We start from the raw sequence: 255,900 nt of genomic DNA on the forward strand, positions 1-255,900 counted from the left end.
TACCATGTTGAATAGGAGTAGCGAGAGTGAGCATCCTTGCCTTGTTACTGATCTTAGAAGAAAAGCTTTTAACCTCTCATTGGGTATGATGGTAGCTGTGGACTTGGCATGTATGGCTTTCATTATGCTGAGATACATTCCTTTGTATACTCAATTTGTTGAGAGTTTTTATCATGAATGGATGTTGAATTTTGTTAGATGCTTTTTCTGCATCTATTGAGATGATCATATAATTCTTATCTTTTATTCTGTTAATGTGATATATCACATTTATTGATTAGCATATGTTGTACCATCCTTGTATTCCAGGAATGAATCCCACTTGATCATGGTATATGATTCTTTTAACGTGCTGATTGATTTTCAAAAGTTTATCAAACCTCTCTTGGATATAATCCATCTTTTTCATATATTGCTGGGTTCTGTTTCCTAGTATTAAAGATTTTTGCATCTCTGCACACAAGGATTCTTGGTCATTAGGGGGTTTTTTTGTTTGTTTTCTTATAATGTGTTTGGTTCCTGTTTTTGATTAATTTCTTAATTTTTATTCCAATTTTATCTCCACTTTTGACTTGCTAGTTACATATTTTAAATTTATTAATTTTAGTTTTTCTAGTTGGCAGTGTGCATATTTAACTTATTACCTTGTACCTTCGAATAATATAATACCTCAGGGTTAATGTAAGAAGCTTAGCACAGTTACTTCCATTTCTCTCCTCTGTCCCTTCCGTTGTGCTTTGCCATATATTCACTTCTATTTATGTTATAAACTCCACTCATTGATTGCTACCTTTTCCCCTTTGAACAATTATCTTTTAGATAACTTAAAAATAAAAATTTCATTTACTACATATGTATCATTTCTAGCATTGCTCATTTTGGGTGATAAGGTACACGTTTTGATCAGGAATCAATCATTTGAAGGACTTCCTTTGGTATTTCTTGGACTGGAGAGCTGATGACAGCAAGCTTTTTTGCACATAAAACTACTTTGTCTTCATTTTTGCTATAAAATTTAGTGTATGTCAGAGACTTAGATTGGAAAAATAATATCTCAGTACTTTTTTATATTTTTGAAATGTTTTGGATATAGTAGTTAAACATTGTTATAATTTCACCTTTTAAAGTGTGGCTACTGGAAAGCTTGAAAATATGTATGTGGCTCACATTTTTGGCTAATATTACATTTTTGGGGGGCAGCACCAATCTCTCCAAACAGTCTTTTAAAAATAGAAATAAGTGCTGACATTTGCTTAAAACTCTCCAGTGACTTCTCCTTGAGCTACAGACTCTTACCACAGCCTACACCAGAATCCGACCTCTGCCACTCCGTCCACCTTCGTCGCTCTGAGTTCTTCTCTTGGCTGAATGTGTTTCAAGCCGCAGGCTCCTCCCCCTTACTTCCTCAGGGCAGTTGCCAGTTCTGTAGCCACTGGCTCCTACGTCTCTAGATCCCCTTCATCCTTAAGGTGTCAGAGTAAATGTTAGGTCCTTCAAGACCTTTCCTTGAACTAGTCTGCCCTGAAGTAATCCTTCCTCCATGACCTTTCCCAGTTGTGCTCTGTCTCATCATTCTACTGATTTCCTTTACAGAACACACAGAATATGAAGTTATTTCATTTTGTTTCTTTATTTGCTCGCTGTCTCACCCCAGTAGGCTCTAAGCTCCAAGTTGAGCGGCATCTGGCCCATCCCAACAATTTATCCTTAGTCCCTAGCACATAATATTACTTTAATGAATGGATAAGGTCTGAAGCCACTCTGAAGAAATGTAAACTTTTGAATTAGCTAAGGAGAAATATATTCTTGATTTTCTTAAAATATAAGCCAAATCACATTTATGGTATGGTTAGCTAATACCCTTTGAAGGTATTGGAATGTATGGGAGCAACTAACAGGATTTCTGATTTTCTGTTGTGCTTTTCTCCCTGGGAATAAGAAAAAGTTCTAATTTTTTCCCGTTGAGGATACTGGAGCCTAGAGATAGAAAGTGTCATCTTAGCTTTGTGGCCAGAATTTGAGGTCACAGCTCCTGATACTCTAGTGTTATCTTCACTATTAAAGACACTATCTCTTCTCAATGTATTTCCATAGTCCCCTCTAATTAACAATCGACACACAACTAAACAAACATATTTAGCCTGCAACTAAACATATTTATTTGTAGTAAAAACCAAATGAACAAAGGATATCTGTTCACTGATTTACTCTTCTAATATTCGTGGGATGTTCTCTGAGAAAAATGATCTTGCAAAAGGGGCAGTATAGAATTCAGAAGGTGTCACATAACTTCAGAGATTGACTTTGCTACAGTGGGTCATAATTGTTCATAACAGGTGGCTAAGTCAGGTTATGAATAGGGCTAGGCGACTGAACTTGATTTTCAATTATTAAGTACTAACTGCAAAGAAAAAATTTTTCATTTTTGAAAATTCAACCTTGTCTCTCAAAATTGGCTAGTTTTCTGAATCAGCTTTTGTGAAGTCTCTCCTTGTTTTTCTCTTTTACATAAGCAACTGCAAAATAGACGAGTCTGTTTTGGAGACACCTTCAAGTTAACGTAAGAGGAAGATGGAAATTGCTAATTTATTTTGTGGTTAATAATTTCCAATTACATGTCCCTCACTTGTTTCATACACTTGCCCCTCTATTATGAGCATCAGATTTTAAATCCTCAGTATTTGTGAATTGATTATACTTTGAAAAGATGTTGGAATGCCACAAAGAGTTGTAAGATCCCTTACTTACTTGATGAATGAGCGGGCGGGGGGGGGGGAGTGGGAATGCTTGCTTGTCTTACCTCATTTAATGTTCATGAGCAACTTGCAGGGTTGTCATGACCCTACTTTACTGATGAGAAAACTGCATAAAGAAATTAAGTAACTTGTCTTAGACCAGACGGCTAAGAAATGGCAGTGCTTAACTCAGCCCCAGGGCAGTTTATCATCAAAGACCTTCTTACCCCAAGCCACCCCCACCACTAGGCTCCCTTATATTGTATTTACTTTGAAAGATTTTTGGCCATGACCCACAGGAAGCTATGCCTCACATCCCAGCCCAGCACATTCATGTTATCTGTCTACATCACAGAAACAAGTGTCATTAACTGTTTTTACTTTGATTGATGGACACTATGAGGTACTGATACTTTCCATTCTACTTTTATGTATTTTTTTAATTTTTTAATTATTATTATATGTTAGTCACCATAGAGTATATCATTAGTTTTTGATGTAGTGTTCCATGATTCATCGTTTGCGTATAACACCCAGCGCTCCATGCAATACATGCCCTCCATCACCAGGCTAGCCCATCCCCCCACCCCCTCCCCTCTAAAACCCCCACCCCTCTAAAACCCCCAGTTTGTTTCCCAGAGTCCATAGTTTTTCATGGTTCATCTCCCCCTCTGTTCCCCCCCTTCATTTTTCCCTTCCTTCTCCTAACGACCTCCTTGCTATTCCTTATGTTCAACAAATAAATGAAACCATATGATAATTCTTTCTCTGCTTGACTTATCTCACTTAGCATAATCTCCTCCAGTTCCATCCATGTTGATGCAAAGGGTGGGTATTCATCGTTTCTGATGGCTGAGTAATAGTCCATTGTACATATGGACCACATCTTCTTTATCCATTCATTTTGGCTAATGTGGACATTGCTGCTATAAACATTGGGGTGCATATGGCCCTTCTTTCCACTACATCTGTATCTTTGGGGTAAATACCCAGGTACTGCAATTGCTGGGTCATAGGGTAGCTCTATTTTTAGCTGTTTGAGGAACCTCCATACTGTTTTCCAAAGTGGCATTACCAACTTTTCATTCCCGCCAACAGTGTAAGAGGGTTCCCCTTTTTCCACATCCTCTCCAACACTTGTTTCTTGCCTTCTCAATTTTTGCCATTCTAACAGGCGTAAAGTGGTATCTCAATGCGGTTTTGATTTGAATTTCCCTGATGGTTAATGATGTTGAACATTTTTTCATGTGTCTGTTAGCCATTTGTATGTCTTCTTTGGAAAAGTGTCTGTTCATATCTTCTGCCCATTTTTTGATTTGATTATTTGTTTTTTGGGTGTTGCATTTGAGAAGTTCTTTATGGTTCTTGGATACCAGCCCTTTATCTGTAGTGTCATTTGCAAATATCTTCTCCCATTCCATGGGTTGACTCTTTGTTTTGTTGACTGTTTCCTTTGCTGTGCAGAAGGTTTTTATCTTGATGAAGTTCCAAAAGTTCACTTTTGCTTTTGTTTCCCTTGCCTTTAGAGACATGTCATGAAAGAAGTTGCTGTGGCCAGTGTCAAAGAGGTTACTGCCTATGTTCTCCTCTATGATTTTGATGGATTCCTGTCTCGCATGGAGGTCTTTCATCCATTTAGAGTTTATCTTTGTGTATGACGTGAGAGAATGGTCGAGTTTCTTTCTTCTGTATATAGCTTTCCAATTTTCCCAGCACCATTTATTGAAGAGACTTTTTCCCATTGGATGTTTATTACTGCTTTGTCAAAGATTAGTTGACCATAGCATTGAGGGTCCATTTCTGGAGTCTGTTCTGTTCCATTGATCTGTCTGTTTTTGTGCCAGTGCCATGCTGTCTTGGTGATCACAGCTTTGTAGTATAGCTTGAAATCAGGCAACGTGATGCCCCCAGCCTTGTTTTTCTTTTTCAACATGTCCTTGGCGATTCGAGGACTTTTCTGGTTCCACATGAATTTTAAGATTGTTTGTTCCAGCACTTTGAAAAACGGCAATGGTATTTGATCGGGATGGCATTGAAAGTGTAGATTGCTCTGGGTAGCATAGACATTTTAACTATGTTTATTCTTCCTATTCATGAGCATGGAATGTTTTTCCCTCTTTTTGTGTCTTCTTCAATGTTTTTCATCAGTGTTCTGTAGTTTTTAGAGTATAGATCCTTTACCTCTTTGGTTAGGTTTATTCCAAGACATCTTACAGTTTTTGGTGCTATTGTAAATGGAGTGGATTCCCTGATTTCTCTTTCTTCAGTCTCATTGTTCGTGTATAGAAATGCAACTGATTTGTGTGCATTGATATTTGTATCCTGCCACATTACTGAGTTCTAGTAATTTGGGGTGGAGTCTTTTGGGTTTTCCACATAAAGTGAGAGTTTGACTTCTTTGCCAATTTGAATATCCATTCTACTTTTAAAAAATTGCTAGTTGTGACTCACTGAATTGATAGAATGATCCATTGGATCTCTACTTGTATTTTGAAAGACCCCAATCTGAATGCCTTCTTTAGACATCTGGCAGTCTGCCATCCAGTTAGAAAAAGTGTACATGCTGAGTGTTACAGACAAATCAAAGCTGTATGGATCAGTCACTATGAGCCATCTTAATCGTGTTTCAAATGTGGTGGTTTTCTCTGGTGCTTGAGTACTCTAATGGGATCTTTAGCTTCAGAAAAGAAGCTAAGATAAAACACAATGCTTAGTAATTCAAAATGAGTATAAACTGGAGGAAGCACACATCAGAGCCACCTCAATCTAGGTATACTGGCCTCTGATTTGGAGAGAGCTCTTCAGTGTCTTTGTGAAAACAAACACTTGAGAGTAGTTATCAAATGTCACCAGGGCACTAAGAATTGGAGTCCAGTTCAAAGGAGTTACTGTGTTGGAGCCTAAGACTAGTTCCCCTGGCCTCTTTCTTCCACCCACCCTCTCTCTGTCCCTTGCTCTAGTTCCCCGTCCTCCCACCCGCTCCCCTGTGCAGACATCAGAGCTGAGCACCCCCAGGATTCACCTTGTCCAGATGAAGCCCAGGCAGAAGGCCGACCTGTGTTGGAATCGAGTTCTTCCCTGCTAGAAAGATCTTCTCTGATTCATCCCTTGTGGCGTAATCTTAATCAATCATCACCCACTAAGATACTTGCTGATATTTTTATAAAGTTTAATATAGTTATCAGTGTACATGTGTAAATGTAAATAACCATTCTGGCCAAGAGAGGGCTTATAATACTCTTAAGTAAATAATTCTGTGTAAAATCATACCTTTTGGGGGGTATTTATGACAGAAAAAAGATGTTCTATTCACTGAATAACTAATTCTTAGAGTTCCACTTAAATGTTTTATTTAATACCTTCTAACAGGGATGGGCCTTTCTGTGAACAGCTAGTGAAATACCAATAGGGAGAACACATTTTATAATTGGACACCAATCTCTGTTGCATGGATGAACTACTAAGAGCGATAGATAGAAACTACAGCAAAATTATTTCACGAATTCAATATTTTATTGATGTCAAAGCATTTTAACTTTGAGTTGTATATGTAATTTCATTAATTTTTGAAGAAACGCTTCCAGAAAATATTATCACCTTTTATCAGTTGTGCTACTAGAATTAAATAGAAGAGGGAGTTAACTCTAAATTAATTTATTGAAGCATTTGCAGTTATATTCACTTAGGTACAAAACTTTTGTAAGAAAGATAACACTTTTATTGCATTATATAATTTCATATTTTGTAGGAGTTATAATGCAAACTCATAAGCATAAATATACAGAATGCAACCAATCAGCAATGTAACCATTAAAAGATTTAAATGTAAAACTAGAATTTAACAGGCAAAATACTTAATATGGCTTTTAATGGAAAGTAACTGTTGATTTGTTATTGCCCCATTCTAGTCATTCAAGTGAACATCAAGTTATCTCTATTTAAAAGCCAATGTTGTACACTTTATAACATGTACGCAATATGGTTCATGGACTTTCTGAAATATACATATATACATATATATAGATATACAGTACACTGACAGTTCTAATACCCCTGAACATGTTGATTAAAACTATTACAATATTTCTATTATAAAACTACTTGAAAAGTTGGCATCACCTCCTGGTATTGAAGTTCAATCCTATAGAATTGGGGGAAAAAAAAAAGCAACAAAATGTTGGTTATAAATACATTCTTTACAAAAAAAATTGAATAGTGGTCCCGCACTCATACTTTATATTACAGTGAAAACATTGCCTTCATTTAAAGGTATTTACATCTTGTTGTCCTTGGTTTCTGTGTGAAATGTACAGAAGTTAAGAGTGAGGCTGTTGTAGGCAGGCCTATTTGTTTTGTTTGGTTTTTCTACGTGTTCTTTTTTTGTGGAAGTTTCAAATCTCTTCTTTTGAGTTGTTGTTTATTTCTATTTGCCTTGTATTACTGCTGCTGCTGCTTCTTTTGGTGTTCTGGGAACACTGGGTGACCTTACTTCTAGGAACAGGAAGGAAAGATTTAACTCTTGAAACACCCAACTCAATCTTTGATTGACTGTTGCTGCATTCGGTCGGTTGATGGCTGCTGAGAGGACTGACCTCCTGTAAGAGAACAGAACGAGCGGGTCACGTCGGACCTGGCTGCCAATAGCTCATAGCAGCCCTAACTCTCCTGCTCTGTCTCTGCACCAGCGTGAAGGAGCTGCTCCCTCGACACGGTTCTCCTGCAGCACCAAACAGCGGACAACAGAGAGGAGAGGCTGAATGATTAACTTCCTCCAGACCCAATGCCTGATTTTCATTTTGACCCTTCGTGGCCTCACAAGACTCCGTCCATCGAATGCCAGAGTCTGCGAGCTTCCTGACGTCCTGGCCCCGAAGACAACACCCAGCTGGGTTCGTCAGAGCTGCGGCGTCTGTGCGCAGCTGCACCAGAAGCAGCTCCGTCACCCGGGGTGAGTCACCTCACTTTTCTGCTTTCCTGGAAACTAAACATTAAATGCTCAGCCACGGTTCTAGGTGTGGACCCCAGAGCAGAGAACATCTGTGCTCTCACATCTCTAGTGAGTTAAGGCTCCTGTGCAGCCGCAGAGCTGGACAGGTGACGAGATTTGTCCCCAGTCTCAGAGTGAGGACGCAGGGCCAGACCTCGGGCTCCCAACTTGCACTCAAGGTGTTTGCCCTTAGAGTGTCTAAAATTCCACCAACGAACATGAAGGAACATGAAGGAAGGTCTCCTCTGTGAGCTGCTCCCCCTGCCTCTCAAGCAGTCGATACTTTCTCTCTCTTAATGCAGCTGAACAGTCATGTAACAGATTGTAAAACTAGAATTTAATAGGCAAATAGTTAATGTGGCTTTTAAAGGAAAGTAACTGTGTGGACTCCACTGGCAGTTGAATTCTCCTTGGTATCTTCTTATATTTGTAAAATGGGACTTAGCCCTGGGCCTAGTAAAACGAATCCCAACTTGTAATTCGGTCTAAAACACCAGGAAATTCAACACATGCATCATAATGAGAAGAAATGGCATATTGTGATAAAGATAATAGCTAGATGGTAGAGAAAAGGGGACACGTGGTGTTCTTTGCTGGTCCACACCATCGTCTGCATCGGGGAGGGAGGTGTGGGTTGTATCTTTATGGTCTGAGACAGGAAATGGAGTAACAAGAAGCTTCCCCTGCAGCTAAACCTATGCTGGGGTGTTGAGGGGTGTGGAGGACCCCAGACCGTTAAGGCTGGGAGGGTAAGAACAGGGCCAGTGACTGATGCACAGGTTTCGAGGTGTTTTCCGTAAAGCTAAGAAGTCCAAGAGCCTGGGCCTAGGAGAGTTCAGGGTGTTTAATGCTTTCAGGGCTACAACCCAAAAGTTCTATTAAACAAGTAAGATTATCAGTGTGGACCATATTAAGCTCAAAGAAAACCCGTAGTTTGTACAGAAAGGTGCCGCACCTAAAGTAATAGTGTTAAATTAGAGCAGTTCGTTCCTGTGACTCTACTGACGCACTGCTGGAAGCTAGGAAGCCCCTATGGCCCTGCTCTCTAGATGGGAAGTCGGGGGAGGAGGGAGAGGTTGTGACCAGTGCACAGGGGAGAAAGCGTGAAGACAGGAAGGTGTGGAGGATGGTGTAGAAACAAACAGTGCATTACATGTACAAATAAGTTACGTAAAGGTATATGAACCCCTTTACAGATACAGTTAGAAACGAAGGGGCTGGACAGCAGGGAGGACCCCAGATCAAGCATCTTAGAGCACCGGCTGCACATCAGCATCGCCGGGGAGCTTTTAAAAACCCCCAAGTCCAGATTGCACCTCAGACCAGCTCCATCAGAACCTCTGGGGTGGGGGTGGGGGAGCAAGATCTGGGCAGTGGGGTTTAAAAACACAATCCTCACGGGGATTTCATTATGCAAAGATAAAAACTTTTGCTTTCAGAGGAGTCATTTGGTTTTCATGAGAAAACGTATCGGTGTCTGTTGTATTAGTGATTTAAATATGTGCATTTGTTTCTAATTTACGAGGCTAACCAGCCACCCAGTGAATAACCCCACTACATCCCCTTACCGTCAGAGCAGTAAGGAGTTCTGCTATGACAAATGGTGATTGTTGAAAGTGATTTCAACTAAGCCAGGAGCTCTTACTTTAAAAAGAATTACTGCCTGATAACAGAAAAACCCGGGCATCTACCCAAGAAATGCTAGCTGAGCGTTATCATAAGGATAGAAAAGCCATGAGCCTGCCAGGCTTTCAGCAGGCTGTCAAATGTGTTACTTCGCCCTCTGCTGGCAGGTTCTGAGAAAAACACCTCCTCGCCCTTGAGGGGCAGCCCCTCCACCTGTGTTAAGTGGGCAAAGAGTGAGCGCAGGCAGCTGTCCCTATAATTCTTTTGTAAGAGCCCCGAGGGTATAAAAGGACACATGTTTTTAAAGGTCTCTTTTAAAACAAAGCTGTCCTGAGCATATCCCACTCTCAGTACTGCTACTTACTTTGTGGACAGAACCTTATCGTGGCAACCAGTCAGATCCTGAGCCAGAGAAACAGGAGTACAAAACATTTAAACAATGGCAGCTGGTCACTACCCGTCACATTTTTATACAGGAAAGTGACTGGGCCCCGTGGAGAAATAGTGGTTCATGGTTGTTCTTCCTAGACCTTCCTGGCCTGACTGTTCTAAAGAGTGATCCTGGAGACCCAGGGAATGTGTTCAGGAGGGATAACTCCTGACCAAAATGTTCTCCTGCCAGAATTCTCAAGAGGGACTCCACGTCCCCTCCTTAGGTCATTGTCTCTTACATGCTCTCCAAATTATGTGTTTGCTGTGCTTTCTAAGCAGTTCCCAGTTGGGGAGGGGGTGGGTGAGGCAGCCATGACGATGGCGTGAGCCAGAAAGGTCATGCTCTTCTTCACAGATCATCATGTAACGTATTTTTTATTTGGGACCTCAGCCTTGCCAATGCTTCCCACCTTCTTCCCCCAGAACCCACAGTGTAACGAATTGGGACTAGAACCTCATGAAGCACTGGGAGAGCAGGGGCAGTGGTGAGCAGATGATGAATAATTTATAATCCTCCCCTCTGCACCCACCTCCCCCTGCCAGGTCTTCGTAAGCCACCGAGGGAGGAGAGGAGAACAGGATGTGAACCACACTCCACGTGACTTGGTGAACAAACCCCCTCTCACTAAATGCCTCTGGGAAATCTGCACTCTCACAGAACAACTACTGGGTAAGAAGTAGTTTTATTGTTTTTGTTCACCCAGGAGTACCATTTATTAACCAATAATAGAAGTTATTTTGAGAAGTTAATGAAGTCTATTGAAATCCTGGCTCTGCCACTTGCCATTCTGACTTGTTTTTAAAGGAAAGTATCTCACTGAAACCAATGCTGTTATGGCAAGTTAAAAAAAAAAAAGTCATTTTTAGTTCAGTTTCTTTTTCTTTTTAAAGATTTTCATTTACTTGACAGAGCACAAACAGGGGGAGGGAGAAGCAGGCTCCCTGCTGAGCCCGATGTGGGGCTCAATCCCAGGACCCCAGGATTACGACCTGAGTTGAAGGCAGCCATTTAAACGACTGAGCTACCTAGGTGTCCCTAAAAAGGACCTTTTTTTTTCAGGTGTGATAGAGCTTTACATTATTTAGCCTGCTGAAATTCTAAAATGCCGGAAATCTTAAAGGTTCTCGAATACATTCTAAAGTAGAGGAACCGAGACAGAAGTTACACTATATCTACTTCTGACACATAATGCTTGTCTATGTCATTCTTTCAAGCTATTATCTAAACAGTGATCTCTCTAACGTTACATTAACTACTGAACACACTTACCTTTACTTCCCTTTCCACAGCTGTGGTTGAAAAAGAATTCTGTGATTCACACTGAAAGAAGATTTAGGAAGTCCATTCCACAGCAACCCGTTTTCGTCTCCTTTTGCAAGGAAAGGGGCCCTTACCTTCGGTGACACTGGCATTCTCGGATTAACAGTTGCTGAAAAGGCGGGGTTGTTTCCTGAACTACCAAACCTCCTTAAATCATCCCTGGAATCAGCAATCTGCAAAACAGAGCACTGATCGAGTCACAGGTACACACCTTAAAGTCACTATCGAAACCTGCCGCAGGGTTCCCTTTTCCTCTGACCCTCAGAGCTCTGTGAACACACCCTCAAGGCTTGCACTGTGCGCGACAAAGACTCAAAGCCTTTAGTGAAACTGCCAGAAAATGCATGAGAAGTAGACCCTCTTCCCTTAAAAAAAAATCTGTCTTGGCAAAATTGTAAGTATTTCAGCTCATTTCCAGCAAGGTTAAATCAGACTGTCGGTCCGACTTTGGCCCAGAGACTGGGTTGTTCAGATGTATGAGTTAGGAGTCTTTTGGTGGAACCTGCACTTATAACTACCTTCTTATCCTCCCTTTCAAGTAAAAGGCATTTAGCAAGGAAGTCTGGTTCAATTAGCGGCAGCTGACAGAGTGCCAGAACAAGCTGAACTTGATGCTGTTGACACCGCCTTTGAAATTTTGGGTCACTGATTCCCATATTTGGATCTCAATTTTCACAGCTTAAAGGCTATGACTATATGCATCACACAGGCCAAATTTTCTTGCTGTTAAGGGAGGCTGTGACTGTTCCTCTGTCTGTAACATGAGTCTGCTGTGACGCTCTTATTGACAAGTGACTTGTATACCAACATTAGAAAAACAAGAAGAAAGCCTGGGGAAGCAGTGCTGCCTGAATGCATTGCTGTGATTTGTGCTAATGGAATCAACTTGCAATTTTAACCTCGGGTCTTTCAGAGGAGTTATGAAAAGCAGCCTGTACTTATTATATAAAAGATACTTCAGAAGAAAGGGCTTTTCTAAGCAAGGTAAGGAGGGTTTGGTTTGGAGCATGCACCATATATTCAGTCAGGAATGTCTTTCAGGGAATGTGTGTTAGGATGTGGCTCTAAGGAAGTCTCTTTCCTGGGGGGGGAGCCCATCACTGTCCTCCCCCCTTTGGACTGCTTACCTTGCTTATGTCAGACTCAGATTTGCTGGAGCACATACTCTGAAGTTCCTTGACAAGGTCTGCTTCATCATCTGAACTCAGAGAGAGTCTTTGTTCCAAATTCAATGTCGATGATAGATCATTCTCTAAAGACCTAAAACGAAGTTCAGAAAAGTTTTTCAACGTGGGGACTGTAATCCAGTTTTGAGGATTTGGTGTGGGGTAAGAAAAGAGTTTTTCAATATCCTTTAAAAAGAGTCTGAAATGTCATTTGATGGCACAATTCGTGCAATTCCCACTTGAAATTTTACTCACGGAGAAATCTACTTGGTTTAGAACATATCAGTCCCCTTTTCTTCCCTTTCTCCAAGCCTAGATGAAACTAAGACACAGAACACTGGGGAAGCAGGGGGGCAGGGTGATACTCTGCAACAAATACAAATTTCAACCTTGGTTCTACTACTTATTAACAACATGGCGGCCATGGGTCTTTTTTTTTTTTTTTTGCTTTCCTTAACACTTCAGTTTCTGGGTTATCTATATTATAGTTCATGGGGGAGTTACATAGGCCGCTGTATATAATGGATTCAGCCGTGCGCCTGGCAGAAAGAAGCACGTGTTGTGGTTTCCTTTATCCATCTTCTCTCTCTTTACACTTCCCCCCTTCTGTAATTCTGTGAACTTGGTTCTAAATGTTACCTGTCAAGTGACAGGACACAAAATTTATTGGGGTACAATGCAGAGCCATTTACACACTGCCCAAACATTCCTATTCTGTGATTAACCAAATCATCCTTTGTACCTCGAAATTTGTAAGCAGAACTTAGGTGCAACATAAGAAAATAAAACGATCACGTTAAACATGTAGCACCTAAAAGCAAGTTTCATTTTAAAACATCTGTCCTGTAGAGCCTGTTGATGATAAAATCCTGCGTGTGTGAACTTTTATATCTTTGTTGGATGCATTAATGATTAAGTTTGAAGCTATTAGTATTTCCAACCTTTTCAACAAACTACAAGCAACAAACGCTTAATGTTGTGATATTAAGCTTACAGAACATGTTTTTTTAGATTTCATGTGAAGGGGAGAGTATGCTGTCCCCAAATGTGTCACTTTGGCATGTGGTTTATTTTGATCTGAAGTCAATCAAGGCCCAGCTGACTCAAGGAAAACTTACCTCACCCTTAAGTACCTAAAAGAATTTAGAAAGACCTACCACCAGAGCTGTTTTTTATCTGAAATATAGGGGTCTGGGGCTTCAAGGCCTGACAGATTGGTATCATTCCTTAGTTCAGGATGGCAGTGTAACTCTCAACTGCCTGGCTTGGCCTTGAGTCTCCTATCTTTGGGGCTCCCAGACAGAGGCAATTAAATTCATTTTTAGACAGAGGCAATTAAATTCATTTTTCTCCTGGTCATGTGTCTTATGTCCATTTGATTATTAGACCAAAGAACCTACAAGGGAAAATTTTCCTACCATTACACATTCATTCAATACTAGCATTGGAATGACCGCTTTTTAAAATATATTAATAGCATTATAGATGTACAAACTTACTTTTGTTTTGACAGAGAAGCATTCCTGTTATAATTCAGCTGAGATATAGCTTTAATTTTGATACCTGTTTAAAGAAAAATGTAGTCATTTTCAATAGAATCAGTCATTGTCCCTGTGCATCTTGAACTCTGATTTTTGATACTGTCTTTGGATTGAATCCATCTCTTGAGAAGTTTCTCCTCAGGGTAGTGGCTCTGGATAGAGCTTCCTGCATGGCCACTGCTTTTATAAACAGCCCCTCTTCTAAAATAGTGTGACTGTTGCTAGCACAAATTATCTCTAAAGAATGATTTTGCAAAGTTGAATTTAATACATCCTCATGAAGAGACAATCTCTACACTAGTTTCTTTGCCCATACTTTTGTTGTCATGGTCAGAAAGGGTAACTAACAGATTTTCCTAATTAATATGTATGCTTGGGCTTGATCCCTGTCTCCTGAAGCCTGTGACCTGACATCTTAGCTTTTTCTATTTTAGGTCAGGAGAAAAAGAGGCTGTGTCTTTACCAAACTTCATGATCGCCCATAGTTACATGTGTAGAATGCAAAGGGGTTTCTATCTTGATAAACAATGGCATCAAAAAAACCAATATCGACCCAAACATTGTAATATCCAATGGAATTATTGAGAGAAAAAATTTACCATTATAAAAAATGAAATACCCTGGTTATACACAATTTTATTGATCTTTTGAGTATGGTTTCATGTTTCTAAGGGTATAATATTTGATATATCAAATAGTTCTAAAATTATTGAATATAAATATAAAATCATTTATAATTTAACTTTTTCATAATTTACATAATAGTTTTCTGAGTTTGAGACCAGGGGCTGGTCTTAAACCCTACAGAAATTGTAAAGAACTTGGAAATGACAGTGAAGAGCCTGGGTGGGTGTCCCATTATATGAGTGCCCATGGATTATTCCATGTACCATGGGATTAGAGTGGCACAGATAGAGGTAAACAGCATTGGACTCTCAAGAAACAAAAACATGGATTGTAGCTCCCCGTGTTTCCAGGAGAGGTGATAGGGACAGACAACTGAAGGTTTCTAAACCTTAGTTTTGTTACCTGGAAATGGAGAAGATAATCCTCATCTTAGAGCTCTTTTGCCCTACATATAGGGATAAACAAGTGGAAGGTCCAGTCCTTGCTGCGGAGGTCACCCCAGGAGTCTCTACGCCATAGAAGGGGGCTGACGTCTAAAGACTTTACTCCCTGAATCAAACACTCTAACTCTGGGAAGTAATGGCCGGCTCTTAGGATATACCGTATTATGCATGGCAATCACCTTCAAGTATAAGTAACCTCTGTAACTTTACATTCAGTCGTTAAAAAAGTCAGTTTACAGACCCACTTGGTGGGGTAATTACAAAACTCCAGCATGTATTAATATTAAGCCTGTATTTAGTTGATTTTTAAGTATGAAAACACAATGAACAAAAGCAATCTTTCATGTTTCAAGATTTTAGGCATATTCTCTTTTTTAGCAACTCGACTGCTATAAAGTTGGCATGAAATCATACATAACAGAATATGTGGGGGTGGGAGGGACTCCTGAAAATCCAAATTTATATCTATGAGAAATGCACAATGCATATGAGGTTGGAACATCATATTTAAGACTGAAAAGGATTTCCTTTAGGGAGACAATTCGTATAATTACTGATTACCCTATCAAAGCCAAAAGGAATAGGTCTAACACCAGAGATAAATTTGTTTATCTTGCTCAAATGAAAACTTACGTAACATATTCCTTTTTTATAGAGGATGTTCCATTATATTGAATTTAATAATTTATGAGAATGTGAATCCTAAGAGGGCAGGGATTTTTCTGTTTGTTCTCTTTCGAGGGTGTAGAATAGAACCTGACAGAATAAAGGAAAAAGAAATGTATACAACGGATTCACTCATGAAGGCTTTAAACTGGTACCAAATGTAGCTCTATACATACTTTAAAAAATTTAGGGTTGGCTCAGAGATGACACAGAAAAGGAGAAAACTATGACAAAGTACAATTGTTATATTACGTAGATTTAAGATGGATGCCACGAACGATTATTTCCCAGGTGCGGGGCTGGCAAATATTTTCGGAAATATACCTACCACCCCCTGTTCACTCTGTGAAAATACGCATTGAAAAACTCAACTTTGTTGAATGCACAGTGAAACAAGTAAAAGTACATTTGCACTCGGAAAGCAGAGCGTGAGTGCCCACAGTCGTCCAGGCAGCACGGCCGCCTCACTTACCTTCCTCGCCCAGGCCCGGCTTACTCCAGGAGGGTGGAGAGAAGCGGCCGGACTTCTTGCGAGGACTGGTGCTCACTCTTCTCCAGGCACCACTCTCTCCCTTTTTTTTGTTGTAACTTGAGACTATAGATAAAGGGAAACCTCCTCCTTTGAAATCAGCTGTGTGCTGGTCCAGCTCTGAAACAACACAGATCATGTTTTGCCAAAAAGAAGGCAGCGATCATGCAGTTTCACAGTCAAAATATTAACACTTGCGATTCTCCAAGAAATACTCTTCAGAATCATGGCTGTGCTTAATACCCAAGCAGGGATGTTGTGACCCAGCAAATTTTACTTGGAGATCTGGAATTACTGAGCCAATAATTTAAAAAGAGAGTTCTCATAAGATCTTACTCCTGTGTGGAATTTAAGAAAGAAAACGGGATCATAGGGGAAGAGAGGAAAAAATGTGAAACCAGAGGAGACAAACCATCAGAGACTCTTAATCACAGGAAACGAACTGAGGGTTGCTGGAGGGCAGGGAGGTAGGGGGATGGGATGGGGTAACTGGGTGGTGGACCTTAAGAAGGGCACTTGATGTAATGAGCACTGGGTGTTATATAAGACTGATGAATCACTGACCTCTACCTCAAACTAATAATATGTTATATGTAAATTGAAATCAAATTAAAAAAATTTTAGGAAAGAAAAATTTTTTTAAAAAGAGCCCTGGGACAATGGTGTGAAATGTACATTAAGGTCGAGATAATTACTTACGAAGAGAGAAAAAAGAGCTCCCTTATAATGAAGTCAAACAAGTATTATGTAAGAGTGAATCTCCTCCCCTCCCCACACCCACCCGCATACCTGCTCTCTGGAGGGGGCAGCCATGCAGCACGGCTTTATTGAGCAAGATGCTGAGAGCAGCTTTAACCACGGCCTGCTGTCCTTGGCTGGGGTGGTTTCTAGCAGTCGGCAGCCCCAGGCCTGGCTGTCTTCTCACAGAGGCTCTTGACAATATTGCTTCTTGAACTCTGGGTGCAATGATAGCATTCCACAGCTTAGCCATCCACCTTGCAAGAGAAGGGCGGTTGGCAGTGAGGCCCAGTCACAAATCACCACACCACACCGCACCGCACCACAAAGGATGGGTTTGAAGAACATGGAAAAAACATTAAGTGTTTCTGCAGATAGGCTAACTTTCCTAGGTAGTTTTGAAATAAGTGAAACTGCAGTGCCTGGGTGACTCAGTCAGTTAGGTGGCTGCCTTTGGCTCGGGTCATGAGCCCAGGGTCTGGGGATCAAGCCCCGCATCGGGCTCCCTGCTCAGGGGAGGAGCCTGCTTCTTCCTTTCCCTCTCCCTCTGCTGCTCCCCTTGCTTGTGCTCTTTCAAATAAATAATCTTTAAAAAAAATTATCCAATATAAAAGATGTTTGACTTCGCCTCAAAAATACCATGTTTTGCAAATGAAAGTGTTTACATGTCTCTTTCCTTTTACCTCCTAAGATCATTGAGAGCAGGAATCAGTGCTTAAGGGTGTGTTGAATGAATGCATAAATAAAATACATGGAAGGAAAAGCAAATTTACAGGTGGACGTGTAGAAAAAAGCTTTCCTGGAAATCCATGTCTAAATAGCTTAAACTTATTTGCCTTATGTCCTTACTAAGATACATATATTTTAATATTTCTGAAATTGGGGTAGATCTTGTGCTCAGTGGCAGATTAAATCTGTCCACCCCAAGGCAAAGGCTCAGTGTCTGCACGTGGGTGGGCTTAGCTCTGCAGAGCCGGCATGGGGTCACCAGCTGTCTCCCCAGATGGACTCTTTGTAGTAACAGCTGTAGCAGTGGGACCTTACCCAAGTTTGGGGCATCCAATAGCAATTAAAATTCCTTTGTTGCAACATTTAAAAAACCACCACTTGTTTCAAGGTTGTAGAAGCTAAACCACGTCTCCCAGTACACTGAAGTTTTCAAAGTTATCAGATACTGGTGTAAGCCCTTGAAGACTGTTAAAACTTTTATGCAGATAGCAAGCATCTGTATTTTAAGCTTCTGTGTTAATGTCTGATATGTAATTCAAGAGAAAAAAAGTATAATAGGGAAATATAGACAACATCTGGTGTTCTGTACCATGAGTCAGACCTACACAGGCACTCCTAAAGGTGCTAAGGAGGTAAAGATGATAATCGTTGGTTTAAAAAAAAAAAAAAATAATGCTTCCTGAACATGGCTGTTGGGAGACAGTCCTCCGTGGCATTTCTGCACATTGAGTGTCTATTTCGGCTCTAGACTCTCTTTTCAAGGACGTAATCTGGCAAACAGCCTTGGAAGAGAGAGACCGTGTCTCCTAGAGCAGAAGGTGGACCTGCTCCCTTACTAAGGTAATGAGTGATGTTTCCTCCCGGGGCAAAGGGTGGGCAGCTTTGCTAGCACCTCCCTGTCGGAGCTGGGCGATTCTCCAGCTCCGAGTTCAGTAGCTGGGAGGCAAAGCCAGCATCCACCGGCCACTGTCCATCCTCCCCCCTCCCCCCGCCGGGCTTGAGACGCTAGGAGAACCTCTGCGCACGTGGAGCACAGGCTGGGGCTGTGTGCTCTGGGTGGTGCCCCGGCATCACGCACTTGCAGCAGCCTAACTTGTTAGCTTGCAAGTAGGGTGCACATCTCAGAGCAGAGTCTCTGTGGTTGTTGGCAGTGACTGTGCTCGGGATAGGAAAGGCCCAGAGTAGCTCCTAAGAATCTTGAGACTCCGGATGTGAAAAAGGCTTAAATTTAATTGTAATACTAATGAAAAAAAGAAGTGATTACATGAATAAATGTATTTCTGCTCTTTAGCAAGAAAATGTTGTATATGTATTTTAATATTGTAATTCTTCCTTTCCCCCAATTAGCTGTTATGAAATCGACAGTTTGTTACAATAGAGAAGATAGATTATTTGTCTGCCCTGCTTTCCAGAGTGGATTTCTGCCCAGGATGCCAGAAAGTACAGAATCGATGCTCACAGTTAATCACAGATCCTTACTAAGCTGGATTGCGACACATTTTTTCCTCTTGCTTTTCTATTTCATTAACTTTATTGTTAATACGTCTGTTCCCATAAGCTGTTATGGAAAGTATGTTAAGGAAAACATAGTGAGTATTTAAGTCTCATTTATAAAGGAGGAAGTTTTTTTTTTTGTTTTGTTTTGTTTTTTTGAGAGAGGGAGGGCAGGGGGGAGAGGCAGAGGGAGAGAGAGACTCTTAAGCAGGCTCCACGCCCAGCACATGGGGCTCGATCTCATGAACCTGCGATCCTGACCTGAGCCGAAATCAAGAGTCAGGTGCTTAACCAACTGAGCCACCCAGGAGCCCCAAGGAGGAAGCTTTTTAATCATCAATAGAATGTAAGCTTGTGTTTTGGGTTATAGGAGCCTCGATGAATTTCTCATGTAGGCCTTTCCCATGAGACACTGCACTGCACGTGGAACAGGACTTTGAGGAGAGTCTTGGAACAGATGGAAAAGGCCACTTACCAGTTCTCAGTAAAAAGCTTCCCCAGAAGCTACCCAGCAGGTGAGTCATGGTTGTCCTCTGATAGGAAGCACGGAGCTCCTCGCTCTCACACATGCCCAGTTGGCCACGGCTCGATTTTAAATAGGTAGATAAGGAGAAATGACCCTTACCTCACTGTCGCTTGGGCATGTCCTGGGACTACAGGACAAGACAGGAAGTGCTTCGGCCCGAGAAGAGCTTCAGGTGTGCCCAAGCGGGCCAGGCAGGAGTTGAGCTGGCGCCACACGGCCAGGGCCCAGTCGACCGTCTTGCACACGGGATCGCAGGGCAAGGGCAGCTGACCTCTGAACTAGAGAGACAGAGAGGCCGGACGTGGGGCTTGGCTTAGAACAGTGCTGCTTTTCCTTTTAACAGTTCAAAAATGAAAATTATCAGCATTTAAACTGTAAAACAAAAATGCAGCTGAATCTGTCTGTGGCCCCTGAGGTGGCTGAAGGAGGCGTAGCCAATACACCTGTCGCGTGTCTTCATGAGACACAGATCTGCAGCTTATTACGGGAAATGAAAGCGTTCAGACACGAAAGAGCAGTAAGACTAAGAAACCCTACACAAATTCTTAAACATCAGTTCTGGTAGAAATTATTATCCACATGCATACAGAGTACTTCACATAGGTGTTAAAGGATTTTGATTTCATGAAACAAAAAATAACATTAAATACTCCAATATGTGGTTAAGTGACAAGATGGCCCATTTGGATCTGTGGCATGTTCACCTCGTATTAAGTTTAATTTCCCTAGAAGGACTATCCCAGCTAAAATGCTAGCTTCATCAAAATGTATAGAGCGTTGCTGGCATAAAGAAATTTGTTTTCAAATTTTTAAACATGCAAATTCTAAATAACAGTATGTAATATATATGGTTTGATGTTAGCATTTTTTTTTTTTTTAGAAAGGACAAAGATTTCTTTAGTATTAGGAGAAATATCCTTCAATTATTTAGAAGTCAGATACAGCAGTTAACTCAGTATTATACAAGAAAGGGATTCATGTAAATCTCGGTTTTACCAAGTAATTATGATATTAAGACTGGGGTAGTTTATCAATATGGGTATGTCCTACTTGAAGGGATATAATTTGGCCAAGTCAAAATGAAAGATTGGTTCAGCGATCCTAGCAGCTCTGTTGAAATGGTATTATGTTACATGAGGTTTGGGGAGTTCTTATAATTTCCCTTCTCTTCAAAAGAGGAATTCTCCTTCTGATATTTTTCCAGCACGAATAAGATCATGTACTACAATTAATAATAGTTTAATATTTACTTCTTATTAATAAAATTATACTTATTAAATACTAGTAGGATGCCTGGTATTGTCCTGAAAGGCTCTTGACTTATATTCCTTTCAGGAACTGGATGAAGAGATTGTAATCAAGGGCCAGCATGTATCTAAGTGCCCCCGAAGATTTGGTTCTGTTCTGCAGTTACAAGATTTCTGAGGTTTTGCAGGAGTCATTCATTCCCATTGTACATGTACCCAAGGAATCAGTTTCATTAACCTCCTTGAGGTGACTCTCGGTCAGTGAAAGGCATTATCCCTCCCCCCTTCCTATTCTTCACAGCACATCCCACATTCCCATTCTCAGACACAGTGGAGAAGAGAGCACAACTTAAAGCTTGCAACTTTCTTTTCAAAGTAAGTAAAACAAAGCCTTTACAAACTATGTGTACAGTGAGCTGGGTGTGGGGGAGGTCCATTTTACCTGAAATAGTGCCACATCCAGAGAATAAAACTAGGACTTTCAGAGATCAGTATGGCCTGTGTGCAAGGATAATATGCAGACTCATGAGGCCTTCCATATTTTTCCCTAGGGTAAACTATGGACTTGGGGTGATTATGATTTATCAGTGTAGGTCCATCCTTGCACACAGGCCATGCTGGTGAGTGCTGCTGATAACACGGGAGACTACGCATGTATGGAAGCAGGGGGTACATGGGAAATCTGCACACGTTCCTCTAATTTTTAATGTAACCTAAAATTGCTCTTTAAAAAAAATAAAGTTTTTAAGAAAAAGAAACTAGTATCATTTGTGATTTATATGAAATTAAATATTAATGATAACATTAATGGAAGCATCAGTAATTTGCAAAGCTACACACCTATGACTGTCATTACCTCACCTTTCTTCCTACTGGTGGACATGATTTGATGGCCTTGCTTTGGTCAAAAGCATGTATTTATGACCAGCCATGGACTTTAACAGAGCTTGGGGTAGACGATTTCTCTGATTAGGAATTTCAGATACTAATTCACATCACTAGTGGCAAGCATAGTTTGCTGAATTACCAAAACCATCCACTCTCCTCCCCGATCCTCCCCCGACAAGTGCACACACATTCACACACTCTAACATAACAGACACAGAATTTTAAGTACTTGGTGGAGAGCTTCCATCTTGGGAAGGTAAGTCTAGGCACGATCTGGGGCAATGGGGTGGGCACAAAACCAGTTCTGATTAATGAAACATGTAGGGAAAGTCGTCTCTTTCTGGGGGTTCCAGAAAAAGATGCTTCCTCCCCAATAAGGAAATTGAGAAGGCCAAAACTCTCTTTCCCCCGTGGTAGCATCGAGGTTCCCACCTTTGAACACACATGGGTGCAGGTTTGGTGCCCGAAGCCCCTGCTGACATCCTACAATCTTGAGGGGAACTCAAGAGTCTCCCCCAGACCCAGGACCTGACATCATGGCAGTGAACAGATGTCAGCAATACCTACCACAAGACGCTGGTTATGTGAGGAAAAACAGTAGGTGTTGTGTTATTTACAGCTTAAAATATTGTGATAGAAGGTATCACCCTCCAAATGTGGCCTGGGGTGCTGGATGAAGGGACAGTCCTACTAACTCAAGCTCTGATGTTTCCAGTCAATCTTGACAATCAGATCCTAGCTCGACTTAAGCATATTAATTAAATACCAACGTACTAAATTTGGTCAGCGCTAATTTTGTTATTTGGGAGGATACAGAATATTTTATTCCAAAATAATCGCCAGGAGTTATAATGACGCTTGAAAATGTCTCAAAGCTAGAGAATCTTAATCTTGACTTTTAAGTATTTAGCACAGTGTAACAGTCACACATCAAAACTAGCTTGAGTGGATGGATCGTGTTTTGAAGGCTCCAAGGAAGCCGCGGCTACTCTTAAAACGAGTGATTGGTTTTCTAAGACAGCCTTCTAGAGCAAACGTTTAGAACTTGGAGGCACTCCTTGAGAACAGTTAACAACAGCTGTAATACCTATTTGCTTTTCTTTTTTTTTTTTTTTAATAGTTAACATAGTTCAGAAACTGTTCCAGGTTTTATATACGTTATCTTATTTGACTCTTGGGTATCTAAACACTGCCCGTGCCCGAGGCTGCGTGGTCGGTAAGGGGTAGGACGCCCGCGCAGGCCCCCTGACGCTACGGCTGCGTTTCGGGCCAGAGGCTGCGGCGGCAGTTGGTTACCTTATTCACGACTTTCCTTCGTAGGAACCTCTGCAGCAGGCCCTGCATGGGCTCGCCGTCCCACCGCAGCTGGACCCAGCGGAAGTGCTGCTGCACCAGCAAGTCCGAGCCCTGGAGACAGGCCTTGGCAATGGTTCCCAGCAGAAAGCAGTTCTCATGAAAGTAGTAACATTCAGACGTTCCATTTCCTAAAACAAGCCAAAAGCAATGGTCCAACCTCAGGAAGCCATACGATGAGACAAACACAAAGTCAAACGAGTCTAAGAGAGAAGAACAGTAAGTTCAACTCCTACTCTGGGCCACAGAGGATGAGAATAATCCCACAGAGCCTCGCTTCTGGGCATGCTCCTGCCACTCTCTTTACCTTTCTGCAGAGTCCAGGGGCTTTCGGGGCTGCGATTCTCCAAAGGTGCCAGAAAGTCCCCCAGCAACTCAGACAAGGAGGATTTTTCCAAGTTCTCTAAGATGATGATGACTTTCTTGTTCGTAGGAGACTGTTTCACGGGGATCAGACAAGCTGGGGTGAAAAACACAATTTAGGAATTAAAGCTTTTACAAAAACCTCTAAGAGCTGGTTAAAAATCGAAGTCTGAAGATGGAAAGTGTTCGTGAAGACGTGACATAATGAGAATGTTCCTAAATTGCTGGCGGAGTAGGAGGACTCTGGAAAAGAGGTTAGCATTACTTCATACTGGCGGAAGCATGCACATACGATGATCCACTGCTAGTTTCACACAGATCCCGCTAAGGATCAACCCCCGTTCCCACTGACAGCAGAATGGATACACAGGAGTATTTCAGAGACTGGAGAGGACGGTGAACCGACAACAAGCATCAACATGCAGGACTGCCACAAACAATACAGTAAGAAGCAAATCACAAAAGGATACATATAATATGGTTTCACCACGTAAAGTTCAAACACGGGCAGCACTAAATATATAATTTAGGGATTCACAAGGGAGTAAAGGTAGTAAAGGGATTTAAAGGTAGTAAAATGATAAAGAAAAGCAAAGAAATGGTTATCACAAAAGATGGACTAATGGTTACCTCTAGAAGGGTTTATGGACAGGGATGGGGCCCACGGCCACATTCTGGAAGCTGGGAGAGTCTATTTCTTGGCCTGGTTGGTGCCTAAATGATTATATTATTTAGAATTATTTCCTGATCTATAAATATAAGTCTATAAATATAGGTATTATGTATTTTATGGATGTATATTTCATAATACAAAAGGTCAGACCTTTTGTATGGAAATAGGACCTCAGAAAAGCAGATCCATCCTTTCATTTTACAGACCTCAGAGAGGTTAAAGTGGTTTGACTAGGGTTTCACGACCGTTGTAAGGAAGGACTAGGACTTCCGATTCTTTTTTTTTTTTTTAGGATTATTTGAGAGAGAGTGTGCGCAGGTTTGCGCATGGCCACGCGAGCAGTGAGGAGGGAGGGAGAGAGAATCCTCAGGCAGACTCCGTGCTGAATGCAGAGCCCCACGCAGGCCTCTACCCCAGGACCCTGAGACCCTGAGATCATGACTTGAACTGAAATCAAGAGTCAGATGCTTAATTGACTGAGCCACCCAGGTGCCCCAGGCCTTCTGAATCATCCTTAGTGGACCTCCTACTGAAGGGGGCGCTAAACTGCGTATCAACCCAAAATGAAAAATGGAAAGTAAATGGAAGATTATATGTAGGAAACGAGCAGTCTGTAGACAGAATGTACTTGAAACAGTGCCCAGCACCCACTAAGCACTCGAATGTTAATAATGTAGTTAACTTGTATATACTACTTCTACATACCAGTGAATTAGTCAAAAATTAAAATCACTTTTTAATCTTTAAGATTCTAAGATGCCTCAGTCTTAGCCAAATTAACCTTGAGAAAAAGAGATCAATTTAAAATACTTGAGAGTAATTTTATCAAGTATTCCACTTTTCACCAATATTCATAATAACAGATTATACTCCAGTCCCCCTTGTTACTCTAGACAGATGCATTTTCACTTTCAAAAGAACTCTTCGAACACTGTAAATGAATCTCTTCTGAGACTGAAATAGCTTTTCTGCAGGCTATGAAGCTTTAAAACTAGAAAACTGGAAACAGTAGCTGCCACCTCTCAATTTAGTTGTTTTGTGGGGGCTGTTACCACTAGTGTCTGCTGTGTGCCTGAGTCCTTTCAACACGGCTATTCAGTAAAAAGTGCTAAAAAGTCTGTGCTTCTCAGCAAACGTTCTTTCAGAAACACATTCAATGTGGAAGTATGCTAGATCTATAGTTCATTAAAACAACAATGATAAACTCACCTTTTCTACCCAGTGATAAAAATCAGAGCAGGTTGAATGGTACGTGCACCTGCTTTGCTGTAACCAAGGACTAAAAGTCTGCAGTGTTTCCCTGATCTGTGTTGAGGGTACGGCCAGCTCCAGCGGCCTTGAAGCTGCTGTGTCCAGCCAGAATCTCTCTACAGGAACATGTATCTGCATTTCAACAAACGTTCATCCCTTGCCCCCTCGCTGTATGTCCTATGCTAAGTGCTATGGCGTACCAGAGGGGACTGACTCTAACTTGGGGATGTGGCATTTTAAAATGCACCTATCTTAAGGAATAGCATCTTCAAAGGTAGACAGGTCAGGAGAAGGCTTTCTAGTTGTGAGAGATGGCATTGGCCGAGAATGGAGACTGGGCAGGGCTCAGTCCTAGAAGGGACTAAGGATCAAGTCAAGGTCAGAACAGCCGCAAGAGTGAAGGATGGTGAGCTCAAAGCTGATAGAAAGCTCTGGTTGGGACTGGCTGGAAGCCTGGGGTGGAGTCACATCAACGGAATGGGATCAAGTAGCCACGGGGTGGGGGTGGGGGGGCAGCAGTCAAGCAGTGACCATGTACTCCCCCTGGGCTGCAGGGAACCATCCCCTGGGATCCACTTCCAGATGTTCTGATTTCATTGGGCTGGGCTGGGCCATTGGAATTTTGTGTGCAGCCTGGGGTGAGGCTTAATGATATGCAGCCTCAGAACTCAGCCACAGATGACAAGTGGAAGACCGAGAATGTCGTGTTGGTAGGGAGAAACCACCAGATCTGGGATGCCATGGCAGTCTCTAAAGAGGGGGATAAACAGGATTGGATTCCTGCTTTGAAATCTCACTCTGGTGCAAAGAACGCCTGGAGAGAAAAGAAAAAGGAAAACACACTTACAGGCTCTGATAGCTGAGGCGAATGCAGGGGATAATGGGAGCCTCGTCCAGGGCCAAGGTACAGAACAAAGGCGCTGAGAGCAGCAGCTGCGCGGCTGGGGAGCGGAAGGCCGAGCGCAGGTGAGCAAGAGCGGCACGAGCACACCGGGGGCGCAGCTGAGGAGGGAGCATCCCGTCACAGATGTCCCGCAGGCGCTGGGCCCGGAGCAGGGGGCCGGCCACGGAGAATTCAGGCGGGAGATAAAATGAATGGGTTCACAGGGGCCCTGGAGAGCTTTTGGAAAGTGCTTAACATTCTCTGAGGTCCACCAGCCAGGGCTGTATGGCTAATCAGTGAATCGCCCATTAAATGGATAACCTGTGCCCTAGACAGAAAGGGGGCAGGGCTGCCGTTCTAACAGCTGGGTTGGGGTTCCACCTCGTCTTTATCCTGGTGTCCCAGGAGATACCAACCCAGGGTCAAATAGACTGGGCTTCTCTGCTGAAAAGCTTCGTCTTCACCGCCAGTCTCATGACCTCATTTTTTCCGTCACCCACTTCTCTAACTACTTAAGTTCAACATCCTTAAATCAGTTGGTCCAAAGGTAAATTCGATCGGTGAAATAGCATGTGTCTACTTCAGCTTATTTAGCAGAGTTTCAGGTCTAACCAACCCCAGGAGCAGGAAGTCTCCAGTTTGAAGGATTAACCAGCCCCGACCGGGTTCTAAGGCACGAGACAAGGCCACGCACCGCGCGCTACAGCTGCTGCCAGGAAGTCAGCCATGTAGGTCCCCTTGCCGTAGGCTACTTCAAGCTCTATTTCTGAAACAAATCTCTTTCGGTCCTTTTTCTTCAGCTGTATAGGCTGTGTGAGCCCCGCTCCTCTCCTGCACATTGGTGATCTTAATCAGACACGTACACCCTTGTATTAAAAGTTCTGGAGATTCAGTCAACACTTGTTGGTTTAAAAATAATTAGCCTATTATAGTTAAATCCAAACTCCTTTGCGTCTAAAGTGACCACGAGTCCATAATCTGCCCCTTGGGATGGAAAGCAGCCTGTCTTCTATGGTCCACTGAGAACAAGGCTCTGAGTCCAGCTAAGAAGCAGGGGGCAAACCTTCCAAGAGCCTCAGGTAATGCAGGGCCAAGGAGGTGAACTCAGCTGTGTGGACTCCAATGACCCTATTCTCGTACTATTAATATGGTAATTCTATCTTTATTACTTCCAAAAAGGAAAGTTCTCTCAAGAATTCCAAGTGTTACTTAAAAATACCAATCTAGTATTCAAAAAAATTTTTTTTTACTCCTTACTGTCACATGTAATTTTAAAAGTATCTGTCTTGCTGACCTAACTACATACCTTACACTAAGGGAAAATTTGACCCAATTCTAATACACGCTCACACCTCCTTTACCAAACAACAGAGCCATATGCTGTGACTCTCTCTCACAAAACGCAATATGAAAAGATGTTATTTTTCTTAATTTTATTTTAGGAAGATGTTATTTTAAAATAAACACAAAATAACCCTTGGTAACATTAGTGCTAGGTCTTTTTTTTAATGTGTTCTTTTGTTCTACAGTCTTTTCTTCATGGGAACCATTTTATTTTAATCTCCATATAAGTCTTGGCTTTTTTTTTTTTTTTTTTTTTTGAGAGAGAGAGAGAGAGCAATAGAGAGCGAGCAGGGGGCAGGGGCAGAGGGAGAGAGAATCCTAAGCAGGCTCCACGCCAGTGCACAGCCTGAGGCAGGGCTCCATCTCACAACCTTGTGATCATGACCTAAGCCAAAATCATGATCCCGGGGCCCTGGGATCGAGCCCCGTGTCGGGCTCCCCACTCAGTGGGAGAATCTGCTTCTTTCTCCCCCTCTGCCCCTCCTCCTTGCTCATGCTCTCTCTCTCTCTCAAAATAAATAGATAGAATCTTAAAAAAAAAAGGTCTTAGCAGATGAACCTACCTTTGTGTCTTACTTGTGTTATTAAAAGAAGAAGAAAGATATTTGATAATTACAAATTATTGAGGTGAATAGAGAATCAAGTCCTGTCCCATTTATGTCCTTTCCTACATAAAAGGGTAGTTAAAATGGAGATTTTTTTTTTTTTTTGGCTTCAGTCTGTTCAAAAACTTCATTTTTAAACTCCAAATCACTCTATCTTTATGTCCTATCATCACCTACTCCCCTATCAACTCTTGCACTCTCTCACCTTATGTCTTTCTACATCCAGTCTAAGCAGGCTTTTCCACTTACAGACACCTGAAGATGACATTCTCTTTGTCTTTGCTCATGCTACTTCCTCTATCAGATTCACCCACTCATCACCAATAATTATTAGCTATCAGTGTACAAGACAAAATAGAATAAGGTACAGTGCTAGCCTTCAAGGAGCTCACCATGTGTGCATGGGCCAAGGCCAAAGGTCAGATAATAGCCTCACTGTCTTGACCTATAGTGATGTGGGACATGGTTATAAACAAAATCTACTGATGTTCATTAAAGGGAGAAGTCACATCTGGGGGGATCAGAGAAGCTTTCATTTGAGGTGTCCTTAGAGCATTTTAACAGGGGCTTTTTCTGTAGTTTCCAGAAAGGCAAAAACCATGTCTGTTTTAAGCAGTACTGTACACATACTATTTTGCACAGCACCCGCCATGTTGGTAGTCAGTGTGTGTGTGTGTGTGTGTGTGTGTGGCGGGGGGCGGGGGTGTGTGTTTACTCTATCATTCTAGATGAGAGCTGCACACGAACTAAGACTCAGAGTAGAAAAGCAAAGGACACATAAAGAAGAAACAGCATACTCTGTTGGAGCACAGACATCCATTTTGAAAGGGTCAAATGTTCTAAAGAAGACATACAAATGGCCAACAAGTCCATGAAAAGATACTTGACATCACTAATGATCAGGGAAATGCAAAACAAAACCACAGTGAGATCTCACCTCATACCAGGCAGAATGGCTATCGTCAGAAAGGCAACAGATAACAAGTTCTGGCAAGAATGTGGAGGAAAGGGAACCCTTGAGCACTGACGGTGGGAATGTAAATTGGTACATTTCCATACTATGGAAAACAGTATGGAAGTTCTCAAAAAATTCAAAATAACCACATTGTCCAGCCATCCCACTTCTAGGTATATATCCAAAGGAAATGAGATCAGGATCTCAGGGAGTAATCTGCACTCCCATGTTCACTGCATCATTATTCCCAATAGCCAAGAAACGGAAAGAACCCAAGTGTCTGTCAACAGATGAATGGATAAAGAAAATGTGGTGTATACACAGAATGGACTATTCTTCACTCACTGAGAAAGAAGAAAATCTTGCCATTTTCAACCACAGGGTGCACCACGGGGGCATTACACTAAGGGAATCAAGTCAGACGGAGAAAGACAAATACTGTATGATATCACTTACATACGGAATCTGAAAAGCCGAACCTACGCTAACAGAGTAAAATGGTTGGCAGGGGTTTGGGGCCAGGGTGAGGGAAATGGGGAGATATCAAAGGATACACAATTTCAGTTATAAGATGAGTAAGTTCTGGGGATCTAAAGTCCTGCATGGTGACTACAGTTAGCAATATTGTTTTACATACTTGAAAGTTACTAAGAAAGTCCACCTGAACATTCCCACCCCCAAAAAAATAGTAATTGTGTGAGGTAACAGAGGGACTAGCTAATGTTACAGTCATTATTTTGCAGTACAGAAGCGTATCAAATCAACACGCTGTACGCCTTAAAGTCATACGATGGTATATCTCAGTAATATCTCAACTAAAAAAACAAAGGGTCAGATAAGCCAATCACTGTCCTTGAAAGGAAGGCCTTGAACGGCACTGACTTAGTTCAGTGGGTGAGAGAAGGATGTGTGGGGCAGGAATCACACACAGCTTTTAATTAAGGGTCCGACTGCCCGTGAAGGATGTGTGAGGGGGAGAAGCAGTCGGCAGAGCAGCCAGTCATAGGAAAGGAGTTGAGATACGAGAAAAGGGGGCATAAGGTAGGATGGTACCAATAGAACGGATGAAAAAGGCATGCTGGGACCCATCTAGCAGGACGTGACTATGGACGACGTGGGATGAAGACAAGGGGTCCATGAAAGAGGATCTGGAAGTTCTATCTGGTCCTCCTATGGCTTTAAAAAGTGAAATAACTGACAACACTGAAAGAAGAAAATCCTGCATTTTACATAAAACAGGATTTCTGACTTCTTAAAAGTCCCAGGAGCACTTGACACTGGACCTACACCACCTCCAGCAACTGGCTGCTGAGAGCGGCTGTCCTCCTGCAGATGGAGACGCCTCCCCGCTCCCCGCAGCCCCAGCGAGCCCACTTCACCCTTTAACGTGGCCTGTTGGCACTGTGGACGTTCAGGTGGTCAAGCCTGCTGATAAGACGAGAGTTTCAAGTGGGAGAGGCTGAGAGATGTGCCACTCACCAAACTGGGAAACAGGAAGAGGAACTCTTAAGATGCCCGCCCACCAACAGGTTTAGAAATGCTGTGCGGGCACCTCTACACCCTTTTATGACCTGACTCACTGCTAAGTTTCTTAGCTCTCTCAGCTTAGAGCAGAGAGCAGAATCCAGTCTATGATTGCTATCTGCTCTGACAGGGTGAGAACAAAATATTTCAGCTTCTTACTCTGAGATGAAACAAGACTGAAAGTTGGAAAAAATGTAGTGGGCTTTTGTTATAAGACCAAGGGGGGAAATAGAAATGTCAGCACAGGTGGGTTTCTACGGAGCCGTGGCTGGCTTTGAGGAAGGGCAGGCTCGGTAGCAGTCTGAGGCCTGCTTGGCTGTGTTCTTGCTGGGGTATCTCCTGTCAGGATCCTCCAACCTCCTGTTTCAAATGTCCTCATGTTTATAAATCAGAGTGTTGAGAATAGGGCCTACCAGAGTCAGAGCTTAATAAATGGTAGTGATTATTAGTAACAGCAGCAGAAAAAAACAGCTTTCTGTAGCTAACTTTCACTAGTTTCTGAACAAAGACTGACCCACGCACCAGAGTAACATTCTGATTCTGGTAGGATTTTTCTATCCTTAAAATGTGTGTCTAGGTCTGTGGAACCCTCAATCCCTCCCCAAGCCGGCCTCTTAAACTTTAGTTCTTGACGTAAAAGCTGCTGGCCCTTTCTTCTTCCAAGGCTGACCTAGCTACGTGGTCTCTCCCTTGATCATGGCTCCAAAGATGAGAAACACCTCAACACAGATTTGGATTTGTGTTTCATCTCATCTACCACTGATCTTGCACCTGCACCCCTCCCGCACCCTCTCCCCAGGGCTCTCTGTGGCTCTGGGCCCTTGGAAACTGGAGTCTGGTTCATTTTGGTTCTGGATTGGAGCTGGTGGTCATGCTGTGCTGTGCAGGGTATGCTAACACGCCCTGTGGTGAAGCTTGGAATGGTAACCTCAGGAGCCTAAGACAGAAAATTCACGAAAAAGCTATATTAATAAACATATTTAATCCTGGTTCTGCCACTCTGGAGTTATGGCAAGATACCGAGCCTCCCCTCCCCGTGCCAGCTTCCTCACGTTGGAAACAGACATGACACCTACCCGCATAGGGCTACGGTGGAGATTAAATGAGTTCATTAACGTGTGCAATGGGTTTAGCGAAGCGCCAGTCGATGTGCCAAGGGTTAGGTGGAGGAAGTTTAACTCAGGTGCTTCAAGAAGGGGTGCTTTGGTTGTAGAGAATTTATGAATTATTTACTAAAAACCTCTCTGCTCTTTATTATCACCATGCAGCTCTGAACAGCACCAGTGGTAGAGTACTCAGTTCTGCCAGGGTGGGCGGCTCCCAACACCCCCCCCTTGATACACCTCTGATGCCAGTTATATAGCACGCTCACTACAGATGATTCACAGACAAAAGATGGGGGGAGAAAAGAAAAAACATAGGATGAGCAATAACTGCAATGACAGATACATGAAAATATTTTTTTTGCACGTGTTCATCTAGGTTCCCGTTTCCATTTCAAGGCTGTTGAATATTTGAAAAGTCACCTTAAATTCACCCCCCAGAAAGAAACCTTATTTCCTTTCAACGGCATCACTGAAGATCATGCCCTTCGTGACACTTCAGTTGGCTGGAACGGCCTTACCGCTACTGATGAACAGGTCTACTAGCTGTTCCTTGGAGAAACCGGCATCCACTTTGGCTCTCACTATTTCACAGGTGAATCCTGCAGCCATTTGTCTGTGCTGTGATAAGACATCAGTGATTAGTTCTACACACTTTCAAATTTTCAGACAAAAAGAGAGGGTACACAAGTAATGGATACCTGCATGCAGAGTGCAAGCTGATGTGCTATGTAGTCTTGCAAGCTTCCTTCCGGGCCATGGAAAATGACATTGTGGTATTGCTCGACCTATTAATAAACCAAGAGGAAATCTTAGGTGAAAATGTGAAGAAGAGAAAAAAAAAAAAAAAGTGGTACCCAAGTAGGAAATTCCCTTTCTGACTGTCCTCAGCCTTTGAAAACATTACAAATAATATTTTCAGGATTAACTTTATTCACTGGGCACTTGAAGTCTTTCATTTTAATATGAAATATAGTATTTGTATACTTATATAGTATTTTATGTAGCGTTTCTGTATAGGAAGAGCTGACATTGGATTACTCTTTGGGGCACCTGGTGGCTCAGTCGGTTAAGCATCTGCCTTCGGCCTAGGTCATGATCTCAAGGTCCCGGGATTGAGTCCCGCATTGGGCTCCCTGCTCAGTGGGGAGTCTCCTTCTCCCTCTGCCCCTCACCCTGTTTGTGCTTGCTCTCTCTCTCTCAAATAAATAAATAAAAATCTTAAAAAAAAAAAAAAAAGACGAAGCATACTCTTTCTTCCCTTTCTCTTCCACAGTGAGGTTCAGTACGCAGGCTGGGAACATGGTTCCTACTGTATTTTGTCCCTTGCAAATGTTTTTCTTTATTATCTCTTGCAGATGCGCTCTAGTTTGAATTTTCCCAATGTTTATTTTGCTTTTGAGTGATTATTTAAAATAGCAATGAATTACGTTCATTTCAATGTATCCTGGAAAATACAACATAAAGAAGTAGAATATAAACCACTGACAGTGTCATCACCCACTGTAAATATTTTTATGCTTCCCTTCCTAGCCTCAGCAATCAGACAACAAAAAGAAATAAAAGGTATCCAAATCAGCAAGGAAGAAATCACACTTTCACTCTTCACAGATGACATGATACTCTATATAGAAAACCTGAAAGACTCCACCAAAAAATTGCTAGAATTGATACATGAATTCAGCAAAGATGCAAGATATAAAACCAACGTACAAAATCTGTGGCATTTCTATACACCAGTAACAAAGCAGCAGAAAGAGAAATCAAGGAATCAATCCCATGTACAATTGCACCAAAAACCAGAAGATACCTAAACCTAACCACAGAGGTAAAAGAGCTGTACTTTGAAAACTGGAGAACACTTATGAAAGAAATTGAAGATGACCCAAAGAAATGGAAAAACATTCCATGCTCATAGATTGGAAACAAATACTGTTAAAATGTCTACACCACCCAAAGCAATCCACACATTCAATGTAATCTGTATCAAAATAATACCAGCATTTTCCACAGAGCTGGAACAAACAATCCTAAAATTTGTATGGAACCACAGAAGACCCTGAAGAGCCAAAGTAATGTTGAAAAACAAAAAGCTGGAGGCATCACAGTTCCAGACTTCAAGCTCTATTACAAAACTGTAGTCATCAAGACAGTGTGGTACTGGTACAACAACAGACACGGATGGAACAGAATAGAGAGCCCAGAAACAGACCCTCAACTACATAGTCAACTAATCTTCAACGAAGCAGGAAAGAATATCCAATGGAAAAAAGACAGTCTCTTCAACAAACTGGACAGCCACATGAAGAAGAATGAAACTAGACCACCTTCTTACACCATACACAAAAATAGTTTCAAAATGGATGAAAGACCTAAATGTGAGACAGGAATCCATCAAAATCCTAGAGGAGAACACAGGCAGCAACTTTTTTGACCTGGGCCATAGCAACCTCTTACTAGACATGTCTCTGGAGGCAAGGGGAAAAAAAAGCAAAAATGAACTACAGCAAAGGAAACAATCAATAAAACTAAAAGGCAGCCTATGAATTGGGAGAAGATATTCGCAAATGACATATCCAATAATGGGCTAGTACCCAAAATCTATTTAAAAAGCTTACCAAATCAACACCCAAAAAATAAATAATCCAGTTAAGAAATGGGCAGAAGACATGAACAGACATTTCTCCAAAGAAGACATACAAATGTTAACAGACACATGAAAAAACGCTCAACATCACTCATCACCAGGGAAATACAAATCAAAACCATGATGAAATACCACCTCACACCAGTCAGAATGGGTAAAATTAACAACTCGGGAAGCAACAGATGTTGGCAAGGATGTGAAGAAAGGGGAAGCCTCTTACACTGTTGGTGAGAATAGAAACTGGTGCAGCCACTCTGGAAAACAGTATGGAGGTTCCTCAAAAAGTTAAAAATAAAACTACCCTATGATCCAGCAACTGCACTACTGGGTATTTGACCAAAGTATACAAAAATACTGATTCGATGGGGCGCCTGGGTGGCTCAGTCATTAAGCGTCTGCCTTCAGCTCAGGGCGTGATCCCAGGGTCCTGGCATCGATCCCCGCATCGGGCTCCCTGCTCTGCTGGAAGCCTGCTTCTTCCTCTCCCATTCCCCCTGCTTGTGTTCCCTCTCTCGCTGGCTGTCTCTGTGTCAAATAAATAAATAAATCTTAAAAAAAAAAAATACTGATTCAAAGCGGCACATGCACTGATTCAAAGGGCTCATGGTAAGAGCCCAAATGTCCATCGACTGATGAATGGATAAAGAAGATGTGGGATGCAGATATAGATAGATAGATAGATAGACAGACCGACCTATCTATCTCTATATAATGGAATATTATTCAGCCATCAAAAAGAATGAAATCTTGCCATTTGCAACGGTGTGGATGGGACTACAGTGTATTCTGCTAAATGAAATAAATCAGAGAAAGACAAATACCAAATGATTTCACGCATATGTGGAATTTAAGAAACAGATGAACATAGGGGAAAGGAAAGAAAAATAAGATAAAAACAGGGAGACAAACTATAAGAGACTCTTAACTACAGAGAACTGGAGGTTGCTGGAGGGGAGGTGGATGGAGGGATGGGTCAAATGGGCGATGGGCATTAAGGAGGGCATGTGATGTAAGGAGCACTGGGTGTTCTATGTAAGTGATGAATCACTAAATTCTACCCCTGACACCAGTACTACACTCTATGTTAAGTACCTTGAATATAAATAAAATCTTGGAAGAAAAAATATTTTATGCTTCCTTCAGCTTTTTTCTTTGTATAGTTGATATATGTATATTTATGTATTTTTTAAGAGGGCTATAGGAGTGTAATCTTTTTACAGCTGTTGCATATCAGAGAATATCTTTGACTTCTTACATAAAAGACATCTTCATGATTGTAAGATTACTGGGTCAACTACCTATATTGTTCCATTCTGGAATTCAGTGTTTCAAAGAAACCTGGGTAGAGATTGATCACTTTTATTCTGTAGAAAAGAAAATCTGCCTGGATGCCTATAGGATTTTTTTTTTTTTTTTACACCTTTTCCCCTCACTTGTGAGGGTACCTTGCCTGAGACCAGGAAGAGATGCAGCAGGCCCTGGGACAGAAAGCCTGTGGGCATCTGCATGGGACAAAGCCAGTGATGTGTAGAATGAGATGTAGAAGGCAGTCATCCCCTCCACCTGTCATCCCAGGGCTGAGCTCCCACTCCCAGCCTACATGCCTGGGAGCAGCTCTCTTCTTGGAAAGATCTTACAGAAGAGCTCTGTATAGGTGAAGTGGCACCCTAACCAGTACAGGTGACATGGCTCACGTGTCAAGCCTGAGTCACCCAGACTTAGAGAAACGCTAAATGTGAAAAGGTCTGTTCATGTTTAAGGACATCTATGTTGCTCTCCTGTATTCTGATGAGCTTGTCCCTTTGAGATCCAGGGGGAAGGACACATTCTTGAGGGTGGCTGGGGTAGACCTGGTGAAAAACAGGCCACTGATCCATCATTACAGGAAAGAAGCCAATTCTGGGACGTAGAAGGCAGACCTGAGGGAAAGCAGTTAGCATGGAAGGAAGAGGGGACTCCCACCTTGCCTGAGGCTTTTAGGGCTTGAGCTCTGGCCTCCAAAGAGACCAAGACATGCTTAGAGATAGCTCCTGGAAAGTACTGGAAAACCAGGCTTGACCACTGGGTGTCAGACTATGAGCTAAAAAGGGAAGTGGTCCTTGAAGGGGACAAGTAATGTGGGACTTGGGACTGGGTTTTAGGTTCTGAAAGACAACATGCCTGCTAGCCACCACTGATTTTCTGTGAATACAAGTATTATTCCACTACTGCTAAGCCTTCACTACAAAAGGAAGCAGCTGGATTCCCTTTGGGGCTAGGGCAGCATCAGGGAGAATGATATACCTGAAAGAAACAGGACGGTGGCTACAGCTGCCCAAGGAACATCAGCACCCCGAAGTCACAGGATGAACTCAGCAGTAGTTGGCCCCGGGCTGTCGTCTATGGTTTTGGGGGTCTGTGAGACAAGCAATGGTAGAAGTGCCAGCAAGGACCAAGACCGGTACAGGGACTGTACTTATCATTTTAAAAAGTTACCCAGATTTGTCTGGTTGTGACCTCTTTCTCCCAATCTTAAATGGAACATGGTAAATTCTTTCAGTCCACAGTCAGACCTTTTTTTGGCTTAGAAAATTTTTCTTCCATTATGGTTTTGGTCATTTCTCCTCTTCTAATTTTATTTTGAAGGAAGACCACTAATGCTTAAGTTCCCTCTATGTCCTCGGAGAGTGTATCCATTTCCTCATCATTATCGTAAGTCTTGTCCTTTGCTTCTACTTCGGGCAGAGCTCCTTAAGCTAGTCTTTCACAGCACGGAACAGAATAATCACCATCTCCCTTCCGCTCTTTACTGTCTCAAGTACAAGTTTAAAGACGTCATTGCATTTTCAGTTCTTCTTAGAGCTTCTTACCTCACCCACCTCCTTGCCAACACTTTTGCTTTAATCTTAGCCTCTCTCTACCGTGGCTTTCTTGCCCTGCTTTCACAGTTGATCTTGCATTCTCTAGAGAAAGAACATAATTTTCTAAATTATTTTCCATTTTATCTCGCAATTTTAAGGTGCTGTCATTCTGAGTTTCCAGAACGATAACTCCATTCTGTTCTGCAATGTTCCTCCATAGGTATGATGTCGTTAACTTGTTATTCCTTATGTCCTGTGAGACCGCAGACTCTGCAGTAAAACAGGATGTGCTGACGGTCATTGGCTTCACTCGCTTTCCGCTCATTTTTCGGCTGAATCCTGCCTTAGGTCACAGCTGGATGGTGGGCTGCTGTCTATACTTGCGAGTTACCCTCCAGGACGTGGCATGGCTGCCGTGGGCTGACCCTGAGCTGTCCACCACGGCACGCAAATGCGTGAGCTACGCTGCAGTCCCAGGGAGCAGGGCACTCCAGCATCCATCCTGCTGAAGGTGCTTACGTAATACACCCCCACACAGAGCAGCCTCACCGGCGCCCGCCCACCAACTTCCTGCTCAGGTATTTCTAGATTTAATCTCTGAATGAACCTGTAGAAGGGCCTATCTTGACAGGAGATGGAGGAGAAGGTCATGGTGCTGCCAAAAGCAGAGACTATGCAGTAAGGATATACCCCCAGTTTCTACCTGGTATCAACCTTGCTTTTTTGAATATGAGTGAGATGGTAAAAGAAAAATAATAAAAGCGTCTTCCTACCTAATTTCAGGTAGGCCTCAAATAAGTGGGTTTAACACTCTCTTACACCTAAAGGTACTGGAAAATTTTTCCAGATTCTTGCCAAAGGGAGACCTCAGTTCTATTTTCCTCTGTTATTGTGAAGTTTTATCACTGTTCAAAAGCACTTTAGTAGGAAATTGTGTTGGGTACCGCAAGCTAAGTGCAATTTTAAACCAGAAGTCTTGTACTCTCCAAATTAATCCCAAACTGCCATGACTTATTGGGTAGAAATTCTCTCACAAGGACTGGATTGTTTCATACCAGTGAAACAGGATACAGATTTTCAAGATTTACTGAATATTCTACCCCTGAGATTTTCAACTAGGATTGCTATTTAATCTTGTCTCACTTCTGAAAACAAGAGCGCTCTATTCATTACAGCTCTCCTGTCAAACTGCCTACACTGTCTTAAGATTGATTTTGAAATCACGTAACAGCAAGAGACCCGATTTCATAGATAAGCTGTCTTCAATTTCAACACCTCATTTGTTCTCAGATTGTAGGTTCTTACAAAATACAGGCAGGAAACATTCTATTTGAAATCTCCCTGAAAAGGTCATTCACTAGCAGTAAGCTTTTTGTCTTCACATAGTCTAATATCCTTTCTGTAATAAGGTAAGATATAAATAAGGAAAGAAATGGAGAAACAAATGTACAGACTTCCAGATCATTCATACATTCTAATACATGCATTCCATTGGGTTTTTCCTCATTTCAAATATTATCAATTTTTTGTTAATGGTAATTTGTTCTATCTCACAAATGTTGTAGTTTTGTTGGTTACCATTTAAGATCTGAACAACAAAATAATTACCAGGAGCCCGTTGCTCTACCGAGACTGGTGCAAACATGCAAAGCTATGCAAAGACAACACATTTATCTGCTCTAGCTAAAAATTAACATTTCTCCGAACAGCAAAGATCTTAGGTATTATAAATACGCATGCTTCATGCTGCCAGCAGAGGGCTCTAAAGATAGATAGGAAGGTAGGCAGGCGGACAAGACTTGGGGGCACGGAAGGTAAAGATTTTAATTGTTTTGAAAGGAGATCTGCTCTTTAAGAAAATCAAACTCAACTTTCGAAAGGTGAATTAGAGTCACCACAATTACTCCAAAGTATGCGTTCACAGTGGCACATTTCTGCTTATTACGAAAGGGACACTGGCCTTATCATCACAATCCGTACCAATCCTTTTTATTCTTGTGTCTCCACAGCCCATTCAGGAAGTTCTTACCACATGTCAATTAGTGCTTTGTGACGCAAATGAATTCTGGATTAAAGGGCAACAATGACCTTGACAAAGGCCCATCCAGCTCTAGGTTGTGCTCCCCTCCACCGTGTTCTCTGCCGGCTGGAGTGCACCAGGGAGCTGCCGGCTTCACATCGGCAGGGCACGCAGGGGGCACCCGGGATGTGTTCTCAGACTTGCCGCCTTATTTTAAAGCAATAAACCTCAACTTCTGTTCCGAGTTTCACTCATCAGAGTCTGAGGGAAAGCTTCTACTGTCGAAAAATGGTTTTAGGCCTGGTCCGGCTAAGATGCTGAACTCAAAAAAGAATAAAAAATAAAAGGTTTTTACTGAGCCAGTAAAGCTGAGATGGCTGTAGCTTAAAGTGTCATGGCTTTATAGCGAGGACTTTCGTTCTGATCTCTCCTGACATCGATTTTAAAGAATTTATGTAGGACTTCAGAGCCACAAACAACACAGTTACTGTCAACTGATTTGCATAAAATCCCCCCAAACAATCCTGGCACATCCAGCATCCCGGCTACAAAAAAGCTAGAGTCCTTCATGGTAGCGAGACGGTTTTAGCCATATGCTGAGGTCCCTCTTTATAGAATCGGTATAAAAGACTAATGGGAATGTTAAGAGAAATTACAGTTCATAGAGAGAGACACACCATAGGTTTTTAAAAAATTAGTTTACTAAAACTTGAAAAGCCAAGATTGGACTTGGTTACTAATTTCAAATAAAGACAGGCCCTCATTTAGTAACACAGGCATAATAATTTGGTATTGTAGTTATTCCAAAAAAAACCCCAAAAAACAAAAAACTCCAAAACCAAAAAACCAAACCACCATAAGATATAACTTTGGATCTAACCGTTCCCTTGTCACCCAGCCTCTACTCATGAGCTCTTGGTCCTCCAGACCTCCTCTGGGCTGACACTTGCCGGCCGCCCAGAATCTTCTTCCATAATTCCCATGGAAGCCAAAAGATTCACTGGCTTCTTCTTTCCACTAGAGCCTTACCCACGTTTACTCCTCCTGCCTAAAAGAGATAAGGCTAGAACTGGCCAGCTACCTGCTAGATCGATATTTGTGGCCTTAGATACATAACCGTCATCATTTACAACATTATTTTAATGGGAACATAGCAAATTTATTATGAGACTCTATGAAGAGCAGGTGGAATTTCCTAGCCCTGATTCTTTTTTCTTTTTTTAAAGATTTATTTATTTATTTATTAGCCAGAGAGAGAGAGAGGGAACACAAGCAGGGGGAGTGGGAGAGGAAGAAGCAGACTCCCAGCGGAGGAGCCCAATGTGGGGCTCAATCCCATAACGCCAGGATCACGCCCTGAGCCTAAGGCAGACGCTTAACGACTGTGCCACCCAGGCGTCCCTCTAGTCCTGATTCTTGATGGTTAGTGTGGCACAAATGGGGGTGGACGGCTACCAGGCAGTGGAATCCCAAGAACTATGTCCTGCGGATTCAGATCCTGCCTTTTAAAGTAGTGCTCAGATAAGGATGATCTATGCAAGTTTTCTAATATAATAATTACTCATAGTCACTGAAGTATTAAAAAAGAAGGTTGCAAATAACGTAATAAAAACTGCAACCGGCTAGGAAAAGTCTGAGTTAATACACAAAGTTCAACTATTACAATAAATTATTAGCAACTCAAAACTCAATCAAGTTAAATGTTTCCTTATTAACTGTCAGAATGGACATTTAAGATGTGTATTATTCTAATTATATAATGAAAGTATTGAAAAATAACACCATTAAAAAAAAGAAACAAATCTGATTTAAAGTCTTCAATCCATGTGGCTTTCTGCATAAAGGCTTTAATATATGCATTTTATGTAATCCATTTACACACACAGTTACAACTGGTTACTGTGATTCCTTCTTAACCAACAGGTTAATAAGTACACTATTATTACAAGCATGCGAAAGGAAGACAGACTAGGGGCAACTCCTTAGGCTCTACCACCTGCTTGCTCGCCTTGGACAAGTTACTTTAAATCTTGGTTTAGTCACCTGTAAAATGGGAGTAACTGATATAAATGCCTACCCTCATGGAGCGATTAAATGAAACAACCTCCCTATCTTCCGACAGAGCCCGGCACATAATACTGAGTAAAGTCAGATATTACTAGATTTGCATGTCGCACAGATTTCCCACAATTCAAAGACCTATGGATGTGCCTATAGTTACTGTGGCACTGGGTGGATATGTCACTCTCTGGCTCAAACCCTACCAGTGGCTTTCTAGCACACCTGGAATAAAATTCAAAGTCCTTGCCATGATCCCAAGCGATCTAGCTTCCATCTGCTTCGAACACCCTTCACAAGGCTACCACCTTCACCTCATTTAGTTTTCCGTCTATACATCACTACAGAAAGGTCTTTGCTAACAACTCCATCCAGAAGTTCTTTCTGCCACCTTTCCCACTGGCTCTTTATCTCCTTATCTGCTTTATTTTCCTTTATACTTACATACTTTTCTATATACTTGCATACTTGACTGGCCATGTCATTACAGATGTATTTATTCATCTGTTTCTTACTTCTCTTCCCCCACTAGAATGTAAGCTCCATGAGGTCAGGGAACACATCTCACACATAGGTATATCCTAAGTTTCTAAAATACTGTCTGCATTTGGAAGGCTCTCAATAAATACCTGTCAAACAACTGAATTAAATAACTAAACAGGATACAAAAATGTGTTAACATATTATCTGTCTCATTAGGGCATTATAATCTCATGTGGAAGATGAAACATTCACAACCATGGTATTATCTTATTGCCTGAATCACTTTAAATTTTGAAGTGCATGATAAATATTTACTATCTTCATCCAGGGGATAATTGTTGAATTTTAAAAAGCCTTTTGTGTACACTCATTAAACTGAGACTAGAACTAACAACTAGTTAGTGTCTGGTTTGTTGGTCATTGGTAGTTACCATGTCTTATGCATTAGGAGATACACATATAAATATATTTGGAATATTCTGGATATAATGTACTAATAGACATTTCATTTGACCTGCTGTCAAGCCTGATGTGCACTTGTAATCTGTTTCATCACCTTTCTGTTTATCATCTGAGTGAATGAAAAGCCCTGAGCCAGAACCTTGCCTGGTACAGAGAAGCTGAGAAGGGAGAAGGGAGAAGGGAGAAAAGAAAGTGGTTCTATACGCTCATTCTACTGGGAGCCTAGGCTCACATTCCTGAAAACCAACTGGTCACACAACTTCACCTTTCACTAAAGCACAGGAAGGAGACAGCCTTCCCTCCCACCTGTATGTAACCCTCAGGCTTACTTTGAAGCTGTAGGGAGAGAGGAACACATGACAAAGAAAACAAATGAACGTCTCAGATTTACAAGACACCATCTCTTCCCAATTGTAAAGCCTCTAAATGTTTCTATGCTACTGTGGCTACTTTTACAAAGGCCAACCCCAACTCTAGACTTTAGCTAGCACATCAACAGAATGGTTTTGAATACTTCATGAGGAACAAAGATATCAATTGATAGTTAATGGAAACAATTTTTGTAAAGGGTCATAGGCAAACCCATTTTTTTTTAAAGCTTTCCAAATTAAGGCAGCAAACAATATGAATATTTGCCTCAAGTTTTATACCTTCGATATTAGTTTCTTAGATTAGATGGATCTCACACAGACACCGCTGCGTGTCGCAGGGACTGCACAGTCCTGGCTGAATCACTCACTAGCCTCGTGGCCTTAAGCACATTATGTGCCCTCTGCTTCAATTTCCTCATCCATAAGATGGATGATGTTATCTACCTCATAGGGATGTTTTGAGGAATAAATAAGACACGTATGAGCATTTGGCACACTGTCTAGCATATACTAAGTACCAGACAAATGCAAAGCATTATAGTTATTCACTGTCTAGAATTTGCTTTCTCTTGATAATCATATTCTTCTTCCCTTTAATAACAGAACTAGTTTTAGCTGGGTGCACGGCTGCCCAGCAGAAGACCACATATCCTAACGAGGTGTGAACCTGTGTCTCAATTCTGGTCAGTGGGTTGTGGGTAGAATTGATGTGTGCAACTCCCCAGAAAGGAAGGGGCTTGCCCTCCAGGCTCTCCTCCCGCAGGCTAGAACCTGGTGACTCTCTTTGACCAAACCCACATATGCAATACCCCGGGTCAGAGTGGCCCGGTGAGAGAGAAGGTGCTGACACCCTGCCGGGGTCACCCTGCACCACATCCTCTGGCTGGCTCTCTCCCTGCTGGGATTTCTCTGTTTGAGAAAAATAAATTCCTACACTGTTTAAGCTATAACTGTTCAATTTCCGTTGAAGTGGCCAAATCAATATTTTAACTAATACTAGCATTTTTAACTTAGTTTTCAATTATAAAAGTTTACAGCAAAGCATCTTGCTATTTATAGCCATTGTCTTTCATACTGATGATCGGTTTCTTGATGTCAAGTCCATGTTGGGGGAAGACAATCTCCCGCTCCAATTATAACACTTGACAGGTAACAGTCCCTGGGTCCAGGCAGTGAACACATGCACGACTGTGACAGAAACCCAGAACTAAGTGACCAGCAGCCTTCTAGGGAGAGGGCTGCTGGGGAAGGTCACAGGGTTAGGGCACAGGGTGAGTAGGGACTCATACTCTTGCAAACATGAAAATGGGCCAACCAATATATTCCAGCGTCAGAGATGGGAGCTTAAGACTCCACTTGGCAGCAGCCACCTACCAGCCTGAGGTAGTTCTGCAGCATCTGAAGAGGGATCATTGACGTGTAAGTCACACTACTGAGGCAGCCTTCTTGAGGACCTGTAAGAAAGCAATAACAGAAGGAAAATTGGTTCCCCCCCCCCCCCCCGCTTTTTTTTGGAGAGGTAGAGAGGGAGAGAAAGAGAGAGAGAGGAGGGGCAGAGGGAGAGAGACAGAGAGATCTCAAACGGGCTCCACGACCAGCATGAGCCCACCACAGGGCTTGATCCCACAACCCTGAGATCATGACCAGAGCCAATGGGGGAGGTTATCCTTTACATCCTTCCCCAAACTCTATCTCCCTCACTTCGCTCCCAAGTTCTGCTACTCTTTCAATATAGCACTTGAGCCTAAAGGAATTTTCTGGGATAGTCTCACTTTTTTTTTTTTCCAAACTTCAGTAAGTAGTTCAAACAATAGAATACAACTTTATTAGTTGAAACTTTATTAGCTGAACTTTTAAAGACAATCCCAACATAGGAAATACGTGATGAAATCCCTTTTAGAGTTAAGGGCTGAGAAACTGAGGATTCTTGTAACCCTTACTAGCTATATAACTTTAGACCAGAAAATTAAGCTTTCTGAGCTTTAATTTCTTTGTACATAAAATGAGGGTAAACAGAAATACATATCTCCTTGGGTTGTTATAAGGATGAAATGAGTTTATACTTGCAATGCACTGTAAACAACAGGGCCTAGCACAGAATAGCAGCTCACCAAACATTACCTGGTACGATCACAATAATCATATTAATCATACACCGGACTTGACAGTAACAGAAGTCATTTCTTTTTAACCTGGTCTCTTGTCACTCTCTCAGCACCTTAGGTTTAACCTCTGGCTTGTTCCTAATGAGAGAGGCGAGCAGGATCTCAGCGGGGCGCCTGGGTGGCTCAGCTGGTTAAGCTTGGGCTGAGGTCGTGATCTCAGGGTCAGGGACATGAAATTCAGCCCCAGGGCAGGTTCCCCTGCTCAGTGGGGATTATGCTTGTCGCCCCCCCCACTCCTCTCCCTCTGCTCCTCTCACCCTTCTTCCCCCCACTCTCTCTCTCTCTCAAATAAATAAATAAATGAATGAATAAATGAATAAAATCTTAAAAAAAAAGAAAAAAAAATCGCAGCAATCAATGATCAGGATGGATATCACCAGGGGTGTCAGAAACAGGGCTTCTTTTCTTCTCCTTAGTCAAATGTTTCAAAAAACATCTAATGACTTAGCAGGAGACATACGTGCATTGCCAGAGAATGCGGGACAGAAACATGCAGATTTAAGAACCAGCCCTGGGAGACAATCATGAAGCCAAACACCGTGTCAGCATTCCCTCCATCTGGACTGTCCTTACCTGATAAAAGCACAGTGACTTGCTCTGCTTTATTTTTCTTCATAAAGTCCCACGGGGACTGGGAGAAGCTCTGACCTGCTGACCATGGCACATTTCCTAGTTCAAAAAGAACGAAATAAAATGTCAAAGAAGCTTAAAAGTAACTTTTCCTATAGGAGACAATCTCCTATGCGAGAACCCTAAGGAACCCAGATCTTCAACTGTCAAAGCCACGCACAGAATATGTCAAGGGCCACGGCAACTCCCAACACAACGTCTACGGAAGGTCAAAAGGAAGGCCTTCCAACAACAGGCTTCTCCAGAGCTATTTTCCAGAGTAAGAGAGAAATCTGGGGAGCAAAAATTATTTCTAGCGTTAAGTTTTCAGGAACAAAGCTGATGATAACTTTTCATGGCTCTTGCAGTACCGGCTTTACAAAGTAAGTCCAAGCGCTCTGGATGAGGTCACGGGGCCTTTATGATCTGCTCCCTTCCCGACAAAGTTTTAGATTCCAGAAAAAAACAGTAACTTCAGGAGCTGAGAATAAAGCAAGTCTCCCACAGTCTGGGCCCTCTGCTCACTCTTGCTCAGAAAGGATCCCACGTCATAGGTGTCTACTCTAGGGAGGGATGCATGGTAGCTACTTGTCCCATTCCTTCCCTTCCACAGATCTTAAATTCTTAAATGTTCCTACCACATATGCAGGGCCTCCCTATAACTCACTGGTTGGCCTGGGTCCCTTTACTCTAGTTAGGATATCAATATAGTAAAGTTACTTATATACATAAATAACTCTTGTCATAGTTGCTAATTTTCAAGCAGCTACAGGCAGACAGTAACCTAAGCCCTCTACCCACAGAACTCAATGATCCTTCAATCTAAAACAATCAGGGTGCCCCACACGTCACTGACAAGCATGAACACTGGAACCATCAGGCCTTAGCATCCACTACTCACAGAGGTAAGTCTCTCTGATGGTGGTAAATATCCATTTGCTTATGCTCGTTTCCAGATTAGCTAGATGAGGGCTAATGATGAAAGGCCATTTTCTGCAAAACAAGCCTGTGCTGACTTATTAGACTTCTGGGCACAACCACACCTTGAATAACAGTTCATTGTGTGCGCAAAATGTGTTACTGAGAATCACGTATGACATATCGTCTTAATGCACTTACTTAACTATATAGTAATTCTTCTATAACAATTATTTTAATGATCTTGCCAAAGATACATAAAATTAAGTTGTCAGGAATAATCTGCCTTAAAAACTAGTAAAATATATACATATATTTTTAAAATGATTTAGCATATGTAAGTTAACAGAATAAAACACTTTCTGATCTAATAAGCTGATGTATTAAAAGCATGGTGAAACTCACCCTTTTCCTCAACCTTGACCATTCTTTTGCAACAGAGTGCTGCTGAAAATATGCAGGCTTTCCTACCAGACAGACTGGGATTTGAATCCTGCCTGTTTTACTCCTTCGCTCTGTGATCCCAGGCAAGTCATCTTGTATAGTTATTTGTAAAATGAGCCTGTTTTAAGCACTCGTTGAGGTGCTGTGTATAAAGCTCCCAACACAGGTCTGAAATAAGAGCAGGTTCCCCACAGGTGCTAGTTCTCTTGGCTCAAGAGGAATCAAACTAACCAGGGACATTCAGGGAGCTCTTATGCTCACCAGAAAGTAAATCTTATCTTTTTTTTTTTTTTAAAGATTTTATTTATTTATTTTAGAGAGAGAGTGCAAGCGAGCAGGGGGAGGACCAGAAGGGGAGGTAGAGGGAGGTTTAAAGAATCCCAAGCAGACTCCATGCTGAGAGCAGAGCCCAACATGGGGCTCGATCTCACAACTCTGAGATCATGACCTGAGCTGAAACCAAGAGTCAGTCGCTGAATGGACTGAGCCACCCAGACGCCCCAACAAATCTTATCTTTATAAGTTCTCCGGAGTCTGTTTCATAGTGTCTATCAAACAAAAATAACCAGTTATCACCCTGACTCATCCCATGTGGGAGCTTTGAGTACATCTTCAATGGAGAGTGCTTCTTCCAGCTCTAGACTACATTAGCGCTCCTGTCCTGGAGGTAAGGTGTTAATATACTACAAGCGTCCCTGGCACAGCCCAAGTGCAAATCTGGAGCTGTGTTCAGAACTCGTGCACCAGTAAGCAGCTGCAATGTGGTTAGTTCCTTGCATTTATCAGATAGCAAGTGCAATCACAAAGCCTCATCAAGGACTTTCTTGTTCTTTACTCGCTAAGTATTATCTGAGGCATAAAAGCATCTTTCATACTAACAGGCAACATTGTGTAATGGCTGCATTGTGAATACTCAAGGTTTTCAGCACCAGCAGCTGTCACAAGTGAGCTCTGAATGTATTTAATCAATGAACTAAGTATCAGGTTATGGAGCCCATAAACATAAATAAACCCAGAAATTTAACTTTCTCTTCATCACAGGATTGCTGATACCTAGCATGACGGATCGCACACTGCTGGTACTGAGGCCAATGCTGGAGTCAGTGGTGTTATTAAATGTCACATCTTCCAGACTCCGCCATCCATCAGATGAGATTGCTTGGAAATGATTTGTCAGAGCTTGACTCACTGCTTTTGAAAAATCATCCCATGATGTCTGTTTGCGGATATTTAAAGCGCATATTGTGTTTTCACATTCAAAGTCATCTGAACCATAGTTGCCTGGTGGAATCTCACCCACTGAAATCCTTAAAGGTATTTTAAGAGCGTCTGTTGGAAGAAAAAAAGAATTAGGAAAAAAAACAAAACAAAACAAAACTTTGATAGGAAAAACCAAGCATTTTAAATACAAAGCAAAGGGCAGCTATCATATTTCTTTAGATATTATTAACTGAATGCTCCTCTACTACAGCAAACTTTGGTCTCCCAAACTCTTCACGGTTTCTTTGGAACCATGTTGCTTGAATTGTTTATCTTTCCTTGTATCTTTGGGCTTTTGTAGTTCATTGGCCCTTCCCTTCATCTTCCCTTCAGCAAGACTCTCAAATTCATTAAAAACAAACAAACAAACAAACAAACAAAAACCTGGGAAAACCAGAGTGCTCTCTTGACCCTGAATTCTCTATATTGCTCTTTCTCCTCACCTACATCGATAACATCATGAATACGGCAGGTTACAGCTGTGGAGGTCAGTGATGGTGGCTTCAGACTCCTACAGACCTCGGTCTGAGCCTCAGGGCCAGCCGCCTACTAGCCACGTGTACTTGGTGAATTGCCTTGATCTCTCTATACCCCAGTTCCTTCCACAGAATGTTAGGAATGTGCTGTTAAATTATTATAAAGACTAAAGGAACTCATGTTTGAAATGAATTTAACATACTGTCAGTTACATGGTAAATACTAGTGAGTATTTAATAAATAGTGAACAGTGCAGTTGAAGCTTTTTAAATGATCTTTCCAATCTGTCTGTGACACCAATTGACTGAGGCCCCACTGAAGTGGGCAGTGTCTGATGTACTTCTATTCTCATGAACTGAATTATGAGCTCACCAAGAATCACTTGTGTTTATTCCCTAATCTTTTATATCTATTGAACTCATTATTATAATTAGTAAATTAAATATTCCATAAACTGATGAAATGACTTACTAATCCTATAAAAATGAAGTTGAACACTTTAGAGACACTGAACAGAGGAGGTATTAAAAAAAGGTCATCTAATGAGGTATAGATGAGACTACACAAAATTAGAAAAAAATTTAGTTTGCTTTATAAATGTGTTTAAGTCCTCAAACACTAGAAATCATAGATGAAGCATTAGAGGTATGGTTTTCAAATAAGAATATGTGGAACTTCAGTCCGCAAAACCATACTAAAGTAAAGACCTTTGCCTGGCAGTTGATGAAAGAAGTATTTGTATGATTAAAATGAAAATAAAATGTTAAAAAAAGTCTATTTTCCCTTCTTAAACTGGCTTTTTCTATTAACCAACTACTAGATTATTTTTTCCATTATCACTAATTCTCAGTTCTCACTTTGTCAACAGCTTCCGACACAACTGCTCTCTCTCTGTTCTCTGATCCACTCCCACAGGATTCCCTCATGCCTCACTGGTCACTCTGTAATGATTCTCTGCTGGTCCCTCCACATTTTCCAGAGTTCTTAACCATAGAGTGTTGCAAGGTTCCTTTCTTGTACTTTTTCTGTGTTCACTTCCTTAGTGATCTCATCGAGTCCCATGACTTTAAATATCGTCTATAAACTGCTGACTCTCAGATTTATGTATCCAGCTCATCTCATCTCCGGGATTCCTGCTGACTTGGCATCTCCACACAGACACCCTAACAGACATCTCACATTCATACCCCTAAAACGGAACTCCTGATCTTCACTAGCAAAATCTGCTTCACCCACAGCCTTCCCCTTGACAGGTGATGGCCACTCCATCCTGCCAATCGCTGAGGCTGAATTCCGGGGGTGATACATGAATCCCACCCCACCCTATGCTTCAGATTCAGTCCATCAGGAAGTTCTGCTGGCTCCTCCTTCAGCTGTCTCCAGAACCCCACCCCTTCTCACCACCTCATCTGTGACAATCCTAGATTGAGCTGTCACTATTTTCTCTCACTGGAAGACATCAAGGGACTAACAAGCCTCTCTGACTTCTCCTGGGACTTCCTACAATTATTCTCAACACAGCAGCCACAGAAATTATGAAAATGTACAGTGGATCCTGTCACTGTGAAGCTCAAACATTGGAAGGGTTACCTTACAATGGCTTACAAATTCCAACCAGATCAGGCCGCCACCTCATCCCATCTCATAACTTCTCTCCCTCGCTCATTCCAACCCAGCACTCTGCCCTCTTTACAGCTCCTCAGACACCCTCAGACACAGCAAATATGCTCCTACTTGAGGGCCTCTGTCCACTTGATGCTGCCTGGAAAACTCTCACCTGAGAGTCTACACAGCTGCCCTGCTCGCCTCCTTCAAGTGGTTGCTTCAATGTCTTACGAGTGAGGCTACCTTGACCATCACTTTAAAAACTGAAACCCATCCTCACACTCTCAGTCCTCCCGGGTCTTTTCCATAGCACAAATTACTGTCTCACATACCATGTGATAATTTATTTCTTATGTTTATTTTCATTTTCTGTCTCAATGTTAGAATATATGTTAAAGTCGAAATACTGATACAGCTGGCTGATTGGATGGATGGAGTGATAATCTTCATATAAGAAACTAATATTTTGTATGATCTGAAACTCCATATTCCATAAACCCACAAGGGAACCTTTTAGAACATGTGCTGAGGAGCATATATTCTTAGAATTGGAAGAGACCCAAAAGATCATCAATTATCTTCATAGGCAGGTCGGCAACCAGGCATTGAAAGATAACCTTCCTACATTTGTATGATCAGCTAATGGTAGTACCTAGCCCCAGCCATGATTCTTCATACCCTATTCATCTCCTGTCTTAGACAATCTAAGTCCAAAAGAAAAGAGCAGTAATTATTTAAATACTGTCCGAGGTCATTAAAATACAAAGAAGAGCCAGCATTATTTGAATAGCAACTAATTCTCTAAAAAGCCATTCTGCATGGAAAACACAATAACCACATTTATAATCAATAAAATGTTTTTGTAGTTGCTACGGTTCAAAGAAGGCTAAGAAGCGAATGAGAAAACCCTAGCTGCATGAATATCTTCCATTGTGCCAGAGGCCCTGGCAGTGTGAGGAAGGACGAACAAAGCTGCGAATGGTACTCACTCAGATTCTCCAGCAGATGCTTGCAGTCATCAGTGGCGACATCGTGCGCGGTCCTGTTGCACTTATCTCTCCTTTCTGGCTCAAGCCCTCCATGCTTACACAAGATTTCCAGGCAGTTCTGTAAAGGCAAAGGCTCTATTACCTCACGTCCAAATGAATAAACTCAAATGAAAAATTCAAGGGAAAAGTCATTCGCCTGTAACAAGCAAATCAGAAATTCTCAGCTAGAAATCGTATTTCAATTCCAGCAACCCAAATACACACATTAATCTAAACACTGGCTCAAGATGGAAAGCAAAGAGTGCTTCATTCAAATGTGAATCACGGACCACAACATCACTCCACAGAACAGCCTCTTAGGTTTCAAGAGAAAAAAAGCTTACTAATCACTCATGTTGCGGAGTGAAATTAAGAAAGAAATTGACTTCGGCAGACAGTCTCCTTTTATGGTAATTTGGCAATATAAAGCAAAAAGACTTTTGCTAACCGGTGCTCCACGCTATCTTCTAGATGATGAACTATTTTCCTGGTCATGTAAGTGCAGGGCTCCGATTTTAACAATTCTGTCTCAGAGTCCCCAAAAGCACTTTTATATTTGAGATCTTACACTGCCCTATTTTTATTTGAAAAATACGACCACCATGTTGATTGAGTTTTTAGAAAAATTTTCCCAATAGATATTGAAGATACGCGTCCTCTCTTTTGCAGCTCTTTCTTCTTCTATGTTGCTTCAGGAGATCCCCACCAAAAAAGTATCAGTAACCTATGAACTGGAAACTCTTAGTTCTCCAAAATTTTTCATAGCAACGTAGAAGTAAGACAATACATGTGTAAACATTTTCAAGTAAGTAATTGCATGGTGGATGGAACATCAGGATACTGGCCAACAACCTCTGCTATATCAATTTTTACTGCTTCATGATTTGTTTACTGATTTCCCACCAGAATAAGCACAAAACTGAACAGATCAGAACCATAAAAAGGAACTAACAACAAAACAAGCAACACTCTTTCCATCTCTGCCTTACACACACACATACACACATACACACAGGCTTTGGGCGGATTTCATTTTTTCACTTCTAACATTAGTAAACCAGGTAGTCTGAAAATCTTGCTGTAAAACATCTTTTTCTGTTTTGTAAAGCACAGAAACATAATTTTTTCCTCTTTTTATGTAAATATTTTTATTGACATATACTATACTCATAGGAAAGTACACAGGGAAGCCTGAAGTATCACAAAGTGAACATAACTATGTAAGGTGCACTCTGGAAGCCTCCTATATGTTCCATCTCAATCACGAGCCCCTCCCCTTTATCCCACAAATAACTGTGATGATTTCTAATACCAGTGATTGATTTAACCTATTTATCAACTTAATATAAGTGGAATCTCACTGCAATTTCACTTTTATATTTGGCTTCTTTTCGTTCAACATAATGTCTATAAAATTCACCCACATGTTGGGAGTAATCATAGTTTATCCTTTTTTTAAAAAAAAGTACTGTGTAGTATTCCATGTGTGGTATATGTGAATACATCATAATTATCTATTCTCTTGTTAATGGACATCAGGTTCTTCTATGGACATTCTTTTTGTTTGTTTTTAAAGATTTTATTTATTTATTTAACAGAGAGAGACAGTGAGAGAGGGAACACAAGCAAGGGGAGTGGGAGAGGGAGAAGCAGGCTTCCCGCCAAGCAGGGAGCCTGATGTGGGGCTCGATCCCAGGACCCTGGGATCATGACCTGACACTTAACAGGTGAGCCACCCAGGTGCCCCTACTATGGACATTCTAGTACACGTCCTTTGATGGACACATGCACACATTCCTGTTGGGTGTTATGTTCAGAGCTGGCCTGCTGGGTCACAGGTTATGCATATGTTGTTCTAGGTCAGTGTGCAAAGAGCTTTCAGAAGTGGCTATACCAATTTCCGCTCCCGCCAGGAGTATATGTGAGTTCCAGTTGCTTCATATTGTCCCCAAAACAGACTTTAATACATGAGTTCATAAGGAAGTACAGGAAATCCCTTAGGGTCAAAAAGAAAGCAAGCAAGCTAAAACCACCAATTAAGTGAAATCTGAACAGGAAGCCAGTGCTGGTGTGAGGGCCAAGCGGATGTAGGGAATCTTTTCAGATTCTGGGAGGATGGGAGACTAGGTCTTTAGAGCCCCAAAATGGAGGAGCTGAACCAGGCGTTTGCCTGCAAAGGGAAATGACTAGAACATTGGTTTCTCACTGCCCCTGCTCAGGTTGGAGGGATCTCCTCCAACACCTGTAACCAAAGTCTGTTTTTTTGTAGATATAAGTCTGGGGTTCAAATTCAAAAACTCCCTAGGCCAAGAAATGAACTGAAAACAAAGTCAAATATATAAATAACAGTTATCAAACTGTTGACTAATTTGTATAATATCAGTAAATGCATTAGATAGTAAATGAGAAATTCAGAAATGCTGACTTAGAAATGAACTTTAATGGGAAATTAACTAGAATGCAATCGGAGCACTAAACTTTGTGAATTCCCAGAGAAGAGATAAAAGTAATACCCTTATTATGCAAGTTAATACTTGCAGCAAAAGCAAAAACAGACCTGCATCCTAATTTTGCAAATGTAAATGCTTTTATCTATGACTGTTGGTAAATCATTTAACTTTTCTGTTTCAGTTTCCTTATCTTTGTTTAAATATCTGTATTTATAGGGTTGTTATGTGATTTAAATGAAAAGATGCATAAAAAGTTTACATTCTCAGCAGGTACTAAGCTCTCAATATTTATTAGCTGTTATTATTATAATCGACATAATCACTAATTAGAAAATAGCCCAAATATTCAATTAAGTGGTGAGGAATTATAACACAACGAATATCACTGATCTCAATATAATTCTTCTAGGTGACATTACTTCAAATCACAAACAGAAATGATAAAAGATGCAACCAAAATTTGTAAGATTCTTTTACTTCTGACCTTTGAAGTGGGTTGTATATAATTTTTATTATTCTCAGTTAGGTCAGTGGGCAATAATACAAGCAATGACTTTCTCTATAAGGAAGCAAGCAATGTCGGTCCCCAGGAGGACAGCAGGGTGATGCATCTCCAAACCCTCTGCAAGTGTAAGTTCCACACCATGCTGGGCTCCATGGGGAACAGGAAGAAGTTGAAAACCTCCACCCAACTGACACTTAACAAGCACAGCTACAGTTTTTGAGTGCATACTAAGCGCAGGCACAGATCTAACACTTTGCAAGTACTTAGTGCTCATTACCCCCGGCCACTTTAAGGAAGAGGTACCAAGCACTCTGCCAGGTCCTCTGTTAGAACTAAGGGTTGTGATGATGAGTAAGGTAATAATTCTGCTTCTCGGGGTAGAATGCAAAGTGTCGTAGAGACGTGGGCAAAATGGCACTGAAGTGATGTCCAAAGTTGTACTAGGTGGAAGAGAAAGGAAAGGGGGAGAAAAGAATCTAAGCTCTCTTCTCGATGGGTGGGATTTGTGAACAGGATAAATGCTGTGATGCCAATCACTGCCTCTGGAAATGGATTCCCAGGAGGCCTAAACCGGGCAGTGTCCTACCCAAGTGGACATAGAGCAAGAGATCTGGACAAGTGGGTTTAAACCAAAGTCCTAGTCATCACGATAGAGATACTTCTGCTACAACAGAGACTTAAAAAGCAGAGGTTTAAGCTTAAATTTTCACTTTCACTCATATCTCACTCTCCAAAACGTAGGTAGGTGACCTTATTACCTGCAAAGGAGTCTGGAGAATGTAGTCTTTATTTTGGGTGGTCACAGGCCCCAAACTCTGCAGAATCCATTATTACAGAGGAAGGGGGGAAGAGCTGTTGAAGGTCAGTGGCCCACCTCTGCCACGGTCCTTTAAGGAGAGCTGAGAAGCAAGGTAGAAGTGCCAGGGAGGCTAGGTAGAAACCCCAAGTCCAAAGAGCTAGATAGAAGATCAAAGTCAGGGCAGGGAGCCGAGAGTCTGACATTGGGCAGAAGGAGGGAGAGTGAAAACAGCCTGCAAATGCACAGGGTGGATCCCCTGGGGGTGTGGGTATGCCCACTGTCTGGCAGGGCAGGGCGATGGGGGCCGTTAAAGTGAGAAATAATGGCATAAGCAACAAGGTAGATTTTGGGGTGAGTGGACAAAGACAGCTGCAGTTAGCTGTGAAGGGCTGAGTTCCAAGGTTGGCATGAAGTTAGGTTTTCTGTAGGCACGAGGATATATTCAGGTAGCAGAATGCCATGAGAAGCTTAATTCTGAAAACCAACTGGTACATTTGGAAGGTATACTGGAAAGGAGGGTGAAAAGTAGGAGCTCAGTAAGAAAGAACTGCAGTAACAGTCCATTCACTCATCAGTTCAGCCAACAGTACTCATGGGCCAGAGACTCTGCTGGACACAGTACATACAAAAAATGGAAAACTGATTTCTTTTTTTGGAGGAGATGGAAAGAGAGACAGGCATGCAAACAATTAAAGTAGAAGCGCTCTAAGTGAAGTGTGGAGAGGTGCCCTGGGAACACCTCCCTTCTGGAAGCCAAGACTTAAGCTGAGATGTTTTCCAGACAGGGAAGGGTCAGGACAGGAGAAGAGGTCTTTTGAGGTCATGAGAAGAACAGATGAGACACAGGGAGGGAAGAGAGAGCACAGGGTGTTTGCACCGCAGCCAGCAGTGCCTGCTGAGAGCACAGAATGCATTAGGGGAGGAGATAGGAAGCGTGCCTATAGAGGTAAACTGAGTCCAGATCAGGAAGGGACTTGTCTGTAACCATATAGGTCTGGCACTATCCTGGAAGTGACAGACCCTTGGAAAGACGCTAAGCAGGGAAATTACATGACCAAGTTCCCCTGTCTGAAAGGTCCCTCTCATGGCGGGCTAAGGGGGTGGAGAGGCCGCAGATGAAGAGTCTGGTGGAACCTGCAGGAATCCAGACAGCAGACGAGGAGGGCTCCCCAGGGGCAGCGCCCACGAGACATGGAGGAGGCAACATAGTCAACATTCACATGCGAAGGAATCAAATCTAGTTGTACCAATCATTGAATTCGTTAAGTCAGGAAGAGGAACAAGGGAACACAAAAGCTAGGTGATGGTACTGGATTTAGAAGGAACAAGAGATGCAGCAGCTGGGCCAAGGAGCACAAACATGGGAGCACAGGGATGCAGCCACATGGAGCTGTCTGATGAAGCAAAAGTGAATATGATCATCAATGGGGTTACCATATAATTCCCCAAATGGTGTACTTTTAAGAGTAAAAAGGAGGGTACTGTTAATAGCTACACTGGGATGACAGGCATAAAGAATGACTGCACTGGGCAAAGGAATTTTGCTGCTCTAGTTTCCAAGGAGATGCCCTGTAAACCGTGGCCCTCCTGAATAGGACCTGCTTGGATAGATTCAGGAAATGGTTAGGTAAGGCTGGAGACAGTATTTTGGAATTTCTATAGGTTATAAACTGGGGATAAGTAAGATCATGCAAGGGAAAAAGTACAGAGCACAAGGAGGAAAAGGGTCAAAACCCAGGTCCATGAAAGGTGTTCGCGGAAAACAAGGAGAGTCCACGTCTTGGGTAAGGGGTGGAACAGGGCTCTGGTTGGCTAAGGTTAGATTAGAATCCTGTAGGATCCTGTCGGTTAATCACTGCTGCTCCAATTAAGCAAGGGTGCAATACTCTGCACTGAATATTCTGGAATAAGTGTTAAAAAAACATATAGCCTTCCCTTTGTTTACTAACAGCTGAGTCAGTCTGGCCTTTTCAAAAATAATTTTATAAAAGTTAAGGGGAAAAAAAGGAAATAATTGTGGAGAATCTAAAGCACAAAAACAGATTCCAAAGAATAGATTTCTATTTAGCACAATCCACATCTGGTTCCAACTTCGTAAGAGTTGGTCCAACTTCATAAGTATCTTATCTTTCTCCTCTCCCAGCCAGTTACCCAATTCCGCATGACGAGGAAGAAACGGAGTGACTCCCACAATCTTATTCCCTGCAGCCATGACCCAGGGAGAGGAGATCTAAATCTTGGGGCCCCCTGAGGGCCTATACTTGAGACACACACCCTCATCCAGACCACCCACACGGGTGGATGCTACTGCCTCAGAGGAAGTGCCTGACACTCCCTGGCTAGAAGAGAATCCTGTATCAGGCAGACCACAACCCTAACACAATGCAAGAATGGCCTAAAGATGGTGACAAGAGGGCCACAGCCTGATCAGAGGGCAGTAGGCCTGCCCAGAGATGACCGCTAGGATGCTAGAAAGGTATGTCTGAAAGACAGGTAAAAAAGGGCTAGGTTTGAAGATCGGGGTTTGGGGCCAGTTACTGCAGAAGCCACAGTTAAAGCTGAAAGACTGGATAAGCTCTTAAAAAACAGGACCAGCCAATCGCAAATGGAGCGTGGGAGTTGCTTATGGTTAAACAAAAGAGAAAACCAGAAAAACAAAGAGAAAGGTGGTCCTGGAAACAGGAGGGGAAATGAGGATGGGGCAGGGTCTGAAAGCGGAGGAAAGAGTGTGCATGAGATTGTCAGCACGTTAACCCAGAGAGACCAAGTGAGACCCTGAGAACCGAAGCCACCAGCTTCGGTCATATACATAAACTAGAATTAGAATCTAGTCCTGCAGCCGAAAACACACACAGTCCTCCGAAATAAAGAATCTCTTTGTACGAGAGCTTCAACAACAGCGATATCAAATTCAGAAAATCTCCCTCATGTTTCTGCTGCACAAAGTTGACATGTCAAAGGTCTCATGACACAACCGAGTTTCACTAAGAAATTCTTCTTTCTATTCACTCTGTGATGAAAACAAAGGTTTATGCTCAATGATTCGTCACAGGCCGGCTTTAGAGAGAGGCACTCCTATTACCAAACACTCAACGGTGACTTGAGTAAATTGCTTAACCACTGGGAGAAAGACCAAGGACTAACGTGGGGGAAGAGTGATTTGGGAATCTGACCTTCCGTGAACTGACCTCGGGGAATTCGTTACACTATTTTCTGAGACTTGATTTTTTTCATCTACAAAATGAGGAGGTCGGTCTCATGACCTTCGAGCTCTGAAATTCCACCATTCTTTATTGAAAAACACATGGAAACAAGTAACGATGTACTGCTACCTTACGTAGGTCAGACACATATATGCTGCTGGACAGAGAAGAAACATCCATTTTCTAAGCTCTGCTTGTGGTCAAGGTAGAATTTTTCACCCACACAATGATTAATTCAGAATTGTAATTATTTTTTTTTTCCAAAAAATTAGGCTTAGGAACTTAGCTGTAAATGGATTACCTCTCTGGAGAACTATCTCAGCCAGGATACGAACTCTGTATTAGGCAAATGACGCAGAAGAACTTTCCAATACCTTTGACTAGGAAGGAAGGCAGCATGGTACAGTGTGAAGATAATGAAATCAGGCAATCTGGGCTTCATTCCCAACTTCTCTCTATTACTCCCTCCAGGGCTTAAATGTCCTAATCATAAAATGAAGAGGCTAGACTGGAAGATGAAGTATCCATTTTGGGGCTTAAAAAAAAATCTATTATTTTAATCTATGATTCTACTCAGCAGTGTGCCAGAGTTGTCAGTCATGATCACTTTTAAAAATCTCTCTTTTCTCGTTCAAAATTTATCTTCTGCCTCTTAAAGAAAATACAGGGAGAGTCATTTTCCATGAGAGAAATGGTCATATTTCCCTTTACTCAATAATGACAGACAGAGCATCTACGTGTGCAAAGGGCCTGAGGACCCAGGAAGATACCATCCTTGATTACAAAAAGCACCAGGACTAATAAGGAGTTCATAATTAAAGAGCTGAACAGCAACATAAATGCCCTACAAATCAGAGTAACTCACCCTGGGAGCGCTTTCTCTCTCTGCTTAGCATGAGAGGCTCAGCAGCTGAACATTCTGGATCAGTGATGTTCTGGGTTTTTTTTTTTTTTTTTCCTCCAGGTTGAGCATGTATACAACCCACTCCTATCAGTAACATCTTGCCTTATACTCAGAGATTTTCTTGAGGGGGTGGAAGTAGGTTGAAAACAACCCCTTCAATGTGCCTTTCTACCACCAAATGAGATTCATGGTCTTAGATGAACTGTGCATTTTCAAATGTAAACTTTTCACAGTTCTCATCTTTGCCTCCTAAAAACTTTTATATCATATATATGCATTGCATCTCATTCAAATCAAGACAGGTATATCAGATTCACAAAGTTTTTGTACTTTCTTGTTAAAGGGTAAAATAGGAGCAAACTACTAACAAGAAATACCTCCACATTTAACTAAATCATGCCTTTTTCTCATTAAAAAAAAAAGTCCAAAATAAACAGCTTCTGTTCTAGGTCATAATAACAGGAAGTTACCCTACCAAGAGCTCCAAATGCAATTTCTAGCTATTCCCAGATATCTCCATCTGGATGAACATCTCAGCACTTAAATCCAGTATGTCTAAACCCACGTTCTATCTTCTGATAACAATGACGCCTCTTCTTTTCTCTTTCTGGTAACGTCACTGCTTCCCTTTTCGTCCACTCCCTCTTTTTCTGCATCTAATCTCTCTGCAACCTATGGACACTTCCGGTCTGTAATGTCTCTCATTTCTGCCACTCTCTTCATCTTTCACCAGTTTCTCTTCCAGCCACCAATTTTTTCATAACCCCCAATCTTCTATATGTTACTGCTGAATTAATCATTCAAACTACAGAGCTGATTATTTTGCTCCCTTGTATAAAACATTTCGGTGGCTTTACTCCAACCAGTAAATAAAGCCCCAATTCCTTAAAATGTCACTGAAGTCCACACCATACTATGAAACCCCCCAGTCTCATCTTATTTCTCACTACCCCTCATCAGCCCAACCAGTGCTGTTGCCCACCTCCCTACTTGCAGTCTCTGTTCCTGCTGCTGCCCAATCTGAACGACTCTCCAATCCCAGTGATGAGAGGCAAATTTAACCCACCTGTAAGGCCAAAATCACTTCCACTGCCTCCCGAAAGAGCCATTTCTGAGCCTAAGATCCCCATGACTCTGCTCTCTGAAATATGTGCATTCTCTTTTTTCAAAAAATAAAATAAAATTTGCATTTTTATACTGTGCCAACTGCATGTCCATTACCCTTATTTTAATTTGTTATGTTCCCTTATCTATGCTTGTCTTGTATCCTGTTCTCTTGCCACTGAACCAGGAGTTAGCTGATGGTATAAATGATCCCTGCAGATGTCAGCTTACAGAGTGCCTTGCACTCAGGAGCTCCCTAATAGCTTTTTATCGCTAAAGTACATTATTGCTAAACTGATCAAAACAGAAAAAAGCATGAGTGAATGGCCTATTATTTCCTTAATAATCATTTTCTACTCTGATGAGTGACATCTTGAGCCCCCTCTTACCTACCAGTAAATCAGCACAGGAAGAGTACAAGTGAGGAAGGTCAGGGTCAAGAGCCTGCATTTGAATTCTGGCCCTCCCTCTAACCAGTAGCATGGCCTTGGCCCTTGAATCAAACAATCTAGTCAACTAAATTAACATCAAACTCTTTCTCCTAATTTTACATGGGATTAAAAAAAATGTCTGAAATTACTCCGACATTTGTTAACAAACTCCAAGTATGATTTTTTTTAGAAGTGTCGGGGTGCCTGGGTGGCTCAGTCAGTTAAGCATCTGACTTTAGCTGGGGTCATGATCTCGGGGCCTGGGATTGAGTCCCACATGACAGGCGGGAAGTCTGCTTTTCTTCTCCCTCTGCCCCCCCCCCACTTGTGCACGCTCTCTCTCTCTCTCAAATAAACTTTTAAAAAAAAAAGAAGTCTCATATATGGTTGACTGTAAATACTACTGGACAGAAGTCAGTTCATATTGGTAGTTGATTGTCTCTGGCAAGGATATCAGTCAGTCTCCAATCATTCCATTGAAATACACTCAGTCAGTAGCAGACATCTGTCTTACTCATCAAATTACAACTGTGTAATGATGCCAGCTGCTACCAGACACACCTTAAAACCTTTTGAAGCAGCAATATGAGCAGCGGTCCAGCCTTCTCTGTCAGCGTGGTTAATGAGGTCTGCAGGAACAACAGGCTTGGATGTGCCTTCAGGACTCTCTTCTCCTTGATCCAAGTCAAAGACACCTGACTCGGGTTCCTCCTCATGCAAAGAGTTTCCGCAAGCTGGTCCTCTATGGTACATAAGAAGCTTGAGGCTGTCCACATTACCAGTGTCCACAGCTGCGTGTACTGGTGTCCAGCCATCCTGAAGATAAAATGGCCAGGAAGAAAGGGTTGATTACAACAGTAATGTTGAGAACAGTATTATTTAAAATTCACCTCTAAATGTTCTTGGGCATGAACCAGTGAGCTGGGAAAAGCAGGCATTCCAATCCTGAATATCATTGATGAGCTGAGTCAAGTTCTCTGACCTCTGTCAATTACCGTACTTCCCATTGCTGTGACTCATGTTTGCTGTTTTGTAAGAATTTCCACTCAACAGTTAACCATCTGGAGTTTAATAATACAAAAGAGAATGAACTTCAGCATAAAGATTTCTCAAAGTTTAAAACCAAGTGCAGGATTACTAGGAATGTACTAAACGAGTGCTGCTATAAGCCAGTTTTACTTATAGGGCAGTCCTAACTGGTGATCTTAGAATTTTATGCCAATGACTCTTGAAGGAAAAAAATCTAGATGATAGGGAAAAGGTAGACATATGGGAAAAGCAAGGCCAAATAAGTTCACGAAATGTCTATGGGCGTCTATTGAGAGTTCTGTGATGGCAGTTGGAAACTGATAAATGCAGGCTTATAAAATGTTCCAACTACAATTATTGGGGCCATTCTCTAGGAGATAATTCTGTGAGGCCTTCATCATCCACTTAGCTGGCTGCTAGAGTAAATTCAGAACACTTTTCTAGGGCAGTGGTTCTCAAGTGTGGTCACCAGACCAGCAGTAGCGGCATCCCCGGGGAGCTTGTTAGAAATGAGGGTTGAGCCTCCACCTAGAGCCACTGGGTGAGGAAGTCTGGAGGTGAGGCCCAGCCCTCTGGGTGGTTCCGATGCACCAAAGTTTGACAAGCACTTTTACAGGGAAAATCTTGGTCCCCTTTCCATCTCTCAAGGGTCTTCCCTCCACTCAGGTACCAGTCTTCATGACATTTTTAAGACTTTCATAAAAGAACAGAATTATTTTGGTGATTTGTATTTTTTTATTTTATTTTCCTATCTTTATTTTCTTTTTGGCCAATTTTTCTCATGGGGTATTTCATATTGCTATATTAAATATCTTTCAGTGAGCTAAAGCACCTTTACTTTAAAAAATTAATGGGGTAGAAGGAAGGAAAGACAGTTCGTGGTAACAAGGTACATTTAGAGTGAGTTATCTGATCATCTGCTAAAGCCGTCTCTTGATGAAGTGGACTTTTCTCTGGTTCTGTACTTCATACCAGTGAAGTCGACTTGGCTAAGGCAAGACCAGGGCTGGGCAGTAAATGGAATACCTTAGAGTCCTTGGGCGTACTCCCGCTAGGTAAAGCATTTCATGGCTTATTCTTTGTTGGGCTATGGACACCTTTACTTGGGTAACCCTTAATTAGGCCCCAGAGTGTAAGTGCTCCTGACCTTCCCTAGTCAAATGTCTTGACTTTTTCCTGATTTTTACATTACAAGGGCTATGTAATCATTTCTGAAAAACTTTCAATTTTCCATTCCCCCTTTGATTTCTTATTAAAAGTCATAAGAAATAATTATTTTCTTCAGTTCCTCTATCAAATATACCGTTTATCTCTGTACTTTGGAGACCCTGTACTTCCAATGATTTTGTTCAGTTCTTCAACAAGTAGCTTGTGAGCATGGACTTCTGTGCTCTCCAACTTACAGGATGTGACTTAAATTTTTATTTTTACATTGTACTACTTATTTTTTGTTCAGTTTGGTGATGTGAAATTCACTCATTTCTCATATATAAGGTAGAATTTTATATTAAATATGTGTAATACCACAGATTTCTTAAATAAATTATATAAAATAAATGAATAAATAGGACACTGTACTATTTTTTCAGATTTTCAAAACATAAGTAAAAAGGAGTGGTTGTTTTTTGTTTGTTTTTTTAAAAAGCTCTAGCAATAGGACTCAATGGAAAATGTTTATACCTGGTTATAGCATTAATTACTGGTTCTCTTTCAGTACCTTATTTAAGAAAACCCAGGATCTGGTGCAGCCACTGTAGAAAACAGCATGGAGAGTCCTCAAAAAGTTAAATATAGAACTGACCTATGATCCAGCAATCACACTACTGGATATTTGCCCAAAGAATACAAGAACACTAATTCAAAGTGATACATGCACCCCTATGTTTATAGCAGCATTGTTTACAATAGCCAAGATATGGAAGCAGCCCAAGTGTCTATCAATTGATGAACGGATAAAGAAGATGTGAGATATGTATTATATAATGGAATATTATTCGGCCACAAAAAAGAATGAAATCTTGCCATTTGCAACAACATGGATGGAGCCTAAGAGTATAATGCTTAGTGAAATAAGTCAGAGAAAGACAAATACCATATGATTTCACTCATATGTGGAATTTAAGAAACAAAACAAACAAGCAAAGGGGAAAAAAATAGAGGAAAAAAAATCAAGAAACAGAGAGAAAAAAAAATCAAGAAACAGAGTCTTAATTATAGAGAACAAATTGATAGTTACCAGAGGGGAGGGTGAGGAAGGGGGTGGAGGGAAATGGGTTGAATTGTCAATGGGGATTAAGGAGTGCTCTTACCACAAACAACCAAACGAAAACAGAAAACATAAAACCAACAACAATCCAGGATCTAAGGGTGACCTATAAAATAGATAAGGCACCTTTTTATCCTGGGAAATTTTAAGGATGTTTCCTATGAAAGGAATGCACAGCAATACTTTTTACTAACAAGAAATCCAAGGTTCAGATAACCTTTGGAAATTAAGTATCTACCCTCATCTTTCATCAGGAATATATGGTAGGTGGTGGATATTACACCTTTCATATTCTGGGAAGCTGCAAAAACAAAGCAATTTCTGAGCACAATGAAAAGTGGATCATGATGAAGCTCCTTAACTCCTCCAGCCCAGAGAGGGCGTCATCAGAGAAACGCATGTCAGTGTGCACAGCGCTGATGCCTTGGTCTTCAAGTGTTACACAACAGGTTGATGAAGACAAATTTGGGAGGGCTAATTGAGAAGTTTTGTTTCAAACACACTTCTGTGTGGCTGAGCCAGGAGTGAGATGCAAAGACTCTTCCATGCATCAGACTCTACTTGTCTTCAGTTTCTAAATCCCTGACTTTATCTGTGCACCCTGTACAGGAGATACCAGAACGGTGTGGGACGGAGCCAAGAGTGACTTGGGGTCCAGAGTGGATTTCTGCATATAGTGCTTCCGGTTCTGAGGCAAATTAGACAATGACCCTGAACTCTGTGAGGTGCTGCACAATCTTAGCAATAACAAACATCAGTCAGAGGAAGAAAAGAGAGCACAGACAACCCTCCTCTAAGTGTCGGCAATGGGCACTATCTTGTCACAAAACTTCCTTTTGTTGACACACCTTGCAAGGAGTCCCATGTTATAATTGATGATAGTGGTGACCATGGTGACAGCTAACATCTGTTTATTGCTTACAGTTCCCAGGTACTCTACCAACTACCTTATATAGACAGCCTCGTTTCACTTAATACCTCTAACAGTGACTACCGTTATTAGACTCATTTGGTAGAGGGGTCAACCAAGACACAGAGAAGTAACATAACTTGCCTAAGCTCACACAGCTTTGTGAAGGCTTGGTTTGAGCCTCAAAGGTTTGATTCCAGAGCCTGATCTCTCTCAGCCGCTATGCGATAATTTTCTATCATTATTACTGTCACCACCTCAACAGGTGATACTTCTGCAGCTCTTTTATAAAATATACATTTTGAAAATATATTCAGAAGTGGACCATTTCCCACCATTTCTACCCCTCAACCTTGATCCAAACCACTATTGCTTCTTCCTTGGATTACGACAGATTCCTATGGGTCTCCCTTACAGCTGCCCTGCCCCACCTACAGTTTATTCTCAAATCTGCAGCCAAAGTGACTCATAAAAATGACTCAGGTCATGTCCTTCCTCTCTTTAAACCCATCCATCCAAAGGGCTTATTCCAGTGCTCGCCATGGCCCACGAGGCCTTTTGTGGCTGGCCTCTGGCCACACTGGCCTGCCTGAGGTGCACTGAGGGTACCACTGCTCTCCCATCCCTGGCCTGGCACGCTTCTCCCCGTGTCTCTTCTTGGCCCACACCCTTGCATCTTTCAGATCTTGGCCCAACTGTCACATTTTCAATGAAGACTTTTCCCCACCAACTGAAGGAATTCCCCCACCCCAAGCACTCCCATCTTGGAAACATCCAGCTACTATCTGTTTACTTACTTGCCTATGGTCGCCCCTCCCGTCCTGTGAGGATATAAGATCCATGAGGACAGAACTATTTGATTTGCTGCTGTCTCTCCCATCCTGAGGACAGCTGGTGCTCAGGTACTATTTGTCCAATGATTAAAAACTTACACTTCCATTATCTCCCCTGATTCGGAAAATAGCCAGGACACAGGTACTCATGTTTCTGTTCTACAGATGAATAATTTGAGGTTCAGAGGATAAAGGACTGGTTAGGCTAACAGACAAGGCTTTTCATTAGCAGACACTCGAACAGAAGTCAGAGGTCAGACTCTGTTCATATCTGATAGCCTAAAAGCAAAGCAAAACAAAACAACATCTCTTTTAGTATATCTTGGTTTTCTGCCTACAGAGTTAGCAGATAGGGTAAATTACAGGATAAACCGCCCCCCCCCCCCCCAAAAAAAACTGGTACTCACTCTGGTTTCTACACTTCGGTCAGTTCCGGCTTCCAATAAGAGTTTGATACACTCTTTATTTCCATTTTTACAGGCCAGGTATAGAGGTGTCTGTCCTTCATCAGCAGCATGATTAATGTTGGCATCGTATGCAATTAGTAATTCTACACACCTGAGTACAAGATTATGATTAATCACACTAAAACTGGTTTGATTTCTGAAGCACCTGACCCAGATATTAAATATAGGAAATAATGCTAAAGCAATTCTGTATCTTTCTACATCCACTGTTTTTACTTGCATACTTATCAATTACTACGGGTCTTATTATATGGGTACTGTTTTGTAGCAAGGCTAGAAGATATATTTTAATCACAAATGTAATTACTCCCATGAAAATTTAAAATAGCAGCGTCGATCAAGTGCTAAAACTTGGTTTTGACACTTTTCTGTAACCAACTTGTAAACGTGGAGTCCTTGCAATATATTTAACTAATTGGGATGAATGGTTGAACTGTGGTTGACATATATATTATTTGTGGTTCAAAATAGATTAAACCTTGAAAAAAGTCAGACTGCTGAGTCATTTTGAAATTTTCACTTGAGAAAATAATTATAAATAGCTCAGACAGCAGGGCACCATGTGCCTCCACTATAAAAGGCAGCAGGGAGGCAGAGCAAAGGGCTGCCTTGGGCACAACAGACAGCAGAGGCTACCCTGTCTCCTGAAGGGGGGCTACTTACAAGGAAAAAGACGGGCTAAGCAGAAACTCATTGCTCTGAGAATCGAGGAGGAAAGAAATGAGGTAAATCCAAGACATTGTGGCATTTATGCACAGTGTTTGTAAAATCAGATTCAAATAAATGGAGAAAAGTGGGCTAAATCATAATCAAATTAAGAAGCAATGCACATCAATCTTCATTTTTTTACTGCAGATATATGCTTTTTTTTCTGGGTTTTTGAAAACATTTGGTTTATATATATTTTAAAAATAAGTTACATATTGATATGTGTTTGTATCTCATGTATGTTTAAACTAATCAACCCCTGGGGTTCTTCCTTTTGGCAAACCTATCTAAGCCTGCATTCCTGGCACTCCTAGACTTTCCACGTAAGTGGCAGTACAGAAAGCTGGGTGACAATAAGTATAAATGCATAGGCCTGAAGAAGAAATCCCTTCTGGAGGACTCAGGACACATGTACAAAGTAACAGCAAAACCAGCATCTATGGTCCTCAACAATAAACTCACTGAGGTGTGCATCGGACATGCAGAAAAAATAACATATACTTTAAAGATGCATTTTGAATATTTAAAACTTACATTTATAATTAATAACATTAGTGTGAACTTTAAAACCCATATTACAGGAATTATGAAATATGTTAAAGAACATTTCTATCAGATAGCTAATATTAACAAGTCAGGAAACAACAGAAGTTGGCAAGGATGCGGAGAAAGGGGAACCCTCTTACACTGTTGGTGGGAAGGCAAGCTGGTGCAGTCACTCTGGAGAACAGTATGGAGGTTCCTCAAAGAGTTGAAAATAGAGCTACCCTATGACCCAGCAACTGCACTAGGGATTTACCCCAAAGATACAAATGTAGTGATCCAAAGGGGCACCTCTACCCCAATGTTTATAGCAGCAATGTCCACAATAGCAAACCATGGAAAGAGCCCAGATGTCCATCGACAGATGAATGGATAAAGAAAATGTGGTATATATACAACGGAATACTACTCAGTCATAAAAAAAAAAAAAGAAATCTTGCCATTTGCAATGATGTGGATGCTAAGCAAAATAAGTCAACCAGAGAAAGACAATTATCATGTGATCTCATTCATATGTGGAATTTAAGAAACAAAACAGAGGATCATAGGGGAAGAGAGAGAAAAATAAAACAAGACGAAATCAGGGAGGGAGACAAACCATAAGAGACTTTTAATCATAGGAAACAAACTGAGGGTTGCTGGAGGGGTTGGGGGTGGAGGGATAGGGTAACCGGGTGATGGACATTAGGAGGGCATGTGATGTAGTGAGCACTGGGTATTATATAATAAGATCGAGGAATCACTGAACTCTACATCTGAAACTAATAATACATTATATGTTAATCAACTGAATTAACACTTTAAAAAACTTAAAAAAAACCCCACATATTTCTAGCAGGATAGTTAGATAAAAAGTTGAAAACAGCTTGCATTCCCACAGGACATTTCAGCACAGGCAGAGAAAGCAGCTTAGTGACATTCTATTTTATTAAACCATGACTCTTAATTTTCAAAAGCCATGGCTATATTCAACAGACTTGGTAGGCTACTGAAGAAATCACTGCTAAACTTACACATATTTCAATCGGTACGTACTTCTGGGTTTGGGCTCTAATTACTTTTAGTATTAAAAGTTTCTGTTTCAACTTTTTTAAATGATAAAACAAGGTGAATATATTGGGACTTAATAGTGAATAAACTGCCACTCGAAAGTTAAGATTATTGTAATTAATATAATTCTAGGATTTATTTTTAATGCCATCACAAGTAAAAAAGCTTTTCTGTGTTGGGGTGGTGGTAAACAGGGAATGACAGTCCTTAACAGTGTATGTATCACCGCATGTATGTTGATAGACTATAAATCGAGTTTCTTCTTCAGAAGCAAGTTCATTCATGTGAGGCTGGACACCCAACACATTTCTCTTCTTTAGTTCCCTCCTATATAACTATTTACCTTTAAAGAAGAAGAGCAAATTTAGGGTCCTGCTTTGCATTTAAATCTTCAAGTATATTTAGTGAATTTATTTGCCAGTGGATTTTGAGCACTAGTTTACACATTCAGCCAGACCTGAAATGTGTGTGCAAATTATAGAGAGACTCTTCTCATTGGGGGGAAAAAGAAGAATTCAGAGCATCACTTACTTGAAATGTCCCTGAGCAGCTGCAGCACACAAGGGTGTGAAGCCATTTTTATCAGCAGCATTGACTTGGGCTTCTGCATTCAGCAGCAATCTCACACAGTCTATGGATTTTAATAGAAAGCCATTTAAATTCCCCATTTAGAGTTATGGTGAGCCAAATTCTAAACGAGCTCCATATAGATGCTAAACCTGAAGGACCTCTCCCGTGCACGGTCCACCTGACAATTCTAGCATGGTGGATATGAGACTCCACAGGCTATTTTACAGAGAAAGTAGCTTCTTTTCCAGAAGATGCTAATGCCCCAGACTCACCAACTAAGTAAGACGAGATGTGTGTGTGTGTGTGTGTGTGTGTGTGTGTGTGTGTGTGTGTGTGTTGCTTTGGGAGGAGTTGCTGATGAGAGAAAGGATTGTTATGTGTCAGAAAATGTTTTACCAGATTTTTCCACCAGTCTATCCCAGGAAATAACGTTATTGGATAGAGAACGAAAACTACTCACCAAATTGAAATACCATTCTTTGTATTTAAATAGTTAAATTCTTACTTTGTGATAATTAACCTTTAAAACACTGTTGTGTGATGGTCATCCTACACGTAATTCTATGATGAGGTAAACCCACATAAAGTCACCTGACTCTGGAATAAATATCATCTAGGATGCGTGTTCCCCATGGTATTTACTAGATTTAATTTCTCTACATTAAAGAAAATTCCCACAGGGCTTTTGAAGTAAAGAAAAATCCGAAGGTACTTTTAAAATCATGAGCTATCTTCTTAGCTCACTAGATTCTGCCAATTAGTCCACTTGAATGCAGTGAAGCTCTGAAAACTTCTCTGAATTACTCAACAATCATGCAGCTTATATGAGCAATGCTATTTGATTTTGGATTTGCAGTCAAATTATCTTTTTCTGCACTACCATATGTTTTAGTAAATTTGACCACAAGACTTGCATTTTAAGAAACAAGAATAATTCCCAGACTTCATCAATATGTCCTTTCTGGCTGTACAACTCCTAGGTTCTCTTAAAAAATCCAAATAACTATAAATTGTTCCAACGACAGAACAGTTTCAGACCCATGACCTTTTCTAACTACTAAAACTTGCCCTCACTGTAGCATGTGTTAAGCCCTGTCACTTTGACTTTCACACAGAGGTATTCTAGCAGAAAAATTAGAGCTATTTTGTCCTGACTAAAGTGATCACAGATGGAAGGCTCAATTCTAAAATGTGGTTCATAGTACTAGACCCCAAATGTTGAAACACACAATACATTCCATTGTGCATAAAACAAAGATCACTTTTTGCTATCTGCAATACAATCTTACTTTAAAAAAAAGATTTTTATTTATTTGAGAGAGAAAGAGCGAGCATGGGGGGAGGGACAAAGGGAGAGGGGAGAGAGAGAATCTTGAGCAAACTCTGTGCTGAGCATGGAGCCCAATGGGGGCTCAATCTCACGACCCTGAGATCATGACCTGAGCTAAAATCAAGTTGCTTAACTGAGCCACCCAGGTGATCCTTAAATCTTACATTTTTACAAAACCACAATTTGGATTTTTTTTTTCGGTATTTACACACTTTAAATCGTGTAAAAAAAAAATGTATCCACTACCACCTGTAAGAGAAAAATCAAAACCAAAAGACCCTGTGGTCATAGCAATGGTTAGCAATGCTTTTGACTCTCTATCTTTTGTAAGAGTAAGATCTCGCCATCTTTACCTGTATGTCCATTCTTAGCAGCAGAATACAAGGCAGAATGGCCATCTTCACAGGAGTAATTTATGTCCAGTCCTTCTTCATTAAGCAGCATTGATAATAAAGTGACATTTCCCTGGGCAGCAGCTTGCTGAAGAAGGGTGGGCCTGCCAGCCAGGGGGGCAGGACCACCACTCATTAGCAAAGGGGTTAGGGAGGGTGACCAGCCTGTGGGTTAAAGTGACCCTAGTTAGAGAGTAGGAGCAAGGACAAGAGACAGATATTACCCACTTGTTTCTGAATTACACACACACACACAGACATATGAATATGTATCCTTAGAGGATTATGTAGTTTCTAACATTATCTGTTAATATTTACTTAGCACAAATCTGTACTGTTATTTCAATCTTGTACCTAATTAAATTAACATACACGGTGACATACTCTTTTTAGTTGTCAGTCTTACACAGATAAATGTTAAAGTGGTGATTGGTTTTAGGAAACTAAGATGGCTGTCTCATTTTTAAAAGTTCAAATTCCACTTCAGGGTTTCAAAACAATTTGAATTTTAAAATTATGTATAGATTTCCTCAATTTCAATATCAATCTGAAAAGTGAACTGACATCTTTAGGTCCAGAAATAATGTAAGAAATAGAGATTTTCTTTTTTCAACCATGTTTCCAAGGTAATTAACTAAAAATTTTACACAGACCATTAAGATGGACCAAATATTGCCAAGAAATCTATTTACATTCCTTGAAGTCCCTTATTTTGGGGAAAAAAATAATAATGGAGGGAGCCAAGTGCTATTCAGTATCAAGAGCTAATAGAAGCACAACATATGTATTTGAATCTAGAATATTCTATAGCAGCATAAATATGCACAACATGATTCTGAAGACTTTATCGTCTGGCCATCTTTACAACTTGTGTACCAGAAACTTCTAACCAGCCAACAAAACAGGACACTCTACCATATAGTTTTAACAAGAGTCATAAGAGTTATCATAGTTAGGTATTTCTCATCAGTATTTAGCAGCTTTAGAAGAGAATCTGTTAAGTGTGTGAAGTCGGCTGCATATAACATGGAAAATTTTCTGAATTCTTCCTTGGTCAAAAGGCTGTAAAAACAGTAAAGTAAAAATGTTTATTTAATGTGATATATAGGTATTTTATGTGTTTTAGATACAATTAACTTTCAAAATAAGTCATTGTACTTTCTTCCTTTTGAAGCCCCAAATACCTCAGAGTAATGGTGGTGTATATGGAGGGGGCTTTGCACACATATTCACTCCTCAGGGTACGCTTTCTACATAAACCCAGTAACGTTCTCTGTAGTAGGACACAATAGATGGACCTCTTATGTTTCCTCCACCTTGGTATCAGGATAATAGTCTACGTATACGGATATTACATTAGTAAGTAATAAATTTGTATAATTAAAACTTGATTTTGGATTTCTTGGTATTTTAAAAATTTTTGGTGAAAAAAAGCAGTTTATACAAATAAAACAAGACTGTTTATTAAAAGCTGGATATTACATCTTCATAATTAATTATTTGGGTCCATGAATAATGTATTGTTTTTACCCTGTTAGACTGCAATGGCATACAAAATTCAAATGCTCATAAAATTAAATATTTATCTAAACTTTATGATATTTTCCCATTGATATTCATTAGCTCTTCTTACAAAAGTAGTATTTTTACTTCATACTTACAAGAAGGCTCCTCTCTGGTACATTTTACCTTTTGTATTTTCTTAAAAACAAACAAAAAAACAAGCCCACAAAAATTAAATCAGTACTTATTAGAAATGGATGATAAACAGAGAAATTATAAACACCAAGGTATGACACCTTGACTGCAAAGCAAACACAAAGGTAACATGAAGGCATTGCAAGGTGGTCCTCTGTGGACCAGGAGTGTGGCTCACAACACAGTGAGTTTCTCTCCTTGAGCTCCTGGTGCGCTCTCTCCCCACCCTTCTCCCCCTCCCTCTCTCTCCTCTCACTGCCCTCCCCCCTGCCCCCACCTCCTCTAGCTCACCCAAGCAGTCTTGGTTATTGATATCCTCTAAAGAATATCAACACTTATATATCAAATGGGTTGCTCTTCTTTTGGATTTTGTTTTCTTTTTTCTTTCTTTTTTTTTTTCCAGTGCAATTCCAGGCTTTGGGGGACAATTTAAATACAGATATATTTTTAACTGCCTTCTATGGCAACTTGGGATATAGTATTCCTGAGAAACTATTTCTAATGCTAAGCTATGAAAGAGAAAATATTCATTCAAAAATTTTCTCAATCTTTAGACCACTCAAGAGTCAGTTTTCCGTCATACAAAACAACAGAGGAATATACATGAATTTTTTAAAATTTTCTAAGAGGTGTGCAATATATTTTTAAAATCTTTTACATAAGAACAATGCTTTATAATTACCAAGTATTCTTAAAGTTTAAATAAACTTTTTATCCCCACTATCATTTCCAATTAAGTTATTTTAATGAATCCTATCAATATGAGAAAAATAAAATAAAACTTTACCATGACACTTTATTGTTCATTTGAAATTCCCAACAATGATAAAAATGGTAATATTTATTGACTGATTAGGTAATGATAGAACAGACCTGCGTCGCACAGCTACTTTAATGATGTGAGAAAAACGTCATTCAGCTTTGCAGTGTCACAGGCAAACATTGGTAAAGGTGAGCATCTTGCAGAACATGCGGTGGGCGAGGAAGGGAAGAGACAGAACATGCAATGCGAGAGGGAAGAGAAGTTGAGAACAGCTTCTGGCATCAGCTTCAGAGTGTGGAGAGGGTTAATGTCATAGCTCAGGTCAATCTCATCTTCAGATTTAGACTTGAAGCCAATCATACATGGAAGATCATTTTTTAAAAATATATGTTTAAGGAAAAATGTCTGAACCAAATAAATAAAATGTACCGAACCACAACCACCCCCAAACAAAAACCCCAAAGAAACAAAACAAACCAGAAATAAATTTCCAAGGGTATGAAAACACAGCTGCCTGGGGTGATTTCTGGTTTAGGCTTCTGTTCATCTAACAGTTCGAAATGCATTCACTGGACATGTTCAGGAGGAACAAGAAATTCTAATTCATTAGAATTTAAAATGCTATTTAAAAATTTAACATTTGGCCATAAAAACGGCTAATCAAGTAATTTACAATATAATTCATTAAAATGGTATCTTCTGTCATTGCAATTCTCCTCAGGAGTCCTTTAGCTTAATCATAATTGTTTGTCACAGATAAAAGCTGATATAGAAACTCAGAATTTTAGAGTTTTAAAGATACAGGATCTAGTGGTTCTCCAAGAAGGGAGAGGTAATGTAATGCTGTTTGAAAAATTCAACAGGCAAGTTTAATAAATCTTTCTGGTCTGGAACTTTTTTTTTTTTTTTTTTGGCTCAATGATTTCATTTTTAGATGAAAAAGCTAATGGCTCAGAGCAAATGGGCTCTTTAGGGTGATACTAGAAAGAGGCAGAAGTGGACTAACCCTGCCTTCTTAGACTCAGTCCAGAGCTCTTTTCCTCATTGAATTTGGAACAGACATTTATCTACCAAGGATTTGGCAGATATGCTCTGTCCTCAGGCCCTGCTCCTACCAACCACAACGGCATTAGTGGCTATTTAGAAGATTAATAACTTTCAATGAGCTTATGATCTGGAGAGGCACAAGTCCACCCAGGCACAGATAGGTTAAGAAGCAAGATGGAGGGAGCTCTGGCACTTCCTGGCTGCAACGGGCATGGCGGGCATGGCGGCAGACATAGGGGCAATCCAAATGTAAAGGAGCTCAAATCCTGTTTCTCATTTGGGAAAGTTAGGCTGACCTACAACCACAGTTGATTTAATCACCCCTCCTATTAACTGTAATACTAATCCCCAGACTAGATGCTCAGGAAAAGCTTGCTGAATGACTACTCCTCCCTATAACCAAGAAACTTATCATCCCACCAAGGGTAATCCTGGAATTCTGAAATGGTTTTGGCCAAATTGCAAAATCAGAGAAGAGAAAATGAGGAACAAGTTTCACCTATCTTCAGTGGCTGCTACTTCTTTGGTTCCACTGTTTATCCTCTTTTGCTCTCTAGACAGAAGCAAAGGGCATTTTTCGGAGGGATTATAGCTCCTTTATCCAAAATTACACACTATCCTCACTAGGTCGTTCTGGCAAATATATAATAGATTAGGAATTCTCTTGTCTTCCAAGTTTAAGATCCCACTGACAAATTATTCCTCAGTTATGGATGCTGATTTTAAAGCTTTCCCACTGAAACCAGGACACTGAAGCTAAACCATAGTAACGACCGGGACAATCACTGGCAAAGCGTCAAGGTCCAAAGCAAAGATGGTTGTGCAGTTTTTAAAAACTGACAAAATTTGCATGTCCCAGGAAGTGTTTTCCATTTTACGGTTCATGCATTTATGTCAACAGCACTGCCACGGCTCCCAACCATTTTGGAACCTGTGCTTCGAGATGGCCTTCAGACCTTACAGTACATCCTCTGATTCTCCTAAATGGCAGCAAAAATTCCTCCTTTGAGCGTGGGTTTAGCTCTGGAAAATAGCTACCATCATTGTAGGCCATGAGAAGGGCTGTCCAGCTCAGTAATACCATTTTGAATTAAAAATATGGAATGCTGAATGCCTGTAAAGACCACAAGGTAATAACAGTGAGGTCAATTCTAAAGCAAATTTTCAAAAAATATTTTAAGCAGCAATATCAATGAAGCCAGAATATCACCTCTATTTATTCACCACTCATGCTACTCTAAGTGCAATACCAAGCTCTGTGCATGTTAGGATAGTTAATCTTAATAGCCACCCTACCGCATGTAAGTAGCATAAGCTCCACATTAAAATGAGAAAACTTGCTCAGTCCAAGAAAATCACCAAAACACACAGCCATAAATTGCCAAGCCTGGATTCCAGCGCAGACCTGACATCAAAGTCCATGCTGTTTCCAATTCCCAGTTATGTGCCAAACTATGAATAACAGCCTCTCAATGAGCATAATTTCAAGGAGACAGCTTATAATTAGATAAGTAAGTCCTGGCATTTTGCTCTCATTACCTGGCAATTAGCAAGAACAGTGCTACCTATTTTTCTCATTCCCACTCCCTACACCCTGAGTTTTAAATGTAACATGACTCAAACCTTCATTTAATTCTTAAAGTTCCCTCTCATTAGAACCAGTGGTCTCTGGTAGCCACTAAGACCCCATGGTAAGAGAGACTTCTGTCAAGTTTCAATAGAACTTTGACACTCTGACATTATTTTAGAGCCACATTTACTCAGCGAAGAACTAATCCAGTCATGTCAATAAAAAGCAATGCTTTCGGGGCGCCTGGGTGGCACAGCGGTTAAGCGTCTGCCTTCGGCTCAGGGCGTGATCCCGGCGTTATGGGATCAAGCCCCACATCGGGCTCCTCCACTATGAGCCTGCTTCTTCCTCTCCCACTCCCCCTGCTTGTGTTCCCTCTCTCTCTGGCTGTCTCTATCTCTGTCGAATAAATAAATAAAATCTTAAAAAAAAAAAAAAGCAATGCTTTCTTCAAAAGTGTATAACAAAAGGGAAAAATCCAGTTCTTTATCAACTCCTTTAAGAGTCCCCTACTTCCTAAACCACATCTGCAAGGAAAACCTTCTCCACTACGGCCTACATGCGATGCTATCCATCTGTGCTCCAGTGTTGGAAGAAAACAGCCCGGAACAGAATAAATAGCTTTTGAAAGAAACTAAACTTAGAACAGAGACTTGAAATATACGTACTCTATTTTTGAGGTTAAAAAGAATACCAAACCACTATTAACTTAGAACATACCAATTACAGAGTGAATCTAATCAATTTGATTAGATAATCCGAGGTAAACTGTAGTGTTAATAACCACTTGAAGGGATTTTTTAACATTATCTCCGAAGGGATGGAATCGAACACAGCTTGTCTGGTGATGACCCCCTAATATATGAAGCCTTGTGAGATAAATATTTAAAAAGAAGGAATAGTCTTTCTTCCCATGGAAATGCTTCAGTGTCTCTATATTAATGGTCTCTATGTGCTCCACACCACGACCTTCAGGTTATTTAAAAGAAGAAGGCACTTAGCATCAAGAAACCACAATTCGTATAGCAAGACGAATCACCATACCCTGGAGCTTTTAAAGAAAAATACAAAAAAAAAAAAAAAAAAAGAGAGAGAGAGAGAGAGAGAGAAGAAAGAAATAGGAAAACAAAACCAAAACCGTATCAAATTAAAAAAAAAAGTTTCAAGGCAATGTGAAGAAAATTAAGGCAAGTGAGAAAACAGGCCACATTCTTAAAAAAGGGTATAATATTTCAATCCCTTTACCTGATGCTGTTACCAGGAGGCTGTCTGAAGCACCTGTTCTACAGGATGAGGCACTAACAGGGTTTATGGAAGAGCAAAAGGCAATGGTGGTGGGAATGACAAGGGAACTTTCTGAACATGCAGGTTGGTTCAGTCCAGGGGTTTCAGCAGGCCAGGCACCCACCTGAGACGTGGCCAGGGCTGAAACGGCACAGCCTGCCGGTGCCACAGTTAAATCTATGGATGGTTTTGGTGGCAGCTGAGGGGAAGATGATTTAGGGAGAGTCTCCTCACTTATTACCCTGTTCCCTTGTGGCAAACTGGAAGGAGGCGAAGCCATAGTTTTGTTATCAACTTTGGCCCCTGCATTGGAGGCCCTGCTGCTATCCATAATAACCTTGAGTTGGGGGTGTGGTGGAGAAGGAGTTTGGGAGAGCCCTGGCTTTTTTGGAGGGATAGGTGGAGGGTTTCCTCTGTCAACTCGTGCTACACCAGGAGTCTTTAAACTGGTCCGACCGACCGGAGGGCAGGTGCCAACGTCCCCCGTAGGGGGCACTCCAGGCCTTGGGGGCGCTCCTGCTTGAGGGCTCGTAAATCTTGACAGTGCTTGGGTCACAGTATTCCGAGCTAGTTGTTTGGCCACTAGGTTGTCACGACTTGTCGGAGAGACATCTCTGGATGGAGGACTTTGGGTAGTATTTCCATTTTGGTCTGGGTCATTAGCATTGCCCTGAAATCGAAATCTAGCTGCTTGGATTCGTGGGTTGAGACCTGGATGCAAAGCTGCATTGGCACACGGTGAGTGTAAACTGTGCGTAGGTGGTGCTTGCGAGTAGCCCTGGGGACTTATGCCTGGCGTCTGCACGGTGGGAGGGGCAGTGCTATTGGGAAGTGGGGGGGTGCTACTTGGGGAGCCAGTGCTTGGTCCGTTCTCCTCAATTCTGTTTGCACTTGGAGGTGGGACAGTAGGCAGAGAGGAGCCAATCAAGTCACCGTGGGAAGCCTGCCTGTCGATACCTGGTCTGCCCATCGCGGCACTGGTGCACACGTTTCCTTTCGTGCTTGCAGAAACAAGGGGGCTCCCTGTGGGAGGCTTCACAGGCACGGTCAAAGGCAACTTCTTCACGTGGTCAGCGCTTTCTATCACTAGGTCTGTCTGGCAAGCAACAGACCTTGTCACAGGTCCTTCTGTTCCCACAGATATGGAGACCAAACGCCTATCTTTTGTCTTTCGGGGGAGAGAGAGGCTTGGTTTGCTGTCATTTCCCCTTTTCAGTTGCTCAATCATTTTCTTCATCTTGTCTATCTCCTCTTTGAGGTCAGTGGTGTGCGCTTCTTCTCGGTGCAGTTTAGCACGAAGCTGCTCCCGTTCGGTGTCAAACTCAGAGAGCTGTTTTTCCATCTGAGCTTCCATTTCGGTGCTTCTTCGTTTCTCAGCAGAGAGCTCCTCTTCTAACGTGCTCGTCTTTTTCTTTTCCTCTTCCAGTTTGGCCATCACATCTTCTAGCTTCTGGGCCTCCTCCAGGACCTTGCCCGAGAGCTGTTTGCACTCCTTGACCAGCATGAGGACCACGTGCTTGTTCTTGCCGCGCTCCTCCTCCAGCCGGGCCGCCAGCTTCTTGTGCTCTTGCTCGAGGGCTTGCAGCTGAAGCTTCTCCATCTCTAGCTGAAAGAAATTCACAGGACAGCCCTGATTAACACGCGGAGAATCCTCGCAGCCAAAGAAGTGCTTCTTGCAAGATTTTTATTAATTGTGTAACAGCTATGTGATTTGGGTTAGCCAAAGTGCCACATTTCTAAAATGTGTTGATATGAAAGCTAATATTTTAGATACTCATTAAATGAGAAAATAGATGTAAATGGTTTAATGAAAACATCTAAATCACAGCAATAGAGAATTTTTAAAAATCTATTAAACAATAGAAAAAGAACAGTAATCTGATACTTCAGATCACAACACAGAGTTCAGAAAGTTCTGTTTTTGTGAAAATAGAACTCTGTAAGGGAACTGGTGTTCTTCTTTTTTAAAGGTTTAGTGCCTTAAGGTTATTAACGAATCTTTGAGGTACAGTATAAAGAGAAGTGCTGAAAACAGGACTTCAGTTAAATTCTAAGTTTCTGTATTTGCAAATTGTATTGCTTAACTTATTTTTTAACTTCAAGCTTCTTATGATGGGTTGCTGTAGAAATCATACAAAATCACATCTGAGCGTTCTTTGAAAACTGTAAGAACTAAAGAAATATTATTAGAACTATGATCAGTAGCAGCGAACCCAAAGTCCAACCTCATCTCCTCCAATCCTACTTGCTCCCTGAGCTCCCACGACATTGGCCTCCCTGGTTCCTGCACATTGGCCTGCCTCAGGGTCTTTGGGTCTCCCGTCTCTCTGCCCAGAATTCCACCGCACACCTTCATGCAGGGCTCCTGGCTAAGCAGATTGTGCACCGCACACGGAAGACCAGCTGGAGAGGTGAGTGGGAGCCCAAATCCAGCCCTGTCTACTCACCCGGTGTCTGCCCAGGCCTGGGGCTGCATCTGCCTGGAAAGGGCACCTTTCCCTTCACAAAAAGAAGAGTCTCTTTGCTCACCAAGCCACAGGCCACTAGAATTTATGCTTTCCAAAGAAACACTTTTCTAGTTGATCAATGTAGAGGAGCTTTTAAAACACCTCTGTATCTCCAGGTAGGGTTTTTAAATATGCACAAAAGCACCCAAAGGACAGAAGTCTGACTTCTTCAGCTCCTCCAGGCCTCTGCTCAACTGTCACCTTCACTGCGAGGCCTCCTTCTCACTGCCCTATTGAAAACAATGGTCCCTCCCACCCCTGTACCTGTCACCCTTTGCTTAGCACCTACATGCCCCCACCGGAATGTGACTCCATGAGGGCAGGGACTAGATCTTCTTTGCTGCTGTTCCCAAGACCTAAAACAGTACCTGGCACACAGTGGTGTTTAAGTGTTGACTGGATGAATAAAATTAACATATTTAATGAACTATGTTTTATGAACAAACTTCTGCACACTGATGGCCCGAGTACACAGGCCTTACAGCCTCCGAGACGCACTACTGTAACATGTTTATACGGGTTTCTCACTTCTTTCCAGAGGAGCACCTGCTGCCATGAGGTGCTCGTGAAGGGCAAATCCCCGCGCTGGGCTGTAGTAGTCAGGTAGGGCCACATGCCTGACCTGCCCAACTAGGGAAGCATTCCACTGGTAGTCCATAAAACGGCCTTATGATTCATAAAGGTTAAAGCAGATCTACCTGATAAAGACCCAGAAAGGACTCCCCCCACCGACTACCACCCCAGATGTTAGATATAAATATACTCTCGTGAGATCCAGTAATCACAGTCAGAAGGAGATGCTCACATGATCCATCAGTTGTGGGAATGTGCTCCTGCCCCTCACCCTGCTGAGAAATCCATTACTTTCACAGTCGGTCACCATCAAAAGGAGAGAATGGCTCATTAGAGCCAGACATATTATTCATTTACTCTAGGATGCTTCCTCCCTTGAAAAAGTTGAATGGCGTTGCATGGGTCCTATAAATAAGTGATTAGGAATACAGATAATTCCCCAAGAATAATTAGTGACAACTGTTTTTACACATACGCTCTACTCTATGAAATTTTAGGGGTGACTTCGTAACTAGATTGGGTAAGATGTGGGGAACAACAGTGCTGTCATATACTATATTAATATGCATATTTTATTCATCTAAATGCCTCACAGAAAATTTGACTTCTAAATAGTCAAAACACATTTAACTCTTCTAAATGCATCAAATAGTAAGTTTCTGTAGAAGGCATACACAAAGTTAGAACTATAAAGAGAATTTTAAATTTTGTGTTCACCACTGTCCCAAATTCTTACAGCGATGTTGGAAAAAGCCAAACTAGGTCAATTTTCAGCTTATTTTAAAAATATGAGTTCCATAATTTACCTTGGAAGCTGGAAAAAGAAAAAGATGTTTTGTAGAACTTTGAGGGCTATCTTCATTTTACACAACAATGAACTAAAGGCCAAATGAGTGATCTCTCTGACGTCATCTAGTGAATCAGAGTCCGCATCATGGGACTCCAGGTTCCACTTGTCTCAAGCTTTTCTCACATCATACATCTTGCCCACACTATTTCTTCACTAGGGGTCATCACATTTTATTTTTGAAATGATAACTTACGTATCACACTTGAGAATCAAACTGAAGAAAGACTTCTAACAGGAGATCCACTCAACAAATCTCACATATTTATACAGAAAACTATACTACTATCAACGCACCTGTAATTCTTTTGCATCTTTGTTCTTCCATCACTCAGACCTTATAAGTCCTAGCTCAGATGAACACAAGTTTTTTTTAACTCTTACCACGGAGAGTAGGGCACAAAGGAAGCCACATAACCAATACACCTACAAACACAAGGCTCCAGACTCCACTGCGTTCTGAGCCCCAGTCATTAATCATTCTACCTTTGTTTAGCCTTCTCTACCATTTACACTTCAGGGAATAAACTTCTGCCACTCTCCCCAAAACATCACCCAATGACCACTCAACTAACTCTCAGTCTACCCTAATACTCTTCTATCAAGAAAATTCACTCCCTCTACATCCTGTCTCCTCCCTTAAGCATGTATATATATATATATATATATATATATATATATATATATATATATGTATATATATATATATATATATTTAAATAACCACATCAATCTCTATTTCCCTCCCTTCACTCTAAGGGAGAAAGACTTCCATCTGTTCAAGGTCAGACTTTCTTCAACAATTAACTTCACTCTCCCCTGTCACCTGAGACTTGCTCCATCCGTTATCACACTGCTCTTTGTAAATAATAAACATCCCCCTCTATACCGGCTCCTTCCAATTGGTTTATAAATGTATTCCACACTTAAAAATATTTTTTTATATTAAAAAAAAAATTCCAAGGCCATTGTGGCCCAGAGACAAAGTCTTTGTGCTTGCAAGAGTAAGTGATGGAGTACCAAGGTCTGATCCCAAACTTCTCAGCTGTGTGACCTTGGTAAATTCTCCCTAAAGTTCAGTTCTATTTGGTTTCCTTATCTGCACAATAGAGCATTAATACTTATTACTTTATAAGATTAAATGAGGCAATGAATGTAAAGCATGTATCATTGTGCCTGGCATTAAAATATGTTATGTTTTCAATTCATAATACAATAACTATTTGTGCTATTTAAAAGTATGTCACTTCTGCACAGTGTTTTTCCTCGGAAAACACATTTATAGGCAAACGATGATCTACAGAATTGACCATATTAAATATATAGATGGATTTTTTAATAAGTTAGATAGCAGTCATAATTCAATTACAAAGTACATCAGAGAAAGTTTCATTATCAATAATGGTGAAATAACTTTTATTAGACTAGCTCTTCTGCAGATAATAATTACAAACCCTTAGAAAAAAAATATTTTTAAAAAATAACTATTTGAAGGCTTTGGAGAGGAGTAAGTGGTAAAAGAGGAGAGAAGTACACCCTCCATTTAGAGGAGCCAAAAGAATTGGATGAGATTTGCCCTTGTATAGCTTTTCAAGTGAGGGCAATTCCCTGTCCTGGCAGCACGGGCAGCAGGAGCTCAAGCACAGAGTGCTCCCTATACTGGCTCGAGGAGTCAAAAATGGAACTAGGGCTGCCACAATTAACCCCATCAGAATCCGTGGCTGACTCCTGAATTACATATTCATGGGGGAGACACCACCTTGAATGACAGAGGTGGTTGCTGAATGGCTGAAAGAATCAAGCAAATATTTCAGCTATTGCCAGCTGCAAGGAGACATTCTGGAGTCTGAATATAAGCAGGTTAAGTGCTTACTAGAACACTTGAGGTGCTGTTTCCAGCCTTTTTCTCCCAAACACCAAACCACATGTGCTCCTGATCTTGAGACAAAAATTAGTTTTCAAGTTCCAAAATGCTGAATTTTACCTGTGTTCTCTTGTCCAAGTTTAAACCTCTAGATTCATTTACCTATATTTACAATACCTTGGTGCTGTGGACGTTGGGGCAGGTAATTTTTCTCCCGTGGAGGCCTGTTCTGTCCATACCAGGCTGTTCAGCAGCATCCCTGACCTTCACATACTTGATGCCAGCAGCACCCTCTCCCCAAGTGTGACAACCAAAAATGTCTCCAGATGGGGGTGCCTAGCTGGGTCAGTTGGTACAGTGTGTGACTCTTGACCTTGGGGTTGTGAGTTCAAGCTGCCCACTGGGAGCAGAGATTACTTTAAAAAAAAAATTTTTTTTTTTAAATGTCTCCAGACTTTGCCAGAAGTGCTGTGGGAGGCAAACTGTCCTTGGCTGTGAACCACTGGATTAGAAGTAAAGATTACATAGGAATTAGTTTCATTCTTTGGGACGCCTGGGTGGCTCAGTCATAATCCAAAGGCTCTGCCTTTGGCTCAGGTCATAATCCCAAGGTCCTGGGATCACCCTGGCAGGCATGGGGGGGGGGGGTGAGGTAGGGAGTCCCTGCTCAGCAGGGAGCCTGCTTTTCCCTCTCCCTCTGCCACTCCCCCTGCTTGTGCTCTCCCTTCCTGTCTCTGTCAAATAAATAAAATCTTAAAAAGAAAAAAAAAAAAAGAAAAAGAAAATTGGAATGGCCTTCTATATTTCAAGGAACTTGAATCCACAAATAAAAACTTTATCTCAAAGAAAATTTCTAGTTCATATGGCTTTACCTGTGATGTCTACCAAACATTAAAGAAAGAAATAATGCCAAACTTATATATACCCTTTCAGAAAAGAGAGAAGAAAATGTTCCAATTCATTTTATACCAGAATTACCTTGAAGTCCAAACCAGTCAAGGATTTTTCTTAATTTACAGAAAAATGATCACTCATGAATAAAGATGCAAACTTCCTATCAAAATACAGGCTAACCAAATCCAGCAATATACTAAAAAGATTAATAAAAGGTAACCCTCTGAAGTTTACCTCAGGAATGCAAGTTGTTTCAGTATTCGAAAATAAGTGTAATTCATCACCTTAAAAGACTTAAGAGAAAAACCATGACCACACCACACCAATAGATGCAGATAAACCATTTCACAAAATGCAAAACCCATTCATGATAAAAACCTCTCAACCTAGAATAAAACCTCAGTGACGTAAAGGGCATCTATAAAGAAGCACAGCTAACATCATACTTAATGTTGAAACTCACTCTTTCCTCCCTGAGAAAAGGAGAAAGCACTGAAGTCGTCTCTCACCACTTCTATTCAACAATATACCACTGGAGGTTCCAGTCAGTATGATGATAGGAGGGTGTGGGGAGAACAAGGCAGGCAGACAGGCAGACAGGCAACTTAGAAAGCAAGTAGTAAGATGGGTTCTATTCACAGATGATATGTTTGTTTACCCACAAAACCATATATAATATACAAAACAACTGCTAAAACTAATAAGCAAGCTTAGCAAGATCACAGGATACAATGTCAACATACAAAAATAATTTCAATACCTGTATACTAGCCATAAATACCTGGAAAAAAGTTTTTAAAAACACAGTGTGATTTATAACAGTATCAAAAACATAAAATACTTAGGAGTAGACCCAGCAAAAGGCATTTAAGACCACTACACTGAAAACAATAAAACATTGTTAAAAGAAATCATCAAAAACTAAAAAATGGACAAATATGCTATGATAATGGGTTAGGAGACTCAATCTTGTTCATGTCCATTCTCAACAAAGTAGTCTACAGATTCAATAAAATTTCAATCCCTGCAAACTTTTGGGAAAACCAACAAACTGATTTCAAATTTGTAGGAAAACAGGCAAAACAATTTTGATAAAGGAAAAGCAAAGTTGATCTTTCCCCACCTGACTTATTTCACTTAGCATAATACCCTCTAGATCCACATGATTTCACTTACATGGGGGATTAAAAAAAAAGAAAACCACAAATGAAGAAACAAAAAACAGAAACAAATGCATAAATACAAAGAACAAATTGATGGTTACCTGAGGTGGGGGTGGTGAAAAGATGGGTGAAATAGGTGAAGGGGATTAAGAGGTACAAACTTCCAGTTAAACAGGTCACAGAAATGAAAAGTACAGTAGAGGGAACACAGTCAATAATACCGTAATAACACTGTTTGGTGACATGCAGTAGCAACACTTACCATGGGGAGCACTGCATAATGTACCGAACTGTCCGACCACTATGTTATACACTGGAAACTAGTATAACATTGTATGTCAACTATACTTCAATATTAAAAAATTAAAAAAAAACAAAAAACAAAATCGAGACACTTACAGTTTCTGCATTTAAGGCTTAATATTTAACTACAGTCATCATTTTACCTGAAGTTCTCCTATACAGGTAAGACTAATTCATGATGAAAAAACTCAGAAGACTGTTCAGTGGTTGCTTGGATTGGGGAAGGAACTTATGGGGAAAGTATTCCAGGAAATTTTCTCTGGTGAAGGAAATATTTTCTATCTTATAAGAGGTACAGATTCCACAAGTATATGCATTTCTTAAGCTCATCAATTTGTATACTTAAGATGTATAAGTTTCACTTCATGTAAATATATCCTTAAAGAGCTGTTAAAATGGTGAATTCCAGGTTTGTATATTCGCTTTTTATCGTGCTATGGATTAGCAATTCTGAAACTACCCTGTGTGTTCTAGGCTCAAGTAATGAGTAAATCAATTTAAGTATAATGGGAGCCAGGTTTCTCACTATTGGAGAAATTAGTTTTAAATAGAGAAAGGACAAGAACATACTCTATGGCTTTGGTTTAGAATCAGAGGTTTCAATATCAGTATGAATTCACGGTTTGATAATAGACATATAAATAAAATATAAATATATGTGTGTTTATAAAAATATATATGATTATGGTAAATATACATAATTTCCTAGCTCTAGATTTGTCCCTAAACACCATTTTCCATTAAAAAAGAAATTAATGGTCCCCGGAGTAATAGCTAATTCCAGAGGCTGGGATAGGAAAAATGTAAGATGAACCTGGAATAGTTTGCTGCAAGAAAATAAGGAAGTACTCAAAGAATGATGGAAACATATCAAAAGGAGTCAGCTTAAAAGGGCTCTCACTGGCTCAATCTGGGATTGTTTTGAGCAGTGACCGAGGGCTGTGGATTTAAGGAGTCAGGTAGAGACAGCCCCCCCCAACTCAACCACACATTACTACAATTATAAAGGAATCCTCACCTCCTATATACGTAGATTATGGAGTTCCAGTTGACTTTGTTATATTATTGTTCACTTTGTATCTACTCACAACCATTTTCAAGTAGTGGCCGAATTCCCTGAAGGGAAATTCTGCATGAGCAGTATCACCAAACCCTTTTGCAAAAAAAAGTGGATTGTGTGGAAGAGCTTAGGAGAACTTAGACAGCTTCATTGGTAGTGAGAAAGTGGGTGGTTGCTCCAAGAATAGCACCCAGACTGGAAGCCATGAATGAAGAAGCACCAAACAACTGTTTTTACAGAATGAAAGGGAAAACTATGTAGGTGGGAGCAGAGCAGCAATGTAAAGGCAATTAGATCTAATTCAAAGTGGAAAACAGAGAGGAAAGCAATTAGGGTCAACTGTAAAATGAGAAAGCAGAATGCATGTTTGTCACAACCACAAAATACTTCTATGACATTTAACTGTATTCCTCACTGCTGCCCTAAATCATTCAATACTCACTCAGTGCCTTCTGTTCCCTTCACCTGGTCACCTCTACCCATCTGCCCAATCCTGGTCAACAAACAGCTAACAATGAGATACATTAAAATATTTTTTCCTTATAGGGGCTACAGCTATCAGTCATGCTCTGCAGTTCTCATCTGACCCCTCCTCTTCATCTAGAGTTTCAAGAGAGGGAGGGCAAGACATGGATCAAGTGAACTACCCTCTCCTCCAAATCTCTGCTCACAGACACAGACCTCAGTCTCCAGTTCCCCCCTTAATAATCACTCTGCAATGCTCCCGGGGAGTCAAAATGAATTATATAAGATTCATGAATGAGCTAAAAAAACAACCATCCTTGTACAAGACGTCCTAAACAGGCTTTCTAAAAAATAGTATTTTAGATGATTCTCTATCACGTTATTCTTGAAAGTCTAGAGAGCAACTTTAAATTGTATTTCTATGTTATAAAGCATATATAATGATATGCTTGATATAACGGTATTATATAATGAAGTAGAGAGTGCTGAATACAAATGGCAGAACCAAGTACAATTCATCACAGGAAGAAAAAGGCATATGAAATAAATTAAAACAAATAATTTGATTGCTCTTTTCTGACCCATTTGTCATTTCTTTGGTTGTCTAGCACCTGAAACTCCTTCCTATGTTAGGAGCATTCTCCACCTTATGATTCTCCCTGGTAGAAGCTAAATATGCCCCATAGCTGCTTTCCTGATCTTCCTTACAGCCAGAGAGAGAGTGGGGGGCCTGTTTGGCCAACCAAATGCTCCTGCTCTTAGGCTTCAAATTGGAAATGAGCGTTGCAAAAAGCAGGGCCAGAGGAGGCACCACTTAAGACCTAGAGCATGATGGTAACAACCCACTGCAGACTAGATCGACAGTGATCATTCGTCAGGAACACTGGCTGATTAAGGCCTGGTCCCCCAGCTTTCCCAGCCATGCTCTACCACGCTGTAAGCCAACCAAAACACTTTCCTGCTTAACTCAGGAATACTGGCTTCACCAGCTCACACTAAGAATCCTGCCTGGCACATCTCGTGCTTTTCAACTTACCTCATTATACTAAGTTGCCAGCTAGAAGAAGCTATAGTTAATACAGAACGACTGTTAGTTTTTCACTGGTTAAAAAAAAAAAAAAAAATTGCTCCCCTCTGAATTTTCTAGGTTTTGTTTTGGCTTCTGACTTGTAAAGGTTCTGTTCAAATCAAAAAGTCTTTCCTATTTCAGGGCTAGAAATTATACTTTATAAGTATAAATAAATGATTGAAAATAAATTAGAATAGAAATTCCATTAACATATGATGCACATAATAAATAATGAAAACCCAAATATCATTCCACCCTGGGTTACTGGCTCTAAACAGAAAGTAGATTACTGGAGGCAAAGTTCCCCATGATGATTACTCATTAGCTTATTCAAAGTGGCTTTACAGGCTTAGTCCATTTGCCAAATTGACTCTTGCCCAAATTTTCCTGGCACACAAATTACCAAACAGTTAACCCTCCTATTAGTAGTCTCAGCAGGAATCAATGCATGAATGAGCATGGAGCCTCTTCTCCCGCCTTGAAAGGCCAACCGGAGCAGTGCTCAGGCCAAATGTCTTAGAATTACCAAAGAGCTATGTCCAGTGTCAGATAATAAATACTTGAATTGTAGATAATGGGACCTTTGCTTTCCCCAACTTCTGTTCTGGCAGTAATTTAAAGAACTGGACTCATTTAAAATAATGGATTTTTTGTCTTTCTGATTTTAGATTTCTAGAGCTTCAATTTATTCTATACGCAAGAGACGTGAAGACGTTTGGTTAAAATATTTACTTTCAGGACGAAAGGTTACAGGTAATTTCGTTGCTAAAAAGATGACTTTGGTGTTTCTGCTCTTATCAACGGATGTGATATTTTCTTTAAAAGTAAAGATTCAGGATAAGAGTACAAAATCTAACTTCTCACATGCTACAATCTACCAGAAGAGAATATTCTTTATGGACAAAGAGCAGCACGGCCTATCAGAGCAACCTTTCACTGAGACTACACAGGCCAATGAATTTGACCATAAAGGACTCCTGTATCCCCGTTATACGTGGGAGACAGATCACTGGCTCATTTCGTATTAGCCTCTCAGGACCCATAGGACAGAAACAATTTCCTTTCACTTCCAGCCAGGTTGGAAATGACCCAGTCATTCAGAAACAAACAGGATGTAAGTTGATTAAAAAAAAAAAAATCAGCTAGATAATAAAATCTTTGATTCAACTTGAAATGAGTTCCTTCCTTTTCTCCTACAAGAGAAATGATAGATAAAATACAAAACTGAAGTAAAATTTAGGAAAGCATGCATTTTTATACATTAAATGCAAATTACAATGAAAACAAAATATTTTCTTATTTTTGATAGCACAGCATAAAACCCAGCAGAAATACTTTATTATGAAATAGCTCATTTGACACGTTAAGAACATAATTGAAATGTGTCTCATCCAAGAAATACAAATGAGCTTCAGTGACATCAGCTGAAATATACTGGCTCTTGCTTATGCGGTTCCTGGGGATTTCAGAAAATCTCCAGAGACCTCAATGGTTGCTCTGCAGGGCTTTGTAAAGGGTTTGTAAAGTTCAGAGTAAAACTGTTTGATTTTGCCTCACACACATGGAAAGCCTTCTAGTCTTCCGTGCTATTTTACCCAGTGCTTTTAGTTTTCTACCGCGGGACATACTGAAGAAGAGGTTTGCTTTCACTCAACACCTATACTGGAACATGGGCACATATATGTCAATGCAAGGATATAATTGCAGGGACACTAAATGACAGTATCATAAATATTTACAGTATACTGCATTCAGGTTCATTGTCAACCAGGTGTTACATGTGAACCATAACAAGTTCTCTGAAAAGGACGAAGACACACTGCTTTAATAATGGTTGGAAGAACAGATTACTTTTAATTCTAATCATACTAGACATTATTAGCTTCTCTGACTTCTTCACTCTCTTCTAATAAACGGAATTAGTAGTCTGGGAAGCCTATCAGAAGAACAAAATTTGAACTTATATTTCCTTATGGCTGATGGCAGTAAGTCAGGAAAGTTTTTATCACTTAGGACTCTTGGAAGCATGTACTCCAGTACAATAATAAATACGTGTATGTGTGTTGGTGGGGGAGGTGAGGAGGGGCGAGGAGGTTGGTTTAAATGAAACACATGTGAGCAGGAGCCTGGAGGTCTGCCCCAGACACGGCCATCAGACCCCAGAGGCGAGTTTGAGACGAACCAGGACTTCAAGATGACATGTTGTTAGATTGCATATACCACGCAAATTTCATTCTATTCTCCTCATGCTGATTTCATTTTCCAAAGACATAATTTAAAGAAGTAATTTCTAGTTCCAAAGAAATATCTGAGACAGTTGGGGACACCACCATCTGATCAGCGCCCTGGTTGCAATACTGGATCACACCCCCCCGCCCAGCAGTTAAGCATGTCTTATGGCACCAGAAAGGGAAGTCCAAAAAAAAAAAAAAAAAAAAAAAAAAAAAAAAAAAAAAAAAGCATACTTTAAAGAAAGCATCAAAGTAACCTTTATAGAAAACATAATTTCTTTGTTATTCTTATTTTATAGCTTAGTGTTATTTTTTAATTATATTTGAAAAGGGTCACCAGAATCTGTCAGCATTTTGCCTTTTGAGGCAATTATCCCCACCCTTCTTGAAAATATGACAAGATTTAAGAACAAACAACAAGCCTGGAGAAGGCTTCTTCATCCTACACTGTGTTATAGGAAAAATGACTGTTTGAAAGTCTCAATACCTTCTTTTGTCTGCTTTCAGCAGCAGCCAGCTGTGTGGACATCCTTTCTTGCATCTTTCTGCAGTGGGCCATGACTGCTTCAAGGATGGAGAGGGGGTTGGTACAAACTGGCTTCTTCTCTTTATCGCCGGCACCTGCCTCATAGTCTCTCTGCAGTGCCAAGAATGGGTCATTCAAATTAAATCTCCCATACCGTTCCTGGATAAATACCTCCTTCCTGCGAGCCTAGAACAAAATCAGAGGAATGTATTGAAGAAAGAAATAAAAATATACAGAAAGATATTTATAAGAAGGTTTTGTGATTACTTTTCCAAATGGTATTCACAACTGTTTTGAGTAATGGCTTACGTATGATGTCAGGCGCTGAGCGAGAAGCGAGGGGAATGTGACCCCAATCCCTGTCTAGCCTGGCATGCCATTCAGCCTACTTTTAAATTTTCTTCCTTCATGAATGTCTTTTAAATTACAAATGAAGCAAATACAGTTTTTTCCCAAGATGCTCATCACTCCTTCAAGAATCTGTGTTTTAGGTACAGTCTTTTCTAGTTTAAAGTAAAATCAGAAGTACCAACAATCAAAATAGCTTCTAGCAAAAGTTCAAAAATAAAATTATGTCTACCTTGATAGAACTTTTTTTTTTAATGATTTTTTATTATATTATGTTAGTCACCATACAGTACATCCCCGGTTTCCGATGTAAAGCTCGATGATTCATTAGTTGCGTATAACACCCAGTGCACCATGCAATACGTGCCCTCCTTACTACCCATCACCGGTCTATCCCATTCCCCCACCCTCCTCCCCTCTGAGGTCCTCAGTTTGTTTCTCATAGTCCATAGTCTCTCATGTTTCATTCCCCCTTCTGATTACCCCCCCTTTCTTTATCCCTTTCTTCTCCTACCGATCTTCCTAGTTCTTATGTTCCATAGATGAGAGAAATCATATGACAGTTGTCTTTCTCTGCTTGACTTATTTCACTTAGCATTATCTCCTCCAGTGCCGTCCATGTTGCAGCAAATGTTGAGAACTCGTTCTTTCTGATAGCTGAGTAATATTCCATTGTATATATGGACCACATCTTCTTAATCCAGTCATCTGTTGAAGGGCATCTTGGCTCCTTCCACGATTTAGCTATTGTGGACATTGCTGCTATGAACATTGGGGTGCATATGGCCCTTCTCTTTACTACGTCTGTATCTTTGGGGTAAACACCCAGTAGTGCAATGGCTGGATCTTAGGGTAGCTCAATTTTTAACTTTTTAAGGGACCTCCACACTGTTTTCCAGAGTGGCTGTACCAACTTGCATTCCCACCAACAATGTAGGAGGGATCCCCTTTCTCCACATCCTCTCCAACAATTGTTGTTTCTTGCCTTGTCAATTTTTGCCATTCTAACTGGCGTAAGGTGGTATCTCAGTGTGGTTTTGATTTGAATTTCCTTGATGGGTAATGATTTTGAACATTTTTTCATGTGTCTGTTAGCCATTTGTATGTCTTCATTGGAAAAGTGTCTGTTCATTCTACCTTGATAGAACTTCTATTTCACATAATACTTATCAAGCTCAGTCACAAAATATAAATCTCCTACAAGTTTTGTAGAGCCAGAAAGAATTTATAAGGATATCTGCTAAAGAAGAAAATACTTGATGAAATTTTTATGTCAAAAAGTCACAACATTCATATTTTGTGAAGTTTGACTAAACTACAAAAAAAAACCCCAAAACCTAGAAGATTTAAGAAGATGCAAATATCTCCTCATTGTTGAAGGGCATGAAAATAGAGTTCAAAGAGTCCCAGAAAAGAATGTAACCTCATTTCACTCTCAGTGTCAGTCCGTTAATTTCACATCCACATGGCACTAAATGAAATTTTCTATAATTAGCCTACAACAGTCTTTGCATAAATGGAAAACAGTAGAAATATATTGAAACTAGCAACATTTTCCGAACTTAGGTCATGTAGAATAGCCACTTGAAAAAAATTATTCTATGTCACTGCCAGTGGAAAAACTAAATTACTTTACAATAAATCAAGCTAATTGTCCAAAACATTAAATGTTTTCTACAGAAATATTACATAAATTTCTTCACTTTAAAAGTGCATTGAACAACGAGACTTTTCCATTTTTAGACCACTGTGAGCAAGCCAACAACTAGATAAACACAAGTGCAAATGACAAATGGGCAAATCTAACATTTCTTTTCCTATTACCAAATTAGATTAAGAAATACAGTTGACAAAAAGCCCAATTTCACCATTAAATTTAAGCTAGGATCATTTCAGAGGATCATTTTAAACTTAAAAGTCAACATGATTTATGAGTGAAAAAGCATTTGATATTTCTAGATTCTTCAAATTCAATTAAGTCATCAATAAACTGAGTATCACTTCCAAGATGCAATTTCAAAAGCGAGTTCATTTTGCTTTCCTTCACTTTTCTCTTAATTTTTGTTCAACGTAGTAACTCGTCCCCCACCCCTGGATGAAAACCTGAGATACCCCTATGAATTTTCTCTTACTTTTTTTTCCTCTTACTTTTCTCTAAATACAAGTCTTATAGTCATTTTAAGATATAAACCTGTCTCAATGCACCTTCCTTTTCCCAGCAAAGATCTGTGGCAGGGTAATCTGTACTGCCTGGGAAAGGAGGGTTGATGAAAACATCTCTCCCTTTACATAAATCGTCTCCCCCTCTTTCTAAATGGTTTCCATTCTCTCTGGGCTAGAAGGGCCTGCAAGTGAGGGGAGCAGGATGATTCCACCTGACTGGTTCAGTTGGAAGACTAGCCTTACCAACTGAGTGTCGTGAATATTTAAAGCCTACTGTGTGCCTATGAAGTGTCTGGTGACTTTAGAGGGCCACCACCCTCTCGTCCCACTGCTGGGGTCTCTTCAACTATAGTTTCCTTCAATGTAGGTCATCAATTTAGGACAGACTACATAATCTGCAAGGCCCAGTACAAAATGAAAACAAAGCTCCCTTTGTTCAAAAATTAAGAATTTCAAGATGGTGACGGCATACCATTTAACCGAACGGGGGCTTTCCTAAGTGCATGGCCCTCTGCACTGCACAGGTTGCACACCCATGAAGCTAGCCTTGCATACACTCCTTATGTAGCACCTAGAACACAGTTTTTGTCAGAAGAGGTTCCATGTTCTCCTGACTTCTCTACTGAACAGGACCTGAATCAATCTCATTCCCACACTCTGGTGCTTATGGCCCAAGCTAGTCTATAGGAAGCACTCATGAAACTTCACCTAAACACAATCTGGGAATGCAAGATGACAGGACACCCGGTTTGTAATCTCTATTATGGGAAGAGTCCAGTCACTCTGGGCCGAGTGGGGCTGTCTTCTCCTAAACATTTGCTCTGAGCTCCTTTCAAGTAGGGGCAATTTTATTCAGCTGACATTCTGCCAACCCACCAAAGAACACACAATGGGTGTGTAATGTATTCTTGTTGCACAGATAAATGTAGCATCCAATGGCCTTAGGAAAATATCATTGGTAACCCAGAGTCCCCTAAGGAAAGAGCTCAGGCCATTTTCCCTGGTAAAGGAAGTTAAGTTTCCTCACAAAGGGACCAATCTTACCAGGAACCTGGGGAGGAAGTTCCACCAATGTCAGACTCCTCTATGCAGAACTAATTCCTAAGAAAATGATGACCAAGTATTAGTTTACACACTACCTGAGGCAGAACTAGGGGATCCCAGAAAGGACTCAATTAACTCTCTGAAATAAAACCACGTGAGAGCACTTTCAGGAAAACTACAGGGGGGTAACTGTTGATTTTCCATGGTTTATGATTCTTTGTACTACTTACACCCGAAACCTAAGATTGTATATAATAGAGGCACTCTGAGTTGTCACAGAGTTGTCAGAATACCTTTCCAAGGAAAGGTCAGTCACTTTTCTGCTTAAAGCCCTTCAACATTCTCATATTCATTGTTAAGCACTCTGTCCCCCCATACCTTTGTCCATGTGATGCTGGCAGGTTGGGACACCCTCCCATCCTTCTCCTAAGTTACTTCCCATTGACCACTAACCCTCACTGCCATCTCCTCCTCTTCTGCTCATCCCAAAAGATACAGAGTTTAGCTTAATTTGGATTTAGGCAAGCATTTATAACTGAACACATGCCCAAGCCAATTGACATTCCTTAATTTTACTCACTTTTCAACTAACTGTTAATGCTTATTCCTTTTAACATTCTTGAAAAAATGTTTACCTTAGGACGTCTTACTTTATAACAGAGTATTTGATTCTTAATGTACTACATTACTTTTGGTAAGGATAGACCAACAATACATACAACGTTTAATATTTAAGGAGATCATGTAACAAAAAAATGACTTGGTATTTATCATATTGGGTTTGAAGAGGCCTTTCCCTTAAAAAAGGAAGAGCTGAATGTGCAGATAATTTCTTGGTTTATGCATCAGAATTACTTGAGAATGAAACGCATTTCAGAGAAATGAGTCATTATAAAGACACAGACTATAATTATGAAAACAGACTTTTAGAGGAACCCTTAAAGCTAGCTACATTGATAGAAATATAATTTCAATCAGAACCTGAAGTTTTATAAGATCTTGTAGAGAAAGAAATAAAACATGGCCATTATTAGGAGAGGATTTGACAAATACAGAGTTCCTACTTTAGGCTTTAATTGTTCAACCAGATCAACTGAAGTAGGTTGGACCTAATTAGTAACAATAAAAGGAAAAATACTTAAATATTCAACTTTTCCTAGAGTATGTAATTTCCTTAGGAAAAAAATCTAAAACTTGCATTGTGGGTCACAATTAAAACATACCACCAATTAATTTTGAAACACATTTTTAAACTTATAGCTAAAATTATTTTATCTTATGAAAAGCCAAAATGATCTTGTAATATTTTAAAAAATGATACTAATAAAAGACAACTTTTATTGAGACCTTACTATTTATTGCTAGGTGTTTTTTGTTTTGTTTTGTTTTGTTTTTTTAAAGATTTTATTTATTTATGTGACAGAGAGACAGCCAGTGAGAGAGGGAACACAGCAGGGGAGTGGGAGAGGAAGAAGCAGGCTCCCAGCGGAGGAGCCTGATGTGGGACTCGATCCCGGAACTCCAGGATCACGCCCTGAGCCGAAGGCAGACGCTTTAACGACTGCGCTACCCAGGCGCCCCATTGCTAGGTGTTTTATACTCATTTTCTCCTAAAAATAAGTCCAAGAGATAGCCATTATTTTAATTCACATTTTAGAGACAAGCAGACCGAGACTTAGAAAGATTAACTTACTCCCGAGGTCACTTCAACTGGAGCTGGTATTCAACCCAGGCAGTCTTACTCCAAAGTCCACACTTTTGAGCACTAAAAGATTATTATGGGGGTGCCTGGGTGGCTCAGTCTGTTGGGCATCTGCCTTCAGCTGGCATCACGATCCCAGAGTCCTGGGATTGAGTTCTACATCGGGCTCCCTGCTCAGCAGGGAGCCTAGTACTCCCTCTCCCTCTGCCTCTGCCCATCCCCAACTTGCGCTCTCTCTCTGGCTCCGCTCTCTCAAAAAAAATAAATAAAATCTTTAAAAAAATAAAATAAAGATCATTATGACTAGAGTATTTGGAACACTAAAAAAAGGTTCAAAATAAGTAATGTTTATAACACTATCCAACCAGTACAAAGAAATGAAGTTTAAAAGACACAAATATGACTTCATATTTCAAGAAGTTAAGAGTATCCTCAATGCTCTATATTTACTTTCATTGTTACTGACCATATGGCTAATAAAATTTAATCAAACTTAAGGGTTTTTTTCTTTTCCTAAGATTCTTCAGAGAATGTCATCTAAATGTAAAAAACAATTCAACAGGAAAAAAATGGTTTCTAAAAAAATGGTTTCTTTTTCAAAAAGTACTGATTTTATCGAAAAGTACTGATTAACTAAAAATATGTTTAAAGCATTAATACAGATCTAACTGCAAGACTAAGAAATTCTGTCCTCAGCTTTAGCCTACTCTGCCACTGTCTCGGGTGCCAAGGACATAAAACCACAAGGGATGGTTGAAATGATGAGCCCAATCTGACAAGACGGAGGTTCTCAGGAATAAATATGAGTCAGTTCTTGAGTAAAAAAAAAACAGAAGCAAGTATGAAAAGCCTAGGGGTTGCAATCAACACTATATTCAAGGAGTGAACAGTGAAATGGAAACTGTCCCTCCCCCACACCTCAAACCAGCAATTCAATTCCAAGGTTCATTAATTAATAGAAGAAAGATATCAGAACTAGACAATTCCTGGACTACTGGGCTCAGTTCTGGGTGAAATATTTAAATAATAATCAATAGAAAAAGAACCTGAGGACAGAACTGAAATTTCAGAGAAGGAAACAGGAATGCTTAAAAGACCCACAGAGGGGTGCCTGGGTGGCTCAGTCATTAAGCCTCTGCCTTCGGCTCAGGTCATGATCCCAGGGTCCTGGAATCGAGCCCCACATCAGCTCCCTGCTCATCGGGAAGCCTGCTTCTCCCTCTCCTACTCCCCCTGCTGGTGTTCCCTCTCTCGCTGTGTCTCTCTCTGTCCAATAAATAAATAAAATCTATAAATAAATTAAATTAAATTAAATTAAATAAATAACCAACCCACAGAGGCATGACTGCATTCTTTCAGTATCTGAAGGTGTCTCAGGTTTACAGAGGTATTGGACTATTTACATGACTCCCAAACAATCAAATTATAGCCATGATAATAATAAATTTCCATGGGCCAAAGCTTTCTAGAGATACAATAAGCTGCACTGGACTGGCGTGAAATCTCTGGCTATGTTGCAAACATAGGCTGAAAAGACATGTAGTAGAAATAGGGTGCAGGGGTCTCAAAAATCAGTAAGGTAACTGGTTTCTAGACTGTTACACTCCCCTCAAATCCTGAAACACTATTATTCGAAATCAAGAGGGATGAAAAATACATAGAGATTTTTCCAAACAACCAGTCAACATAAAAATTTACCTCTCTCCAAATTTCTCTCTTAATGGAAGAGTTCAAATAGACCAAGATTAAACAACCTCCCTCCAAAAAAAAAAAAAAAATTAAGAGCTATTCTAAGAAGAAAGGAGGAAAAAATCCTACTTGTAAATAAAAGGGAATAGGAAACCAGAGATAAGCCATGGGTCCTCAGAACTCATTCTCACTCTAAGAGGGGTAGAATAATGTAGGAGTCTGTTTACATATTCATATACAACCCCCCCCACACACACACACGGAGCAGGTAAATAGACAACAGAGGGTAAAACAGCAATGTAAAAATTACATACTCTCTTGGAGCACCATCACTGCCCTTCACTGATTGCAAAGTCTCAGAAATTCACTAGCCAGGAACAAAAGAGAACTTCTTGGAATATGAAGTACATGCCAAAAAGTCTGAAAAGTTCATTTCAGTGAATACATTTCAGACATTGTTTGCATATGGCAAGACACACAGCACAAGGAAATGAAGGGGTGTCACGCCGTCCCATGATCTGCCATGCCACACTGGAATAGAAAGTCAAAGAAGAGGCACATTTTCCCTGCTCTCTCTCCTCCCTCCTTTCCCAACTCCTCTGACACCTACAATGTCATAGCTGCTCACGCACATAATCACCCGGATGTATGGAAACTGTCATGCCAAGAATATACATAATGCGTGTTATGAATCATAAATCAAGATAGACTTAGATTTATTTGGTTCCTAAGGCTAAAATCTAGAAGTTTTCCTTCAATAAATCACTAATTTTCTCTCAAAAATGTAGACCATTATAACAAAATCCATGAAATGGCTTTGTTTCACAGAAATGAGAGCCAGAAGTAATCTCCCAACCCTTTCTTTTGATCTCATAGGCCACTTAGCACCTTGCACACATCCGTCTCAGCCAGATACGTGGTCCATGCACATCTGTAAAAATAAGATTACCTTTATTCCCTAACTAGGTCAAGCATGGCACACAGGGCTGCACCGTTCTGTTCTCTTACTCGGAGTACATATGATTAAGTTATCAGCACACTTGAAGCTGAATCCAGGAAAAGCCTCACAATTTGTCCTAATTCTTCTCTCCAGGCAGCCGTCAATCGGAACTGGAACACAGATGAACCCAGCTGCCAAGGCGGCCATAGGCATTTAATTGCTATGATCAGCTACATCTTTACCAACACGAGACAGTTAAAACAGGGCCTTTTACACCTCTGTAACTTAAAGAACAACTAGCAGTGTACCCCACAAATACTAGTTAGTTATCTAAGGTTAACAGAAGCAATGGTTTCTGTTACTGGAATTAGTCACTCCTATGACTGTTAATTATAAATGAACTTTTCATATAAAAAATAATTCTAAATTTCATGAGCGAGGCACTATTATTTCAACATTAATAAAAAACTAAGTGTATTCATCCAAATCTATAAGCATATTTGAACTACTTTATATTTTTATTTAAAATAATGCATGTTCACTAAACAATGTGCGAAAATACTGTTAAAAGGGGGGAAAAAAACTACCATCCATAATTCAATCACTGAAAGGCAGTCACCATTAAATTTGCCTTGTACTCTATATTTTTTCCAAGCATGTATTAAAAAAATACTTGTCAACTCAGAGGGGAGGGGGGTGGGGGAATGGGATAGGCTGGTGATGGGTAGTAAGGAGGGCACGTATTGCATGGTGCACTGGGTGTTATACGCAACTAATGAATCATCGAGCCTTACATCGGAAACCAGGGATGTACTGTATGGTGACTAACATAATATAATAAAAAATAAAAATAAAAAAAATACTTGTCAAGAACTTCAGGGATTATGTTTAAGTAGCCTTTCCCACTTTGTTTCCCATTTCAATAATCTATATCAATATTTTTTAAGGTTTTATCTATTTATTTATTTTAGAGCACACTCAAGTGCACGAGCAGGGGGAGGAGGGAGAGGGAGAGAGAATCTCAAGGAGACTCTGTGTTAAGTGCAGAGACCAATGCAGGGCTCGATCCCATGACCCCGAGATCATGACGTGAGCCAAAACCAAGCATTGGAGCTTAACCAAATGAGCCACCCAGGCACCCCTATATCAATATTTTTAATATTTAATTGCATAAACAAATCTATTTAAAAAATCTCATTGTTTCTCACTGAGTTTGCATTTGATTATTCTAACCTGTCTGGAGGTAAACTTGTGAGAACGTGTATTAGAGCAAATCCATAGCAGTATTACTGGATTAAAGAATAAAAATATTCTAAAGACTTTTGAAATTACCAAATTCCTCTTCAAAGAGAGTTTGCCAATTCCCACCACCAGTAGTTTGCTTGGGTTTTGTGGGTTTTTTTGTTTTTTGGGTTTTTTTTGCATCTGTAGTTATGAGAGATATCGGTGTACAGTCTCCTTCTTTACTTTTTAAATATCTTTGTCAGTTTGGGGATTAGAGTACTGCTAACTCCATAAAATGAAATGGGCCATGATGCCCCCGGCGTATTTTTTAAAAAGGTTTGTGTATATTAGCAATATTTATTTTTTGAATGTTTGATATAGCATTTACCATATCATCCAGGCCTGGAGTTTTTCTCTGGGGAAGGTTTTTAAAATTCCTAATGAATTTTTAAAATAGATATGAGGCTGTTTGGACTTTTTCTTTCTCATAGCAATTTTGTAAGTTGTATTTTTCAAGATATTTGCCTACTCCATCTAGGATGTTCAAGTTGTTCACAGTATTCACTTAATATCTTTGTGATGTCTATAGGATCTGTAGTGATAATCCCCTTTTTTTCATTCCCAATATGGTGACTTGCCTTTTGTGTTCTTGCTCATTTTATAGCTAGGAATTTTCTCTCCCCCCGCCCCTTTTTTGAAGTAAGCTCTATATCCTATGTGCAGCTTGAACTCACAACCTTAAGACCAAGAGTCCCATGCTCTACCGACTGAGCCAGCCGGGCACCGCAGGAATATGTCAATTTTGATGACTTTTTTAATGAGCCAGATTTTGGCTTCATTAATATTCTATATTGTCTGTTTTATATTTCACTGATAGCTGCTCTTTATTTTTTTTTAAAGATTTTATTTATTTATTTATTTGGCAGAGAGAGAGAGACAGCCAGCGAGAGAGGGAACACAAGCAGGGGGAGTGGGAGAGGAAGAAGCAGGCTCCCAGCAGAGCAGGGAGCCCGATGCGGGACTCAATCCCAGGACTCTGGGATCACGCCCTGAGCCGAAGGCAGATGCCTAATGACTGAGCCACCCAGGCGCCCCGATAGCTGCTCTTGATTAAAAATATTTTTTCCTTCTATTTAGTGTTTACTTTGCTGTCCCCTCTTTATAGTTTCTCAAAGTAGAGCCGTAAGTCATTTTTAGATCTTTCACCTCTTAAATACAAGCATTTAAAGCACTAAATTTTCCTCTAAGCTGTAACTCAAATATTTTTATGTATTTTTGCTGTCATTCAGTTCAAATTATTGTCTAATTTCATTACGATTTTGTCTTTGACAGATGAATTACAGATTTTTTTTTTCAAAAGTTTCCAGATATTTAGAGTTTTCCTAAATAGCTTATCCTTATTGGTTTCTCATTTAACTCTGTTGAGGTTACTGAATACAATCTACAAATGTCAAGTAATTAAGGTGGTTGATAGTGTTATTCATATTTTCTATGTTCTTACTGTTTTTTCTCCCCTAACAACTACTAATAGTTCTATCAACTACTGAAAGAAGTATTAAAATCTGTAATTATGAAATTGCCTTTTTTTCCCTTTAAACCTGTTGATTTTCACTTCTCATATTTTGAGGCTGTTACTAGTCACATTAACATTTACGTTTTTGTGAGGAATTGTCCCCTTTATCATTATGAATTGTATTATCCCTACAATATTGAGTCTGTTTTTGAACCTTCTATTGTTTCCTTTATCTTTCCATTCAGATTTTTCCAGTACAAATGTTTTAATTTGTATTATTAAATCCTACCAATCAGTAGGACAAGCTTCCTTCCCAACATCAGTTTCTAAAACTTTCTTTGTTATGCTATCAGCTTATTCTCTTCTGGATGAAATTCAGAAATTGATAAATCACAAAAAAACAATCATAATTTTGATTGGTATCCTGTATAAATGAGATACACATTTGAAGAAAGAGGACTTTTTCATAAAATCAAGTCTTGCTACTGGAAGTAATCTCGTCTCTTCATTTATTAGAATTTGCTGTTGTATTTTACCAAAGTTGTCTATTTTTAAATCAATTAGCATACATTTGAAAATAAGGAAAAGCTTTTCCAATTTTTGGCAATATCCCCACTTCCCTAACTATCTCTGTACATATTTTATCTTGATTAAAATGCTAGAGCAGGAGTTCTCAATCCAGGCTGCTCATCAGAACTGTGTGTAACTCAGCAAACACTCAGCTTTGGCCCAATGTTCAATGATGAGTCTATCAAGATTCCCCTAAGTCCTTCAAGGCCCCAACCAAGGATAAGAAGAACCAATTTCTTGTTTCTCTTTACACTTTCCTACCATTATTCCCATGCTTAATATCTTGACGCTTATTTCCAACTAGGTAAGTCTTTAGGGCATTTATTTTTCAAAGCAGCTTTTGGATGAGAATATTTTATTGCTCTGCCAAGCTAGGATTTCCATTTCCTTCTTATGTGAACACCACCTTGTCTGGGTGAGAACGTGCTTAGGTGGCATCCCTCAACACTGGATATTGTTCCATCACCTCTTACATTCAATAGTGCACAGGAACAAGTCCAAGGCTGGGTCAATTTTTCTCCCTTGAAGGGAAAACTTCCACTTTTCTGCCTAATTAAATCAATTCCTTTTCTAACATCTAAGATTACTCCTGGCGCAGGCTGGCATTTTTCCTCCCCTACAGCCTTTTTAACCTAAAGATTCTGCTCCATCTCATTTGCAGCATCCATTCTATTTGTTCTGATTTTTTTCAGGAACATCAATTATTTTTATTTTTTAACCTGTGGGTCTCCACTCCCTATCTTCCACTTTTTTGTGTCTTTGTTTCTACCTTATCACTGTAATCTTTTCCTCTAGGTTCTAAGAGAACCTCTTAAATTTGTTATGGATTCAATGTTTTATAATGTTGATTTTTCACCATTGCTTCTAATAAATGCTTCAATTCTCCTAGTGCATTTTAAATTCTAACAAGCATATCAGGTTGGTATCATTATCCTCACTTTACAGACTGGAAACCCGAAAGGGTTTGACCCGGGTTGTAGGGCTAGAAGCGGGGGAGCCAGGACTCAGGCCAGCAATCTGCCACCCACATCTGTGCTTTCTGTTCTCCAGCTCTGCACCCAGTTCACTCTTCCTCATAGTCTGGCTCATCCACCATTCAGTCTCACTTCAAAGTCTATGTTTCCTTGAATTTTAAGACACAAAGCAGATGGTGTCTAAAAATTACTTTCTAAAATTTACTTGTTTCTCATAATAATTTTGTCAGATGTAGGTCGTTCCTTTGCATTTTAAGTGTTAGGTTATCTTCCCTTTTCTTTGCTACAAAATCTTTCATAAGCCTTGTGTTTTTTCTCTTTCTTTTTTCTATTTACTCCATCTTTGAACCAGTAGGAGTTAACCCAGTTCTGGTGTTCATCCATAAGCAGGCCAGGTAGACTGAGTACCTTTAGTCTCCAGCTGGTTGCCATTAAAATGCTTCTCTAATATGGGGAGCCAGCGAGCAGACTGCTGCTAATTTACATGGCAGAGCTCCTTTCAGCTCAGAGGGGAGAAGCAGCAGTCAGAGCCACAGTCCCTATGAGCGAAACAGGCTCCTCTGTTGGGTTTTTCCCTGCTGCCTTGCGTGACAAGGACAAGGAGTCTCTCCAGCTGCACCTGCCCACTGGGGATGGGAGCATGTCTGTGCCATCCCCTGAGCTGGCAGAGGATCAGGGAGTGGCCCTGCTGCCCAGGTACCTTTTTGGTGGTTGCAGCAACGCTGCTTTCTAGTGCTTCTCCTTCACACTCACGAAACGTGTTTCCAGCAGCAAGTCCCTACCGATCCCACAGTCTGCCCTTGCCTCTCCAAATCCAGGAAGGTATGTGTTGGCTGGCTCTTTCCAAGTTATAGTTCTGCCTCCTAAGAGAGCATCACAGGGTTCCAGGAAGTGAGTCAATGCTCATTTATGCTTAGTCTGGTCATACGGACATTGCATCGAGCAGGTGTTCTTTCATTTTTTGGGACACAGTAATACAATAGTGAAGAGGATGGGCTCAGAGATCACAAAAGATGGGTTTGATGTACTCTGTTACTTCTACATTATGTCCACGTGGGCTGGTTACTTTATTCCCCTGGGGCTTTACCAGTAATGAGAGGATAATAGAGGACCCAATCCAGGGTTCTGTTCTGTTGTTTGGAAGGATTAATGAAATAATGCATGTAAGGCACTTAGCTGGGTACCTGAACAACAGTAAACATGTAATAATTAATAGCTATCATTTTAATAATGATGACATTATTTCTTTCTTGTTTTTGCCTGCTTTTACATCATTTTTAGGCTATCTCATTAGAGAAATGGGAAGTTGTGAGTCAGATGCCAAAGTGCCAAAGTTTCCATTTTAGAGCCCTTGGCAGCTGGTGACTGTTTTCACGTGTGTGTCCACACATTTACAACTATTCCATCTCTTCTATTGCCTCACACTCCTTAAGGAAAAAGCCCTGACTCCTAACTGTCCATGATTCTACAGCCTCCTTCATGCACTTGGAAGCCCGAGCAGCGAGGGCATACTCATGAGACACAGCACATGAAGTAAAATAGAATAACATGCTTCTGGATGGAAATGAACTCATCGTCACCCAACACGTACAGAACACACATAAATACGACACTCCGCCAGCACAGAAAATATTAACACTAAATTTTTTTAAGAGATTTGTTTTAAAGGATTACACGGCAAAAAGCAAAGACTCGGAACATAATACAGTGGAATCCTATTTCAGTATCACTCTTTAACATATAAAATCAGTTCTAACGTAAGTCAGATGAAGTGGTTCGGAAGCACTGCATTTGGAGAATGGAGGTACGGCTATGCCATTAACTTTATAAGCTTTGCCCTTATTAATGGATGTGTTTTTCAGCTTTCAGGGTAAATTTAGATATCAACATGCAGCCCTAAAGTAATAAATCTACACGAGCCATTCATTTGCTGAAGTTCTAAATCATATTCTTTATGTTAAGTTTTCTAAAGCTTCTAGATACTGAGTAAATTGGCAGAATATTCCAACAAAATAAGTAATCTCATCAAAAAACTTATCAAGGCTTTTGACATTATAATGAACTGACAAAACAGTCATCTGGTAAAGAGACGACTTAGAACATCTATAAGAAAATATGCTTCCAATGATTTAAAAGAGTAAAATTTCATTTGACCATTGATTTTAAACTAAGTGTTTGAAAAATAAGGCTTTTGTAGAGTAGTCTGATATTGTCCAGAGAAGCAACCAACCACTTGTGGAGACTCAATATTCCTGTGCCAAGAACACTGGCAGGAATTCTGCAGATACTCCCCACCCCACTTCATGCTTGCTGGATCAAATTCCCATTTCAGAAAATTCCCTAACAGGTTATTCCGCCACTTTCATATTATCCACATTATCATGACTGCACAGAAGCATTTTCTCATTAGGCTTTAGTCATCTAGGGGTTCTGACTCCTAACAAGGGAAAAAAAAATAAAACCAGCATTAAACATCTTGCCTAAAATGAACATAGAAACGATTACCCAAACAAACCAACCAATCTCAAGAGGATCCAAGGTAGCTTCCTTGAAATGTTCCAATATTTCGGGAATAATGCAGTTCACCAGTATGATAATTCCGGAAATGCCTATTTATTTGCGACTAGAGAAAAGAAATTTGGAAGCAGCAGTGGGTGGGCGTGGGAATGCTAACAAACCATCCTCGTCCATAAAATTTTTAAGTGAAAAACAAAGAAAATAAAGGCAGCGTCTTGTGTACTGGGGATAATATAACAGATAATGTCTGTGGGCAGTGGTTGTGATTAAAAATTTTAAACACGGTCCTTTTCATAACTTAAGGAAACATAAGTTGGCTTGGTTAAAAATAAAATTCCCCAGGACATAGAGAGAATGGTGGAGATGGTTTTGCTGCGCCCCCTCCCAACTCCCGAAGGAACCAGCATTGGACACTGAGGAATAACTCACCAAACACAAGAACCTGCTGAGCACCTGGAAAACTTAAACAGAAAGCTCTTAATAGTCTCACCTTCTACCAGCTGAAGATGACTCATTCCGTATCAACAACAATCAAGGGAAAAGGAATGTCAAGGGTTTGAAAGCAGTCTTTGTTCAAACCCTGCCAGTAATTTTAACACCATTAGATGTTCCCCAGTCCTTGCAAGAATGTGTGCCTACTGCTGCTCCCCACAGCAAACCAGAAGACCACTGTAGCTGCCAGAACAGGGTCAGCACATAGATCTTGGGGCAAACCTGGGAAGAAGCAGAATCCCTGGACGGTAACTTCATCATATGCCTGCAGTAAAGATGCGTGCCCATCAGACAGGTGGCAGATGTGCAAACTGCAGGTCCGACACTTCTAGCTACTCTTAAGTCAGAGGCACAGGGACCTATGCAATGGTGAGGAGAAGGCCTGATCTTGTTCAAAGAATAGACGGGTCTCAACAAGTCAAGTGTCATTTGCAGGAACAGGGTGAAAATCTATTTCAGATCCTGTAATTTTGTCTTCACTGTATTTGATGCAAGAACAGCTGTGAAAATGCTTTATAAGCCATTAACTGTGGTGCATACGTTGGTTGGTATTAACATAAAATCATATAGGTCATTCATCACAGGCCTATCCATCTTGGTTCACACTGGTGAAGATGCTCTACTATTTATGCTTCTGCTAGACTTTTCTGCTTACATTACATCATTTATTCAGTGAGAGCTCAAGCTATGTCTATGTATGGGCCATTTTCCTCCAGCAACCAGCTTCCGTTGTCTTATTCCAATGGGCATTTGTGAGCAGAATGGGAAGGGGGTAGTGTATCTTAAATAGTCTGCAATAGAGAATAAATTAGAGAAAACTGCAGGTGTATGCTACACATTAGGAAACCGTGAACTGCAGCATTGCCTCCAAAAGAGTTCAGACCAAGACGAATGGCAAACATATCCTGAGTCTCCAACACAATTTGAGACTGGCTGTGATCAATTTCTGAAACGAGTAGACATGAACTATAGGTTTAAAGTCTATTCTTAAAAGAATCCCTTTTCTCTTCTCCAAGCTAAGCCACCCACTTTCTCACTGAAAGTGGAGCATGAGTCCGAAAGCCTCTGTGGCCTCAGAGCAGATGACAGCACTCGTCTATGTAGGTGGCACATGACAGCGCTCACTGGAATTTGCTGCAGGAAGGAGGATGGGACCTTGCCATTCCCACCCCCTCTATCCTGCACCAGCTACTGAAGGCATCTGTTTCTGTCCTTTCATATCCTCAGTCTCCCATTAATATTCCTGGAGAACACAAGGATAGTAAAAATAACAGTTAGGATGGGACTGAGGTCATCACCCTCTGCCAAAACATGCCGGTTCTTAAAACACTGGTCGGTTACAGAGAAATGTTGATTAGATAGAACTAAAGCCTGTGTTCACAGTCCCTTGGCCAGAGTAGACAACAGTACCATTCATATTAAGCGTGATCATGTTCTTTTCATCTGAATGTCTTTGCTTTATACACAAGATGACGATGCTATGAAACTTCCCAGGAGATACGCATGCATAGGAGCAACTGGACTAGGAATGGGGCATCCACACACACTCATTCACCCATTCCTGTGAGTGCCTGTCTCCCCATCTGGCTGGCCAGCAGGAAAGGACTCTAGCATAATTTAACTGCCTCTGTGCTATAATAAATGCCCCAAATTGGAATCACAACCACAGCCCTGGTCGCGATGGCTTCATGCTCAAACCAACAGACCTTACTACATACCAGAATTTATAAAAGAGGAGCTGTCAGATAAATACAAGGCATCATGATAATTGTCTGAGTGGACTCGGTACAGCCATGCATTTAGATCTCTCTAAAATCATCTTGTGCTTGCAAGTGAATGTACAGACTGTTTTGCCTGTGAAGTCTATTTTTAAATATTGGTTCAAGGCACATGGATACTTGCAGCTGTGTTTGGAAAGTAAAGGATAACATGTACTTGAGATTAAGCCTGGCATTCACAGAAACAATTCCTACTCTATTTCATATAAATAACAGTATCAACAAGGAGTCCACCAAAATGACAAAAACAAAATCAGCCTTTGTAAGGAAAAATCTTAATAGTTCATTTCCAAAATAATTCTTTTTGGAGCTGATTTAGTATTAGTAACACTCCTAATTTTATTACTATTTCTCAATATTAAAATGATTTTAACAGATTTAACACACACATGCACACACACACACCATATATGGAGTGTACCATATATGTTGTGTACAACATGCAACCAAATTCTCTTTGTTTCAAGGGAGATAACCAAATAAATGCATGTCTAAAGGTGATCAATATTATAGTATTTTTGCTATGATTATATTGAGCCACAAAATCATATTAGGAGGCCAACAGCCAGTGCTCCATGGATACCTTCCAGGGTCAAGAAATTAATCAGCACCATGATAGACTAAGACTCTGCCCTAGGATTCATTAAGCCATTGGCCCCTATCTGAGTGAAAGGCCCAGAGACACACTGGAACACATTATGCATCTTGTATGCCTAGTGCTTTCCTCTCTTTCTTCATCAAGAACTAGATTTGGAAATGAGAGCAAAGAATTAGAAATCCAAACAGACAGCCACTGACAGGAGTGTTGTCCTTAGAACAGATCCATTATTTGTAGGAGGAAGGGATGCAAAAAAGCATTAGAGCCACCAAACAACTGATGGTTTTGCCACAGCATCAGATTGTTCTTCCTTCATCACAAAGGCTCGTCATAGAATGAACACCACTCTCTATGGCTACACGGCCCTGGAAGCTGCCTGCTCCTCACGGGAAATAAACACCTCGCAGTCTGAATTAATTGAAAAAAAAAAAAAAAAAGACTGTTTTTGTTTGAGAACGAATTTACATTTGAACTACCCTTTGGGGATGAAGAGTCTAGATTACCAAATGATCAAAGAATCCTACCGGGTAGAAAAAGGCTAATGATGTTTCCACATAAGCCATAGATGTATGAAGCATAAGGTAAGGTATAATTTCAACTGTGAATGGAATATTTATTGGTTATTACATTTTCATGTTAAAATCAAACACTTAGAAAAAGAGAAAACGTAAAAGTGGCTTAAGACTTTAGTCCCCTGTATTCACTCAGGACTTCGCCAGGATCCCAGAGTACATGAATCGTATGGATAAGCAAAGGGACCAGAACTCACAATTTCTTAGTATCCTTGGCTCCAACAGCCTTCATCACAACTTCCCCTCAACATCCTCATATCCTTGGCCTTCATCACGACTACACAAAGACCTCCTTTTCTCCCACTCCCCAAACACTGTTTTTCTCCATCCAGTGTAGAGCTCGTATTTCTCCAGATGCTTCTATTTCTTCAGTTATTTCTCAATGCAGTAAGCTTGGGTCCATCCAGCATCTGCCATCTGTGCTCTCTCAGGATGCTAAGCAGTGCTCGAGCACACTAACAGCTTACTTTCAAGTCAGTAAACATTTCTAGTCTCCAAGTTCACCTAGACCCAAGGAGCCAAGACCATTACAGGTTCAGTGAATCATACTAGTGAGAAGAAGGTCTATCCTCCCATGTGTCCCTGGTTATGGTGGACATTCCAAACCTTCTCTAGGCTCCTAACTCATCCTTCTCCTTGTGACTTTCACCCTGGCTTTCCTCTTCAAGCTGGTGATCTTCTTTCCCAATACTCTCAATATTACGCATTATTACCTTTCTCAAAGGAAACTGTTTCTTTGCCCCTCTAAGATTGTTAATCCCATCTACTCCTTGTCTTTCCTCTCTACTTCCTTTTATCTCTAAGCTGATACAAACGGTCCTCTATGACCAAATCTACTTCTTCTAGAACCTTAAATTCAACTGTCTGGCAAATAACCTACCCTGGGTGTTCCAATAAGGCCAGGAAACTCAGGAAGTACCAAACTGAACTCTTCTTCTTCTCCACTGGACACCTTTACCTCACATATTCCCTGTCTGGACTGTGGTACCATCACCCTACAACTCACCGGAGTGTCAAAAGAGAGCCAATTTCACCCTTCTCGTACCCACAGCCAATCAGGCAAGGCTCATCATTGCTACCTCGTAAGTATTACTCATATTTATCCCCTCCTCTCTATTCCAGACACCACTGTCTTTCTGAAGTCCCTTGTCCTCCTCACATAACATTTGCAACAATCTCCTGCTCACTCTCCACACCTCCACCTCTCCAATCAATCTTACTCTTCTCTGCTAAGGATTACCCTGAAATGCAGGTCTAAGGTATCATGGCAATGCTTAAACTCTGTCAAGAACTCTTTATTACTTAAAAATAAAGCCCAAAACTTCATCAAGGTCTTTCTTGATCTAACCCCTTATTCTATCTCTACTCTCATTTTTTACATACCAGCACCCACCCTCCTCCTCTTTACCTAAGCTTTGAATTAACTGCATTTTCTTATTTGCTACATTCTTCACATTCTGGCATCTGAGCATCACTGACTAGGGAGAAATCCCTCCCAAGGCTAGCCAGTTCTTAAAAGCAGCCTCTCCTGTGAATGTGACTTTCATATGCAAACCACCCAATGCAGAGCCTATGGCCCCTCTGTTTACCTCCTTCATCAGACTCTCACTAGCAGCCACTATCCTGGGCCCTAATCTCCTCCAGGGTCAGGTATCCAACATCTAGAAGCAGTCTCTCAATCCTGGGGCCTCCTGAAATTATTCAAACTACCAATACTGAGTCTGCTTACCTTGCCTTACCCATTCCTTACCATGCAAACCACAATAAAAGCTTTTACCCCTGCGTTTCCCCACTCTTTCTGCCTCCAAACTGACCCTGGTGCTTCCCCATGTAGTCTTGTGTGGCAATGCTGTGCCTACTTCCAGGGATCTGACTATAAAAACTTCCCCAAAACAAAACTTCTTCCTGACAGTTATTTCCACATTTGTGTGTCTTACCATATGTAATTAAAACAAATCCTGGGTTAATTTTAAAACAAGGTTCAACTACAAAATGGTGTACAAGGCCCTGAATTCATGCTGTTTTAGGTCTCTGGACATATAGCTGGTAAGCTGTATCTTCCCGTGAGAGCCAGTTTCTAGTTTGTCTTTCTATGCAAAGCCTTTTCTGACCACCCCAGTGCTGATCCTCTTCTCTGTGTGCCTCCACTGTATACACTGTATGTGGCTCTTACCTGAACATTTCCCTTCCACCACAACTGAGTTAATTGCTTCAGTCTCTCTCTCCCCTCTCTCCTCCAAAGCCAGGATATGAACTATAAGGAGACTGAGCCATACTCATGTTTATCATGAGCACTGAGCTTAGTATCCAATAATCAATTCTTTAAGAATTTAAATGTACATCAATAGTGTTAGTATTGAATAGTGCTAATGACCAGCTTTGCTGCTTTGAAATAGAGCTTTCCAATTAAGAATTTCCAGCTAGAAGGAAAAAAAGTTAATCAGTAATAACTCTAGATGTAATTTATTCTCAGTCATTTAAACTACACCCTCTCCAAAATAAATACAGATAACATCTTAATGGTGGCCCAACCATAGGTACTGGCTTTGGAATGTATTTTCATAAATGTATTTGGCTGAGGTGATAAAACCTTAGAATCAACAATACAGTACCTTCCAAAAAAAAAAAAAAAAAAACCCACAAGACAGCCGATCTGATTCTGAACTGGGAACCTATGCTAATTTCCTTTTTATCTCCCTACTTAAGATTCTTTTATAATTCACTCCAGTTAGGAAATGATATAAAGCACAGATCTAAACAAACTGATCGTTCTTTTCTTCCTCGTGAAAGGCAATTTAAAATTTCAATGCTAGCTTGGTTAGAATTCAAGGTAAGTACGTAGCTGAGGAAAAGAGTATTTACCTATGTCAATTTTTAAAAACTATAATAAAATTAACATTTAAAAGTGAACAAACATTACTTTTTCAAGTGTTGATCATAAATTTCTCCATCTTAACATTTGGAAAAATCTCATTTAGACCATTCAAGTCTATTGCTTTCAAGAAGTGATGAGTTTCCATAACTTGTTCTAATGTGTTTTGAGGACAGGAACAGGAATACACAGACTAATTCAGTGGCCCGCCGGGAAGGTGCTAGGTTGGTTTACTTATGTTCTCAAAACAAAATAATTCTGGCCCTTCAAAAGCTACACAAGCAAAAAAGGTTCAGGCTTTATTTAGAGGTGCCCCTTGGAAATGTCTCAAAGTTATGCAACAGTGTTCCAATTTTCCTACTCTCTTCAGATAATTGCCAGCATCAATAAAGGGAAAAACAAGGCTCACTTCCTTAGGTAGAAGAGCGAACCTGAGCAGGCCAGCTGCCACGTGGATGGATGCTCTAACCAACGAACCCCGCCCCCCCCCCCCCCCCCCCCGCCAGAAGGGCAGTTGAAAGTTGCTCTGAAAAGTGTTTGCAGGAGCAAACTTCTCTCCGAGCCCCAAGGACGGCACAAGGAGTTATCAATGTGTTTTGTCCACAAGAAAGACAGGCACACTAACTCACATGGCTCATCTTGCTTAAAGCTTAAGGGTCTGGTTGAGCATCTGGAAAGAGATTAGAGATTCTAGAGACGCAAAGCCACATAATTCAGTCCAGAATGGTTTCCAGCTGCCTGGATTTACATTTTGGCTCTAAAATTCCCTATTTCTGTGGCCTCTCTCAAGTTGCTAACCACCCTAAGCCTGAGTTTCTCGTGTGTAAACTAGAGATTATAATACCTAGGTCATAGACTTGTTGCAAGGTTTAAGGAGATAATCAATGTACTGTGCATAGCACGTTGCCTGACACAATGACCGGCATTCAGTTCTGTCACTCCCAGTAAGAGAAGAGAAGATAAATTGCACACCACTTACAAACTACCCAGGCTAAGTCCAGGCTAGAACATTGGGTAGAGGCTTCATTACCAAGACTGATGGTCCTACTTCTGTTACTTCAAGTTTTATGCACAAGTCATATCCTTGGATTAGCAAGCTAAGAAACAACTGCTAAATATTTTTAAAGCATTTTTAGATTCACAGCAAAATTGAGAGGACAGTACCGAGATTTCCCATCCACCCCTGCCCCTACACATGCACAACGTCCTGCATTACCAACGCCCCCACCAGAGCAGTACACTGGTTACAACTGATAAACCTGCACTGACACATCATCACCCAAAGTCCACAGTCTACCTCAGGGTTCTCTTGTACATTCTCTGGGTTTGGACAAACGTATAATATATATCCAACATTATAGTATCATCCAGAGTAGTTCCGCTGCTCCAAAAATCCTCTGTGCTCCAACTAAGCATCCTTCTCCCCCTTCTCACTCCTGCCACACCACATATCTCCTGACTTTTGCCTTTTTCATAACGTCATATAATTAGAATCACGCAGTATGCAGCCTTTTCAGATTGGCTTTGTTCACTTAGTAATACGTGTGTAAGGTTTCTCCATGTCTTGTCATGGCTTGGTAGCTCATTTCTTTTTAACACTAAATAAGAATGCCATTGTCTGCATGTGCCACAGTTTATCCATTCACCTACTGGAAGACATCGTGGTTGCCAAATTTTGGCAGTTACGAATAAAGCTGCTATAAACCCCTGTGCAAGTTTTTGGGTGGATGTAAGTTTTCAACCCCGTTGGTTAACTACCAAGAAATGTGATTGCTAGATTGTATAGTAAGAGTACCTTTAGTTTAGTAAGAAACCTCCAAACTGTCTTCCTAAGTGGCTGCACCATTTTACATTCCCACCAGCAATGAAAGAGAGCTCCCACTGTTTCACATCTTCACCAGGATTTTGTGTTGTCATTGTTTGGACTTTGGTCTTTCTAATAGGTATGCAGTGTTGCTAAATTTTTATTATTTCATGGGGGGTTTTTTCCTTCACATATTTCTCTTTATAAAATTCAAGAGAGTGATCTTTAAGAATCCTGGGAGGGTTAATAAATGTAAGTCTTACAGAAGATACCTCAATCTTCCAGTTCTACCAGCACTGTACTTTTCAGAGAAACCAGGACCAGTCTTTTGTCTGAAAAGAGTTAACCTGAAGAAATCAGAGACGAGAAACAGAGAGAGTAAGACTGAGCTCTGATTGACATCATATGAGTCCTTGGGTCCAGCTGGCCATTCCTAAAAGCTAGACTTTCTCCTGTAATTTTGTGGTTACATGAGCCAATATATTTCTTGGGAGATATTTGTTTTTTGTCACTTGCAACCAAAACAATTCTCAATAACAAGGCCCTAAATTCCACACTTCTGTAAAGACAACAATACCACCAATTACAACAAAATATTTACTTGTTAACATCTGTGAGCCTAATAAACTTTAACTGCTTTTGTCACCACCAGTAACCCTCACAGACAGTATCCTTTGCAGATGCTTTCTGATTCCTGCTTCTCCTCTCCTGGTACACCCTGGCTACCTTCTTTGCTCCCTACTCCTCCTGTCACGGGCCCTAACCAATCTATCCCAGTTAAAGAAATACCAAACACCTCTATACAAAGGCTAGAGCCCCAGAAAAGTGGCATCCACCACCTAAGGCCAACAAGGTCCTCTTTGATCTGACCTCTGTCCTCTCAGCCTCACGCTACCAGCTCATCCCCCACACTAGCCAGTTGAAGCCAACCAACCTACAAAGACCATGACAGGAACAAGTCATTATTTAAATGGTGGGTGTAGTGTGTGATGTGGCAGTAGATAACTGGAATATTGGCCTAAGGGATACACTCTCCTGATGGGAGGTACATAGATTCCACCTAGAGGTAAGTATGACGTTAACAAGATGCTCAGTCGCATTGCAGTTTATTGCTTCCTACACATCCTCCAAGCATAAGAGCCCACCCTTGGTGTGAGCAACAATCATGGTGAAATGGGGAGAAAAACTAGACTCTGAACCCAAAGATCAGAGTTCTGCCACTAAGACCACTGGAGAGTTAACACACTGAGCTCCAGTCTCCCATTTAGTAAAATGGAGCATGTTATAAAGAATGCATTTATTAAAGACCCTTATGGATATCTGATGCCTTGTTTGAGGGCATAACTTAGACTACAGGCAATTCTTCTCTCCATACACTATTTAATCATCACAGAGGAAACAGAAGAATTTTAAAAATTCATTAACATATATTAACTCTGCATTAATCACAGTCCCAATCTTTGAAAACTCTCCTAGCTATCAAAAGGATTTATAGATCTGAATTCAGTCTTCCCCCCTCCCCTAAACAAATGATAAGCTGTCTAACAAGTGATCTAGCTTGAAAGATTTGAGGCAGAAATTCTCCAAAAGCGTACTATTTCATTTCAGAGGTTCAACAATTATATATCACCTTTGATTTTGTCGTTACAAAAATGTTAAAGAAAACAGTGGCATATAAAATACTGAAAGAAATCTACACTCAGATAAAGATTTCAGGACTTACTATAGTTTCTCTAGGTTTTTTTCCTTATAAGTCTTTTTAATAACAAGCATTTATGTAGCAGCTGGGAAGTACTGTACCATTTTATTACTTAGAATTTCTTCACTTCTTTGAAGAGTTTTGCACATTCTTGTTTAATAATGTATATGAATGTTCCAAATGGGAGCTTTTAAAAAAAAATCCTCTAAAATGCAATTTCCATAGGTTCATGGTCATGTCCCAGAGAAACATGAAAATTCATTTTAAGGCCTTCTCTAACCACCTTATCTCAAGTAGGAACCTACCTATTATTCTTCTAGTACAAAATCTTGTCAAATTAGTAATTTTTGCACATAGTTTCTTCCCCTACCCCCCTCTCTATCCATACCACAAGGGCAAGGTTACTGTTAGATATTACTATAAGAATTTACATATGTAGCCTCATTAAAACCTGAAAGCCACATTAAGATAGCTATTTATACTCTATTGTCAAAGTGGTAAATGAGATTTAAGCTATGGGAATACATTTCGTAAAGTCTCATAGCTAATAAAGGCAAAGTCTGGACTTAGTCCCAAAGCCCTGTATTAATATCACAGATCTGCCTTAATAGTGCATCTAGTAGGTAGTAAAAATCCTCTAGAAACAGCTAAAGGGATCACAATAAATGAAAAACTTCAACACACTTATAATGTGACAAAACATTATTTTTACTATGCTAGTACATTATTCATTTTAATGGGATCCAAACACCTTACTCTTGTTAATGTGCTCTGATGAGCATTTTAGCCACACAGTTAATTTAATAAAAATGCTACTTCTATCTAAAGAAGAAATAAGGTCAATCTCTGATTTCACAAGTCACACAGCAGAGCGGCAGGAACCTGGAGCCCAGGCCTGGTCCTATCTTCCACTCCAGCCCTGCTAGCTACTGCACTCGAGCCCCCACAGCCCCACCCCACTGCACCTCAGCTTATCACCGACGGCACACCACCTCAGGCCCCACAGCGTAACACTTCTTTACTTCTACGAAATCACCCTAAGATGGTTTTAAAAACAGGCTTTACCCATCACATATTTTTTATGACCATTAACTACTCTAATAATAACAAATTATAATAACCAAATAATCAAATCTGATTAATCTGAACTTCTAAAGTTACACCTCAAATTATTCTCCTGACTCCGAAATGTCACTCCCCCTAACTTACATGGAGTGTAAAAATGAACATACACGTTCACATATGGGTATGTGTAGCTACACACACAAATATACACATGTACACACAAACGCCTGCTCATATATTCCATAAACAGGGCCCTATTTTAAAGGTTCTGAAGACTGCAAGGTACTAAACCATAACTAAGCACCACAAGTTGATTGAATCCATAGGCTTTTGAAACATTTCTAGTTCTGGAAATAGCCTAGATGGGAAAAAACTATCTTTTGTGAAGAGTAGGAAACTCAGCCACCACCAACTCTTTTGTCGAAGAAATCAGGGGAGAAGGGATATTTCTAATTCCCATCAGCATCCCCAGCATTAAGTTGGGACCAAGCATATCACAAGGTCAAAAATGAATAAATCAATCCTTTGCCTCCCCCCAGTAAGGGCCCCCCACACATGTAAACCATCATCACGCAGGTGCATAATCTATAAACACGCACCTGGGACCCTGCAGTCATCTTTATGGTTACAGCTTGTTTCGGCAGCAGAGTACCATTCTCGCTCTTTGGAATACAGTCTGGGTTTGTCCTGTGGGCGATTACACCCATTGTCATTGGGGAAAGCTATGTTTTCCAACAGGAAATATAAATGATGAGGGCAAAGCCCAAGTAACCAAGGGAGACTGTTCAGCGTGGGGTCCAAAGGAACAGTGGGTGTAGGCAAGGCACAGATGAACACAAGCAAGTTATATTTCAAAAGCCAAATTATCTTACCAGCTGTTCTCTAATTTTTGGTCTCAGGGCCACTCTTAAAAATTATTTAAAACCCAAATAACTTGTTCATGTGGGTTATAGCTGTTGTCATTCATCTTATTAGAAATTAAAACTGAGAAAATTTAAATCTATTCATTTATTTTAAAGCAACAAACCCATGGCATGTTAACATAAACATGTTTTATGGGGGAAAAAAAGTCACTATAGTTTCCAAACCAAAGTGAGAAAAATGGTGTTACTTGATATTTCTGCAAATTACTCTAATGTCTGGCATAATAGAAAATAGCCAGATTATCTTACCTGCTTCTTCATTTGATCTGTTGCCTAATCGTATGTCACATAACCTCTGGAATACTCCCATCTATACTCATGACAGGATTAGAGTGAAAAAAGAAAATACTGTCTCCATACTTATTACAAAAATTGTTTTGATCTCCTGGACTTAGAAGGGCCTCGGGGACTCTGAGGACACTGGACCACACCTTGGGAGGTGCTGGTCTAGATTCTACTACTGTTTTCATTTTACTTTCATTTCCATCCTTTTGTTACATCTTCTGGAACATTTCTGCCTTGTATCAGTTTTGCTACAGAGAATGAAGAGCCCTCTATACCCACTCGTCCCAGAAAGTTAATGAGAGAACAGCAACCCTCACATATCAAAATGATGGTAGGTTCAGGACCCTAAAAGGGTCTACACCTCTCCAAGGATAAAGTAAATGTCAAATACAAAGCTAGGGCCTTTTGGTAGAATTTCTTCTTTCCACCAAAAATCACATGCATAGAATGCAAAAGAAGGTAGGGGAGGATGATGAAAACATGGTTGCATGCCGCATGCAGAAAGTTAGAGACACCAACTGGTGTGGTCAGATAAAAGGCCACTGTCTTTCCCCATGATGGTTAAAAAATGATGAGGTACTAAAGAGAACAGAAAGTCAAAGCATAAAAGAGAAAAAAACAGAATAACAACTAGGAGTAGCCGCCATTAGAATCCACGACCAGAATAGCAAATAGCAGAGAAGAAACAAAAGAAACCACAGTTCCCCTGGCTTTAGGGAGAACATGGGGAAAAGAAACACCTGTTTGGGCCACAATTCTCTAAGAGCTCTTCCAGGCTTCATGGCACCACTCTAACCACTAAATAATCTCTATATGTCATAGGGTGAACAAACAGAAAGACATGATAAAGTACAGAAAAGTATTCCAGGCTCCCTAGAAATGTAGACTCAAGTAACACCACAAAGTAGTACTGTCCTCTATGGAAAAAGAAGAGAGAGGGGCGCCTGGGTGGCACAGTTGTTAAGCGTCTGCCTTCGGCTCAGGGCGTGATCCCGGCATCATGGGATCGAGCCCCACATCAGGCTCCTCTGCTATGAGCCTGTTTCTTCCTCTCCCACTCCCCCTGCTTGTGTTCCCTCTCTCGCTGGCTGTCTCTATCTCTGTCAAATAAATAAATAAAATCTTTAAAAAAAAAAAAAAAAAAGAAGAGAGAGGCAGGGTAAAAGGGTATTAACTGAAAATCAGAAAATGTGTATTTCTGTGTAATGTGAAAAAGATACAAACAGGCTACAGTACCATATGTCTATGGCTATGCCATATTCATCAATCTAACCTCCTGGATATAAAGACGCACCTGTATTTCACAGGGGAAATTTGGAGTCAATCTAAATCTATCCATTCAATGAATATTTATTGAGCTAGATGCAACAGAGTGGCAAACAAAATAAAATCCCTACCCTCACAGAGCTTACATTCTAGTGGGAAAATAAAAACAAACATATTATGTTAAACATATAAAAATATATAGCATATTAAATGGCCATAAATGCAATGCAACTAAAGAAAGCAAGAAAGAAGGATGGGGAATGCATGTGATATGGACAGGGGTGAGATTTTAAAAGCGGATGGTCAGAGAAAGCCTTATTAAGATGACATTTGAGCAAAGACCTACAAAGGTAAGGGAAAGAGCCACAGATCTGTTCAGAAGAGCTTCTTCACAGGCAGAGAAAACGGATGCAGGAGCTCCAAGATTGGAACAGGCAAGGGAGCCAGCAGAGCTGCAGAGGAATGAGGAGAGGAGAAGAGACAGAAGTCAGGAAGACCATGTTGCCCCAGAGACGGTGACCACTAAAAGGTTGTGAGCTAAAGGATGCCATGTTCTGCCTCCTGTCATAAGAGGACCATTCTGGATGCTCTGGAGAATATGGACTATATTGGGGCAGCTGCAGAAGTGGGGGACCACTTAGGAGGCTTGTGAAATAATTCAGGCAAGAGGGTTTCAGTAGGCAAAATAATTATCCCCAAAGATGTCCTAATCTCTGGAACCTGTGAATATATTACCTTACCTGGCAAAAGGGACTTTGCAGATGTGATTAAGTTAAGGATATTGAGATGAGCAGCTTATCCAAGATTATGTAGGTGAGCTGAATATAGCCACATGGGCCCTTGAAAGAGAAACAGAAGTGTCAGAAGGAGGTGTGACAATGGAAGGAGAGGAAGGAGGAGAAACTACTTAATACACAGCTGGCTTTGAAGATGGAGGAAGGGACCAGAAGCTGAGGAATGTAGGCAGCCTCTAGAAGCTGAAAAGGACAAGGAAATATTCAACAGACCCTCCAGAAGGAACCAACCTCTGACCGCACATTTTATACTTCTAACCTCCAGAAATGTAAGTTAATAGTCTGTGTTGTTTTTAAGCCACTAAGTGTGTGATAATTTTGTTATAGCAGTGCCATACTAAATGTTCGTGTTCCCTTAAAATTCATTATGTTGAAACCTAATCCCCAAGGTGAGGGAATTTGGAGGTGGAGCCTTTAGGAGGTGACTGGGTCAAGAGGGGAAACTCCTCATGAATCAAGGGTTCCCTTGCACCTTCCAACATGTGAGGACATGAACCAGGACGTGGGCTCTCACCAAACACTGAATCTTGATCTTGGACTTCCCAGCCTCCACAACTGTGAGAAATGTCTGTTGTTAGAGTCACCCAATCTATGGCATTTTTGTTATAGCAGCCCAAACGGACCTAGACAAACAATAACAGCAACTAATACAGAGAAGTGTCAGTGGAGATGGGAGCAGTAGTCAGACTGTACCCTACAGTTAAAGCCAGCAAGATTTGCAGAGAGGCTGGATGTGAGTGTAGGAAGAAAAAGAGGAACCAAGTCTTACTCCAAGTCTTTTTGTTTTGTTTTGTTTTCTTCTCCTGGCAACTACAAGAATGGATTGACTTTTGGTTGGGATAGTGTTGGAAAAAGCCTGATTAGAATAGGACCAAGAAAGAATGGAAGACAAGGAATGGCATCAACTAGTAGACAACTATTTCAAGGAGCTTTGCTATAAGGGGGGGGGGGGGTAGAAGCAGCAGCTGAGGGGAGGCGGGCAGAGTCAAATGAAGGATAAAATTTGATGACACACAAGGGCGGGATTATTGCTAAAGATGTAACTGGATAGTTGAGAAGGCACAGAATCAGGTGCACAAGGGCCAGCTGAACCAGAGCCCAGAACATGGAGTCTGCCCTCAGTGAGAGGAGATGTATGTGGTACAGATGCCAATGAACTGAGTGAGGTGACAGTGACAGAATATGAAGTTCTTTTTTTTTTTTAATTTTTTTATGTTCTTTTATTTTTTTATTTTTTTTTTAATGATTTTTTATTATATTATGTTAGTCACCATACAGTACATCCCCGGTTTCCAATGTAAGGCTCGATGATTCATTAGTTGTGTATAACACCCAGTGCACCATGCAATACGTGCCCTCCTTACTACCCATCACAGGTCTATCCCATTCCCCCACCCCCCTCCCCTCTGAGGTCCTCAGTTTGTTTCTCATAGTCCATAGTCTCTCATGTTTCATTCCCCCTTCTGATTACCCCCCCTTTCTTTATCCCTTTCTTCCCCTACCGATCATTCTAGGTCTTATGTTCCATAGATGAGAGAAATCATATGATAGTTGTCTTTCTCTGCTTGACTTATTTCACTTAGCATTATCTCCTCCAGTGCCATCCATGTTGTAGCAAATGTTGAGAACTCGTTCTTAGAATATGAAGTTCTGATTGCTCCTGGCCCTCAGTGAAACAGAGCAGCTGAGAATGAACCAAAGGGAGGAGGTGCTAAAGGAAGGTCTCAGAACACAGAAGAAAGTGTGAAAGAATCTAGGGGAAAGAATCAAGTGCTAAAAAATGTGATACAATTGCCAATCAGCATAAAGTGCCCAGAAGAGGATATAGTTGTAAATTTAAAGTGAGACCAGTCAGCAAGGTCGGGTGGTTTTTCTCTAGCCTGTATAATCCTACTTGTGTGGGCATGAACTAGGCAAAGAGTTGAATTTAACAAGCGTCAGGTTTTTGCCAGGTGAACTGGGCAAAGTGAAAGGACCAAGGGAAAGGGTATCTTTGAAGGAGGAACTACAGCAGTAACTCATGGGATCTAAGATGGTGAGCAGATTTTGGACCACTGAGGTTTCATATTAAATCCATGCTTTGCAGTGATTAAAAATCATAATGTTGAAGAGTATCTAGCAACATGTTCACAATATCTTACGAAAACAGGTTGCCGAGGGGTGCCTGAGTGGCTTAATTAAGTGTCTGCCTCTTGATTTCAGCTCAGGTCATGATCTTGGCTTGTAAGATCAAGCCCCACGTGGGGCTTCATATTTGGTGAGGAGTCTGCTTGAGATTCTCTCTCTCCCTCTCCCTGTGCCCCTTCCGCTGCTCACACTCTAAAATAAATAAGTAAAATCTTTAAAGAAAGAAGGAAAACAGGTCCCCAAATTACTATGTAAAGAATGATCCTATTTTGAAAGATGTATTATGTATATTCACTAATGCAGAGAAAAATGGCTACTTCTGAATGATGGGAATATCATTTTGTGCCTTTTTAAGATATTCAACAAAAAAAAACCATTTATTGCTTTAATAATTAGGGGAAATTATACATGTTAAGTAGTAAAACTGTTAAAATTTCTTATAAATTATGTCATTTAAAACCATTCTCACTTAAATTACAGGTTTCTTTCTATATGAATAGGTCATCCTAAAATCATTAGGTGTTACTAACATGCATTAAGATGACACTGATTTTTACAAGCCAGTGCATTTGAATGGGCTCTCCTCAGAAGGCTTTCTAAGCTAAAACATTTCTAAAAGACACCCACGGCAAAGGCTGTTGTTCGGCTAGTACACATCAAGATGGTGTAACGGTTGTCATCTGTCCTGGTTAGTTAGGCATCCTTTTTGATTCACTGGTGCCTGTGTGGTTTCTGTTAAATATCTTGAAAATCATCCCTTTACAAAACTAGCAGAAAAACAACAGATGAGAGAATATAGAAAAATAATTAGGTTGTAGTTCTTCAACCACATGAAATACAGTAAGTCAACAAGGCTACAGTTTATGAACACCAGAAACACTGAAAATATTTAAAATGCTTGATTAAAAAACAGTGTTGAAATAACCTAGTTACAACTATGTTACGGTGGTAAAATTATGGGTGAATTTTTAAGTCAGAATTTAACAATCCAGTGATACATGTTTCCATTAAGAAAAAGTAGTGTAACTTTCTGGTCCATGAAGGATTTAAACTCAACTATTACTGAGGAAAACAGAGCCACAGAAAAATAGTAATCCCCCATGGATCCTATAAATCATGTACAAAATTTAAAAAAAACAACTGTGACTTTAAAGCATCACACAATGCTATCTGCACAGTTAAGACAAAGACTAATGAAGAGACATTTGAATAGACTGTAGAGAAAATTATTACATTTTACAAAGCTTAAATTTTCAATTCTCATAAACAATTATTTTTACTAATAAAACTGTTAAAAGCCTGCTCTATTATTGCTATCTGGTCCTCGTCATTCCTCTGTTACATGTATCGAGATATAAAAGCTAGTTTCTTGTACAGTGCCTTTTTCTTAAACAGACATTTATATAAATTAATATTGCTTCATAACTAAAAATACTCTCATTGTAAAGGGGTAGCCTAAAAAATGGTAGTGAATGTTTATCATAAGTGATACGTGGTTAGTTACAATTTAAAAACAAAGTATCCATTCAGTGACACCACAGAAAGCAGCAACAAGGTGGAGGAAAATCAATACACAATTCACCGGCAGGAAGAAACAAATGAGTAACCACATTGTGTATTACAAGACGATCAAAGTGGGTATCACACCTGAAACCATTAGAGCTGTTCCAGGTGTGGCAGAAACTGGTTTTCAAAGCATGACAAGAACAATAAAGACAGCTGGAAAATCCAAAACCAAGCATGTGGAAAACTGATAAGCTTTCAAACTGATGAACTCCCAAGTTGAAGTATGTTGATTAAAGGCAATGTTTTGCAAAATTATTACAGTGCTATAGGAAAATGTTTAATGTCAACTAACGTACTTAAACTACAAAATATATTCATAAAATCCTAACATAAACAATGTTTGTCACAGGCAGCCATCATACATTTGTAGAAAAAGTGTTATAAGCCAAAATTATTTAACATTGACTCTGAGTTTCTTTTGGAAACACAGATACAAGTGTTTGCTTTGATCCCGTGTTCAAATTTTAACAGCTACTGCTTAGCCTAACCGTATCTGAATATAAGGGATAGGCTGGTTCAGTCTGAAAAGCGTGTATGTAAACTGATGAACAAGGAACACTAGCAAATGATATGAGATCATCCTGGCAAACGGTTTGAAGGTCACACAGCCCATCTGTTTATTTAGAGGATCTAATGAATCCTCATCCACAGCAGAGCATCAGAGTGCTGCGCGTTTAAACCCCCGCTGTCCTGGCCAGCCCTCAGCACCACCCTACCCCCTTCACCTTCACCCCGGCTCCTTCATCTTGCCTCTCACTTAGGTCCTTGGATAATACACACCCAGCTACCACGACCTATGTGGATATTGTTGAAAACAATGCACACGCCCCAACACCTCCAATCTGAAGAGGCACAACAGAAATTTCAGACCTCAGGACCAGGAGTTGTCTTCCCTGAGGAGGTAACTGCCCTGCTGTTTTCCTCATGAACAATGCAAATCCTGCCAGCCACCCCGTTCCTGTTTTATTTTCCCCTTCAGGAAGCTTAGGGCTCCAAACTCTGCCTCCACCCAGAGGCTTGGCTCATTTTACCTCCCCGCCTCAAGTAAGACCTCATTAGAAGAAAGCGTCTTACGACTCCAAGGTTTGTAAACCACTGTTCTGGTTCCTAAATCTTGATTTTCACAAACTCCTGTTTTTCCATTTTGCTGTTTTATATTCTTGTCAGCCACCTCAAATCCTCTGTGGAACAAATAGGGGTATAAGAAGTAAATAAAAGCTACAACAACTGTACTAGAATACAGTTACTGCACACAGTTCTGAGTGTCTTAATAACTGATGTTTTACTTTAATCCAACAATTCAAGAAGGCTCCTTTAGCACTATTTCCACAGATGCCTTTGAGAACATGTCTGGACTGAGTCACTTCGAGGCACTTAATGATGGCTTTTGGAGAAGCTGTCCTGAGACTAGCCATTGGCTGCCTCTTCCACATCAAAATCTCTTTACAACTAGAACCAGCACCAGCCACCAATTTGGCTGCCCATTCTGCTTACTGAGCAGAAAGTCTTTTCAGCTTGCAGGGACTTTAGTCAGCACCAGGGATTTCAAGTGCACCCTGATGTTAAGTTACATAAACACACCTGCTTTACAACAAATGACCACCCCTCACATCAGTGGCTCTCACACTGAAGCAGACATCAGAATCACCAGAAGGGTGTGTGAAACCACAGAATACTTTGCTCTGTCCCTGGAGTTTCTGAGTCAGTTTGTCTAGGGTGGGTGTCTAAGAATTTCCATTTCTAGCAAGTTCCTATGGGATGCTGATGCAGCTGGTCCGAAAACCACTTTAAGAACCAATGCCTCAGGTTAGTCCATTCTCCTGATTAAAAATCTTGCGGGACTCTGCCCTGCCTATCATATTAGGTACGCAAAGGTATCAGCTTGCATTCAAAACCTTCTTGATGAACCCTGTCCTATCTCCTGCTCCATAAGTCCATAAGCCTATGCTCCAGGCCAACTTACCTCCTGTGCCCATGCTGCCCTTCTGACGCATATCCACTTCTCCTTGTCTAGTTATTAATGTACTCATTCTTCAAAAGACTCCTGGAATGCCACCTCTTCCCAGGAGGCATCTGTAATTTATTTTCATTAGAACTCTTTCATTTGTGATTTACTCTTACACATAAGCTTGTCTTGCATTCGACTTGGTAGCAATTACATAGCTCTCTTCCACTAGATTATATAGGAGGATGGTTAAGAAGATGAACTTGGAGTCAGCAAGGCCTGGGTCCAAGTTCTGGCTCCCCACTTGTCAGCTGTGTGACAGAGAACATGTTACCTAACCATGAGTCTGAAAGCGAGATAGCAATAGTATCTCCTTCAAGGGAGACGGGTGGGGATTAAATAAGTTCATCCACGTCTAGTGCTAAATAGCAGTCCTAGCAGATAAGGCTCAGTAAATGACAAGTACCAGTTTTCTGGACTTTTAAGAACATTATCACATTCTTTGACACTCCTTCCATGTGGTCAGGTCTATGTCTCTTCCCCTTGAATCTTAGCCCTGTGACTGCTTAATAGATCGAATACAATGCAAAGTAACTTTGTGACCCAGATGTTAAGGAACTGGCAGATTTTATTTCCTGCCTCTTACACTGCTCACTGATGGATCCCAGCCACTTTGTGACAAGGAAGCCCAAGTGGAAGAAGTGGCAAGGAACCCAAGCCCCCAGGCCACAGTCCCCGCAGACCTCCTAGCAGATAGCCAGCATGAGGGAGCCATCTTGGAAGTAGATGCTCTATCACCCTCACTCCCCCACTGCTACATGAGGTGCAGACTGTGAGCTGTCCATCCCAAACCCCGCCTAAACTGCAGATCTGTGAGCAAAATAAATGGCTGGTGTCCTTTAAAGCCATTAAGCTTTGGAGTGGGTTTGTGGCATAGCAACAGATGACAAAGCGGGAACACGTCATTACCTTTGCATCCTTTCTCCTCGCTAGCAGAGAGGATCACAGGTGAGAACCTTAAAGACTGTTCATCACAAGACTCAAACTTTTCTAGAGGGAAAATACTCCCAGGGGATCTCTTTTTGTGAATAAACACAGAACTCCCTGGGAAATAATTCATTTTAAAGCAAAATACTTTAGTCTTCATCTTGCCTAACCCCCACCAGAGTTGTGGCAGAATTCTACAGAATTGATAATGAAATATATAAAAGTAATAAATAAGGCTTTAAAAAAAAATCTCTTTAAAGTCAGTACAAACAGCAGTACTGCTTTGTAATCTCAAATAACCCAATAATGCTAAACTAGGGAGATTAGCACCCACTTCGAAAGCAAGAAATGCAGGAGGCCACCATGTGCATCTAAGAAAGGAGCAGGAGACAAAGCACAGCAGGAGATACCCAAAAAGAAACAACTTTTGGGAGGAGTTCCACACAATCTAGGGACACACAGTAGGTAAGGAGCAAACTGAAGAAGCATGGTTATTTTCCTCTTATTAAATACGTTAAAAATTTAATATTTTGCTTGGTGATTAGTTCTCTTACTTTGACCCTGTTTTTACATGGTCTTCCATGGCGAGTCTGAGAAAAATATCAGTTATGGCCCATGATCTTAGTGCCCAGTACTTGTCCTTTGCTGCATTTGTCACAAATGGGTCTGGTTAGTCATGGTTAGTCTCCTTTCCTAGACAATAAATTCCACGGGTGCAGGGATTGCCTAGCTTCTACTCTCTTCCCAGTGCCCGGCACCTGGCATGACAGAATATATTCAATAAATATTTGTTGGGTGAATGTTGAAGGACTAGCACTAAAAAAGCGATTGGGAGAACTGCAGCTGATGCTGAATTACTTAAGTATGAATTCACATGGGGCATAAACACAATATCCTTTAAAAATAAAAAGGGTTTATTCCCTGACACTGAAATTGCTTTAGAAATTACTGGTTGCTATCACGAGTTAGAAAATAATGTGCTCTTACCCTGGAGGAGTTATTTTTATTCACAATCTCCTCTCCATCTATTCAAGTCCTTATAATACTCCCCAATAGCATAGCACCTACATTTAGAGCCATCACGCAGAATTCAGAGTTTTATAGAAACTGTACTTTAATAAGTGTCAACTGTAATTGCCTCCTCAGATCCCTTCTCTCCCTTTTTCTGTCAATCTGCTTTCAGAAGTGGTTAACATAATCTCCCTTAAACACTGTTTTTGTCATATCCTTTCCTACCTCAGAGCCTACAGTGAATTTCAATCCTCAACTGTTTGAAATTTAAACTCATTAAGAATTTAACATATTAACAATTCCCATGAAGGGTTTCTAAAGCCTTTCCTTTAATTGTGCCACCTATCGTCCCTCCAAACCAAACTCACATCTTATTACTATCCCCCAAACAGGTACAAAAAAGCGTGGAATCTCTGAGCCAACCAAGCAGAGATGACGCAAGGTTTCTCCTCAATGCACGAGTGAAGTCTTATTATTTTGTCAAGACACTACAGAAGTCCAATGCACTTTCCAGAGCGTCTATGAAAGATTTCTCTCCAGTCGTTCATGGGAAGAGACCCATCAATAGAAAATCACTGTCAACTCAAATTAATTTTTAGGGATTATTAAGAGGTTTATCTAAAACAATCTTTTTAAACACGATTTGATTCTGTTGAGTTAGCCTTTGTGAAAGGAAACCTGAACTTTCTAACAAGGTCAATGATGTATCTGCATTTCAGCATGCTCATTATTAGGAATATTGAACTCTTTATTGGTAGTGAATCTATTATTACCCTGCCTACATAATCCACCCTCACAAATTCCCACCAACTTCTACTGACTGGGGGAAAAAAAAGAATCAAAGGATTATATAACTTAAAATCAGTACAACAGCTTTTCACGAAAACCAAACTAAATTTCTATTAAAGGACTCAGTTTGCCACCTGTCATTTTTTAGATGCAAATGAAAACAGAAAAACAAGGTGATCAAGTATCAAAAAAAGTAAATAAATAAATAAATAAAGCGCAACTACAAGAGACGGATTTAATAATGACTAAAAAGTGGGAAGATAAGGATGGAAATAGGAGTTCCTTAACTATTGCATCCTTGTCCATTTTATAAATCTTCATTTTCCTAGAATAAATTTGGATCATTCTGCATTCAAATGATCCAACATGTTCTCATCCAGAAGATGAGAATATCCTAATTACAGAAAAGTACAAACTTTTTTGCACTTGGGATGATAATTAGAGGAAAACATTTAAAAAATCAATGATCCTTTTCTACATTATCCTAATTGCCATTCAATAAGATCTTAGAAATCTTGCAGGATTTACTTCTGTTAGTAATTACCTGCAGTCAATCGGGAGGGAACAACAAATGAATGATTACACACTGAGGACTGCCTAACAATTTCTGTGCAGCTTTTGATGTTTACAATTGATTACAGGTGCGTGGGAAATGTTCTGGGAATTCATAGCATTTAAAGTAAATAACCCACGAATGTCAACCAGCTCTACTTTCATTAATGCTTCCTTTGAAGCAGAGGAATGGTGAGTCAAGGTTAGGAGTCACATAAATGGCTTATTCTCTTGGTCTGTTTCTCCATTCCTAAAGTGGGGTACGATCACTGATTTCAAGGGATTTCATAGAGATGAGAGGAGATAATACATGGGAAGTGCCTGGAACATAGTAAAAACATCACAATGTTAAGTCCCATTTCATCTCCGTGTCCTGCTCCGACTTCAACCTACTGGAAACAGCGGCAAACCTCACCACTCCTGAGCAACAAAGGCCAAATAGACCTGCCACTTCTTTGGATTTGTCTACTGCTTAACCCACAATCACGGGGCGGAGGCAGCGGCTGTGGAAAAGAAATTGTTTTAGTTTAAAATTGAACCACCTCCCTCCTTTCACTTTTACATGACTGCAAACAGAGGTGGCGGCAAACAAAATTTTCATGCAAAGAGTTAAACGCCATGAAAAAGCGAAGATTTAATATTATAAAGAATATGATGTCTCAGTAAGGAGATGGGGGAATAGTGTTTATAATTCGTAGGGCTAGTATTTTTATCATGCCATTCCTACACACTTACAAAGTCACTTTTAAAAATAATACATATTATCTGATTCCCAATACATTTTAGAAGCCCCCCAAATTCCTAAGCCCTCCCGGGGGGTGGGGAGTAGTTCTGTTTTAGAAAACGTTGTTGTCTGGACAACACCTGACAAATCACTTCTCTCTCTCCAAGTTGCTCTCACAACCAAGCACTCAGGACTCACAGCAGCCACTTACTTTCCCACTTGCCTTAGGCTTGCTGGCAGGAGAAATTAATAGAGAGATTTGCCTTCGTTCCCACCTGGCACCCTCCAACTTGAGTAGAGTTCTACCCTGGGAATAAGGGGCACTGCCTATTTTATGAGCTGTGAAGATGACCAAGACTCTCAAAGTATAAAGAAAAGGAGAAAGTTTAAGGGGAAGATTTTTTAAGATTCTATGTATTTATTAGAGAGAGACTGAAAACAAGAGAGACCACTAGCAGGGAGGAAAGGGAGAAACAGGCTCCCTGCCGAGCAGGAAGCCCAGACCATGCGGGGCTCCATCCCAGGACCCTGGGATCATGACCTGAGCCCAAGGCAGATGCTTAACCGACGGAGCCACCTAGGATCCCTAAGGGGAAGTCTTTCTATTAAGATTGAGGTTCAACTGGAAATAGTTTTTCAAGAACCCTCTATGTGCCAGCCCTCGCAAGGTGCTGTACTGTATTCTCTCATTTAATTCTTACAATTTAAAAACAAATCCATGACTGTGCATGGAGACCAGAGAGTGGTCATATTAAAGCATCCACCCAGCCCCGTTTCCCTAGGAATTTAAAAGCCAACTCAGGGCAGAATGGCTTTAATGCCCAGACAGCAGCACACAGATGGTCCTTTCCCCCTAACTCAGGAGTCTCAGTCTCTCCTGTGCATAAAAATTACTGTTCAGGCTTGAATATACAAAATGTCTTATGAATAAATTCAGAGCTTCGCTAGGGTTTACTCTCTGCAGTATTTTAACCACTAAAACCTAACCCCTATTGGGGTTGCACCTCCATTTGGATACAGGTGAGGTGCCTCATACAGTGTTTGAACTCGGTCCATGGCTTGCTTTCCATAGGAGAAGTTCATGAGAAGTGTTAAAGGCTTGTCAGAACTACCATTTTATTTTAGCAGGGGGTAATCATGTGAACGCGCACCCTGCAATGGCCCACTGAAGACAGGCCAAAATGGACACATTTGAGCAGAACAAATTCAGATGCCGTTGAAACATTTTTTATTGTTGCTAGATCACTGTTAGCACCATGTGAAGCAATCTTCTGCTACTCTACCCTACCCTGCGGGAAAAAATTAAAAAGGACGCTTATTTTAGAACAGATATGCCTTTAGAAATACATAATCTTGAAAGAAAAGGGCTTTTAACCATAAAATTCACTTAACGTAAAAATCTAAACTGAGTCGGGAGGAACTGGATTGGAAACAGTAAAACTGAAGATAGAATTTTGCCTTTCAAAAAAATTTCACGCGGAGAGGTAACCTTATCAATCTTATTTTAGGTGCACAACACCTTAACTAAAAACCATAATCAGCTTGTCTTCACAGTCTGAAGAAAGACACTATTCACCGCTAAGTGACAAAAGTGGTGAGCAAGCACATTTTCCATGCCTTCTTAAAGGGCAATAATTATAAGCATCTGAGACATTCACATTTCTTAGACAGCCCCTATGACATTCTGCCTTCACTCTGGCTCTCTTGCAAACTTTCGTCTGCCTTGCAGCCAGGGTGACCTTTGCAATTTTCTCCCTTGACGATGGTGATAAATTTTAAATATTTACATTAAGTATTTACATTTAATAAATTAAAATTTCAATGCAAAAAAATTAAATGCAATGTAATTGTGCTGTTAGAATCTTTTAGAAAATCACATAGAATCACTGGCATTCTCAAGCTTAAACACTTCAATGGCTACCCTGATATAAAATGAAATCCAATCTTATCATGCCCTTCACCCTCCAGCATGGTCTGGCCTAAGCCTAGCTCTGCATCTGATCTTGTGCCATTCTCTCCCTTGTTCTCTGACTTCTTGCAGTTCCTATACATTGCCAAGCTCCTTCCTCTCTTAGGACCTTTGTATGTGCTGCTCCCTTTGAAAGAACACTCTTCTTCCAACTAGATTCGGGATACTCCTTCAAGTCTCAGGAGGGTGTCACTTCCTCAGAGAGAACTTTCCTGACCCAGTCTAGAGTAATCTCTCTTCTCATGGCATTCTTTTCTTCGGTAATCATATGAACTTAGATAGTTTGGTTTATTGTTTTAATAATGTCAGTCTCTCCCACTGGAATCTAAGAGAGAACTCATGCTCCTTGTTCACCACCACTGAAACCCAGGACATGCCTAAAGATACAAACATCTGTTGAATGAATGGATAAATGGATCCCCACCATGCTCAAATATCATTTCAAGTATACAATACTTGAATACAATACTCCTATTTGTTCAATGCCTATTTACATTTTGACTCCAAAAATCAAAAGGGAGAAGCTGAAACCTCTTCTGTTTCTTTCCAAAATAATCACAACCAAAGAGAAGGCAGAATTTTGAGTACCATGTTAGATCCTTGTTTCCTCTTCTAATCAAGACAGAGTTAATCATCAACATAACAAATGAAATTCCCATAAAAACACATGACCTGTAGCTTGGCCACTGAGTATAAGATGAGGTGGTTAAAATGTTATCAAAATGCCTCAAAGGAACACCCTCTATTCTCAGATCACAAGGAAGTAATTCTTAAAAGGAACTGTTAAGTGAACAGTCCCCAAGATTACGATAATCTTCAAAGTATACAAAATGTATTCCTGTTTTCATGCCATTTGTAACTCTGAATCTATCCTGAACCCAGTGTAAAACAAATGGTACATCACTGAGCTGAACAATGAGCTTTAGTTTGTTGCACTGATGTCCTAACGATTTAATAATCATCAGCAAGAAAATGTTGCTTGAAATCAGTTGCTTATTAAATAGTGACAAATATTTTGCTTTCATAGCACCATTGACCTTCATTTCTTAATACATAAAAAAGCACTATTTTGCCTGGTATTCCATTTTTTCCTTCACTAATAATTAAATGTTCATCAGGGAAAATAAAATTTCTCAGAAGAATCAAAAGTGATGCTTCCTATGTCTGTCCTACTGGACAAAATACAATGCTACTTAAGAATCATCACTATTTGTATTTTATGAAAAGTGATTTGCATGCAAAAACAACACGACGTCTGGTCAGCTCGTCTTCCTTCTCTCTAGACATGGAACAAAGGTGTTATCTCAGCAGACAGAAAAGGAAACAATTTATGTTTTCATGAATTCAGCTCTGCTCAGCAAATTCATTCATTAATTAAAATGAACAAAAAAGGGTATGTTTTGGTCAATCAATTGCCTGAAATCATAGGAGAATTTTGAAATACAAAAGGCTACATGTTTTACTTAGCTGAAACCAGAATGCTCCTCTTTTATCATGATTTAGCAGATATGTCATATGAGGAAAACCTCACAATACTCTGTAGTATTGCAGTAGCTGCTTTCAAAACCAAAGTGAAAGCATTCTTCTGTTTAATGGTTTTATTTTATTTGAAGAGATTGCCTTTGTTCTAGGTGAAGACTCCAACACTAAGCCATACAACTAGAAAGGTTTTTTTTAATAGAAAAAGTAAAGCATTTAATTTCTGCATATAAGACTGCAATTTTATATAAAATGTGATGTGTTTTGAAAGAGTCATGAAATTTCTTAAATGGGCATTTTCAAATATTTAGTTTTGAGGGAAAATAGTTCAAAGAAAAATCACTGTACCTAAATAAAATGTATTTTTAATTTTCCAGTATAGTTAACATACAGTGTTTATTAGTTTCAAGTGTACAATATAGTGATTCAACAATTCTATACATTACTCAGTGCTCATTATGATAAATGCACTCTTAATCCCCTTCACCTATTTCACCCATCCTTCCACCAACCTCTCCTCTGGCAACCATCAGTTTGCTCTCCACAGTTAAAAGTCTGTTTTTTTGTCTTTTTTCCCTGTTCATTTTGTTTTTGTTTTTTAATTCCACATATGAGTAAAATCATGTGGTATTGGTCTTTCTCTGACTGACTTATTTCACTTAGCATTATACCTTCTAGATTCATTCATGCTGCAAATGGCAAGATTTCATTCTTTTTTATGACTAATATTCCATTGTGTGTGTGTGTACACACACACGTATGTGTATATATATGCATACACATTTTCTTTTTTTTAAAAATATTTTCTGTATATTGATTTCATATCCTGTGACCTTATTGAATTCATTCATTAGTTCTAGTACTTTTTCGGTAGTCTTTAGGGTTTTCTACACGTAGTAACATGTCATCTGCAAATAGTGGAAATTTTACTTCCTCCTTACCAATTTAGATACTTTATTTTTCTTCTCTGATTGCTATGGCTAGGACTTCTATGCTGTACAAAAGTGATGACAGTAGACATCCTTGTCTCATTCCTGATCTTAGGAGAAAAGCTCTTAATTCTTTCACCACTGAGTATGATGTTAGCTGTCAGTTTTTCATATCAAGTATGTTGAGGTATGTTCCCTCTAAACCAACTTTGTTGAGAGTTTTTATCAATAATGGATGTTGTACTTATTATGAATGTATTTGAGCAGCATTTTCTTGACAAGTATTATTTTACAATAGTGTTTCCCAAGGGGGGGCGATCATGTACCCCAAGGGAAGACCTTTTTGGCTGTCACACCTATAGAGGTGCTACTGGCATCTAGTGAGCAGAGCGACCAGGGCTGCTGCAAAGCATACTACAGTGTACAAGATAGCCCTTCTTCTCACAATAACCACAGCAAATAGCCAGTCCCAAACATCAACAGTGCTGAGGGAAGATAACCTGCTTCAAAGCAAAACCACTCAAAACATTTTTTTAATTGAGATTTGAACCCAATGAGCAGTTAAGGTTTTTAAAAAGGAAGATCATTCTAGACAAAATCTGAACGTATAGAGTCATAGTCTGAGAAAACAAAAACACGGCCCCAAATGACACTACTCAGAACAATTAATTTTAAACATATATACAATGGAATATTACTCAGCCATCAAAAAGAACGATTTCTCAACATTTGCTGCAACATGGACGGGACTGGAGGAGATAATGCTAAGTGAAATAAGTCAAGCAGAGAAAGACAATTATCATATGGTTTCACTCATTTATGGAACAGAAGAAGTAGGAGGATTCGTAGGAGAAGAAAGGGAAGAAGAAAGGGGGGGCTAAACAGAAGGGGGAATGAACCATGACAGACTATGGACTCTGGGAAACATACTGAAGGCTTCAGAGGGGAGGGGGGTGGGGGAATGGGATAGGCTGGTGATGGGTATTAAGGAGGGCACATATTGCATGGTGCACTGGGTGTTATACGCAAGTAATGAATCATGGAACTTTACATCAAAAACTAGGAATGTACTGTATGGTGACTAACATAATAAAAAAAATTAGGAAAGGATAAAAATAAATAAAAAATAAACATATAAAAGGTATATATGATGTTCTAAATGGACACAATTTTAGCATAATAAGTCTCCACTTATATTCACTTCAAACTTTCATTTTTGTACCTGGTACACAGTAGGTACTCAACAAATATTTGAGGGAAGGAGGAAAGGAAGGATCTATCTTCTTATACCATACCCCAGGATATTTTATAACATTAAACCAAGATAATGGACTACATTAGGTTATTAGACGTCCTCCGAAGTTCTCCCTTCCCAGTGAGCCAGCCAGCCAGAACCATTCCCCAGAACTCTGCTAGGTGTGTCCACAAAAGTTCTCCCCTATGCACATGATGCTGCTTCTCCCTCATTTCCTCTCTTGCCCCCTTTACCATTTCCTCTCTTACCCCTTTACTGACAATTTCAACCATACCGATGAGGCTAATTCCCTAAGGAGAGCAGTAACATAGATATAATCTGGGCTGTTGAATGACTACTTGGCTTTGTAACGGTCCTCCAGTACAGAGGGCTCACCTCCAGAATGGTAGGAGAAATAAACTTCATATTTAATCTATCATACTTTCGGTCTCTTTGTTGCAGCCACTTATACAAGGTAATTCTCTAATTTAATATCCCCTACGGGTACTATAAATGCATTCTATCCAAAGAAATGTTAAACTGGTAATTTTTAAAACTTTCAGTGCAAATAACACAAATCTGTATTATACAGTTACTTTATAGTAACTATAGGTTATGAGGAAGAAATGCCATGTCAATAGTACTATTAATTCTCATTTATCAATCTAAAAGGAAAAAGAAGGCACACAAGAAATCTGGAATTGACTGCCCAAGGAATTCATTGTTTCAGTGATGTAATATTTATGTAAACTCACACTAATGACAGCCAGCTTGACTCTATAAAATGTAAGCTAAAACACAATTTGACTCTTAAAATTTTATAATTATAGCATTTTCATCTTTTTGCCTTTGTTTCCCTTTGACGAAGGTACTGATAAAAATTCTAGAAAAGGGAAAGAAAGTGAAAGCCAGAAGATTCCACAAACTAAACAATTAGCATCAAATAGATGATCTCTTAACAGAGTGTACATTCAAACTTAGAATATACAATTAAATTTAATTCAAAAGGCTCTGTATCTATCGTAGTTTTCAAAAAATGTGGCTGCTTCTTGAGCACATTCTCAATTAAATTTCACAGTATTTTCCTCTAAACTTCCTTTGCCATATCTATTTAGTCAAAGATTTATTCCTATTTTTTGAGGATGAGGGGGAATCATTGATAGAATTTTTTTTTAAAGATTTTATTTATTTATCTGACAGAGAGAGAGACAGCCAGAGAGAGAGGAAACACAAGCAGGGGGAGTGGGAGAGGAAGAAGCAGGCTCCCAGCAGATCAGGGAGCCCGATGCGGGGCCGATCCCAGGACTCTGGGATCATGCCCTGAGCCGAAGGCAGACGCTTAACGACTGAGCCACCCAGGCACCCCCATTGATAGAATATTTCTTATGCAATTAAAACATATTTCAGTTAAGCAGTTCATATTTTCCAAAAATGCTGCACTTTTTAAAATATAATTCCCCCCCAAAAATTAATTTCCTGAATATTATATCTGTTACAAAGCCAACAAGTTTTACCCGGAAATATTTTTACCTTAAACATGAAAATAGTAAATGTACCAAGATATGTATTATAATTTCATAACACCCTCCCCCAATTCATATTTATGAATTGCTCTGAAAGTTTCTTACCATTAATCCAAAGATCTATGCATTTTTTAATAACTTGAAAGTCAAAAACACCAGGGTAGAGGGTGCCTGGGTGGCTTGGTAAGCATCTGACTCTTGATTTTGGCTCAGGTCATGATCTCAGGGTCATGAGACCAATCCCCACATCGGGAGCCACACTGAGCATGGAGCCTGCTTTGGGTTCTCTCTCCCTTCTGCCCAGTCCAGGCCTCCCCCACCAACCACACTGCCACTGGCACTCTCTCCCTCTTTCTCTCAAAAAAGTCAATCAAGGTAGCATAATCAAAAAAGTAAAAAAGCTTGGTCTGAAATATTTTTTTTAAAGATTTATGTGACACCAAGAGAGAGATTGAACAAGAAGGGGGAGCAGCAGGCAGAGGAAGAAGGAGAAGCAGACTCCCTGCTGAGCAGGGAGCCCAATGCAGGGCTCGACCCCAGAATCCTGGGATCATGACCTGAGCCAAAGGCAGACGCTTATCCAACCGAGCCATCCAGGCGCTCCTGAAATATCTTTTTATAAAGATTCTAAAATTCTAAAGGATTTAAATGCCTCATAACACAACCATTTCTGAATTTTAATATAGTTCATGGTATAAATTTGCTATCTTTATTTTTGAAAAGTAAAATCACTTTTTACATATGAAGTTAAAAAATATTTCCTACCTTCAGAGAAATATTACTTTTAACACTTTTTAAAACAAGGGGTATTTCTCTCACAATTGAATAGCAACATACTGATCATCGATTAGACAGATTTTGAAATTTAATTCAGGAATATGTTTATCTCATAATATGAAATAAAAATAAAGGTTTCACATTCTCTCCCCTTCCCAATTTTTTTAGCCAGTCACTAACTTATATTCTACTAGTAAAGGAGAAGACAACTAAATGACACCTTTCACTAGTGGCGGTGAATGCCCTCGAGGGAGTCAATCAGGAAATGACCACACTGAGTCTATGACAGCTATATGAAAATGGTATCATCTACTCTTAAAACACAATCACCTAAATAAATCAATCACAATCCTCAAGTTTAAAAAATGACAAAAAGCTTTAAGAATCTCCAAACATGGGGGCGCCTGGGTAGCGCAGTCGTTAGGCGGCTGCCTTCGGCTCAGGGCGTGATCCTGGCGTTCCAGGATCGAGTCCCACATCGGGCTCCTCTGCTATGAGCCTGCTTCTTCCTCTCCCACTCCCCCTGCTTGTGTTCCCTCTCTCGCTGGCTGTCTCTACCTCTGTTGAATAAATAAATAAAATCTTTAAAAAAAAAAAAAAAAAAAGAATCTCCAAACATACTAAGTTCATGGATGCCACATGTCTACCTGAGATTAAGTCACAGTCTCCCTGGGCTTCCTTCCTTTGTGTTTGTTACGTGGATTTTAATGTATGAACAAAGTAGTCTGGTGTCAGCCAGTGCTCCTCCACAGGGGCAGTACCTTAGACAGTGATGTTACCACAATGACTGGCACTTAGGGGGCAGGGCTAGAGGTGTGTCCCCCATGCAGGAACTGTCTCAAGTCCCCCTGAACTGTCAAATGTCCCGTTTTCATTCGTTTCAGTAGAACCTTCAGTTCAGTAGGACGACCTGAGCTAAAGAGTTACTCCATTTGACACACAGACAAGTTGTTTTAATTTAGTTTTAGCAAACACTGAATTTTCCAGGGACTCCCTTCCCATATTAAGTGTGCACTTTTGTTTGGAACTATACCAAGAGTCATTCACCATCTCAGGAAAAAAAAATCACCTCACGCCCAGCAAATCCGCTCACCATGTCTGAGTCCCAATACAGCATGCCTGGATCAGGATTCCTTCACAATGACGGCATTCACGGCACTGCGACGGACAGGTGCAAACTGCCACTGATTTTATCCTGTCTTCCACTAGGCGTGCCTGAGCATTTATATCCTGAAATGTGTTTTTTGTTATAAATGACTTTCCTGTTACTTTATATCATAATTAGGGCAGTGTACTGGTTATTTTTAACATAACCTACTTACATAAGCGCTTATCCATAAATTTCACTGCAGGACAGTAAAAGAGTAATACAAAACATATTAAAAAAAAAAAAAAAAAGCAAAACAAAACCAAAAACACGCCACTAGATTCAGAGGGATGCAAACTATTGACCTAGACTATGTAGTAAGGCTCCTTGCAACTCCACCATTCCTTGACTCTATGAAAAACTTTCAGTTTGGCAAGCCCTCATCATTAGCAAGCCTTTAATTCTACTTATATTTGAAAGTATTGCAATTAAGTTAAAAAGAGAAATAAATATGCTTGCTCAGGTGATACATAAAAACACAGACTCTGCTCAAGTCTCACACATTTGTGCAGGTAGTGGGAAATGCCGCAGAAGCTGATGCCTCGTACAGCTTTAGCAGAGAGGGACAGAAAAATACCCAAGGTAGAACTGGAGCCTTCATATCCATCTTGTCTCAAGAGCCTACGCTACTGGCCTCACAGATGACCCTCTTCTCTCCCTGGGCTGAGTGTAATCCGTATTAGTGATCCACTGGCTTAGCCTTTCTCGCACAAAGTTCATTTGTTAAGAAAATATACATTGGCAAGCAATGCAAATGTTTCCAGTGTAGAACAAGATAAATCCCTCTCACAACCAAGTCTGCTTAGCAAAGCTTGTCATTCGAAAAGTACCACCTTCAACTTGTTATTGGCTTGCAGATGGTAGAACCCTACTGCCATTCTTCTGAGGCAAACGTTCTCTGTCATCAGACTGAGTGATCATTATCCCCACTGCAATTTCCAGTTTGTGAAAATGAACTATAGCCACCCCTTCCTCACACAACTGGATTCTCAGCACGCCCACCGTCTTCATGATGTCTGACCATCCACCATTGTTATTACCGCTTTCTCCCACTCTATTAGCGCCCATAGGGGGCAACAATTTGACATCCTTAGATTTTCTTATGTTAAAATAACCTCCTAAGGCAAAGTTTGAGGACATACTTCATGGTGGGGGGAAAAAGAAAACAATCAAGTCCATACTTCATATATAATAAATACAGCCATCCTGGCCAAATGACCAAAAGCCAGGAAACACTTGATTATATACAAAGTATTTAATATCAAAGAAAAAAGAGGGGGAAAAAAACAACACTTGGCTTGGCTAATATACCAAAACAAGCACAAGATTAAGAACCACCAACTATAAAATTGTGCATTAAGAAAACTTAACATTTTTAAAGCAACAGAACTTTGAGGTATTTAAGTAATACATTAGAAGATAATACTTCACAAGTTATGCAAATTTAAAAATTCCTAGAAGATCAGATGAAAAAGTAATAAAACTGTGAGATATATGTAGCTTTTAAGAGAGCTATACATTAGTTTTTAACTCCTACAGGTTTTGGAAAATAAGTCATTTATAATTTACATAGGAAGGAAAAGCTCTATTATCAGCAATATCTCATAATTTTTCCTCCCTGACCTCACATACATATATGACACCAAATTTCCAATTTTCTAAAAACTTATAACCAAATAACCACATGAAACAATACACCTCAAGACGCTAGTTTCCCATACCAAACAATTTAGTCTCAATCCCCATCATTAGACTGACCATCTGACTTCAGTGCTTGGGTTTATAAAGATTATGGGCTGGCATTTGGGGTGAGGGGCACCTTTTAACCAAATGTAACGTTTTAAATCTACATGGTTCAAAATTAAGAAAAGCCGCTTTGCCATTGGCCCTTTGAAAAAAAGGAAACGAAACAGCAATGGGACTGGGCCCTAGAAGCTTCTTACCCGCAGGGCCTCGATGACCAGGTCCCTGGCCTCCAGCTCCCCTTCCATCACGCTGAGGAGCATTCGAAGCTCTGATTTACTGAGGGTGTCCACATCAAACTCTTTCTTCTGTAACACAAATATTTAAAGAGCAATGAAAAAGCTATTCATAGGACAATACACATGTCTTAAAGGTATGCAATGGATCGTTTTCTATCTCAGTGGCTCAGCAAATCCCAGAAGCCCAGAGGCCCTGTTCAGCATCAGATAATCTATGCTTAGGCCTTCTAGGAGGGGTAAAAACTGTAGGCCAAAGTCCCAAATCTCTTCATTAAGGAAATATTTTCCCAGCTTGCCTGCACACCTGGATTCAGAATCTCTTCAAATTGTGGCAGAAATTTAAAGTCTCTGGAGTTTCTATCCAAACAGGCCTAGTATATGTTCAGGAAAAGTTGAAGGGGGTAGCAAAGAAAGCACGAGAATGTATTCCTAGAAGGGCCCCAACGTAGAGGCTCCTGGGAGGTTATTATAAATTCCGGGACATCCAATAATAACAGGTCATGTTTATAGAACACTGCAGCAGAGGTAACCAGCTGGCAGCCTACAGCCAAATCTGGCCTACAGATGTGTGTAACTTGGGCCACAAAGTGTTTTGTTTTTTTACTCAGCCAGCATTAAAAAAAAAAAAAAAAAAAGATGTCCCCAAAAAATCCAGATCTCTGGTTTCTGAGAGATGCCCAGTTAACCCCAGGTTCACATTCTCACAGAGCAGTAATCTGCAGAACCAAGTAGCAGCAGTCCCTTCAGAAGGAGCATGCTCTTCCCTTTGCTGCCCTGCTCTCCCACCACACACACACACACACACACACACACACACACACACAGGGCAGGCATATGTACTCAAGAGGCCTGGCCCACCACCCACGTTTACTCAACTGGGCCTATGGTCAGGTGAGTCTGGAACCTGCTATGTGGTTATCAAATGCTTTCTTAAGCAATGCCTCTGTAGCTTCTTGCCATTCCGAAGGTTGGCTGAGGCTAGAAAAAGTGAGCTTTCCAGAGACTCAGTTATACCATAAGGTATCAGCCATAAGGATCATGGTCCTCACCCACCAGTCTTCCAGTTCTGTTGTCTGCTCTACATTCCTTCTCTGGTAACTGCATCCAATCTCTCCTCTTTAAATCCCATTGAGGTACCACTGATGCCCAATACTTTGTCTCCAACTCTGCCCCCTCCTTTCCTGACAACAAGCTTTAGGAACAGGTCTTCCGGCAGCCATCTTAGAGAAGATCAACTAGAGTGCTCACAGCCCAAGCTTGGGTGAATCCACAGACTGAGCTCCCTCTACACACACTGTCCACAGCACCCTTCTGTGCAGAGATTCATTTGATAAACCCATTACCCTCAGAGGGCAGGGAACACATGTTCATCCCCAAATGCCTCAGAACACCCAACCTCAGAAGCCATTCTTCAGGCCATCCCAGAACATTATTTCACATTTGCATAGCACCCAATGGTTTCCAAAGTATTCGTGAAGAACCAGATCTAATATGTAAGATATAATCTCTATTTTCAGTTAAGAAAACCACAATTCAGAGAAGTTGATAACATACCCACATCATTCAGCCAGGAAGTGACAAAAGTACAACTAAGTGTTATGAGTTGTCTCTGCACTTTACCAACACAGTGACAACATTCTAGAGATGAAAAATAGTGCCATCCTATCAATCAGCTAATAAGAACTAGTTTAGCACCTAGATACCTGACCCTATATTATCCTCATGATGACACAGAAGTAAATATGGCAAGCCCATAAATGATTCCAGGGGCTTTCAAATAGGCATAACCAGAACTGGCTATCTCTTGGTTTCAAAGAAACCTTCTAGAAGGAGATAACAGCACAAAGGGGAAAGAAACCAGAGCTAGCTGGTTCTCCAAAGAAAGATTTTAAAAGGATCTTCCTCTTAAAATTGTTTCTTTTTGCACATACATTAGAGCAGTTATTTGGAAAGGCAGGGGCTCAGGATGGAAAAAGAGAAAAAGAAAAACCTACAGCAAAACCTAAAGGATGTATTTCCAGGATGTCCTTGCTTAGAAAGTTAATATAAGAGATATTCTCTGTTGGGGTGCCTGAGTGGCTTGGTCAGTTGAGCTTGCGACTCTTGGTTTTGGCTCAGGTCTTGATCTCAGGGTCCTGAGATCGAGCCCCACATTGGGCTCTGCACTCCACATGGGGTCTGCTTGAGGATTCTCTCCCTCTGCCTCCCCCCTCACTCACAAGTTCTTGCGCTCTCGTTCCCTCTCTCTGTCTCTCTGGAATAAATAAATCTTTCAGGAAAAAAAAAAAAAAAACTTGAGATTCCCTGTGATCAGTAAAATCTAATACACCAGCGTCACACGGGTCTTATAATCCAATTGTTCTCAAAGGCGGGCGTGCCTAAGAATCACGGAGAGACCTTGTTAACACGTGATGCAGGGCCCCACCTCCGGAGTTTCTGATCCAAGTCTGAGGTGCAGCCTTGAGTCTGCCTTTCTAACAAGCTCCTGTTGGCTTCTGCTCGTCCAACAGCTACACTTGGAGAGGCATTTCTGTATCTTATCTGATCTGTTTTCTCATCTATGTAATATACATCCTAACAATTACCCCACAAAGTTCTTCTGAGCATTAAACAAGAACACATAAATGAAGTAAGTGCTAAATAAAAGCAGTGATTGTTGTTACTCAAGCTGAGAGCACCCAGATGTTTTATGTAGGGAGGAGTGGGCTATTGGCTATAAGCCTATTTCTTTGAAAATCTAGCAGCCTAAGTCCAATAAAAACTCAGTTTATTGACAATGATGAAAGATAGACTCTTTTATCCTGCTTTTTCCTACTAAGATAGGAGAGTAAGCTGCAATTCTTCTGTGCTTTAGAAGGTAATGTTTTATTAATGCTGCTTCTGGTTGTTCTAAAGATTTTAATTAATTGTATATTTTATTGTCCTTGTTTCCCTGAAGCTTCATAAGCAAAGCACTCCATTTTAAATACTAATAAATTATGAAAGACATTGCCAAGATTCTGATTCATATTAGAGTCAGGAGTGCTTGCTCTGGTTCCATCATCATCAACATTACATGTGACCTGCAACCAACACTTCTGTTTTTAATATATCACCATCAATAAAAAGGGAAATTCATTAAAATAAAAACCACCATTATAAGGCTCCTTGCTAATCCACTGATTAGGTTACACAGAATGTTAAAAATAATAATCTATTTCCCATCACAGTGTATTAAGTGATGCACTATTTTAAATATAGAGTTTGTCTGCCTGCCCCTCTCTTTCTCTTTCTCTCTCTCTCTCTCCGTTTCCCCTATGCTTCTCACCCATGGGTCCTCACTAAAAACACTACTTCCTGGCCTTCAAGAATATTATAATAATATTTTCAAATTGTCATTCTCCAATGCTTGATGTTTCCATCCACTATTCTGACAAAACAAAGTAATAGAAAGTATATGAAATCATTTTAGAGATCATTCATTTTACAAATAAATTCAAAGCACTTAAGTATTGTTAGAAATATAAAAAAAGCCCAAAAGCAAAAATCCCAACAAAAAAAGTATGTTAGTTTCATATGAAGTGGCATTTATCTGACTTGACACATGGACACGAGTACTCGGATATAGAAAAATTGTTAATGTTTTTTGGTTTAAGAACAAAATAATTGTTCTGAATCTTTTCTTTTTTTAAACCATGTTGAGATGTGATTGACATACAAAATGCTGTACATATTTAATATGTACAACTTGATGAGTTTGAAGAGACAGGAAACCAAGGCCATAATCTAGGCTATAAACAAATCCATTGCCTCCAAGTTTCCTCCTGTGGTTTTTTTTTTTTTTTTTTTGATAAATTTTGTATTTTAAAAGGCAAACTAACTTGATAACCTAATTTTCAAAAAAAGAGAGAAGACAGGATAGATCCAAATGCTACTGCTCACATAAAAAATTAGGATCCCTATCAGGACATCCATGAAAACATGACACCCCCACATCCCCAACAACAACAAAATCACAGCAGACATGTTCACACACTGAGCTTTATTATTACCGTACTTGTTTTCCTAAATAAAGAAAAACCCAGATCTCATTTTTAACTGATAGCAAGGCACAAAAAAAAAAACAGAAAAAACCAGCTAGATTTCAACTCCACAGGCCACCCCTCTGCCTGTCATGTTTGATGGTTGCCAGGAAAAGTACTCCAGGAACAGTGCTTAACACCTAGTTTTAAAAATCTGGCACAGGCAGCTTAAACTAATCCAGAGTCTGGTCATCAGAGAGAGAGGCTTCTTTGGGACATAAACATATATACAAAAGAGGAGACATAACCCTAAACTCTTACTGTTCAACACAGTCTTCAACAAGCTCTAAATCACTTGGGGTGATTGTGGGGTGGGTGTGGGGAGGGCATTCTTCCAGATTTTCTTATACAGGCTCAGAGAGAGAGGGAGGGAGAAGACAAAATAGAACCTGGCTGAGTTACGTCGTCTTCAGTTGCCAGAACTAAACATAGGCCAATACCAGTTTCCTCCACTACCACTCCACACCCTCACCTTCAGGTGGGAAAAAAAAAAAAAATCTAAAATACTGGGTTTTATTTAGGGAATTTCAACAGTCACAGCCACACAGGGCCAGAAGATCCTTACCCATACCCTTTTAAGAATTAAAGGGGTCAGAACACTGATGGTTGCCAAAGGGCATTTAAGAGAGATTATATACCACAGTGGCAGAAGTACGCCTCAGACCTTTGCCCAAACTTTCTAGTTATGGTAAAAATCTAGTGACCAAGCACAGAGCCAGACGTGTTCTCTGGCACTTCCCACAGACACCAAGAGCATCTCCTCTGGGAAATCTAGTGGGCTACCTTCCATTTGATCAATGAGTTTACCACATGGGAAGGCGGTGTGGTACCTGAGAAAGCCAATGGGCTAGAAGGACGTTATTTCATCTGTTTGAACCTCAGGTTTCTCAGTGGTAAAACAAGAATGTTGTACTAAGTGATCTCTAAAATCTCCCCCAGCTCCCAAATGTCCTGATTTCACAGACTATGAGGGTAACCGGATTACTGGACTGAGGAAATTTAGGTCATTCCATGAAGCCTTTGAGAAATCGTTGAGGTAAATTGATTTTGCCTCTTTGCTCTGAAGTTACAGAAATGTATTTTCTTCCCAGTCTAATAGTGCATGCTAATAATTAATAAGGCACACTAGAACTTTCTATGTAAGCAAGATTTATGGCTTGGGGATGAATAAGAGGCTGTAAGGATGGGGAAACCAATGAAATTCATCTTAAAATTTCAAGGAGAAAATAAAAAGCTGAAGACTATCATTAACATGAAAAAAATCCAACTTTCCAGGTACACATAACATTTACAATATTAAAATATGAATTCAGACAATTACATGGATTTTCATGAGGAAAAGTACATTTTCATGCTCTAAAACTATTTCAAATCTCTGACGTTACATCCTGCTTTGAGATTATTCCTCCCGATTTCCTCTAGAAAGAGGGTTACTGACAGGGTTTGCACACCTTTGATTTTGTTCTTCCTAATCCTTTCTCCTCTATTTCGTGGGAATCCTACCTTTCTTCAGGACATAGCATATCCCACTTTCATAGGTCTTTATGGACCCCAGAAATCTTTCCTTCTCTACATTCAGTCTTACAGTCTGCTCTATTACTTCATTTGGCAATTAATCACGTCCTGCCTTGTGTATTTCCTCATATTTTCTATCTTAATGCTCTATTTTTTCACCCCTACTAGAAATGTGAGGACAGTATTAAATATTCACATGATTCTACCTAACATGCATGCCCACCCACGTTTGGTATAAAATGCCTACTTCATGCAGTATAGACACACAAAACATGTAAATCATGTGTAAAGGATACACCTGTCTTACTAAGATACAAAGTTATGGCCCACTCTAAGGCCAACTCAGTAACTGGCCAATTATCTTCATTATTTCAAAAATCATTTAGAGTAATCTAAACTAGGGCCCTTTGGTGTGGGGCTTTAAAGTAACATACTGGGAACTTGGGGTCAGCTCTCCATGGCCTTGCACCTCAAATCAACCCTACTGCCTGATGTCTTTCATGAAAGACAAGCAACTGAGTATACTGGAAGGAGGCAGAACTGACAAGTAAATAGAATGTCAGGAAGGAAACCTGGTAATGGATATAACTAATTTTAAGTACAAGAAAACTGGAATGAAAAGCAGAAAAGTGGCTCAGGCAGAGGAGACAAGCTCTGATAATTAATTGCGGCTACGTCCCTTTTCCTTCTTTCAGATCTCCTGTCTCCATTTCCTCTTTGGAAAAAGAAAAAGACCACATCTCAGATAAAACAGATGCCTATTTCCATTCTAACTCAGCTTTTCCATGTTCCATCAGCCCTACATGGACATCTCCACATGTGAACCAGCATCCAGATCCAATAACTGTGCTTTAAGATGCTTATCGTGCATTGAATATCAGCTTGATTATCTGTAGGTGGCAAATGACAGCATGCTGATTTTCAAATGAAGAGGCTGAGACGTAGACTGCTAGTTGATATTCTCACAGTTACAAAGCCCTTCTGTGGAAGAACTTGGGCCTTTGGAATCATCTTTTTGCCTTTTCAATGAAATAAAGCGTCAGAAGCAAATCATTTACGAAGTATTCATTCTGCATAGCGATGTTAACTTAGTTATACTGCATTTACTGTAATAACCTTTTAATTCCATCCTTAATCTACTTGGTTATTTACTAACAATTTCAAGAGCAATTTTTTTTCCTAAAAATCAGGATTTCTACATGCGTGGCATCATCTTGTGCAAAGCATTAATAATATGATTTCATTATATTTGTACAAGTTACTTATAAAAGATGAACGCATTTTTAAAAATCCTTTGATTTCAATGTCATCATCATCATCTTTCTCACACCTGTTCTCCATTTTTTTTTTTAACCTAATGTCTAAGAGAAAAGACAAGTTTCCTTTTCCATGTTATACAAGTCGTGCACAGGAGTCCCAATAGAGAAGAATACAATTGAGCGCATTCAAATAGTATTTTCTAAAACAACACTCAGATGTGTTTAGGTGGCAAAGTATATGGGGGCAGAAGGGAGAGAAACTGCTCCACCTTTCCTAGGCACATTTAAAGTTGAATTCTAGTCCCAGATCTCTGGGCATTTGCAGACTATTCCAAAGCCTTGCCTGTCTTCCTGTCTAATCTTTCCTTTTATTCCCTTTTCCTGTTTCCAAGCTTCCTTCCATTTCTGCCTTGACCCCCCTCAATCATCCCCTCCCCCCACACCCTAGTGGGTGATTTGACCTTGACTCTATTATAGGAAGAATTCAGGATGGGAGGGATGCAGTTACCATTCCCAGCCTCAGCCATTATTCTGAAGAAAGACAATGTAAAGGGAAAACTAACAGCGTTGGAAATTAACTTTTTAAAAAACCTGTGAATCTGAAATGTCACTGAAATGTCCAACCAGCTTGGAAAGAGATAATATACAAATACAAAAAAAGACTGGAAAAAAAAAAATCAGAAAATCAGGGTCATCTTTCAGAAACAATAAAAGCTCTGTAGCATCTATAATGTTAATTACTACAAATCATAGCCCAATAATTTCATTACAATCTAGTAACGCACAAAGTAAATTTCTCAATCAGCTAAACAATAATAAGTATTATGACACAACTTCTTGGTGAGTGTTCATTTTCTTCATTCCATATTGGTGAAACACCTACCATGTATTTGCCTGGCACAGTGCTTAACCTTTGCTTTCTTTCAGAAACAAAACCCACACAGCTTTTCTTGAAGGAGGCTGCTCTCTTCCACCTCCAGCCTTGCTGTCCATAAGATCAACAACAGATATTTGTAAATGGCTGAATAAGTACTCAGTTTGAAACATTTTCTCACCTCATAAAGTTACATGAAACACAAGAGGATAGAACCAACTGGCAATCTAGCCTAGGCATGGATTGAATCACAGAGAAGACAAATGTTTTTCTCTAAACAAAATTGCTCCTGTGAGAAATTTAACAGCAACGATACCAAGAACGACATAGTAAAAAAACAGGCACAGAAATATAATTATTTAAGAAGAAAAAAGAGTGAAAAGCGTCATGTTGAAAAGCATCAGTTATACTCTAATCGTGGGGGAATATTTCAGTCTATTTCCTCAACTACTCATCTATTTTTCTAAAGCACACTGTTGAGACTGAAGTTGAAACTTCTATACTTATCTTGGAAAGCCCCTCACGTGTGCCCCAGGTCACCTTTAAGGAATCCTAAGAACCAGCCACACACATGGCATACAGCTTCCTGCAGTCTCCACTTCCAAGTCCTCCTTCCATCTCAAGGCCCAACTCAAATGCCATCCTTCTGTGCAATGTTTCCAGGTCCTTCCACTAGGGATCCTTTCCATGACTCTTCTTCCCCAGACTCCTAATATAAATTATTTGCGCCTTTCATGACATCATCACGTCTGATTTGATTCCGTGGTATTTATCAGTATCCACCATTGGAATGGGATGTGTTACTTTTTATGGCAGCAAAGATGTTACTCGTGACGCCACCATCTTGGTAAGTGGGTGGTAAGGTGTTAAATCTAAATTATTCCCTACATAAAAATTATGCTGTGAAACTTTGAATATTCTATGGCTGCCATATAACTATGGTTGTTTTAAGAAAGCTTAGCAAAATTGGCTAAGAAAGTGCTTTTCTTTGCATTTACATTCAATATTGCCACCTGGAAACAAAAATTTCCGAGGTACCAGCTGCTAATTTGTTTAATATTCCTGTTGTGCATTTAATAAAAGAACTGTCCAAGTTTTTTTGTCATTATCACCATGACAACAAAAATTTATATCTACTTTTTGCATATTAGTTGCTCCAGAAAAGTCCAGAATGACAAGAATGTTGGTCAGCTTCCCAAACACAGCTCTAAAGAGATCTCCATTTTCCTTTCACTCTTAAATTCTTTGGTGACAATAAAAAAGCAGGAAGATTTCTGTTTTCCATACTGCCTTATCCATTAGGAGTTATTTTCAGAGTAGAAATAGCAATCTAGCCTATAAAAGTCATCACATTTGGCTAAGGCTCTGAAAATAACCCAGGTCTCTCAGCATGGTTCACGGCAAAGACTATTAATATGATCCTACTGAATAATGTAGCTGTTACCCAGCTTTACACTTGGGATGCTTTCAGGATTTAAACAGCTAAGGACAAGGATCACAAACTAAATTTAAAACACTCCACTGAAAAGCACATTAAGCTGAAAACTATAAATTAAACTTGTCTCTAAGCAACAATCTAAATAGTCAAAACTTAGTGAAAACACTCACTTTCAAAAATAGCCTACTGCTTTGGAGTCTCCATTGGCTCATGACTGCCAAATGTACATATAAAAATGCATAATATGTAAACTAATTTGATATGAAATAAATCTCTAAAATGCAAAAATTATTCCCTAAAAATTAAAAAAAATTTAAGTCCTCAGTTGCCATGAACCCAAAATGCATAAAAATGTCTTAGATTTTTAATCATTAGATAAGCAGCAGTTATAATGACAAATATTCTTCAACCTAACTTTAAAAATCAGGCTATAAGTGGCTGATACAGGAGGACCATACGTTACAAAGTGAAAAGTAAAATGCCCAGTTTACTGCATAATAAGCCATCATCAGCATTTTACTAAAAAGTTATTTTAAAAAATTATTAGATTAAGCATCGTTATTGCATCCTCCAAGAATTCTACAGAAGTAACAAGGAGTTTTACTTTCACAGATTTTTCCATGGCTATCATTAACCAGGGTGAAATTATAAAATCCCCACCTATACGCAGTGAAAAATCAGACTCCTGAAAATTTTCAACAGCAGAAAGGGAACAAGGACCTTGTTAACACAAAAATCTGTCTGGCATCCAAGATTCTGTTTGCAATCTAACCAAATAAAACTATAGATCAGCTACAGACCATTAATCAGATGTTTGTGTTTGGTTTAATTGTCAGGTGATTAAAGACTGAGGATAATAGAAAGAAGGCCGTTCCAGGTCAATTAAACAAATTCAACCTTCCTGGGAAACAAACACACACACACCCCTACCTCTTTTTCCTGACTTCCCTCCCTTTAGCACCTCCTGGGGATGAAGGTACCCAATCACTTCTTCCCAGAGAGGTTTGTGTTGTCTTAGTAGCGAGCTTCTTTACTGCATTTCACAAAAGGGAACTGATTCACTGCATCACAAGTGAGGTTTCATTTGAAATCTTAAGTTCACGTTTTCCATGCAAAGAATGAAAAATCAGTTTTCCTAAAAGTTTCAAATTAAAACTTGTACGTTTCACAAGTGGAAATCAGTAGCCCTCCTCCTCCGTTTTTCTTTTCCTGCCCAGGTTCGGCTCAGCTCAAGTAGCTTCCTCCCCCTCCACATCTCTCCTCTCCCTCTCCAGAAAGCCCTACGTCCAAACAACAGGGAAGAAGTTCAAACAGCCCAGATTATTGACACCTGGCCCTGCCCTCTGCTGCTCGTGCACCGACTCTGTTTAGGGAAGAACTGAGGGGCGTCCATGCTCTTCTCAGTCCACACCACCCGGAATCTCCCGCTAGAGCAGCGGGATCGCGCCAAGGGTGGGAGGCGTTCCCAGGGTTGCCTTTCTTTGCAGATCCTTGCAGCTCCTGTAAAGCTGCTTCTCAACTCCGAAAACGTTTCCACCCAGGAAATGTGGGTCCAGCCCTCCCCCCGACGTAGGGGCTGGAAACCACCATTCGGTCTCTGTGCACAGGGATAATTGTGGGGCCGAAAGTGGGGCCAGCGTTGGATAGAAGCTCATTAGGCTTCTAGATCTCAGCGAAGAACAATGTGTGGACACCAGGTGCTGAATCTCCACCTCGCCCGGGCACCTTCTAGGGAAGAACGAGGACACCCTCCCACCCCGGCCCCCCATCACCAAGTGATGGGGCAGCAGGCAGCTAGCAGGCAAAGCGCCGACGCTCAGCGGGGGGCAGCAGCGCCCAAGGCCGGACGCCGCGCCTCTCTCAAGGGGCCTCAGGCACACAAACACACACACAATGGGCATCCCCACACCTGCCTGGCGATGACCCGTCTCCCGCTGGCTGTTTTCCTGGGTCCGCTGAGAGATGCCAGGCAACCCCGAGACACGCGCCCACCACCACGCGCGCAGCTAAAGGCGAACAATGGGGGGTCAAGTTCGCCTCGAAACACACGCCAGCCCCCGCCCCTGACCAAACCCCACAGCAGCTGAAGGAGTGGGCATAGGGTCGCATAGGACACACGCAGGGAGCCCCGAGAACCGGGCGGACCAGGACTGCTTCCCGCGGGGCTGGGAAAGGACTGGAGGGATCCCGAGCGCAGGCGGCCGCCTCACCCGCCTCGACCCGGGCTCCGCCGTGAGGCACCGCAAGGAGGGGGGACCCGGGGAGAGGTTCCCCAGGGGAGGGGGCACCCCAGGGAGCCCGGGCTTGCGGAGCGCACCGGAGCGCAAGCCGGGTCCAGCCCGAACCCCAGCCCGCGTCTACACTCTCCCCGCGCCCACCCCGGGACCTCGGTTACCGCCGCCTCCGCCGTGGCCCCCGCCGCGTCCTCTGGGGCGCGGGAGAAGTCGGGCTCGCAGCTCGCGCCGTCCGTCGCCATCTTCCTGCTCTAGCGGATCCGAATGCGAGCTCGGAGCGGCGGCTCGGGGTTCAGCCCTCTCGGCGCGGGCGGCGCTTAACCCGCTGCGGTCCGGGGACGCGGGCGCTCGCAGCCCGGCGGCCGTCGCCGCCGCTGCCGCCGCGCTCCCTCCTCCCTTCGCCGCCGCCCCCGCTGCCTTAACCCGCTGCGCGCCGGAGCGCCGCCTGCCGCCGCCTGGTCCCCGCCCCGCCGCCCCGCGCCCGGCTGCCGGCAATCAGCGGCGCGTGGAGAGAGGTACGGGAAATGGGCACGCGCCCAGGCCCGGCTAGCAACCTGCGCGAAGAAAGGAGACCCAAAGCCCCGGACGAGGTGAAGAAGAGAAAGAGCCCAGTAGGTGATTCTCCCGGCACGGTCCCCACCAAGCCGGCGGGGAACAGAACAACCGAATTAAATGTCAGGCCTCCCGATTCTGAATTCTCTGTACGGTCAAGGAAAAGCCTTCACTTCAGCTCCCTCTATCCCACCGCTAGGAATCACATAAGGCATCCTTTTCTTCTTTCTTGGATTTGTTTTTTGTTGTTGTTGTTGTTTTGGGGTTTTTTGCAAGACTGCCACCAGGGCGTTTTTCCCCTTCTGATGTATATTTCGGGCTTTGTTTTATTCTACCATTGCCTTGAGTCCTCTGAAAACCATCAACTCCCAGGTCAAAATGTGTCTTGCTACCTTTGATTTCGTGGCACCCGGCCCGTTGGCCTATTCGTTTTTATACCACCTCTTCTTCAGGAAAGGTGGAGCAGGGCCTTTTTGTTTTTTGCTTTTTGACCCCAAGTCTGGGGTATTTTTTGAAGGGCTAATGTTAAGTGCCATTCTTGTAAAAGGAAGCTCTCTACTTTTAAGAGAATTTAAGTGACCCCCATGAGGTGGGGACAACACAATTTTTTCCTAAAAATTGATTTTATGGGAATTGTAGGTCTCAGAAGATCTACCATGAGATGAATTAGGCCCAAACTCTTCATTTTCTCTTCCCACATCTGATTCAGTTCCTACCCTTTCCTGCCAATTCCCAGGATGTGAAAATCTATCACCTTATCAAGACCATATGGTACAGGCCTTCCCAATTCACCAGATCCCAAAAATGTGTTGAAAGCACAAAATCAAATGGAGGCATTCAAGCCGTGTCTCAAAAAAGTAAATTCAAACCACAACCAAATCCAGGACTTAAAATTCTGGAAGATGAATGACTGGAATGTTCAGTGCAAGGGTTAACAGATCGAAGCTCATTTTTTTTTTAACGGCACACTCCTAATGAAAGGTTTTGGCACTTTAATTGCTTCACTTTCCAAAGTAGATCCAAATATGATACAAACCAGGACAGAGAAAATCTTTTCAAGGACCTGAAAAGGGTGGATCAATAAATTGTTGAAAGTTCCTTCCCAGAAGGGGTCTACATCAAGAAAGAACTTTCACCTGGAACCCTGGGGTTAAGGGTCACGGGCTTAGAAATCACCTCCAGGTTACCCTGTAAGCAGAGATAATCATTTATTTATTGTCTTTGACTCCCTCTCTGAACCCTCTGATTTCCATCTCTGTTCATTATATCATTTCTTTTATCATTCTCTCTAAAATTGCTCAATATTAGAATAACTAGACTCTTTATCCAATGAAAGAAAAGCATTTGACAGTAAAACTTCAATGCTGAACTGACAGTAAAGACTTGAAGTTTGAACTCAAAACATTCCTTCTTCTTTTCAAAATTCATTTTCACACATCAAAAGGCAATGAATTTTCTTAACACTGATATTACTACCAGAGAAATTAACTGGTTCCCTTCTAGGGAAAGAAATAAAATAAAATAAAATAATAAACTTCACTTAGGTGGTAAGAACTAGGGATATGACATGACAATATCCCTGAGAAGCAACTCCCATTTATTTTATACATGCAGTTCAATTTTTTTTAAAAAGCATCATTGGAAAGAAATAGCTTCTATGAGTCTAAATACAATTAAAGCAGAACCTTCACAAAAGATTCAAACCTTGAGTGATTTCTTACCTCTCACTCCTCTCCCCCTCCCTTTTTTGGTGAAATAAAAAATAAAGTTAAAATAAAAAAAATCACAGAATAGCACATTTTCTAAGGGCCAAATCCAAGACCTAGGAAGGAAAATAAACAGCATTTTGTCCCTACCTTAAAGCTGCCACTGCCTCCCAAGGACTGAAGAATATCCTACCCTACTGCATAGAAGTGGCACTCAAAGAGTTAACTCCTTCACCAGTGGCCTAGCCTGGGGCTGCTTCTCTACCGGGAGGGACACTTGCTGGTTTAAATTCTCTCCTGAGAATTAACCTCTATTGAGACTGCAAATTAACTCTTTCTGAAAGACTTTCTTTTCACAAAGACAGGCTCTACTAGAGTCAGACCAAATAGATCCGCCTAGTGACTTGATGGCTCTAGAAATTAAATCTTTTGAAGCTTCATTAAATAGCTTAAAAAAAAAAAAAAAAAAAAGACATCCCAAGGCTAGAGTGAAAATTTCTGAGAAGCAGGGGAAAGGAAAAGATGTGGAAGTAGACACAGGAAGAAAAGAAATTCCTATAACAAAAATGAACCATGATTTTTAATCAGTAAATTTCTTTCAGCATTAACATGGAAGGAGAGATACTGAATACATTGCAAACAGAGAAAACTATTAGTTACATTGTCTTCTTCTCTGAAAATAATGGTGTGGCTGACCCACTGACAAATGAATTTATTTTGTCAGATTAAGATAATTTATGTTTTGAACCCTGGAATAGAGGTGCTTGTGCTGAGCTATACTCCAAGATTCTCTTTTAAGACCTATGAAATGGGTTGCTGCAGCTAGGAATGCAGACTGTGGTTGGGGAGCCAAGTGGTTTTCTGATTAAACCATGGCCTTGGCCTCACCAGCCACATCCTCCAACCCACTAAACCAAAAGCCCATAGAGTTATATATAATAATGCAAAGGGTTTCTTCCTTCCATGTGAGAAGATAAAGGAACATACACATATTCCCAAACAGTTTCCCTGGTACAGTAAGAGAATTCTTTATTTCAGTTAAATGACAACATTTATGTGAGCTCCAAAGAGCAAACCATATGTTATCATGTCTTAGTATTGCCAAATGACAAAATTACTGAGGAGCAAATCACTTCTGACTGCATCCACAAGGCTATGGTTATACAATTTAAATATTCCAGACCGCGTTTATCCCTGTCTACACCATGGTGACCCACCCAGAAAGCCCCAGATCTTGACGCTGGGAACACTAACAAAAGAGAGCCGATGAGCTTGAGTGCCCTGTATCTATCACATGTGTTTGAAACCAAGACATCGCCAGAAATGAATTTTCATATGACCTAACTACATTCCCTCATAGTCAACTTGTCATTATCTACATGTGCTTAGGCTTTTTGTGGATTTTGCTCAGTAAATTTAATCCTAATCTAGTTAGCCACTCTTGTCAACAACCTATGGTTTTGGGAGGCCTCCTCCACCAACTGCAGTCGGTGTGTGCCAAGGGAATGCAAGCTAATTTTACCTAAGCTAAAGCAAAACATAATTAGGAAATTAAATCTGCTAGGTAGGATGCAAGCCAAAGCCAAACATAAATATATCCTCATAATCACTCCCAGCCCCTTTTAACACCACCTTTAGCTGGAAACTGCATTTGGTCATTCAATGCTAAAGTGAGGCCCAAAAAGAAGGTTTTATAAAGAGTTAAAGGTACAGTAAGAACGATATTCCCCAATCCAGTCACTCAGAACAGAAACTGGGGCTGATGAGAACAATGTAGCAACGTTGGTTCAGTTCTGTTGAATGTTTTTAAAATCTTAAACCATTACTTGCTGGTTTCAACTCTTATCTGCAGAAGTCATTTACTAAAGTAAGTTCTAGTGCAAAAGATGTTTTAGTGCAAAACCATTATGGAAAAACAATTTTAACAAAGAACTCTGGCCCACTGCTGCCCCTCATCCACACCTGAATTGGAAATGGATCTGAATATTTCCGTTTATTCAGCCTCATTAGCAGCCCCACAAGCCTGCAGTATGTAGTTACTAGGCAACCACTAAAGCAGGGGTGTTTATACCATTAGGCATCAATTATAACAAGCTTTATTTTTCTTAGAAAGTTTAAAAACTATATAAATAGGTTGTGAGATCAGACCCTTTTCTCAACAGATTAGGGGTGTAGAGCTAGCTATAAAACCAAAGCTGACATTTTCTTTTCACTATGGGGTATGTAATGTTCAATTCAAAAGGAAATGTAGTGTTTGAAGAATTAATAATTATTGATGCCTTTCAATTTTAATAAATATGCAGATGGTATTTATGATCAACTCGGCAAAGATTTACTCATGATGCAAAATACAGGAGAAAAGCCATGACTGTATAGGTTTCCCATGTAAAAATGTGAAATAAGCCACATGCATCAACGTTTTCCAGGCTATCATAATCAACTAGCTGTACACTAAATTAATAGAGTTTCAAATGGCTTTGAAATTTTTTTTTAAAGATGGGTTTGTTTATTTGAGAGAGAGTGAGAGCACAAGTGCGAGGGGCAGAGGGAGAGAGAATCCCAAGCAGACTCGGCACTGAGAGTGGAGCCTGACTCAGGGCTCCATTGCAGGACCCCTAGATCACAACCTGAGTGGAAACCTAGCCGGACTCTTAACTGACTGAGCCCCCCTTTGGAATTTTTGAGACATAAATTCCATCTTACATCACCCCAAATCTGACTTGATGACACAGTTTTTTTTTGTCTATCACAAGTTTTTTAATTCAAATCAGTTTAGCTCACTTAAAATTGCCTGAAAATATGATGCCATTATTTGAAAAGAAATAAAATAAATATATATAGCAGAGGTTATTCAATTAACCAACAAATATAAAATAAAATTTAATTCACAATATTTATAAAACAATGTCATGGCTAGACTTGAAGGCTTAATTATATTTATGATTCAAGAACTGAAAGAAAAAAAAAAAGCATTAATGTTACTATTTCATTCCAGGGAAGGGGAAGTCACTTATAGAATAAAAAAAAAAAAAAAAAATACTGCCAAATCAACATTTAAGTAGCCTGGAATGTTTTATTCTGGCAATTAAAGAAATTTAACCATTGAAGTAGTTTTATGCTAGCAATACAATACTTTTTCCTTATGGAAAAACAGAAATAACCATATACTGACCATTACTATCAGAGTCAACATACCTTTGTCATTACATCATCTTTTAATGTTCATGATTTATCACTTTCAGCGTTAACGTCTTCATTGTTAAGAAGCAGTTCAGTTGGGGGACACCTGAGTGGCTCAGTCGGTTAAGTGTCTGCCTTTGGCTCAGATCATGATCCCAGGATCCTGGGATTGAGTCCCAAATTGGGCTCCTTGCTCAGCAGGGAGCCAGCTTTTCCCTCTGCCTGCCACTCACCCTGCTTGTGTTCTCTCTCTCTCTCTCTCTGACAAATAAATAAATAAAATCCTTGAAAAAAAAAAAAAAGAATCAATTCAGTTGGAAAGTATTTTACTGCTACTTTTTCCTTCCTTCAGATCTGCTACTGACCCCACTTTGTCAGCTTTCAGCTTCTACTTCCTGACTACTGACCATCCAAAAGGGATGATGCCATTTGGGTCAAGAGACACCTTTGCTTGACATATTCTGCTTGGATCAGCCCTCAACCCCCACCCCATGTGGCCATAGATACCACCTGGAATGGTGATGGGGAACCCCTTTCCAGAATTTAAAATCTGAGGAAGGGGCAAGGGAGAAGTCAAACGGAAGCTTCTCCAGACCCCGGAGCTTGAGCAGTAGATAAAGGCACCCTGCTTAGAAAAACCACATTGTATAGCTCTATTTCCTGTAAAAGAATCATTTTTAGAGCTAGAGAAACACACAGAAATGAAATCATAGATTCAAATGTGAAAGGCAAAGCAATAAAGCTTCTAACAGGAAAATATTTTCATGAACTTGTAAATCAGAACATAAGTTCTGACTTTTAATGCAATCCAATTTATCAATCTTTCTCTTGTGTGGTTAGTGTTTTGCGTCCTGTTTATGAAATCTTTGCTCAGCTCCTTGGCCTCCCAGATGCTGTTTTATGTTGGCTTTCTTGGAGTCTCATTCCGCACACACTCAGCTTAGAATTTAGCCTAAAATTTGAGAGGAAATCACATACAGATTTTTTTGGATTCTTAAGTTTCTTCTTTGGGACTTCGTCCTTCAAGTCCCACATGCTTTGGCAACCCCCAAATCCTGACCTTTATCTCTTTGGCCCAGTAAAACTCATTTTTCCCCAACTGCTCCCTACCCGCATTCTCACCCTTCTCTCAAAAATCATAGCCCCTCAAGTCCTGCCCACATTTATGACTTGCCAACACCTCTACCAGTCGTTTCATATGTATGTTGTTTTTAATAGGAGGATTGGCCCTATACTAAGTACCCTGTCATGACTAGAACTGAAAACCACATGTGCTTACTTTTAGAAGGAGTGTTTATAACTAACAAAACTTCCTAATGTTCCCTTGCCTAACTGGATTGTATCCAGGACCGTATTATTTATTTTCTCATCCTGGGGCTGGGGGGAACCCAGCTGAGACTATCCAGTTGCCATTGACAGACAGAATCCAGGCACTGATCTGCTATCTCATCCAGAGTCAGACATGAAAAACCATGTTGGGAATAAAGGATGACATTGCAGCAGTAGACGTATGAATTCTATTACCAGTCTTAAAAATGCAGTGATATGCTTCCTATTTCTAGGGAGTAGCATGCCTGACAGCTTTCAGAAAATAAAAGAAAAATGAGAGACTGAAAAGAGAAGGAGAGGAAGAATAGAGTGAGGATGGCCTTGGGTTTCCCTTAGTTAAGAGACTGATGGTCAAAGGGATGTCTTTCAAAGAACAAACACATCTCAAATGTGAAGATTCTGGTACATTCTGGAAAACTTTGGCAGGTTTTCTGGACTTCAAGGTCAAGTGAATATTGGTGGGTAAGGAAGAACATAAACTCCAAGCATGCAATACCTAACACTGAGCCAGCACATGACAAGCAGTCAATAAATATTTAGTCAAATTAATTCAATGGAACCAATGGATGGATGGATGGAAAGATAGGTGAATAAATGGATGGAGTGAATATTACTACCTACTTACTTTTTTGTGTCATTGGCCCCTTAGGCATTGTGGTGAAACCTAGGGATTCCTTCTCAGACAAAAATTTTAAATGCATAAAACAAAACAGGACATCATAAAGAAAATTACTTATGTTCAAATCCAGTGATCAAAATTCTGCATATAAAAAAAGAAAATTTTGTAACATAGGAATAGATGTGCTTCTCTCTTCTATAAGGAAATAAGACAGTATAGTGGTAGGCCCATAAATAATGTAATTTTGAAGTCTCTGTGAATATAAATGATATTTTCAGATCTCTGTAACAATTGTATTGAGATTTAAAAATATCAGTGACTAACTGAACATAATAAAAAAAATTAAAAATCAATCAGTTGATCGATCTCTGATTCCTACTGAGACAAAGTCATAGGTACTCCCAGGTCTATTATGGTCTGTTGCCTAAATTCATAATTGAAGTAAATGTTAACTATCAGTGAAAGGTGAGTGAACATGAACATATAATTTTTTAAAAAAAATTTTCCTGAAATTCCCATGGAAATTCTACCCATGAATCCTATCATTTAAGAAGCTCACTCAAATAGATATTAAGGAGAGTTCATACTTGTTAAAATAAAAATTTCTACCCAATTTGAGACATTTAGTGAGTTACATATGTAAATATATAAGATCTATTTATATAAAATGGTGCCTATATATAATATATATTTTGGAGGTTGAGAAGGATAGAAATTTAGATGTATTAGGCCAAGTAGGGTATGCTCAGAAGGTTAAAGATTCCCAAATGCTACCCCGGGTCATCCCCCAAGCAAAACAAAACAGCTCGGGACACAGAGTGTAGAGCAGCTGTTAAGTGCAGGGTTCCATGATTAAGAGTCTCTTTCTTTTTTTCTTTTTTTTAAAAAAGATTTTATTTATTTATGTGACAGAGAGACAGCCAGCAAGAGAGGGAAAACAGGCAGGAGGAGTGGGAGAGGAAGAAGCAGGCTCCCAGCGAAGGAGCCCAATGTGGGACTCGATCCCAGAACGCCGGGATCACGCCCTGAGCCAAAGGCAGACGCTTAACGACTGCGCCACCCAGGAACCCCAAGAGCCTCTTTCTAGCTGTGTGACCTTGGGCAAGTGCTCTTCTCAGTTATCTCATCAGTTAAGTGGCATCATAATGGCTCTTGCCTCTACAGGATTGTTGAGAGAATTAAATTGAGTGATTCATTTAAAGCACTTAGGACAGTGTTTGGCCCCCAATAAACTCCTAGTAAGTTTAGGTGCATTACTATTTTCATGCCCCGCATGTACCTATTAAAGAGTAAAGTCACCCTTATGCACATGACATTTCAGAAATAATTTATTGAATTTATTAAAATGATTCTACAACTACACAACAGTCCTAACAAGCGCTTTTGTATACATTTTAAATTTTTAAATCAAGTATTCTAAGACTTTAGATTAAATAGTAAAAACTCTCCATAAGTGCTTGTAAAAGTCATAATAGAGAAATTTGGGGTGTATCCTATAAGTCAGTTCCGGCCAAATTGATGATTGCTACATTTAAAGCATACCTCTTTTTACTCAATAAGGAAATGTTTTCATTAAATAATACATAGTATTGATCCAAAAATATCACTAGGGATTAGGTAGAACTGGTCCAGGCCATTAGATCTAAATTCAGCCTAATCTAAGCCAATGGGCTAATTCCAATAAGCAGACATGTTTTAACTCATACAATGTTACTTTTTTAAAGGGAATAATTGCCCACATTTTAAAATTGGGGAATTTCATATAAAAATTCAGCCTTTCAACCTCTCAGAAATTCAGAGTATCTGAAACCACTGTGCTCACACTGAGTCCCTTCGAGACTGAGGCTTGCACTCTCCAGCTGTCTAGAATGTTCACTGCCCTATTTTAGTCTACGTTACTTCCTTGTTTCCTATAATTACATTACTTTCTTGTTTTTCCATAGAGTTTTAACTTCATGATCCCTAAGTCAAAACGTTGTAGTTTATGTGATTCCAGCAAGATTATATGTATTTTTTAATTTAATCAAAACGGTGGAGGAAACTTGGACTAAAAACATGTCTAAGACCTAGTAATGCAGGTGTCTTGCTATCCACCATCAAAATGCATGCTAACAATTCAGAAATCCTTTGAAAAAGGCCAATGTAAGCATCTTTTATGAGCTAAATTATGTCCCCCTCAAAATGCATTTGTTGAAGTCCTAACCCCTAGTGCCTCAGAATGTGACTTATTTGGGAGATAGAGTCTCTACAGAGGTAATTAAGGTAAAATGAGGTTATGGGAGGGAGGGCTCTAATCCAATATGTCTGGTATCCTTATAAAAAGAGATTGGGACACAGACACACACACAGAGGAAAACCAACTGGAAGAGGAGGAGATGGCCATCTGCAAACCAAGGAGAGAGGCCGCAGAAGAAACCAACCCCGCTGCCAACTTGATCTTGGACTTCTAGCCTCCAAAACACTAAGAAGGTAAGTTTCTGTTGTTAAAGTCATCTAGTCTATGGTACTTTGCTATGGTAGCCCTAGCAAAGTAATACAGCATCTGTTCCGAATGAACTCATTCTTCCTCTGCTCTCCCACAAGTGACTTTATATCAGCCAGGTCAGCTCTGGAGTGAGCTCACATCTCTAGGGGAAGAAGTTATGGACAGAGTTGAGGCAGTGAGGGGTCCCTTGGTGCTTCCCAGTACAAATGTTCCAATATATGGGCTTGTTACCTGTAATCTCAGGCAATTTGTCCCTAATGATAGGCATAGTTCTGAAGTTTGCTTTTTTCTTTTCTTTCTTTTTTGGGGGGGGTTACTGAAAAATGAGATCAGATGCAAGGTCATTTCTATATCACCTCATTCACTTCATTTTGAATACACTTTAATGAGTTTGACAAAAAGAGCACTTATAGCCAGCCTACCACGAATTGCACACATCTTGTTTCATGACTCATTTATGCCTGCATTGTATCCCATATGCAACACTGCACAACTCCAGGGGGCTCCACTCCTCCAGTGGTCTAGGCTGAATAAGAGTTAAAAACAGTGGCCGTCGTTTAAACTGTAGACCTGTTTGATTTTGAACACTTTTTTCATCTGTTAGCCATTTGTATGTCTTCATTGGAAAAGTGTCTGTTCATATCTTCTGCCCATTTCTTGATTTGATTATTTGTTTCCTGTGTATTGAGTTTGAGAAGTTCTTTATAGATCTTGGATACCAGCCTTTTATCTGTAGTGTCATTTGCAAATATCTTCTTCCATTCTGTGGGCTGCCTCTTAGGTTTTTTTGACCATTTCCTTGGCTGTGCAGAAGCTTTTTATCTTGATGATGTCCCACAAGATCATTTTTTCTTTTGTTTCTCTTGCCTTTGGAGATGTGTCATGAAAGAAGTTGCTGTGGCTGATGTCAAAGAGGTTGCAGCCTATGTTCTCCTCTATGATTTTGATGGAGTCCTGTCTCACACCGAGGTCTTTCATCCATTTGGAGTTTATCTTTGTGTATGGTGTGAGAGAGTGGTCAAGTTTCATTCTTTTGCATATAGCTGTCCAATTTTCCCAGTGCTATTTATTGAAGAGACAGTATTTTTTCCACTGGATGTTTTTTCCTGTTTTGTCAAAGATTAGTTGCCCAGAGATCCGAGGGTCCATTTCTGGGTTCTCTATTCTGTTCCATTGGTCTATGTGTCTGTTTTTGTGCCAGTACCATGCTGTCTTAGTGATCACAGTTTTGTAGTATATCTTGAAAACCACCTTATGCCAGTTAGAAAGGCAAAAATTAAAAAAAAAAAAAGAAAAGAAAAGAAAGGCACAAATTGACAAGGCAAGAAACAACAAATGTTGAAGAGGATGTGGAGAAAGGGGAACCCTCTTACATTGTTGGTGGGAATGCAAGTTGGTACAGCCACTTTGGAAAACAGTGTGGAGGTCCCTCAAAAAGTTAAAAATAGAGCTACCCTATGATCCAGCAATTGCACTACTGGGTATTTACCCCAAAGATACAGACGTAGTGAAGAGAAGGGCCATATGCACCCCAATGTTCATAGCAGCATTGTCCACAATAGCTAAATTGTGGAAGGAGCCGAGATGCCCTTCAACAGACGAATGGATAAAGAAGATGTGGTCCATATATACAATGGAATATTACTCAGCCATCAGAAAGAACGATTACCCAACATTTGCAGCAACATGGACAGGACCAGAGGAGATTATGCTAAGTGAAATAAGTCAAGCAGAGAAAGACAATTATCATATGGTGTCACTCATTTATGGAACATAAGAAATAGCAGGCAGATCAGTAGAAGAAGGAAGGGAAGAATGAAGGGGGGGTAAACAGAAGGGGGAATGAACCATGAGAGACTATGGACTCTGGGAAACAAACTGAAGGCTTCAGAGGGGAGGGGGGTGGGGCATTGGGATAGGCCGGTGATGGGTATTAAGGAGGGCACGTATTGCATGGAGCACTGGGTGTTATACGCAAACTATGAATTGTGGAACATTACATCAAAAACTAAGGATGTACTGTATGGTGACTAACATAACATAATAAAAAATTAAAATAAATAAATAAATAGAAGACCCGTTTGCCCTGAAGCAAGTGACTATCTTTTCCTCACTCTAAAAAGGGAACGACCGGGGCGCCTGGGTGGCACAGCGGTTAAGCGTCTGCCTTCGGCTCAGGGCGTGATCCCAGCGTTATGGGATCGAGCCCCACATCAGGCTCCTCCGCAATGAGCCTGCTTCTTCCTCTCCCACTCCCCCTGCTTGTGTTCCCTCTCTCGCTGGCTGTCTCTATTTCTGTCAAATAAATAAATAAAATCTTTAAAAAAAAAAAAAGAAGAAAATAAAAAGGGAACGACCATTTCAATAGTTACTTCACAGGGTTGTCGTGAGGACTGAATGAGATTAACATGTACAAGTGCCTCAAATGCTGAAAAGAGCTACACGAGGAGTATTATGACTTTGAGGAATCTTCCAGCCCTCAGGTTCAAGGATCTTTCAGCTGGACCTCTGCTACTGCATCATTAAGAAATACCACCAGCCCTTGGCTGGCTCAGACCATGGTGAAGCTTTTCTGTCCTGTACACACACATATTTCTGAGCTCTTAGTTAAGGAAATGCCTCCAAGGTTAAGGCATGGGAGGAGTTTCTCTTTCCCTTATTACCACATTTTTTAATAATAAAAGTAAAATTTCCCCTGTCAGAACACATCAAGATACCATGGTGACAATTGCTATAGAAATGCTAGATTTAGAAAGAAACAAGGTGATTTCAATTCTGTTTCCTGCTACCTGTGTTCAACAGCCTAAACTAAACCTATGCTGGCCAGGAGACAGAAAGGGAACACCTGTCCCAACTGTCTTGCCCACTCTCTGCTCTAGAACCTAGAACGTCCACTTCCTGAGGCCTTCCAGAGGTTCTGCATAGAATTAAGTTCCAGCCTACCTGGAGCACATATATACTGGGATAACATTAACCAAAAAAATTTTTTAATATGTAACTATCCACTGGAATCTAGATCCCAGGCCATTAACTCAAATGATTCCCAAGAGCGAGGTATGTGGGATATCTGAATAAGGGTGGCCCGGGGTTTAAGGCAATAGAGAATGTGGACTTGAGCCAACAGGAAGGCACGGGCTCTGTCCAACTAAAGGGGAATATATCCTTGAACTGAACCAAGAAACACAAATGCAGCAATGTCAGATCTCCTTATTTTTCAAGAGATGGAAGAAATCAAATGTTTATGTGAAATTTTCCAATTTTAAAACATATCTGCAAGTCAAATCTGGCCATAGCTGCCAGTGTTCTGGTTGATTGATGCCCTAAATCCAGGAATCATCTCCTCCCCGTCTTAAAGTATAGGATAACGGAAGCATGCTGAAGATGTGCATTCTAAGTAGCCTCCACAGGTATCTCTACTGAATAAGCCCCTTTTGGAGGATAAACCGCTGCATATTTTAATCAGCAGCCCAGGAGATTCATCTGGAGATCACTCGGGGACCACCTTTTAGAGCCCGCTGCTGAAGACAGCAAGCTACTCACAAGGTAATATCCATCTTTGTGTCGCCAGGGCCTAGCATGTTACCAAGCACGGGAAGTTTCAGGAGTGAATGAGTTCTTCCTTGTCCTGTATCACAACACTAGTAGATGTTTACTAAAAGGTGTATTAACTCATTTTCATCTAATTGTCTTTAAGTAGCTAGCAAGGCCCCCAGGATACAAGTCACGAAGCAAATGAATTTGGATTGAGGCAGAGCTAAGAGCTAGAAAAGTTCTGGAACATGGGGCATTTTCTGGGGAGAGCAGGTCTGGGTGAGGGTCTTTCAAAGTATGATTCCCACAGCATCCAAAGGACTCAGAGGCATTGACAAATGCTTCAAGGGGTCAAAGTAAATGTAATTATTTTACCACAACAGCAAAGTTCGACCCTGAACTGGAAAATAATTAGACCCTGAATATGTAGCAATTACCATTTATCTTCAGGTATTTTCATTTGTTAAAATTACAGCGGTTAATAAAATACATCTATGAATTAAGGACAGATAGTAATAGAAATCTCTCAATCGAAATACAATAAATATTGATATTTGATTTCAAACTCCACATTTTCTTGTCTTAATTTCCCTTGGAACTCATTTATATATTCCTCTAATTATCTTTAGAGTGAGTCACAAATTTTCATTTATTAGAAGTATCAAGGTGGCAATATTTCTTGCTTCTCCAGAGGGGGTAGTGAATTTTTAATCAATGTTGATTTTGGAACAACACTGAAGAGTATTTAAAAGGATTAGATTTTCCCAAATTAATTATTTTGAGGGCCAGGAGAGTAAAAATGATAAGAAAAGGATATAATAAAAACAATATGTAGTTACATTTAGCATTTTCTTACTAATTATAAGGATCTCCCATCCCCCTCCCCTTTTTTTTAAATAGAAACTGGAGTTTCCTTGTCCTCTTCTTTGTCTCAATAAACTGGGATGCTGAGACCCGATGATGCTTTCCCAGGCTGGTCCTCTTATCTCAACTCCGATAGCTTTGTCCTGTTATCTGCTTGGAATCTATCCCGTTTTGCCTTGTGACATTATTTGATTATTCTAAGAGTTGGCAGACTTGGGGCGCCTGGGTGGCATAGCGGTTAAGCGTCTGCCTTCGGCTCAGGGCGTGATCCCGGCGTGATGGGATCAAGCCCCACATCAGGCTCCTCCGCTGGGAGCCTGCTTCTTCCTCTCCCACTCCCCCTGCTTGTGTTCCCTCTCTCGCTGGCTGTCTCTATCTCTGTCGAATAAATAAATAAAATCTTAAAAAAAAAAAAAAAGAGTTGGCAGACTTTTTCCATGAAGCGCAAGGTGATAAATATTTTGGGCGTGTGGGCAGATAGCATATACACCGTAGCAACCACTCCGCTCTGCTCTGTGCAATGTGAGAGTCGCTATAGATGTTGGGCCAGATTTGTCCCGCAATGAGCCAATATTTTGCTTATCTTTGTTCTAATAGAAAAGTATGTACTTTTTGCATTATTTACAGTTATATCCTGTCTTCCCAAATAGACTGTATGCTCCTCGCAGATAGGGAAGTCTGTATCCTGTTTTACAACACCTATGAAACTTTGCCCTGCAATGTTTTTGATCATTATATGGGATTGATAAATATTGGCTGATAGATTTGACGTGTGTGTGTTTGCAGGGGTAACGTGTCAGAAAATGACAGAATTTTTGAATGGAAGAGACCTTGGCTCTCATCCATTCTTTAACTTTGTAGATAAAACCAAGGCCCCCCCCCAAATAAAATTTAAATTAATTAGATTTTTTTAAAAAACTTGCGATTTTAGCCATGCAAAGATCACGTTATGCTTCAAACAAATGGAATTCTAGTGATGACAACTTTGCTCACCTTCTTTTAACATCCAAATGAAATAATGTGAGCTCCATCCCATACCACCAGGTATGTCCAGGGCCCTTTTTTATATTTCTAAGGATTTCCTAGAGGTATTTTTAGTGCCCTGATGTTAGTCGCTTACCCACTGCTCTGAATTCTTACCTTTTGACCTGCTTGCCCTCAGATCTCCCAGTCATGCCATGGGTTTCTTTTTACTGCTCAGTGAAGGATGTATTTTTAACTTTTCCCATCATAAAAAAATGTTTCCACATTTAAACCCAATGTGCTTTTTAATAAATGCAAAAATCCAATCTCCTGCTGATTCAGAAATGCATCCTTCCAACCCTGCTGAAAGTCACCAACATTTGTATATTTCCAGCAGCCAAGAAGGTGGTTGAATTTTACTTGTAAGAGTTTCAGCATAAAAGCACTTATTTTTTTAAATATAAAATTGCATTGTTATGCTAAATATGTTTTTTTCTTACTACACACACTGCCCATACCTTCAGGGATTCTAATTTCCACCTACAAACCCAGAAAACCAGGCTTCCCTGGTGAGAATCATGAGCCTAAAGGAACTGAATATAACTTCAACCCCGCCAGCAAACCCAGGGTAAATTTACAGAGTGCCAAGGCTCAGATTCCAGGGAACAGACCAATGATGGTAACATTCTGCTACTTCTGGAGTCCTACGCAAAGCAGGCAGCCAATTTTACATAGTTCATATGTAAATAGCAAATAGCAATAAAGGCTCTCATTTAAAGAAAAAGCAGCACCGTGCTAACTGTGATCAGTGATAATAGTAATGGTGGGAGACTTCCAACTGGATTAATGGAATTGAGGGGTAAAACAAAAAGATGACCCAGAACAAAGGGTGTTCTCTTAACTATGCCTGGCTAAGGATGATCTTTAAATCCTTATAGGGAATGAACTGGAATATGTATCATTTGTGGTGGTCAAATAACAACGTCTGAACAGAATTCTCATTCTACAGTACAGGTTTCCTAATTTTACACCAATCCTTTGGCGATTCATCAAGATAGATACAATAGCTATCTAAACTAAGGAACAAAACTGGGTAATAACCTTTGACCTTTTATAGGGCTTATATTATGTCTCCATGTGCTGTTACATGTTATGTTGAATATTTCGTCTACATAAAGTTTAAACCTCAACCAAGTTCTATAAACTGGTTCTTTTATGGCCTTTTACACAATAGAATGAAAGTTTGGCAGAGACAATGCTATGTTCTCTAAGTCCCATTTGATCACACAGGAGGATGGCATTTCTCTGCCTGATGGGTAGTTTGGGGTCAAATGACTAGTTCTGGTAACTTGGCTGTAAATAGAATTGATACATACAACATCCAGGCCATAGCACAGAGAACAGCTATGATCTCTTTCCCTTGTTCAGGGATGTAGAAGTCAACAACTCCACTCTGCACAGCTACAAGGTATATCCTTGAGACACACCTGGATGAGCAGTGCCTGGTGCCTCCCAGAAGACAGGCTTGTTGTGTTGCTGTGAGACGTGGGCAGTAATTTTTTACAACAGCATCACCTAGCCTGTCCCAGCAATAAAACATTTGAAGAAAGAGAGAGAGAGAGAGAGAGAGAGAGAGAGAGGGAGAAAGAAAGAAAGAAAGAAAGAAAGAAAGAAAGAAAGAAAGAAAGAAAGAAAGAAAGAAAGTCGAATTCAATATTTAAATTACCAGGGAAAATTATTCTAAAAAATAAAATTAAAAATTAGAATTAGAAAATATTTTAAAAGAGGTACAGTTTTGTGACATTCTGTGATATTCATTACCTGGGAATAATGAACTATGTTAATGAGGAAAATCACGATCTTGAATTGCATAAAAAATTATATAAACAATAAATTTTTAGAAGTTGGAAGTGAATTTAATGATTCTTTAAGATTTAAGACCTTTGGTACTGTTCTTAGATAGAACTACTGTACTCATCAGTAAGACCCTAAACATTATAGCAAATCCGTAAAACCATTTACAATGTAAATAGTTTATTTTCATGTATATCTATGTTATGCAAATTAAACTATAAGGCCTCCACCCTTAATTTATGTCATGACCCTTCTCCACGTTAAAGAAGACTGGTTTCCAATGCTCTTGGTCAAGGATTGCAGCCTAAATCCAGCCTACTACCTGTTTTTGTAAATAAACTTTTCCTGGAACACAGCCATGACCATTAAGTTACCGTCTATGGCTGCTTCGGCGCTTCAACGGCTGAGTTGAGTAGGCGCAGTGGAGACCGTACAGTTTGTAAAAGCTAAAATCTTTGCTCTCTGGCCCTTTATGGAAAAAGATTGCTGAGCACTACACTAAGGAAAGGAAGACCACAGCAAAAAAGTAAAACAAACACAAAAAGCTTTGTGCTTTGACTCCTAGGATTCTCCATGGTGTTTTTAACTACATGCAATTTTTATCTTAACCCACTGACTTTACCTATACCGCTCTGTGATGGACTGAATGTTTATTCTGCCCTTTCATATATGGAAACCCTTATCCCAGTGTGAGGATATTAGCAGGTGGGGCCTTTGGGAGGTATTAGCGCTGTTATAAGAAAAGACCAAAGAGTTAGCTAGCTCTCCTTCTGCCTTGTGAGGACACAGAGAGGAGACAGCCATCTGCGAGGCAGAGTGTCACCAAGAACCGGATCACGCTGGTCTCCTGATCTCAGACTTCCAAGCTTCAGAACTCTGGGAACTACACTTCTGTTATTTCTAAGTCATCCAGTCAATGGTACTTTGTTATCGCAGCCTGAACTGAGACACGTGCATAGGATGTGGAATCACAACCCCTGGTCTAATTATCTCAAATCCTGAATGTGAGGAGTAAAACGTACCTTACATCTTACCATATATGAGATGCATGTTCAACGTATGGCTCTGTTGCTTCGAATTCTTCTTCCAAATTAGCTTGCACGTTATTGTCAGAATAATCTTTCAATTTATTGGTAAAATTTCCAACTAATTGCTCTTCTATATTCTCTGCCTTGATAATATTCCCTAGCTTGCCCACGGTATCAAACAGACTCTTCTGCTTTCCATAATCTAACCAGCCTGTCCAAGACAATATTATTTTCTATCACTCCATAACATTCTTTCTGTGTCAATCACATAAAAATTTTCACTTTTTTCTTCATATATTATAGCGGGAACAATTGGGTTTATCAAAAACTTGACTACAATGGCTTAAGCAAATAAGGATGAATTTTTTTCCTCTCAAATGATAAAAAATGGAGAAGTGAGTGGCAACTGGTTTGACTTTGCAATTCATAATTTTGGCGTAATATTTATTTTTTTTTAAGATGTTTAAATTATTCATTTGAAAGAGAGTGTGTGCACCAGTGGGGGGAAGGGGCAGAGGAAGAGGGAGAAGCAGACTTCCCACTGAACAGGAAGCCAGAACTGATGCAGGGCTTGATCCCAGGACCCCAAAACTATGACCTAAACCAAAGGCAGACACTTAACCAACTGAACCACCCAGGCACCCCAGGGCCTTTTATTTTTCTAGACTTTTTCCTCATAGTCATAAGATGGCTACTGCAGCACCAGCCATCATATTTAATATTCAAGGCAGAAAGAAAGGGGAGAGGTTAGTATAGACTATAACAGTCCCTTTTACCAACAAAACAAAAACTTTGCCTGAAACTCCAAGAAGAGTTCTATTCACATGACTTATTATCCAGAACTAAATTTCATGGTCACATGATCTCCCTTAGCCACAAAGGAGGCTTGGAGAGTATTTCACTTCTCTGAATCCTAAGCAGAGACAGACAAGCACAAAGGGGCTAGAAAAGCATGTTGGGGTCTACCATATAGACATTAAGCTCCCGTCTGTCTCTATGTTCTCACACGTTTTCCCCTGTGTTAAAATGCTCCCTCCAACTCTGCTACTCTTTATTTTTCCAATGTCCAGCTTCACATTCCGTGTCTTCCATTAAGCATACTCTGAAGCTTCCAGCCACCATGATCCTTCCTTTCTCTGAAAACATTCTTCACATGCAAAAACACATAAAAAACTCAGTTTTTTAAAAAACAAATTATGTTCTACTTAGATCAAATGTGTTCATTGTTGTCCTCCTGACAGAATCCTTAGTTCTTGATGGCAAGACTGTCTGCAGTAATTTCTCCTCAGTATCTTCTCCAAAAGACAGTCTCTTTTAGGTAAAAATAGATGTCTTCAAAAGAGACACTTTTTATGTATTTATGTTTCAAAGGACCTCATAGAATTTATTAATAATTATTTTTAAAACTATTATATGAATTGTGACTTTACAGTGATGCAACTAGGCCCTTAAGCCAAACACAAGTGTAACTTTAAGGTTATATCTTATTCATTTTGGTACATTTAACATTAATAAGATGAAAGTTAGTGACTTTAAAATGCAATGTATTTTTACATCACTTTTTTTTTTTTTTTTTTTTTACTTTTTGGAGGCTGATAGCTTACTGGACTGTAAGAACTCTAATTCATGTACATCACACAGGAGGTCACCTTATGATAGTTTAAAAAAATATGGATTAGCCAGGAATTCAAGCAGGGGTTTGAGTTCTTAAGGAACTCAAGTGGTTGAAACTTTTTTATTTTTATTTTTTTAACTCTTCTCCCACTAACCAACTTTTTAAAAGCTCTAGTCTATTTTTTAGCTCCATTCCTCACAAGGTAAATCTTACTTTTCTCCCCACTCTTCTTTAGGGCTCTGTGTTTTCCCTTCTGAACTAAGTACATTCAGATTTGCTTTTTCAGATGAAATATATACTTTCCTCTCACATCTGAACGATTCTTTCTCCAAACAGACTACCAAATAATTGAGCATTGCTTCAATTTCCTAGGTGGGGATTTGAATGACTGCATATAATTTATAATAACTCTCATGACTGCAAATGTAGGGCCACTTTCGAAAAAAGGTGAAATAGGAATTATTGAAAAGAATTCCTAGATGACTTAAAGTGAGTCTAAGTGTTGGGTACCAATGTTGGCTTAGGACACGCTGCCCCACCAACACGAACAACATTTACGAAGATGCTGAGAATCTGAAGGAGGAGACGCTGTAGGACTGTAGGGTACACATGATTTGCCATTAAAAGAACCCGGCGGGACACAGGCACAGATGAGAGGATGCAGCCCCACTCCTGGCCTGCCTCTCAGGGAGTAGGCTCTTGCATGGAGAAATAAACCATGTACCTTTTGAAGTTCTGCCACATCAATCACAGGTCTTTATATACTGATTACCTGCCTCTCTCAGCAAGAACCATGAGCCAGCTAGCTTTCTCAGCACAAAAGAAACCAGTTTTGCAGCTTGTGAATTAACCCTTCTATTGCCAGGTAAAGTATTTTTCTGAATAATGAAAACAAAGAAATAACATGTTTCAAAGGATTGGCTAGCAAAAATAAATAGTGATTATCTTCTGGCTAAACTTTGCTGAAAACTCTTAAGATCATTACCTACCGACGTAGAATGACTGCTAAAAACCCAGCGGTGGCAAAGGAAAGAGAAGTAACAAATTGAAAGTGTCCCTATGCATTCAGTTGGCAGCAGTCTGAATCCATTTGAGATGAGCAAGAAAGCCACATAGACTTTCTATGTGGGCTCACAGGGGACTGCTGTGTGCTTGATGTTTGGGAGAACTGAGTTGTCTAATTTCCCACATAGGTTTGTCTAGAGTAATGCTTCTGTAGTCTTAATATGCCTACAAATCACCCAGGAGCTATTAAAATACTGATGTTGACCCACCTGGACAGGTCGTGAGATTCTGCGTTTCTAACAATCACCCAGCTGATGTGGCTGCTGCTGGTCTCCGGGCCGCATTCGGAAGGAACATGTACTCAAGGACTCAGGCTGAACTCATCAGTCTCAACCCATGTCCAAAGCAATGTTGTAAGCTTCACTCTACGTAAGCACGTGGGGTCTTTGTATTATTTTCAAACGACATAGGGATTGCTGTATTAAAACCTTGTATAAATTCAAACACATCAAATAGAAAAGGTAAAGGAAAAGGAAGACTTCATTGTATTAAAAAAATCACCTGAGCATATGAGTTTTCTCACCCTGGCGTACGTAGAACAGTTTAGGCAAAAACACAAGCATGGATTTGCATGCAAGAATGTATTTGTGGTATTAAGCAAGTAAATTACTCAATTCTGCCACTTGGATTGAGGCCCAAACAGGGAACAGTAATGATACCTTACTTTTGTATATTTAGTTACAGGGTACTGTCGCATGCATTGTCTCTTTAATCTCTCTAATAACCCTCTGATGTAGGTGTTATTCTTATTTTACAGATGAAGAAACAGAAACTGGGAGGTGCCGTGCCTAATTTCCCAGCTAACAGGTGGCGAACTTTGGACTTAAACCCAGGTTTTTGAGTGCACTCCTCCTTCTGGCATCCTATAAACTCTCCGAGATTCTCAGCCTTGGTTGCATACTGAGATCACTGGAATTGCTCACAAAATGCTGATGTTTGGCTCCTCCCCTGAGACATTCAGAGGGAACTGGTCTAGGGGAGTGGCCTGGGCATCGGGACTCTTTTTTCAAGCTTCCAAATGACTTTAATGCAGACTTTCTCAACCTCAGCAGGACTGATGTTTGGGGACAGATACCTATTCGGGGAGGAGGGCTTTCCTGCGTACTGTACGATGTTTAGCAGCGTCCCTGGCCTCTCCTCTAGATGCTGGTAGTGACAATCCAGTGGTGGCAACCAAGTATCTCCAGACATGGCCAAGATTCCCTGGGAGGCAAGGTCACTTGGTTGAGAAGCACTGCTTAAGTTATAAAGTTGTGAATAAATGACTGATCAATAGCTTCATTTCCAGCAGCAACTATTAGTTTATTCGTTCATTTCTTAATCTACTCCATTCGTGTCAAGGAGTTGGAACAATTCATCATATTTGCCCTTTCCCAGTTTCATCAAAATTAGGCACTGAACTTGACAAATAATTTTGGAATATTGTATTTATGTGATGATTTTCTGATCTAAAGGAGAAGAGGAAGTTCTGTTCATTTGTAGTTCTTTAATTCACTCAATTATATCTTCTCAGTGTTAACTACATGTTGGGCCAGTATTTCTCAATCTTACCTGATGATAAGAATCAGCTGGAATGCTTGCTAGAACAACCCAGCATTGCTGGATCAGAATTTCTAGAGAAAGGCCAGATGGTCCAGATAATTTAACAAGTAAGTCCTGGGGGATACAGAGATGAAGAAGACACAGCCCTCCTCTCAAGGAGATACGAATTAAATAATTATAAGTATGATGGTAAGAGCAAAAATACAGTTTGTAGAACCCTAGAACGTAACATAATGAGTGAATCTTACTTTGGTTGGGGAGACATTGCTCTGAGAAGGGCATATGTAAGATGATATCTATCCTGGATTCTGATGCACAAATAGAACTAGCCAGAGGTACAAGGTATGAAAAAGTACATTTCAGGTGGAGAAAAGCAACAAGAGAAAAGGCCTCCCGGTTCCAGTTGCTAGTTCTATAGCCTATAGCCATACACATAGTAGATACTCAATGAATATCCATTCTTTGGTCAACCTTAAACCCACTGCACGTTCATCATAGTGCCCTCTTGCCAATGATTCCACGCACTCAGTCTTATCCCCAAATGGGCATGAGAAAAATTTGCCTAGGCTAGAAGGTTGCCAATAGATCAACATTGTACATCTCATTTAAGCCCCCGATATACCCAGATTTAATTCTTTTTTCCCTCCGAATTAGTTTTCTACTCTTTCCTACCAGCTATCTGGTAACTGTTGATTTTGAAAATTTACCCCATAGCTTTTTGTAGAAGCTGAATTACTGTGTATTATGTAATTACTGTGTGGGCAGAAAAGGATTCAACAAACTCCTAGAGAGTATTAATGGAAACTAGTATTTCCAGGTTGTGTAGAAAACCTATCATAAACGGACAATTGCAAGGCTACCTGAAGATTTGGGGACATCATTGTATATCCCTCCTGCTCCAAAGGCTACTTCCCAGGAAGCCTGATAAGATGAGGTTCCTTCCAGAAGTAGGAAGCCAACTCCAATGTAATCTCAGAATGGCTTTCTAGAACTACCCACTTACCATTCCCTTCATCGTTCTTTCTTATCTTTTTCATAATATTTATCATTCACTGACATTATATTATTTATCTGTTTATTTGTTGTGTGTCTTTCTTTTACTAGATTGTAAGTTCCACCAGGCCAGGGACTCTGGTAGCCTTATTCACTGTTGAATTCCCAGTACCTAAAAAATGCTTTTCATATGTAGGAGCCATTCATTAACAATTGTTGAATACTGAGTAGGTTCTAGGGCCATCTAGAATCTTGGTTTTCTCCTTTGTAGATTCAACATGTTTGTCATTCCTTGTCAATGTCTAACTCTTTCTCTGGCCTGTTGCATTAATTGTGGCAGGGATAGTGTCTATCCTGTTTTCTATTTATCCCCTGGCCCAGCATATAAGCAATTCTTAATAACTATTGATTGAATTAATAGATCAATGAATGAGTAAGCAAATCAAAATAGAAGGCCGACACTAAATGGCTTTCATCCCATGAGCCCCATTTCTCCAAAAGCACACTCACCCTCAGCATAGATGCTTGGTTCAGCAAATTCCAGGAATGAACAGCTCTGATTATTAGAGCAGTCAGCTCTTCCTGAGACAGTAGGACTAGAACAATGAAATGGTTAATGAGCAATAATCTTGCAACACTTGAGGTAATAAGAAAAAGGTCAAAGAAGAAAAATCCATGTATCGGTGACAGGAAATCTGTTTTAAATAGCTGGTCAATATGGGTGAAACAGACGGCCTTGCAAGCCAAGAAATATGGACATTTCCAGTGAGGAGATAGCAGAGGTAACGGAGCTGAGTCTAAAGGTATAGCAGGAGCCCAAAAGCCCAATGGAAGCCATGGCTGAAGTTTCATCCCTTGGGTTCATGTTTACTATTAGTAGTAGGCATTCTACTCTAGGAAGTCACTTCCAACCTAAAACTGGATTTCACGTTAAAAGAGGGCTATCACTTGACATCTCCTTTAAACTAAAACCTGCTTCATGCTCAGGATACAACTATGTTCCGGAATTCGTGGCTCTCAGAAAAGGAGCTCTGATTTTTGCAGGGTAGTCATGTCAATGCCCTCAAAAAAGCCTTATGACATCCTTTTCAATTATGCCACACAAAGAACAGGATAATATTTGCATGACATACTTGGATAAATAGGCATGGGTACTCCACCTGCCAACTCAAGGGCCCAGGGAAGGAGTATGTCAGGCACACTGGAACTCCTTAGAGACCTAGCAATGGGACTGCAGCTCACTGTTTAGAAGTTCTACACTGGCAGATGTGTTATCAATTTCCAAAAGTTGCGGAGGATTATTTCATGCTAGGCTTTTTTCATCCAAGAACTATTTACTGAGCCCCCACTATGTGCCAGGCATTTTTCGAATCAAGGCACAAACAGTGAATAAAACACAGACCCCTTTCTCAAGGTTACGCTCTAGGAAGGTGAGATAGAAAAAAGACAACCAAACGTGTATCAGGTGATAATCAGCCTGTGAAAGTCAATCCAGCATTGTAAGCAGAACATCAAGGGATGGGTGTAGGGGAACAGACATGAGCAATTGCATGCAGAGAGCGAGAGAATGTCTGTTAGTTTCCTATTGCCGCTATAACAAGTTACCACAAACTTAATGGTGTACAACAACACAAATTTATAATCTTACAGTTCTGGAGGTCAGAGTCAAAAATAGATCGTCAGAGTTACATTCCTTCTAGATGCTCTAGGTGAGACCGTAGTTCCTTGCTGTTTTCAACTTCTAGAGGCTACTTGCATTCCTTGGCTCCTAGTTCATTCCTCCATCTTCAAAGCCAGCAACACAACATCTTCAAATCCCCCTCTTCTCCCTCTCACTCCTCCTTCTTATAAGGACCATGTGATTATAGTAGGCCCGCTTAGATAGTCCAGGATAATCTCCCTATCCCAACATCCTTAACTTAAGCACAGCTGCAAAGTCCATTTTGCCATGTAAGGTAACATATCTGTGGGTTCCAAGGACTGGGACATCATCATCTTTGGGGAGGGGACATTATTCCCCCTACCATAGAATTCTCTGGTAAGGTGACGTTTGAGCAATGGACTCCTGACCTGAGCCATCCAGGTATCAGGGATGAGGGTTTTTGCCATTGAGAACAGCAAATGCATAGGCCCTGAGAAGGGGGTGAACTTAGCTTGCTTAAGGAATGGGAAGGAGCTGAGCGTGCCTGGAGTGGAGTGAGAGAGGAGAACTATGGTGGAGAAAAGATCAGAGGGGTAGCAGCAGTTCACCAGTGAGTGGACCACATCAAGACCTCATGAATAACCTCATTCAATCCTACCTGATAAGGTAACTGCTATTATTTGCCTCGTTTTCAAGGTTAAGAAACCAAGGCTTAGAAAAGTTAAGTAAAACAAGATCGAGGTTCCACAACTTGCAAGGGGTAAAGCCCAGTTAATCCTGGACTACCTGAGTCAGAGCTCTCACATGTGACCCCCCCACCGCGCTGCCTCAGCAACGTTCTGCAATCTGACGAGCCCGCACGGAACTGGAGCTGCTTAGAGGAGTGAGAAGATCCCCCAACGTGGAGAAGTAGCCTTGTCCTTCGGGGTCACTATGTCAATCATGACTCGGAAACTGTGTTGGTGGGACAGAAAGCACGAGGGGAAAGGCCCAGGTAACTGCCCTCCTACCAATTCCCCAAGAGACAACAAAATTAAAGACAGTGGCAGCAAGTATGTAACTAAAATTAAGCCACATAACCTTTTCGTCCTTCAGGTTTACCATCTGTTAGTGGGAGACACAGTTGTAAATGTATCTTGGTATTGGACACAAAAGAGAAATTCAGGCTAATACGAATTTTCCAGAGCAGAAAAATGGAGCTTTATGCCGTGAAAGACCCTCTGTATTAACAAAAGATCATCCAAAGCTTTCTCTATAATAAGTCCTCTGGTGCATGTGTGCATGCCCACACACACACACACACACACACACACACACACACACAATTTCTGATATTTAATTGACAGCTTTTTTTTAGAAAACCACTGATCACCAGAAGTGCCTTTATTTTGCATTGCCTACATTAGTTCTTTTCCTCCAGCTCAGAGATCGTGTCATACTTCCTTGTAAAAGGAGTCTTGGGATGATTTTGTAGGTTGTCTCCCCATGGGGCTCCTGGAAAGGATAAAAAATTTCTAGAGATTTCTTAGTCACAGAGATTTCTTAGTCCTTCTTCCCTGAGTCCTATGTTCAGTGAGTGCAGTGCATTTAGGGGAAGAATCAGCCCAGTGCGGTTGACATTGTTGCTAGAACAGTCCAGCCATGTGGACTATTAATAAAATTATATGTTTATAGAAAATTGGGCAATTTAAAAGCAGAGCTACGTGTTCCTTTCCAAACACCTTCTCGGTTGTTTAGAATAGAATTGTTAAGCATGTGAGTTGATTCTTTAGTTTCCAGTGTTCACAGCTCCCACTCACATCTTTGAAAATTCCTTTATGGCATCTACTTACAGTAGTCAAACTGCAAAAGTTAAATAATATGTATTAAGAAAAAATAGACCCCCGTGGCTGTTTGAGCTTTTGTCATCACGTTGGAGCCAGGAATCCGAGGGGGATCCACATTGTTCCTGTAGCCCTTGAGCTTGCAGAAACAGTGCAGGGCACACAGTGTTCGAAATCACAAAGCATGCCCCTTAGTGTGATCCGTACCACAGCCCCCTGCTTGGCCACGACGTCGTGCTTCCCACACCCTCCCGCCACCCCCGCCTCCCCAGATTCCTTTACACATGTGGTAGCTCTGTGGAGAAGGAGGCCCACGTCACTACATTGCAATGTCCAACCTCTCGTGTCTCTCCGCCTCGACCCCAGATTGCCCCAGAGCTGCCAATAAAGACAACAGACCTGAACAAGCAGAACAAACCCGGGTGAGGTCTGAGAACTGTCCCCTAGGGGAAAGTTCACCTCGAAGCCTCCATGGTAAACTTGCACAATGGGGCAGGAAAGCATCACAATGAGGAACCCAGAGGAAAATGGCCTTCTGTGACAGTGGAAAGATAGCCTCGCGTAGTGTTTCTGCATGTAAAGATATTCAATAATGCAGTTATTACAAGTACAATGTCTCAAGTTTTAGACATGGAGGGTCCCTGAAGTGAGCAGAACATGCTCCCGTGACCCATGTCCAAGCCTCAGCTAATTATCTGGCTTCAGCATTTGGGGCAGCCAGCTCTGCTGACAGCGAGGGGCAACTGGGAATAAAATTGGGAAGCAATAGGTCTGAGCTTAGGTTTTTCCACCTACTAATTCTGTGAATTTGGGCGGCTTGCATATCCCTCTGAACCTTAATGTCTATGTAAGGAAAATGGGCTTAATAATGTTTCTCTTACTGGGCTGCTGTGAGATGCAAATAAGATCATCCAGGGGGAATTACTTTATAAGTTATAAAATGCTATAAAAATGTAATTTATCGAATCATTAGTGGGAAAACCCAGAAACTAATGTATGGGCCTTGTACTCATCTGGTTATTTTGTTCTGTTTAAATGTGATAACCTCTTTTCAAAAGAGGTTTTGATATCTTGTCAGTTATTGGTGTCATCAGAAACCAACTCATTCTTAATATTATTTTCAACTGGCCAGTAATAAAGTAATAATGCAGAATTGCATTAGTTATCATGAAAAAACAAACCCCTACTTGTGAAGTACTTATAAGATTTCAAAGCCATGCAGCTCGCTTGGACAGCTGACCAAGGGGCAGGTTGGCTGAAGTTGTGCTGGGGTCTTCCTATCACAATCAGAGTTAGGCATTTTTGTCTGCAGAAGGGCTGATTTCTTCACACAGAAGCTAATTTCTCTTAGACCGAGACAACTGTGTAATTCTCTACCAGTCATGATTTAAATTAGCACAAAATATGGCACACGGTGTAACATGATGACTCAAAATGTTTTATGCTGCGTAATGATACCTACAGGTATGCATGCTATAAATTCAACTGCAATAGTTTTAGGCGTTGCTGCTCTGGAAGAATGGCCTTCCTCTGCGTTCATTTTTTCTCTCCTTCCTTTTTCTTTCTTTCTTCTGATGGCTATTCTTCCTTCACTCCCTTTTTAAATTCAGTTCTTTGTCTCTATAAGACCAAGAAAAGCTTACAGTTGGTCACCCTCAATCAGACAGGCTGCTTTTGTCAGTGAATCAGATCAAACTAATACACTCTGGTTGAACCCCTTGCTATTGAAACCCCTTGATCTCCACTCAGGAACATCTCTGCTAAGGGACCTGGAATATACTATTAGGCCATGTGCTGGAGAGGGAGAGGTACGTGCGGGCATGTTTTGGGAAAAAAGCAAATATCTACATTAGGAAAACAAGAGGCAAGTGCAGCTCTCCATTCAGCGTACTCGGAATGGAACGGAAAAGGGCAGGAAGGCTGTTTGACATACCAGAAACATGGCCAGGTAATCCAGCAAACATGACATGCCGGCGTTGTAAATTGCTTGAGTGACCTTTGGTGAGAATTAAAATGCTACACATATCTCTAATTGAATATTTTTCATTTTCTCTTCTGAGCCTGATAAATCCGTGAGAATACAGAGACATATGTAACCTACATCTTTACCCTTAATATTATTGTGATTTTCTGAGTTGTCCCATTAATTAGAGTGATTTTCTCCACATGCTCAAATTGTCAGAGTATGAATAAGAGAAATGTCTTAATGATATGATTTATTGCAGCAGCACAGAATGTTCAGAAGTAGAGAGCAAAGACCTTTTATATCTTTTTCTGTTTTCATGACCAGGCTTTCAAAAAAAAAAAAAAATAGATGTGAACAATTCAAATTAGTTTTCCCAGGACTAGGAAACCTCAGTTGCCATTTTAGTTGCTTCTGCATTTCTACCCCTGAAATAATATATGCCATCTGCACTCCATAAATACAGAAATGAAGTGTAAATTTGATTCTATTACTTGGAACCCAGTCTTAATATCTAAAGATTTTTCATATTCTTGTCATATCCTTGATCTCATTAAAAAAAAAAAAAAACAACTGAATTCAATCAGCCTTAAAAAGAAACAAAGTAGAATCTTCTAGAATCTTCACTTGGGTTGATATTTTCCTTTTTTCACTCCTGCAGTAAAACATATATATATACACACACACACACACACACACACACACAAAATATGTGTATATATGTGTATGTATAACTGCCGTGAATTATAATATCAAGGAGGTTGCAATTTAGGAATCCTTTTAAATCTTAATTGAATTTCCCATAAATAACATACATATGAAAGGGATTTTACTAGAAAGTATTTATTCACCTTGGTTTAAAATAAAAGCAGATTCCATGACTTATGGTGAATTATTTTTGAAATGACTAATAGAAGTCATTAGATATTGTAAACAAGTATTAACAGAAACATTAAGTTCATAAAGGATATTTTAAAATACACATAGTCCTTTATTTAATATGAAAATCTGTTTTCATTAGGTTGGGCATAGAATTTTATCATACACTGAGCAAATAAATGGAGTGGTACTTAAAATTTTAAATACGTTTTTCCTGGTGTGAACTGTTTCTGTCCTCTAGGCTAGGAACTATGCCTTAGGGGTTTGTATTTATTTGGTACCAGGAAAAATAGCTGAATTGGTTTCTGGTAAGTGCTGAACAGTGAAATGGGCTCTGCTTGATCCTTCATCCTCCCTTATCTTCTGCAACAGCCTCTGTCCTCTTCCTGATCTCTAGAAATCACACACTCGTTCTTCCCTGTTGTCCTCCTTGTCCTTCAGCACCTACCACAGCTCATCCAGGGCTGGCTCAACTTCCCTCCAGGACTTGACACTGGGGAAGCCGGACCCACGGTTCTATCTGGCTCTGAACCATCAGCACCTCTGCTTCAGGAGTGAGACCAGTCTGAGCTGGTGGGAACAGCAGCAGCAGCACAGCTGAGAAGCCAGATTCCCCCAGAATCTTTGCTCTTAGAGGTACCGTGGCCTGTCGAGCGGCGCACTCAGGACCTCGCCTCCAGTGTTAGCTGAGCAGCCCCACGTACGGAGAGCAACACATTTCACTAAAGGGCAAGCCATTACTCAAAAGCAAGTTCTTCATGCACTGACAAGGTTATGATGAATCTTGTGTTACATAAAAAGTGTTTATGAGATCCAGAAAGAACACATCTGCTTCCTTCTTAGCTCAGACTCCACCATTCAAATGTTTCTTCTGTTTGGCAAATCAACTCTCATTTTCATCACACTAAAACTAACTTTAAAACGGTACTTAGAGGAGGCACAACTTCCAGTTGAAAGTGAGGATATACTCAATATGATTACTTAACATCAAGTAGAATCACCCATTAATTTTTCCATGAAATTGTCTATTTTCCAATTAGGCTCATCTATTTTTTTTTAAAAAAAGTTAAACAAAATGCATAGAACTTGACCTAATAAATAGCTATTTGATTTTCCCAGCCTCCCCCTCTCACTCTTCATTGTCCTTTTCTCTTCCATCTAAAACCCTCTGCTCATTCTTTGTCCCCTTCAATGTCCTCTTCACCGTCCACCTTCTTGCTCTCCTTACTCCATCCTGCAACCACTCCCCACTTCTGCATTCGGATTCACCTCCCGCTCTAAGCTTCCCGCAGGAATCCAGTGATGATCTCCCAGATGCTACCCTTCACACAAGTTTCAATCTTATTTGTGTTTTTTTGAAGCATTTCAGGGTTCCATTTTAGTTCCTCTTTCCTCCTCCTGCTACATTTCCTTGCGTGTTTTCATTTATACCCGCAACGTCTGTATTTGTCAGGGTATGAAACAAAACCAATAGGATATATAGAGACAGTATGAGAAGACTTATTATAAGAATTGGCTCACACAGTTACGGAGGCCCAGGATTCCATGACCCGCGGCCTGCAAGCTAGAGAACGAGGAATGACGGTAGTGTTACTCTGTCTGCATCTGAAGACCTGAGAACAGGCGGCCCAATGGGGTAAGCCCTGGCCTGACCCAGGAGTGCTTGATGTCCAAAGAGAGAAGAAGATGGATACCTCAGCTCAATCAGAGAGCGAATTCACCCTTCTTCTGCCTTTTTATTCTCTACAGGCCCTCGAGCAATTGGATGATGATACCCACGACCTGGGTGAAGACGGTCTTCTTCACTCAGTCTACCAATTCGGATGCTAATCTCTTCCAGAGACACCCTCACAGACACACCCAGAAATAATGTTCAACCAGCTCCTTGATATGCCTTAGCCTAATCAGATTGACACAAAATTAATCATCACAACTTCAAATATCACCTAAAGGTCCCTGAGTCCCAGGTGAATAGTTTTGGTCCAGACCTCTTTCCTGAGCTCCAGATTTTCATTTCTATTTGCCTATCAGGCATGTCTGTTTAGATATTTCACAGCGATGGCATCCCAGACAGAATTCACCCTCTACACGCTGCCTCCATGAATCTTTTCTCAATTTCTCATCTTATAAATGATACTTTCTTAACTCTTCTGCCCCAGAGATGAGGATATCACCCCAGATCACTGTTTCTCCTTTAAAGCTCACAACTTGTCAATCCCTGTGTTCCACGGATCCTGCCTCCTAAATAGTTCTCTTAGGCCGCATGGTCACCCATGTGGTTCATGACCTTGGCATCACTTGCCCATCTGTCATAAGAGGCCCCTTTCTGATTGTCCTGCTCCTAGCCTTACCTTACCACCCTTCATAAAGCTGCTAAAGTGACATTTCTAGTGTGAAAATCTGATCCCTCCCCTCACAGCTCAAAATTCTGCAGGGGCTTGATTGCCTTCAGACAAAACCAGGAGTGTTTTGCTTACAAAGTCTTCCATGATCAGGACCCTGTCCCACTTCCACCCCCATCTGTCCTATACTTGTCCTCTCCCACCGAACACTGTACATACGGGGAATATTGAGCCATTTTCAGTTTCCCCAAACACTGGTGGTCTGCACGCTGCTTGACTTGCGTGCTGTTTCTTGCCTGGCTTGCCCTCCACATTTATCTGCCTCTTTTTAAGACTCAGTTAGGTACTGAGTCTTCATGTGAAGAACCTTTTTCCCCTGAAATCACAGGTTTCCAATGTACGTATGCCTTATTTGCCTTCATCATAACTGGAAGAATCCTTTCTCTTTGCCTCTCTCTTATAGGTTGCAACCTTGTTGGACGTGACGTTTTGTTTTTTCCATCTCTGTATTTGTATCCTGTACAGGTGTCTAACATACAGTAGGAGCCCAATACATATTTGTTAAGGCAATGAACAAGCGAATGAATACATGAGTGGAATTACTAAAACAATCAGGGGTTTGACACTATGTGAGGCCAAATTTTTTTCCGTTTCAGCTTTATATCTTGATTCTGTGCAGACGCATCAGTAATTACATTCTGGGTGTATGACAAGCCTTATAGAGCATGATTATATTTCTATCTAAGATGAAGATAAAAATATTTGCATGTAAATGAGACAATACTCTGCCTCAGAGAGGCACTCTCTCTCAATACTCCAAATAAACTCTATTACCTGTTGGGAAATAAATGAAAATGAATCCACTGCAGTAATGGGTTTTCAGGCCAATTTTCCAAGCAAGAGCCCATTTCTTGCTGAAAGTAAATATGCTTCCTGAGCTCATGAAATCAGCTATTGCTTATGTGTATACACGCACTGAGGGTGAGCTCACATCTCATTCAGATCTGTGAGCTTTGAAATGAGCCCTGAGCGTAAGACATCTGTAGGTTCCACCAATTGCGTTTGCACAATTAACGAGCAAACCCTTAAGTTTTGAAATAATTTGAGTATGAAGTCACCTCATGTTGAAGATTTGCTCCTCTCTCTAAATAGCAAGCTATTTCTTAACTCCAGAAATGGAGGTGTAAGGCAGAAAGCAGGAAAATGCCCCCATTCTTCTGGTCGTTTTAATTCCATCTTTCGTCCCTTCTTTGTTCATTCCCTTCTTAAACCTCTTCAATTCCCTTAAGTTGCTGATGGCAGGATGTGAGGACTTAGTACGTGCCAGCACTAGATTAAGCCATCATTTTAATGAAATTTAATCCTCCTAACAATGCCACGAAATGGATACTATCATTATCATCTCCATGTAACAGCCTGATGCAGGCAGGGGGCAAGTCATACAGCCCTTAATTGGTAAATCCAGAGCTCAAACCCCGGTCTGATTCCAAGACCTTGCCTGTAACCCTTTGTGGCCTGACTCATCTAAAGCGTGGTGAAAATTTGTGAGATGAAAAATTATTCCAGCTCCTTTTGATCTTCCTCATATTCTGCTTAGCAAGAATGGCACGTATCCCATCATCACATGACTCTTGACGTGGTTCTTTCCGAAGTAGGCAGGTTTACAGCTAGAGGTGCTGATTCTAGTTTGTGAGACATGAGAACTTGTTCAGAGGGGCGAAGCGCCCCCAAAACAAGAGAAGGGAATAGGGAGGGAAATTTCCCCTTCCTAAACATGTTATTGAGAAATAACAAAACAAAACAAAATCCAAAAAAGTAGAGCGATTTCAGGCTAAGCAGCACTGCCAAACTTGTTTTTAAAGGAAGAGACGGTAAATACTGTGGATGTTGCTGTTTCTGTTTCAACTACTTAGCTCTGCTGTCGTAATGGGAAAGAAACCATAGGCAAGATATAAAAGAATGAGTGTGGCTGTGTTCCAATAAAACTTTATTTACAAAAACAGGTGGTGGGCCAGATTTAGCCCATGGGCCATAGTTTGTGAACCCTTGCTTTAAAGTGTCCAGATAATCGCTTCTCGGCCTTTTGGCTAAGATCAAGTGTAGTATCTGTTCTTATCAGTTTAATATCTGATACGTCCTCTATCCGAGGACAATATATTAAATGGATTTTTGGAATTAGGAGATGGAATAGGAGCTTGCTCCATCCACTCCATGCATCGACCTGGTATTGCAGTACTTCCAGAAACGGTGCACCCCCTTCAGGGGAAATAAATGGTGTACTAAAATTAAAAAAAAAAAATAAAGTGTCCAGATAGATTCTTAACATTGTGTTAACATCCCAGATGTTTGGAAATACCTAGATGATTAGTAGAATGTAGGTGACTGATAGCACTTTAGTCCTATCAGGATTGTGTCTGTGCTCCATTGCTATAGCACCACGGTTTAACTGGATGTTATAAGAGTTCGAAGGAAGGTAATCTATTTAAACTCTAGAAGCAGGCTGTCTGGCAATTTGTGGCATCACACTGCGAAGGCTTAGAAAAGCTTTTGACAGTGATGGAACTGTGTTCATACAATTTAGAATTGCAATCTTAGCTGGGAGGATTTAGATTCAGTCACAAATACAGATAATGCAAACAAGGGTGCTATAAATCTTTGCAGTGAAACCAACAAGTGAAGCTGGGCATAGCAGATTTATGGTGCAAACTGATAAATTGCAATTTTTTCCTTCAAAAACATCAGAAAGAAAGAAAACCAGAGCCTTACATGCAAATTTCAATTTCATGGCTCTCTTTAAATTTCTGCTTTATTTAAAAAATGGCAAGCCTCATTTAAGGTCATTGTTACTGTTATTTTCAGATGGATGCAGAATGGTAGAGAAGTCTACGGCCATAGAGGATTTCAGCTGGGCGCACTCCCCCGGCCCTTCCCGGCGGTGCGCACCAGTTCCTCAACCGGGTAAGCCTGCACATAGCGTGCACGGCCCAGGCCCGGCACGCGCTGACTTCTCAACAAATGTTTGCAGAAATGATGATGTGCCCCTTCTTGATTTCTTTTGTCTCAAGGTGTGGGTCTCTGTTTTACTGGAAATAAAAAGGAAAACTAAATCTGAATGTGGAATTCTAACAACGACTCAAACACTCAGGTGAAAGGCTTGTAGCTATTCCAAAGAATCGATCCCAGAGTCTACAAACAGATCATTTGTTACCAGTCAGTCAATTCCCCAGCCTTTCAGTGATGGAAAAGAAAACAAATTTCTCTTCTTATAGCTTTTTGGTATCCTTAAAAAATACTGTGTATGTAAACCTGTTGTATGCACTTGATACTTTGTTTAAAGGAAACATGTGGCCCTTTCATGTATTTGTGTGTGTGTGTGTGTGTGTGTGTGTGTGAGAGAGAGAGAGAGAGAGAGAGAGGGAGAGAGAGAGAGAGAGAGAGAGAGAGACAGAAAGACAGAGAGACAGACATAGATGGGGAGAATCAAGCTAAATTCCCTCCTATTTGCCCACTTTATTGATATTTCAGGAAAGCGATCCGTGTACAGCAGAAACCAGTGCATGTATCTTTCACTTCACCTCCATCTCAGGACTGGGGGCAGAAGTTTCCAGACACTTATACCCCAACTCTAAATTCCATGTGGTTAAGGAAGAGACAAATAATATCCAAATAGACAACTAGATTAAAAAAGCAATCATAGGTAATGAGAAGACTATTCAGGAAATAGGGTGATGTGATAGGAAGTGTTTTCTTTTACATGCGCTTTCTATCAGTGATTTTTAAGGAAATAGGTAATAACTTTAAGTGCATTTAAGGCATAACATCAGAGAATCTAAATTTTCTGGTACTTGATCAATTGAATTCAAGTTTGACACTGAATGTGTTGTATTAAAGTTGAAAATAAGAAGAAAGTTACTGTTTGAAACAGTCTAAATTAGAATAAATACAGAAATAAAATAAGGTCCACACCATCAAATGTTAATCTATCAGTCTACCTAGACATAATTTTTCTTTATGCAATATTCCAAGCTCATATAATGTTACTAGCCTCATGAATTTTTGGACGTTCATAGAACTGCATTATGTCATCTTTTTATTCCTCAGTCATTGAATAATAACAAAATCATCCAAATCTACTCAATCCCTTTGTTTTCTTAGTATTACAGAAAACATGTTGGAAAATGTATTGTCACCAGAGTATTTTAACTCTCTATGAATTAAGTATTAACTATTGTTAATATGTTGTATACTATTAACTATGTACAAATTAACTGTTTAGTAACGTTAGTATTTATTGAACACCTACTATGTGCCAGGCATTTTATATTATCTCACCAATCTTCCAACAACCCTGTGTTTGTGTGTGTGTATGTCTGTCTGTGTGTGTGTGTGTGTGTGTGTATAAAGGAATATATTATTAACCCCATAAGGAGATGAGGCTCAGAGAGGTTTCATTTATTATCTGTGACCAAATAACAGATCAAACAGGGAAAGGATTTAAACCCAGGTGGGTCTGGTCCCAAAGCTCATGTTAATGTTCAAATTTGATTATTTGAATTTTTATTATAAAATATATTCTTCATTAAAGTGTATATATAAAAAATGTAATGACTAATCATTAAATGATAAGTGCTTTCACTCTGCATAGAAACTAGAAGACCAGAATTTAGAAGCCCCCATGTGTCCCTACCTGATTACATCCCTTTCTTTCTCTTGCAGATTGAACCACTATTCTGAAATCTGTATTAATCTTCCCTCTTATTTTATTTATAATTTAATCATCTATATAGATATCTCTAAACCTGTACTGTCCACTAGAAATATGAGAGCCATATGTGTAATTTTAAAATTTCTAATAGCTACATTAAAAAAATTAAAAACAGATGTAGTTATTATATTTTATTTAACCCAACGTATCCAAAATATTATTTCAACATATAATCAACACAAAAATTATCAAAATATATTTTTTTATATTCGCTTTTTTTTGTACTTCAAGATCTAAAAATCTGATGCGTATTTTATGCCTACAGCACCTCTCAGTTTGGGCTAGGCAGACTTCAAGGTCTCCGTAGGTACATATGACTATCGTAGATACCATGTTGCCAGCACAACTCAGAATAATATAAGTTCTGCCAATTTTTGAACTTTATATAAATGATGTCAATCTTTTGGAAATTGTTACTTTCGCTCAACTTGTATTTTTGAGATTCATCTGTGATAATGCACACAGTCATTTTCATTTTCATTGTATAGTATTTCATGGTGTGACTATTCCACAGATTATCTATTCTTTTTTTTTTTTAAAGATTTTATTTATTTATTCGACAGAGATAGAGACAGCCAGCGAGAGAGGGAACACAAGCAGGGGGAGTGGGAGAGGAAGAAGCAGGCTCATAGCGGAGGAGCCTGATGTGGGGCTCGATCCCAGAACGCCAGGATCATGCCCTGAGCCGAAGGCAGACGCTTAACCACTGATTATCTAGTCTTCTTAATTCTGATATACCTGTGTTTTGTTTCTTTTACTATGAATGATGTTCGATTTATGTATGTTTCAGGTGCACATTTACAACAGTATTTTTTGCTAAAAATCTTGGACGTAGAATTGTGGTATATAGGACTTGCTTTTTTCTAGTGAGTTGTACCATTTTACCATTAGCAGTAGGTGAGATTATTTCTGCTCCTACATCCTTACTAATGTTTGAGATTGTTAAATTTTAAAACATTTTTTCAATCTGGTGGGCTTGAAATAGATTCCCTTTTTAATTTTAATTTACATTTTCCTAATTTCCTAATGAGGTGCATATGTCTTATGTATTCGGTACAAATATAATACAAATGTCTCATATATTACCTAATATAAAGATTCTAGATATTATAAGATGTTCGTATTTCTTCTGTTGAGATATGGTAAAGTCTTTTGTTCATTCCTCCCCCCTCCCTAGTTGATTGCTTGTCTTTTACTTATTGTTCTGGAAGATTTTTTTTTTATATATTCTAGATCATAATCCTTCTCAGATTATAGGTATTGAAAATATCTTTTATAGTTTATAACTTGTCTTTTTATTCTTTTTTGTGCTCTTTGATGAACTGAGTTCTTAATTATGAGGCAGCCAAATTTGTCACTCTTTTTTCCTGTTGATTTGCACTTCTTTTGGTCTTACGAAAGAAATCTTCTCTACCTTAAGGCCATAAAATTATTCTTTTTAATGGTCTTCTAAAAGTTTTACCATTTTTACTTGAAGTTTTTAACATACCCCAAATTAACTTTGGGGTATAGCATGAGATTAGGATCCAGTTTCATTTTTCCGTTTGGATAATCAGTTGTTCCAGCACTATCGTATTAAATAATCAATTCTTCCCACTGACATGCAAAGCCTGATCTGTCACAAATCAAGGGTTTATGTATTTCTGGTCTGATTCTGGTCTTTCTACCCTTCCAACCATGTTGCAATATCACATTAAAAGATGCTAAAGCTTTATACTAAGTCTTTGTATGTGGTAGAGTGAGTCCGCTACCTTGCTCTACTCTTCTTTAGAAGTGTTTGGCTATTTTTCATCCTTTGCCCTTTCGACTCCATGTTAAAATAAGCTTATCAATTTCCATGAAATTGTCCTACTGAGATTTGGATTGGAATTGCATTAAATCTAAATTTGGAAACAACTCATATCTTTATTATGTTGAGTTTTCCTATTCAAGTGAATAGTATCTATATCTCTAGCTACTTAGATATTTTATGTTTTTTGATAGTTTCACAATTTTCTCCAAAAAAATGTTCTTCTCTTATAGTTCTTATTATATTTTTTCCTAGGTACTTTATGTTTTATTGTTTTTGTAAAGGATGTAGTTTTTAAGTTGCACTTTTCTTACTGATTGTTAATATATAAGAAACACACTCGAATTTTACACACTCATTTTTGTTTATGTAGCAAACCTTGCGTGGTTCCCTTTGGATTCTCTTTATTGTCATACACCTTTCATTTCTTATACATTTTAATTCTTTTTTGTTTTTCTATCCTGGCCAAGACCTCAACTATGATATCGGCAAGTGAGGAGCTACTGACCATCTTTGTATTTTTCCTGGTCTTAAAAGGAACTATTTTGACTTCATCACCACGTATGATTTTTGTGATATGCTTTTTGCAGGTGGCCTTCTTTAAATTAATGAGGTCCTATTCTATTTTCAGTTTGCAAAAACAGAAAAATTTAAAAGTTTGTTGCGTTTTAATAAATTTTTTTCTGCATCTATTTAGATGACCATATGGTTTGTCTTCTGTAAGCTATAAATGTGGTGAATTACATTGATTGATATTTTTGAATTTTCATTTCCATGTTTTTTAAATTTACTATAGCAAGCTTCACACTTTGGGTGTGAATGATGCATTTACATATAGTATGAGTCACACTTTTTTCAGCATACAGTTGTATGAGTTTTGACAAAAGCATAGCAGTGTGTAACCATCATCACAGTCAAGACACAGAACAATTTTGTATCTCACCCAGCCCTCGTTCCCCATTTCTCTTGTGGTAACCCGGTATAGTTATATCCGATCTCACCCTTATCCATTGGAAACCACTGAACCATACTCTGTCCCTATAGTCTTACCTTTTCCAGAATGTTATATAAATGAACTCGTATAATACCTAGCCTTTGAGTCTGCTTTTTTTTTTTTTTTGCTTTATATAGTGCATCCAAGATTCGTCCACATTCTTGCACATATCTACATTTCCTTTCTTTTTATTGCTGAATAGAATTCCACTGTATGAATGTAACACAGTTTATTTGCCCATTCCCCAGTTGAGGTATATTTGTGCTGTCTCTAGTGTTTGACGATTACAAATGAACTTGCTATAAACATTCATGGATAGGCTTTGAATGAACAGTGGTTTTCATTTCACTTGAAATGAAGTATCAAGGAGTGGGATTGTGGGTTTGTAGGGAAAGTCAGTGCTGGCTCCATAAAATGAATTGGGAAGTATTTCCTCCATTTCTGTGTTCTGGAAGAGCTTATGTGGAATTATTGATTTTTGTTCTTTAAAATTAGTCCAGTTCACCAGGAAAATAATCTGGGCCTGGATTTTTCTTCCTTGGAAGGTTGTCAACTGTGAATTAAATGTATTTAATATATAGGATTATTTGCGCTAACTTTAGTAATTTATGTCTTTCAAAGGAATGCTATGTTTCATCTATGCCATCAAATTTATGGGCGCAGAATTGTTCTTGTGTTCCCTTATTTTGTTTTTATAATGTCTTCAGGGTTTATAGTAAGATCTTATTTATTCCTGTTATTTATAATTTGTGCCTTTTTTTCTTGATCAGTTTGGCTAGAAGTTTATCAAATTTATCTCATCAAAGAAACAGCTTTTGGTTTAATTGACATTTATTATTTCTCTTTTTTCAATATCATCGATTTCTGCTTTTAGCTTTATTATTGCCTTCCTTTTGTTTACTTTGTGGTTGGTTTTTCTTTTAATAGTTTCTTTTTTTTTTTAATATTTTATTTATTTATTCGACAGAGATAGAGACAGCCAGCGAGAGAGGGAACACAAGCAGGGGGAGTGGGAGAGGAAGAAGCAGGCTCATAGCAGAGGAGCCTGATGTGGGGCTCGACCCCATAACGCCAGGATCACGCCCTGAGCCGAAGGCAGAGGCTTAACCGCTGTGCCACCCAGGCGCCCCTCTTTTAATAGTTTCTTAAAACGAAAGCTTAGATAATTGAGATGAGTCTTTGTTATTTTTTTTTAAGATGTATTTATTTGAGAGAGAGAGAATGTGCGTGCAAGTTGGGGGAGGGGCAGAGAGAGAGAACCTCAAGGAGACTCCCCACTGAGTGCCCAGCTCAAAATGTGGGGCTCAATCTCATGACCCATGAGATCATGACCTGAGCCAAAACCAACTGACACTCATCTGACTGAACCACCCAGGTGCCCTGAGTCTTTGTTGTTTTATTTTTTTTTATAATAATTTTTTATTATGTTATGTTAGTCACTATACAGTACATACCTAGCTTTTGATGTAATGTTCCATGATTCATTACTTGCGTATAACACCCAGTTGACACAAAATTTCCTTTAAGTATCTGTAAACCACAGATTTTGATGTGTTGTATTTTTATTTTCATTCTGTTCAAAATATTTTTTAACTTAGCCTGAGACTTCCTCTTTGACCCATGGGTTATTTAGAAGTGTACTGTTTAGTTTCTGAATATTTGGGGATTTTCCAGGTATCTTTGTGATCTTTCTTTCTTTCTTAATTCTTTCTTTTTTAAATTAAAAAAAAAAAAATCATCTCTATGCCCAAAGGGGGCTTGAACTTATGACCCCGAGATCAAAAGTCACATGCTCTCTCCTCTCTCTTTAAAAAACAAACAAACAAACAAAGAAACAATAAATAAATAAATAAATTTTTAAAAAGGGGCACTTCATGGCTCAGTTGGTTAAGCATCCAACTGTTGATTTCAGTTCAGATTATTATCTCAGGGTCATGAGATGGAGCCCTGAGTCAGTGATTCTCCCTCTCCCGCCCTCTAACCCTCTTTCTCCACCCCCCCAAAACATTAATTAAAAGAAAAAAAAAAGAGTCACATGCTCTACTGACTGAGCCAACCAGGCACCCCAGTGATGTTTCTTTTTTATAGTTTATCCAGAATTCTAGTTATTCCAATTGGGACAACTGTGCAGGGTATCTAGTCTGTCAAACTGTTAGAAACAGAGCTTATGTTTTTTTATTTCATGTTATACTGCCTCCTCTTTTTATGTGCCTTCTGTTTACTGTGTCTACTAGTAAAATATCTCTAGAAGTTTCTTTATATAATAAAAAGATTTCATCTTCATATAGCAACCTGCAGTTTCGATAAGTAACTTTCATGTTCATCCTACTAACTTTTATGAGGAATGCAGGGTAAAATGATTGTCTCTATACTAGAGAGGAATAAATGAGCACACAAAGGTTTACTGAACTTGCCCAAAATAAGTATAAGGTAGAATCAGAATGATTGTTGAATTCCCTTTCTTTTCCACCATGTCTCAGCCAGGATGGTCAAAGAGACACTGCCCCCTGTAGCAGAATCTGGGGAAGTCAAATTGAGAGCGCTGGGGGTGGGGGAGCAAGTGGCATCTCATTGACTTTGACTGTAGTTCTGCACTGGCTTCCTTGTTCTACTGCAAATTAAATGTTAATTTAGTAAGGAGTCTTGGAGAGGCTTGACCACAAAAGTATTATCCTTTTTATTTAACTACTTTCAAAAACAGAAGTTTCTTGGTTCAGCAGTCCTAATAATTATTTTCAAAACTTTAAAAAGTCAAGAAAAGCAGAATTAGATATGTAGAGACTGCCTTTGATACTGAAATACCAGTCAAGGAAAGGTGCTGACTTGATTTCAAGTATAGGAAAGCTTGTTTTTGTTGAAATTCAAGTTCAAAATATTATGTGTTTTTGTTCTAATAATTTTTCATAATATAGATGTTTTCTTTTACTATCTCTGATGACATTTCTACTATGATAAACTGTTTTAAAATTGAAACAATATACATCTCTCTTTTTAAAACAGTTCAATGCAGATGAATGTATAAAGAAGTTGTGGTGGGATGCCTGGGTGGCTCAGCTGGGTAAGGGTGTGCCTTTGTCTCAGTCCCACATCAGGCTTCTTGCTCAGCAGGGAACATGCTTCTCTCTCTGCCTGCTGCTCCCCCTGCTTGTGCTCTCTCTCTCTGACAAATAAATAAATCTTTTTTAAAAAAAGATGTGGTGTGTGTGTGTCTATATATATATACATATATATATGTGCGTGTGTATATATGTATAGACGTGCACACACAATGGAATATTATTCGGCCATCAAAAAGGATGAAACCTTACCATTTACATCTATGTGGATGGAACTGGAGGGTATTATGCTGAGTGAAATAAGTCAAACAGAGAAAGACAATTATATGGTTTCACTCATATGTGGAATATAAGAAACAGTGCAGAGGATCATAAGGGAAGGGAGGGAAAACTGAATGGGAAGAAATCAGAGAGGAAGACAAAGCATGAGAGACTCTTAGACTCTTAACCATAGAAAACAAACTGAGGGTTGCTGGAGGGGAGGTAGGTAGAGGGATGGGGTAACTGGGTGGCGGGCATTAAGGTGGGCACGTGATGTAATGAACACTGGGTATTACATGCAACTGATGAATAACTGAACTCTACATCTGAAACTAATGATGTACTATACGTTGGCTAATTGAATTTAAATTAAAAAAAAATTCAATGTGGGGCGCCTGGGTGGCTCAGTTGGTTAAGCATCTGCCTTTGGCTCAGATCATGATCTCAGGTTCCTGGGATTGAGTACCGTTTCATTTCGGGGCTACTTGCTCAGTGGGGAGCCTGCTTCTCCCTCTGCCTGCAGTTCCCCCTGCTTGTGCTCTTTCCCTCCCTCCCTCCCTCTCTCTCTCTGATAAATAAATAAATAAAATCTTTTTAAAAAATTCAGTGTAATATCCATGCATAAGATAGTGTTATTGAACCAACAGAGTTGATGCCTCCAATTGCTTCAGGATTCTTTTCTTTTAGTGCCTGCAGTTCTTGATCATGCCGATTCAAAGAATGAAGAGGTAGACCAGATGAAAAATGGTGGGCAGCAAAATTTATTGAGTGATAGTAAGAAGCTCCCAAAGAGAAAGGGGACCTGAGAGGGTTGCTGTTTTGGTATTTAATCTAGGAATTTTTTTTTCCTTTTTTTACTTTTTATTATGGGCAACTGGAAACATAAAAAACACATAGAAGAGAAACTTGACTCCCATGAACTAATTGCCCACTTTCAGCAGTTAGCAACACTTGGCCAATCTTGTTTTCTCTATAACTCCCACCCTCTCCTTTTTTTTTTTTAATTATTCTTATGCTCAGTTAGCCAGCATATAGTACATCATAAGTTTTTGATGTAGTGTTCCACAGTTCATTAGCTGCATATAACATGGGCTTGTTGGCGGCTGTTTTAATTTGATTAACCCTCCATGTGTCTGTCACTCCATTAGGCTTTTGTCCACTGCTCAGCTACCTATCAGGTAGTTGTTCACGTGGGAAAGGCTGGAGGGCTCCTCTCAGGGCGGTGTAGAATAATCCTCTTAGGACCCGGCCCCTTGCCGCTGCCGGCCATTCTTCTGACTATCCTCCGTTACAGGGATCCCTTGTCAATTTAGTGATACTGTGATTTTCTTCACTACATTCACCAAACATGTTTTAATACCTTGAAGAGACTAGCTTGAGAGGAGCAGTGCAGGTCCACCTTTTGTTTTATTTGGTATAACTTACCACGTGCTATGACATTCGGGGTAGAACTGGATGGAAGGCATTGGTATGATGTACTCCAGTCATTAAAAAAGGACATTTGGGGGGCACCTGAGTGGCTCAGTCAGTTGAGCATCCGACTCTTGATTTCGGCTGGCTCTTGACCTCAGGGTTGTGGGAATGAGCCCCACATGGCGCTCCCCACTCCACAGGGAGTCTGCTTGAGATTCTTTCCCTCTGCCCCTCCCCCAGCTCATGCTTTTGCACACACACTCTCTCTCTAAAAATAAATAAATAAATAAATCTTTAAGAAAAAGGACATTTGGTTAAAATATTCATCCTCAATCTGAATACTCCTTTCATGGCTTTCCTAAACCTAGTTTCTTGATAATGCTTAAAAATTTTCATGTAGATCTTGACCCAAACTCTACTACTTGGACTCTGTGTAGTTTAATGTCTGTTATACAAGTACAGTCTTCCAAAGTTCAAAATAATTTTCCAAATTTTCTCTTCTAACCTATTGTAACGATTACATCAACAATTTGACATATATTCACTTTTTCCACAGCAGGACACAGCCCACATTTCTTCCCAGTTATTGTGCCCATCTCTGAGTCTATAATGTCTGTTTAATGTCCATTCTTCTCAATCAAGTCTTGATATGGCTCCTTGCGATCCCTGCTACTATGTTCCAAATGAGAAAATTAACTACCCCTAACACATCCAATATACAAATACAAGAAACATAAATTAAAAAAAAAAAACCCTTCCACTTAAAAATGATTATTACATAGGAGTGGGGGGCAGGGAAGCAGCACACGATGGCACTATCCTTGCCTTGCGGGACGAGGAAGCGGGTGAATTTTGCTGGGACACTCTCCTTTACAGCCACGGATTATCTGCTGGATTAGTTAGGCTGGTCTATTATCTACCAGAAATGTTCAATGTACTCAGTGTTTCATATGGTTTTGATCATCAGGGACACTTGGGAGGAATTTTCAATTGGGAGATACATTAAATTAGCCTGTGATAACAAATAGACCCAAATATGTAAAGGCTCAACAAGGTAGAACTTTCTATCCTGCTTATGTAATAGCCCAGTGTGACCATCTTCAACATGCAGTTTCCAAGGTTGTCCTTGTGGTCTTCTCCCCCTCTACCAACTAGATGGGGGAAAGAGCACGGAGATGTATGTGTGGTAGGTTTTCACAAGCCAGGACTAGAGAGGAAGATATCACATCCTCTCATTTATCATCAGAGAATATTTAGTCAAAGGAGTACAACTCACTGTAAGGGAGTCTGGGTGTGTGCCTAAAGGGAAAACACAATCTTGGTGGACAGTGAGTGTCTTTGCCCTGGGGCCTCCTTAGCTGTGCATTTCTTGTTGTTGGTAATATAGAGCACAAAGAATTGTCTTAGGCAGCGGGCAGTCCTAGATTCCTTTAAGCCAGGCTTGTTTTTGTGTTTTCTTTCTTTCTTTGGGGACGTTGGTGACAACAGAACCGTCTTGAAACCCCAGGAGGTTGTCTGTTTAGGAACTCCAGTCTGCTAGTAAGTAAAGCCAGTAATCTTGCCATGTCAAGGCATTTGAATCTGGATCTCCTCTCCCTCCAGAGTCAGTCTCTTGGTGACTCTTCAGGGGGCACCGCCCACCCGTCCCGACCACATTTTAGTGCATCTCACTTTGGTCTCTGCATCTGCTGGGTGGGCTGCCATGTTGGGGCAGGGCCAAATATCCCTCTGCCCCAGGTGCTCCCAATATCCTTTGTTAGCTGGGGAAAGGAGAATGACCCTTGCCAGGCAGCAGTGCTTTGTGAACATTTAGGGGAACAGACTTTAACATTCTGGCTGTGTATCAGCTGGATTTTGGTTCAGTGGAATGCCTTTGAAATCCAGAGCATGCCCAGTGGCAGAACGGGATCTCTTCCTATAGTTGTGCCAGGCCACTCCTCCTGCTCCACTTCCAGATGGCTCTGCTTGGACCACATTTTTTTTTTTCTTGCAGCACCTTATTAAAGGTTGCAAAAAGTAGCCAACGCCTCCAAATCCCACTTTGTTTCCTACCAAATTCAGTAAACCTCTAAGCTCAGTAAGGATAGGCCATGTCCTGAATAACAACAAATAACCTGTAATGATTAACTAACTGCTTTGCTCCTGTTTCCTAACTCAGGATGGGGAAAATCTCCCTGCTCCCACTGTACCTGAACATAGCCAGTTCCACTTTTTGGATCTGTCCCTCTCAACGTCTCTGTTTCAGTTACAAAATTTGGCATTAATTAGGGCTCTACTGGTTGCCAATGGCACAAACTCCACCCAGAGTAGTTAACAAGAAACAAACTAAAAATACAGACCCACGAGTAAGCAGTGATATTTCGATAGAAATATACTTTGAAACTCATATGTAATATAAATCATTCTAGAAGCTGCATTGAAAAAAGAGGTGAAATTCATCTTTAAAAAATATAACCAACAGATTATAATTTCATATGTATTCATTATAAGAAATTATTAATGATGTATTTTGCATTCTTATTTTTATGCCAAGTCTTAGAAATCCAGTGTTATTTTAAACCATATAGAACAAATCAGTTTGGACTGGCCGTATTTCAAGTGCCCACTAGCCACATGTGGCCAGCAGCTACCATATTAGATAGCAGAACACTGAAGCACATTAGTGTGACTCTTAGAGTCAGAGGAGTTACTTAAAACCATCTCTGCTTTTGAGATTATTTGGTTTTTTGTTTGTTTTTTGTAATCTCTATACCCAACACGGGGCTCTAATTCACAATCTGAGATCAAGAGTCACGTGCTCTTCTGACTGAGCCAGCCAGGTGCCCTACCACCTCTGACTTGCTTTCTCAGTATGCCTGGTCACATGGCTACCAGGCTCTCTGGACTCACACACCTATAGCTTCACCATCAGAGAGGAGAGAACTCTTTTTCATCCCCCTATCACTGTTCTCCTAACTACCCCAGCTCCAGTTCAAGAAATCTTTGGGAAGAGCTCTGACGGGGCCTATTTCCAGGCCAATCAGGTGGCCCTTTGATGAGGTGGGGTAATGTGATTGGTCTAGCGTGGGCTAGGAATGGAATTCTGTGACTGCCAGGGTCCAGCACAACATTATAACTAGAGTAGGGAAGGGAGGGCTCCTGGAAAGGAGAGGGGCTGCTGTTGGGAAGCAAAAACAATAAATAGATACTACCGTACCTAACAAAGAGTAAAAATGGCTCTTAATGACAGTACATGAGTCTTTATGCTTAGATTAAATGAAAACTTGAGTATAGATAGTAGCATATGTGCTTCCTACATAAATATTCTATGAACGGGTTTGGAATGTCAGGAAAATGAAAATGATAGCTTCAATTAACAACTAACTTCTCAATCAACCTATTACTCACACTTATTTTTGTTCCTTTGTTAAAAAATAATCAGAAAGTGTAACACATTGATTTGGTAGTTTAATATTAAACCATAAAATGTTGTGTTGCTAACTAGGAATGAATGTGTGGAATGTCTAAATCAAAAAACACATTTTCAGGGATCAATAGCGTTTTTGAGAATATGGTCATGGTGACTGCTTTACAAGAAGGAAAAAAAAATGTCAGAATCCCATAAAACTCTGATAAGCAACAGACCCTACTGATTCCAGAACTTTGCCAGTTACCGTCATTTTACAAAATCCTTCTTAGAAAGACTGACTGATATGTAAGTGAAACCTTGGATCTTTTCAGATCCAGACATAGAACAGAAATTACTCTGGCTGCTTGACAGGTGATCATTTTAAGGTTAAGGTTAAGGTTAAGAACGACTGTTTATCTTCATCCACTGGGATCCATCAGTAGCTTTCAACACTATGACTATATGATGCTAATATTCCTCTTAAATGTTCTGGCTAATGTAAAGGAGCCAGCTTTCTCCAGGGTAAATGCCGTCCTGTCTAACACACAATAACCGAAGACGTTCCTGGGCTTTGTTTAAATCAGTACTGACTGCAGAGAATGTCTTGAGAATCGGCAGTTGAGGAAAGTATCATTTATATATTTTTCTTATGTTCTTTCTGTCTCTTCTGTGCTTTGCTGAGAAGTCGGAAGCAGAGACGGTCCACAACTATCCCCTCTTCATCACAGAATCAGCAGTTCTCTACTCAGACATCACAATCAGCTAGGTGCTGGCTGAAAATGTATCTCCTGGCCCCACCATTAGAAACTCTGGGTATATCTGGGGGAGGCTCAGGAATAGGGATGTTTTATAAGCCCTACAGGTGATCCTACTACAGATCACACTTTAAGAAAACCCACTTTAGTTCATATATTGTGTCAATCTAATTCTCTATTCTTATCCTGTATGGAGGAATGAACTAAAATGAAATGAAATAATCGCCTTTGTGTAAGGCTCCTTCTCAAACCTTCTTTAATCCAGGGGTTCCCAGGGATGGAAGGTCCTGGAGGAGCTCCACGTGTCGTGAAACTCCTGAGATGGTAGGCATCATTTTGTACACGTGCACACTTTTCTGGGGGAAAGGCAAGCAGAACTTTTACTGGATTCTCAAAATTCTCAAGCATTGCATTCATGGCTCCCCACTGACCACTGAATTAAATACAAATCCCTCAATTTAGCATTTAAGACATGCAGAAAACTATCCTGCACTCCCTGTCTAGTTTCTCTCTCACTCCTCTGCAGGTACCCTAATTCTAGTCAGAGACTATTGATTGTTCCCTGAGTTTGTTTCTATTTCTGCACTCAGTCCAGGCTGTTACAGCAAATCCCCATCGACTGGGTGCCTTAAACAACAATTTATTTCTCACCATTCTGGTGGCTGGGATGGCCTCCTTTTTTGATAAAGGCAATAATTCTATTCATGAGGATTCCACCCTTATGACCTAATTGCCTTCCAAAGTCCCCATCTCCAAATGCCATCACAACAGAGGGGTAGGCTTCAACATACGAATGGGGAACGGGTGGGGGGGAGGGGGAGGACACAGACACTCAGCCCATAGTAAGCACCTTTGCCCACACAGTTCCAGATGGAATTTCCCTTTTTGTTGAAATCCACAATCATCCATTTTCTGTTTTCAATCCCATCTCATCTATCTGAAAGATATCCTCCCATTGGGCTATGATTGCTTCCTCTTCTAAGACCCCAAAGCATTTGATTTGGATCAGTTTGGTTTTAGAGTTACTTGCTTTTTATATTTTTTTCTAACTAGAGGAGAATTGTTTCTCAGTCATCTCTATAACCAGCCCTGCACCTGGTGTGGTGTCTTCCACATAAAATCATAAGTAAATATTTAAGTTGACTAAACAAAGTAATCACTTTTGGATGTCATCCACTTATTTCAATAAGCAAAACACTTCTTCAACTCTGCTTTCGGAACTAAAGGCAGAATGTGTAGTGTCTTGTTCATGTTTTGTGTATCTTCAATGGTGGAAAAGTCATCATCCTTTGAGAATGAATTGATATCAGAAAATAAAAAATCATGTAAAACCTAGTCCGCAGCAGCTGTCACTAAATATCACTGTGAAACTGATACCCACAAGGTTCCAAAATATTTGCTCCACACATTTTAAACCAAGGGGTACATAAACCTACAGCACTTTTTAAAATTGGGATCAGTGAGGTATAATTTATATTCAGTTAACTCCCGCCTTTTTAGGTGTATGTGTACAGTTTAAGCTTTGACCGACTTACACAATTGTGCAATTACCACGCAATCAAGATATGGGTCGTATCCATTGACTATATCCTCAACAGTTCCCTTGCACCCCGCTAGAGGATATTCACTCCACCTCCCTTCTCCCGAGCCCCTGAGAACTACTGCTCTGTTTTCTGGCGTGACAGTTTGCCAGCTTTCTCCAGGGTAAATGCATGTTCTATGAGTGAAATTAGATAGTATGTCACCGGTGAGCCTGGCTTCTTTTACTCAGCAGAATGTCTTCGAGACCTGAGGTGACTTTTAAAAAGAGGCCATCTCTCTTTTGTGCATACGTTGGCAGATTAGTGAAGACTAGCATCAGGGAACCCCATACACATTTTCTACTGCTTGGTGACTGTATTCATTTCCTAAGGCTGCCGTAGCAAATTCCCACAGACTTGGTGGCTTAAGACAACAAAAATGTATTCTCTCATAGTTATAGAGGCGAGAATTCTAAAATCAGTGTCAGCAGGGCTATGATCCCTCCAGGGGCTCTAGGAAAGATTACATTCTTTTCCTCTTCATGGTTCTGGTGACTGCTGGCCTTTCTGAGCTTGTGACTGTGTCCACCTACTCTCTCCACCTTCACACACCCTTCTCTTTTCTGTGTGTCCCTCATCTGGGTGTCTTTTATAAGGATGCTTTTCAATGAATTTAGGGCCCATGTGGATGATCCAGAATGATCGCATCTTAAAATCCTCAATTATGTCTGTAAAGACCCTTTTGCCAAATAAGGTCACACTCACAGGTTCCAAGTATTAGGATGTGAGCATATCTCTTGGGGGTGGGGGTCACCATTCAACCCACTATAGTCTACTCTCTGGTCCTCCAAAATTCGCATCTGTCCCATGAGCAAAATACATTCGCCCCATCCCCATACCCCCAAATATCTCAATGAATTATGGCATTAAGTCTAAGTTCAAAACTTCATTTAATTATCACCAGGTCAAAAAGTTCCAGATCTCATCATTTATATCAGCCAGATCAGGTGTAGGTGAGATTCAGGGTATTATTGATCCTGCGACAAAATTCCTCTCCATTTATAGATCTGTGAAACTAGAACAGAAGGCATCTGCTTCCAAAATGCAATGGTGGGACAGGCATAGAATAGACTTTCCCATTCCAAAAGGGAGCAAAGGGAAGGAATAAAGGAATAACCAGCCCGAAGCAAGTTCCAAATAGGTCGAGCAAATTCCATTCATTTCTCTGGCTCAAGGTTCTGTCCTCTGGGGCCACCGCAGCCCTGTAGCCTCTATGCCTGGGGCTCCTGCCTCAGGCCATGCCACTGTCCTCAGAGTCATTTTTCCTTTGTCTTGAAGGGTAGCACCTGTTCCCAGCCAAGTAGCTCTATCAGCTTATCCCTAAGTAGAATTTTGGAAGTCCCACAGCCTCTTTTACTTGGTCCTATCTCTGTCACCTTCAGTCCAAGCTGGCTGTGTTTCTGCTTACACAATGGCTTCAAAAACCTTGTGGGTTTTTGTCAATGTGATTAACATACACAATCAGTTGACTTTAAAGAAAGGAGATTATCCTCAATAATTCTCACTGAACCTGACTCGATCCGCTGACTTAAGAGCAGAACCGACGCTTCCCTGGGGAAGAAGAGATCCCGCCTGGAGAAGCGGCATCGCCCCTGCTCAAGAATTTCCAACCCGCCTGCCTTTTGGATTTTGGCTTAAGTTCCTTCCTCACCATCACAGTAGCTGCCACCGCTTGCTCTCGCTTAAAGCCATCCACCTTTTTTGTGCCTCCCACCTAGTTTTAACAGTTTCGGAATAAAAAAACAAATGGCATAACAAATGTAACCAACATGGAGATTTTACAAACATTCCCATTGGGCTGCAAAACGTTAACAAGCCATGTTAAGAAACAAGAAATAGGATTCTTCAGGTCTTTTATTTATTTGAGGGAGGAGCTCACCAAACACCCCTTCTATTAATCTTTCCTTTCTCAAGGGCCTTTGTACTAATTGAAGGGTGACGAGGAGTCACGCCTCTTTGCCTTGGGTGGCCAGTCTTCTTCCCCGTTGAGAGATGGCGGAGTCCCTGACTATTATCTCTCATGTCTTTGGCTGACAGGCAAAATTATATGGGTTTTAAATTCTACCTTATTTAATACTGCTAATAAGCCAACATTTTTTTCTAGCCCAATAAATATCAAGATTCAAAGCATGACTGTTTATAACACCCAAGCTCATCACCGCTGATTGGATTTCTAATGGTTCATCTATTTAGGATGACTGAAAGGAACTTTTCAAAATGAGTCCTGTTGGTATCATGAATGCCAAGGCAGTAAGCTGACTAAAATGACCCTAGAGAGGATGGTCAAAATCTTTTTCAGTTCCTACCTTTATCAAGAAAGATAATTCTGTTGCAAAGAAATGAATACCAGGAAGACTTTGTTAATTAGAGATGTGGCAGGGTTCTACCCTTTCATGCTATTTCACTGAATGAGACTCAAAATGTTTACAGACAAATTTAGTATCATAGCACTTCAGAACAGTGGGAATGACATGTTCACGTTTTGTCTTTCCCCCATTCAAGCTCAACAAGCAAAAGAGTGCGCAATAAGCTAGCGAATCCTGAGATTTTATAAGATATCTTTATATAGAGAGATTTTATAAGATTTTAAATAAGATTTTATAAGATTTATAAGATATTTTATAAGATATCTTTATATATATCGATATATATATAAATATAAAATTGAAAAGTAATCAAAATGTGAATGTTTTTGAGATAATTTTTCTGTGCTAACTATGAAAATGAGCTACTGTGTCCATGATGATTTTCCAAGATCCGATGAGTATCAGCTATGCAGTCACAGACGTGGTATACTGTGCTTTGCAAGGAAAGGAGACACTGCATGATGAAAAAAAAATGCAATTTCCTATTTTTAAGTCTCATGACTGCCCCTAAATCCCTTGCCTCATTTCCTTCTAACAGCTGTCTTTGAAATTGGAGAAAATATGTGTCCCAGATTAAATAAAGGCCAAGGCTTTCAAATGTTCCTCTGGGGATTATATGTATCAAATTTCCTTCATGTAGATCATTTATTCTTTAGTTTTGAAACCATACACATCGTTCGGGTCCATGAAACTTGATATGTAACTGGATTTTGCTGCTATGAAGATGATAATGATCAATATCTCTCAAATTTTTTTAAAAAGTTTTGAGCAGATGCTTATGCCTTATAAATATCTAATTTTTAAGGATGAGTCCACGTACACAGAGTTTTTTGATATAATAAAATAAAAGGCAACTTATTCACTCATCAGATATTTACCCTTTACTAGCTTTCCGCCTTGGGTAAACCATGTAACCTTAAGGGGTTTCAGTTTTCTCATTTATAAAAGAGAAATGCTAATAAAATCAAAGGACTGTTTGGAAATGGCTCACTTAGCAGAGTGCCTGGCACATTGTTGGCACTTGTAGCTTCCATCATTCTTACCATCGTGGTTGATAATATTATTTATAGTTCAGCTCTCTGTGCAGGCGATCTCCCAGGCACATGGCTTAACAGGAATAAATCAACCATGGTCCCTTCTTTTGAAAAGCGCCTCATCTAATAGTGGAAAAGTCATGTAAACATTCGATTGTGCTTCATGGTCACACCTGCAGAAATTGAGACCCACTGTATAATGCACTACGGCAAGCCAGAGGAGAGAACGTTAGCGTGTCCCGGGGTTAGTAGGAAAGGCTTGGAGGAAGAGCTGAATTTTGAGCTGAACCTTGAAGGATGGGAGGGCACCTTCTAAATCAGACCAGAAAGGAAGGAAATTTTTGTAAGTGAGGAAATAACATCTGAGCTATGAATGAAAATGGCTCATATATAGAATAGCTGGGAGTTCAGGAGGGATGCAGCATGGAGCACACGTGAGCACATGGGAAAGGAGGTACAGTATGATGCTACGCCTTTATTTATTTATTTATTTATTTATTTATTTATTTATTATCTATATTTCCCATTAAAATGTAAATTTCATCAGGTGCAGGACTTAGCTTATTTTGTTTTCTACCTTCTGTATCTCCAGCAACTACCAAAGTGTCTAAAACATGGGATAAATATATGTGGGTCAAATAAACAAATTGATCATTTATCTATTCATTACTCAAGGTACATGCCTCTAATATCTTTTTTATCCACTCCCGCTGTGCCTCTTGCCTCTTAGTACCTTAGAAATTCTACTCTTCTTACGTCCGTCATCTCTCTCACAGGTTAGAAGCGCTCTGTGAAACATAATCAGTGTTATGGAGGCGGCATAGAGTCGATGTGCAGAAATGTTTGCTGAATTTAAATATTAAAGTGTAAAACACTTCTACCAGATTATTTCCTATTTCATTACAGGACATGAATGTGGTAGATGTTAGAAATAGGGTAGAAAGATGCAGAAGGCAAGCTAGCCCTCCCTCCCAACTCTGCATCTGGAGCCTGTTTGCCCTCACCTGCTTACAGAGAAATACAAGGTGCATGGAACATGCAGGTGTTTCATGCCACGGACAGTGTCAGTGCCGCATAGGGGATCTTTAGGTAGTAGTTACCAGATATCTATGTCTTTGCCTACATAGGATGAATAACTCAAATATTTTGTTCAGGCAATTTTAATAGACCGAAACACATTTGGAATGTTCTCCTCATCTGCCTACATTTTTGTGGGCAAACCTTTTTACATAAATAAAACATTTGACTCTTGTGGGCCCTGGTGGAGTGATTTAGGGAGGTCAAAACTAACAATACAGCCAGTGGCCAGCAACTCCCCTTACAGAGAGCTATCCCCGGAATTTTTCACACTTTGACCTCCCTTCCCCTCCCTTGAATTGTGACAAGGTGGTTATAAAAATGTGTGATCTTTTCCCTCTAGGATTTATAACCAGCTAGAGGAGAGATTTTTAATAAGAAAATTACAGCATAAGGCAGAACGTGACGGGTGGAACAGTCAGCTCCACTCATAAACAATCATGAACCTAAACCTTAGCTGTTAGAATGATCAACGGTTTTCATTTTCTTTATGGTTAGATTAAGTCCAGGAGGGCCAAGACCCTATCAGCCCCATGTACTGATGCCTCTCAGTCCCTGATCCAGTGCCTGGCACAGTAGGTGTTCAATACATATTTGTGGGATAAAAGGTTGAATCCTTTCCTATCTAGGAGAATTTTGTTGTCTTACCAACACATTATGATGCCTCTGTAGCTCCTTAAAAGCATATTCTTCGTGCAAGGGCTACTTCGGTATTCATCAACGTCTTGTAGTGTGTGTGTGTGTGTGTGTGTGTGTGTGTGTGTGTGTGTGTCCTCCAGGGAAGCTGCATGACAAGGAGGAGGATGTGGTAGAAAGAGTGCTAGAGTTATTATTATTCTGGGCCCCTTTTCTGGCATTCCTAGATGTGTCACCTGAGTAACTCCCTTAACTCTGAGACCCAAATATCAGCAGGAATGGTTCCTTTCCGGCTATCTTCTCAAAGTGTTTGCAGATCACCAGGCAATATAACAAGTATAAATAGCTGTTAGTCCAAACCTAAAGTCGGGATGGGTAAAACGGCTGTGTTTCTGAAGCTGTTTGGTGAGCCTTCTTGACCATCAGATGTTCCACTGACCTCATCAATGACAGCGATCAGACCACCCGTGAAGGTGAGTGCTCTTTGCACTGAACCTGTAGGCTCAGGTCCTACAGGAGGCAGGTAACATCACAGGGATGGCACATCCCGGCTGGGAACAAGAATGCCATGTCACGTAGGCATTATAATGACTTCTCAGACTTGTTTTTATATTTTTGTTTCTTCGATCTTCGCTACTTCTTGCACACATTGCTCAGCAAGAAGGCCTCAGAGACTGGCTATCAGCTCTCTGCTGAGGAGTACCTGTAAATATCTACCTAGGCTTGAGGTAAGTTCAGGCCTTAGATACTGGCTGTGAATGGTGTTGGCAGCTTCACAAGGGATACGAATCTAGATGTGACAACAAAGCCAGAAGCAGACTCTCATATCAGTCCGTCCTTGGGCTTAAAGTTGAAATGCAAACACCTATCAGAAAGTTAGTCATTAAGTATTATGCATCACCTATGTATGTGCGAATACACCTGTTCCCTCTTGATGTGGGACTTTGGTAGTGATGGACGGAAGGTGCACTGAGTGCTGGAAAGGGAGGGAGGGTGAGTGGAGCAAGGGAGCCCTTGGAGGGGAGAAAGAACAGAAAGACCATCATGGGTGCACCAGGAGATAAAGTTTGTTAAAGGCCGAAATTATGTTAATTTCAATTATTGTGCCAACGACGTGTATTAACTCATGATCAATTACAAACTTAGTTTAAACATTCTAGGGAAAACCTGCATGTTCAAGACATTTTGTTTTATTTCTAAAAGTAGAGGAGGAATTTAAGTGGTATCATATACTTGACTAGCCAATTTCTTTTAACACATTTTCTTGGTCAGTCAAAATTCATTCTTGTTCATGCAATGAGGACTCCAGGTTGATTTATTTATAAATCATTTTCTTCTATTGTGACGTGTACATTATAGAAATGACAGTGGCTTTCTAGATGACCAAAACATTCAATGTTCTTCCAGGTACTTTTGGCAGAGTCTTCATGTTAGAGCATGGGGGCTCTGACCATGCATCTTGAGTATACAAAAGAATGGTATAATTCCCCCCAGAGTTCCTCGTTCTCTTAAGGAGAGGAAACAGTACTATCTGATTTTTAAGGATATGTCTTTTATTCAACATTCCCCTAGCACTCCTTGAAAGATATTCAATCCTTGCCAGGAAGAGGTCTTGCGGGATTTACAAGGCTCTTAAAGCTGTGTCAGAAATACACTAGGAAAAGGCATTTTATCCACCATTTGACTACATGTGAGTCTGGAGAGTCAGAATTCTGAAAATTCAGCACTTTGGGGAATAAGAGAATGCTGGAATGTTTGGGGAGGTACATTTGGGATAATGTCTATGAAAATCAGGATACAAGGGAGAACACATCAGCTGGAGTTCTTAGGTGAAAACAACAGAACCCTAGAACCCTATCATGCTAGTTGATGCAGTAAAAAGCATGTATTAAAGGATATGAGGTAGTTCCTAAACTCTGGGAGGCCAGAGAATGGGCAAGAATGGAACCCAGAACGATGCCCAAACCATACACCGAGGTTAATCCAGCAGAGACCCTACTGCTGTTGCTACTCAGCACAGATACTCAACTTGCCTCACCGCTGCTTGGCACTTGATTCTAGAACTTTTATCACTGCTTCTCTGTAAACCAGATACCTCTGTGGTTATCCTTTCTAATGGATTCCCTCTGTAAACCAGATACCCCTGTGGTTATCCTTTCTAATGGATTCCCTTTGGTACTGGCGTCTTTATGTTCAGTTCTTTCTATATAGAAATCTCAGGTAATACATCTGACAATTTTTCCTCTAGCTTCAAGAAAGGCTGTGAGAGAGTTCTAACCTAGGGATATGGGACGCAATAAGGGAAATACTTCAAATAATAGAAAGAGAATTAAAAAGATATTGGTCACATTCATGACAAAGGTTCATAACAAATAAAATGTCTTTACTTGCTCTTTCCCTTCAGTTAAAGTGGGATGTCAGCCCCTAGCAAAGATGCCTTTAATATATGGTGGGATTTCCAGATAAATCTTATCCATGCTCATAAATAAATTTAGACCATTATCACATGGGGGTAAATTTGGACATAATGTCTTTCAACACTTCTGAAGCTAAAGTCTATTAGAGAGTGTCAACGTGGTCTGGATTACTCCCCAAGGTCTCCTAGAACTTTTAAGACTCACAAGAACTTTTAAGAAAACATCTTTCAGTCTTTATTTTTTATTATATTTTAATTCAATAAGCCAACATTCATCATTAGCCAACTAACATCATTAGTTTCAGATGTAGAGTTCAATAACTCATCAGTTTAACACGTAGTGCTCATCACATCGTGTGCCCTCCTTAATGCCTATCACCCAATTACCCCATCCCCCCACTCCCCTCCCCTCCAGCAACCTTCAGATTGTTTCCTATAGTTAAGAGTCTCTCATGGTTTGTCTCCCTCTCTTATGACTTCCTATTTGTTTTCCTTCCCTTCTCCTATGACCCTCTGCACTGTTTCTTATATGCCACATGTGAGTGGAACATGATAATTGTCTTTCTCTGATTAGCTTATTTCACTCAGCATAATACCCTCCAGTTCCATCCATATCGTTGTTGTCAACGGAACAACAGTGGTGAAAGTGGGCATCCCTGTCATGTTCCTGACCTTAGGGGAAAAGCTCTTGGTTTTTCCTTATTGAGAATGATATTTGCTGTGGGCTTTTCATATGTGGCTTTTATGATATTAAAGTATGTTCCTCTATATCTACACTGCAGAAAATTTTAATCAAGAAAGGGTGCTGTATTTTGTCAAATACTTTTTCTGCATCAGTTGAGAGGATCATATAGTTCTTGTCCTTTCCTTTACTAATGGGAAGTATCACGTTGATTGATTTGTGAATGTTGAACCACCCTTGCAGCCCAAGAATAAATCCCACTTGGTCGTGATGAATAAGCCTTTTAATGTACTGTTGGATCCTGTTGGCTAGTATCTTGGTGAGAATTTTTGCATCCATGTTCATCAGGGATATTGGTCTGTAATTCTCCTTTTTGGTGGGGTGTTTTTCTGGTTTGGGGATCAAGGTAATGCTGGCCTCATAGAACAAGTTTGGAAGTTTTCCTTCCATTTCTATTTTTTGAAACTGTTTCAGAATAGATATTAGTTCTTCTTCAAATGTTTGATAGAATTCCCTGGGGAAGCCATTCAGCCCTGGACTCTTGTTTGTTGGGCGATTTTTGATTACTGCTTCAATTTCCTTGCTTGTTACAGGTCTGTTCAGGTTTTCTATTTCCTCCTGTTTCAGTTTTGGTAGTTTATACATTTCTAGGAATGCATCCATTTCTTCCAGATTGCCTAATTTGTTGGCCTATAGTTGCTCATAATATGTTCTTAAAATTGTTTGTATTTCCTTGGTGTTGGTCATGATCTCTCCTCTTTCATTCATGATTTTATTAATTTGGGTCCTTTCTCTTTTCTTTTTGATAGGTCTGGCTAAGGGTTTATCGATCTTATTAATTCTTTCAAAGAACCATCTTCTAGTTTTTTGATCTGTTCTACTGTTCTTTTGGTTTCTATTTCATTGATTTTGCTCTAATCTTTATTAATTCTCTTCTTCTGCTTGGTTTAAGCTTTATTTGGTGTACTTTCTCCAGCTCCTTTAGGTGTAAGGTTAGCTTGTGTATTCGAGACTTTTCTGATTTCTTGAGAAAGGCTTGTATTGCTATGTACTTCCCTTTTAGGACTGCCTTTGCTGCATCCCAAAGGTTTTGAACAGTTGTGTTTTCGTTTTCATTTGTTTCCATGAATTTTAGAATTCTTTAATATCCTGGTTGACCCATTCATTCTTTAGTAGGATGCTTTTAACCTCCAAATATTTGAGTTCCTTCCAAATTTCCTCTTGTGATTGAGTTCAAGTTTCAAAGCATTGTGGTCTGAAAATATGCAGGTAATGACCCCAGTCTTTTTGTACCAGTTGAGATCTGATTTGTGACCCAGGATGTGATCTATTCTGGAGAATGTTCAATGTGCACTCAAGAAGAATGTGTATTCTGTTGCATTAGGATGGAATGCTCTGAATATATCTGTGAAGTTCATGTGATCCAGTGTGTCATTCAAAGCCCGTGTTTCCTTGTTGATCTTCTGCTTAGATGATCTGTCCATTGCTGTGAGTGGGGTGTTAAAGTATCCTACTTTTATTGTATTATTATCAACATGTTTCTTTAATTTTGTTATTAATTGGCTTATATAATTGGTTGCTCCCATGTTAGGGCATAAAATTTGCATTTGTTAGATCTTGTTGAATAGATGCTTTAATTATGATATAGTGTCTTTCCTCATCTTTTATTACAATATTTGGTTTAAAATGTAATTTGTCTGATGTAAGGATTGACACTCCAGCTTTCTTTTGATATCCATTAGCATGATAAATGGTTTTTGGCCCCCTCACTTAAAATCTGGAGGTGTTTTGGGGTCTGAAATGAGTCTCGTGCAGATAGCATATTGATGGGTCTTGCTTTTTTATTCAATCTGTTACCCTGTGCCTTTTGATTTGGGCATTTAGCCCATTTACATTCAGAGTAACTATGGAAATATATGATTTTAGTGCCGTTGTATTACCTGTAAAATCACTATTTGTGTGTATTGTCTCTGTTCCTTTCTGGTCTATGTTATTTTTGGGCTCTGTCTTCACTTACGGGATCCCCTTAAATGTTTCTTACAGGCCTGGTTTAGTGATCACAAATTTTTTAGTTTCTGTTTGTCCTGGAAGCTCTTTATCTCTCCTTCCATTCTGAATGACAGCCTTGCTGGATTAAGTATTCTTGGCTGCGTGTTTTTTTCATTTAGTACCCTGAATACATGATGCCAGCCCTTTCTGTCCTGCCAGGTCTCTGTGGATAGGTCTGCTGCCAGTCTAGTGTATGTTACCCTTGTACGTTAAGGACCTCTTGTCTCAAGCAGCTTTCAGGATTTTCTCTTTATCTCTGAAATTTGCAAGCGTTGCTATTATATGTTGGGGTGTTGATCTATTTTTACTGATTTTTGAGGGGGTTTCTCTCTGCCTCCTGGAATTGAATGCCTGTTTCTTTCCCAGACTAGGAAGTTCTCATCTATGATTTGCTCAAATATACCTTCTGTCCCTCTTTCTCTCTTTCTTCTTCCTTTGGGACCCCAATAATTCTAATATTGTTTTGCTTTATGGTATCACTGATTTCTCAAAGCCTCCCCTTATGATCCTTTAGTTGTTTTTCTCTCTTTTCCTCAGTTTCCTTCCTTTCCATCATTTTGTCTTCTATATTATTGACTCTCTCTCTGCCTCATTTACCCTAGCTGTTAAAGCATCCATTTTAGGCTGTATCTCAGTAAAGCATTTTTAATTTTGGCCTGAGTAGGTTTTATTTCTGCACTAAGAGATTCTCTGGTTTCTTTTATGCTTTTTTTTCAAGCCCAGCTAGTAACTTTTTAATCGTTATTCTGAATTCTAGTTCTGACATTTTACTTATATCCAGATCAATTAGTTCTACGGCAGAGAGTATTGCCTCTGATTCTTTCTTTTGCTGTGAATTTCTCCTTCTAGTCATTTTGTCCGAGAAGAACAGGTGAATAAGAGAACAAAATCAAAAATATCAACCATGACCCCAGAGAAATACACACTAGACAAATCCTAAGAGGCCAGAAACCAAACAAGAAAAGAAAAGAAAAAAGAGAGAATATAATCTCCCAGGTGGACAAAACAGGGTGATCCACTTGGTCCTGAGTGTATTTTGGTCTGTTTGTTAGAACACACTAAATCTCAAAATTTTAAAGAAAGAAAAATTAATCTACATACAAAAATAAAATTGAATACAGTGAAAGGAAGCCAAAAATGAAAAATATATCTATAAAATGTAAATATAAAATTGAAAATTTAAAAAAGACTTAAAAACAAAGAGTTAAGATAAGAAAATAGTTGATAAGAAAAAAGGAAAAAGATAAAAAGAAAATTTTAAACTGAAGGACTAAAAACTCATGAGAAAAAACCTCAAATTATAAATCCTATTTTCCCCTAGTGCAGGAGTTTTTCAGTTCTGAGTGATCCATAAACTTGGTATTCACCTGATGTTCCTGCTGGTCTTCTGGGGGAGGGGCCTGTTGTGCTGATTCTCAGGTGTCTTTGCCTGAGCGGAGTTGCACCACCCCTTACTAGGGGGCCAGGCACAGTGTAAGCTGCTTTGGGCTGCTCTATGTGGCTTTTGTTCCCTGAAGGCTTTTTGTGCACCTTTAGAGGATGAAAAAAGTAAAAATGGCAGGGCCCCGATCTCCAGCCCAGGAGCTGAACGATCACTGCCCTCACTCTAGTGCGCCCTCAGGGAAAAGCAGTCAATTCCGTTTGTGTGCACCAAACTCCACAGACCTGGGGTGCACACCTGCACAAATCCCCCCAGTGAGTGGGGGAGGGGGGTTTCACCGTGGTCCTGTGGCTCGCTGGGCCCCTGCTGGGGGAATGGTTGCCTGATTGTGTGTGCACCCGCCCCGCTCTGCCTGGGGGAAGGAGCGAGGTCTCCCATCGGTTGTCACTTGCTGCGCCCTTGCTTGGAGAGCGGTAGCCCAGTCGTGGGGTGGCTCACTATTTACGGCAACACCCCGCTGAGAAGTCACTCCAGGGCTCACTAATTGTAGCCAGCTACTCTGCTCCAATGCTCGGGAATGCTGCCACACTGAGGCACCCCACTCTTTCCGAGACCCTGGGGATCCTGTGACCATACTGTACCACCTAGGATACTGCCCCGCTTGGCCACCTGAGTGCCTTTCAGACAGGGATGTCCCTCACAGGAGCGGACTTTTAAAAATTCTGATTTTGTATTCCGCTGCCATATCACTTTCCGGCAGCCAGCTTACAGGACCTCCCTCCCGCCAAGGTTTATCTTCCAATATATCCCCTCGGGTTCACATCTCCACACCTCCTATCTTGCAAAAAGTGGTTGCTTTTCTATTTGTAGAATTGCAGCAATTCTTTTCTTAGATCTCAGGTTGAATTCACAGGTGTTCAGAATGATTTGATAGATAACTAGCTGAATTCAAGGGGCCAGATGAAACGCAGGTACCCTACTCTTCCACCATCTTCCTTCCTTCTTCATTTGAGGTTTTGATGTAGCCAAGTTGACTCTCTCTGAAGGCCTGGGCTTGAAAGTAGGTGCATCTATTTCAGTCTCTCCCAGCTGGGTCTTTGTTTTCTTTACCAGACCTCAAGGATTAGGTCATTTCCTGCCTCATGCTTCCTGCTGCAGACCCTCTGGCCACCAAGTACTGTCAGAACGGCTGGAGCTGGCTGGGTTTCTGTTCCAGGTCTGCCTGTGTCTCCCTGTGCTTGGTCTGCAGTTAACAGATCCTCTGCTCCTGAGGCATCCAGCTCAGCTGCCAAGCCCCTCTCTTCTGCAGGAGCTGGCTTTGAAGGTTCAGGATTTTTGCATTTCGCTGTTCCAGCCTTCTTCTTAGACAATAGAGATGCTAAGATGCCCACGTGGTGAGAGAAGTCTCAGTTTTTAATTACAGCTAGGCTTGTGTCTTCATCACCGGCTTCAGATACGAATCCCATAGGCACTGGGCCTTGTGCAAAATCGAAGTGACTCTGCACTTAGAACAGTACTGGTCCTGCGCGCATGGCCACTGCTTTATTAACGGGCCAATCTGCCCCTTAATCTGGATCCAGATGCCTCTCCTACCAAAAGACGTCTCAGTCCCTCCTGCAAACAGACTTCTGGATGACTGTCCCTAAATTGCCCAAACTCATCAGGTATTTATGAATTCTCCTTAGACACTAACATACTTTCTCAGCTCTTGTATATTTGAAAAGTCTATTCCACTTTTTGAAAGAAGTTTTTGCTAGGTATAGAATTCTAGATTGAGAATTTACTTTTCTCAGTCATTGAAAGATGTCTCCCCATTTTCTTCTGACTTACAATGCTTCTGAGGAGAAGCCTACTGCCATTCTCATATTTGCTCCTCTTTATGTAATATCTTTTTTCTCCGCTTTGGGAACTCTTAAGATTTCCTTTCATCATTAGTTTTTAGTAGTTTGAATATGGTGTACAGTGATGTTATTTCCTTCGGTGCTCATGAACTTTTTTGAAAAATTAGAATGAAATAAAGATTTCAGACATGTTAGAGCTGACAGACTTTATTGCCAACCAGCTGTGCTCTAAGTTATGTGATGGTGTATGTTTATCAAATAGCTTTCCAGGAAAAAAACTCCAGATTTTTTGCATATTCTGATTTCCATGTTCTAAATAATCCTACAATGGCCAATTTTAAGCTACCAACCAGTCATCTCTGAGCATAGAGTAGGGAAGAGATGCACATAATTTGTTATTGTAAGCCTATGTGAGTTGGCTCCAGCACACCATTGTCTGCACTATAGAAATATTAAAGGAACTCCTTCAGGTAGAAGAAGAATGAGAACAGATGGAGATTCGTGTCCACATAAAGAAATGAAAAACACTAGAAATTAAAAATATATGAGTAAACATAAAATACTTTTTTCTAATTAAGTGTTTTGCTTTAAAAGATAATTGGCTGACTAAAGTGAAAATAAGCCCTAGTGTAACCGCTAAAAAGCAATGACAACAATAGCAAAGAGACATAGGTAATAAGACAATGGAGAAAAATAAAATTATACATAAATTATTTCATTAATCTCCTTGCTGCTCTCCCCAAAAGGCAGAAAAAGAAAAAAGAAAGAAAAAAAAAAAAACAGTTCAAATAGAATGCCTAAGCCCTAACCATACCGATTATTACATGAAATTTAAATAGTCTAACTACTCCAATTATAAGGTCGGGATTATCAGATTGTATTAAAAGGAAGCCCAACTGTATACTGTTTTTAAGAAATCCACTCATACGTCTATAACTCTCACAATAGGTCAAAAGAGATACTTGCACAAATCTCACTGAGGAAAGCCACTGGTGATTTATATGTAATATAAAATCCTAACATTTCAAGAAACTTTATGATCTACGTTTTCAAATTAACAGATAGTCAATTTATACCACTTGTAAGGAGTTCAGCCAGGCCCTGAGGTGAAGGAATACAAAAGATTAAAGCATGTCATCTCTAAATTTAATAACAGATTAATCATATTCTAAAAAGAATGAAGTAAATTTATAGTGTTCGGGATTTGGAATCAGAATATCTGTGTAGGTGGTCTCAGATGTACATTTTATTACCTATGTGGTTTTTGCTAAAGCGTACCTCTTTAGGACTCAATTTCTTTTTCTATAGAATGGCGGGTTCTCTAGGGAAGTGGGGAGTCATTTATCAGAATTTTACAGTATTTGTGAAACCATCTCATAATACTCCCGGACTTAATATACCCTCAGGTTGAGTCAGGAGTTTCTACACAATCTGTGTACATATTTTGAAAAAGCTCCCTTCTAATTCTGATGAACAGTGCCCACCCCCAGTCCTACAGCTTGCCTAACAGTTGAAGATCACTGAAGTAGACCATTTGTATGGACCCTTCCATCTGTGACACTTTATGATTCTCTATTTTGTACAGAATTAATATTTGGGTGTTCTTCAAATTACCTCAAATTTGCAGCCAACTATCAGCTAGCACTGACAAGACCCAGCCTGGCTTCTTGGCATCTTGCCATTTCCTTTCAATTGATATATTGGAAGTGGCCCATTGTAACTTTGTGGATTTGCCTGCAAATATTTTATTTCAGACTGAATGCATATATCCAATAAAGAATACACTGTAGATGTTTAGTTGTCTATGCAATTCAGTTCACCACAGCAGAATTGCTTAGGGATGTTTAATGTTGCCTTGGGCTAGGGTGGCTGGCATTGATCTGTTGAAAAATCAATGAAGTTGGTGCTTTGGAAAAGAGAGCACTAAATTAATATTACTGGTTCACAAAACTAGAAAGTAGGTCATTGCCCAACATTCCAGTAATTGCTGCTGGTTCTGTGGCAGGCTCAGTGGAAGATTCTGAGGGACAGGATAGCCACCCAGAGACCTGGAGGTAGAGGGAATAAGGCCCCATGATTCCAAGAGGGGCTAGCCAAAGCATCATCTCCAAAAAGAGAGAGGAGAACCTCCCCATTTGGCCTTCATCTAGGGCTACAGGAAATAATTTTCTGTCACAGCATATGGTTTGCTTTAGTCTTAATATGTCAGAGATGTTTCCTTTAATTATTTTCTCATTACTTTCTGCTTTTTAGAAAAGGCTTTTACCCATCCCTCCCCTGAGAGTGCTTGAGGATTCTGTGTTATTTCATTGCTAACATGTTGCATTTCAAAAGACTTGCAGAATTAAATCTTGGCAGAAAAAGAGGGGGCTAATTAAGTGAGAGTGGGTCATGTTCTAATTTTTCTTTCGTAGTCAGAATGAAAGCCTTTTTAATTGTAAGGCTTAAGTTAAGGGACGAAAAATTTTATTTTAATAATTATGAACATCACCCTTTCATACATAGGTCAAAAGAGAAACTTGTACAAATCCCACTGAGGGAAGCCATTAATGATTTCAGAGGGAAGGAGAGGGGAGGGAAAGTAGAATAGCAAGGGATCACAGGCAAAAGTGATACAGCTCTGGTGTTAGTTATCCTATGGCATGCAGTGTGTTACTATTTTTTTTTTAAAGATTTATTTATTTGAGAGAGAGAGCAGAGGGGAGGAGCAGAGGGAGAGAGAGAATCTCCAGCAGACTCCCTGCTGAGTGCAGAGCCTGATGCAGGGCTCCATCCCATGACCCTGAGATCATGACCTGAGTTATCAAGAGTCAGATACTTAACCAACTGAGCCACCCAGGTGCCCCATAGTGTGTTACTCTTGTGGTCCTTGGGGGAGACCACACTACAGTTCCCTTTTTCATTGGCCTGACTCCCAATGTCTCCCCTACCATTCTGCTCTTCTCCCCACAGAGAAGGTGCCTATCTTGCCCTCAGATACTTATCAACAATGCCATGACAGAGCATAACCCCAGGAAGCCCATTTAGAGATTCAACTGGTCATGGTGCCTGGAGTTGGGTAATACTATGACTCTGTTACTTTCACTTAAAGATTAAAGTCTTTGAGGCAGAAGAACCTCCTCTCCAGCAGGCGGAGCATCAAGAAATACGTCAGGGGACAAAGAAACTTTTGAGCTGGTAGCTTCCCAGTGTTCGAGTATGACTACATTTGTAAGGGATTGCGCGTCACATGCCCTAGTAATGATTCTTAAAGGATGGCATCGCTGCTGCATTGTTCAGTACATTTTCTAGAGAATATGATAGGGAAGGATGAGAATTTGTTACTAGAGATCTTGTGATATCTGCAAAGTGCTCTGACCTACATTACATTCTTTCAGACTCTTGACATCAGTATGGGGCTAGGAACATCAGATATTATTATGGCCACTATATTAAGTTAGAAATGAAACCTGAGAGTCCAAACTGCATTCCTAATATTCACAAGTCAATAGCTGAGCTCCACTAGAAGTGTCCTGCCTCTTAATCCATCTTGTCCTGTGTGTGTGTGTGTGTGTGTGTGTGTGCACGCGCGCGCGCGTGTGTGTGTGGTATTAATTCTACACATTCCTTTTACAGTAGAGAGTTCCATTCTGGAGTAGATCCACTTAGGGCTATGAAATAGAAGCCAAAACAAACATATATAACTCTCTGGTCTTTTGGCCCAGGTTCTCTAGAAAACAGAGCCTGAGGCAAAAGCTTACAAGCTAGTACTTTATTAGGGGTGTATCCCAGGAAATTAAGAGTAACGGAAAGAAGGCAATGAGGGAGAGAAGGAAGAAAAATTTAGTGGATGCTGTGATATGGCACCTGGCTCTCACTTCAGGAACATTATACTGGCCCGTTGTATTGAGAATGTCATGCCAATTGGGCCGTAAGAGTGAGGAGTGGTAAATATTTTGCAGGCTTTGGTAAGACACAAATGCCCTAGCAGGTGGGAGATACCACTTACAAAGGCTCAAGGGCCTATCACATCAGTGGTACTTTAGGTGTCCAGTGGTCTAGGACATCTCCTCCAAATAAAAAGGAAATAATTGTATCTTTCATGTCCCACTGCAAAACAAGAATCACCATGTCTAATAAACCTCCTCAGATCCTAGGGTAGCATATTCCATAGTTGGGAATACTGCTCTGACCTGTATGTGTGAGAGGCTTTCAGCTCTGAGTGGGGCCTAGAATAGGAAAGAGCTCTCCAGCTGGTACAGGCAACAAGCCTGTTATTTGGGCCACACAAATTAACTGACCCTATGGTACTAAAAGTACTATGCTGGGACTGGCATCCGAAGACAGCCCTCAGCTGTCAACCTTCTTCAGCATTCGCTTCTCTCAAGCTCATGCTGCCTCCCCAGGACAGCCTCCACCCAAAAACTGGCTGATGCAGGAGGAAGAGTGCCCAGTCCCCTTGCACCAACTTGGGATAATTCTAGAGGGCCATCAAAGCTTCAAAGCTGTCTGTAGGTGTGGCTGATGTCTTCATCGAGACCAGACACAACCAAGCTTCTTTTTCTGCTCAAACTGCTTCTCCCTTCCCTTCTCTAGGCATTGATCCCAAAAGTTTTCCCTGACGCAGCGCACCATACTTTGTCATAGAGACTGCTCCCCACGGAACACAGTCTGTGACAGAGATCAAACACAAAGGTGTACAGTACCAAGGTGACAACATCAATCACCAAACATAACTGGCTGCTCAATTTTATAGGACCTATAGAGAGACGGTGTGAAAGAGCTGCAGCTCAGAACTGTCCATGCGGATCGAGAGAGGGGAGGAAGACAGAGCCCTGGATCTCCTGGCTCCTTCCTCTCTCCCATTGGGTGACAACACCTCCGAACTTCTACGTTTGGTCCCTCAGCCACTGCAGGTGACCACTGGAGAAGGCAGATCCTTCTCTTGTGCGACCCAGCCAGTGTCTCAGTACAGGGCATTTTCCTTGTCAGTCAGAAGTTCTCAGGGGGCTCCCAGACCTATGGTGGTGGTAGCCACAGCAGCCGGAATTTCTGACCACAGGCAGAGCATGAGCCCTCAATACTGCCACTCCGGGCAGAAGGGAGAGCATGAGACTGAGGATACAGGGCCAAGTAGAGCTGCGATGGAACATAAACCACGATGAATCTAATTAGTAGGAATGTATACGCACACATCTAATTTCCGAAGGACCTAGCTGCATGTTTCTCCTACTATGAAGTACATAGGAGAGGGAGGAAGCTGAATAGTGAGAGTGACAAAACAATAACAGTGTTAATAATAATAATAATAATAAATCGTATGATTCTATAGTTCTTCACAGCTAACAAAAATGGAAAAATATGCTTTTGTAGTGGAGAGATTGTGAGACCTTTTCCCTCCACTCACCCACAAGCCTTTCAACTCACTCTCTCAGCAAAAGGGGGGATTGGATGGCCAGGCTAAACCGGATTTTCCTACACAAAGGAAAGCTAGGAAGAAGCCATAGACGCCCAGGTACTGAAGGACACTGAAGGTGAAACATAATCCAACCCCCTCACTTCACAAATTAGGAAGCAGATCCAGAGAGGGAAAACGAGCTCTGTGTCAGCTTTTGACTTAGGAGGAAATGATTAAGAAAGAAACGATTGTATGCCTGTTAAAATTAAGTGGTGTCCTCATTAAAACTTTGTCTCTTAGGAAAGAACAGGCATGGGTGGAGACTTGCGTTTACTGAATCCCTATTATGTTCCGTGGATTTCACGTTCGTTATTTCCTCTAATTAACTGATTAATCTTCACAAAGTCCTCAGAGGTAGATATCATTACACCTATTAATTAAGAAGTTGAGTAGCCTGTACAAGGCCAGATGAATAATTAGCAGCTCCTGGAATCAAACCCTGATTTCTGACCCGAAGTATTATGTCCGTACAACAGAATTGCACCGACTCCAGAAGGGAAGCAGTTAAAGATCACTGAAGCCCAAAACAATGAATCATATTTTCATTTTAATATGCTGTTTCCACTTCCTTTTCATTATGTGAGTTAAAAACATCAAAGATTATAGAACAATGGCTTGTCCCAAGTTAATAAGAGCTTAACTTTCCATTTGACTCAATAGAACACTGACATAAATAGGAGCAAAAACATTTGGGAAAGACACATTTCCAAATCTCCTCCCCACCAGCTGGGTCAGAAGCGCCCAAGTCCTTCCACCCCAGTATTATCCTGTGTAAAATGAGGGCAATTCCACTCCTGGGCCTTCTGGCTCTAAAACACAACACAACACAACACAACACAACACAACACAACCCAACCCAACCACTATGGGCATGCATAGTTCCTTTCTTTTCTTTCTTTTCCTTTAAAGTTTTCAAGGAAAATATTTAAAACTTGCCAGACTAAGAATACCAATGGGGCAGGGGCAGACTCGCCGAGATGCAGGAAGTGCGTTGCTCCAGGAGTTTGGAGCAGGTCACCGCGGGCTCTCTGAGCTTTTGCTGGCTGGCTCCACAGCTCCTGGGCAGCCGGGACGCTATCGCTACGGCATGGGCAGATCTCAGCTATTACTTGGGAAAAGACTAAGTAATCCCTCTAGACCCACCTATCTGATCACTCACAGGGAATAATATTTAATTTTTTTCTTAAATAAGTCATTGGATTTTACCTCGCCTTTTCCCTCCTTCCACCTCTCTCCCCTTCTCATGCTTGCTGTATACCAGGCACAGTTCTAAGTACCTTACATGTTTTAACCCTGGGAAAGTTTTATTTACTGTTCTCATTTTACAGATGAACTCACCGATATACAAAAAAGATCAGTACGTATCTTTGGTCCCGCAGTAAATACGTTTGGGGGCCAGGGCTTGAACCCAAGCAGCCTGGCTCAGGAGTCTTTCACCCATAATCACAATGCTATTCAGTTATCAGTTAAAGTCATAAGCTGCACGTGCTTCCTACTTCCCAGACTTGGTTAACCATGTGCTTATTTGTTGATGGAGGTCACTAAAGATACTTGGCTCAACCCAAAGCGTTTTCATCCGCTCTTAGCTTATTTGCAAGTCTGAGAGACAATCACAGTGAAATTGCTAGTTTCTAACAGTACGACCGTGGACTGCTTAGGGTCACACTTGTGCAGCTGTTCAGTTGATTCCTTTATTCTTCATCTCAGCTTCAAGCTCATGAGCAGCCTTCCCACCTCCATGTTCCAGCACGGCTGCCGTCCTGTTGCACTGCCATGCCTCTGTGCTTTGCCCACACTCTTCCTCCTGCCCCTAATGCCCTTCCTTCCCTTCTATCCCTTAGGACAAATTCCACCCTTCTAGCCCTGCCATTCTAGCCTGTAAGTAGAAACATTATAACGACTACTTCCGCGTCTTTGCCCCTCTAGATTGAATTTCCCCTGAGGGAAATAACAATGTTTTACTCTTCTGTGTGTCATTTCCCGTAAGAGTTAATACAATAAAGACACTAAGTTAACTTATCCATGTTTTATCAAGAAAAATGTAAATGTGAGGAAAACCCTTTTAAATGTATCTGGTATTTAAAACATTAATAATTCATTTTGGGGAAGAGTCATTCGGAGCAGAGTTCATAATCCGCTTACTCTAAGACCTTCAACCAGTAAGGCAAAAATATATATAAAGATAATACAATGAAAAAAGTTCACGATAAAAATAAACTTGTGTTATTATGTGTAACCCAATGGGATTTGTCACAAACCGCCAAGTACCGAAGGGTCATGCCCCTCTGTTAGCACGACGCCTGGCTAGAAGAGATGCGTGTTCTCTGCCACAAGGGATTTGGAATTTAAGGCTTGCACAATGCAAGGCAATTTAAGTTTATTTAGGACCTAAGACATGCCACAAAGAGATTTCTCAAAACTTAGCCAATGAGAAGGACTTGATTTTATGCTCTTCTTGGAGAGAAATGCTTGGGCTATGGAAGATAATCCCATTGCAGAGAGGACTGGTTTGAGGGGAGTCTGGCTGGGGTTCTCACACTACCTTACCAACTAGGAGCTGAGGAGCATATTTGTGCCACAGCTGTGTTTGTCCGACACTTTGCTGTGCCCAGAGGAGTACGTGATGAGGATCCAGCAGAATCAGGATGGGATGGGCTCTTGATGTGTCCTCCCACCCCCACCTCATCTAGTAAAGGAAAACCAACATGGGAAGCAGGTCAGAAAAGCACACATCAAATACTGTGGACAACGGAATCTGTAGCCTTATGGAAAAAGCAGGTTGATACCAACATTTAATTTTTGTTTTATGCTATTCGATAGAAACCAGTCAGAATAGAACTAACATGTGATTCATGGCTAGATAATAACAGTAATAATAAAGAAGACAAAAAATAGCATCATTAAACTATTGGTTGACTTTCTTCCACTAAAGCCGATCTAGAATACACTGAGAGCCTATTTTAGGATAAGAAGGGAATTGATACTCTATTTCAGGAATTTCACTAATGTTGCTCAAACTGAAAAATGTGTGAACTCTCTTCACCCGCAACCCCAGTTCCCTGAAGGTAATATAGGTTCACAATTCTTTATCACAATTTTGAAAATCAGAAGTTTTTCAGAACTCATTTGGTGGCAATATCCGATCTGAGCTCTCTTGGCAGCAAAATCAGATCTGAATAGACACGAAGCTGTTTAGAATCTTTATTTATCCCATTCAGTGCGAATTATTTATATAGTTCTTAGCAGAAATATGAATGTGTTTAATTTGGGGTGCTATCCCAGATCTGGAAGAAGGTGTCTGCCATATGCCCGTTTTACCTTCTTATTAATGACAAACTCTGCATCTGAAAACACTCCCAGTTTCAAAGGTTTCAGGTATCTGACAGTGGACTTGCAAATAGATAACAATCCCTCCCCGGACACCAGTCTTCTTGTCATCCCACAGAGGCTCAAATGCATTTCAAGGGGCAACCGACCAGCAGCTTGATGCTTTATCTCCAATTGTCTGCACATGAAAAAAAAAAATGTTCAATTTCTTGGTGGGTTTCAAAATAAATCAGGGGAGGTTATCATCATGCTTTTTTTCTCCCCACATGGATAAAAGAGTTGGTTTTCCATCTTTTAACTGCTAAAATCATAAAATTATTCTCTCTCCTGGGTTTATAAAAACAATTATCCTGGGTTTATTTTTAAAATATCCTTTTATCCCTGGGGTGGTGTCCCTTCTACTTAGCAAAGGTGAAAGGAGAGTGTTTATTTTACATTTTCCACACCAATCAGCCAATTCTAGGGACAGAGCAGCAGATATAAAAGTTAGGATGTTCTCAAAGATAGACAGTTCTAGGCTGGGTCCGGCATAGCTCTCTTTGATGGGTAATAAATCCAGGACAAAGAATAGATGTTCCTCCTCAGAGTTAGTGATGATCAAGTCACACTGCAGAGGATCGCAGCTGTATTTCTGCTTATTTTCCTTTCTTGCTCCTACTCAATTATTTAGTCCACTGCTCTACACACAGGAGGTAAGCTGTGGAATGTCAGTTATAAATCACCAACTGGTCAAACTGCTTTCGGTGGGGGTAGGGGTATCCCTCGCATCTTTCACCCCTTTCTCCTCCTGTGTTGTATTCTGGGGACTGCCTTCTGTTCTCTTTCTACTGATTCCTTTTATTTTTCAATGTCTAGTTTACTCTTTGTTTCATATATCAAGATCCTTTCAACTTCCAGTAACTGTGTTTTCATTTCTGTAATTTATAGTTGGTCTGTTTTCATATACTCCTGCTCTCGTTTGATAACTTTATGTTCTTATCTCCAGGATGCTCTTCACTTCTATATTTTTGAGAACTTTAAGCATACTTATTTTAAATGCAGAATGCTGTCTTATCTGTATTTTGTCATTTGTGAATTCTTCTTATATATGAATCTTTTGACTGTCTCACATGGAAAGGATTTCCTCACGTGCTTTATAATTTTTCAATCGTCAATTCACTTATCAAAAGTTTCTCAATTTCAAAGATGGTATTTTTATCAACACCTCCAACACCTCTCCTGATCCCATGGATGCAGAGCTGCCTCACTCACTCTCTGTGTTGTTTGGCCTCATTAGGCTACTGGAGAGAGTGGATTCTTAACCCTTTTTGTCCTTGCTGCTGTGTTTGTTAAATGACCTCATCGAAAACTTAATAATGTCCCTGTTTCCTTTCCCCAAGAAATACTACGCAGATATGCACTTGACCATTTTATCGATAACTTCAGGAAGTTTATAAGGCCCCTCAAAGCCTAGTCAGTTAACCTGTAGGAGTATTTAGATCTCAGGTTAAGAACTCTGGGTTAGAGATTTTGCTTTTGTCTCATGTGAGTAGCAAAATTCTAGAAGTTTAACTTTCTTGCAGTACACTACTTATGATAAACTTGAAGGGTCTTGCCACAGATAAGTGATGCATTTTAATTTTAGGCATCCTTGATGGGTGTGTAGTGGTAGTTTGTTGTGGTTTTAGTTTGCATTTTCCAAAGACTAATGATGTTGAGCATTTTTTCTTACGCTCATTTGTATTCTGTATACTTTTTTTGGTTTTTGGTAAAGTGTTCAAATCTTTTGCCCATTATTTAAAGATTAGATTGTTTGTTTTCTTATTATTGGGATTTTAGAGTTCTTTATATAGTCTAGATGCTAGTCCACTGTCAACTACATGATCTGCAAATATTTTCTCCCCCTCTATGTCTTGTCTTGTTATTCTCTTAATGATGTCTTTCAAAGATCAGAATTTCAAAATTTTAACAAAGTCAATTTTTCAACTTTTTCTTTTGTGGATTGTGCTTTTGGTGTTGTACATATGAAATCTTTGATTAACCCATGATTTTCTCTCTTTTTAAGTTTTGTAATTTTAGGCCTATGGTCTATTTTAATTTTCAGATATGGTGTAAGGTTATTGCATATTTTTAAGTATTTTAAAAAATATTTAATTTCTCCTTTTTATTTGGAGTTGTGGGGAGCTGGTTATGAACTTGCTTACTCCAGCAGCTTGACCCTTAATTGGTACTATGTCATATGCTGTTTTCATTCAATAGTTCATTTGCTTGATATGCAAACTAATTATATATAGGCTAATTGGCTAGTTTCCAATTAAGAGAGGGAAATGACTGGTTATGCGTGAAATACTGGTTAAGGCAGTACAGTATGTAAATCATTTTTCCTGACTCTCACCAGACTGCCTGACTTTCCTAAGCAACTGCACTGGGGGAGTTATTTGCATAATGAGATCAAACCCATACATTATCAAATGCATATTTGTAATTAAGTAGTATATATCAATGGGATGTAAATAAATTGGTGCAAAGGTGATTAGTAAATTGAAAATATACTGTCAGCTCATGAAAGCATCTCTTCAAAATAGAGCATTTATGAAATATATTTAATGAATATACATGTTATGATGGGAACTGATGGGTTAAGCGTTTTCTAATATTGTTTTGAACTTTAATATATTTTTTTCACCAAGTTTCTAATGTTGAAAAATGCAGAAATTCATTCACACTTTTCTTAAGAGAATATAAATAAGTTTATAAAATAAATAAGGTATAAAATCAGCAAGTCACAGAGATGAAAGTACAGCATAGGGAATATAGTCAATAATATTGTAATAATGTTGTATGACGACAGATGGTAACTACACTTATCGTGGTGAGCGCTGAATAATATACAGAATTGTGGAATCACTATGTTGTATACCTGAAACTAATATAACATTGTATGTCAACTATATTTCAGTAATGAAAATGAAACTAAATTTAAAAATATGTTTCTTTGTGACCCAAAAAAAAAGAGCTTCTTTTATAACAAACAAATATTTTTAGAAGAGAAAAAAAATCAAAAGAAAACAAAGGACCCTAGACTGAGGCAGTAATATCTGGAACACATACTCATGACCAGTTTGAAAAATGTAGATCATTGTGATGCCACTTTATCTTTGGTATAAAAATTCCAAAAATCATAAAATGTAAACCATCAGGAAAATGTCTCTGCATTTTCACCTTTCTGGGAAAACCACTGCTAACAATTTAAACTATTATAAAAAGTTTTTAACCAATGTTTGTCTTAGAATGGGAACCATATTTAATCGAGAAAGTGCTTCAGGGAAAATGTAGGACCTTAAAAGGGTCCTGATACTGATGAAAATTTTGATGTAAAATAAGAGCAAAGCTTCACTTGTTACTTCGGAGAAAGGGAGGCGAGAGAGAGAACACGAGATCAGCTGGGTTGCAGACAACTGCCCATACCCTGTCACGAACTTCTGCCCTCAGTCCCAGTCTCCTCAAATCTTCATAAAATGTACACACAAATCACAAAACATATATTACTGGACCTCTTGTGAGCCTCATCCTGAACGTAGCACAAAGACATAATATGAGGATGAAGATCTTGAAGAAGTAAGTATAGGACCTAGCAGAAAACATGGGATTTGTCTGACAGGACCGTGCAATCGGTGTTTGGACCAAGTTAACCAGATCTCTAGGGGACAGGGAGCCCCCAGTTAGAGGGATAGCATCCGGGCTACACATAGATATTACTGGTATAAAAAAGTAACAGGGCAGTCATACTTACTGGTATAAACACATGTCCCCAAAATATTATTAAATAGAAAAACAAGCTGTATTCATTCTATTGTTCCAAATTCAACCAGAAGTTGAATTTCAGAGGGAGGATTTATTACACAAACCACATCCACATCAAGGGTGAGTTCAGGTACAAGCAACAGGCTCTGGCAGTGGGGTCTATGTGGAAAGAGATGGGGAGAGGGTGAGAAAATAGAGTTGTGAAGGAGGGAGGAAGAACAGCCCTTGCAAAGAAAAGTAGGAGCACAGAAGACCTCATTAACTCAGCCTAGTGAAAAGTGGAAGTCTTGGGCCTCTTGTTGAGAAATTTTGAAGATTTCCAAAATGGTGACTGCAGAGTTATTAAATCACTTATGGGGATCCCCTCTATATGCTGGACCCGTGCAACCGCACAGGTCAGATGGCCGCAAAGCCAGCCCTCAGAGAACACAATCTATAATTCCTGTACCTCATGGTACGCTTTTCTCTTTTTCCTTTAATTGCCTACTTTTTTGGGAAAATGTATTTTTTCTTCCAAAGAAAACACATGGTGAGACAGTGCAGGTTTACTTGGCCCAGATCTCCTTGCCTGCCATCTATCCTTGCTCACCTCAGCTTGGCAGCTTGGAAGGCAGCTCCTGCAAATTCTTCCTGGGAATCACAATCTCCTACATTGACCAAGACCTGAAATCTCTCACACACTACACTCTATTATAGCATTTACTAATTATTTCACATTTCCAACAAAACTCTCCTCCCACGTGATTGTTGTAGGAGCAGTGTGGGGGAAAGAGCACATGCAGTAGGTTCTTAATACTGCTTCATGATTCAGTGAATTAATAAAGATTTCATTCTAGTCCCGGCTCTGTATGTTCCGGGGGAAGTCATTGGGAGGCGTCAGCTTCTCTTCTAAAAAATGATGAGTTGAGACAAATATCAAGTCTAACACCACCTAGGTGGCTCCGTATGTAGAAAGATAACATTTGAAAAGAGAAGGAGCTGAGAGGGCGGTACGGGCTTACCTCTAGCAGGTGGTTCTCTCTGCTTTGGAAAAGCAATATGCAATCTTTGGAACGGGAAAAATTTCATAAACACAATTTCTTGATTTCCATAGTCAATTAATGGATGTACTTATAACTTCCACATTAATACATTCACAGCTGCATTATTTATTCATTCTACATGTTCAAATCTATTATTATGCTATTTCCTACATAGCTAGAAGATATGGCTAAGGAAGTTAGGGCGTGACTATATCTAGTTGCACATCCAGACTATTAATTGGGTAAGAACTGAGGTCAAGGTTTGTAACCCTGTGTCTTGGTCTTTGGCCGACCAAAACTGGCTGTCCTCATGAGACATCTCTTTAAGTAGAATGTGCACCCCCAAAGCATACAAACTGCTGTTATTTGAAAGAGAAGTAGCAATAGAAGCAAGCGAATGACCAGAAAAACAAATGCCATTGTACGGGACCCAGTATAGAGCTAAAACACAAAGCTTCCCTTGAAAGGAGCCTTCATGTATCAACAGGCAAGAATCAAGAGATCAATCACCATTAGTAATATTAGCTGATCCAAATTCTCTTGAAAATTTTAAACTTCATTTTGGGCCAGAGCCAACAAGGGGAAATAATGACCTCCCTATTTGCAGTTAAATATGTACTTTACCCTCTCCCTCTTCAGAAGTGTAGACAGAACTGATAAAACTTCTTCCCAACAAAGTCTCACATATTTAAAGTAGTCTAATAGCAAATTTAGAATAGCGATTCATGGGTGAGTCCGATTAAATCTAGTGAACGGATTTTTCATATCAAATATAATAGCATTTTATTTTCCCCCCACTTTTTCTCATTCAGAATTATCAGCAAAGTGGACAATTCAAAGAAGAGAATTCTGTTTGGGAAAATTAATGGTAGTGAAAAAAAAAAAAAAACCCTGCAGAATTCCATGAAGTTGAACAAGAGTTTACATATTTCAGCAGGAAAGTAAAATAAACACAGAGCCAATTATGAGGCAGTAGAAACACAACTGGACCCTAAGTTTTAAAGATGTGAATTGTAGCTTTGTCACTTATTAGCTTTGAGACTTTAGGCAAGTTTCAAAACTACTCCAGCCTCTTTTCCCACCATCTAGGGACACAATAATCTGTAGCTCACAAGGGATGTCGTGAAATCCACCCGGGGGAACAGGATTATGTTTGTATTTGTTATACAAATAATGTGCATTTTCCTACAAAATTAAAATACATAACTATGTGCCCTTTCATGTAATTAATACTTTGAGAACTGAATTTTTATTCTATTGTTTATTGTATATTTTACACTAAAAAAATTACCTTTGTACATACGTATATTTTAAATATATAAAATGATACATGTGATTCCTTATGGGCTGAAGGACTTTCACAGGTAATTTTATCCACATGTGATTTTCACCTTGTAAAAATGACCTCAGAACCCAATGGCCACGTAAGACGTAACTCCAGTGCATATGGAAGGGTTCTGCACACCCTAAAGTCTTAAAAGGTTGAACAGGTATAAGATGTTATTGATATTTTGTTTCCACTGATGAGGACGACACAAATACAACAACAACAAAAAGGAGGAAAAGCAAACACACACCTTACATGAAAGTATTCTCATATAATTTTTCTTAACTGCCCCGGTTTTACATTTAGATGAAATAATATTGCAGTTTAGAGAGTGCTGTCTTTAATCTTGAAAAAGTATATTTGTATTCAGTTAAACCTCTATGGGCTTAACAAAAATGGTTTAAATTTAACACAATATTATGTAGTTGATAGTTATCAGAAGGTGGCTTTTAAATAATAAACAGTTTATATTCTTGAATAACCACTCTTTTTATATGAAATGAACAACCAGTTTGAGTTGGAGCCAACCAATATTTGCTCCATGACTGCTAGAACTTCACTAATAACTTTCAAAATAACTGGTTATTCAGCCAAATTAATACATAAACTCCTGTCTTACCAAAAATAAAAAAAGAACTTTAAGTTATAATTAACCAAATGTTAGAGCCACAGAAATTTTAAAGATAATTTTCACTCTCTTTTACAATTTAGAAACAGAAAGTGGAAAAAGTGAAGTGCTCTGTTCCAAGCCGGGCATGTATCACGGAGAAAACAGAAGTGGGGGCAGGAAAGTCAAAAGCCAGGGAGAACAGGTCCAAGGGGACAGCCTGCTCCTGAGCGCTGGCCTTGCCAGACTCCTCAGCAACGTCACGAACATACGAGCTTTAGGGCTGGTCCTGGAAGGGCTCCAGAATAAATGTGTAAGGCCACAGGAAAGCATACAAGGATGTGAACTCTACCTTTCATCATTTTCAACAGCATTAGGAAAACGCTGTATGATATATTAATAAGCATCAAATTATAATTATATTCTAGCAAGCCATTCTCTTGGCTTTACTTTCATTATTCATAGACTGAATGATCTTTTTGAAGATTTTATTTATTTGGGGGCGCCTGGGTGGCTCAGTCGTTAAGCGTCTGCCTTCAGCTCAGGGCGTGATCCCAGGGTCCTGGGATCGAGCCCCACATCAGGCTCCTCCACTGGGAGCCTGCTTCTTCCTCTCCCACTCCCCCTCCTTGTGTTCCCTGTCTCGCTGGCTGTCTCTCTCTCTGTCAAATAAATAAATAAAAATCTTAAAAAAAAAAAAAGATTTTATTTATTTGTTTTGAAAGTGAGAGAGAGCGCACGTATGGGGAGGGGCAGTGAGGAGAGGGAGAGAGAGAATCTCAAGCTGTGTCTGCGCCAAGTGCGGAGCCCAACGTGAGGCTTGAACTCACCACCCTGAGATCATGACCTGAGCTGAAATCAAGAGTCCAACGCTTAACTGACTGAGCCATCCAAGCGCCCTGCTCCCAAGGATTTAGGGGTAGCCATTACCCTGACGGGCTTCTGTGGTACTTGGCCTGCAGGAACATGAACAAAGGTCAAGCGAGACAATCTTGTGAATCTTGCCTCTAACACTTACTAATCAGATACCCTGAATCAAGAAACTCATTTCCTGAGTCTCTATTTCCTCCCCTATAAAATGAGGATAATATCACACAATAGATGTAAAGATTAAGTGAAGTATATAAAATGCTAAGTATAAAGTTGGCGCTCAATACATAGTAGCTCTTTATCTCCAAGACATCAGAAGTTTCTCATTTTCCTCAAAGAGAAGGAATAGCAACTTCCGAAGGAAGTGGAATGATTCTTCCATGGGAAAAAATATCGTTTGAATAGTTATAGTGATTGGTCTTTTTTTTTCATGATTTTCTCTGACTTTCTAGCATTTTTGTAGCACTTTTCAGATCATATAGTAAACATATTTTTTTCTAGCATTATTGAGGTACGATTGGAAAATAAGAATTTATATGTTATACAATGTGCTTTTAAAAAAGGTGTACCACATGATGATTTGATAGGCATATACATTGTGAAATGATTACTACAATCAAGTTAATTAACACACCCATCACCTCACATAGTTACCATTTGTGTATATGTGGTGAGAACACTTAAGATCCCCTCTCTTAACAAATTTCAAGTTGACAATACAGTGTTATTAACTACAGTTATCAGGTTATACATTAGAGCCTCAGAACTTATTCATCATCTTATAACTAAAAGTTTGTACCCTTTGACCCATTTCTCCCAATTTTTCTGACCCCTCCAACCCTTGATGACCACTCTTCTATTTTTTGGTTCTATGACTTTGACTTTTTAAAAAGATTCCACATATAAGTGAGATCATGCGGTATTGTCTTTTTGTGTCTGGCTTATTTCACGCAGTGTAATGCCCCCCAGGTTGACCACATTGTCACACATGGCAGGGTTTCTTTCTTTCTTATGGCTGGATTATATTCCAGTGTGTGTGTGTGTGTGTGTGTGTGTGTGTGTGTGTGTGTGTGTATTTAAGAAACATTTTTTTGGGGCGCCTGGGTGGTTCAGTCGTTAAGCATCTGCCTTTGGCTCAGGGCGTGATCCCAGCGTTCTGGGATTGAGCCCCACATCAGGCTCCTCTGCTGGAAGCCTGCTTCCTCCTGTCCCACTCCCCCTGCTTGTGTTCCCTCTCTCGCTGGCTGTTTCTCTCTGTCAAATAAATAAAATCTTAAAAAAAAAAAAGAAACATTTTCTTTATCCACTGACAGATGCTTAGTTGTTTCCATGTCTTGGCTATTGTAAATAATCCTACAATGAACACAGAAGTACAGATATCCCTCAATAGTGATTTCATTTCCTTCTGATATATACCCAAAAGTGGGATTTCTGAATAATATGGTAGTCCTACTTCTAAGTTTTTGAGAAATTTGCATACTGTTTTCCATAGTGGCTGTACCAATTTACATTCCCACCAACAGAATGCAACGTGTCCGTTTTCTCCATACTCTCACCAACATCTGTTACTTCTTTTTATTAATAGCCATCTTAACAGGTTTGAGGTGATATCTCATTGTGATTTAGATTTGCATTTCCCTGATGATTGGCAATGTTGAGTACATTTTCATGTATTTGTTGGTCATTTGTTTATCTTCTTTGGAAAAACATCCCTTCAGGTACTTTGCCCCCCCCCCTTTTTTTTTTTGCTACTGAGCCATATAGGTTCCTTATCTGTTTTAGATGTTAACCTCTTATCAGATATGTGCAAATATGCAAATATTTTCTCCCTTTCCATAGGTTGTCTTTTTATTTTGCTGATTGTCTTCTTTGCTGCACAGATGCATTTTAGCTTGATGTAGCCGTACTTGTTTATTTTTGCTTTTGCTGCCTGTACTTTTGGTGTTATACCCAAAATATCACTGCCAAGACCAACGTGAAGAAATTTTTCCTTTTGCTGTCTTCTAACGGCTTTATTGTTTCATGTCTTAAACATAAGGTTTAATCCATTTTGAGTTAACTTTTGTGAATGGTGCAAGATAAGGTTCAAATTCATTCTTTTGCATATGGAGATCCAGTTTCCCCAACAGCATTTGTTGAAGAAACTATCCTTTCCCCATTGTGTACTCCTAGCACCCTTGTCAACGATTAGTTGACTGTACCTGTGTGGGTTTATTTCTGGGCACACTCTGCGTGTGTGCATGTGTGTGTATATGAGAAAAGTCTTTGTTTCTCAGTTTACTGACATGAGTGCTCAGTAAGAACATGAACAAGGTCCAAAGAAAACATGTTATGGTTATTCTAGAAAGATTATTGTACTCGATTATTTATCTTGCCTTTTCTTCCAGAAAAAGGAGTAAGAAAGACTTTTTTAAGGGACAAAAATTATAATCACGAGATACATGTTATATAATCTGAGTCACTATCCTTTGGGAGTCTTCGTTCTGTCAAGTCCTGCCCTCACACAGATGCTTCGTGGCTAAATACTTTCCTTTGTCTTTCACGCCATCACAGGGCAAAATCTGACTTGGTCGTTTAGGCTTCCAACACAATTCTAAGTAACAAATGCGGATGTCAAGTAACACTGACCTTTTATACTAATTCCCGAACAAGATTCAATAAGAAGCAAGAAGTCATTAAAACATCCAGGTCTAAAGGGGTAGCAGACAGCGTGCCAAAAGTGACACTTGTTTATAAGCCTGTGTCTAGCGGATCTGAAGACTGACTTCACAAAATAGAGACCAGCCGAGAGGACAGAATGCTTTTGCTGCTTGGAAGAAGTAGAGATAATCTGAGAGTTGACGTTGTCATACCAATTTATCTTAATTTCGGCATTACTCAATTTATTTGTATAAGAGGTAATGAGCTCTTACGTCCTGATGGGAAGTAGCATGAGACAAATGAAAACAACCCTCTTTAAGAGGTTTCCCTGATCACACTAGGTGGAAATGGACCTTTTCGTTTTCCCTGTTCTCTTGGATTAGTTTTTATCCTACTTCCTTAAATAGAAGTGAATCGTGTCTGTGTCTGATCTTTCCCTCTGAGACATGTATTCGTTGACAACAGGCAACTCTATCATACATATTTTTCTATCACCCACACACCAAGCATAGTTCTTTATATACAGAAAATAATAAAAATGTTTGAAATGAGCATGAAGATGAATAAGCGGAGACAGTGTTTTGGGCCCATTCAAAAGAGTGATCCTGAAAGTAAGCAAGAGAAATCTAGCCCAGAATGTAACTTTGCCATAAAGGATGGAATCACTACAAGCCTGCAAACCATTATTACCAAGTCAGTCTCCATTCTCCACTTTTCCTGTCAAATATTTTATTTCTTTAACCTTTCCTCATGCATACATACATTTTTTACTCCTTCATTATCTTTACTTCTTGTTTTGTTTCTTTATAAGTTAGCTCTTTGAAGTTAAAAATTTCATTGAAATTGAGCAATTGTCACTTTCTTTAAATTAGATCATAAGACTATTAGAGTGGATGAGTTTTTTCCTGAATTCTGTTTAGACGTTCTCAGTCCTCAGTCCTCACTAACACTGATAATGCTAATTGTATTTCCTTGCGGAGGCCTGCTTGACAATACATGATCCAATTAATCAAAAGCAAAATGAAAGCAAATTGTGGGCAGGCTAATTCTTTCATAATGAGTAATATACATTGATAGATGATTTTTGTTAATGAGGAGTTCTCATTACTTTATAAATTTGACCCTCCCTTCCTCGGAAGCATCTGGTAAGGATTAGTTTCCCTGTCTTTGGAGAATTTGAGGCTCAAGATTGCAAAGGGATAGTCCCGACAGGGTCCAGTTGCAGACTCCTAAATTAATATAATCTATCTCCCAGATCATTTGTCTTCCTATAGAAACCTATTAAGTGCCTCTGGTATAAAGACAGGCACTCATCAATCACATAACAAATGGGATAACAAGCTTTCAGTGAGGTTACAGGGAAACAGAGGGACAAGATGAACACACCGCTCTGCTGTCTGGCTGTAAGGTGGACTCACGCACCCTCCAGAAGGACCCAGAAGCTACCTCTCCCCCTACATTTCGCCAGGACATACGGCTTACAAAGAGGACTGCTACCAAATTGTTCTAACTGGCTTCAAATGCCACTTAAGACTGGACTTCATTGGGGGTAGATAGACCACTGACACCTTTCTAATAATCTTCTGCTCAAAATATAGAAAAGAGAGATTGGTGTGTATTGTTAAGGGCATCATAGGGAATTAGGAAGAGACTGTCATTTTTAAATGGTGTTATATGTTCTCTTTTGTTCTTAGGACAGTAATCTGAACAATGCCACAAGAGAGTTATACACACGATGAATAATAACTGAACAATGGGCTTTCAAAACAGAATGTTGTTTCCAATAAATATCCCCAAAGTATCTGAGACAGCATTATGTTATTGGAGAAGAGCATTCATAGTTTTCATTTGGTTGTGAGGGTTCTCATTTTTTGTTTGTTTTAAAATCAACACCCTTTTCAACAGAAATTGGAAACCACACTGTTTCCAACTAGAGAAGAATGCCTCCTGCCTAATGCTTTTATTTATTGCATACATGTATTTGTACAAAGGGTTGATTCTGCAAGCAGTGATCTAATCATTCTTGTTTTGCTTGGAAACGATTTAATCTGAAGCCATGTCTATCTAGCCTCCTTCAAGACCGAAATGCATCATCACCCTTCTTGGTCTTTGCGGACCCCATGAAGATCCTGCAAGAAAATTTATAGTGCCCCAAAGCTAGCACCACCAGATGAAAGAATTGCCCTTTATTTTGAAAGCTGACTACAGGAATGCTCTCTATTGATCTCGGAAGTAATACTCAGGTTTTAACATTGGGTTATTTTTCCTTAAGTCAATAAATGAAAAATGAAGTAACTCTCAACTAAGTCTGTGTTCCTGTAATAACAGGATTGCTATGCCTTCCCCTGGCACTCCGGAGGCAGTTTGCTAAGAAGGCTAACTCCCCAAGTTCTGCTGTCAGAAGAAGAGGTTATACAAGCCCAGAAACAAAGCTGTTCTGTCACCAAAATACCAGTTAAGCTGTGTTTGCTATGGCATAAATAAATGTTCCCTTCAGATCCAGTCAATGTGAGAAAAACAAGGAAATTACAAAGGGTGGTTTTAATGTTAAGAAGACAGGAGGTTGGGAGGCATGAAGGAAGTTTTAATTGTTTTACAAACGTTTCCAGTAAACCATTCTAAACAGCTGGGTCTACAAAATCACCACCAGGACATTTCAGAGGAGAGTATCTTAGACTTGGAACAAGAGAAGCAAGCGGGCTACATGGTCCTCCAGAACTGCATTCAGAGAAATTACTAGAAGAATGCAGATTCTAGAAAGGACACAAGCTTTCCTCCTTTTTCCCAGCAGGTAAATTGATAGACACATGATACTATTCTGAAAAAGAAGCCATTTCTTTTTAAAATGACATCATAACTAAACACAGAGCCATAAGGAAGTCTTCACTACAAAGGGTGACATAAGCTTCCTATGACTCTGGAAGCAATATCTATGGAAGAAGAAAATCCATACATCTTGTGAATTTTTAACCTTGCTCTAAAAATTATATTAGTATATCACTAAATTAAGGCAGGTACTTTTTTTCTATCTTTGGAATAATACACTATTTTATGTAACAGCTCTATGGTTTGTCTTTTCCAGGAGAGAGTCTCTGATATTGGCATGAAGGTCTCAGCTTTAGCCATCTTCTCCATCTGGTCTATAAATTAAATTCATCCATATGTAGATGGTTATGCATCCATCTACATATGATATATATTTATTACTTATGTACCTATGTATGTGCTTATATCCCAGCTTATCCTGTGAAGACTTTAGGTGCTAACAGTAAATCCATGCAAAGAATTTGCAGAACAAAAATAAAAAAATTAAGACTATAAGACAGGCAACACCTAAGTTAGCATAAAAGATGCAAATGGGCTAGAAGGAAGTGTTAGGGAGAATATATTACGCTTAAACAGGCTACAAATTTCTATTTAGTTGCTCTAGCAGAGCCGTGAACTTAGTTCTGAGCTTTAGCGATGACAATATAATAATGTAAATGGAGACAATTTTATTGTTTTCATTATATATGAGGACCAAAAAGAAGGCACAGAAGGTCCTCAGGAGGATCGCCGCTTCTGCTAACAGGTCACTCCTCAAGCACTCTGCCACGAGTCTTTGTGTTGGCCACACTAGTCAAAGTCATGCGTGGCAGTGTGTCCAGAGGAAAGACAACAGCATAATCTCTCATTTCGATTCAGGACAAACAGTTCTCCCTGACATGTTCATGGGGAGGGGAGGTAATACCGTCCCTGCACATGGGCTTCTGTTGGGTGGTTTGGCCCCAGGGTAACACATCCCGTGCCTGTAGTGAAACGGACAGACGGCAGGGACGTGCGTGTAGGTAATTCCAGTGTTGAAAGTGACCTTATAGAAAGTAAAAGCTCTGACCTACTGAGCTGCTACTTTAAACCAGGCACTTTGTTTGCATGCATTTCCCATGTATCTGTCCTCAGACTCTTCAAAATAATTACCATTCCCACTTCCGTATTTTACAAAAGGAGGACATAGAAGCTGGAGAGAATTTAATATACCTGTCAAAGAGGTGTATGGGTGTGTGTGTGTGTGTATAACACATATATTTAAAAGTGACAGTTAAAAAAAAATGAAAATCCACCAGCATGGTGGAACATTTGACTACAACTCTCTCAATAAGTGAAAGATCGAATGGACATAAATCAGTACAGATAAGGAAGATCTGAATGGAACAACAGCATTGTTTTGCTGCAGGATTTCTCAAATTTCCCTGATGGCTTAGTACCAGACCTAGTGAATGAAAATCTCCAGGAGAGAGATTCAGAAAGTTATATTTTAAAAAACTGCTTCAGATGATTCTTATCTTACAAGAGGTTTGGTAAACACTGATCTAATGAATACATAAAAACTCCTGAACCCAGTTCTTTTCAAGTTACAAGGAACATTTACCAAAATATGAAACATTTACCATGACAATGCTTTGGCCATATAGCAAGTTAGAGTAAGTTCCAAAGAACTGATTTCACATGAAATTCCATCTCTGACCACAATTAAACAAAAATGAAATAAAAAAATAAAAATTAAATTTCACACTCATGCATACACATGCAGAACAAAACAAAATTAATTTTGGAATTTTAAAAATAGGTTTTTAATAACTCATGGTTTAAAGAAAAAATTGGAAATTCAAAAATACTTAGAATAGCATGGTAAAGAAGACACTGTAACTCAACATTTTGCAAATGTCAGTGAGTGGTGTGTAGTGGGAAATTTTTAGGTTGAAAGGCTGCCTTAGAAACGAAGAAGAAAGTCTGAAAATTAACGAGCTAAGCATCTATCTTAAAAATCTGGGGAAGAACAGTAGAGTAAACTCAAAGAACGTCATAGAAGAGTAAACATAAAGGCAAAAAATAATGAACTAGAAAACAAAGATGAGAGGATCATCAAAGCTAAAAACTGGTTTTTGAAGAGACCAAAAAAAATTGACAACTCTTTGGAAAGTTTTATCAAGAAAACAAGACATGAGTTTCAAAGAAACACTTTCAAAATTGAAAATTACAGATACTGGAGAGAGAAAAAAAATGCTCTGATGCCAAAAATTTTGAAGACTTTGAAGAAATGGATATCTTCCTAGAATAATATGGTTCATCAAAATTGAAAATGTGACAAAATAGAAAATCTGAGTAGCTTTGTAACTATTAAAGCCATTAAACAAGTTTTTTTTTTTAATTCCCAGAAGGAAGATGCCATGCACAGATGATTTTAGAAATAAATTCTACCGAACATTCAAGGGAGAGAACTCCAACTGTGGCACAGAAAAAGAGAGAACATTCCACAATTCATTTTATGAGGCTAAACAACTTTGATGACCAAAGCAGGTAAGGATGATCTTGAGAAAAGACACTTAATGTACCATCTCACTTGTGAATATGGATCCACTGATTTTTTTCAGTAACAAGCTATTTTTATAATTTTATTAATGCTATAATTACTTTATTAATGACATGATATAATTTGAGTTATATTAATAGTGCCTAAAATCTGAGCACTATTATATTTTTCTGGTGAATTGAATGTTTGATCATTAGGTGGTGAACATCTTTATCTCTACTGATGTCTTTTGCCATAAATTATATTATGTATTATAAATTAACTGTATCAGCTTTCTTTTAATCAGCCATTTTCAGGTACATCTTTTTTCTATCCTTTCCAACTTTTCTGTGCCTTTAGGTTTTAGGCATGGCTTTCCTATTATATAGCATCTAGCTGGATTGTTTTTATTTTAATCCAGTTAGACAATGTATGTATTTTAAGAGGAGAGGAATCAGTCTATTTACATATATTTTGGTTAATCTCTGTCAACGGTTTGGGCTTTTTCTTTGTCCTTTTTTTCCCTTTTCCTCCTTTCTTGTCTTCTTTTAAAGTTAAAAGATTTTTATTATCGCTCAAGTTTTCCCCCCACTGCTGGTTTAGATGTTCCTGACTCTTATTTTTGATCTTAGTCAAAACCCCTGACATTTCACCATGCTTCCATAAGAAGACTTAGCTTAATACATATATTTACCTTCTTCCTGAGTAGCCCCTGGTCCCATGAATATTTAACTCCATCCACCACATACATTACCTTTGAGGTTTCATGCTATTTTGTTCACTATAGCTCTTTGCCACTTGCAATGATTTTTATTCTCCAAATTGAACATAGTTATTTTTGCTTTGTTCAATGTTTTCTTAGATTTATTCTCATCTTTGGTATTTTCTTGATTCACCGGTCCTTCTTGCCATCTGAGCCTTCTTTCTGCGAATTTTTTTTTAATCTTTCCAAAATGCATCCTTTAGATTTTCCTTGACTGAGAATCTATTGGTAGTGAACTCTCAGTTTCTTGTCTTTCTTTTACTCTCCTTTTTGAGTGTTTAAGTGTTTGGTTTTGCTACTAATTCACCTGTCTCCCGCCTTCCATTTTTGCTGTTGAGAAGCAAGGCCGTTAGATTAATTATTTCTCCCTTTTGGCTAGCCTATCTTTCCTCACTGGCTGCTTTTACGGTCTTTTATTTTTTTCTTCAGATTTCTCTGGGTATGTTTTGATAAGGAATCTCTTTTTATATGTTGCGTTTTGAATTCATTAGGTCTACTCCATCTGAAGACAGATGCATTTTTAATTCTGGAGGAAAAACTCCCGTATTTACCCTTTAAAATATTTTCTCTTCCTCTTGCCTTTTTTATTTTTTCCTCTTGGAACTCCAGTCGGGAGTATTTTAGGCACTTATCCCCTATGTTTCAACTTCTCCTTCATACTTTCTCTCTGTGCTGTGTGTTGCGAGTATTTTTAGGCTCCGTCATCTAATTTGTGTGGACAACAGGCTTTTAGACAACAGGCTTGAGCCATAGAACCTTGATCAAGGCCAAAGGGCCCACATGGACCCCCCGCCCCAGGGCTGAATACGGACAGGTCTGTCAGGTGACCCACCTCTAGTACCCACAGGCCCTAACTGACCAACGGGCTACTTACAACCAGGCACAGTTTCCAAAAAACGGAAGATTCCATGCATCCCCCTACCTCCGCATCTTCCAGCTTGGAACACAGCCCATACACTGGCTCATGGCAGACAGCCTCTCCTCTGTTGTCTTGCCCACCACTCCCTTACAGTGTACTCAATAAACCTTCATCTCCTTTGTTCTGCCTCAGGTGAATCCTTTCACTGCCCACGCCACCGGCTTCCACCGGATCGTAGCCCCACATTTGGGGACCTCCCATCCAATTAGAGAGACACCACAGTTCGTGATTTTCCTTTTCAGCTAAGTCTGATTTACTGTAATCATCCATTGAGTGTTACAATTTCAATGACTTTATATTTCATCTTGAAAATTTATTTGATTTTAAAAAATACGACTGTTTTAAAAAATACTCTCTTGTTCTTTATGGCGTTAATTCTCCATTCTCTAATATATCTTAAGCATATTAAATATGCTTATTTTATGTGTTTTGCCCAATCATTTCAATATCCGAAGTCTAAAGCTATCTAGTTCTGATGGAGTTTTGTTGTTTGTTTTGCTGATTCTTAGAACTTTGTTTTCTACTCTGAGTTATATTCATTGGAATATTATATATGGGAATACTTTGAGGTCTGGATCGAGGAGGCATTCTTCCAGAAAGGATTTACTTCTGCTTCTATTAGGCATATGGAAACACTGCCAACTCTGGCATACTTGTTAAAATTATCGAATTCAGATTGTAGAACACAAGGAGTGTGGTGTCGGGCCCAGACCCACATAGTGCTGGCCCTCGGCTACAGATTCTCCAGGGAGACATGGCTTGCCTTTCTCCAAAGTCAAGACTGGGAAGTCCTCATGGGCAGGTTTTATTTGTCATTTTTCATTCCTACCGCACTCTTTCCTGGAGGATATAGTCCTTCCTGCGTCTCTGCTCTGTACTGTGGGCCTCCAGCTTGACCCCTCTTGGCATGTGTGCATGTAAGGCCTTGCCTCTGGTTCCCTGTGTGGCCATTAATCCGAAGATCCAGCCACCCTCCTCCTCCTCGCCGTCCTCCCCCTCTTCAGGGCTGCATGGCCTCAAAGTTTTATTACCTCCCGTCTCATGCTCTTGCTTCACATTCCTGCCTCAGAGAATTTTTCTTACTTTCTCACAAATTCCTGTATGACTTGTGAAGGATGTGTACACAGTATTTTATGCAGCATATCAGTGTTTGGCAGGTTTTCAAGATCTCTCGTCCATCCTAATGTTGAAAAGAGAAGCTCAGGTACGTTTCCTTAATGGTACCTCATGCGGGTCTTTCAACGCTGGACTCAATAAATATGAGATTGGTTAAGAAATATAAAGAGTTTTCGAAATGTTTAGTTTAAACATAGGCATCTGTACAAGCAGAAACTATGCGGATGAAGCTAGAGAGTAATCCCGCAGCGTGACGGTGTTGGTGCCTTCTTACCCAGGGGTGGCCGAAACAGTCTGCAGGTGCCAGGAGGAGTCCGTCGTGCCTACTGATTTTTTCCTTTTTAGGAATGCTGGTCCATCCTGGTGCACAGCTTCGTTTCTGAGGCCTTGCAGTCTTTATGTCTGTAACGAGTCTGATTTTAGTCTCCAGTGATTCTAGGCCGAAGCTCTAACTATTCCGTTGCTGTTGTGACTTCATGTATCGTGCATGTGCTCGGAATGAACTCTTGCAGCTGCCTCACACTCAGGGTTCACCGCGTTCGAAATACTTCCCACATACTGCTATAGTGAGAAGAAATCTAATGGCTTCTCCAGTTTTGATGGGAAAGAAACAAAACCATGATCTGACCCTGGAACAACAGAATAAGGACGCTAAAGGTAAGTTTTGGGTTAAAGCCCAGGGCTTTTCTCTCTTTGTACGCTTCTTTCTCTGTTAGAAAAATGTAACATCTGTATTAGTTAGGATAAAGGTTTAGCTGCTTTGGCTGGAGGACGGCTGGATGGCGTCAGCTAGAACCACGTGCCCGCCAGAACTCAAGGTTCTATCACTACGGGGGAAGGAGAGGGTGGCTATCGGGGACACTAAGTCTCGGGAGGGCAGTAACAGGAGTCCAGGCTGGATGTGTAGGTTGTGGACAGACCATAAGAAATCTGAAGTTAAATATTTTAGCCTTAGTCTGAGATGCAACGGAAAACCATGGAGGGGTTTAAGCAATGAAACAGAATGCTCATATCACATGAAAAAATAAAGTACAACCACCTTTCAGAGAAGGCCAGAGATAAGAGCGGTAGGTACCAAAAACAATTTAAAACTGTCAGAACTACATTCCAGTTACTGCTTACTACTCACATATTCAGTCTTTCCATGATGTATGTATCATATGTGCATCAAAACAAGCTTGCTTTTAATGTAAACATAGAAACCACCAAAACTTGCAGTGTGGGAAATATGTATTTTTAGAGCAGTGAGTGGGACAAAAAAAGCCTTCTGGTGACATACTTTGGTTTCCATTATCTGTCTGTTGAAATCCCTTAAAAGGGAATACCTCACATTCACCACAGGATGATAGCTTAAATTCAATTTAATACTCATCTTTATTCTTAATATTCCCTTGGGTCATTTCTCAAACAATAAATTTAGTTAACTGGGTTGACACAGGAAATCAGGAGTAATTTCATACGCACATCCCTCTTTGTGAATAGGCAAACTGTTAGTCATTAGTTCTTAAATCCCCTCGACGAAAACTCTGACCTAAGCTCAAAGTGTTGTTATTGAAAACTTAAAAAAAAGACTGTCAAAATTGGTGAGTTTCTCCTAACAACAATTTCTGGTATTTTTACACAGGCTTTTTACAAAAAGATTTTAAAGGACTTCACTGATGTTTTGACAAAGTGTCACTTCACTTAGTTAATGACAAGGAAATGAAGATGTAGGTTGGATGTATATAACATTCAACATGACTGAGTTAGCTATTTTCCTGTCTGCTTTGATTTTGTTTTTAATAAATATTAGCCCATTAGTGACATAGCAGTCACTAGTTTTTGTCATCGATTAAGTGAAATAACAAGATCCAGTTACATGGCTTGATTTCCATGTGGACCAAACTGGCTGGGCACAATTCCATTTGCTGGAAAGGAAATGATCATCTGGTCATGTCCTTTTGTAATAATTGGCACAACTTTGTGAAGAATTCATACCCAACCAATTTTATTTCTTGCTATAACTGAGTGATGAGCCATTGAGCCTGCAAATAATTTAATTCCACTCCTGTGACATTCAGAGCTAGCCAACTGTTTCTCAAACTGTGAGGCTGTGAGCACTCAGCATTCCTCTCTTATTTAACATCTGATTTCTTTCCACTCTATTTCCATGTCAGCACATTGTTTTTTATCCTTTATTTTCAGGCATCATGCTCTTGCCCTCTTCCAAATGAAAGAAAACACACACACACACACACACACACACACACACACACCATAATTTGTCTTGAGAACCTGTATATTAGGAAATCAGCATGCCTTTCACTGTTAGCAAGAAGAAAATCTGAACGGTTTGGGTTCTGTTGTTTAGTGATATGAAGCATTGCACCGACAATATTAGAAGATCCACTTAAGGACTGAAAATTTTTTTAAGATTTTATTTTTTGAGTAATCACACCCTATTCTTCTTTCCTATCCACGTTGCTGAATGTGTGGGGTCCTAATCAGTAAATTCGGTGGTATATTATCAGTTCTCCTTGTTCCTGATCTCCCTGCAACATTAACTACCACCATTTGTTGAGTAGCTGTTGTGTGCTAGGCAATGTTCTAGTTTCATGAACATTTGCAGAATATTTGCCCCCAAAAGTGTCAACTTTCGCCATCTTGGGAATAAATGAAAATTTTAATGTGAAATTCTTCATGAAAATGGGTCCAACAAGTGATTCAAATGTGGCTTTAGCTTCTGCTCTGTTCTTTTCCCCGCGTGCTACTCTGTACCTGGGGAATCAACGCCCGTGGCACTTAGGGAGACTTTCCTGCTCAACATCACATACTCATTTGGAAATGTCATTTTTTAAATAATCACTGTGAAGCAGTTAAAGGCACCATTATAAACCACAATGAGATATGACCAGACCTTCATATGCCCTAATTACAGAGGCCCCTGTCACATGTGAAGCCTCAAGTCTCACATATGATAGGCTCTCTTTTTTCTAGTGTAAAATGGAAATGTACTTAGCCAGAAGGTTTTCTTTTCAGGACTTCATGTATTATTAATGTTTAATGAAAACAGAATAAAAAATAATCTTATCAACAAAGGCATCCTTCTATCGCCTTGCTCATATCTCCCTAGAATTTCATTTTTCTCTTGCTTTTAAAAGCCGGTTGCTTCACCACCACCACCAACACCCTCCCCTGACCCACATGCTCACACACAAGTGCTGAGAAATGAAACTTCCTAAACGTTTTCTATAGAAGCAGCTAGAGGATAAAAGATGCAAAGATATATTTTCAAATGGAAATCACTGCATATACCAAACCTAATACCTGCCGAAGCTCTTTATGCAAAGTAGCATTACCTTCACGATCACTGTGCTTTATCTAGAAATGACTGCATTTCTGTTTGGTTTTCTCCCCTTATAATTTTAAGGTATGTCTCTGTGATCCCATATGAAAGTGGGGGGGGGGGAGATCTTGGTTAATGATTCTGCTTCACATCCCTGGAGAAATAAGAGACAAACTAAATAAACAAATGAGAAGTTGTGAATTAAGAGAGTGTCTCCACAAGAACCCCTGTGTGTCAGTTCAAGTCTCTGATGAAACCATTTCCTCTCAGCTCTGTGTGGCAGATACAGAGACAGCTAAGGCTCCTGGGTCTGCGGGCTTACCGATGAGCTTGGGTGGTGGGAGGCGCTGGCAGGAGGCTGGAGAGCAAGAGGGAGGAGGAAAACAGGGTATTTCTCCCCCCTTACCCACTCTGCTGAGTACCGGCTGGACGGATGCCACTTTCATTTCGTGGCTCCAGTCTCCACTGGACAGGCCCCCATGGTCCCAGTGTCCTCTGGGCAGCCCAGCCCAGCTAACACTGTGACTTCCCTTTGTCCCTTTAGCCTTGGGGTGAGGGCAGCTTCCTGAAGTTGTTAACCCCTGGGTTGTCTCATGCTCCCTTTTTGGTCTTATCTTCTTTGTAACCAATTCCCTGTATTTAATTTTATCTGTTCTAAATATTCCAAGTGGTTTCAGTCTTTCTGGTTGGATCCCACCAACACATCCTGGATATTTAGAAAAACCCAAATAATGCAATGACTCCCTGTTTCTTCCAGATATATATTTTTATGGACAGAGGGGAAAAAAATCTAAGTGTACCACTCTAAGAAAAAATGCCAACCTCATTTGTTTGTTCTCTTGAATTTAAAATTAAAATCACCTCCAAACATTTCCAGTTTTTCATTTATGGCTTAATGTTTCTGCATTGCTGTCTCTTAACACCATCTCCATAACACTGAAATTGTATGCCGGCTCTTTTACTACTCAGAAGGCACAAAAGAGGACATTGCATTTTTCCCGTGACTCAACTCATGGTCACGCCCTCACTCATGGTCATCTCATCGGTGGTTCCAGCTTCCCCTTCTCATTTTGCCAACATGTCCTCTTTTTCTAAGTCAGCCTTAAAGAAAAACCGCATCTGGACGCCGTTAGGCTTTGTTTAACTCATTCGAGCCAGGGCACACTTGTGATTCAATAAATAAACCATTGCTCTCAGGAGCTCAGCAGTATTTATTTGGTGCCTACAGTCTACAGCCTTGCAATACACGTTCTGGGGAGAGAAATATGAAGGAGCACGTGCAGCCCCTACGTGTTGGCTGAGGAGAGAAGGGCCATTTGGCCTTCAAGGGACAAGGATACAGGAAGAGCAGTAATAACTATAGAAGTGTTATAACCAGGTAAGAAGGATTAAGAAATACTGTATGCAAAAAGTGAGCTGTAAGCAGAAGAAAGGGGCCGGGCAGATTTAGTGGAGACAGAGGGATAAAATGGCATTTCCTGGTAGGGGTGAAGCATACAGAGTCTTAAAGCTACATGAAGTGAAGAGCAAACGGACTTACTAGCAAGCAGCCAAGAGGAGAGAATCGTTGGTGAGACTGAGCAGGGAGAAAGGGAGAAGCAGACAGCTGGTGTACAGCCCCGAACAAAAGGGAGGAAGAAATTTGATTTGCAAGACGAGAGGATTCCGAGGGTGAAGATAAACAACTTTCTTCTAGCCTTATCTCATTTGTGGATTTAGACCAGGAAACATTAATGCGTTTGGGGCTTTGGGGAAATGTCCCTAATATTTGAGAATAGACTAGAAACCTGTGTATAGCAGCCTGTTTATATTGAGGCCACTTAGATGCTTGGAGGTTAAGTGATTTGTACAAGTGCAAATGGCCCCATACAGGTGGAAAGCCAGGTCTACGAAGCACTGCTTAGAGCTACTAGCAAACAAAATATTGGTCTGAATAGGTAACTAGTCCAATCCAAAATAGCACATTTTGAAACTGATGGTTACCAGGTTACCAGAGGGGAGGTGGGTGGAGGGGATGGGTGACACAGGTGATGAGCACTGGGTGATTAAGATAAAAACTTTTAAAAATGGCATATTTCTTGATTTATGTCTTTGTGGTAAAGTCCTTCACTTCCTTCCCCTTGTCCCAAGACCCTCTGCGTTAATATGAGTCTTGTCCTCCTTTGATCCACCCTCTACCCTGGTGACAGAAAATCTGTATATAACACAGATGTGATCATGATATCCCTGTGTCTAAAGTCCACTGATGCTTCTCCACTACCTGCAGGATAGGTCCGTTCCATTACTCTGGCCTATAGGTAGGGTTGCCAGATGTAGCAAATGAAACCCCAGGACTCCAAATTACATCTGCATTTCAAATAACAGATTTAAAAAAATACATGCTCTGTCCAAATTGGGGACATATTATACTTCAAAATTATTTGCTGTTTCTCTAAAATTAAAATTTAACTGGGATTCCTATATTTTATCTACCAGTCCTATAAATGGGGCCAGCAGTCACCTGCCTTTCTAGGCTCTTCTTGTACTACGCCCTCCTGGTGCCCAACATTCCAGTCATCTCCAGAACCCCCAGGTGTTACCTGCCACATTCCGTTCTTTGCCTGAACCTGAGTTCCTGTCCTTAAATCCAGACCTTGAGGAGTGTGGAACTCCAGGTGGGAGAAATCTGGTCAAGTGTCACCTGCCATTGCTCCTGGAAGCCCCCACTCCTGCCAGTGGGGCAAAGGGTCTGGCTGTAGGTTGTTGCTCTGCTGTTGGGGGGCAGCAGGGCTGATCTTCTCAGTCTGAGGGGGCTCTGTTTCCAAATAACCCAGCCTTGCTTGTTCCTAAAATAACCTCTCTTCCAGCTTTCTGAATCCAACCCTGCCTCGGGGCTGCCTCCTGAGGCTGCTCATCCCCCTTCCAGACTGACTCACGTGGCTCCTCCCTCCTTCCAGACACGTGTTTACGGGTGTCCGGCTTGTGTCCACACCAGACAGAGCTCCCCAGCAAAGCTGCTTTTATCATTTACGCCTCAAACGATTATATTTGTGCCAAACTGGTTTCCTTCACTTTGTAACAGTGTCTATGTTGTGACCCCAGGAAATCTGACCCTTGGATAAACTACTTTTGAACTAAAAATCTACATATTGTGTTGAAGTTCTTTGAACTCGGACATGCAAACTCTAAACCCAGCATCAAGTATATTTCCTGTCGCGGTAGAGGAGTATGAACAATGAGTTTAATCCAGTTACTACTTGTGAGAATACGCTGACCTAGAATTTAAGATAACCCCTCAACTGAGGAAGCGCTCCTTCTTGACGTCAAAGGGAGTGTTGCTCTACTCTTTGAGGTGGCTCATAAAGGATGGCGAGAGTGCAAGTTCCTAGCAGGATTTCTCTGGATAAATAAGAAAACGTTACAAAACTTGTACCAGTGTACCACCAGAGTGTCAGAAATTGCAACAACAACAACGACAAAAACAACAACATCTGCAGGTGTCCTTACATCCTTCCTTCCTTCGTCCAGCAGGGAACTGCACGGTAACCATGATAACCCTTTCTCCCTTTACACTGAAATCTCCACAGAAAAACATCGTAAAGGCCTTCCTTTTTGACTTTCAAAAGCATTTCAACATCAAAATAATTATCAAGAGGCCAAGGAAGTTGTAGCCCTGGTCAAGCTGTTCTCTCCTGAAGCAGAGGCACAGAGCAGAATGTGAACAGCCGCTGTTTGAAGCAAGTAGGCCAGCCCGGGGTGCGGGAGAAAAGGTAGGGCACTGCATGCAATACGAGGTGAATTATCTTAAGCCATGGTTAGGTTCCAGCATTGAATTGCTTTGTAAGGAATTACATTCCTTGGAGGCACTTTGGAGCTCTCATGACGAAATATAGCTGCTTATTCATTCACGTCCTTGAATTTTCACCTTCTTTGGTTTATAAATTAAATAGCAATAATATAAAACAAATATGTGTAAGGACAACCACATCGGTCAAACTAATTGGTGCTGGTATTATATAAAACTCCTTAGAGAAATCTAGATTTGATGTTAAAATAAAAGGAAAACCTCATTTTTGAGAAAGGAGGACAACGGATTCATGAAAATGTTCCTCGTCCTTTTTTGGCATTCCCCTCCTCATTCGGTTCATGAAATAACCGCACATATTTCCTGTAGTCTATCAAACTGCTTTCCACAACTTGCAAAAATTAAGGGATATTATTGGATTAAAAACAAGCCAACACTGTACTTGTTCTGTCAAACAGCCGCGATGTGCCATGTTCAGAAAATAGGCTGCGCTCGTTTTCATTGATTTATTTCAAAACTTCTTTCAGTCAAAGGGTCCTTGGAGGTTTAATAACTTCCTGCTACAGACTGTAGCAGATAGATTAGGTGCAATTGGTGAAATATAGCCATTAACAAATAAACCCAATGTCTTACCGAGAATACCAATGTAAAAGTTGGTGACAGGCCCTAAAAATCATCATTTAATACCATTATTTTCAACAGCTTTTTCATTTGACATGGATGCTTTAGTGATTTAGGGCCATGACTGTAAAATGTCAGGAAGATTTATTGACATGAAGCAGATCAATTCGTATTAGAAAATAGGTACAAGAACTAGAACATCCCTTTTCTGACTGATAATATATGCCTGTTCTAAGCAGACGGGACTGAAGCAATAGCTGATTAGCATCCTCAATTTTTTTTAAAGATTTTGTTTATTTATTTGAGAGAGAGAGAGAGCACGAGTGGGAGGGAGGGGCAGAGGGAGTTGGAGAAGCAGACTCCCTGCTGAGTAGGGAGCCTGATGCGATGCAGGCGCTCAATCCCAGGACCCCGGGACCACTAGCCACAGTGAAGGCAGCCACTTACCTGACTGAGCCACCCAGGGACCCCTAGCATCCTCAATATTAACATCAGAATTATTTTTTCTTAGGGGCGCCTGGGTGGCACAGCGGTTAAGCGTCTGCCTTCGGCTCAGGGCATGATCCCGGCATTATGGGATTGAGCCCCACATCAGGCTCCTCCGCTATGAGCCTGCTTCTTCCTCTCCCACTCCCCCTGCTTGTGTTCCCTCTCTCGCTGGCTGTCTCTATCTCTGTCAAATAAATAAATAAAATCTTAAAAAAAAAAGAATTATTTTTTCTTAAATTACAATCTAAAGTAAACAGCAATCGTGTCTGGGAGTCATGGCAGAGAGTGAAAGCTATTGTATCCATGGGCAGCAATAGTTTTCAGTTCCGTCAAGCTCAAGTAATAGTTCTATCTGGAGCAGATTTCTAAGTGAATCCTGCAGCTTTTTAGAGAAAGAAATACCAGTTAACTGAACCATATCAAATACAGTCACAATGAATGGCTCCTGCCATGTTGATGGCTGCTTCCATGGAAACAAAGCTCATGAATGTAGCTACTATTCTGTTGTGCCTAAGAAATTAAGTGTACATGTATCCTCCAGCATGATTACTCTAACCAGCTATGAGCGTTGTCCCAACCACGTGTGATGAGCACTGTGGTCAGAGGCAGGCTCACCTTGCTGAGGCAACCCAGGAAGGTCTCCCGAGGTGTCTTGGAGAACAAGTAGGAGTTTGCTGAAGAATGAAGAAAGAGTTATCCAGGCAGAAGAAACAAAGAGGAATAAGAAAATGGTAGGGAAAACAGACCTGGATATAAGGTGTCATTGCCCCGCTGAGAATCTTTACCTGGAAGGCAGCGAGGGTCAGTGGAGGACATTAGTTACTTTTATATTCTTGGCATCTATGTTCTAGGAAGGTAACAACACCTCAGCTTTCCTTGGAGAACTGTACCAACTACTTACTGTATCTGAGCATTTAATTCTAGACTAAGAACAACATATTGAAGAGTTTTGCCACCAATGACATACCTACTGCAAGAGTTTGATGCATCATGTTCTAATGGCATACAGATTAATGTTCACTCTTTACTACCATAGTTAATTCATGGTTCTCCTTTTTCATTTATCATGACATTTACCTATATAGCCTATACCAGGCAGTAAGTATGTAAAAAATGAACAATTCATAGTACCTGCCTTCAAAGATCATATAGTTTAGTAGCAGATCTGAGAAATACAACTACAGTGAAACTATATTACAGGGAAAGAAATGCTATCATACACATACGTACGAGATATTATAAAAATACAAAGGAGAATTTGAAAATGAAGCCATCTAATTGAAAGGGGCCTAAGAGGACAAAGGAAGGCTTACAGGAAAATCTGAGCCATGAATCATGTTCAAAGGACAAATTAGAGGGGTGGTGGAAGGTGGCAGGTTGAATGAAGAGATGGGAAGAAATCCCTATCAGTTCCCTCTATCTTTACTGTTTAGGAAACAGTCAGTGTTTCAGTGTGGAGGGAATACGGGATTGGTGTGAGGATATGGACAAAGCTATGTGAGTACTAGAGTAGTCTGTAAGCTTTATTCCTTGGGGGTCAAGCAACTGAATACAATAAATAGGTACAATAAATTTGGGTATTGACTCCAAATCTGAAAGGGATATTTATCATACCAGTAGAGTAGAGGAGGACAAAGCTCAGAAGGGAAAAAGAAATTGTGGAGAGTTCACTGCAACAGAAAATTCTAGGTACTGTGTTGCCAGCACAGGGCAAGCAATTACTGAAAGTTTCCCTTTTCCCTTTCCTACTCTCTGCATCCACAAAGTGATCCATTGTCTTGAAGAAACTGAACAGGCAAGTACTCAGATGTTGAAGAATTCATTTGGCCTATTTCATTTAGTATATGTATACATTGGCTTTGCTTGGCTATCCAGGAGGGAATGTGGATTGGACCCATTCACACCACTGATTTGGGTGTGACTTTTGGCGGCTGACAGTTTGAGTTCCCTTGTTTTTCAAGTCTCCTATCTTAACAACCATCCTTTCTATGCTCTGAGACTTTCCAACAAATCTAATATGAGAGATTCAGAATCCCACAGAATGGAATGCAGTTTTCCAGGCAATTATGCTTCCTTCAGAACTTGGCAGAAATCTTTCCGGCATTAAAGGTGAAGGTAGAAGAGGTAGTCCGTGGTGGATTTCTGGACTCAGAAGTAGGAGAGAAGATTGAAGGTCCTCCCGGGGCCAGGTGTGGGAAATGCGCTTACTTCTTTGATCCCATGTGTGACTTTATTCATGTTCTATTCTTGTGTCTTTGGTTTGAAATGCAAATGTCATCTGGGTATCAAGAAAGAGACATCTAGAAAAGAGGTTTTAAACCCCTCTGTGCCTAGAGATGTTTAAATTCTCCCTACAATTTATGTGTATCGTGGGGGCTCATATTTTTAAGGAATCGGCTACCTCAGGCTCCTGTCTCCAGGAGAAACCCACACACATGAAGGATTTTGTGAGCTCAACAGACTCTATTAAAGATTTAGGGTAGTGGGTAGGAATCACAGGAGCACTTCAGTAGCACAGAGAACAGGCTTTTGCCCTCCCCTTGGCTTCGTTCTTTCTCTCCAATTCTCCCTTCTCTCACTTCCTTCTCTGGAACAACAGAAAATTCTCCCTTTGTCTAATATATAGGACTTTAGCATTCAGTTTTCAAAGAGTTCCTTCTCTTCTGCAAGCATTTTCTACCAAATGCAGTGTTCCAAAAGGAATTTGGTGATAGTGTTTCTCTCCTTACAATAGGAATTGTATTCACCCTCAAGGTACATTTCTTTCCCATACTCCGAGCTTATTATTTTGTATTTTTCCTTAACCTCTCACTTTTCTCATATTTCCATTGGGAAAAACCAGATGTCATCACCAGAAAGGTTCCCTTATCTTCCAATGATGAGTCTTTTAAGCTCAGCCGTGTTGGCATCGATCTTTGCCTTCCTTCTTCCTGTTACGATTAGGAAGTTTCTCTTTGCTCACAAAAGCTAAAAGTTCATCATATTTTCTGCATGCCTCCTCCTTTGCTTTCTTAAGCTTTTTACTATTTTTCCTTTCTCCAGCATCACTGATTTCTCTTGGCCAACAGGGTTTTTCCCATCCCTATATACATTTTCTTGTGTCTCCCATTTTAAACAAAATTGAAAACTACCTTATGTCCTTCTCTAGCTGCCACCCAAGTTCATTATTCCCTTTTACACACAGAAACTTGTAAAAGCCTTATTTATGCTGTCTCCATTTCCCCATTTCAAGTAACTCTTCTACCCATTACAATCCACCTTTCCCCTTTATCCTACCACTGAAAAAGATTGTCAAGGCACCAATGATCTCTATGTTGTAAAATCCAGTGGACACTTGTCTCTCTTCTTCTTCTTGACTTCTTAGCAGTATCTGACAAGTTGATCACGTCTTTCTTTCTGGACACATGTCTTATCTTAGTTTCTGACTCCATGTTTACCTAGTTTAGCTCTTAGTCCTCATGCTTCTCTTTTTCAGTCTCCTTGACTGACTCCTTCTTCTTGGTCCATCCACTAAAAAAATGGATTCTACAGGGCTTAGCCTAATCCCCTTCTCTACTCTCTTCCCATATAATATCACCCAATCCCATGGGTGTAAACACTGAGAACTCCCAAATTCTTTCTTCCATCTCCAAACTCCTGTCTTTGCTCCAGGCTCAAATAGCAAAATGCTTATTTAATACTGTCAGTTGGGGAAACATTAACCATATTTCCCTAAATTTTTACTTTCCCCTAAAATCTATCCCATGTCCATACAAATAAATGGTATCGTCATCTTCTCAGCTGCCTAAAAACAGAAATCTGTGAATTATTCCTAAGAGTCTGCCTCTCATTCTCCACAAAATGTCTCTTAGCAAGTTTTATTAACTCTACCTCTAACATAAGTGAAAATCTACCCATTATCGATCTCCATCCAGGCCAGCATCACCTTGTACCTGGTGAAATCTCACAAAGTCCTAGTCTCCTTCTTCTCATCCTTTTTCAATTGATTTTTAGTATCCAGAGTGATCTTTTAAATGAAAATTTGATTAGGGGCTCCTGGGTGGCTCAGTTGGTTAAGTGTCAGACTTGGTTTTGGCTCAGGTCATAATCTCAAAGTTGTGGGATCAAGCTCCACATAGGGCTTTACTCTTAGTGGGGAGTCTGCTTGAGATTCTGTCCCTTCTTCTTCCTCTGCCCCTTCCCCTGCTCACTTGCTCTCTCTCTCTAATAAATAAATCAATCTTTAAAATAAAGGAAAATAAATAAATGCAAATTTGATTATGCAATGGCTTCCTATTCTTTCTCAAAGCTTGGTGTTGGTCTATAAGTCTCTACATTACTACTTACTTTTGCAACTAGAACTTGTCAACTCTGCCGTTCACTCAGTATGAGCCAGCCCCATGCTAGCCTTTTCTTAACCCCTTAAATATGCTAATTTTCTCCAGTCTTAGGGCCTTTGTACATGCTGGTTTGTCCACCTGAAATATTCATTCCATGGCTCATTGCATTCTTGTTTTCTTTTCCTTCAGGTCATCTGAATGGTCTCTCTTAGTCATCTTAGGCTCCCATTCCCATACTCTCCCACTGCTTTCTCTTGGATTCTTCTACAACTTCTAGTTTGTTTTCTGGTTTGTCTTTCCCGCAAGACTATTGGTTTGTAGAGCCTTTAAACTTGGATGCCTAGGTCCCACTTAAGATATTTTGGTTTGTGTAACCTGAGGTGAAGTCTGTAGTCAAGATTTTTAATAGCTCCCTGGGTGATTTTAATGGGCAGCCAAAATTGAGAAGCACTCCTCCAGACCAGTGCTTTTCAGAGTATGGTCCCCAGTCAACAGCATCGGTGTCATCTTGTTAGAAATGCAAATTTACAAGCCCTGCCATGAACCTATCTAATTAGAATCTCTCCAGGTGATTCTGATGCATGCGAAAGTTTAAGAACTGCTACTCTAGGGGTGCCTGGGTGGCTCAGTCAGTTAAGCACTGCCTTCAGCTCAGGTCATGATCTCAGGGTCCTGGGATTGAGTCTTGCATCAGGCCCCCTGCTCAGCGGGGAGGCTGTTTCTCCCTCCCCTCCCCCCACCGCCCACTCATGCTCTCTCTTGCTATGTCTCTGTCTCTCAAATAAGTAAGATCTTAAAAAACAAAACAAAACAAACAAAAAAAAAAAAACAGAAGAACTGCTACTCTAGAATAATGTCTGCAAGTGTTACTCCTTATATCCAGACATGGTGCTGTGTCTTTGGCCTAGGAGGCACAATACATACTTGAATCAACAACGGAATAATCAATAATCATCATAATCAAAAAGTAAATAAATTACATAACAAATGATATAAGGTCTGAATGGCTTTCTCTTGCAGAGTTGAATGCAGGTGATCTGATACAATATACCTTCCTTTACTAAGACCTAAGGATCAATTTTTTCTACTAGCCCTCACTAAGAAAGTATGTTATATCAGAGATAGAAGAGCAGCAAATAGTGTGATTTTCTGAACTGCAGCCCCAGCACTTTCCCTTCTCAGCCTCATTTACATTGTTCCCGACCCTACAGCACTGGGTGTTTTGACAAGTGCGCTATTTTCACTTCTATGACTTCCACCTCTAATTCAAAGGTGGTAAAGTGGAGAGGCTATTTATTAGATTTCATTGGTAACAG

The 255,900-nt window shown here is 40.2% G+C and overlaps 1 protein-coding gene, 1 long non-coding RNA gene and 1 other non-coding gene across 5 annotated transcripts; 2 read left to right on the forward strand and 1 right to left on the reverse strand.

Annotated features, from left to right (window-relative positions):
• Nucleotides 1-6,229: 6,229 nt before the first annotated feature.
• Nucleotides 6,230-151,800, reverse strand: CTTNBP2 (cortactin binding protein 2). 3 transcript variants are annotated; one of them, XM_026510029.4, is made up of 23 exons: nucleotides 151,610-151,800; nucleotides 140,029-140,136; nucleotides 90,456-90,680; nucleotides 76,954-78,598; nucleotides 70,592-70,795; nucleotides 68,870-68,969; nucleotides 65,978-66,128; nucleotides 61,094-61,348; nucleotides 51,098-51,215; nucleotides 47,820-48,095; nucleotides 45,369-45,464; nucleotides 44,005-44,084; nucleotides 32,451-32,537; nucleotides 32,271-32,370; nucleotides 23,356-23,508; nucleotides 22,992-23,179; nucleotides 19,660-19,838; nucleotides 16,863-17,068; nucleotides 16,017-16,193; nucleotides 13,767-13,830; nucleotides 12,229-12,361; nucleotides 11,176-11,274; nucleotides 6,230-7,330 (listed from the first exon to the last, which is right to left on the reverse strand). In XM_026510029.4, exons 1-23 carry the CDS (start codon nucleotides 151,688-151,690, stop codon nucleotides 7,127-7,129), a joined length of 4,929 nt encoding a protein of 1,642 aa, XP_026365814.3. In that variant the 5' UTR covers nucleotides 151,691-151,800; the 3' UTR covers nucleotides 6,230-7,126. The 3 variants fall into 3 exon arrangements, with proteins under 3 accessions (XP_026365814.3, XP_044243777.3, XP_026365815.3); XM_044387842.3 differs by having other exon boundaries at nucleotides 77,950-78,598; nucleotides 151,610-151,799; XM_026510030.4 differs by having other exon boundaries at nucleotides 7,243-7,330; nucleotides 11,051-11,274.
• On the forward strand, nucleotides 7,118-12,688 carry LOC113263362 (uncharacterized). The gene is made up of 3 exons (XR_003319154.3): nucleotides 7,118-7,683; nucleotides 10,324-10,450; nucleotides 11,071-12,688. It is a non-coding gene; the product is annotated as an uncharacterized LOC113263362 (long non-coding RNA).
• A 33,690-nt stretch (nucleotides 151,801-185,490) lies between the features above and the next one.
• LOC113267293 (U2 spliceosomal RNA) lies at nucleotides 185,491-185,681 on the forward strand. The gene has a single exon (XR_003320693.1). It is a non-coding gene; the product is annotated as a U2 spliceosomal RNA (small nuclear RNA).
• The last annotated feature ends 70,219 nt before the right edge of the window (nucleotides 185,682-255,900 follow it).

The sequence above is a fragment of the Ursus arctos genome, unplaced genomic scaffold, assembly GCF_023065955.2.
Source record: "Ursus arctos isolate Adak ecotype North America unplaced genomic scaffold, UrsArc2.0 scaffold_3, whole genome shotgun sequence".
NCBI classification, from domain to species: domain Eukaryota; kingdom Metazoa; phylum Chordata; class Mammalia; order Carnivora; family Ursidae; genus Ursus; species Ursus arctos.

Coding starts and splice junctions, on each gene's coding strand:
- CTTNBP2 (XM_026510029.4), bottom strand. CDS start 151,690: ATGGCGACGGACGGCGCGAGCTGCGAGCCCGACTTCTCCCGCGCCCCA. Junction 90,681..140,028: donor TGGTCATCGAGGCCCTGCGG/GTAAGAAGCTTC, acceptor ATTTTGTTCTAG/GCTCGCAGGAAGGAGGTATT. Junction 70,796..76,953: donor CCTCCTGGTAACAGCATCAG/GTAAAGGGATTG, acceptor TTTAACCCACAG/GCTGGTCACCCTCCCTAACC.